Source organism: Peromyscus californicus, unplaced genomic scaffold (assembly GCF_007827085.1).
Source record: "Peromyscus californicus insignis strain IS unplaced genomic scaffold, ASM782708v3 Scaffold_8__1_contigs__length_139910024, whole genome shotgun sequence".
NCBI classification, from domain to species: domain Eukaryota; kingdom Metazoa; phylum Chordata; class Mammalia; order Rodentia; family Cricetidae; genus Peromyscus; species Peromyscus californicus.
The window spans coordinates 107,371,550-107,659,907 of record NW_026294606.1 but is presented as its reverse complement, the minus strand read 5'-3'; the positions used below and the strand labels follow the sequence as shown (position 1 = coordinate 107,659,907).

Here is a 288,358-nt window from a genome sequence, read left to right as displayed (position 1 = left end):
AGATGGAGACCTAAGATTTATCTGCCATATTCTGAATTTTTTTTCATGGGCAATGGAGCCCTTTAGACATATAATACCAGTGCAATTCGGGGCAACTATGCTAAATGTTAACAGGGAAATAGGAGAATTGTTATTTTTGACTTGATGCTCTTCTAAGTTTTATTTTTAAATGGCTAGGAGAGTTGTTCCACTAGCTACTGGGTGTCTGCTGGTTGCCTGACTGTATCAAGGAAGGGCTGTGATCATGAAACACTTCTTTGGAGAGAGAAAGGGGGTGGTTGAAAGGTTGGAAGGGTGCAGAATGAACTCTGTATCCAATGATGGCTAAACTATGAAGGAAAAATCACAAGCCAATGAAAAATGTTTCAATTTTGATAGTGATGGGGAACAATCAAAACCAACTTCAACTCTGAAGTATATTGAAGACCCAATTAATAACTTTGATTCAAGCAATTATTTATCATTAAAATTTGCTAACTGAGGAGAATGAGGAGGCGTTTATTAGCAGTCACGTGTGTTACCTGGCAGGATCTTGAAGTCCTACAGACAGGGAAAAATGTGAAGTGGAAAATAACTCTTGCTTTCTTTAGACTTCCTTCTGCTAGGTGGAAAGGCTTCTTCTTACCTGTCCGGGACCCACAGGGTCATGTCCGATAAAAACACACAGCTCTCTGACTCGTCTTGGAGCCCAGGATTACAAATTTTAACAGTGTCTTTCACACATGTTTGCTAAGCATGTGATTTGGATCCATCCCCCTAGTGTGTGCCCCAAAACATGACCCCGAGACTAGGGTTCAAGTGCAAATTGCTTACCCAAGAGATCATCAGCAGGAAACTGGGCAAAGTGACTCTGGGGAAGCATCCAGAAAAAGTGGGCTCCTGGAGCAGCCACCACAGAAGTAATGTGGCAGAAGAGTGTCCCTGTGGCCACCTCCTAATTCCCAGGACCTATATCTAGGCAAAGGAAAATCAGCATTGCAGATGGGATCAAGACTGGTAATCAGCTAGTCCTGAAGTGGAGAATTATCCCGGCATGCCCTAAGTAGGGAGAGAGAAGAGGGCCTGAGGATGTGAGAAAGATACAACTGTATTACTGGCTTTAGAGACGGTCACAAGCCATCTTTGGAGAAGCCACAAGCTGAGGAAGGCAGACAGCCAATGAGCAGCAAGGAAAGGAGCTCCTGCAGCACCTTGACACTGACTTAGATCTGCAGAAACAGCAAGTGGTACTCTATGTTCTCAGTCGCTAAGTTTCACCAGAACGCAGTGACAGAATCAAGTACTGGTGGCTACAGGAGACTGGGAAATGGTGCGGAGCGCTAGAATCCTCACTGATGGCTACAGGAGACTGGGAAATGGTGCAGAGCGCTAGAATCCTCACTGATGGCTACAGGAGACTGGGAGATGGTGCAGAGCGCTAGAATCCTCACTGATGGCTACAGGAGACTGGGAGATGGTGCAGAGCGCTAGAATCCGCACTGATGGCTACAGGAGACTGGGAGATGGTGCAGAGCGCTAGAATCCGCACTGATGGCTACAGGAGACTGGGAGATGGTACAGAGCGCTAGAATCCGCACTGAGTGCAGTGCACACCCGCCTGCTCCCTAAGGCTTGCTCAGTCTGCTTTCTTATAGAACCCAGGATCGCCTGCCCAGGGATGGCACCACCCACAATGAACTGAACGCTCCCACATCAATTAATAACTAAGAAAATGTCCTGCAGGCTTGCCTCTAGCCTGATCTTGTGAAGGCATTTTCTCGGTTGAGGCTCCCTCCTCTCTAATGACTCTAGCTTGTGTCAAGCTGACATAAAACTAGCCAGGGTACTTCTGTAACTCCCACATCCATGTCCGAACAGGAAGAGGCTGGGCAACCATCTTGTTTTGCAGATGTGGCGCCCTCCCATGCAGCAATGGGAGGGAGGGTGCTTCTTTTAGACCTGATAGCGAAGCTGCAGCCCACCGTGGCTTTTGACAGATGCATGTCACATGCAGGCCCTGCTCCTAACAAGCCTGTGTCTCACTCTGCCTTGCCTGCTGCTCCTGCAAAATCCAGAACAGCTATAAAAGGGACTTCTCCGAAAGGCACTTTGAAGAACTCAGCCAGCACCTCAGGCTGCAGCGATGCCCCAGCTCAGGTCCTACAGGGAAGCAGGAAGGGAGAAAGAAAGGGGCTGGGACGAGTCAGAGGAGGACTTTCTGGGATGCCAGGCCCTCTCAATGGTTCTCCGGCATCTGGGGACCCGAGGCTTTGACACCTCTTGAATAAGAGAGTGTTTCAGTGGGTTTCCAGCAAATGGACCCTGAGCTAGAGAAGCTCATACAGAGCCCAGGAGAGACCCCTGAGAAAGTATGAGTATGGTGGACCAGCCAAAGCTGACCACAGTAGGTGGTGATAACAGGACACAACTGAGCCCAGTGAACAACTCTGAAGGAGGGTCCCTGTGAAGTTGGCCTAAGTTGAGGCCAGGGAGCCAGGCCTTCATAATCGCTCCCCGGAGAGCATCTGCTGGTCATGAGTTATGACAACAGATTCAACCTTGAGGGACCTGAGACCAAAGGTTCCCATTGGTCAAGGACAATTTCTAGTGAGGAACACAGCTGGGAGGATATTCCAGGACTAGACACTGGGGACAAGGTCCTAAGATGGGCGTTGCTGAGAAGCCAGGACACAGACCCTGTTCGTTGAGGACGTCTAGAGTGGAGCTTAGTAAGGGGAAGAGTTTCCTTGTCACTTTCAATCCTAGCTGACTGGCCCTGGGCCCTCTATACCTCCCTAGGACCCCATCGGGGCCCTACCTCCCTCTCCTCAGGCCTCAGGGGACCTGAGTCAGCTGGCCTGTCCCCTGCCGTGAAGCTAACACAGACATCAAAGCCGCACCTTCCAGGCTTTCAAGCAGCTTTGAAAGGCATTTCTAAGAAGGATGTGCCTGCAAAGATGAAAAGTCCTCCTATTGAAGAATCTGAGGGTCTCCAGCGTCAGAAACAGAGTGGGTGGGCTCAGGGATGTGCGAAAGTGGAGTGCTTTTGTGCACCGGGCAGTGGAAATGAAAGGCCAGAAATAGGGACGCACAGAATAAAATTTGTGCCGAATCTAAGCAGAAAAGTCTTAGTTCTGGGATTCTAAAACATCAGAGGGAATGAGCAGGGTCCCAGCTGGGATCCGGGAGGGAGCAGAGGTCCAGGAGGAAATAGACAATCTGCACTGATTCACTTAATCAGTTATTCATACAGAAAGGACTTATGGGCACCTACTAAGTGCCAGGCACTGCCGGATGACAAAGTATAGTGGAAAAGGACAGGCCTATCCCTGCCTGGGTGCTGCCAGCTTGCTGGGGGAGACAGAGTGGAGAGGGACACGTACTAAGATGGAGAACTATGGGAGACCATGGGACTCAGACAGTCAGGAGAGCTTCTGGAGGAGGCAACACCTGAACTGAGCTACAAAGGCTATTCATGAAGAGGTCCGGAAAGGGTGGAGGGAAGAGTGTGTGAGGGAAGCAGATGGGAGGAGGCTGGTGGGGGAGTGGAGATTAGATCCCACATGGCCTTGGAGACCAGATAGGAAGGTCTCAATCATGAGGCAGTGTGGGGACCCATTAAAAGGTCTTAAGCAGGAGCATGGCACGGTCCCGTGTGTGGGTCAAGACAAGCATTCCCACCAGCCACTAAAGACTCACTTCAAATACCCGCAGGGTATCAACCCCAGATGGCTGGCTGGGATAGTGGAGCCAAGAGAGGCTGAGAGAGGCCCAGGCCCATGTCCCTCGCTTTGGTAATCTGCACCTGGCATGACCTCACCCTTTGGTACACATCCAGTCTCCTTTCTGAATTTCAAAATGTGTCGTGCTCACTACCTGCTCCCTGGCATCCCCTCATCATGCCCAGCTGTCTCGCTGGCTGTGGCTTTCTTCCACGCCATTTCAGAGATCTTCCCACACACTGAAACTTCCTACCTGTTCCAAACACCACCCACCACCACTGCCCACCCTGGTCGGGCCAAGGGTCACCTCGCAGATTCACTGGGTCGTGTTCTTCTATTGGCTCCCGTTCGCATATTTGTTGACACCCAGTAAAGGCTAAGCTCTTGACGGAAAGATTCCAAATCATTCCAGGGTTAGCTCTGTCCGTGCCATGTGACCCTGAAGCAAGAAGAATCTTCAAAGATGTTTGATTCAGATCTGCTGTAGTCTAAACGTCCCCTGGGAGCTGAAATTTAACTGTCAATGTCACAGTAGTAAGAGGCTGGGCCTCAACAATGGTATTAGTAGCCTGTCGGGGAGGCTTCAGAGAGCTAATATCGCCTACCCCTTCCACTCTTCCATCTTGTGATGCCATAGCACCTGTCCCCTGAAGAAGATGTAGCCCAAGGCTGAACTGGAGCCAGGGTCCTCAATCAAAATCAAATCTTTGGGGCCTTGATCTCAGGCTGTCCAGCTTCCAGAGCTATGGAAAACCTTCCCGCTTTTTGTAAGTTGCCCTCCTAAGGTAAGAAATAGAGGGAAGGTTCCTAGTGGGGCTGGATCTTCTGCAAATGCCATGTGGGTCAAACTCAAATATCTCAGTCCTGCTCCAAATGCCTGAAGGCTGAGTATGTCAAAGGCTATCATGAACAAAGCTGAGGTGGAACTTGGCCCTTTCCAAGATTCCTCCCTTAGGATTTCCCAATCCACATCCTCCAAAGAATAACCAACAGGACATCCACCAAAATGGCTTTCTCAAGTCTGATGGCCAAGTCCACTGATGGGCAGTCCCCTGCATAATCACATACATGCTAGTAAGCCACCTCTGCCACTGGAGCTAAAGGTCACTTCCTTAACAGAAGAGAGAAATGTCACTATGCCATCACCATGATGACCTCTGAGCTCAACCAAGCCAGCTCCTTCTGGACTCCCATACATCATGGCCACCTAGCAATTATAGCTTGGCATCTCCATAGCTCAGCATCCTCATCCTTCTGCAGGGTTCCAGGAAGAAAAGTGGCTTCCAGATAACGCTCATCTGTGTGAATGTGGTAGACTAGTGCCCCTGTGGCTCTGCAGCCCAGACTCTGGGCCCTGAGAAAAACACTTTCCAGTGCCTGGTATGGAGCTCCAGGCACGTGCCTCTGCTCTGTCCTTAGTGCCTTTGATATTGCCCCTTTGGAGAACATTGGCATCGTGCCTGCAAAGCCACCAAATTAAAGAGAGCAGGCAGAGCCATCTCATCAGGAGGAGGCTGATCAAGAAGGGGAGATGAGAGTGTTAAGAAAAGCTGACAGTGACTCGCCTTCCAAATTAGTGGCTTTGATTGGGAAGGAGCCTACTGATCATACATGCACAAGGGAGCCTAGGGAAGCCTTGCGTCTTTACATTGAAGCCTCAGAAGGCACACAGTGCTGTGTGCTTTACTCAGAGCACGTGACTGTGAGAACTCTCTGTACCCAAGGATTGAGAAATGGAGGGAAGCATGGGTCAGAAGGGTCACAGGATCCAGGAAATGCACCATCCTGGTGTGAACAATGTCTTGCCTTGCTGTTCTTATTCATATTTTATTATGACTTTATTGCATGTTTTCTTGTAAGTCATCTCAGAGCCTTCAGGGAATAAAACAAAGCAAAGTAAATGCTTTGAGTTAAAGCGTGGGAGGAACAGCACTGGGTGGCATAGGCATGTGGTGGAGTCATCAGAGAAGGGCTTTATATAAAGATACACACACACACACACACACACACACACACACACACACACACACTATGACAGCCAGCATCAGCAGCTCCAATTACACATGCTGTCTTAGTTAGGGTTTTTATTGCTATGAAGAGACACCATGACCATGGCAACTCTTATAAAAAAAAAAAAAAAAAAAAACATTTAACTAACATGGCTTGCTTACAGTTTCAGAGGTTCAGTCCATTATCATCAGGCAGGGATCAAGGTGGCATGCAGGCAGATGTGTTGCTAGAGCTGAGAGTCCTACATCTTGACTCAGAGGCAACAGAAAGTCGACTGATGGTCACACTGAGTGAAGCTTGAGAAAAAGACCTCAAAGCCCGCCTCCACCGTGACACACTTCCTCCAACAAGGCTGCACCTGTAGCTAGAGTTTTCCTGGTCCTGCCTGGCCCACGGTCAGGACAAATCTCTCTTACCCGCCAGTCCTGCAGCTGCTCAGATCCAACCAAGTAAACACACAGAGACTTATATTGCTTACAAACTGTACGGCCATGGCAGGCTTCTTGTTATCTAGTTCTTCTATCTTAAATTAACCTACTTCTATTAATCTATAGGTTGCCACGTGGCTCGTGGCTTACTGGTATCTTAACATCTTCTCATGGTGGTGGCTGGCAGCGTCTCTCTGACTCAGCCTTCCACTTCCCAGAATTCTCCTCTCTCCTTGTCCCGCCTATACTTACTGCCTGGCTACTGGCCAATAAGTGTTTTGTTTATTAACCAATCAGAGCAACACATTTAACATACAGAACATCCCACAGCATGCACCTCCTAATTGTAGATGTAATTCTAAACAGTCTTATTAAATAAGAAACACAGAGCCAAAGAAAGAGTTAAAAGCCCAAGAGGTCAGAGCACTAGTGAATAGCCTTTAGCTTACCAGCCACTGCCATCCTTCCCCTGAGAAAAGAGACCTACTTCCTGTTTATTGACTTTCTGTTCTGTCTTGTCATTGGTTACAAACCCAACCACATGACTTCTTCATCACTGCCTGTCTATACAGACCTCCAGGTCTCTATGGTTGGTACTTGGATTAAAGGCTCATCTCACCACACTTGGCTGTGTGCTTGACCACACAGAGACCAGAGACTCTGCCTGCCATGTGATCGAATTAAGGGTGTGTGCTACCACTGCCAGACTTCTGCTAAATGGCTTGCTATTAGCTCTGACCCCCAGGCAACTTTATTTATTAGCATACAAATAAAATCACATTTCAGCACAAATAAAATATCACCATACCTAATAGTGCCACTCCCTTTGGGGGCCATTTTCTTTCAAACCACCACACATGTCCACACTCACTTAAGGTTCATGAGACAGGTTTCCATGTTCAATCCATCTCTGGAGTAGCCTGCACTCAGGGGACCATCTCCTTCCTCAGCTCCCCCTGAGCCTAGAACTGTGCCATATAGATGGACAAAGGGACTAGAGAGTAATCAGGGAACCAGGCCATAATACTCAAATTCTTGTCCTATTTATTCCTTCCTGCTTGTGTAACCCTAGGAATGCTTCTTAAATCTATTTTTAACTAGTGTATATTCATTATGACACTTACATACAAGAGTGCCAGGTACATTCTCTCCCCTTTATTACCAGCTCTTGCTCCCACCCCTCCCTCCTTTCCTCCTCTGGTTCTCTTTCTCTCCCCAAATGGTTTCCCTTCTGCTTTCATGATTTACTATTTTTTCCAAATCTAACTTTCACATGTGAGAGGAAATATGCCATACTTGTCTTTATGAGTCGCTTATTTCACAAAACATTGTAATCTCCAGTTCTATCCCCTTTTCCTAACTATTACCCAGTTTCATCCTTCATTATAGATGAAAAAAGCCGCATGTGTATTAAAGCTTTTCTTTATCCATTCATCTGTTGTTGGGCCCCTAGGCTGCTTCCATGACCTGGCCATAATAAACACAGATATGTGGGAATTTCTCTTGCATGCTGTCTTATATGTCCAGGAGTAGTATATGGGATCATCTGGTGCTCCTATTTCTAATTGAGGAGCCTCCACACTGATTTCCATAGTGACTACACTAGTTTACACTCCCACTCACAGTGCATAAGTCCCACCCCACCCCCACACACATCCTCACCAGAATCCTTTGTTGTTCGATTTATTTTTATGATAACCATTCTGAATGGAGTGAGAAGGACTCTCTACATAGTTTTCATTTGCATTTCCTGGATGGTTAATGATGTTGAACAGCTAGAATGAGATCATAGAGCACTCACCTGCTCTGGTTGGACTTGACCTTCATGCATAAAAGAATTTTCTGCAAATGTGGGTCCTAAAACCAGACCTGCTGCCAGGAGCTGCCTCCCAGATAGGTCAGGACTAAGCAAGTAGGGGACTCATCGAACAGACCTCTAATCCCAGGCTGTGATCTGGACTGTGGGTCCTGGGAATCTCAGAGCAGAAAAGGCTGGGAAGTCTGGGAACTACTACACAGGGGAGGAAGAGCATCTCAGATGCTGAGGCAGACAAAAGTCTCTGGGAATGGGGAGCAGCATGCTTGGAAGCTTGAAGATGAGAGTTGCAGGCATGCAGAGGACTATGGGAAGGCTAATCCAGCCTCATGTGTAAAGTGGGGAAAGTATGTCTCTGGAAGGCAGCTAGCTCTTGTAGAAATCAGAGAACCAAGCAAATGTGCCTAAGCATGAGCTTCAAGTCTTTGGTCTCTCCTACTTATGGACAGCAAACTGAGAAACAGGGCAGGGCTGGAAATACAACTCAGTTGATTGGTGCTTTCTAGCATGTGTGAGGCTGTAAATGCAACCCCCAATAGACTAGCAAGGCTAATAACCCAATAATCTGCATAGATAGGTGAAGGACTCAAAGCTCTCTCTCTCTCTCTCTCTCTCTCTCTCTCTCTCTCTCTCTCTCTCTCTCTCTCTCTCTGTGTGTGTGTGTGTGTGTGTGTGTGTGTGTGTGTGTGTGAGAGAGAGAGAGAGAGAGAGAGAGAGACAGAGACAGAGACAGAGAGAGACAGAGAGAGACAGAGACAGAGAGAGACAGAGAGAGAGAGGGAGAGAGAGACAGAGACAGAGAGGAGAGGGAGAGGAAGACCTGGATGTCATGTAAATATTTAAAGCCAAGAATCACAGACTTCTTAGATACATCCAAATGACAAGGCTCCTGGAATTTCTGCCTTTTGCTGAGTTTAAAGAACCATGGTTAGGCTTGTCCCAGAAAGGGAAGACCTGGTGTCAGTGAAGACTATGACATTGACACCTGCCATTCAATAAATATATGGTGAATGAATGAATGAACAAATTAAAGAGCCACTCATACTTTTCAAGTGCAGCCCTCCTGCCAGTGAGTTGGGTGATGGCTAGGATTCTCATCAGCTGAAAGCATTCTCACTAGTGTGTTATTATTGAATGTCTAGCAGAGAATGTAGACTTCAAAACTAGGAACCACCAAGGTTAACATGGCCAGGATCTTATTATGAACAAACTAAATCTTAGAAGGAGAACGAGGGTGGTAGAGGAGGGGTAGAGGCGAGAAGAGTTCTTCTGCCTCGTTCCACAATTGCAATTGCTCCTCCCCAATACTCCACAAGGGACCCACCCCCTTCCACCCTCCATGCCCTAGAGTCATACACCCTTTCATGAGTTACTTTTTTTTTTTTTAATGATGTGCTGTTAACAAGAATCTGCTGCATGCCTTTGCATCACCAAGACAGGATGGTGGAGCTCTCCAAGGGTCCCTGTCTTCCCTGGGACCCACTACTCTAAACACTGAATCTGAGCCCTGGCAATATCCCCATGTCACCTACCCTTAGCAACACTTGGACCCCCTGAAGAAAATGGTACCTCAGTTCATCCTGGAACTTAGTCATCCCCGGGGCTGTGTTGGAAATCTACATCCCAGAACCCTGTGGCCACCTGCTCCATGGGCAGGTTCTTCCTCAGAGGGACCCCTAAGTCCCCACCCATAGCCAGTACTGACCCAAACACTTGAAAATCATATATGAGTCTTTATCCACATGAATAGCACCAGCATCGATGGAGAAGCCCAAACCACTCCCTGAGAAGTGCCAAGCTGCAGGCTGGTTAGACATTGCTCCATCCTCACTCTGACAGCCAAGAGTGGCAATGCACCCCAACAGCCTAAGTGGGCTTCTGTGGGGCCCTGGAAGACAGACAAGGATATATTGTTTCACCTGGGACAAAGAGTTTGTGGGCAGGGGTGATGCAGTTAAGAAAGCCTCTCTCCCACTGCTCGGTGTGATTCCCCATACAGGGCTGTGGGTAACTTGGGGGTACTGACCCCATCTTACATATGAGGAACTAGACCCCACCATGCTTCATTAACAGGGCATCACATGTGAAGCCACAGCTGAGACCCACTCACTAAATGGGCTTTCTTTTTCCACAGTCCACGTTCCCTCAAATGTTCCAGGCTTTAGTCAAATCTGTTATGTCTCCAAATTGAGCACAGGAATCATTTCTTGTCCTTCTCCGTGGCTCATGTCCACCATCTTCAGGTTCCCACAAACCCAGAACATGGAATAACCCCTGCACATGGGAAAAGTATAATGAAAAGGAGGGGGATGCTGAGAGCAGTGTGAAGAACACAAAAACAGGCGAACCAAATTTTTGGCTTCCTTTTTCTTGGAAAGGCGATGCCAGGGTCCAGGGAAGTCACCAGGCGTCCAGGAAAGCCTGGGGCATCATAGATGTGGGATGAGAATCCTCTAAAAGTTTTCCTGGTAGAGAAAGAGACTTCAAGAACATGCACATTCTTCCAGGTCAGTCTGTCCCCTTGCCAACTGAGCTTTCAGGATCCTGGAGATGCTGGGAGTGGTGATGCCCATCACTGCACTCGAGAGCCTGAGGAAGGAGAATCTCGGGTCCAAGGCCAGCGTTGGCTATATACAGAGACCTTATCTCAAAAGGAAAAGGAGGGAGGAAGGGAGGGAGGGAGGGAGGGGGAAGAATCCTGGATGCTCAACAATCTCCTTTGGGCTAAACGCAAGCTGCAGAAAAGAAGTCTTTGCTGAGAGCCCTGGCTCCCCCTAGCGACCAACAGAAGAATCAACTTTCAGCACAGTTGTTCTGAAAAGGAAATTCCTAGCCTGAAAAATAAGGTCAAGTCCCTCTATCCAGCACACCTCAGCACTCTCCTAGCCTGGCTTCTGGGTCAGTCCCCAGCCTGAAAAGCCCACAGCTGTGCTGGGTGCAGAGTCTTCACATGCCTCAGAGGCCTGTGGAAATTTCATCAGCTTGAAGTCTGAGTGCTTGTGAGGATCTTCAACTCCCTGAAGTCCTTGGTAACCAATGTTTAAGTACAATCCTAGAGCTGGAAATTAACTCTGCTATTGACACTATGTGGGCTTGAAAAGTGCACCTGAAAGCCACCCCACCTCTGGTCCCCATATCTAAATAATTGATAGTTTTTAATAACTATTGTTGCACCTATGACAGCCTCTTATTAAGGCACTTATCTGAGTTTTCTGCCTGTTTTCACCTTGGAGAGAAGAGGGAAACTTTACCCAGTTGCAGTAATAGCAACGATTTTTCAGGCAATCTCAGCACCATTCATCAGCCTGGGCCTCCCACAGCCCACAAGCAGGGAAGGAAATGGTCACAGCCCAACCCTGATCACCCACCCTTGTCCTCAGAGCCAGCCTGCTCCCTCCTTTCTGGTCCAGGACACCAGGCAGGAGGCCTAGAGAGGCTGAGTCCTGTGCAGGAATGACCCCTAGAACAGCTCCTTGGGGAGAAATCACCTTTGGAGTCTCAGCTCCTTGACTTCCTTGGGCAGCAGAGCCAGGAAACCTGCTGGAGGGTGATGTTCACTTAACTGCCAACGGGCAAGCCTTTGCTGAAAGACATCAAATTCTCTCCAAGGCCCTGCAGGGGTGGGTCCCTGTGGCTGGTGTCCTTTGCAGAAGCAGCTGGGAAGAGGACAGATGTTCCCTGACAATATCCCCCTCTCTGTACCATGCATTATGAACTGCTTCTGAAAGCAGCAGCCGACCCCAGCTGGACATTCTAGAATCCCACATTCGTGGAGCAGAGCTGAGGCCAGGGGCTTTCTTACCATGCAGCTTGGCAGCTAAAGAAATGGTGCCTGGCCAGGGGCTGCTAGCCTAGTTTGAGAGATGAGGAAACACACTTTGAGGCAGAAGCAGATCTGTGTCTGTCCAACCACACAAAACACCCAGATGCCAACTGGCTCCTGGCCCTCTGTCACTAACCCCTCTAAGCTCACCCCTCCCTGTCACGGGCCTTGGTACCCAGCTTCCCCATTGGCTCATCTCAAAGCCACTCTGTGGGGCCAATACAAGACACAAGCACATGGGCTCCCTGTCAGACGCTGGTCCCACTTGACACCATCTAAAAGATGTGATATTTCTTTCCATTAAACTCACCAATTTCCCCTTTTCCCATGGTAGTAGTTACTGTGTTATCACAGCAATGAGTGTGTTCTTATTCATTTTATAACCATCTCTCAGCAGCTCTCAGGGTGAAGGATGAGATGCCACTGTCCCCAAGCTGTACCTTCAGCCATGGAGAAAGCCTGTGTCATCTTTTGCATGGACCAGCTGCCGAGACATTTCTCATAGACCTTGTCCTAAAGCATCCATACCCTCTTCACCACTGTCTTCACAGCTGGGCTCCCACACCAAATGCCGCCCACTCCCGCTGCCCAGGTTCCCAAACTCTCCTTCCTTCGCTTTCAAGATAAAACCCTCATCTCTGACTTGACTGAAACCAGGTCCCGTTTCAGTTTGGTTTGGTTTGACTTTTGAGACAGGGTCTTGCTTTGTAGCCCATCTTTTAGATGGTGTCAAGTGGGACCAGCGTCTGACAGGGAGCCCATGTGCTTGTGTTGGCCTCAAACTCAAGATCTGCCTGCCCCAATGTTGCATGCTAAGATTACAGATGTGCACTGTCACAATCAGCTCTAACTACAGTATCTTAGGATTTCAGTTCACCAGCACCTCCAAAACCACCTCCCAGCACCCATCTTCCACTGGCCATGCCATCTGTACTTCTTCCCTGGAGACATTGTGCTTGGTCATGTCTTTAAACATTGCGCATGCCCTTTCCTCTAGTCCAAGTACCCTTCCTTTTCACAAAGCAATTTCAGGTGCCCAATGACACCTTGGAAAAAAAAACACATAAACAACCGAGCCTGGTGGCTCACACCTAGAATCCCAGCACTCAGAAGGCTACGGCAGGAGGATCAGAAATTCAAAGCCATCTTTGACTACATAGGGAGTCTGAGAACATTCTGGACTACATTAGACCATGTCTCAAAAAGGGAGGGGAAGAAAACATAAAGAAAATTAAATGCATGTACAAGCTGCAGTGGGGGAAGGGGGCATTCATAACAAATCCATAATCAGAACTCCTAACTCCTACAAATTAGTAACAAAAGGACAACTAACCCAAATTTTTCAATTGTGTACAAGACTAGAGCAGAGGAAAAATATATAAATGGTTGCTATCATGGAAAAAAATATGCTCAAATGCATTAGTCGTCATGGAATGACGTCATTTCATTCAAAATGAAAGAAAAATGAGATCCACCCACTGCCCTTTCCCTAGGGTGGCTGAAAGAAAAGCATGTTGGTGAGGATGCGGGGCATCTAGACTTCCCTCACACTGACGGCGAAGGTGCTAACCATCCCAAGTAGTAAGCATCGAGGAACAAGACAGAGGTTCCCATAAAGCTTTGGCGGGGATGACCCACAGGAGCTTTAGTCATATCACAACTCTGTGAACCACTTAGACACCCATCAGTAAGTGAGGAGATGAACAAAACCGTAGTCTGTGGGAATGCAGCAAAACAGTAAAAACAGTGAACTCTTGATACATGCAACACCGTGAGCAAATCTCAAAAACACATTTTCTGAATGAACATATGTGTATGTGTATAACATTTCTACAAAACCAAGAAACAATTCACCTATGTTGATTAGCAGTCAGAACAGCGAGTGCCTCCGGAAGGGGCTAGAAATTGATTAGGAAAGGTACAAAAAAGGATGGGAGTGTTTGATATGTTGCTTGGAGGTCTGGCTCCAGAGCAAATGTGCTTGTGCATGTTCACTGAACTGATTTCAAAGGGCTGTGTATTGCTTTTCAGATATGCCTCCGCCAAAAGAAAGAAGTCTGTGCAGTCAGACAATCTGCCTCAAATCCCACTTCCAGTTTATTTTATGAGGTTAATCCCTGAGACTCCATTTTCTTGCCAATACAATGGGAGCAACCACAGCTGGAGAGATGGCTCAGTAGTTAAAAAAAGGAGTTTGTTGCTCTTGCAGAGGACCTGGGTTCAGCTCCCAGCACTCATATGGTGGTTCATAACCATCTGTAACTCCAGTTCGAGGGGATTCCATGCGCTCTTCTGGCCTCCTTAGGCACTAGGCACATGTGCAGTGCAGATGCATACATGCAAGTTAAACACTCATGCACATAACATAAAAATTAATTAATTAGCCGGGCGGTGGTGGCGCACGCCTTTAATCCCAGCACTCGGGAGGCAGAGCCAGGCGGATCTCTGTGAGTTCGAGGCCAGCCTGGGCTACCAAGTGAGTTCCAGGAAAAGGCGCAAAGCTACACAGAGAAACCCTGTCTCGAAAAACCAAAAAAAAAAAAAAAAAAAAAAAAAAATAATAATTAATTAAAAAAAATCAAATGGGAGCAACAATGCCTCTTACCTGAGTGCTTTGAAGCTATTAAGTGAAATAATTAATGTTTGTCAAGAGTCTCTCAGGACCAGAAACTTGGGAAATCACACTGTAAATGTTGATGATTCAAAGCTGCTTGTCCAAGGTCCTGCAGTGAGGCAGGAGGATAGCCCCGACAGCCTGGCATCGAGGAGGACTGGAATAAGGCAGACAGGTTGTGCCTGCAGCTTGCTACCTGTAGGGATGACACAAGGCCAGAATACTTGGGAAAGATGTATCATCCCTTAGGACATAAACATTTATGCACAAGTCAAAATGCCTGGTCCCCTGGATACTTCAAGAGGATGATAGAAGGGTGCTGCCCAGTGATTCGTTGGGGAGTTCTTGAGACGTGGAGCAGGTAGCCCAGCCCTGGAGAAGCCAGCAAACAGACAAACTCGGAAAGGGGTGAAGCACAGGCCATGCATCGGAGTAGATGGGAAATCTTTCTCTGCATGGCCTCTCTGCACTTCTGGGTAACTGAGCCAGAACACCTGTGATCCAGAACATCTGGGTCCATTCCGTACATAAGGAGCATGGTCTCCTGCGGATGCTGGTGGGGCTCGTCTCCCTGCTGAGTCACAAGGACTGAGTTTAGACACCCAGACCTGGCTTGTCACCATCAAACATGTTGGAAACGCCTCCTCCTCCACAAACAACACTAATTAATTTGTGATCCTCAACAGGGGGTCCACTGCATCCTGCATCTGCCAACCTAATTATGAAATAGCCCTTGCAGGCTGGCTCACAGCCTTAGGTGATCCCAGCACAGGCACCAACAGCTGGAGGGGACAACAGAGACCACCCATAAACAGATGATCAAATGAAGTCATCAGAGCTGCTAATGGCAATAATGATGACCACACCAGCCAGCATTATTGAGCTCACAGGAGGTGGCATGTACTTAGAGATCTGTCCCCAGCAGGGCTCAGAAGGTATCGAGAGCATCCCATTTCTCAACAGAAAACTAGGCTTCAGAAAGGATGAAAATCTTATTGAGGGTTACAGCCTGTAACACAGTGGTTCTCAACCTTCCTGATGCTGTGACCCTTTAATTCAGTTCCTCATGTTGTGATGACCCTAACCATAGAACTATTTCATTGCTACTTCATGACTGTAATTTTGCTGCTGTTATAAACGGCAACATAAATATCTGATATGCAGGGTATCTGATATGCGACCCCTGTAAAAGGGTCATTTGACTCCTGTGGGTTGAGAACCATTGCCATAAACAGCTCTAAGGTACAAATGCAAGCATGCCTTACTCTAAGGGCCCTGTTCTTATCCTATTCTACACTTCATTGTGGGGGGTGGAGGCACTTGGACCACTCTGTGTGTGTGTGTGTGTGTGTGTGTGTGTGTGTGTGTGTGTGTCCTCTATGGTTTAAATGGTCTCCTGTGTTTGAACACTTGGCAGACACTTAGATAGTGACACTGTTTGGGGAGTTTGGGGAACCTTTAGGAAGTGGGGTTTAGCTAGAGGAAGTGGATTGCTAAAAGGTTGGCTTTATGGGTTATAGCTAGCCCTGGTTCCAACTTGAGCTCTCTGCTTCCTGGTCAGCCACCAAGATGTGGAGTCCTAGCCACAGGCTCCAGCTACCGTGACCTCTACCATGCCTTCTCCTCCACGATAGGCTTTCAAACCATGAGCCAAAATGTTTTGTTTTGTTCTGTTTTGTTGTTTTTTCCTTTCTTAAATTGTTTCTGTCAGGTACTGTCATAGCAACAACAAAAATAGTCAGGGGAACTTCAGACACCTCACAGCTACATGATTGTAAATGTGGTCCCTCAGAATAGTTTCCAGCAAAATAGACCAGTTCAGTTTGGTCCAGTGGCCACTCAGTAAAGCCTTTCTCTTAGAGAGAGAGGCCTGAGTGAGCATCACTGAGAAGGATTACATCTTGTTTTTATTTGTTGCTCTTATTTTTACATCACTGTGTAGTTCTGACTGGCCTCCAATTCAGAGATCCTCCTGCCTCTGCCTTCCAAGTACTGGGATTAAAGAAACACTACATCTTGTTTTATCATGGAGGCCATGAGACTTCTGTCCTACAGGCAAATGCCAGGTTCTCCCCAGACTCTGTCTCTGCCCAGAGCAGGTGAGAGCCTGCTGTACACAAGTCACCTACTGCAGGAGAGCACGGATTTGGAAACGGGCGAAGATGGCATCCTGTGACCAGCTGCAGTGGGAATAGGAAAAACAAAACAAACAGGTCGTCTGCAGCCTGGAGTCTGGTAGCCCCCAGAGGGGACTTGGAACAGAGGGAAGCTGTCAGCTGGACTTGGTAAGACAGGAGCACAGAACACTCACCTGCAGGGGAGGGGGTGGGGTACTCAGGGCCAAGAAAGCAGAAGCACGGTGTGGAGAAAATGGGTCTATGGAAGGCAAGTCTGGATTTGGAAAAACCGTGCTCAACAAGTGTACACGGAGGATCTAGAAGGCCAGTAGCCTATGGGGAATGGCTGAAGAGTTCTCCAAGGCCGGGCCTGGCAATACACAGGACTAGGGGAATGGGGAAGTGTGGAAGGAGGTCAATTAGGTGACGGGAGTATGTAGATATGGCTGAGGAGTTGATGAAGGGCAAACAGGACTCATCTGGGGAAATGAGGCTGAGTATCTGCTAAGGCCTGCAGCCAGTCAACCCTCATGCTGCAGTGAATAAATTAGACTAGGGAGGGTGGGAATCGCCTTCCTTCTCTCCGGGGCATTATTCTGACATTTCTGCAATGGAATTCTCCATTTAAAGTCAACCTATCCTCTGGCAGGAGCCCCAAGCCTCCCTGCAGTGTCACTGGTGCCGTGAAGGTCTAGATGTTCAGTGTTCTCCTGTGTTAAAGACTCGGTCCCAGGGTAGTGCTAATGGGAGGTGATGTAGCGTTGAGGGGTGGGGCTTCTCAGAAGGCTTTTGGGTCACTGGTGGGATTATAGGCACCCAAGTCCTTTCCTTTTTCTCTTCTGTTCCCTGACTTGTGTCAGAGACAGCTCTGCTCAGCCACACTTTTCTGCCATAATGTACTACCTCAACACAGACCCAGAGCAATGTGACCAACTGATCCTTCAAACTGGAACCCCAAAACCATGGGCCAAAAGGAACCTTTTCTCCTCTAAGCCAGTTGTCTCGGGTATTTCTTGTAGGCACAGAAAGCAGACCAAGACAGATAGGCCTCCAAAGCACCATCCAAGGCTGGCTCCATTTGTAATCTCCTTTCCTTATGACTCTGTTCCTCCGTTCATTTACTTTACATCTTAGACAACTTGCTCATCCTGGAGAGCAGCAATCTGCAAACAGAGCAGCCACGTGTCCTGTGTGAGCATTGGGGGAAGGAAATGGACTAGAAAGACTAGCCTGTTTCCAGTAAATGTGACAATGTGAGACCAGCACACACAACGTTTTGGGTGTTTGTTTGTTCAGATGGTGCCCGGCCTGGAGAAGAAGCCTGCCGTAGGCATAGACAGCAAGAGACGAAACTTGCAGTGTGCTTCCGGGGGAACAAGGCTAGTCTATAACCCTAGGACAGGCGTTGAGGAGTTGAGAATGGAAGGAAATCTGGTCCTGCCCACATTTACCCAGGGCATCTCTGGTTTCCCCCTCGAGCTGACACTGTTCACATTTATCCAGGGCAGCCCTGGTCCCTGCCTCTCCCTACCTCTCACACTGAACGTCAGTCCCTAGGGGCTGCTTGTCAACCATACTGATTCCCAGGCTGGCATACTCCAAATTGAGATAAGGCCTGGGGATCTATATTTTCAACACCCCCAACCCCACCTCCCATCCTTATCCCCATTAGAGAATTGCCTTCTCTCTCCTCCAGGGCCATATTCTGAAGTCCCTACACTGGGAAGGTGGCCCTGAGCACAGTTCTCCTTTTTAAGTCAACCTGTTCCTCAGACAGGAGCCCCAGGCCTCCTTCTGGGCACCTCTGTGGCCCACTGACACTATTCTGTGGTTAACTGTGTTATTGTGTCTTGGGATAGTGGTAAGTATGAATTTTACACCACTTACCAGTCACATCTTGGAACCTTTTTAAATAGCCAATTAAATCTAGCTTTACACCTTCCATCCCTAGGTGATTCAAAATCTCATCTCAATTTCTTGAGGTAGGATGGGGTATTGTGCCCTGGGTGCAGTCTGGGTGGTCATGCCTATCATACTAAGGGAGTTCTGACTGAGGTAGCCTCATCAGAGGTAAAGCCTGGGGGATCTATATCTTTAACGGATTCCCCCCAGTCCTCTAAACACCCATCCCCATCCCCCACTCCCTTTCTCAGGTAAAGGGACTTGCCTTTTCTTCCCCACTCCCCCACATCCCCCCTTTCTTTCAGGACGGGAAGTGTTGGCTCAGGCAGCCCCTGGGGCCTTAGCTTACTTAGAGATCCCACAAAGGTGGCCTCTTTTAAATCTAGCAACCAAGCTCCCCAACATGCTGTGGAGGACATCTCCAAACTGCCAAGCCCTTCCTAATCCTGGACACTTCCTCCACAGGCCTCTGGCCACCTCCTCCACCTCTCCTTCCCAGACAAACGCCCTTTCCTTCAGTACCCTCCCCTCCTCCTTCTCCTGCCCCCCTCCTCCTCCCACCCCCCTCCTCCTTTTTCCTGACCATGGTGGGAGGGATGCCAAAGTCATCTGCTTGTTCTCACCAATTCATCCTGTGTGTGGGTATACTTGTATTTCTTTTATTAAGGATTTCTTAAATTAATGAAGCTCCCCTTAGTCCACCGACTCCAGCAAATGAGCAGCTTAGCATGTAAGGCCATTTATTCAGCACAATAGACAATAGTCAAGATGGACTCTCATTTGCTGAAGGTCTGTCTGCCTGTACGGTAGTCATCGGCACTCCCAGCCAGTCAACTGCAACAGTCTGGGAGAAGTTTTCACATGCTGAAGATCAGACCTCTTTTCCTAAGAAGTTGGTTAAAATGGGAATTTATGGGACTCTGAGGTCCCAGGCACACATGCTTGTTTTGATTGCCCTGAGATTCTAAGTGAGCCATAACATTTGAGTATCACTGACTTGATCCTCATCAGGGGCTCTTTATGACGGGTGTTATTCCAGTCTCTATTATGTTAATGGGATGGGGTCTTAGGACAAGATGGAGGTGGGAGGAATGGGTAGAGAGAGGAAGTATCCATACTTCGGTATTGGCCTGACTCCCAACCTGGTTGCTCCCTGAGCAGATCCTGACGTAGACCTGTACAACGAAGGAAGAAGCCCCAGGTTGACACAGCAAGTCACTAACAAGGGCTTTGGTTAGTGAAGAGCACCTCCAGTCCATGAAAAGGAAGCCCTGCCTGCGTCTCTCCTGGCCTGTGGGTCAACCTCCCAAGGCCCTGACAGGAAGTCCTCAAGGCAAGGACTGCGTGGGTTCCTCTTCCATTCCCCCCGGGGCTGGGACAGAAGGCAAGGATGATGTGAGAAAAGACTGAATTCTGTAAAGAAAAGAGAAAACGCAGCACTGTGAATAAAATAGCGTGGATGGAGGGAGAGGCTCTCCTGGCCACATCCTCCTCCTTAGATCCCACAACCCACAGCAGAGTGGTCTCAGAGACGCATAATTAGAGGCTGTCGATACATTAGTGCATGTGACACATGCTGGTTAGATGCTGTGAACAAGGGAAGGATTTGGATGACTTAAGAAACTGCAGACCAGGAAGGGGGTGTATGGATGAGTGGAGTAGGGGACCCCTGACTGAGCCTCTGAACTCCCCACGGTGATCAAAGGTGCCCAGGACATCCCTACAGTCACACAGTCCATCCACCTGTTCCACTTCTGTCTCTGACCAGGACTGATTTTCCTCTCCTATGGAAGGATGTGTGCCTACTGGACCCAGCATCCACTTCCCTCCAAAGCATCGTGCTGGGACCAGCAGTGATGCTTAGTTTTCCCCTCCAGGAAGATGTCCTGTCCTGTGTATTCATAAACTCGGGATGCTTTTGGATCCTGAGCAGCTGCTAATTTCCAAGCAGCATTTTACACGGTTTAGCAGGCAATCAGGGGCCTGAGACTGAGAGCAGATGGGCTAGTGGGGCTCAGAGAAGCTCATCCTCGTTTACAGAGTTGTATATCTTGGAGGTTGGAGGAGGGAAACTGGGCCTCACTCAGGCTTCTACGCTGTGATCCTCAAAATGTGTGTCATGTGCTACCTGTGTTGACTGAGGTGTCTCCAAAACGGCAGATTCCAAGATCGCCACAGCCCTGCTGAAATTCTGCAGGGAGCAGTATGTCTGGGAATCTGTACTTTTTGAGATGGGATTTTTTTCTGCTCCTCAGGATAGTCTCAAACCCCTGGCCCCAGGTGAGCCTCTAGGCTGAGACTGCAAATGACGCTATTGTACTCAGCTTAGGGATCTGCATTTTAGCAAACTTTCACACACATATTTGGGAAACTCTGATCTGAGGCCCTAAAAAGAGTTGGTCACTAATGCCAATTGCCAGGCTTCCCTAGAGAACTGCAGAGGCCCTGAGGCCCAGCTTCTGCCATACGCACACACACACCATACATGTTCTTACACATTACAACATGAAGGTACCCCCACCACCCCTGTACTGACTCAGAACCTGAAATTCACAGAGGTTGAAGATCCCAGCCTGTGCTGGTTGGACTTTTTGTTGACACAAGCTAGAGTCATCTGGGAAAATGGAACTTCAATTAAGAAACTGCTTCTATCAGATTGTCCTGTAGGCAAGTCTATGAGGAAGTTTTTTATTAATGACTTATGTGGGAGGGCCCAGCTCACTGTAGGTGATGCAATCCCTAGGTAGGTGGTCCTGGAGTGTATAAGAAAGGTAGCTAAGCAAGCCATGGGGAGCAAGCCAGTAAGGAGTGTACCTCCATGGCCTCTGCTTCAGTTCCTGCCTCCAAGTTCCTGCCTTTAGGTCCTGCCTTTAGGTCCTGCCCTGCCTTTTGTAAAATAGCACTCAAACCCACTCAAACTCTTGGTGGGTTTGAGCCAAGGTGCCCAGTGGCAGGTGAGGGAGGCATGCCATGCAGACTCAGCAGGTGGTGGCATGGTGCAGTGGAAAGTTACTCAGACCATGCAGACACGGCATCCACGTGGACAGTTTTCTTATTAAAAGGGGAGGGGAGAGGGGATGGGGGAGTTAAGAAGGGAGAAAGAGAAAGGGGGAAGAGGGAAAGCAGAGGTGCGGCAAGAAAGGGAGGAAGGAGGAGGAAGAAGAAAGAAGAAGGGGGAGGGTTGATGGGTGTGATGACATCAGGACCCTAGGCAGGTCCCCAAGGGGCAGTTCAGAATGCTAACAACCAATTTTTTTCCTAGCAACTTGCCTTCTCAGCTCCCTCAAGGGGTCTCCAGGATGACAACTAACTGAATGCTTCTTCACTCACACCTCCCATTGTGCATGACTTCCACCCTCCCTCTCCCCACTTCACACCCAAATCAGCAGGAAGCAGCCTGGAGAATTCAGGGCCCTCATTCCCCCCTCCACTTGCTATCCATAACTCACCTTTTTATAATAATCAAAACCGTAGGAATGTTAGCATTCTGAACCACCCCTTGGGGACCTGCCCAGCATCCTGATGCCATCACTGCCCCTTTTTTCATGCTGAACTGTAAGCTGTAAAATGAAATAAACCCTTCCCTTCCCAAGTTGCCTTTGGCCATTGTGTTTTTCAAAGTAATAGAAAGCACACTAGAACACAGCTCAAACCTGTCACTTCCTCGAAGAAGCCAGGGGCTTCTGGTCACTCCCTGTCATGGAATTTGTTCACAACACTCACAGCTAAAGTTATTTTGTTTAGTGATGGGTCTGAATTTCTCATCTGGCTACTATACCCTTGACAATCCTGTTTGTTGCCATGATCCCAGCACCGAGCATAGGAGTAAATGGGCACTGATGATGGATGGTGGTGGTGATGTTCAGGGCTCACATCCAGATTTAACAACTCCAGAGTAGGCCATGGGCCCAGTGTGGTCAGGTTGGGCTGTGGCCACTCCACTCTGGGCCATACTAGAATCCCTTGGTGGTTCAGCCAGAAGGAAATGGTTTAAAACTAAGCTCTTACTGTGCAGGTGAGAAGTGTGTTCCTGGGGTAAGTCTGTCTGATACTGCAGGGAAGGTGGTGGACCCAAGATACTCTATCCCTACACTCTCCTCTCCTCTCACCTGTCCAATGATGAAATTCTTTTTTCCCATCAGGATCTTGGGGCTGAAACCCCCAGTGGACTCAGGTCAGCCAACACTCAGCCTGGATTCTGAAATATTCCCCTGAGCCAGGCGTGGCAGGATGGAATGTAGGCAAACAGCCCAGTCACATCCCTGAGCCAAAGACAACTGCAGCTGAGCCTCATTCTGGGAGAGACTAATATTCATGCTGCATGTTGAGCGGCTGTGGCAGCTGTTTCATGGTGAGTCTCTCAAGCCCGCCCTGCAGACTCCAGCTTGGGCCCAGCAAATGGACTTTTAACAGGCAACAAATGAACATGTCAAGCTCAATCATTCCACTGTTTGGGAGGGATTTGGGGGCAGTGGGATATGGTGACCTTGTGACTCAGCTGTCCCACCGATGCCAGGCTCCTCCCTGCCTTAGCAACCTGCTCAGCCAGGGACCCTTCACATCTGATTTCCGTTCATCTCTGGCCCCACAAAGGCCATAGCTATTGTGGCTGGGGAGTTATGGGGGTTGCTCCAATCAACACTGGACCAGGCAAGGGGCTGTACCATTGGGAAGGGCATGGAAACACTTTCAGTCTCTAACTAGGGGCCCACAGCCAGCTTCAGTCTCACTTTGCCAACCTCTCAAGACATATGATATCTGGTTCACTCCCTCTAGCTGTGGCCGTCTCTGCCTTTCATAGCTTGAACCACGTTCTATGCCCCTTCTTTTCTGTTTAAGCTGTGAGTTTCCAGAGGAGAGGAAGGAGCAGACCCTTCCTGCTTCCCCAGGCTGGCCCTGTGGGTCTCTGCTGGATGAAGGCGGAGAGAGGCCCTGCCCACAGGGTGGAAAGCTATATGCCTTGAGAGCTGTCTGTTAACATTAAATTTCATCCAGAAAACAGAGGTCAGTGGGGTTAAACTCGATGCTACGTGGAGGCAGGAATGGAAGCAGAGACCATGGAGGAATGTTGCTCACTGACGTGCTCCACATGGCTCACTCGGGTAGCTTTCTTATACAACTGGGGACCATGAGCCCAGGGATGGCACTGTCTGCAGTGGCCTGGGCCCTCTCACATCAGTTAGCCATTAAGAATGTCCCCACAGATGTGACAACCGGCCAATCTGATAGGGCAATTCTTCAATTAAGATTCTCTCTTTCCAGGTGATTGTAGGCTTGTGTTGAGTAGATCTTGTTCACACTGTCAGCTCCCACCCCACAGGCCTCAGAGCTGTCAAGAGTTTTGAAGGTTTTGTTAAAGTCAGAAATCTACATGGTAACTCAACCTGCAGAACTGAGCAGAGGATTTTCTCAAAAGACAAGCAATGGTGCCCAGCATCTGGAGTACATCAGGGATGCTCACCATGGCGCCAAGGGCAATATGCCTGTGATAGTCTCACAGAGAACACCAAAGTGGATACCCCTTAGTTGGGGTGCCCAAGTCAGCAAATAAAATACGGAGCATCTTCTTAGATTTGCATTTCAAACAGTGATGAATTATAAATGCATCTGCTTCCTAGATCTCCTGGAACTGAGTACCACAGACTCAAGGGTTTCACTGTTCCGTCATGGTCTGGAGTCTATGTCAGAAATCAATGTGTGCAGGACCCAGAGCTCTGAAGAACTCACAGAAGACTTCCCCCTAAGTCTGTCTCTTGGCTCCTGTGATTCCAGTACTCCTTGGCATCCCTTGGCTTGTGGGAGCATCATTCAATTTTCTACCTCCATCATCATATGGTACACTCCCTGCTTGTCTCTATGTCTTCACAGGGCCTTCCCTTCTTCTTTCTTAGAAGGATACCAATTACATTGAATTTAAAACCTCATTTTCACTTAATAAAGTCCACAAAGATTCCATTTCCAGAGAAAGTCACTTCTAGAGGTGCAGAGTTTCGACTTGGACATATCATTAGGGAAAGACACAACTTTGCAAAAATGAATGTTACACAGGCTATGCCTGCAAACAGCATAGGTATCTGGTTTTCATCTGAAATTTAAATGTAGCAGGATGTCCTATAATGGATCTGACAGCCATACTCCCAAGTCATCCGACCTTCCTTAAGGTCCCACAACCTGGTCCCTGGTTCTGTTGAACTATTTTTCAAGGGATGGAATGTGTGGCAGTTGATTGTTAATGTCTAAAGGCACTGAAAAGATGGCAAAAGATGAGTCGAAAGAAATTTGAGGGCAGATGTTGAACAGCTGCAGGAAAGACAATGATGAAGGTGTGTGAAGGCAGGACGGATGGGTCAAAGCGATGGAGGATATGCCCCTGCCTCATCCCTGATATCTAGACAAATCATAATGCCTATCTCTTCATTAAGGGTCACTAATACCCCACCTCACCTCCCAAGATGCCCGCCCCCTCTGCCCTCAATGTGGCACCTTGAGCCTTGCTCCTTAGCATTGTGCCTTTTTCGTTTCCTATCCCAGAACCTGCATCCCAAATTCCTCAGTCCTTCTTGGTCCTCAGAACTGCTGGGCAGAGTCACTGAGACACACCCATCAGATTGTTACCACCCACCTCTCACCTTTGTGGCCTTTTGAGAGTCCTGATGGCTAGATGCTTCTCAGTATCTAGCATACTGAGACTGAACACACATGCCTACTGAATGCTTACATCCTCTCCAAAGTCATACACTGTTGCTAACCTCTAATGGAACAGTATCCGGGGTGGGGACTTTAGAGAAGAGACTGGGAACAAGAGAGGAGCAGTCATGAATGGTGTTAGTAGCCTTATAAAAATGGACTCCATGCCCCTCTGCCCTGTGAGCATCACAAGCAGACAGGCTTCTATGGAGCAGGAAGCTGGACCTTGCCAGGAACTCTCTTGGACTTGATCTTAGACTGTCTTCAGAACCATGGGAAATGAGTTCCTATTATTAATAAGACTCTGTCCCCCTCCCCCACGTGTGTAGTGTCCTGCTATAGTAGCCTGACATGACCCAGATGCCTCCTTCTGAGTGAGGGGAAAGGTGAAGCCTAGCTGGGAACTGGAGGCTGGAATACTAAGGTGAAGAAATAAGCAGAATCATGAGGCTAACACAAAGGGTCCCCTCCCTGGACTCCACCAGCAACATCAGCCATGTCTTCCGAAGACATGCTGAGGCCATGGAACTCTCTCAGGCACCCTCTCTCTAAACTGGAAACCTAGAGAAAATGAGAGGCACGAGACGGGGTGTCAGGTTGCTGGGGTAAATCAAGCTTATGGCCACCTGTCAGAATATCTGGTGATGATGGAATTAAGACCCCTTCTTGTGCCATATGGAGACTGGGCCTAGGTCACAGCTGGGCTGGTATGAGTGAGCTAGGTGCTCTCCTCCTCCCGTAGACTAGCACGTGCAATGTGGAAGAGGCTTGGCAGCCTGGTCCTGGCAACGGGACCTTGTATGTACTTCCAAGCTCTTGACAGAAACAGTGTGCTTGAGCAGGGGCCAGCAGGATGGACACCGCTCACCCAGGGAGCTGAGGAAGTTGGCACCTGCTGCTCACAGTAGACCTGGATGCAGTGGACTTGGAGCAGAGCTGCACAGGGGCTGCTGGATATTCCTCCTCAGCTGGTCTCCCCGAGGATGTCTCCTCCCAGCTAGTCCTAAGGAAGGATGGAAGGGCAGGGCAAATCTTGGGGAGGTGAGAAGGGAAAGGGTCCCCTCACTTTGGAACCCAGGCAAAGCCTCATGATGGCAGAGAGGTGAGAATCGTGGCACGGTCACCAACGGCTTAAGGACAATACCACGGCAGCTCCTTCCCTTGTTTGCTGAGAAGCCAGTATCACTATACACACGTGCACACACTCACAAACACTTGTGTGCACTTGTGCTACATCACACCCACTTACATGCACAGCAGTGTGCGCGCACACACACACATAATCCACATGGGTGACTACGTATCTTTCCATAGGCAGACCCCTCTGTTCCCACATACACTGGCACACACCAGTCCACAGCCATATATTGAAAGCCATGAGTTGGAATTCACTGATTTACACACGCACAGAGAGCTCTCACTTACAATGCCCAACTTCCCAATTGCACCCACAGCTTGTATTTAAAGCATTTTTCCTGGCTCACCAGTGAAAAATAAATTTCTTTTCTCACTTTCCAGATTTGCTATCATCAACCTGGTGCCAATTTCCATTTAAAAAATGATACCCAAGAAAGAACAAGAACCTAGAAAGAAAATGAATCTCAGTCCCGACAGGTGGACTGGCGCCAGAGCCTCCCTACAGTGCTGCTGGCACTGAACAGCCTGTCTTTGTGGCTACACTTGCAAGGTCACAGGCACAAAGGAACCTGTGGCTAGGCATGCTGGGCTAGTGCTGTGGGTAACTGTCATCAGACACGAAAAGGGGAGGGGGAGGGATGCATGACCTACAGGACACAGACTTAGGTGAGCAAGCAGGTGAATGAGGGGGAAGAGAAGGGAGGGCCAGTGCACCAGGCACAGTAATACACACACGTAATCACAGCTCTCAGGAGGCTGAGGCAGGAGAATCATGAGTTCAAAGCCAGCCTGGGCTCCATAGCAAGATCTTGTCAAAGAACCAATAGAGAAGCAGAATTGAGAGGATCAGAACATCACTAACAGGTGAAGGGCCATTCTGTGGTCACGACCACTGCTACCAAGGTGGTACCAGCAGGAACGAGCCCCAAGAGAACAGGGATGAGAGAGGTGCTAAAAGATTTCCAGAAAGTCGCTGTGGCAGCTTGGACTCCCGTCAGGAATTGGCAGTAAAAGCTGGATGAGAAGAATGAAGTGGCTTGCTAACACACGGAGCACATTGAAATGAGAGAAATCAGGGTTGGGGAGCTGGGTTTACTGCAAGATGCTACAGTTTAGGTTAGAACTGTCTCCCACCGACTTGTGTTTTGAATGTTTGTTCCTCAGCTGGTCACCCTATTTGGGGACATTCTGGAAACTTTAGGAAATGGAGCCTGGCTGACAGAAATAGATCCACAGGGATGGGCCCCTGGTTCCTGCCATACTCTGCCTCCTGTTACTTGGTGATGTGGACAGTCTCTACCAAACAAGCCCATGACATCATGAGCTTCCTGCTCCACCATACCTGCCACACACTGGACTGAAACCTTGTGAAACTGAGACGAAATAATTCATCCCCCGTAAGTTGTTGGGGTCCGATGTTTTTGTCACCACCATGAGAAACGTAACTAAAATACGAAGGCAATGTGAACCAGGACTGCAAACAGGTGTCTTTAAAAACAAGAATTTATCACTTCCATTCTGGGTTCAGAGAATCTGAAATCAAGGTGTTGTTCCAGCTGTCCTTCCAAGAGCTGTGATGGAAGTACATATTCCAGGCGCCCCACCCCCACCCCTCGTGTGCATCACTACATCACCTTCCCTCTGCATACATGTGTCCAAACAGCCACTCTGTATACAGACATGCAGGATGAGCCCACCCCCCACAACTTCATTTTAATTTGGTTACTGCTCCAAGTTACCAATCTCCAACAAACGTCACATCCTGAAGTTTTGTTAATTAGGAATCCAGCATAATTTTTTTGGGAAGGAGGGGAGACATTTCAACCCCAAATACCCCCAAACCAAACTGTCTTAATAATAAAACTGACAAGGACCCTGGGGTTGTACATAACACCTGTGTGTCATAACCTCATTTATAGGGGCTCCGTTCCGCACAGTTCTGACGCCCTGTTTTCACAAGAGAACAAGGCTCTATGCTGTTTTCAAGTTTTCCATTCCAGTCACTTATTTATTGTTCCTGCAAACTCATCTTCCTAGGAGGACAAATGGCTTCATTTGTGCCCCTAATTGAGAATCAACACAGTGCTTTGTGTTGGCTGGGCTCATTAGAGCGAGGCCCAGGCGGGCTCATTTTCACAGAGCTGGTGAACGAACCCAACCTCTTATGAAAATCAGAGTTTGCAACTTGAAGTGAACAAACACAGTTTTCTCCAAACATTCTAATAAATTTAGTCTCTGTAACAGATATTCATGGTCTCCAATGTGAAAGTCTACGGTCCTTGGAACTATTAAAATAAACCTTTCAATATTTTAGGAAAGCGCCTCGCCCCTTAGGAAAGATACTCGGACAGAAAATCAACTTTATGATGACAAGATACAGAATAAATACAGATTTAACTTGAATTTCATGGTAACTGGTATGTAAATATTTGGAGCACTTCTCTCGTCTGTCTAAATAAAGGCTGATAGCTAATCCTGAGGTTTGCATTTGCAGATTGCTCATGCCCTCTCAAGGTACCTGCTGCTTAGGCTTCAGGCCTCCGGCTCCGCCTTTTAATCAAGTCTGACTTAAATGTTGAGTTTATAAGTTTTTTTTCATGCTGGGACTCAAACTCAAGGCTCTGCTCGGACTAGACAAGTGCTCTACCCACGAGCTATGTCCCCAGCCCTTGGTGTCTGTGAGTTTTAACTCTACATAGCTGCTGGGAAACACTGAGCATCTTTGTAAGAAGGGATCATGGGGTACCTCCAGAAAGATAAAGGCTCTATCACACATTGGCACCATGACCTTGAATGGGTGGCTTGTAGAAACTCCTTTCAGCCTCAGTGTCTTTATTTGTAAAACAGACACAACACTGAGACCCATTTCCTTAGAGTTCTGTGAGAATTAAGTGAGATAATGTGTGGGTGGTAGATGCTATGATGTGCCCCCACTTCAGAACCAAAATCCCTCCTTCCCCAGAGACTGGCCTCTGCCAGGAGACAGTCTTCAGCTACCAGCTGCAGAAAACAGCCATGTTCAAGTCACACCTCCTTCCAACGGAGCCTGTGACAATACTGCTCAGTGGAGGGATGTGAGGGCCTGTCCCAACTCAGTCTCTTAGTTGAGACTAAATGAGCCACAGTTAAGCCACCACCTCATTGCTTCCCCCGGTGTGGATCCCAGGCCTTCTCCTCTCCTTCAGGAACACCCATCACCTCTGTCATAGACGCTGCAAGAACACGCTAATAGGAGAGGTGTGAGAGAAAAGTGCAGGGTGCATAACCATCGCTGTTTTTAAATGTTCCTGCTGCACTGAAAGGGAGAAGAGTCAGAGAATGGCCTCTGTGTCCTGGGAGCAAGCCGGTGTCTGGATCCAAATTTGTCTTAGAGATAGACACTTCTGGGAAGGTCTTAGAACAGTGGTTCTCAACCTGTGAGTCATGACTCCTTTGCGTTGGACGCCCCCTTCCACGGGGAGTTCACCTAAGACCACCCTACATATCAGACATTTACATTACAATTCACAACAGTTGCAAAATTACGGTTATGAAGTAAGAATGAAAATAATTTTATCTTTGGGGGTCACCACAACGTGAGGAACTGTATTAAAGGGCCCCAGAGTTAGGAAGGTTGAGAACTCACGAGTGGAGAAAGCATAATCAGAGTGTGTGCTGCCTAGCCAGGAGAGCCCTGCCCAGCTCCCTGAGGGCAGCTCTGTTCTTCTCTGTCATGAAGCCATCCAGCAGAGTCTGGTGAAAAGGTAAGACATATGTGACTTCTGCCTCACTGTCTCTCTCTCACGGTCTCTCTCTCACGTTTTCATATTGGTTTTATGGTGTGTGTGTGTCTGTGTGTGTGTGTGTGTGTGTGTGTGTGTGTGTGTGTGTGTGTGTGTGTGTGTACATGCGCATGTGCAGCTATGTACTTCTACAAGCATGCATAGGTCAGAGGACAACTTGTAGGAGTCAATTCTCTCTTTCTACCATGGGGGTTCCAGGAATCAGAGTTCCCGGGACCAAACTCAAGTCATGAGATTTGGCAGCAGGCACCTTGACCTGCTGAGTCATCTTGCTGGCCCCCTGAAGTTTTGTCGTTTAATATGGGGACTCTCCAGATGACTTCTGCTCCTACGGTTCAGTGTTGTCTTAGAGCAAGAACAGCTCTGGTAACTGGAGAAGCAAGATTTAGAGCAGACGTCAGGAACAGCTCCTAGCCACAGGGGCCTGGGGCAGGATGTGAGTCTTCCACTAAAACTTTCAAACGCACAGTTTTTAAAAAGTTATTCTGTATTATTGTGTGTAGGAATGAATAAATGTGTAAAAACAACAAGGGATAAAGAGAGATACACCCCTGCACTGATATGCAGACACAAATAAGCGGGATGTTTAAGAAAATCTTAGGTGATTTGTTTGGGCTGGAGTTTGTGGGAGATAAGAACTGTCTTGAGAGGAAGTCATGGAATTATGGAGGGTTCCGCCCAGAATCCCACACCAAAGAGTTTAAATTTTGCTCTGAAGATGATGGTGTGTCCACAGGCTCTCTGAAACAGAATGTGTCACTTGGGTGTTGGTAGGGGAGATAAAGTGACACCCTCAGCTTGTGACAAGGATGCCTTTCTTGATTGGGCTGCTCCACGAGAAGACAAAGACCCGTGTCTTCTCTTCTACAGGAAAGCCAGAAGACAAACACGGGTTTGGAAAAGCCAGGAAGCTCCCAGTTGGAGGAAGGCGAGAAGCTGAAGCTGCCTCCCCCAAGCAGCTGTGATGCGCAAGCCTTGGATTCGGTTTGATTATTTAAATAGAATGTGCTTCTCTCGGTCTGTCCTTGTTTTATATCAACATCTGAGGTGGCCGCAACAGTATCCAAATTATCCAGGGACTTGCTCTGCAAACAGCAGACGTTCAGCCACAAGCCACAGCTGGAAAGCCCATTTTACTATGAAGTTCTCAGCTGTAAAGGGATCCAGATGTTCTCAGATGATTGGGGGCACGGGGAGGGGGGGTGCTGAAAAGATGCCAGAGTTTTACAAAGACCTGCCAAGTCTTGGAGTGAGTTTCTTAGGAACCACTCTGGAAGAGATGCTGGGAAGTGTCCTGGACAAGAAACTTGTGAGAAAATGGGGAAGGCAAAGCTGGGCAAAGGGAGGAGTTGACCCTCAATGTAGCAGCTCTTGAGGTCTCAGCCAGTCTGACAGGAGCTGGGGAGGTCCCATATGAAGAGAAGGAGGCTCTTCTTACCACCTCTGTCAGCCATCACTCACCAAGGCTCATCTAGGATCTACAAGTGTCTACTAGTGGATGGCAATGTTCACCGAGTGATCCTTTCAGCTACTGAGAAATGGGTACCTGCCTGGAGAGGGGATCTGGCAGAGATTCCTGTCATAGCTAGCTTCAGTTGTCAACCTAACACAAGTCGAGAGTCACCTGGAAAGAGGGAACCTTAACTGAAGGGTTTCCTCTATCAGATTGGCCGGTTGTCACATCTGTGGGGACATTTCTAAATGGCTAACTGATGTGAGAGGGCCCAGGCCACTGTAGACAGTGCCGTCCCTGGGCTCATGGTCCTTGGTTGTAAAACAAAGCTACCTTGGTTGTAAAAGAAAGTTTTAGCTTGGGTTTTTATTGCTGTGAAGAGGCACTGTGACCATGTGTCTTATAAATGAAACTCTTATAAATGAAAACATTTAATTGAGGGGCTCACTTACAGTTTCAGAGGTTCAATCCATTAACATCATGGCGGGAAGCATGTCGGCATGCAGGCAAATGGTGCTGTAGCTGAGAGTGCTACATCTTGCAGGCAACAGGAAGTCGACTGATGGTCACACTGAGTGAAGCTTAAGAAAAAGACCTCCAAGCCCACCCCCACAGTGACCCACTTCCTCCAACAAGGCCATACCTCCTAACAGTGCCACTCCCTTTGGGGGCCATTTTCTTTCAGGCCACCACACCAAGTGAGTCATGTGGAGCAAGCCTGTAAGTGACATTCCTCCATGGTCTCTGCTTCAGGCCCTGCCTCCAGGTTCCTGTCTTGAGTTCCTGCCTTCCCTTCCCTTGATGATGGACTCTAATCTATAAGCCAAGTTTTACCAAGCCATTTTTATCACAACAGAGAGGCAAACTAGAGCACCTACCATGGGAATCCAAGCCAGCCTCCTGACCCAGGGATTCTCAAAGCGTTCAGACTGTGTGGTCAGTGCTGGGTTCTAGGACAGATCCAGGCAGCAAAGAACATTCCACATCTAGCATGGGTCCAGGCACTTGGACCTGACTGGGGTGGCAAAGGAATGAAGGAAAGACAAACACGGAGCCAGAAAACCTGAGGCTGGGTGGTCTGAGCTCTCAATTGGAGAAACCGCAGCACCTTGGAAGTACAACGTATTCTATATAAAGGGAGGCAGGATTATTGTGTACAGCTGAATAAGGAGACAGGGTTATTAATGCAGAGGAACAAAGAAGTCAGGGTTGTTAATGCAGATAAACAAAGGGAGTGGGGTTATTACATACAGATAAACAAGGAGGCAGGGTTTATGACGTACAGCTGGATCACAGGGAAGGGTTTGGCTCATCTCAGTAGGAACAGTCTCTGTAGGGGAGCAGTCTTCAGACTGTCAATATCCAGGGAGAGAAAGCTATGGTGGACATTTTCTACACACTCTCAATGTCCACGAATGGTCCAGAGGAAGGCTCTGCTATTTCCCTCTGAGCCTCACCCCTGGGGAAAAGGCATTGCCATTTTCTCCATGGGCCAGAGGCTCTGAAGTCCTTGACAAAATATCTTGTCTTGGGTCAATAGGACATATTCACCTAGACCTCACTCACTCAAGACTTTCTCTACTTCTTACGAGATACCTACTTCCCTTCCCTAAGTTTGGCCTCTATCTTCTGGGTCAGGAAAAGACTGCAAAAGTGAGGAGCTGGCTTGTTAGACAATGCTGCCCAGAGCCTGGGAGCAGCCACAAAGCCCAGCTAAAAGTTCAAGACTCCCGATGGCTAACCATGCTGTAAAGAAGCCAGCTGAAGTAACCCATGTGAACATGTGGTTTTAGTCAGTGTAACACCACACACATTATCAAAGGCTTCCCTGAAAGCTTTCTCCCAGGCAAGCTTGAACTAGCTGCTGTGTAGGTTTGCATAAGTCAGCACAGACTAGGTCACGCACTCAAATGCTCAAAGGAATCAGGCGACCATCACAAAAAGGGAGAAAGCATATGCCCCTTCCTGGAGAGGGCACTTGAGACTCAGCCCCAACTAGTAACAGGAAAATGGGAATGAGGTCCTAGTGAGGCCAGTGCTGTCCAGTAAACTAGGACTCTAGGTTAAATTTCTATGTTAAATTTATTGGTCTTCGTGGTGGTTTGAAAGAAACTGGCTCCCAAAGGGAGTGGCACTATTAGGAGGTGTGACCTTGTTGGAGCAGGTGTGGTCTTGTTGGAGGAAGTGTGTCACTTTGGAGGTGGACTTTGAGGTCTTATATATGATCAAGCCACACCCAGTGCTTCAGATCACTTCCTGTTGCCTCTGGATCAAGATGTAGGACTCTCAGCTACTTCTCCAGCACCATGTCTGCCTGCACACTGCCATGTCTCACCATGATGGTAATGGACTGAACCTCTGAACTGTAAGCCACACAATTAAATGTTTTCCTTTATAAGAGTTGCCATGGTGTCTCTTCACACAATAGAAATGCTAACTAAGACAATCTTGAAATGTTGAAAATCAATTCAAATAATTTAAACACTTCATAAGCCACATAAAACTCATTAGTGGGTGTATGCTTTTTGTTCTTGGGAAATTCATGCATGACTTCAGGTGTCAAGCATGCCATACCAAGCATATGGAATAATATATACTGTGCATTGTCCAATATGGATGGACTGTCCAGCATTTGATAGTCCTGAGATGGGCAGTATAAATTATAATGGATTAGCCAGTGTACGTAGTCATAAATTGGACAATGTGGATCCAGTATTCTTGAGGGGGGGGTGCCCTTTAGTGGATATTTGTTCAACTTTAGAGATATATTTTATTATCACAATTTGGGGGTTCATTAGCATCCAGTGGTTAGAGGTCAAGTTGCTGAGTACCACACAATGCACAACATAGCCATCCCTGCCCCAACAAAGGATTACCTGTCTTAAAAATCAGTGCTGTCACCCTTGAGAAATCCTAGTATAGATCATCTTGGATGGAAGTATAGCCAGACCCAGGCTGGAAAATGTCAAACATCCTGAACATGGCAACAAAGGCAGTCTGGGTCCACAAACAGCGTAGACAAGTGATTCTCAACCTTCCTAATCCTGTGACCCTTTAATACAATTCTTCATGTTGTGGTGACCCCCAACCATAAAATTATTTTATTGCTACTTTATAACCGTACCTTTGCTACTGTTATGAATCATAATGTAAATATCAGATATGCAAGATATCTGATAAGCGACCCCAAGGGGGTTGTGACCCACAGGTTGAGAATCACTACTGTCTAACAGTGTAAAGATGGAACAGAGCCAGGTAGCATGACACATGGCTGTGACCCCAGTAAACCAAGAGGCAGAAGTAGGAAGATCATGAGTTTTAGGCCATCCTGGGCTACATACAAAGGTAAAAATGTCCAGCAGACAGTGGGGCTGTATCTTCCTTCTCATTGCATCCTCTGTGCCTCATACAGATATGATGACAATAAATACCCGAGTGACTCAGTCAGTCAACCAATGTGACGACTCTGTGGGAGCCTCTGGATTCTTCCCTAGCCCCAGGAGTCAGGGGAGTCTTTGCCTCTTTCTCCTGAATACATACTAATTCAAAGCTCCTACCTTCTCACAAAAAAAAACAAATCAATTAATTAAGTGAAGGAAGACTGAAGAGGAAGTCACCTCACAGAGGGAAACTTTCTTATTGGCTGCCGTCCCCCTTCCAATTCTTCAGCAGGATTATGTTGCTCAGAGACCAGAAGTGCGAAGCCTGGGATTCATCTTCCCCAAACAGTGTGCTTCCCTCCTGTGCAGAGGGAAGAAATCATGGCAGAGACTGGCATCTCCAGCACAGAGCGGTAAGTGCTTGGGGGACCACAGGAAGAGCAGGGCGTGGTAAAGGCCTCAGTGAAGAGCGCACAAATGCCACCTGTGGCGGGGACTCCAGCCCTGAACACAGAGTTAATGGTCCAGGCTACATAGTGTTGAATAAATATGTGCACCCTCCCAGGCTCATATCCTGGCCTCCAGAGGGGGTGCTACTCTAGCCCAGTGGACACCTTCAGAGGACCTGGTAGGAGGTCCAGGGAGGCAGAGAGGAGGACAGAGTAAAGCACAGGAAAGCAGAACCAGCAACTCCTGTTGTGCTTGGGATAGTGTCTGGCTCTGGGGGCTACAGCTTCCTCCTAAAAGGAGTGGGAAGTGTACTATCCTCATGCTGAGCTCTCTCCTCTGTGGAATGTGTGCTAAGTGAGGTGGGCATTGGAAGGTCCGGGCGGGGGGAGGGCACTTATACAAGAGCAGCCTGTCTGAGTGGACATGGGCTCCCGTGGACTTGGTAGGGGCCTGGCTGACCCCTATACCTATTCACAAATGCCACAAGGAGTTCTCTCACATTCCATTCCTGCAGCCTGGCACTGCTCTGCCCTCCCCAAGGTGAGCAAATCAACAAGCAGGCCTATTGTGGGATATCCGTACACTGTCAAGATGTATTGCTGTGATTAGTGTAATAAAAAGCTGAGTGGCCAATATCTAGGCAGAAGAGATAGGCGGAACTTCTGGGCCAAGAGAGAATGCTGGGAAGAAGCCAGGCATTGAGGAAGCAGGATGGGCAGAACAGAGTAAAAGTAACCGAGCCATGTAAAAGAATGTAGACTAAAAGATATGGGTTAATTTAAGTTTTAAGAACTAGCTAGAAACAAGCCTAAGCTAAGGCCAAGCTGTCATAATTAATAATAAGCCTCTGTGTCATTTTTCGTGAGCTGACAGCCCAAAGAAAAATCCATCTACAAAGGCCATTTTATATTGTAACTCCAGGAGGGCTGGAGGCAACATATTGGTGAGAAGCAGCTCCACGTGGTGAGGGCTCTGACTGATTCTCAGTCACTGCATCCTGAAGATAGAGTGTGAAGGGTTTCTAACTACACACACACACACACACACACACACACACACACACACACACACACACACCTCCACCTTCACAATCAGTCCCCACAGGGAGACCAAAGTGAGGTCTCAAGGAAGGTGGAGAGGTTGGAGAGGTGGTTCAGTCAGTAAAGTGCTTGCCATCCAAGCCTAAGGACCTGAGTTCAATCCCCAACACACACGTAAAAAGCCAGCTGTAGTGACATGCAACTGTAACACAGCGCTGGCAACACAGAGTCGGGAAGGGAGGCTCATGGGACTCACTGACCAGCCAGTCTAACCTAATTGGCAAGCGTTAGGTCCCAGTGAGAGACCTTATCTCAAAAAAGGTGGATGGCATCTCAGGAATGACACCTTAGGTTGACCTGTTGCCCACACACACACACACACACACACACACACACACACACACAGGAAGGTGGGGAACAGAAGTGAGCAGAAAGCTGAAAGGTAATAGGACAGGGAAGGCTCACGTTTATCAGGAGACACAAATCCAGTCCCCTCACCCTACTACATCGCCTAGAGACTCCTAAGCAGCCAGAGAGGTTAACCCAGTGATGGATGTGAATCATTTACGGTTCCCCTGAGACAGGGATGGAAAAAAAAAATGATTCTCTGCCATTTGCTCCCCTCTAGAACACAAAGAACATACTACATGGACACCTAGTGCATGTCCCCTGTGTGGCTTTACCCAGATTCCAGGTGCTCTTCTGGGCCAGATCCAGGGACTGTGGAGTCTTGCACCCTCTCCCTTCCCATTGACACCCAACTCTGCATTTCCTGACCTGCCGGGTCTCCTGCTGGTTTTGCAATATGGACCAATGACCTGCTGTGCCAGATGCCCACATCATGAGAACCCTGCCTCATCTTCACGATCACTGAAGCTGAGAGCAAAGCCACTCCTGCTTGTCAGACTGGGACCCCTCAGTTCTTCTGTCTGAGCAGCTGATGGGCGTTCGCTGTGGCTGGAAGAACCTGGTCCCGCAGTCCTGCTTCCTCCTTGCTGTTACCACCTGTTTCCTTTCTGTTACAGCATTCCAGGGTCCATGCCAGAAGCACGGTAAGGCAGAAAAGGCACAAGCATTGGCAGCAGACACACCAGGGTTCGAACCCTGGCTCTGCCACTGACTAGGCTACATGATCTAGATAAATGGCCTTGTCTCCTCATCTGGCTGGAAATCAATAATCATAACTGCAAATCAAGGACATTGTTACTCAGGCCTGCTGAAGTTTCCATCTGGAATATCTCCTAAAGGCCCTGTACTGAAGGCTTGGTCCCCATGATGGTGCAGTTGAAAGGTAAAGGGCCTTTAAGAAGGGGGGACAGAGGGGGGGAGTAATGAAAGAGATAAAAGAGAGATATCATGGGGATAGAGAGACACCTGGTGCTAGGGAAATTCCCAGGAATCCACAAGGATGACCCTAGATTAGACTACTAGCAATGGGGGAGAGGGTGCCTGAACTGGCTTACCCCAGTAATCAGATTGGTGAATACCCTAACTGTCATCATAGAGCCTTTCTCCAGTGACTGATGGAAGCAGATGCAGAGATCCAGAGCCAAGCACCAGGCCGAGCTCCAGGAGTCCAGTCCAAGAGAGGAAAGAGGTATTATATGAGTGTGGGGGGGGTGTCAAGATCATGATGGGGAAATCTACAGAGACAACTGAACCAAGCTCATAGGAACTCACGAACTTTAGACCAAAAACTGTGGAACCTGCATGGGACCAGACTAGGCTCTCTGCATATGGGAGACAGTTGTGTAGCTTGGTCTGTTTGAGGGGCCCCTGGCCGTGGAATCAAGATCTATCCCTGGTGCATGAGCTGGCTTTCTGCAGCCCATTTATTACCTATTGTGGGACACCTTGCTCACCCTTGAGGCAGTGGGGAGGGGCTTGGACCTGCCTCAACTGAATGTACCAGGTTTTGCTGACTCCCCATGGGAGGCCTTACCCATTTGGAGGAGGGGAGGGAGGGTGGGCGGGGGGGGGGGAGGAGGGAGGCTGTGAGGGAGCGGGAAGAGGGATGATAGGGGGATCTGTGGTTGGTATGTACAATGAATAAAAAAATTTAAATAAAAGAAGAAGTGGGGTTTTGTAAGAGGCTCATTGGGGATGAGTGGGCCTCTGAAGGAGAGTGCTCAATTCATTCCCACCCCCACCCCCATTCTCTTTTTGTTTCCTGGCTGATGAGGTAAGTGCGTTTACTTTGCCACATGTTCCTACCATGATGGGCTGCCTCACCATGGGACCAAAGCAATTGACCCAATCAATCATGGGCTGGACCTTCCAAAACCATGAGTCTAAGGAAGTCTTTGCCCTTTTTAAGTTGAGTATGCTAAGGTATTTTTTTTTTAAGGTGATGGGCAACTGCCTAACACGAGCCCAAGCAATAACCAAAAGGAGACAATTCCATGTGTTGCAGCTTCTTGCACCAGGTCATGATACGTTCCAGAGAAGACCAGGGACCCAGAGATGTCACACAATTTGTACAAGGTCCCACAGCAGCAGGCAGGCATGGGAGCTGGGCTTCACGCTCAGGTCTCCCAACTCCATGTGCGGGGCTATTTATTCCTCCCTACCTCTTTTTCAAACTTGGTTGCAGAATAAAGCAGGTTGAGCAGCCGACAACCCAAGCGTGACAGAGACCAACAGACAAGGGAACTTGAACTTGTTTGTAAAACATCCAACCCCACCCCTACCACCTCCCCACCCGGCTGCCCAGCTCAGGAAAGGAGGACAGGGCTCAGCAAACACAGCTTTCTGGCATTCCCCCCAGGCTGCTGGCCATCAGCCACAAGCAAAACACTGCCAGGGGACTGGGGGAATCTCATCCAACTGAGCATTTAGGAAATGCCCGTTGCTGCCCTCCAGTGTCCCCATTAAGAAGGTCAGCCTCTCCCAGGCTTGGCATCCATGGTCCAACAGGAAAAAGAAAAGACTTGTGGGGAACAAAGAAAGAGCCGCCAAAGCTTTAACTTTATTATTATTATTTTTTACACTAAATTGTATTGTACCAGATCTTTTTTTTTTCTTTTTGGTGTGGCATGAAGCCATCCAGTGCTGTCCTCTAGTGGTGGATTCTATATCGCAGCCATTGTCACATGGCAATTTGAATTTAAATGTTAAATAATTAAAATGAAACTAAAGTTGGTCTCATATTCCAAGCACTCTGTGGCCACAGGTGGATAATAGCCGCCATATTGGCCATCGCAACTGGAGACTGTTTCTTTGAAACACCGAAGCATGGAGAGAGTTTTCTCAACATCAACACAACTAAAAGTAAAATCAAGTACAACTCACACTTGAGCCCACGCATGGTCAACAGGCATTCCTCGTCCATCTCAAGTTCTTTATCACCCTACAGCATTGAGTGAGCCCCCAGATCCTGTCCCTTCCAAACATAGCCTAAGGCAGGAGCTAAGGTGTCTGTTGCCGACGACTACACCGTAGTCAAAAGCAGAATAAACATGGAGGGATGACCTGTGCTCTTCTCCCCACATTTCCCTACCTAGCTGTCTTTTGTTAACCAAGATCCTGGAGTGGACAGAGATGGAGCAGAAAGATGTCTTTAAAACAAAACCACACAATTTAGGAGACTCCTCATTTTTAATGGTTTTGGCTTGTTTTCTTGAGACTGGGTCTTATTATATAGCCCAGGTTGGCCTTTGACTCACCTGCCTTAGCCTCCTGGATTCTGAAATTACAGACATACACCATCATGCCCAGCTAGGAGAAAATGTTTTATGACAGCATACAAATCAAATACATGCTTATATTCTGGAATGCACATACTAATCACACACACGCACACACACACACACACACACACACACACACACACACACACACACATGAAGATAAAAATATTTAAGGACACCCATGATTGTTAATACTGACAGACAGTACCACACCCAGAGCTTTTCAGGAAGACAGCTGAGAATGTGTCTCGAAACATGTTCCCTCAGAGCTGCCTATCTTAAGGTTCTGGCTTTTCAGATTTGTCTCTGATAATTCTCCCAGTTCCAGAAACATCCGTGAAGGCTGGTTGTATGTGAAGCATACAAGCGGTCGGTCTCACAACTGGCTGACAGCCAAGGGATGCAGGTGGAGAGAAGCGAGGCAAGAACACCCAGGGCTGAAAGGTGGCCCACAGATGTGAGTAGCAGTAAAACCAGAGAAGCAAGCCCACCACATCCCCAATGTTGTACCCAGACTAAGGCTGCCAGAGTTACAGCTGGACCTCCCAAAGTGGGGTAAGACACCACAGCATCATCACAAGCCCAGGCCAAATACCCTATGCCACAGCAGCCAAACAGGTGCCCACAGAGAGAGGCGAGCAGGATAGACGGCCAGGACTGCAGCACAATAGGACATACCAGGCACAGAACAAAGCCCCAAGTGAAGGAAATGCTCTGTCTATAATTGTCCCAAACAGGAAAAAAACCCAAGTACAAATGGGAAGATGGGTAAACAAAAGGCGACAGATTGCATTGTATACAGTACATAATAGAGTATTTCCCAGCAAGTTAAAAATCCATACAATAACTACAAATGAATCTCACAGGCACAATGTTGAGCAAAAGACCTGTATGCAGGGGACATGTGCCTGGGGACTGTGTTTATATACAGCCCCATAACTTGTTGGAGGGATCTCTATGCCTGGTCTCACTAAGCTCACCTCTGGCAGGGAAAGTGGGGATAGGGACTTGGCAGGGACATCAGGCAACCTCTGGGTGACTAGAAAGGCATTTTTTCCCATTGTACCATATATTTAAGTTGTGTGAATTCACTGTACATGTTGTTCTTCAACAATGTCTTTTTAAAAGAGAGGGAGCATGCTAATTATCTGAACCAAGTGTTAACTGTCTGAGTGTGAGAGGCTGCACTGCTGGAGTGCACCTACTGAGCTTGGCCTGAGGAGGCGCCTTTTCATTGTGTGGTCCTGTCCTGTTCTCCACCCCCACCCCACCCCAACCTACCCCACCCCACCCCTCTGTAATCTTTTCCCAAGAAGCTGCAGAATTGACCCAGCAGGCCTCACAAAGTGGAGCTTGTAGGAAATGTTCCAAGACAAACAAAACCTCACCCTGATAGAAGGGAGCGCTTCGTCTCATGTGTACCGCATACCCCATCCATACCTCAAGGCCGCCAAAGAGCCCCACTGCAGGGGTGCAGGGAGGAGAAGTAGGGCAGGGTGCACCCTCTGGTCCCTCCAAACCACTCCTCTGTCCATTCAAGACCGCAAGTAGAGCCCTGCAGTCGAGTCCCTTGAAGATGACATCCCTCATCCCTCCAAGCCCTAATGCACCATCTCCAGTGGCTGAGCTCCCGTGGGGGTGGAGATCCCTTGGTTCTGGGGGTCCTGGGAAAACATTTCCATGGGTAGAAGGGTGTTAACTCTGCAAGTGATGTTCCCAGATTTACACAGGGGACAGATCACTATGGCAACCAGACTGGAGTCTGGAGAGTTATAGGGCAGCTAAGCTTGGCCTCAAGAGTGGCCTGTGTCGTAAAGAAACCCCATGAGGGAGTTGGAGAGGGAGGCCTGAGGATGCTTGAGAGGAAGGTTTCTCACACACGAGAGCTGATGTGTGAAGGATGGAGAAGGAAGGATGATGAATGGTGGAACTGCTCTGTGTACCTAAACCTGAGAACACAGACCAGGAAACAGATTTGGTCCGGAAATGAAGAGTCCGTTTCGGAACTATGTGGAATGCTGTGAACTAAACGGGCCTCAAATTAAAAAGAATACTCAATTTGGTTTTTAAGTATCAATTAAAATGTGGAATAAGTGAGGCAAAAATAATTATCACTGGTGGCCAAGCCTGACTGGTAGTGAATGCTGGGAAAGGTGCTAGAACCGTGTGTCAGCTCGGATAAGTGGCATTAGCTGCAATAACACCCAGCTCCCAAAACTTGGTCACTTAAGAAAACAGTAGCTTATTATTGGCTCACATTACAAACCACTGTTTTCTTAAGTGACCAAGCTTTGGGGACTGAGTGTCAGTACAGCTAAAGCCACTTATCCGAGCTAACACGTAGTTCGAGAACTTTTAGTCAGGGTATTTTATCATAGCAAAAGGAAAAGAACCTAAGACAGCCCCACATGTGGAAGAGAGAGACGAGGGAGTTAGGTAAGAAAAACGCAAGTGGAAAGCATGCAGTTGCTGGCTTTGAAGACGGAAGGAACCATAAGCCTAGGAATGCAAGATGGCTTCTGTGATGGTTAATTATCAACTTAACATGATCTAGAATTACCCAGGAGACAAACATCTACACGTGTCCTTTCGGGAGTGTCTAGATTTGGGTTAATGGAGGTCGGAAGTTCCATCCTAAGCGGAGGTGGCGCCATTCCGTGGGCTGGGGTCCCCGACTGAACTTGCTTCCTGCCGTCTGCAGAAGTGACCAGCTGCTGCCTCCCACTCCTGCAGCTGCGCCTTCCGCATCACGGCGGGCTACAACCTCTAACTGTGAGCCAGAATAAGCCCTCTCTTCCGGAAGGTGCTTGTATCAAGTATGTTGCTCCAGTGACGAGGAAAGTAGCTAATGCAGCCTCTACACCCAGGAATGGGCAAGGCGCTGTTTGAAACTGAGGACTGTTGTTTTACATGCTTGTTCCCGGGAGTATGGCCTTGCTTCAGGGGGCTTTGGAACCTTTAAAGGGTGGGACCTGGTTGGCAGAAGTACATCCCTAGAAGCAGGCCCTTGAAGGTGACAACCCAGGCCCAGTTCCAGTACTGCTTTCTCCTTCCTGGGGCACCACCTTGTGGGGGACTTCTGAATCGGGAGAGGGTGCAAGGTCCAGGGATCCAGCGACAATGACAATGTATCCGCTGGGATGGCTGCAGCAGAGCTGGCAATGGAACAGGGTATAGTAAGGAAAGGCAGGGTGTAGCTCTTGAGGAGTAACCCCAAACTCCTTGACACAGCCCCAGAATAGCAACCCTTATTTAGCGCCTTTTCTATTTTGAAGACAGTTTCTGCTATAACTCTTACATGTGACAGTCATTGTTGGAGCTGACACATGCTGGGCCACTGACTATGGATCACACCATCCCAGCAGCTTGCGCAAGGAATGCCTGAGGGAAGTGTGCTTTGTTTCCAGGTGTTAACACTGAGGCATAGAGCTTAAATACCTGCCCACAAACGCACAGGTAGGGGCCTGGATTCACACTGAAGTTGGTGGTGGGAAACAAGAACCGAAGAGGACCAGGCCTCCCTATGCTGCTCTGCTGGTGTCAGCAGTGGAGAGTCCCAGGAAGACCTCAGAGCCCCCTCTTCTTCCCCAAACCCACCGCAGACCAAACAGCCCCTGCCAGCTCTCTGCAGCTGTGGCCCATCCAGCTCAGGGTGGGAGCAGCTCAGAGTGAGAAGATGGGAATTGAATGTCCCACCTTGCCCGCCCCTAGCAGCCGCCTGTCCATCCCCTCAAAGACAATTCTCCCTAGTGTTTATCGCCTTTGCAAGTGTTTATTAGCCATTTCTTTGACAAATTTATGCCGAATCAATGTTGGAATAACAGCTAGGCTGCGAGGATTGATTTCCTGTATTTAAGACGAAACTAGTTTAGTTTGGAAGCCCAGAGCAAAAGTCTCACACAGGCTGACAAAATAATGCTTAGCTCAAGGATTCCTGGGAAGCCTTCCAAAGCCAGAGCCCTGGCAGGCAAATGGCCTTGGCCTTCAAGGTTGGGGCCTGGGAACTTGGCCCCATCTGTGTCCAGAAGGACCAGGAAGCAGGAACATGGCCACTGAGTATTTCCCATATGCAGAAGATAGCATTGGACACTGCCTGAGCAAGTATGTCTCCTGCCCACCTTCTCCTTCCTAAATGGGGAAACTGAGGCTAACTTGATAGCTTGGGTTTGTCTTCCTCTATGTAGGTGAGACTTCTCTGTATCTAGTGGTTACAGCTTTCTAACCCCAAAGCAAGTCCTCCCAGTTTCCAAAACCATATCCCAAAGTGAACTGTGAGCTAGGGCATGTGACCCCTTTAAAAACAGCATGAGGTATTCAATCTTGCTACCAGCAACTGAACATCCAGGTCAGGTAAACAGCCCAATCCCTGCATCCTAAACACAAATGAACAATAACACTGAAGTCGTGATGATCGGCTGCAGGGTGAACCCTAAACATTCATGTGAAATCTGTCACAGGCCCCAAGCTCAGGAGTAAATTTGTATCATAGGAGAAACCTGAGGTAGTATCGATGATATACACTTTCCCTATATCAAACTTACCGTTATCCCGCATCACAAAGACTTTGAAAACTGTCCAATGGGCTGGGGAAATGGCTCAGTCAGTAAAGAGCTTGCCATGCAAGCCTGAAGTCCTGAATTTGGCTCCCCAACTCACACATAAAAAACTGAGTAGAGTGGAGTGGGCCTCTAATCCCATTACTGGGGTGGTGGAGACAGAAGGAAGGATCAGATCCCTAGATCTCACCACCCAGCCGATCTAACCTAATCAGAGAGGTCCAGGATCAATGAGAACCCCTGTCTTAAAAGATACAGGGGAGAATGATTGAGGGAAACACCCAACATTAACCTCCAGCTTCAACACACATGTGCACCCAAATAATGACTTGTGTATACACATAGCACACACAGAAATGGTGGGGGGATTTCTGGTAGTACCTCTGAGTTGCAGGGGAAAAGTGACCTTAGCTATTTTCCCAGTACCCGTCTCTCCGATGCTGGCAGGGTCTCCCAGCTGCACCTTGAGCAGCCGCTGGGATGAGGGATTCACAACCTCTTGCCTCCTATTCCACCCTAAGTTAAGCTTCCTTGCAGCCATTCCCCATGCATCTCCTGCTCGCTCAAGGAGTGAGCACAGTGCTCCAAGTCAGGCTCTGTCCAGGCCAGAGTTAGCAGACCCTGAAGGGGGCTTGTCCCCATTTATGCTCCGTCATTGGCTAGTGCTGATGGTCTTAGGCTAGGTATGAAATCTGTCGGATATTCTAGTCCTGTTGTTGAATGGGGTTCGGTGGTAAGACAAAGGATTGGAGATGTAGCTCAATCATGGAGCACTTGTGTTGAGGAATATTATTTTAAGGTGTGTTGCATTTGTTTAACTCTGTGAAGCTGTGTTACTGTGCCTGTGTAAAACACCTGATGGTCTCAAATAAAAAAAACAAAGCCGGGCGGTGGTGGCGCACGCCTTTAATCCCAGCACTCGGGAGGCAGAGCCAGGCGGATCTCTGTGAGTTCGAGGCCAGCCTGGGCTACCAAGCGAGTCCCAGGAAAGGCGCAAAGCTACACAGAGAAACCCTGTCTCGAAAAATAAAAAACAAAACAAAACACCTGATGGTCTCATAAAGAGCTGAACGGCCAATGGCAAGGGAGGAGAGAGGATAGGCAGGGCTGGCAGGCGAAGAGAAGAAATAGAAGGAGAAATCTGGGAGAAGGAACAAGAGAGGAAGGAGGAGATCTTCGGGGGTCAGCCACCCAGCCACCCAGCCACCCAGGGGACATGGAGTAAGAAGGAAAGAAAAGATATAGGAATAGAAAAAGATAAAAGACCCAAGGCCAAAGACAGATGGGATAATTTAAAGTTAAGAAAAGCTGGGTAGGAACAAGCCAGGCTAAGGCCAGGGATTCATAAGCAAGAATAAGTCTCTGTGTAATGTATTTGGGAGCCGGGTGGTGGGCCCCTCAAAAGAGTAACAACACACTCACCTAGCATGTGCAAAGGCCTTGAACTCAGTCTCCATAGTGTAAGAAAAAATATTTTTAAATAAATAAATTTTAAAAAGAAAATATATAAGTAAGTAGTACCTATCTCTGCTCTTGACTTTGCATTTTAAGCCCAAGTTCAGGGTCTTCAACTCACATTTGTAAAGTTACGTAATTCCTTTTTAGCCCTTGGATCCATCACTAGCTCAATTCCCACCGCACCTGGGTTCACATGGCCTATCAACTGGATCAGTGGACTGTCTTCTCAGTCCGTCTAAAAGGACTCTTGACAGACCCCTGTGGCACTGGAGACTTTCTTCCTGGCCAGTGTTTCCCAAACTCTGTTCTTGGACATTTTTGCCTTCCTTGAAGTGGCAGGTGTGTTTGGCAGGTGTGTTCGGGGCTAAAGGACCCGAGACGGGGTGCTAAAATAACATTAATGTTAACAAACAAAGGCACAACATGTAATGGAGACTTCCAGGCCTTACCTTCAGCAATACAAGCTCTCAAATCTCTTCTGTCCACACTGAGATATTTTTATGAAAGAATCACCCGTTCCCTTGCCCTTCCCCAAGCTTGCAACATACCCTTTCTCCTCCTGAAATGGCCTTCTTCCATGTCCTGCTAGTGAGACCCTGGGGCAGCCCAGTCCTCCTCGACCTGCTGTAGGGATAGGCAGCAGCCATTAACTCTGATTCACCACTGTGAGCCCCTGTTAAGACCCTGGGCAAAAAATAAAAAAAAAAAAAAATAAAAACCCTAGGAGGTGGTTCCTTCCATGGCCAAACCACTGTTCTTCCTGCTGCTGGCCCACACAACTCCCTGGAAGCCTTTTCTGGTGAGAACAGTTTGCTGGGCCTTGGGGCACCAAACACCTGGAATAATCCATGCACCTCCCCAGACGTGTGAAAGACAGTGCGCCTTCCTCAAGCTGTTTGTCGCAGGAATGTCCGTTAGCCCTGAGGGGGCGCAGAGCTGTCCTGCCTGGTGAGTGTCCATCATTTTCCGTGCTTCCTATCCGGCCTGGGACCCAGCCTTTCCTGCTTCTCTTCTAGGAGGTGGTAAGTCAGCCTCCAGCTCCAGTCCAGTTTAGTTTTTCTGAGACAGAGTCTCAAACAGCTGGACCACACTAACCTGTTCAACTCACTATGTGGCCAAGGATGGCCTTGCACTTCAAATCCCCCTGCCCCTACCTCCCCAGTGATTGAGTTTCAGATGATCACCACCATGGCCAGGTTTTACGCAGTGCACAGTGGGGATCAGCCTAGGGCTTCCTGCATGCTAAGCATGTATTCTGCCAATTGAGAACACCATCCCCATCACCAGTCTTTAAACCCATTCACTCTTTCTCAAAGAGGGCCTTTTGTAAACTAGACTCCTCTCTGTAACGTCTGTCTCAGCACTGGCCGCTAGATGGCGACAATAATATTTTTCTTCTCCAAAATGAACTAAGGGGAATCTCACAGGGTTTCTCAGTAAATAAAGGGATAGTAAGAAGGGGAACGTCTGCATTTAGGACGCTCGCTCCTTCCTCAACGGTGCCGTCCTTCACTCAGAGATGTTGTTTCTCCACCAGGGGTATGACCCTGGAGGCACCTTCTCCTAAACAGTGATTCAGCTCAGGGTGGACACTCAGACCCCCAGGAGCTTTACAACTAATGAAGTCCCACCTTCCCAGGCCATTTAGGTCAGAACATCTAGATCTGCCTTCCCCTTCCTAGTGCTGGAGACAGGACCATTTCACTGCAGCCCAAGGCGAGAGTCACTTACTTCCTGGAACCCTGGTGCCCAAGCCTGGAGGGACTGCAGGATTTACTAATGTTGCGGGCCAAATTGCATTTCAAGAACCGTCTTAGAGAGAGGGAAAGTTCTGGAAGACAAGTGTCTGAAACTCGAGGTGCTGGGATGTCCCAAAGGAGACTGTGTGATTTTATTTCTACCTTTTCTTCTATTGCAGCGCCGCCGGAGTGCCCAATAATTCTAGCTAATTCTGATGGTAACCAGGCATTTAGGGCAAGTTACAGGTTCACCACAAAGTCGGCTGCAGTTCTAACCCAGTTATTCATGGCAGCCCAGGTGATTCACACTGAGAACAGACCACAGCCTACAGCCTTCCCTCATTTCCTTGGACTAACGGCTTCTTAGGTCCCATACTACACCCTAAAATATGGGACCTTGGCATTTGAGAGATGGGCAGAAGATCTTTCCAGCCTTCTCACTGAATAGGTCATGAGACCCTCAGCAAGAACTCCCCTCCTGAACCCAGCCTGATGGTACAAGGCTATAATCCCAGCCCTTGTGAGGTAGAGGCAGAAGAATCAAGAATTAAGGCCAGCTTGGGCTACATAGGGAAATTCTGTCTCAAAATAAACAAAAAGAAGTATCCTCCTTATATCCAGAGAAAAGGAGACCGTTGTTTCAGGAGATGTAGAAACACAGAAAGGAATCTGAGCACACAGGCCCTGCCGGACCCCCTCCGTTTATTGCACTTGGCTTACAACTCCTTCCTCCAGCACGATTCCCACAGCTACACTCTGGCCGAGGTCAGAACACTCCAGTTCCCCCATGTCTTTGGCTCTTCTTGTTTGTCATGATGTAAAAATTACAGTGAAGAAACTTGTGTGTCCATCTCTTTGTTGTTGTTGCTGTTATGGGGACTCAGCCACGAACCTAAAATGGGAATATTTAAATAATTTAAAATAAAAAAATATTTCGTTTCCCTCTTAATATCAAAAGACAGCAAAAATAGATACATTGGACTTCATTAAAACTAAAAGCCCTTGTATTTCAGAGACACCTTCAATAAGATTAAAAAGCTTGGAGTTTGGTTAAAAGTATTTATAATCGTATATTTTATGATAGATTTACATCTGAGACACTTAAAAACAACACTTTCCCCTGCCCCCCAGTGCTAGTAATTGAACTAAGACTTCACACATGTCTAACTAAAGCTAGACAAACACTCTGCCATGGAGCTACCTCCCCATCCTCTAAAAACCCTTAACATCCAACAACAAGCAAGCCAATTAAAATTCTGAAAGGCAAATGATTTGAGTAGACATTTTCATGTGCCCTGTACATATAAAAAGTCACTGGAGGAACACAGATCCAAATCACAATGAAATAAGACTTCACACCCACCAGGAGCAGTCCAACCAAAAAGTCAGATAACGACATGCATTAGTGAAGAGATAGAAACTGTGAAACATCCCCTCTATTTTGGGAAAATGATTTGACAAATCCTGCAAAGATTCAAGATGGACGTGTCAGTTCTGTGATTCAATAGATCCATTCTTAAATCTCTACCTCAGGGAGTATTAAAAACGCTCACACCAAACACCGTACAGCAATGTTCACAGCAGCCTTATTTATAGTGGGAGAACGGCAGACATGGCCCAGATGTCCATCAGCTGATGAATGGATCAACCAAATATGATAGACCCATATAGTGAACATGCTTCACCATGGAAATATAGGGGTTCTGATACATGCTACATTGTGAATGGTTCCTGAAAACATTGTACAGAGTGAAAGAAGTCAGTTACAAAAAAGCCACCTCATAAACATGACTTCATTTGTGTGAAAACCCATTGTGACAGAGAAATTATCACCCGGGGCTGGGGGAGGGAGAAATGGGAGCAACTGCTAAGGGGCTTCTTCAGGAGGTGACACCAACACTCTTGAGTTAAGTACTGGGGATCAGTACAAAGCTTAAGAGTGCACACACACACACACACACACACACACACACACACACACAGAGAGAGACAGAGACAGAGAGACAGAGTTGGAGAGGTCAGGAGTGGAATTCCAGGCAGTGGGCAGTGGAAACGGTCTGTACAAACGCCCTGTGACCTAAGAGCATTGTGCTTGTTGGGAAAGCACTAATCTGAGAGATGATGTCTCTGACCTAGGCAGGGGAATCCCAGAGGAAGCCAGGTTCTTGGATAGGGAGTGCAGGAGGGGTGCAGAAATAATACCCCCCCCCCCCCCGTGGGGCATCTGCCCTGACCAAAGACCCCTGCTTCCTTTTCAGTTGGCCTGACTGTCCTCTAAGGACTCAGGGTCCCCACAGCGTTCCTGTCCTTTCACCCTGCCTCCTCTGTTCACGCTGTCAAGTTCTGTCGTCCCCCCCACCCCCACCCCCCACCCCCGGTCATCTGTGGTCCCCTCTGGCCTTGGTGACAGTCACAGGGAGGCGAGAGCCTTCATCACAGTTTATGGAGTTCTTAGAAAGCTGTTTCTGAGTTGCCTATGAGGTCTGAAGTCAGTCATTTCACAGAGTAGACTGAGGTAAAGGTGCTATGCGCCACCAGGGGCAGATCCCGAAATGAAGAAGACTCTAATTAAGGGTCTGCTGCTTACTTCCACTGAGCCCCTCTGCCCTGGAGAAGCCCACTTGTTAGCTTATTGCAAGTTCATAGAAACGAAGTCCACAATGTAGGCAAAGAGGAACTATTTCTGTTTCCCCAAAGGTATCAGTGGGATGGAAAGTGGGGCAACTGGGAGGTCCCCAAGACCCAAAACAGCCTGAGGATTTGGTTCCATCCAATCCAGCCTCTCTCTAGCAGCTGCCCTTGCAGGACTAGCACATGCTGCCTCTCCCTGGCTGCACTGTGCTCAAAGGACTGGCCTCAGGCCACAGGAGGCATTGTACACTGCATTGAGGGTCTGGGAAAAGTTGGAAACAGAGCTGGAGGGCTTGTTTAGATGAGAAACTGGTGAAGGACCCAAGTCTGTTTGCCCCATCAAGCTGGCCAGGCCGGGCCCACCTTCCTGCCCCACAGATGGGGAAGGCTCCTACCCATTGTTCTCCAGGATGCTTTGACAGAGAGGGAAGGGAATGTGGGGCCTAGAGACAGGAAGGTTCAGCTTCCGGGCAACAAGGTCTGCCAGACTCAGGCCTGCCCTCCAGACAGGAAGGCTGGTCCTTGGTCCCGTGCAGTCCTGCCCAGCTGCTGGACCACCCCAAGCAAGGCCTCACCCTTTCTGGGTCCTTGTATGAGATGGGGTATAGGAGGATTTGTAAGTGAGCTGACACAGGCAGAAAATTCCAGAATGTGGAGGAGGGAGATGTCCAAGGTTTAGACCTCCCTGGGCCCAGCTATACCACTCAGTGCACGATGGCACTCCAAATACCGCACACAGGACACATTCACAGGAATGCCTTGCACACACCACGCTTGGTCTCACACACTCACATCTTCAGACAAATACCACGCACACAATAGCATCTCCTACGTACTCACTGTTGCCCATTAACCTCTCTGCTCTTTCATTGTCAACGTTTACTGAGTAACTACTGTATACTTTGCGCAAATCTCTATAACTCCTCCCAACATCCTTTGAGGAAGGCACACAATCACCCCCATGGTACAGAAAGGAAACCAAGGCAGCAAAAGCTATGTGGCTGGTCTGGGATCAGCTAGACGAAGCTAAGTGGAAGATATGGGCAATCCCAACCAGCTCTCGTCAAGCTCCACGCTGAGCTCTTTCAGCCTGGCTGTTCCAGCATCAAGGTCCTTGGTCCTCTAGTGGTACTTCCCCAACAACTTTGATAGGATGTCTGAGAGAAAGCAAGCAAGACAGCTGGGAAAGTGCTCTAGGCGAAGTTAGGAAGTTAGTCCCCTCCGCCCCAGGAGCTTTCTAACGGCATTGTTCTCACCATCAGGAATGCAGTCCCCATCTGCTCCTTCCTGGCCTAGGACGGGCTGCCCAGCACCCCTCCTCCTCCTCAGGGTCCTGTGGCTGCAGCCGTGACTGCCACAGCATCTGGACTCTCCTGTCACACCATGATTCAGATGATCCCATCCCCCACCCCACTCCAACACACACACACACACACACACACACACACACACACACACACACACACACACACACACACGGGATCACCCCATGGGGAGCTTACACCTAGATAGAGCAATCTTCCTAAAACAGAACCTCTTATGTTTGGCCCACATTTCAAAGCAGCTTGGGGAACAGCAGCCCACCTCTCTGGCAATGCCCAGCATGAAGGCATGTTCCCTGTCACCAGCCTGGGTCCCTTCCATATGGCTCGTGCTCACCTGGGGATCTCCCACTAGATGGTAAGCTTCCCCACGCCTGGCACAGAGCTAGGAAAAGCTTGGGCGTCATTGGGTGGGTTTGTTTGTTTTTAATGAGACGAAAACACCGACAAACAGTGACAGGGTCCTGGAAGTCTCATGGCGCTTCACAGGGAGCTCTGACCTCCAAACACAAAGGAAAGTTAGGATCCTGGCTCTGCTACTCTAGCAGAGACCTTGGGCAAGTCAATCGGCCTCTCTGAATTCCCCCATCGGGAATGTGGGTGGCATTTACACCTCAGGAATGTTGTGAGGACTCCCTGGAAAGAGCCTGTTTTAGTGACTTTCCTCACCATTGTGCTAAAACTCATGACAAAGGCAACTTAGGGAAGGAAGGGTTTGTTTGGCTCAAGGTTTGATTGGCCGCAGTCTGTCATGGTGGAGAAGGCATGTCAGCTGGAGCATAGGCAGCTGATCACATCATGTTGAGACAGGAAGCAGAGAGAGATGCATGCTGGTGCTTAGCTGGCTTCCTCCTTTCCCCCTTTTTATTCAGTCCACAGTCTGGTGCTGCCCATCTTCAAGGTGGGTCTTTCTCCTCCGTGAAACCTCTCTGGAAACCCTCTCATGGTCACATCCAGGGGTGTGTTTCCTAGGTGATTCAAATCAAGTCGAGTTGCCAATGAAGAGTAACCATTATGGAGTGCTGACGGCAGGCTTCGCAACTGAACAGCCGGAGCAACTGGAGTGTGGCAGGAGTTGGGGGTGGGGAAGGGGAGGGATCTGGCAGACTGGGTGAAAGGTGGTGCATTCGAGCTGGGCACTGAAGGGTTGGGAGGGCCTGGGCTGGCACAGTGAGGAAGGAAGAACATCTTAGAAGAGAAGGACAGCCTGGGCGAAGGCTCAGAGGCAGGAAGCCGGAGTGGCCTGGCCTGGGCTGATCTACAGTGTTCAGCAAGGCCGAGCAAGACATACAGAAAGGAGCTTCGTTGGAGCTAGGCCCAGTTACACGGGGGCAGTCACTCAGTGTTGTAAAAAGGTTAGCTCCACCCCCTGCTCTCACAGCCATCATATCAGAGATAGGACATAACTCCTAGGATCAGGTTGGCACACAGTAGGACTCACAGGAGGAGCCTCAGAGCTGCCTCTGGTATCAAGAGCATCTATAAGAAGAAAAGGAGAAAAAAAGAGGAAATTTTTTCAGCAACCAAATCTGACTGCAGACGGACTATAGGGTAGTTAGGTGCCACACAACTTATCTAAATAGGATCCACTCCCTGTTCCTCAGCGACACTCAGCTCGGGTCAGAGTATCAGGTAGTCAGCCCACACTGGCAAAAATTGAGACAAAACCAAAAGGAATCAAGAGCCAGGAATGACCAGTGCAAACCTGTGGGCTCAGTATTCGAGGGAGGGACTGAGGCAGGAAAATCATGACTTTCTGCCCAACCTGGGCTACAGGGCAAGACCCCATCTGAAAAAAAGAAAGAAAGAAAGAAAGAAAGAAAGAAAAAGGAAGGAAGGAAGGAAGGAAGGAAAGAAAGAAAGAAAGAAAGAAAGAAAGAAAGAAAGAAAGAAAGAAAGAAAGAAAAGAAAGAAAGAAAGAAAAAGGAAGGAAGGAAGGAAGGAAGGAAGGAAGGAAGGAAGGAAGGAAGGAAGGAAGGAAGGACAAAAGAAAGAAGGAGGAAGAAAAGAAAAAGAAAACCAAGAAGGAAAGAACCTTTCCTTGAGCTGACCTCAAACTCCCAGCAAGGCAGCCCTGGGCTGGGAAGGGATGGAGGGGTACTGTGAGCCCCTCTACTGAGTGCACATAGTTAGGATGGAACACGGGACAGGCTCCTGGGGAAGCTGTGGGACATGCAGTCACTGGGGAAGCTGTAGATCCGCCCTCAGTGCCCGACAATGGTTCTGATGCATGCACAGCTCCAAGTCCCCAATTAGGGAGAACCCCATCTATACTCCACATCGGGACAAGCACAGCAATGAGACACCTGTGGGTAGGACAAGAAAGATGAGCTGGTGAGTGAGATCATGAATCCTAAAGCTGCTGCAGAGGAGGTAAAATCAGGGAGATCAAGGGGCTTTGCAAACAGAAGAGAAAGGAACGCAGGAGATGGAAGAGCATGGGCAGACCCCAGAAGGTGGAGGTCACATGGCTTTACAACAACCACCTGTGATGAAGCCAAAGGCATCACCTCCTGCCCTAAAGTTCAATGCTCAGGACTGTGGGGAATTTTTATTGACAGAAAACTAGAAATTTTTATAGACAGAAAAACCCGGAAGAGTTCTGTTGACACACTGTCGCAAAGCAGGAAAGCCTGCTGGGTAAAGAGCTTCCCTGTGGAGCTGAAGGACTGTTTCAGAATTGGCATTGCACCAACAACAAGCTCTCTGACCTCAGATAGCCCTAAACTCCCAGACTCAGTTTCCCCATCTGTGTAGCGAGACTAATAACAACTAACCACCGGGCTTGTCCTGGCAACTAAATCAAGAGCTCTAGGCGGCAGCAGCATGCAGGGAGGCTGTGGTCATTGGAGGTGTGGAAGTGCATGCTCAGTCACAAGCCCCAGGGGCTGCCAGCCTGTAAGTAAGTATCTCCAGGCATTGTCTCCACCCACCTCAGGTGAGGTCAAGGTCTCTGCATTTCCAGTCCCTTTACCCACCCTGGTGATTCTGAGGTAGGAGGCTTAAGGACCGCACTCATTTTTTTAAAAGATGTATTTATTTTTATTTTGTGTGTGTGTGGAGGCGGGGGGGGGGGGGGGGATTTTGCCTCCTTTATATGTCTGTGCACCACGTGCGTGCAGTGCAAGAGGAAGCCAGAAGATGGCATCAGATCCTGTGGAACTAGAGTTACAGATAGTCATTAGTGGCCATATGTGTGCTAGGAACAGAACCCAGATCTTCTGGAAGAGCAACAAGTACTCTTGACCACGGAGCCATCATTCCTGCCCCCAGAGACCACACTCACATGAAGCACATGTTCAGTATGCCTTCTAGGGTTAATGATTCCCAATGTGCATTGGACCCTCCTTACAGTCCTGGAAAGTATGACCTGAAGGCCATCCCAAAGGTGAGGAAAGCAGCCCAGAGAAGCCAAGCAACTGCTCTAGGTGACACAGACAGGATCTGGCCCTGGGTCTGCCAGCCCCACAGCCCGCAGTTCCTCACACAGGACTCCCTCCCTGGTCAGGCTAGGTGGGCATCCCCTGGCCCCTCACAGCCTTCCCTTCCACCCCTTCCTCTTCTAGCTTGCTGCTAATCTGCTGTAGCGGACCACCGCATTTCCTGCCTCCCTGACAGCCTCCTGGGCTCCCAGTGCCATGTCCCATGCTGTGCTCTCCTGTCGCCCTCTTTGCCTCCTTTAGGCTTGGAGCAGGGGTCAGGAAGCTCATGAAACCAGGCATGAGACCCGCAGGAGCATTAACCTGGCCTTTTGAGGTCTGAACTTCCTCTGCTATGGAGATCTCCACTGCCATCCCTGGAACCCCGGGTACATTCAAGGCTTGTCCATCCGTTGTTTACAGATGACAGCAATGACAGTATTCAGGGCAGGCATACCCACCAGGACTACAGTACCAAAAGAGTTGGCAGTGGTAGCAGGACAGGCCCTGCCCCTGTTGGCCTGCTTGGGCTGAGTATGAGACCCAGTGGGAAGTACTGCCCAGGCAGACGTATTCCTTGAGTATGCAGACCACCAGGACAGGCAGACCTCACGGGAGAGCAGGCTATGCTGGGCCAGCCCACCCTGAGGGCAGGGGACAGAGCTGATCCTGGTAGAGAGGAAAATGTGGAGCTATTGTTTGCTATTACACACACACACACACACACACACACACACACACACACACACACACACACACACACACAGTGATTGAATGTTATGGATCCTTCTCAGCTCCTGGGACAGTTCCCCTGTCAGCGGCTGCCCTCTTTACTCTTATGTGACCATCTGTCTTCACATGGCTTTGGAACATAAATATTCCATCCAAGTTTAGACTCCATCTCCGTGCCTCTGGTCCAGTTCAGTTCTCAGGGAACCTGGAGGGAATGACTGGCTACACTGACTTTGCCTCCTTGTCCCCCTCCCCAACCCTGACCATCCCCTCCAATCAGTTTTGTTTAACCTGCTACGATCAAGTCTATGACCTCATTTTTCAAGCCCAATGTCTGGGACCGTCCTAGCCACACCATTTACCAAGGGTGACTCAGCTGTCCACCCTTCTGACCTCACTAGCTCCCACAGCCCCTTTATTACAGAACTATCCTGTAATGGACCCACAAACTTCAGAGAGTGAGCCCTCCCTCCCCACAAGCTGGTCTACTCCCATGGACCAACTTGGCTTCTCTTTGGATATCACCCATCACTTACCAACCCCATGCCTCTACTTGGTGTCTAATGGGAGTCTCCACCACCACCCACCACAAACAGAAAATCTTCTCCTCTATGCTTTCTCCATCCAGTCACGGATGCCTGACAAAGGCCTGCTCTCCTATAGTCCCCCTTTGCCTCACTGAATAACAGGTCAAGTTGGTGACTTCCCACCCAGGAAGAAACCTGGGCAAATTGCCAAAGGGTACATTCTTGGGGCCTGCCTTGTAAGACTACAAGTCAGTTAGTCTGGGCCAGTACCCTGAAAATTTTACTAGCCCACTCTAGAATGAATGAACAGAATCTTGACCTCATCTCCCCAACATCTTGGTTCTGAGGGACTCTGGTCTACCTTCTGCTTCACTGTCTTCTAAGTTCCTCTTTTGCTGACTCAAGCCCATGGTTGTACCCATTTTACAGATGAGTAAACCAAGGCACAGAGCCCTGACTGGCCCACAGTCACACCAGAAGTAAAGCTACATCTCTTTGGCTTCACCCAATATTTGTAAAGTGAGATGGTGCCCACCAACTGACTCAGGCTGGTGTCTTGGAACTGAAATCCACACCACCTTGCCCAGAAGCCAACAGGCACTCCAGTTCTGAAAATGATCATCGGCCTCATTTCTAAGCCACCCCAACCCTGAGGCCACCACTACCCCCTTTTGGTCACATCGTACCATGGAGTCACTGTGGAAAGCCATCTCTGTGGAGAGGCTGAGGCTGGATTTCTGTCTTGGTTACTCCGTCCAGCTGGGAGTTCCTCAGACCCACTAAGCTTCAGCTTTCTGAACTTTTAAGTGGGGGATATGACACCTGCCTTCAGGGTATGGTTGAAGGTGCTGATAAAAGTCCAGGGCCCCACAGCTGGTGCTAGCCTCAGCCCCAGGGGTGAGACCTGGAATTAAGGTATGAGTTGAACACCCGCGGGTCCAAGGCCTCCACAGGGCCAGGCTGACGAGGCTGAGGCCGCCCACCATAGGGCTTGCCGATCTGCAGGCAGCTCACAAAGGAACAATAACAGGAAACCATCCCGAGGGGAAGTGGGCCAGGGCCAGTTGGAAAACCTGCCTCCCTCCCAGGCTGGGTGTGGCTCCCCTCTCCCCTCCTGAGGCAGTCAGCAGAGCTCTACACAAAGCTCAGCCCTGGACAGTCTGAGGAGAGGAGAGTCTTCAGCTCACAGACACGGTAAGTGAGACTCCCAAACCTCCCTCTTCTCCTGTCCCATTGAGCCCGAACTAGGAGGGTCCTGGCTTGTTCATATAGAGGATGGACACGGTAGGACTCCTAGGGGATGACAGCCTCTCCAGGGCCTGAGTCTCCTCTGGGGCCAGAGTAGGGTTAAAGAATGTATATCTCTTAGTGTGCAAGGACGCACATGTATCTCAGAGCCAATGCGGGAGAAAGACTCGGAAGTCTTACTAGTAGACTGTCTCACTCATGAGACTCCAGTGACCTGAAGTTTCTATGGATAATAGGTTCAAAGAGGACAGGATTCCCAGGGTCACCCAGCATGCTAGAGCAGAAGACTGGCCTGGGCCTTGGATTTGAGTGGGATCTGCTTTGTGTGGAGTGGGCAAACAATAGCTCTGTGCTTCCCTGTCTACCAGGAGTAGCTCTGTCTTCTGCCCAAAGAACAGAGCTAAAGGGGAAGGTTTATCAAGGTCTGACTTACCCTCCGTCGTCGCTACCCACAACTCCTCAAGGGACTGGGGTAGGATTTTGGAGGACTGAAAGGGGTACTCATTCCCTCTGTCAGTGTCTCCCACTTTCTTTTCTTTCCTTCTTTTTTTTTTTGCGGGGGTGGGTGGGTGGGGGGTGGGGGTGGTGGGGGTTTTTTCATGACAGGGTTTCTCTGTGTAGCTTTAGAGCCTGTTCTGGAACTCACTCTGTAGACCAGGCTGGCCTTGAACTCACTGAGATCCACCTGCCTCTGCCTCCCGAGTGCTGGGGTTAAAGGTGTGCGCCACCACTGCCCGGCATGTTTCCCACTTTCAGGATGGGCATTCTGAGGCTCAGCTCTGGACACTTGGGGCCCTGTTTGTGAAATCTCTTCCCTCGTCTCCCCCAGACTCTCGGGCCAATTTGTGCTTTGGCGGCTGCAAGCAGGAAAGCAGCCTGCCATTTCTCCCCCAATACCAGATACTCAGGGTCTAGAGCTCAAGAGCTCATGTGGCTGTGCAGCTCAGCAAAGTCTCTGGAAAGCCCTGGAGACAAGGACCTCTGAGCCAAAAGCCCGGCTTAGAGACGGTGACTCTTAGCACCGATCTTAGCCTACTCACTTCCGTGTGGCCTTGGGAAGATTACCTAAGGTCTCCAAACCTTCATTAGGAGAGGCCATTTTTGGGTGCAATTCTATTCACAATCTGTCGTGGGCAGTGAAGACAGTACATGTAAAAAGAATACTCCAAAACAGTGGCTACTGGATTTGCTATCCAGTTCCAAGGAGGTAGATAGAGTCTCTCTGTATTCAGAGAAAGCAACTGAGATTTGGAGACGAGTCAGGATGAAGATTTGAACCTAGAACTCGCCCTCCACAGCACAGGCTCATTCTGGTACCTGTGGTTACCCAGGGTCTCTGGCTTCTAGAACATAAAGTGGGGGAAACATCTTCACAGTCCTTACACGTGATTTACACCCTTGGCTCTTGAAATGGCTCATAGCGAGAGGCAGATAGCCAGGGAATCGTGGATGGATTTACACACTGCCCCAGAGCAGTAGGTGGCTGTGAATACAATAAAAATTTGGAACCCCAAAGCACAGGCACAAGCCCCCTTCTCACCTCCTGTCAGGGGGCCGTACCTAGCATGGGAAAGGAAAAGCTGAAGTGAGAGGCCATATATTCAGCTGCCCAAGCTGCAAGCTCCTTCGGGCATCTGTGGCTTGTTCCCTACCCCTGGAGGAATGAGATAGTCAGGCAAGGCTCCAAGAGCAGGTAATGGGGACACATGGAAAGCTTGGAGGGTCTGGGAGGCTGGTGGGAGGCTAGGTTCTTCAGAGCAGGGCACAGAGGAGGCTGAGTAGCAGGAAGGTTTGTGTCAGCCCAGAACAATTAGCTGTCCTCAGGTGGGCAAGGGGGTCACAAAACTCTCCTGCATCTCTGGCCTGAGCCCAGCCATGTATGGACTGGAAAGTACCGAGCGACCCCAAGGGGCCCAGGGGCAGCTGAGCCTCAGGGGAGCCCTGCTAATTCTAGCTTTCAGAGCTAGGAGCTGGGAGAAGTTCCCATACCTTGAAGGGGTTAAGCTGTCCACCCTGTAGCCTCAGCCCAGCCATTGTGCAGCCAAACAAGGGCCGGACATGGGGCAGGAAGCCAGAAGGGCCACACTTATTTTCTCTCAGAGTTAGATGACTCACAGTAACACAGCCACCTCAGAGACCGCAGACACGAGCCATCATCCCCACAAAAACTCAAGCCCCTGGCCGAGCGGACCATTTCCAGGTGCTTTTATCACCTCTTGGGCACCCCTCAGTTGACATGACTAATTCCCATGTGGCTGATGGGACCTCTGAGGTCCAGAGAGGCTAAGCAGACATTCTGAGGTCACACAGTAGTATAAAGTGGACGGGGATAGGAGTGAGACCAGGTCTTCTGACCCCATAGCCATACTCCATATTGGAGTTTAGAAAAGAGACAATCAGCTGACTTAGACCACAGTAGCCTGCACAAGGACAAGCCAGGATCCTAGAGGCTCTGGGGACTGCCCTTACAGACTGGTTCTACTGCTATTGGAAAAATACAAAAAGCCCATCGTAACTCTGGTCTAAGTTGGCATTGAGAGGAGAATTTACAGAGAGCTTCTTGAAGGAAGAGTAGGAACTTGGAATTCTGGGAAAACAAATTCAGCCTCAGTCTCCCATCTCTCTGTGGCAGAGGATGGTCCTTAAATCCACCCAGGGACACCCCCCCCCCCCCGACACACACACACCTGGCAGATACACAGCCAGGCAGGGACAAATGGGGCTCAGGGGTGGACAGACAATGGTGAATAACATTATCCCTTAAGGAGAACAGGGGACCAGGAGATGAGCCTAAGGCAAGACCAGGAAATGAGGTCAGATGTGAGGCAGCCAGGGGAAGGGACAGCTCTAGACTGGAGAGGACAGGTAGGCGGAAGTCAAGCAAGATACCTGCCCACTTGCGTTGGGCTTCGCCTCTTCTCATCCCCCTGTCCAGGAATTCAGCTTTTGTTGCCTTTACTAGAGATGCAGCAGCTGAAGCCCAGATACAGCAAAACCTAGAGCCAAGACCACAAAACCCAGGAGTGAAAGGACAGGTTCAAACAGACAGACATAAGGACCTTGTTCTGATTCCCCATCATTGCCCCACAGCCCCAGCTCGGAGGAGGTTGAAAGGCTCCCTGGGGTGGGAGTCCTCTGCCTGATGCTTGAGCCTGTCCACAGGAGACAGGGAGACATCACTGTGATTGACTAGTGATGTCTGCCATGGGTGTGGGAAGAGATGAGTAGCAGCAGCCTCTGAGATCTAGTGTGGCTACTATGCCTTAAGAGGCTCACTGCTCAGGGGTATGTGCATCCTCTCTGGGGACCTGTATGAAAGATGATCTCATTGTCCTGAAGAATCAAATCTTGATGGGATCTAGCAATGTGATGGCTGTTAGAGGGCCTATTTGGGAAGAAGCAAGAGCTTTTCTCAGTTAAACCACAGATGGTGTTTGCTCTGGCCACCCCTGGTGCTGTCTGCAAATATGCATGCTGGTTTTTAAATCGTGTGAGTGAAAGGAGAATGGAAAGCAGTTTCAGAATGGGAGACTGAGTCACGGGAAGGGGTGCAGATTCCACACCCTCAGGTTCCAGACCTGGACGCTAGGATGAAATATAGAGTTGACCCAGAATGTTTCAGGGCAGAGAACGCTCAGGCTAGGAAGCAGAGGCTGCGCTGGGAGCTGGTGGCAATCGGAAGACTGCATGGAGGAGGTGACCTGGGGCTGCATTCACACAGGGAACAAAGCTAGGGAGGGGCACCCCAGCATGCTGGGTATAGGACAAGCATTGTGCATTCTAGAAGCCTTTAGGATGCCTTGGGTTGGGAGGGGTAGGAGGGTGGAAGATAGAAGAGCTGGAGGGGCTGGCAGGGGACATGCTCTGCTAGCTGGTTGGGGAGCTGCAAGAAGAGCTTAGACAGGGGAGACACAGAAGGGAGCCAAGCCAGGAAATAACCCCAGGGCAGCAGCAGGTCTGGGACCCCTAAGAACAGGTCTCAGGGCCCAACTGAGCTACAAAGGAGGACAGAGCCCCACGGGGCCAGCTCATAGCTGATGGGCTTCACTCTCCCATCCTCCCGATGCCCACTGACAAAACCCAGTTGCAAACATGGGCCCTCAGGAAGGCAGTATAGGAATCACTGGAGAAGGCGGTGTGTTTGTGTGTGTGTGTGTGTGTGTGTGTGTGTGTGTGTGTGTGTGTGCTTGTACCTTTAGACCCCACTCCTGTCCTAGCTGAGGCTCAAAGTGTGGGGTAGGCAGCAAGAGCTGCCCAGGGCCACACACAGCGCTCAGGCTCCAAAGCCACTGAACACGCAGGCACACCCCTACATGTTCTGAGCCATCTCCGCCCACCGCCCTGCCCCTCATCCCTGACCCAGGCCTCCAGGCTGGAGTCCACAGTCTGCAGGGGGGCTGGGGTGGGGCTGAGCATTCCGTCCTCAGAGGCCCTCCCTGGGCCTCCGCTTAGCTGCCAGATCCAGCCCTTGTCCTCATTGAAGGCCATAGGCCAGGTAGGGGAGAGGCCTTGTTCAGGAGTCACCTTTGTGGAGGTGCTGTGGGAACACGCCTATATCCAGGGCCATTGGGGACTTAAACAGGCTCCTTGAAGGATATGAGGATCCAGGGGGAGAGAAAGAGAGAGAGAGAGAGAGAGAGAGAGAGAGAGAGAGAGAGAGACAGAGAGACAGAGAGACAGAGAGACAGAGAGACAGAGAGAGAGGAGAGGACAGTTAGTTAGTTAGTTAGTTAGTTAGTTAGCTAGTTAGTTAGTTAGTTAGTTTTCCTAACCCCCAGAGCCCTCCAGGATAGTGAACAGCCTCCACAAAGCCAGAACCTGGCAGCTAGAATCTACTCAGGCTTAAGCGAGGCCCCATCAGATGCCTGTGGCAGGGGAGGACAAACCCAAGACCCTGCCTGGCCTTGTGCCCCGCTGAGGGGCTCTAGCTGGAGCCAAATTTCCTACATCTGTTCAGCTACAAAGCCAGAACCTAGTCCCAGGGAGCCCCAGAGACACTCCAGCTCCTCCACAGCCCCTCTTCAGCAGTGTCAAAAGCCTTCCTTCTGCCTGCAATCTGTAGATTCAAGGTTGAGCCCAGCTCACATCCCCTTTGAGGCCAAGTCCTAGGGACAGATGGGAACAAGGGGAAAGGGGGACCTTGCCTGATCTCCCACAGTGGATGAATGAGAAAAAAGGGCTTCCTTGTGGGACTCAGGCTGCATGCCAGTCTGTCCCTCCACACACACCCTCTTACAGCTTCTTAAATCCTTTCCTCCCAGCACACTTTTCATTTTTGTGTATGGTGTGGTTTGTGCCCACCTTCCCATGGGTCCACAGACACAGAGGCCTAGATAAGGTATGTGCTAGCATGCGAGTGACTGTGTAATCTTGTGCTCTCTGAGCTTCCTGAGGAAGTGATGTTGTATGACCTAGATAGGAAGGAACAGCAAGCCGGTGGGAATAGGAGGTCCTGGAGTTAAGGTCTCATAGCTAGGACTATGTTTGGAGTCTCAAAGGGAACCCAGAGAACAGCAACAGAGCCATGGGGCCCTGTCCCATCCTACTCAGATGCCCAGTCAGCCTGGCCTTCAGAGCCACCTCTCAGTCCCCAGACTCTGGCCTGGGTGTCTTGTCTCTGGCACCTTGAACCGTGGCCACTCTAGATACAGACTCCAAGAGCCCCCAAGATCCTTACCTATCAGGGCAGAGTTGAGTTCAGCCACACTCAGGCTCTCAGAGACTCGTGTCCCCTGTCCTGGGCTATGCTCCACATTGGCACATTCTTTGTCTTCGAATCTGGAATCTTCTTGGCATTCTTAGACTGACGGAAGGCAGGGCAGGCACTGTCATATTTTTGGAATTTATCATGAACATGACCCCAGAGTTGGGGCATCATGGCAAGGAATGGCAAAGGATGGCAAGGAATATGGGCAACCCCTGAAGGTCCCACACCCACAGCTGAGCCACTAGGCACTTCCTGTTCCCTGGCCACTGTGTTCACACAAGTTTCCAGCTGTCCAACTGGGATGCTCAGCATAGAAATCCCCAGTCCTCAACCCTTCCAAATGTCATTGGTGCTGTGATCCCACCCAGAGACAGTCTAAGCATTTTCTGAAGCTGGTAAGAAGCCAGGGGGATAAAGAGAGTGTCACCTGGACAGTGTCCAGTACTTAGGAGATTTTATTTCCATTGAGACTACAGCCATCCTAGCTCCTGGACAGAAGGAGGGGACAAGGGTTGTCCTGCAAAACCCTTCCCCTCTACTAAATTGCTAACACTAAAGGCAATAGACTCAAATAAGTATGGCTACTGGGTTAGAAAGTCCCCCTCTGAGGCCATATGCAGAAGATCAAAATTTAAAAGAAGGCAGATTGTGCCATGGGCAATCTCTAGACTTTGATTTCCTCATCTGTGAAATGGGAATGAGAATTTCTGTATCCTGGATGTGCTGGGGAAGAATGTGAAATTTAAATGAAGAGGTAGCTCTGAAAGCCAAGTACTGAAAACTGTTATTATGATAAGTGTTGCTGGAGCTAGAGGTGATGCTACAAGGGCTATTTTAGCCTGAGCTTCCATGGAGCCTTCCCTTCCTCATTTGAAAAAAGGGACAATTGGTAGTTGCCTTGAAGAGTTGTGGCAAGGTTTAAATCAGATAACATGCTCAAGGAAGCCAGCCCACGCCACACCCCAGACCCCAGCTTTGGAGAGGAGACAGCCTTACACGATCCCACCTCCCAAGGGCCCAGACTCCATGGCTCTGCCTCCTCACCCACAGCTGACTGACAAGAGAGCTGAGTGAGCGGATCTCCCTGTCCCCTGATGTAAGGGGTTCTGTGAGAGCAAAGGCCATTCCTACTAGAGGTGAGGCACTTACAGGTGACCTTGTGGACCAGAGGCTTTCTTTCAAGGGCTCACAGCAAGATCTCTGTCGGACACAGTCAGCTGAGAACTCTGCATGGCCAGCCAAAGCCCACCAACAGGCTAGTGTCCCCTATGAGCCAATGAACTCTGCTTCATTGAAGTCCAGTATAAAAATGCCCTCCTATAACTGATGGCTGTTGTCAGCCCTCAGAACCCTTCACTCATCCCAACAGGTCCCAGTAAAGAAACCATGTTTGCTCATTGTGTTGTGCAAAGTCCCCACAGGGAACTTAATATCCAACTCAATGTCCAGTGTAGGCTCTATGAAGGGACTGCCAGCCAGGGTTATGGGACAGGGGGAGGCCACAGGGACCTTGAGGAAGCACCCAGAGACCAGCAATGGAGGGAAGCTATTGTCTCCAGGGCTGAAGGGGCAAAAGGGCAGACACTCTTGGAGCCCAGAGCCCAGAGCCTAAATCCCACAGATGCTGCCCACCAGGAGCTGGTGTGATGGAGGGTGCAACCACAAAGGGAAAGACAGACCACAGGGATGGAGAAGAAGTGGCCTATTTCTCTCCTCCCATAACCATAGTACTCACTGGACACCTCGTGGCCGAACACAGCCGGAGGCCAAGGCCAAGGCTAGGAGTCCCAGGGGAAACTCTGGGGTTCAGAGCAGAGGTTGGTGAGGGCGAGGAGGAGATCTGGGAGACAAAATGATCTACACAAACTCTCAGAAAATGATTGGGTGGAGTATTGTTGTTATTGCTCTTTTGAGACCACATCTTGCTGTGTAGCTCAGACTGGCAGTCATCCTCCTAAGTCCTGGGATTCTAGGCAGGTGCCACTTAAGGACTGTCTGTTCAGGAACAAGTACGATAAGCGGGCCGTAATCCTCCGATGATGGTGACAAGCTACCACAAATCTGAGGGCTCAAAGCCGCATGTGTTTATTTATGTATCGCTTTACAGTTCTGAAAAGCCAGGAGTCTGAAATGGATCGCAGAGGGCTGAAGTCAGACTTGTGACCCCTCTCCAGGCCTCGCAAGGAACTCATGCCCAGACCTCTTCCAGCTCCAGGGGCCGTTTGTGTCACTTAGCTAACAGTCTCTCAGCACCTCAGATAAGTCTCACTACATCTTTTTGTGGTGCCGGACTCCAGACCTTCACATATTCGAGACAAGTGTCCTACTGTGTAACTGCATCCTGAGCCCTTTCTTTACATTTTATTTTATTTGACTTTATTTTTGAGGCAAGGTTTGATGTGTCCTGGGCCTCCAGCTTCCTATGTGGCTGAGGGTGACCTTTGAACTTCTGAACCTTCCAAATGCTGCTCATTTACATGGTGCTGGAGATAAAGCCCAGGCTCTGTGCATAATGGGCAAGTAGTCTACCAACTAAGCTACATCCTTATTTACGACAAGGGTCTCCCTAGGTTGCCCAGGCTGGCCTTGAACTCACTCTGTAGCCAAAGAAGACCTTTATCTTGAGACCCTCCTGCCACAGCCACCTAAGTAGCTGGGATAACAGGCCTGTCCCACCAGGCCTAACTACATCTTACTTTTGAATCTGACCCTCCTACCTCTATCTTCAAAAAACCCTGGGATTATCCTGGGTAGTCCAGGATCAACTCCCCACCTCAAGCCTCAAGCAAGATCCTCCATTTAAGCATATTTGCCCAGAGTCCCTTTAGCTGTGTAAGGTGACCTTTCAGGTTCCAGTGTATAGGACATGGATATTTGGAGGATCTCATTCACCTACCACACTGACGTAGCCCCTCTCCAGTGCCTTGGCCCTTGCTGCTCATTTCTGCCTGACCCAGGGGCCATCATTGCTTCCTCAGACATGGTAACTGCTCTTCTAAATTGGTGCTTCACTCCTGCTGATGCTGCATCCCAAAATCCTCTTCTTCCCTTGGCCTCCTTAAAACTGACACTCGCCGGGCGGTGGTGGCGCACGCCTTTAATCCCAGCACTCGGGAGGCAGAGCCAGGCGGATCTCTGTGAGTTCGAGGCCAGCCTGGTCTCCAAAGCGAGTTCCAGGAAAGGCGCAAAGCTACACAGAGAAACCCTGTCTCGAAAAACCAAAAAAAAAAAAAAAAAAAAAAAAAAAAACTGACACTCAGGCATGGTCTTAAATAATTTTCTGCAAGGGCTGGAAGTGTGGCTCAGTGATAGTGCACTTGCTTAGCATACACGAGGCCCCTGGTTACCCCAGTGCCACAAAATACAATAAAAACCATCGCTGAAAGGCTACCCATGGCCTCCCAGTCTCTCATGGCCACTTCCTCCTCACAGCTGCGTCTCCCAATGGGATTCCCACTGTCTTATCTTCCTGTTGGTCCCAGTGTGGGGAACAGCTCCAGGGCAGGTCTTCCCATCTCGAGGCTGTGCTCCATGGACTAGCCATCACCCTCAGCAGCGCAGAGTTTAGGCTCTTGTCCTCTGCTTACCCCAGGCCTGAGAACTCTTCCCTTCCTTCTCTGTTTCACTTCCTACTATATTACTTTTCCATTTCCTAGTCACTTCTTACTTGAGGGGAACAGAAAACCCCGTGCCTGGCAGTTCTTCTTCGGGCAAAGAAGGAAATGACTCACATAGTATGCCTGTAAGGCAGAGGCAGAGGGTCACACTACACCCCCCTGAGTCAGGACCAGATTCCTGGCCGGTCTTCTGCCTCCACTACCCTCCCCCACCCTTTGTTCACTGCCTCCCTCCTGCCTGGCATCTTATTCCAAGGGCCCCCAGAAATGTTCTAGGCAGACCCCTTTGTTGATGGTTGAATAAGACGACAAGGTCTGGGGAGAGAGAGCTTCCCCTAGGCACATAGGACCTGTATCCAGGGTTCCATTCTAGGATACTGGAGTCCACTTCCTTCTAGGACAGACTTGGAGGAGCTGAGGGGAAGGAACCATGGGTGTTAAGGTCAGCACAGACAGCCCAGCCCTTGCTGAGGCCAGCCTGGCGCCAATGGTCCAGAGATGATGTTACTAGAGTTTGCAAACCTCCTGTGATACACAGGGCCCACGCCTTCCCTCAATAGTAGGGGAGGAGGTCGTGCCTTCCAGCTCCCCGAAGGCACTCAGCTCTCTCCGGGCACACATTTTCTTCCTCCATATCATCCTAGGAACTGCAGGTCAGTGACACAGGGACCTGGGATGGGTGGCAGGGGAGGTCAGGGCTGAGAAGCCAGGGGGGTGGCCACAGGCATGGCCTCCACCACCACAAGACAAGGGAGATTTTCCATTCTTGAAACTTAGAATAGAGGCGAGATTTGATCTCTAGGTGACCCACATTCCAAGCCTGCAGGTGGCCTTCCAGAGTGCACAGCCTGTATAGTTGCACAGGGCCCTCACTTCAAGGGGTCTCTGTGACTTAAAATTCTTCCATCTTTATCTCAAAATTCCTTATTTAAAAAAAAATAAAGACCTACGGCTCTATTTTACATTGGACCCACAAATTATGAAACCAGCCTGTGTACACACAGTCTCTCAACTCCCACCCCAACCCACCCCCTAAAGTGGCCATCACCTATGAGTTCTAGACTGAGGGGCTAGCCTCTGGCCATCACCTGTGAGTTCTAGACTGAAGGGCTAACCTCTGGCCATCACCTGTGAGTTCTAGACTGAGGGGCTAACCCCCCGATTAAGATGTTTAGGATTCCTAGGAGATTCCTGAAGGCAATATCAATGCTAGAGGGGCTTTCAGGCTGGAGTGTGCTGGAGAGATGCTTGGAGGAGCCTTTAAATCTACCCCAGAGCAGCTGGTGGAACACGGAAGGCATCAGGAAAGAGCTGGAATTTTGGGCCACACAGATTTAGTCCAAGTCTTGGCTCTGTTCCTTACAGTCTGGGTGATTTGGGGAGGTTACTAATTGTCTATGTGTCTTAGTTCATTTGTAAAATGAGAGTTACAATTACACCAACCTTGGGAGTTGGGAGGAAGAGATAGTGTGTCCAAAGCTCTTGGAACAGAGCCAGGCAATAGTGAGCTCTCAATGAAGGTGACTGATTGTGGTCAGTGTCCAGGCTTCATTCTCAGCTGCACCATTTAATCAAAGGTGAAGATGACCTCTCTATGCCTCAGTTCCCTCATCTGTAAAATGGCAATAATCTGAGTGCCCCCGGGGTGCTTTGCGAGCATGAGCATCGGTATGCCAGGTGTCCTTCCCAGTCCCCTGGGGATCTCATACTCCTGTGCCTGCGTTCATGCCAGTCTATGTAGGTGTAAGGAGAAAGAATCTCTGGGCTCGCCTTCCCCGTGTAGACCAGAGTCTGGTTCTGCTGGTGTCAACTGAGTGGCAGATAAAGGAGAAGAGCAGTAAAGAAACTTTGGTTCCTAGAGTGAACCTCTCATACCCTAGGACAGTGGCCACTCTACCCTGACGTTGTCTATCCTCTTTCCTCAGATCACTTCCTCCTGGAAGGATGCGGAGGCTAACGGAGCTGGCCGCTGCTTTGGGCACCCTCTTGGGCCTGCTGGCAGTGGCAGCAATGGCAGACTTTAACCTTCCCCAGCTAGACACCCCCAGCAAGCTGCCCGCCCACCAGCGCCAGAAGAGAGCCTGGATTTGGAATCAAATGCATATAGATGAAGAGAAAAACAGCTCACTGCCCCACTATGTGGGAAAGGTAAGCCTTGGGCTCTGGAGTGATGGACGTTATCAACAACCGGACCATAGTCACAGCCACTGTAGCACAGACAGTGATGAATACAGGGGTGTTTGTCACTGGAGGGTGACAGCAGCAAAGGTGGAGGTGGTGGAGGTGGTGAACATGGTGGTAATAATGGTGACCATGACAACCGTGCTGTAGTTGTGATAGGGAAGAGGAAAGTGATAATATTGATGGTAATAGTGATGGGGATGGTGAGTAGGAATAGTGAGGGGGAAATGAAGTAGGTGGTGATGGTGATAATGGTGTCGGTGGTGATGGTAGTGGTAGTAGTCTTGGTGATAGTAATTGTGAGAGTGAAAATAAAGGGGAGGGGGTTAGTGGTCACGGTGGCTGGGGTGGGGATGGTAGTGAGGATGGTGGTGGTAATGATGATAATGGCAGTGATGGTAAGACGGAAGTTGTATTAGTTCCTTTTCTGTTGCTGTGACAAAAATATCATGACCAAAAACAACTCAAGAAAGGAAGAGTTTATTCTGGCCTACTTGTCCAGAGGGATAGAGTCCCTCGCGGGAGGGAAGGCACGGTATGGCAGTAGGCACAAGACGCGATGGGTGAATAGGAAGGTGAGGAAGCTGATGGGTGGTGGTGGTGGTGGTGGTGGTGGTGGTGGTGGTGGTGGTGGTAGAGGTAATAGCAGTGATATCAAAGAAAGTGAGGGAGTTAGTGGTTGTGTCGGTGATAGTGATAGCAAGGGTGATGATGTGGTGGTGATAAGGTGCTTGTCACAGTAATATAACGGCGGTGGTAATGTCAGTGATAATAAAGATAATGATGGTGAGATAGTAATACTAACTGTCATGATCATAGTGAAGGGGAAGGGAGGGAGTTAGTGGTAATGGTGGCAGCCGTGATGGTGGCGAGTAAAGGTGGTGGTGGTAGTGGTAACGATGACCGTCACAGTTAGAGTAGAAGGGAAGGGAAGGGACGTTACGGTCGTGATGATCGTTGTGATGGTAGTGATGGTCATGAAGGGGAAGGGGAGGAGGTTATGGAGGTAGTCACAGTGGTAATGATGGTGGTAACAATGATCATGGTGGTGATAGGAAAGAAGAAGGTAAAGGAAGAGACAGTATGGTGACAGTAATCTGAATGAGGAGGTAACAGAGTTTTTGAGTTGGATCTTAAGATGCCTCCCAAAGGTCAAGTGCTAAATTTGTTGTCAACCTGTGGTGCTACAGGGAGTAGGGCCTAGTGGGAGGTTATCAGCAGTGTGCACCCAAGGTGATATTGGGACTCCAGTCCCCCCCACACACATGCTCTGCTTCCCAGACACCGTGAGGTGAATAGACTGGCTCTGCCATGGGTTTCCACCACATTCTTCTCCCTTTCCACAGGCTCAATGATACACAGTCTTTTGAGATTAAAGGCATGGTCTTAGTTGTGAGCCTTTAAATTAGTGCATTAAAAACAAACTAAATCCTTTACAACAGGACGATAGGAAAGATCCCCTTAGGGTACCTCAGGAATCAGCAAGACACCACCCATCTCAGGTCCAAAGAGAAGAGAAGCTCCAGAGTCCCTACACTTACAGGACTGACTATGGAATCATTTCCCCTGTGTTTAACCCCTCAGACACCCAGAGGCCACTGTGCTCATGATCTGAGATGGCCTGGCTATTTCTGCAGCCAGTGCTGTACCTGGGCATCATCATGAGGTTGGTGTGTGGTTATGCAGATGTAACAGTTACGGGGTCACAAAGTCTTCTACCAGAATTTCAAAGGGAAACCTAGAAGGTCAGATAGCATGGCAATTATGGAGTCAGTGAAGGCATCCCCTGAGAAGATGGTCTCCGAATCTGGGAAAATGAAGGTGAATCTCTAATAGAGATTCCAAAAAGTTAGATATGCCAGAAACGCAGAAGTAGAGCCAGATCAAGGGGGATACCATGGAGGCTGCAAACAGACAGGCCACAGGGGACAGGCTGCCTAAGGCCTTTGCATGTTACATCATTATGCCTTGGAGTCAAAGATGTCAGAAATGGAACTCTAAGATTCAATGTTTTCCTTGCTAGATTTCTATCATACTTGAGTCCAATTCTTCCTTTTTGTCTTGGTTTCTTTTATGTTTTCTGTGATGGAGTATTCTGACAAAAGCAACTTGAGGGAGAAAGGGTTTATTTTGGCTCAGGCTTCAAGGGTACAGTCCATCATCGAGGGGAAGTCAAGGCAGCAGGAGGTGAATGCAGCTGGTTCTACTACATCCCCAGTCAAGAACAAAGCAGTGGATGCTTACTCAGCTCGCTTTCTCTTCTATATACAATCCTGGACCTCTGCCCAGGGGCTGGTCCCACTCACAATGGGTGAGTAGTCCTCTCTCAATTAAAAACAAGAAAGTCCCTCAAAAGCATGCCCAAAGGCTATCCTGACATAGAAATCCCTCACAAGTGAGCCCAGAAACTTGTCTCATGAGTGATTGTAGATCCAGTCAAGTTGGCAATTAACACTCAGCATCACACTTTCTCCCTTATGGGACAGGAATGCTTGTCCTGTCCCATTGTATCTTGGAGTATGTAGCTTGGCTTTTATTTTTAAAGGCTCAGAAGCTTCCTTGAGTCTCAGAAGACATTTCTTGTGAGCAAAGAAGGAATTGTAGCTACTGTAGGGACTCTTGCAGATGGGTTAAATCCACAATGTTGGGAGACAAACATGAGCCCTAGGTAGTAAGAGCCAGAATGTTATCATATGGGGCTGGCAAGATGGGTCAACAGACCAGGGTAGTTCTGTACAAGTCTGACTACTTGAGTTCAAATGTGGCAGGAGAGAACACACACACACCTGCCCTCACATATATGCACACAAAATTTATTTGTTTGTTTGTTTTGTTTGCTTGTTTATGGGCCAGAAAGATGACTCAGTGGGCAAAGGCACTGGCCATCAAACCTGACAACCTGAGCTCAATCCTCAGGACTCACATGATAGAATGAGAGAAATGACTCCCACAAATTGCCTCTGAGGTTGATGCGTGTGCACACATGAGCACGCGCACACACACACAAACACAAAACCCCACATTAATTAAATTAATTAATTAAAAAGGAATGTTATAGTTTGAGTCTTCAATGTCCCCTAAAGACCATGTGCTAACGGTTGTGGCCCCCGAGGGGATGGTGAAATATTTCAGAGCAAGACCTAGGAGAAGAAAGTTAGGTCATTAGGGATGTTCCCTTGAAGGAGATATGGGGACCCTGGTCCCTCTTCTCTCCCTTTGCTTCCTAAGTGCCATTAGTGAACCCATCTCCTCTGCTACATACTTCTACCAGGAAATACTGCCTTACCCCAGGCCGAGCCACAGAGTCTCATGATCATGGGTGGTGGTATTAGTGACCATGGCAGTGACAGTGACACTTGTATTACTTTCCCATTTCTTTCTCTGCTTTTTTCTCTTTCTTTATTCTTCTCTCATACAATATATCCTCACTCCCCCTTCTCTCCCCATCCTCTCTCCCCTAGATCCACTCCTCTTCCATTTCCCTTCTGAAAAGAGCAGGCCTCCCGGGGAAATCAACTAAACACGACATCACAAGATACAATAAGACCAGTCATAAACCTCCATATGAAGGCTGGATGAGGCAACCCAGTAGGAGGTAACGGGTCCCACGAGCAGGCAAATAGTCAGAGACACCCCCACACCCACTGTTAGGAGTCCCACAAGAATACCAAGCTACACAACCACAGAATGCATGCAGATGACCTAGTGCAGACCCATGCAGATTCCATGATTGTGGATTCAGGCTCTGTGAGCCCCTGGGAGTCCTGCTTAGTTGATTCTGTGAACCTTGTTCTCCTGGTGTCCTCAATCCCTCTGGCTCCTACAATCTTTCCTCCCCATCTTCTGCACGGTTCCCTGAGCTCTGCCTGGTGTTTGGCAGTGGGTCTCTGTATCTGCTCCCTCTCATGACTGGGGCCTCAATTTGACCAGCCATTGGTTGCTCACTCCCACAAGCTCTGAGCCACCATTGCCCCAGCGCATCTTGCAGGCAGGACTGGTTGTGGGTCATAGGTTTTGTGGCTGGATTGATGTAAATGTCCCCCCACTGGGAGCCTAGCCTGGTTACAGAAGATGGCCAGTTCAGTCTCCATATCCTCCATTACTAGGAGTCCTTACTAGGGTCACCCTCAGAGCTTTCAGGAAATTTCCACTGCACTAGGTTTCCACATTGCCTCCTAAATGCCCACCTATTCCAGTCCATCTTTCCCAGTACTCTCTCCCTCCACCCCTCCCTCCATGACCTGATCGCTCCTGTTCCTATCCCCACCTGCCCCAGTCCACCCACAAAATCTATTCTATTTCTCTTCCCAGGGAGATCCATGCTTCCCCCATAGACTGCTCCTCTTTATCTAACTTCTCTCGGTCTGTGGATTGTGGTGTGATTATCCTTTCCTCAACACACCCCACAAAGAGCATCTCAAAGGAAGAAGGGTTTACTTTGACTCACAGTATCAGAAGGGATATAGTCCATCACATCAGGGAAGGCATGATGGCTCAAATGTGAGGAAGACAGTTACAATGTGTTCTCAAGTCAGGAAGCAGAGAATGGACAGGATGTAGGGCCAGGCTGTTAAACCCCAAGGCCCACTCTAATGATCCACTTCCTCCAGCAAGGCTCTTCTTTCTAAAGATTTTACCACCTTATAAAACAGTGCTACCAGCTGAGAACTAAGTGTCTAAACACATAAGCCTATGGGAGTCATTTCACTTTCAAGCCATAATATTAGTGAAGGGAATGAGGGGAGATGAAAGTTGTCCTACACCATGGCCAAAGCAACTCTTACCATGGAAAACATTTAACTGGGGCTGGCTTACAGTTCAGAGGCTTAGTCCATTACTGTCATGGTAGGAAGTATGGTAGCATGCAGGCAGACACGGTGCTGTAGACATAGCTGAGAGTTCTACATCTGGATCTGCAGACAGCAGGAAGAGAGAGAGAGAGACACTGGGCCCGGCTTGACCATTTGAAGCCCAAAGCCCACTCCAGTGACATACTTCCTCCAACGAGGCTACATCTACTCCAAGAAGGCCACACTTTATAATGCTACTCCCTAAGCATTCAAATGTATGAACCTCTGGGGGACATTCCTATTCAAACCACCACAAGAGTGGAGGCCATTACAGAGACAGCAGTGGTAATGTTGATTCAATGGTGCAGATGGATGTGATGGTTGGTAAAGGAGTAGATGGTAGAGGTGATGATTATGGTAATGATGGTGATGGTAGTGACAGTGAAGGAGATGGAGAAGGTGGGAATAGTGGTGATTATGGAAGTGTGGTGATAGTGATGGTGGCAGGTGGCCCTGATGAAGGAGAGTGAAAGAGAGAAATGATGGTTGTGATGAGGGATGCATCTGTGGTAGAGGCAGCCGTGAGCATCTTGGCTCATTTTCTCTCACACTTTGCTCTGCAGAGGAGAAATCACTAAGAAGTCCACCCTATGCCAAGGCTGAGGAGATCAGCCTGGCCTGAGGGCTCAGGACTAAGGGAAGAACCAGCTAAAGCTGCATTCAATGTTCCCACTTGAGAGATCAGGAAAGGTCTGAGCGGCCTTCTACAAAGTCACATAGGTGACAATGCTGATCACCCAGGCCACAGTTTGTCAACCCTGGTTTTAGGCTCTTAGTCTCAAAAAAACAACAAAACAAAACAAAACAAAACAAAACTTTTCATCAAGCATAATGAGTAAACCTGTAATCCCAGCATTCAAGAGACCAAAGCAGAAAGCTCAAGAGTGATCAAGAGTTCAAGGGCTAGCCTAAACTAATCCCCTATCATGAGGTGTTTGACCCAGGTCTGTCCTCTGGAGAGGTAGTGTCAAGGTCTTGACAGTCCATCTCTAAAATATGACCCACACAAGTCCATGTTCCAAGATCTTGAAGACAATCTAGATGAGTGATGAACATTCTCACATGTCAAATTGTCAGAGACATCAAAATCATCCAACTCTAATTCAAAGGATTAACCCTCACATTGGGATTTTGCACGCAATGAGAGGTCAATGAAGTAAGCATTTTTTTTTAATTTTAATTTATTTTGCAATACAATTCAGTTCTACATATCAGCCACGGATTCCCTTGTTCTCCCCCCTCCCATCCCCCTCACCTTCCCCCCAACCCCCCCCCATTCCCATCTACTCCAGGGCAAAGCCTTCTCCACAGCCACAGACTGAGGTCAACCTGGTAGACTCAGTCCAGGTAGGTCTAGTCCCCTCCTCCCAGGCCGAGCCAAACAATCCTGCATAGGCCCCAGGTTTCAAACAGCCAACTCATGCAATGAGCACAAGATCTGGTCCCACTGCCTGGATGCCTCCCAAACAGATCAAGCCAATCAACTGTCTCACCCATTCAGAGGGCCTGATCCAGTTGGTGACCCCTCAGCCATTGGTTCATAGTTCATGTGTTTCCATTCATTTGGCTATTTGTCCCTGTGCTTTATCCAACCTTGGTCTCAACAATTCTCGCTCATATAAACCCTCCTCATTCTCACTAATTGGACTCCCAGAGATCCACCCAGGGCCTTGTCATGGATCTCTGCATCCAGATCCCTCAGTAGTTGAATGAGGTTTCTAGCACATCAATTAGGGTGTTTGGCCATCCCATCACCAGAGTAGGTCAGTTCGGGCTGTCTCTCGACCATTGCCGGCAGTCTGTTGTGTGGGTATCTTTGTGGATTTCTGTGGGCCTCTCTAGCACTTTGCTTCTTCCTATTCTCATGAGAAATGGAATGAGATCTACATGAACAGCCTGGACATGAGTGGGGGTAATGAAAGGCGAGGGTCGAGGGAAAGAGAGCTTGGGGGAGCGGGAGATCCCAGCTGGATCAACAACAGAGAGAGAGAGAACAAGGAATAGGAGACCATGGTAAATGAAGTAAGCATTTTAAGAGCTATCTGGGAGAAGAAAGCTTCTGACAGCATTGAAATCTCACCATGTCAACTTCTTTGAATCCACACACCAGCTGTAAGACCAACCAGGTCAATGCACTTCCGGAAGAAGAAACAGCTCCAAGCCCTACACTGAGTGCTAAGAAAACAGCACTGGGCAGAAATGTGCTCACCACTCTCATGGATAGTAATCTCTATAGACGTCTGCCTACAGGCCAAACATGGCCCTCTGCCCAGTTTTATGAATAAAGTTTTATTGGAACTAAGTTGGAATTAAGTTACTAATTGTCCATGGCTGCTTTCATGTTATAATGGCAGCATGGAGTAACTGTGACCAAGACCATACAATCCAAAAGGCCAAAACTGTTTTCTCTGGCCCTTTACAGAAATAATTTACCACCCTCTACCTGGGCCAAGAGGAGGCCAACTCTCTGTGCCTAAGGAATTTTTATACAACAGGTTATACAGATACATAAAATAGGCATACAAATCAAACACTTACTGATATTAAATCATAAACTCACTTTTAGACAATTCTTTGGTATACATATAACTTTATCACATATTATAATTAAAACAAATTTACATAATAATGATATTGATGCACTTATTTATTTTTGCATAAATAATGGGGTCTTAAGCTAAGTGTGGTAGTACTTTTTTACAATGTACCACTGAGAAGGCAGAGATAGGCAGGTCCCTGGGGCTTAGGAGCCAGCCAGCCTAACCCACTTGGAAAGCTTCAGGCCAGTAACAGATCAATTTCATACCCCCCAAAAGGTGGACAATGCCTCAGAAACACACACCCACGTTGTCCTCTGTCCTGCACACATATGCACACACATGTGCATGTATATCCACTCCCCCACCTCCACCCCACATACACATGGACCCACATACAAAATAAAACAAAACCTTGGATGGATATTTGATACTATAGTCATAAAGCATATTGGATTCAGTGTTTTTCAGAATAGATGTGTTGGTCTATTGTCTGTCTATCTGTGTGTTAACAGGGTCTCACTTTTAGCCCAGACTGGACTGGAACTCACTGTGTAGATCAGGATGGCCTCAAGCTCACGAAAATCTGCCTGTCTTTGTCTCCAGAGAGCTAGTGTTAAAGGCATGAGCTACCCTGGCTCAATATTTTGATTCTATAATAGTTCGTGTAAGAACACTGCTTTGCATTAAAACATAGAGCAAAATGGCAGAAGTATGTTTAGGACCATTTTGGAAATTCTGTTCTAATTCAAAGATAAAATGAATTCAACTATTTTTAATGAAACTGAAGCCAACAACTCAAACAGAAATTTTAAAATTAACTCTTCTGACACAACCTAACTCAAAGACACACTCATATGACTCGTATATGCTGAGGAATGATGGCAGAAAAACATTAGTCTGTTTTACAAGGCATGGTGGCACACACCTTTAATCCCAGCACTCAGGAGGCAGAGGCAAGTGAATACCTGTGAGTTCGGGGCAACCTGGTCTACATAATGAGGTCCTGGACAGCCAAGGCTACACAATGGACCATATTTCAAAAATAATATTATATAAGGATATATATCCATATAGATAGATAGATAGATATGAAACTCCTACAATTATATATATATATATACATATATATAATTATATCCTATAAGGATATAAAGGTCTCCTTTTTTATCAGTTTCTATAAGAGCAGAAAGCTTTATATGCATAGTAAAATCACTATGGCCTATACGGTAGTCTCAAATCTGAGCCAAGTGTTTCAGGTGTCACTCACTGGTGTCATGTGACATGATGCCACACACAATGCCTAGTACACATGTTGTGTGTATAGAACCAAGGCAGCAGCGAAGTTTCATGACACAACACAGGCAAGTATTGCCAGAAAAACCATCCCACATTGGATTATGAATTAGTTTTTGGTCATTGTGTATCAAAAAATCATTCAGTGTTGTCAATTTTTTCACAACTCCTACATTTAGGCATATGACCCCACAGGAAGTTGATGACTGCAGTTTAAAAATCTGAGATCTAGAGAAACAGCACGTATCCAACAGAGAACTCCACAAACGATAGGGATGGGAGTGTTCTGGTGGTAGAGAAACAGGCTGAAAAGGACCTTCGATGTGAGGCACAAGTCTGGACCGGGCACCAGAATTGCCTCCCTGACTCCAGCTAAATGAAATAGATGGAGTCATCTGGGAAGTATCTGCTAACAGCCCCACCCACAGCCAGCTGACTGGGCACCGGGATGGTCTGGCTTCCAAGAATGGCTTTCTTCTCCGGGTGATGTAAATGCTGCCACCTGACCAGGCAGAAGGAAAGACGCACATCTAGTTACCCAGTGAGTCCTGTGTCATAAAGGGAAATGCCATAGCCCAATTATGGCTTTCCCAATGGGACAACTGGCCATGAATCATCCTCCGAGGAGAATGGCTAGTCCTGAGAGAAATCTGGAGGTTGATTCAGGAAAGGCTATCAGAAAGTGGAGGCCAATGACAAACAGGATAAGCTTTGGAGGGGTGACTGATGGTCTGTGTCTTGTGATGACAGAACCTACTCGGTACCTAGCACAGGGCTAGAGGAGTAGAGCAATCACATGTGATCCCCACCCTCCTTAAAACAAGAGACACAAACATGGGACTCCAAGGGTCCTCTTGTGACTCCGAGGACACAATCTGAAGGAAGTGCGTGTTTATCGAGGTCAAAGTCTGGAGCTTTTGTTTATAAACCCAGATGGACAATAGAAGCCAGCTGGGAGCAGCCTGCCAGGGCAGGGCAGCTGTTGGCATTGAGATATTCCATCCAAACACAATGGTATTAGAAAGGGGGAGGGGCGAAATCATAACCCCAGTTCAGTGGTGAGAAAAACAGAGAGGTTCAAATGGAAGGATGTCTAATGAGAGTCCTGAGCAGCACTCCTCCAAACTGTCAAGGTCATCAAAACTAATAAAATTCCCAGAAACTGTCACAACCAAAATAAGCTGTGAAAACATGATAACTAAATGCTGTATGGTGTCCTGAAAGGCATCTTGGGGTGTGGGGGGTGCGGTGGGGGTGACTAACAGACATGGATATTAGGTAAAAACAAAGAAATACACTGCATAAGCTGTGTATGTTAATCAATAATACGTCACCTGTTTTGATCCCCTTACTGTAATAAGGGACCACACTAATGTAAGATGTGATGCTGAGGTGAAGGGGTGCAGGCGCACAGGAACTCAGTGCACTGGTGGTGTCTTGGTTTCTTTAAGTCTAAGAAGAGTTGTAAAAACTAATGTTTATTTAAATAAAACGGATCAAGCATGGCGGTGCATGCTAGAAGTCTGGTACTATGGAGACTGAGGCAAGAAGAACGGATCAAGCATGGTGGTGCATGCTAGAAGTCTGGTATTATGGAGACTGAGGCAAGAAGATGGGGAGTTTGATGCCAGCCTGGGTTATACGGTTAGAGAGAAGGGAAGGAGGGATGGAGGGCGGGAGGAAGGGAGGGAGGAAGAAAGATGGAAGGAAGCAAGGAAGCAAGGAAGCAAGGAAGACATGGGGTCGGGGAAGAGAAGGGACGGGAAGAGAAGGGAAAGGAATGGGAGGGACAGGAATAAAACACAGACTGGAGAGAAGGGCACCCATGAAATCCGCACTGTTCCGTTCATCTCCAAGTTGACTTGCTTCTGCTCCACTCCTTTCACGAAGATCCGCAGATTCTGATTGAGACCAGTGTCTCAGCTTAACCTGGGCCTTGCACAGGGTGTCAAACTATTCCTCTCCTTCCCCCACATGCCACAGGTTACAGAGCTGGAACACGGATTCTTGCCCCTGTCTAGCTGTTCACTATCTGTCCTGCCCATTGGGCCCACCTGCCCCCTGCACACCACAATCCCTGCTCCAGGATCTCTGCTAGTCCCAGCCGCTGCCTGCCTTCCTCCTCCAATGCCTACTCAAGGGAAAGGGTCATCCCTCCATGATTGTACCCTTTCACCTGCCAGGATCTTCTCTGTGCTCTGCCATCTGGTTTTGTAGCCTTCCAGCTGTCACCCCCTCACTAATTGCTCCAATTATTGAACAACTGTTAAGCTCTAGGGACCTCATGGGATTGGTCCACACCCTTCTGGAATTTCCTTCTCCCCTGAGGCTAACATTCTTGACCTTGTGGCCACTCTGCTCTCCTCTCCCCTTAACAAATCATTACCGGACACCTGCACACAAGAGCGTTGCTCCATCTGACCCCCCAAGCACTGCGCTCCTGAAAGAAATGTCAGCCTACCACTGTAAGCCTCAGTTCTGAGAGCCAGAATGGGACCTGGGATATCTGTGGATCCTACAGCATGCTTGATACCTAGGATACCTTGTGGTCATCCAATTTCTATTTTTTTTTCAAGTGGAATGGCAGTTTTTGTCATTCTAGCCTTCATTAGTTTTGAACTAATGAAATGTCATAATCTTATAGACATACTATCCTCTAGTTGTAAAACTGGAATATTCAGCCCTCTCGAACTTTCTAGTATCTTTTGGCTTGTGGGTCTGTTGTTAATCACTGTCATTCACCTCAGTAATGTCTAGTACAAGGTGCTTGGCATACATTGGTTTCCCTTAAGCTACTAGTAGCGTGTGTTATAAAGAAAACCAGCTCAGTGAGCTAAGAGGTAGAGGACATCCTGAGTTAAACAAGCTCACTGGGGCTCCGTTCTGCGGATTACACGCTGTAAACCGCCAAGCAGAGAATATTTCATGCATCATTCCCAAAGCAAATTTACTGGGACCAATGCTCGCTGCGCTGATAAATGTCTGACAACTGGCTATGCCCGGAAAGTGCCGATGTGAAGAACTTGCCAGTTTCGTAGTGTAAATACTCAGCCTTCAGGCTGGTGATATGCATCCCTGAAGGCAGAGTTAGTACAAGACGTACGTGGCCATACCCCATTCAGTATCTACGTACGTGGCCGTACCCCATTCAGTATCGCCACTATGCTCACACAGGAGACACAATAACCTCAAGAATGTGATTAAATGCAGTAACATAGTTAGAAACATGAATTCTGAGTATCTTTGCCTCTAACATGTTTTTATTAGTTACACTTCTATTGCTGTGAGAAAATACTTGGACAAAAGCAGCTTCAGGAAGGGAGGGCTTAATCAGGCTCACAGTTTGAAGGTACAATCCATCATGGTGGGGAGGTTGGCAGCGGCATCCACAGTCAGGAAGCAGAGAGAGATGGATCCAGCTGCTTCACTTACTGTCTCTTTTTTATTCAGTTCAGTACCCCAGTCCATAGGGTAATGAATGGCACCCACATTCAGCGTGGACCTTCCCATTTCTGTTCATGCTCTCTAGAAAAACTGTAACAGACACATCCAGAGGCATGTCTCCTAGGTTGGTTCCAAATGCCCAAGTCCTAGGTTGACAAACTATTCATAACGATGACTTATTTCACTGCATGTTCAGATCATTTAATTTTTAATATAGCCACATTTAACACCCAGATCACACATATTCTCCAATTCTAGCCAAGTCTTCAAAGCCATGTTGATATCAGCCAGCTCCAGTGTATCACTGGCATGTATCCCATTTTTGCATGGGGCAACAAAGGAAGCCAAGGTTTCTGGTGCCCCTTTCCAAGTGGGTGGCTCTACTCATGAGTGCAAATCAACCTTAGAAATTCAATTAGCTCCATTTTACAGATGAGATAGTAACAATCAGTGTCTTCAAAAGGACAGTGACAACCTTTATTCCCCAGTGGCAAGTGCCTCACTGGGTTCTAGGCACCATTCTAGGCGCTGGGCACAGCTGAGAAATGCCCATCACTGCTTGCGGTGACATGGTGAAGAAGATCTCACTGGTGACCCGTCAAAAGTTCGTGTTTAAGACCTTAGTGTCACAGTTAGGATCCCTACACAGCACTACACATATGGTCTTATACACAAACATGCACACATGCATACAGACATCCCCATATGCACGCATGCACGCACACAAACCTACACAATCGTGTGTGCACAGTCACAAATGCAAGCAGCCATACTTCCCATTCCTAGCTCATATTGTCTGGTCTTTCCCAGATCAAGTCCAGCGTGAACCGTAACAATGCCAAGTATGTGCTCCGAGGAGAGTCTGCTGGCACGATCTTCCGGGTCCAAGCTGACTCAGGAGATGTGTATGCCTTGGAGAGATTAGACCGGGAAAAGAAAACTGAGTACTTCCTTACTGCCCTCATTGTGGACAAGGAGACCAACGTAGACCTGGAACAGCCTTCCAACTTCACCATCAAGGTTCATGATATAAATGACAACTGGCCTGTGTTTACACGCCAGGTGTTCAACGCGTCGGTGCCGGAGATGTCAGCTGTGGGTATGTGCCTAGTCTGCCCTCTCTCTCCTCCTCTCCTCAAACCAGCCTGAAGGCACTCCTCACATCAGCCACCTCACTGCCTAGAGTCAGGCTCCCGTCAGGTCAAGGAAGTGGTTGTAATGCTGTGTGGCCTCTTTACACGATTTCAAAATTTGTCCCTAAAGGCTAACTTTTGACCTAGTCCCACACTAAACCCTGACCATCATCATAGATGGGTTCTGATCCTCATAATATGCTAAGCGCTGACCACCCTGATAGTCTGGGCCCTGACCTGATCCCAGACTATGTCATCACACCAGACGCAGGCTTAGGCAGTACTAGCCTGTCCTCATCCTGCTTCCAGAAGGTTCAGGAAAAGAGTGTCCGGGATCTGTGCTCAGGGCCCTGGGGCCAGACTTTTCTGAGGGAACCATAGAACTCCAGAGGCTGAGAAATGTGGTCCCCACCCCTCTGGAGGCTTCCCAATACCCTTCCCAGTCCTACATTCTCTCACCTTCAGAGGAGGCAAAATTATCCAGAACCCTCCTAAGTTTCTCTCTCAAACCCAAACATCTTCCCCTCTTCACTTTTCCTGTAACACACAAACCACTTGTTCTCTTAGTACCCTTCATGGCTGATCTGACTGGGCCCTACCATTGCTGGTACTTCACCCTCACGATGGCCCCCCTGGCACAAAGCAAGCTTTCTTCCCCCAGCTTGGATGGAAAGAACAGCAGAAAGTCTCCTACTCCCACCAGGGAATGTGGTGAGGGCCACTCATGAGCAGCTACACCAGAACTTTCTCTCCACAGGGACCTCTATCATCCGTGTGACAGCAGTGGATGCAGATGACCCCACTGTGGCTGGCCATGCCACTGTCATGTACCAAATCCTAAAAGGAAGCGAGCACTTCGCCATTGATAATTCTGGTCTGTATGACTAGCCCTTTTGGGCGGGTACCTATTTGGAGAGATTTGGGGACATGAATATTGCGGGTGCCAATGCAGAGGGACCAGCCATTGATCCAGGGAAGAATACATAACACACATAAAGACATGTTGGGGTAGGTTAGGAGAGGGAGCAGACAGGTGCCCAAGGCATGAATTCAAGTCCAGAAAGAAAAGCAGGGTCTTTTCACCCAAGCAGAGACCAGGACTCAACAAAAATGCTGGTTGGAAGGTCTCTGTACATGTTGAGAGACATCAGATTCGAACCCTGCACTGCCACTCAACTCTACAGTTCTTGGACAAGTCGATTAGTATCTATGAGCCTTACTTCCTTTGTCCAGAAAATAGAAATGCTCATAGTCCTTTGTGCAATAGCTCTGAAATCTGAATTAGATTATGCACAGACACAGTCATGCCGCATAATTTTTCGTGCCTTGTTAAGAGAAAAACTTTAGACCAATTAAATTTTATCAAGTTTAATTTTGCAAAGAGCAGTTCACAAATTGGAACACCCCAGAAGCCAAACAAGTTCAGAGAAACCCCAGGGCTGCCACATAGTTGGGTGATATTTATAGTGCAGAAGAAAAAAAAAGCCTGCAGTCTAGAAACAGCTCAGTTGGTTACAGCTGGGGTGTCTGCCTTATTTGAACAGCTTTGAACAGGTGGCAGCCTATGATTAACTGAAGCACAGCTGCTGTGATTGGCTGAGCATACTCCTAAGTTAGGGGTTTGGTTTATTTACACACTACTAGGTTGCAGTTCATCACAGAAGGATTCAAGTCTGCAAAGTACAGAAGGCTTCTCAGGCCAAATTTGGTTCAGTTTAACACATTTGAAAAACTGTAAGGATTGAGTCTTGGAAGCATGAAAGAAGGCCAGTTAGACAAGCTAGGCCCACTGTCTTCCAGAAGATGAGCAAATACACAGTGCAACTGATACTTCCGTGTGCACCAAGATAGACATCACTAATCCATCACAGCTCTCTCAGCACTAAAAATTGTAGCCACTTCTATATCTGTCAAGACAGACATCATTAATCAAGTACAGCATTCTCAGTACTAAAACATGGCACAACCACGTCTATTTGTACCAAGGCAGACATCACTCAGAGTGAGCCTGCAACTGGCCTTATATTTCTCAACATAAGGTGTTGCTAGAGTTTTCCTGCCTGGCCCACAGTCAGGACAAATCTCTCTCACCCGCCAGTCCCAAGCCGCTTAAACCCGATCAAATAAACATAGAGACTTATATTGGTTACAAACTGTATGGCCGTGGCAGGCTTCTTGTTAACTGTTCTTACAGCTTAAATTAATCCATTTCTATTAATCTATACCTTGCCACGTGGCTTGTGGCTTACCGGTACTTTACATCTTCCTTGTCCTGATGGCGGCTGGCAGTGTCTCCCCAACTCAGCCTTCCACTTCCCAGCTCTATTCTCCTCCTTGTCCCGCCTATACTTCCTGCCTGGCCACAGGCCAATCAGTGATTTATTTATTGACCAATCAGCAACACATTTGACATACAGACCATCCCACAGCACTAGGCTCTCTCTGTCTAGGAACAACTTGAACCCTACATTTGGCCAGCTTTTAGCCATACAGGGCAAGGTATGGAGGCAGTGGGCTACAGTCCTGAAGTTCTCAATCTCAGGTGTATCGTGGAGTCCCCTGTGTTTTCTCTAGGAACGATCTAGGCATCCAGATTTCTTCAAGGCTCCTCAGATAACACAATTCCTGTTGGGCCACTTTTTTTTTCAGGACTCATTTTCACAAAGGACAAAAACTTGGACAGAGAGACGCAGGCTGAGTATAAGATTGTGGTGGAAGCGCGAGATGCCCAGGGTCTTCAGGGAGAGTCAGGCACAGCCACTGTCCTGATCACGCTGGAAGACATCAATGACAACTTCCCCATCTTTACCCAGTGTAAGCTCCTCCCATAGAGCCTTAAGTAGACGGGAGCCGGGACAATCCAGACGCAGTGATTTGGGGGCTCTCAAAAGGGTACCCCAAACCTCTCTACATCTCCTCACATTCCCAGGGTGCTTCTGAAACCAGAATATGGAGACTCTGCTCCATCCTTATACATTGCTCCCAAAGTCAACCAACTGTCCACTGATGGGTCCCTTCACAGACCAGACGAAAATCATACCCCTGCTGATGCCACTACAGTACTTCAAGTCCCACTGTGAGGAAGAGGCAATTTCACCCAGATCCCATAGGCTTGGGAAACCTGGCCTCTGAGAATGAGGGCTCAGCTATAAAATCCCAGAAAATAGCAGTACAACAAAAGCCTGGCGTAAACCTACCCACAAATTGATTTTCCCTTTAAAAACGATCTGTCAAGAGCTTTTCCTGTGCCCTGGGGGAGATTAGGCAGGAAAAGCGAGTGGAGATGTTCATGGTACCCTCTAGCCCTGTTGTAATTCTGGCCTCTGTTGCCCCCCAAATTATTTAGTTCTGAAGTAGCTTTGTTGTATATGGCATAAGCTTCCTGAAGGCAAGATTTGTCTTTCTTGTCTATTGATGTTCCAAAGTACAGAATGAACAGAATGAGCTTAGTTCCTATTTGGTGGGTTGACGGAAGGATGGACAGACAGACAGAAGAAAAAGCAGGCCTCCTTGCCTTGGGACCCAGAATCCCATGGTCATAAGTTTCTTGCCTGTTTTCTGTAGCAAAATATTGTATGATACCCAGATAAGGCAGCACATGCCTGTGCCTCCAGCAACAAGAGACAAAAGCAGGAGAATTGTAAGTTCAAATCCAGCCTGAGCTACAGAGCAAGCCTCTATCTCAAAAGTCCAAATGGTAGGGGTATAGATCAGAGGTAGAGTGTTTGCCTAGCCTGGGTAAGACCTTTGGTCCAATTTCTATCACTCCGTGTGTGTGTGTGTGTGTGTGTGTGTGTGTGTGTGTGTGTGTGTGTGATAATATGAAAGGACAATTGTCTTATCCATCTCATTAACTCATTGTGGTACTCTATGCATATCAGCCACATACACATTTGCGGTGCCTGAAGACATCCGTGTGGGTAGCCCCTTGGGCTCTCTGTCTGTCATGGACCCAGATGAGCCTCAGAACCGGATGACCAAGTACAGCATCATGCAGGGCGAGTACAGGGACACCTTCACCATTGAGACAGACCCCAACCGCAATGAGGGTATCATCAAGCCCACAAAGGTATGTAGACCTGCAGTACTGAACCCATTCATGGGCCATTGAGTTCATAGCATCCAAAGGACACACTCAGGGACTGTTTCTGAGCCACAGGCCATTGAAAGAGAATGTTCTTATACAGCTCAGAGCCGGTCATGTGATCACAGAGACTCTAACCCAGCATCTCAGGCTGAGTTGTTCCAGAAATAGACCAGGAACAAGGCTTTGGGTGTGAAATGTTTATTTGGGAAGTAATGCCTGCAAGCCTCAGAAGCAGTGACAAGTGGCAAGAGATCATTGATGAGCAGGTACAAGTGGGGCCCAGTCCCATGGGGGCAACACAGAGCACATCTCAGAATTGCAGCAAGAAGGTCAGGTGCTGGGGTAAGCAGCCACAGACCTTGCTGTGCTGACAGAGAGCACTTGTTCTAGAATCATTTCTGTTGTTATGATAAAATTGACCAGGCCAGGCGGTGGTGGCGCACGCCTTTAATCCCAGCACTCGGGAGGCAGAGCCAGGCGGATCTCTGTGAGTTCGAGGCCAGCCTGGGCTACCAAGTGAGTCCCAGGAAAGGCGCAAAGCTGCACAGAGAAACCCTGTCTCGAAAAACCAAAAAAAAAAAAAAAAATTACCTTGACCAAAGGAAACTTTTAAAAAGAGTGTATTTGGCTTATAGTTCCAAGTTGAGTCCATTAAAGAGGTGTCACAGTGGTGGGAGCTTGAGACAGCTGGTCACATCACACCAACAGTCAACAGCAGAAAGAAATGAATGCACTCATATTTCCAGTCTGTGGCTTCAGCTCTCAGCTAGCTTTCTCCTCTTACACAGTTCAGGACCAGGCCTAGGGAATGGTGCTGCCCACAATGGGCTGGATCTTTCTACACTAATTAACAGTCAAGACAATCCCCTCCCCGCCCCGCCCTGCCCTGCCCCCCCCCCCCCACACACACACACACTCCAGACAAACCCACAGGCAATCTGATCTAGGCAATTCCGCCATTGAGGTTCCCTTCTCAGGTTATGGAAAATACGATTCCAGGTTATACGGAAAATTGGCATTTAGAATTCATCAGCACAGTGCCCACCAGCACTGTGTCCCAGGCAGTAGAAATCTCCCAGCATATATGTAAAAAATGTGCACCAGAGGGCACAAGGGGCCATGGACAGAGGCTGCTGCTGGCAGCCAGCAAAGTCAGACTGACTGAATCCAGAAGAGGAAGGAGAGGAGCTTTCGTACTTTCAGAAAGTTCAGGTAGAGGACTGGGAATACACACACATAGCCACCAGAACCCACAAAGCTCTCAGACAGTGGGGAAGACAGACAGACAGACAACAACAGAACATGTAGCTGGTACGTTCAGGGCTGTGTAAACAACGCCAGACAGGAAGCCATTACCTCTGTCCAGAGCGGCTTCTGAGAGGGTTATGTCTTACTACCCGCCTTACTAGCAAACTCCTATTTGTTCCTCAAGACAAGTAGGAAGGAATTTGCTAGGCAGACAGAAAAAAGAAGTCTCTTAAGCAAAACCGTGAAAGGTACTCCTTTGACTAGAACCATTAAGCTATGATCCCTTTGAGAGAGGTCTGGGCCTGTGTGTATCCTTAACACTTAGAACAGGGCTGGGGATGGAGGTGGGGCCAGTAGATGAAATGGACTAATGACAGCCACCATACTTGCCACCCATGCAGCCCCTGGACTATGAACTCATCCAGCAGTACACATTCTACATTGAGGCCACGGACCCCACTATCAGACTCGGATACCTGAGCAGCACTGCTGGCAAAAACAAAGCCAAGATCACCATCAATGTCATGGACGTGGACGAGCCCCCTGTCTTCCAGCGACGCTTCTATCACTTCCAGCTGCCGGAAAACCAGAAGAAACCTCGGATAGGCACCGTGGTGGCCAAAGACCCTGACAAGGCTCAGCGCAACATTGGGTAAAGAGGTGGTGGGCATAAAGTGATAATGGTATGATGGTGCAGACATGGACTTGTAGCTAGAGTTATCCTTTCTGGCCCACAGTCAGGACAAATCTCTGTCACCGGCCAGTCCCACAGTTGCTCAGACCCAACCAAGTAAACACAGAGACTTATATTGCTTACAAACTGTATGGCTGTGGCAGGCTTCTTGCTAACTGTTCTTATAGCTTATATTAATCCATTTCCATAAATCTATACCTTGCCACGTGGCTCGTGGCTTACCGGTATCTTCACATGCTGCTTGTCATGGCGGCGGCTGGCAGTGTCTCCTCCCACCTTCCTGTTCTCTCAATTCTCCTCTCTGTTAGTCCTGCCTATACTTCCTGCCTGGCCACTGGCCAATCAGTGTTTTATTTATTGACCAATCAGAGCATTTGACATACAGACCATCCCACAGCACAGACTTCTTATGTCTAGTGGTCTGAGACCAAGACTCAGAGAAGGACACTGGCTTCTCCCAACACCTTCGTGGAAAGATGCAGAGGCTGGCCCTGGCTCTTTCCACTAACACCCTTGTCCTACCTGCTCCTATGATGTCCATCTTGTCTGGTCCAGGCCATCTTCTGTCCTTTGAAGGACTTCAGACCATGACTCACATTGGTCCCATCTATTGAGGCCTGAGAGTCAAGAGAGCAATCAGCAATCAGCAATGGTATATCTGAAGTCCCATCACCAAAAATAGTTTAGAAATTAGTCTCCCAAAACACAAAGCCAGAAGCGTCGCTTTCACTTGGTGAAAACATACACGTCCACAAAGAAATTTGTGGTAGCTCCTGTTCCCACTGAGCTCATGGGTGGGCTCAGAGTGTGTGTTCCTTCATGACCACACCAACACACAGACACACTGATGCTGAATTTGTTGTTGTTGTTCGTATTCTTGCTGTCATTTGTTTTGGATTGTATCCTGCACATTTCATCAATACTTGTTCCTCATTCATTTTCTATGGCTATAACTTCATGGCTGGATAATTAATGAACAGCAGAGATCTGTTTATCTTCAGGATCTAAAGGCTTGGAAATCCAAGAGCACGGTGCCAGCACCTGATTGCCATTTAATGAGGTCTTTCTCACTGCCACATAGTGAGACATAATGAGCTTGCCAGTGTGTATCTTTCTTTGTCTTCTTAGAAAGCCACCAACCCACCTTGGGGACCCTACCCTCATGACCTAATCTAATCATTATTACCTCCCAAAAGCTTTATCTCCAAATACCGCAAATATATGACTTTGTGGATACCATTTCTAACACACCGGTGTCCTTGCTCGTCTGCCCTAACTAGATGTTCCGCCTCTACCCTCTGGGACAGAAGGAATATATAGATCTGCTCAGACTTCTTAGAGTCGTATAATATTTGGTAGTAAGCATGAATTCAATCCAACCTTATTTTACCCCACACATGTAGCCAGCTCTGTCAGCCCTGTTGACTAGATGTCGTTATTTCCCCACTCCTTGGGGTATATTTAAATTCTTACATAGACCTGACTCTACCTTGGAATTGCCCACTTTATCTGTTCTTCTGTGGATTTCTACTTTAATGGAACAGCTTTCTGCTGAATTTTAATCTGTCTAACATAAGCCCTTCTCTCCCTGTTTTTTTTTTTATCCAATCTGAAATGACCACTCTTACATATGAACATTTTTTTCCTTCTTTTATGTAGCACACATTGGCCTTGAACTGCAATAATCCTCCTAGCTCTGCCTCTTGAGTACTGGAATTACAGGGTACATTCCACCACACCTGACTTCACATGAATTTTAATATACTTTCTTAAAATATTTATATCCCAATGAGATTTTTTATTATTTATTTATTCCATGTGTTACGGGTGGTGCACACCACAGCACAAATGTGGAGGCCAGAGGTAACTTACAGGAGTCAGTTCAGCTCTCTCCTTGTACCACGTAGGACCCAGAGATTACAACTCGGGTCATCAGGCTTGGTCATAGGTGCCTTTGGCCACTGAGCCATTTTGATGGCCCAAGAACTGATTTTATATATCAATTTTGGAAAATCTGCTTTGTTTATTTACAGTACTGGGGTAGATCCAGGGCTTCACAAGGCACTCTACCTACTGAGCCACACCCCTAGGCCTCCTTTATTTCTTTATTTTATTTGTTTATTTTTTTTTTTTTTGCATTTTCAGACAGGGTCTCACTAAGTTGACCAATCTAGCCACGAACTCACTCTATAGCCCAGGCGGACCTTGAAATTCTGCCTCAGCCTCCTGGAATGGTAGGCCTGCATCACCAGGCCTAGCAGTGCTAGGTTTTCTTGTAGAGAACAGAGCAAGCCTCTCTGGGTTTGGTACATCTCATGCATCTGGGGAGCACTATTTCACTGTCATTCTATTCCATGTGGTTTATAATCCTATTTTTGGCTGTTTCTTTGATTGAAGACTTTATCTGAGAGGTTGACTGGGTGTTGTTTTATTTTGTTTTTCTTTTACTAGTGGTGGAGGGATTGGAGGGTGGTAGTATAATATGTTCTGCGATATAACACAGTTGTGTTGTGTCCATTTTTTTAAACTGAAAGATCAATAGTTTTACGTATTTTTAATTTTTTCTGACCAGTTAATTAAGATTTACCACTATTTACCTTCATTATGTCTGATAACTTCTTTTTCCAGTGCAAGGGATAGAAGCCAGGGTCTGTGCACACAGTGCTCCACGGCTGAGCCCAGGACTGTAATTTTGCAACCCTGTGAACTTGGCCAGTTTGTTCTGCTTACCCTTCTGGCCCTCAGTGCCGTGCCACACGATGTTAAGCTTGCCCGTCCTGTTTACATGTTATTTCTGTTTGATAAATGCTCCAACTTTTACTTCTAACTTTTCTAGATTATTTGACATTAAGCTGTCTCTTGAAAGGAGCATGCCGGCAGCCTGGCTTTGTCGTCCCAGCAGAGCTGCTTTGCGTTCATCCTGCTTAGTGCTTTCTGTTGTTTTGTTTTTTAAGATTTATTTATTTATTATGTATACACTGCTCTGCCTGCATATAATCCTGCATGCCAGAAGAGAGCACCAGATCTCATTATAGATGGTTGTGAACCACCACATGGTTGTTGGGAATTGAACTCAGGACCTCTGGAAGAGCTGCCAGTGCTCTTAACCTCTGAGCCATCTCTCCAGCCCCTGCTTAGTGTTTTTATCATCTGTGCTGCCTCTGATCTTACCTTCCTTGTTTCTTGTTTTATATCTCCTGGTTCTCAAATCTGATAGGTTTCCTCTTGCTCCTCATCTTAGCTATAATCCTTTTTTCTCATAAATATTTGACTGGAGATTTACTTCTGTCTACAAAATCTTAAATGTTTTCTAGTTAAATGCATCACTCAAACATTCACCAATAACTTTGTTTCAATTCCTTCCAAGCCAGTTTCCTACTTTTGATTGAGAAATCTCTTAAAATTTCGAAACAATTTTTTTCTTTGCAGGAACAGGACCCATCTTTATGAATGATGTATTACCTAAGTTCATATATTTACAAACTCTGTGTGTGTGTGTGCATGCATGTATAAAATCACTTTGCCTTCTTATTTTAATGGCACCTGATATACTTGGGTAATCTTCAGATCACAGACACTTCTCTTCACAAGTCCCACCAATGTGTTTTAGCATTCACCTTTGTGGGAACATCTATAGGACATCTAACTTCCCTCTCTTCTTAAGGAATCTACTTTTTTTGTTCCCGGGACTCTGAACTCTTCAGTTTCCTTACACAGCTGGGACATTCAAAGGACTATCAGCACACACCTAACTATTGCTATATTTTTCTAGTTATACCCAAATATTGATCACATCACTGTAGACTCAAGCCTTCTTCTTATCAGAAAAAATTCTGTTACTATATTTTGTATTACTTCATCTGTTTTATTTGTCATGGTTTCTCAGTAGTAGCAACTATCTTCACGCACACACATACACACACACACAAGGGACAAATCCTAAAGTGCCCTCTCTGTCATGCTGAGGGCTTTGGAATCAGCAAAGGACAAGGAAAGTCATGAACCTCTTTCTTCCGGGCAGATACTCCATCCGCAAGACCAGTGACAGAGGGCAATTCTTCCGAATAACCAAACACGGGGACATCTACAATGAGAAAGAACTGGACAGAGAAACCCACCCCTGGTACAACCTGACTGTGGAGGCCAATGAACTGGATTCTAGAGGTGAGGGCCTTCATCTTCCAGGCCATCTGGGCTCTTCTTTCCCCTCATCCTTTCAAAGCTGACATGATTCATCATTTTGAACCTCCAAAGGTATTACCAGTCCCTGGGGAAGCAGTCTATGGCTGGGGTATGTTGAACTTCCATTTCTGAAAGTGCTCCTTGGACCAGTATCTTAGAGAGAACCCACAATCTTGTTGGTAGTACAGAATAATAGGGTACCACCCCAGACTAACTGACAACCTCATGTACATCGTAGTTCAAGAAGCACTGTGTAAAAACAGGCTGTTCTGGGGCCTCTGTGATGAGACTCACCAAAGTCACATGCTACACACAGTTTCTCAGGGTTTGGTCCAGGGAACAGAGACAGGATAAAGGCTGTGCCTGGACCAAATGCTGCATGACTCTTAGTATTAAATGCACTTAGCAAACACTAAGTTATATCTATACCAGTTAAAGAGCTGAGTTCAAAATAAGAAGCAGCTCTCAACTAGAGATTGTCAGGTTCTACAACAATTTGTGTAAATTCTGACCGATGCCAGGGGAGTTATGACAGTCACCCAGAAAAGAAGCATTCACTTTCCCATTGCACCCAGGTCCCTTGGGGGTTCCTGAGAGGGGATAACATTATTTAAATGAGTACATAATTATTGGTCCAATTGTATTTTAATCAGTTGTATTTATTTGCTTGATTTACTTACTAATTTAATTACAACCTCTTAAGATGCACTGAAGGTGTTTAGCTCTTGAATTCTTATAAGCAAACTTGTTCACATATGAAGGTCTACCCGCGTGTCCTCCTCCACACTCTTTGCATCCATGACACAATCCTTGGCCCTGCAAAAAAAGTGGCCTCCACCACACAGTGCCCTATCCATCCAAACATCCACCAGCTCCGGAGGCCAGTGTCAGCCGGGCCCACTGTGGTGACAAGCTGTCTCTCCTGCAGGTATCCCCGTAGGTAAAGAATCCATTGTGCAGGTTCACATTGAAGTCTTGGATGAGAATGACAACCCCCCAGAATTTGCCCAGCCCTATGAACCTAAAGTGTGTGAGAATGCAGCCCGGGGCAAGGTGAGTTGGCCTCAAGTTGGGGAGGTAGGGGGAGGGCAATGTGTTTTCAGGCAGAGGGCTGAGGTGCAAACCTTCCTGCCCACCTAGAGTTCCCTCAGTTTAAAGTAACTCTATAACAGCCTGAATAAAATGCTGTTCACATTTTACAGAAGGCAATTAAAGGAAGTGTCTGAAGAATGGGTCAGGGATGAGTGTGAGCAGGATAGCAGTAGACAAAGTGGCTTTGGGAAGACCATTCAAGATAGTGCTAAAGGTGACAGACAGCCATGATCGTGTCTGAACCCATCTTTGAACCCCAGGATACTACCCCAAAACCACACTGACCATTTCCTATTTCTCACATTCCAGCTGGTAATACAGATCTCTGCAACAGACAAGGATGTAACGCCACCAAACACAAAGTTTAAGTTTGCCCTGAAGACCGAGGACAGCAACTTCACCCTCATAAACAACCACGGTGAGCAACAGAGCAGTCAGCTGGCTCTTAGAAGGTCAGAGGTGTCAGTTAAGAGTCTCAAAGCACTAGGATCAAAGACTAGACCAACACGGGGTGACAGGTCTCCACGGGGTCTTTCAAGTCATGGGTTATTTTGTACAACTCTCACCATATACATTATACAGTTGGTTGTGCTGTAGTCAAAGCCACCTGGCCGGGCTTCATGGTCCATGGAACATAGTCTGTAGGGTTAACATTACCCCAAAGAGGCTTCACTGAAAAGGAACACAAAATAGATACAGGGATGCAGGCAGCCAGCTCAGTCCAAATTATCCAAAGGCCCCTTCTAATACTGGAATTTCAGTCTCAACAAAACTACAAATTTTCATATCATTCCAAAGGGCCCAAACTGGAAATAGGAAGTCATGAATCCCAACAATGCAATGAGTTTTGTTACAGTTCAGCCAGAACGAGTGTTTATCATAAAGTGGTCCCTGAACAGGATCTGGTCCACCAATCACAGCATAGCACATCTGTTCAGTCAATCAAAGCCCAGAGAGTCTTGTGAGGTCAGAAGTGCCCAGGCAGAGCTCTGGTGAAGACGTATGTATTAGAGTGATGATCCTGGTCTGATTTACTTCCATCCAAAAGTGGCCAGGCTTCCATGGCCTCTGCTTCCACGGCCTCTGCAACATCCTAAGAAAAATAGACACCCTTGGGTGTGAATATAGCAACTGTTCACCCAAACATGGGAGGAAATCTCCCTGTCCTTGATTGATGACACCATGAGGGCCCCTTACTGAAACTTCCCATTGTCATCTTTGGAGAAGACTAGGGAAGAGGGTCCCTCAGAGTGAGGGGCAGGTACAAGCGATCAGCCACAGACCCATCAAGCAAGATGAATACCATGGCCTACAAATGAGGAAGGTAGCTATGCTGTGCTGACAGTTAATGATACAATTCAACACTCAGAAAATAACATTGTAAAAAATAGCTGTCACCCCATTTCCAATGTGTACCTCAAATGAACTAAGTAGAATTGGGATCCTTCCACAGACTGGGGAATTTAGGAGCTACCCCAAACACACATCCTGCAAGCAACAGAAGGCAAGCCTATTGGTCTCAGAGTCATTTGCATACAAATGTCCTGCCTATCGGAGTCTCTTATTTCAACCCCATCATGCATCAGTGGCCTGTCATTTGTTCTCAGTTACAATAGCCTTAAAACTGAAATATAGCCGGGCGGTGGTGGCGCACGCCTTTAATCCCAGCACTCGGGAGGCAGAGGCAGGTGGATCTCTGTGAGTTCGAGGCCAGCCTGGTCTACCAAGTGAGTTCCAGGAAAGGCGCAAAGCTACACAGAGAAACCCTGTCTTGAAAAAAAGAAAAAAAAAACTGAAATATAATGTAAATTATGAATAATGAGATGAAATTGGCTTTCATTTTAAATTCTTGGCTTTTGGCTGGTCTTGTATGTGCCCATCCTGTATGGCTAAGTCCTCTGAAACCTACAAAAGGCAGGCAGACCATGAGTGTCCACAGTCACTGAACAGCAGCAGCAGCAGCAGCAGCATGTGTGTGTGTATGCATGCATGTGTGCTTGTGTGAGATTGTGTGTGTGTGTGTGTGTGTGTGTGTGTGTGTGTGTGTGTGTGTAAGGGAAAGGAGGGGTCTGAAAATCAGGATGTTCAAGAAGCTCCCCCGAGGATGCTCCTGTGCAGCAAACCAGTGATCAGCACTGGGGGTGGGGGCTATTGTCACAGAAACTGGTCCTTGATTGCAGAATGCCCAGGGACACCCTCTCCCAGTGACAAATGTAATCAGTCAGTGCCACTGGGAACCCAGGCTAGTGTTTACAGTTATAAACCTCCTTTGCAATGATCCAGAGGCAGCATAAAGATGTCAGCCCAGTGCCCAAAGAAAAAGCATTCTTTTCTCAATTGTGTGTGGAAGCTTGAAACAATGTAGTAATGAGCTGAGCACAAGAGAAAAGGCCCTGCTTTAAGGTGGGATTGGATAAGGGGGTAGGTGGACCCACTGACCACAGAAACAGAGAGTTGGGGTTATATTCTGACCGAGCCATTCTTCCAGGCTGGGTCAAAGCAGCTGTTCAAACTACATCCTCTGCAAAGGGACAGGCCTATGCTCAAGGGGCTGAAACATGAGGCAGGGAGCAAAGAGGGCAGTGAAATCACCCAAGAGGAGGCAGCTTCCCCAGAGCCTCACTCTGTGTTCCTGATGTTTCCAGACAATACCGCCAACATCACGGTCAAGTATGGGCAGTTTGATCGGGAACATGCCAAGTTCCACTACCTACCGGTGCTCATCTCAGACAACGGGGTGCCCAGCCTGACTGGAACTGGCACGCTAACAGTGGCTGTGTGCAAATGCAATGAACAAGGCGAGTTCACCTTCTGTGAGGAGATGGCCGCCCAGGCAGGCGTCAGCATCCAAGCACTGGTAGCCATCTTCCTCTGCATCCTCACTATCACAGGTCAGTGTCTCATGGGACAGGGAAGAGACGCTGAAAAGGCTTCACAGAAGAGGTGGGGTCCCAGCCCAGTCCTGTACCACCCTGGACCTCATGCTTCCTTGTATAGGGTACAGAGATACAGATGTAGAGCCCCACCAACCCAGTGCTTAAGTGGGTGGGGAAAAGGAGAGATGAGAAGCAAGACCATTCTTCAAGCTAGCTCCATTTCAAAGTCACCTAGGGCCAGGAGTGTAGCTCAGTGGTAGAGCATGTGTCAAGCACCAGGTTCAAGCTCCACCATTTCAAAAAACAAAGAAAGAAAAATAAAAGGAGAAAGAAAGAAAGAAAACATACACGATATTCATACATTCACTACAAATATTTTGAGTGCATACACTATTCCAGGTGTTGTTTGGGGCACTGATTTACATTAATACTATTATTTATTTTATTCATTTATTTTGAGACAAGGTCTCACTGTATAGCCCCGGCTGATCTGGAATTCGCTACATAGAGCAGGCTGGCCTAGAACTCACTTACATTTGCCTCCAGAGTGCTGGGATTGAAGGTGTGCACCACCACTCCTGGCTTAAATTGTATCTAAAATTCCTTTATAATGGAAAGCTTTGAGGCTTCTAGCTTGGAATTTCACCAGGGGATTTCTTTGCTTTTACAGAATTCCTCCAGCTTTAGGTTTTTTTGTCTTTTTGTTTTTCCTTTGTTTTTTTTGAGCCTTGTCACTTTCAGGGCATTTAGGCTCCACCTAGGTTTCATATTCCCAGGAAACAGACCTCAGACAGGATTTGTGAAGGGCAAGCTTCCAGGAAAGGTGTTTAACCTTGTTAGCCAGCCTCATTCCCCTGAGGCACCAGGAGGTTTCTCCTTAGCGTTAGCACCCAGGAGAGTGGGGCTTCTCCAGCCCATTCGGTTGAGGGGTGAAGGCTCCTTCCAGAAAGTACTTTCTCTCTGCTGCAGCAGCCCATGCCGACACTGACAGGCTAGGATGCTGTGAGGTAGGGACAGCAACTGCTCCATCCAGGCCTCTGAGCTTCCCACTGGGTGCGTCCATTTCCTGGACATTAGAGACAGACTTCCCTTTCATAATAATAGTGGTGATGATAAAAGAATTGGTGCCACCCACAGAACCCCATCATCACCTTCCCAAAATACTAGTGTTACGGAGCAGTCACTGTATCCACTTTGCAGACAGGAAAACTGAGGCGTGGAGAAAGGCCTCATCAGGCCATCCCCGCTTTATGTATGTAACAGATTATTAACTAACTCAAGGCTAGAAACACAGAGGAAATGGCTTCAGCCTCACTGAGGGAACTCTCTGCCACAGATCAAGGACCTTCCCCCAGCCATTCCAGCCCAATTTTCAGCAGGGTCGGTATTATGCCACTGACTTATACTTTGAGCCAAACCAGATCTGTATTGGTCTGGTGCTGGCAGTGGCCCTGGGAGTCTGGGCTGGCCCCAGGAATCTGTAGGGAGGAGGGGGCAGGGGCACTCTCTCCCACTCCACCCCCCCCCACACCCCCCACCCCCCCACCCCCACCCCCCACCCATCCCCCACCACCCCCACCCCCGCGCACCCTGTCTGACCCAAGCCTGTTGTTCTGACTTCCTGGCTGGCAGTGATCACCCTGCTCATCATCCTGAGGCGGCGGCTCCGGAAGCAGGCTCACGCACATAGCAAGAGCGCACTTGAGATTCACGAGCAGTTGGTCACCTACGACGAGGAGGGCGGCGGCGAGATGGACACCACCAGCTACGACGTGTCGGTGCTCAACTCGGTGCGCGGCGGCGGCACCACCAAGCCCCTGCGGTCCACAGTGGACCCCCGGCCAGCCGTGTACTCAGCGGTGCAGAAGCCGCCGCGGCTGGCGCCTGGGTCGCCTGGCGGGACCAGGGAGATGGCCACCATGATCGAGGTGAAGAAAGACGAGGCAGACAATGACGGCGGTGGCCCCCCCTACGACACGCTGCACATCTACGGCTACGAGGGCTCAGAGTCCATCGCAGAGTCACTCAGCTCCTTGACCACCAATTCCTCCGACTCTGACATCGACTATGACTTCCTCAATGACTGGGGACCCAGGTTCAAGATGCTGGCGGAGCTGTATGGCTCAGATCCCCGGGATGAACTGATGATCATCTAAGGTTGCCAAGCTCTCGGCCAGGAGACCCAAATTCATTGCAGCCTAAATGAGACACATCTGAAACCACCTTCCCTGATTTCCAAGGAGTGACACAACCTTTCTAGCTCAGCACCCCTTGCCTCTGGGCCAAAGACCTTTCCATCGCCAAGGTAGCAAATTCCAGGTCCTTTTAATATCCAGGGACAGAGACATAGTTTGTTGATGGCCACTCTAAATACCGGAAAAATGAGGCTCCCACACTGTCCGGTCCTCCCATACACCCCACCATACACACTCTCAATCTGTTCTAGACTTCTGTCCCTTCAAAACTGCCAAGCAAATCTACCTATGCTGAACTTTGAGGAGTCTTCCCCAAGGGTCCCTGAGCCCCTGGACAGTAGGGCTGTCTGTCTGAAGGCAGAAGACTGGATAGCACGAGCTGTGGGACAGGACTCTGAAGCCCAGTCCCAAGGGAGGCTGTAACTGACCCATTATGCCTGCTCTCTCAGGAGTCACAGCGCTGTTGTGCCTCCCTCTCACCTACCCAGTGCCCAACTCCCCACCCCCCGCCCCTCCCCAGGCCTGTCCAGGGAGGAAGGAGACTGTCTGCCGCTCCTGACCTTGGGTCCTGAGGTGATCCAGCAGGCTTGCAACTCCGTTAACTGCTTTACTGAGCAATGATCCATTCTGTCGACTTCAGGGAAATGGCTTGTTTAATTCGAAGCAACTGTGAACTCACCCAGGAAGGACTGTGGAGACCTGTGACAGGTCATAGAGCAAGGATAGCCTCCAATCCACTCACCAGAAAGATCCTGGGAAAGCTAAGCAGGCCACCTGACACTCAACCCTGCCCTGGTTGCCTGTGGGAGGCACCTGCTTGCCTGGTCACTCACACCCCCTTTTCTCTTACTATCTGCTTATCTCTAGCAGGCATCCAAGATGCAGCCTCAGCAAGCCTGGCTGATGTCCCAAATCAAACCTAACTGCATCACAGAGCCACCATGCCATTTGTCTTTTTCTCTAGTCGCCACATCTCAGGGAATGACCCCCCTCCCGGGCACACCCTGCAGAATGTAAGGCCCCCCCCCCCTTCCCAGGAGCAGTGGCATCTCTGGATCTCTCCCTTAGAGGGATCTGAGTAACTTTCCACTGAAGTCACAGCTGGAGGAGGGGGCATCCAGACACAAAGAGGTCCAGGCAAGGCAGAACTGTGCCTTCAGCTCACCCTCCATTGTGGACCCCTCCCCCAACAAGGCCTCTCTGCAGGGGATTGTAGATAGCACTGGAGTTTGTTTAACCAATAATTAGGTTTTCTTAATTTTTTTTTTTTTTACTAATAATACTTACAACTTTCTAGTTCTCACAAACATAGAATAAGGGGTTTTTTTGCATAATAAGCAGGTTGCTATTTAGGTTAGCAATTTTAATTCAGGTTTTTTAGTTGAATGAACAATTCCTGTAAGTTTTTATTTCCTGTTGTAGTGATTGCTGTAAGGATAACGACTATATATTAGTCACCCTGGTGCATGAGATGTACTGTACCTTTTTATATCTAAATAAAGACATCTTGAAATTCTTCCACTTCTAGAACTGAGAGCTCATATGAAACACATACACATGCATGCATGCAAATGCACACACGGTCACATACACACACATGCGTACACATGTACACCTGCTGCCAGCCTCATCAGAGGAACTCAGAGGACAAGGGCACTTGTGAGTCACAAAGTGAATTATGGGCCTAGATAAGTGGCTCATTGGTTAAATGTGTGTACTACTCCTGCAGAAGATCCAAGTTCTGTTCCCAGCATCCATGTTGGGTGGCTCATAACTACCTGTAACTCTAGCTTCAGGGCATCTGATGCCCTTTTCTGGCCTTAGAGGATACGTGCACTCAAGTATGCATGTGTCTGTACACACATAATTAAAAATAAGTCTATTCTTTAAAAAAGAAAACTAATTGTGACAGAAAATGAGGAAGATCCAGTTCAGCTTTCTATCACTCAGGGCTCCCCCACCCCCCACCCCCGTGCTCTGTGCATGCCCTACCCCCACACCTCCAGTCCATGCATCTGTCAGGGCTGCTGCTTGGATGGGAGTGGCAGGAAGTGGGGGGGGGGGGGCTTCAACACCATTTACACTCAGCAAAGAAGCAGGCTCTTTTCTGGGCACATGGGGCATCTGGATTCCAAAGAATATGCCTGAGCTTGTTGAAATCCTCTGCAGAAAAGCTTCCTCCTCAACTTTTGAGGGTTTGGTCGGCTCCTTGCTAGCTTTGGCCAAGATACCTTTCATGTTAAACAGTCACAGCCGGTGGGGACTGTCTCTGACAAGCTCAAAGCTTTGAGTTCTTGAGTTGCTCCAAATCAAGTCAAATGAACAAGACCTTGCCAGAGAGGTTGTCCAGGGAACCCCCAGATAGCTCAGCGAGTCACCCGAGAACAGGTTTGGAGATGCACAGCCTCCCCCCACCCCCGAGGGGTGCTCTTTCCATGGCCGCCAGTGTTCTCCAGTGGTGGTGCTCTCAGAAGCAGTGCTCCAAGGTTCCAGGGGTGGGAGACAGACCTTGGCGGAGTTACACCACCACAAAGCTCACTGTCCTTAGCAAAATTTAGCCTTTTTGTATTTTTCTTGACTAGATGCTCCCTGGTAGTTGTGAGGTTGGCATTTACTTCCAGAGTTGCCAGTAACCTCATCGCTTCCGTAGGAGAGGTGGTCTGCATTTTGCTGTTCCCGTGGATGTCACCTCCTCTGGCTCAGGGTTCCTATCTGAGTGCCTTTGTTCTAAATCAGTCTTCCAGGAGACCTCTCTCTAACTTCTTTTCCAACAAGTACTCTCCCTCTAATCCCCACACACACACACACACACACTCCCTAATCTCCTCTAGATGAAGTCCTGACCCTCCACCAGGGTCTGACTTTCCTGGCCATTCTGGCCACCTCCTCTGCTTGGCTCCTATTCACTCTGAGTCACAAGTGACTCCCATGAAGACCGAGGGCCATTTTGAGGCCTGAGACTTTCAGTGGATGTCACGGTAGGGTACAAACCCAATGTTCTCTGGAATTGTCTGACTGCTTGCTCCAGTGGCCCTGGGCTCCCAGGCTGAGAAGAGAGGAGCAATATCTCAGCCCAGCTACTCTCCAGGACCAAATCATCATGGCCCCGTGACCTTCATTTCACAGAAGACCAAGGTGAGACCCAAAGTGCGGTACGATGATACCAGAGCCATACAATAGGAGGCCTAGTTGGGGCTAGAACCTGCCTCCTGGCTTCTTTCCTAACTAGGAGCTGGAGACTGCCAGGAAGCACCAGGGCTCTGGCCATCGGGAAGTCAGGAAATTCCCACTAGGGGGCGCGCTGCATTTACAAATGCTGGGTCCTAACCAGTAGCCCAGTTTCAGCCACCCTAATGCAGATGGCAGGCCCTGGGAGTTCCTTGCTTTGACTGAGAGTTGTATTTAAAAGAGTGAACTCCTGGCTCTGCCTCCCGAGTGCTGGGATTAAAGGCGTGTGCCACCACCGCCCACCTACCAAGTGAGTTCCAGGAAAGGCGCAAAGCTACACAGAGAAACCCTGTCTCGAAAAAAACAACAAGAGTGAACTCTAGGTCTAGCAGAACAATCCTGACAGGCTCTCATCTAAAAAGGCAGGGACACACTCCCACTCCCTGCCTAGAGCCAGGGTACCTGCAGCTTCCAGCAACCCAGCGTCCTTGAGTTTATGAGCATCACAGTGTACCCCATCCCCCTTCTCTACCCTGTCACCTCTCTCCCACCCTTGGGGAATGTGTGTGTCAATGTGCTCCCCACCCAACACACACACACACACTCCAAGTGAGTCTGGCCTTGCAGGTCAAAATTCCTTACAAAGTCTGCTGTCCTTGAGGTGACGCGTGGAGCCACTGACTCCCACAAAGTTTCAAGGCATCCAGCAAATGTCCCTTCCGAGGATCAGCCCATGAGACATGTACCGGGTGTATCTACCTTGATCCTAAGGGTAGGGCCATCTACAAATCAAAACTGGAAACATAGTCAATATTCAACACTAAGAGGTTGGTTAGGTAGACCGTGGAAGAGCCATAAAGTGACGTGAGCAGAGGTTAGTGAGATGGCTTAGCAGTTAAAAGTATCTGTTGCCCTTTCAGAGGACCCAGCTTTGCTTCCCAGCAGCCACCTGGCAGCTCACCACTGTCTGGAATTCCAGTTCCAGGAGATTTGATACCTTCTTCTGGTCTCCGTGGGCATCAGGCACACACCATTGCACATACATACACGTGGGACAAAAGTTCATACACATAAGAGAAAATAAATAAATCTTTAACAACAACAACAACAACAAAAATGCAGCAGCCATTACAACCCATGAGGTGAGCTTAAATTTAATTCAAATTTAAGTACATTACACTCAGGCCCCAGGATTTTCCTGGTAAACACCCAGGTTATGACATTCTGAGTAATTTCCAAGTTTTCTACTATCAACACACATTCTCCGAACCAGAGAAACATTTTCATGTGAATCTGTAAAGTAACTGCAAAGTGGTGAATTGATCAATTTTTCTCCATCAGTTTTAAACATTGAAAGACTTTGTTTTAAAACAATTTTTCTAACTTTGCTACTGATGCAACAGAATTTTTAAAGTGAACTAAGTTGTGTGGGCTTTGGTTTTGGTTTGGAAGGATTGGATGGGTTATTTTGTTGTTATGTGTTTGTTTGTTTGTTTGTTTGTTGTTTTTGTTTTGAGACAAGATCTCACCAAGTAGCCCAAGTACAAATTTTAGACTCTCCAGCCCCACCTCCCTCCAAAGTGCTGGTATCACAGGTGAGCCACTGTTCCCTGCTACTGAACTGCTTTTGAAGTCAATACTTCTGACCCCAGTAAAACTGTTTCTGGAGGGTCTTGTTTACTTCTAATCATTTCTCTGAACTTGGTCTGTGGGGCTTCAATCTCTTCCTGTCTGGAGTTCTTTACCCCTGAATTTCCAGCAATTGTCAGGGTCTATGGGAGGAAAGAACTGATTTTCCAAGCAGGCAATACTGCTCACCCCAAACAATCCTGTGATGCATAAAATGCCTAATGTTCCTCTTTGTTTGGGATACAAAAGAAACGATTGGGGTGAGTCTCCATCAGCCTATAAAGAGATCACCCGTGGTGTCTGGGAAATCTGTGGATGCACAAGCTTTCAGGAACTTTATGACACTTTGCAATGCTCTTGTATAGCCTGGACTCAGGTGCTGCTAACTTACAATGAGCCTGAGTCATGGTTGCTGGGGGGATGGTTAACACTTTTCCCTGGAAACTGTGCAGAGTAACAGGTTTGTTTCCATATGAGGCACTGCACAGGATGTGAGTCTTCACACACACATACACACACATACACACACACACACACACACACACACACACACACACACACACACACACACAGAAAATAAACAAAACTGCAGAACTTAAGAGAATGGGGAGCCTCTGACCAGTGTAACCTATAGGTACACAGCTCTGGGCAGTCATTAGTAATGCGCCACTTAGGGTACCACATACCATAGCTCAGGTCATTGGTAGCATTGGTAGCCCCAGCAGGGCCCAGCTTTGTGAGGTGACAAATCTTTCCTGGTTTGACAGGCCTTCCCTCATTTTAGTTCCCAGAGCCTGTGTCTGGAAAATGCCTTGGCCCCAGGCCAGGTGAGCTGGTGAATCTGGGCATGTCAGAAGTCAGCAGCCCCAAGTGCGAGTCAGTGAACTCCTCACCCACTAGCAGAGGTGCTTCCAATCTCTCTCAGTCACATAAATTTCCTCGTCTGTAAATAAGACACCTATTATTCATAAATTTGGTCTTTTTATGATGTCCTGGACTTTGTGGATGTTTTGTGACTGAATTATTTTAGATTTAATGTTTTCTTCAACCAAGGTATGTAAGACAAACTGCTAAAGATCTTATTAATAAATAAAAAAAAAAAACCCGAGCCAGATATTGGGGTGAATGCTGAAAGATCAGAGAAGCAGAACAAGCCACAGCCAGCCTCACCTTGCCAACTCCTCAGCTGATCTTGTTTCCTCAGACTGAAAGCCTCTGAGTTCTCACCCAAATGTGTCTCTGCTGAACTGCTGCTAAAAAGCCTCTAGTTCCTGGTCCTCACACCTTATATACCTTTCTGCTTCCTGCCATCACTTCCTGAGATTAAAAGGATGTGTCCTTCCCAAGCAAAGGCATGAGATCTCAAGCCCTGGGATTAAAGATGTGTGCCACCACTGCCTGGCTCTGTTTCTAGTGTGGCCTTGAACTCACAGAGATCCACATGGATCTCTGCCTCCTGAGGATTAAGGGTGTGTGTCACCACTGTCTGTCCTCTATGTCTAATCTAGTGACTGGCTCTGCCCTCTGATCCCCAGGTAAGTTTTATTTGTTAGAACACAAATAACATATCACCACAAAGGTATTTCTTCTACCTTGGCTTCAATGCCTGAGATTTTGTCTTTTATGTCTCTTTCAGGTTAATGAGGCTTACCTCTGAGGTTTTTGACTCTTGTACTAGGCCCCCACAGTTCAAATCACCCTCCCCACTGTCTTCCAAATGACTACTTGGATGGCCCACTAAACCCTGCTTAGAATGTCCAACTACTTTTGCAGTCTAAAGTCCCAAAGTCTTCCATTCCTCCAAAAAACATCAAGGGGCAGGCCCATCACAGCAATACTCAGTCCCTGACAGCAACTTCTGTCTTAGTCACTGTCCTAGTGCTATGAAGAGACACTGCAGCAAAGGCAACTCCTATACAAGAAAGCATTTAGTTGGGGGCTTTCTTACAGTTTTAATGACCAGATAAACAACATAAACAGACCCATAACCCCTAGTGAAATAGAAGTAGTAATTAAAAGTCTCCCAAACTCCCCCACAAAAAAGAAAGCCCAGGGCCAGATGGATTCAGTGAAGAATTCTACCAGACTTTGAAAGAAGAATTAATACCATACTCCCCAAATTATTCCACAAAACAGAAACAGAAGAAACATTGCCTAATTCTTTTTACAAAGCCACAATTACCCTGATGCCTAAACCACATAAAGGCCCAACAAAGAAAGAAAATTACAAATAAATTTCCCTTATGAACGTAGATGCAAAAGTCTCAATAAAATATTTGCAAGTGGAATCCAAGAACACACCAAAAAGATCATCCACTATGATCAAGGAGGCTTTATCCCAAAGACCCTGAGGTGGTTCAACATATAGAAATCAATAAATGTGATCCACCATATGAACATGCTGAAAGACAAAAATCACATGATCATCTCATTAGGCACAAAAAGGCCTTTGACAAAAATCCAACACCCCTTCAAGATAAAAAATCCTGGAGAGACTAGGGATACAAGGGACATACTAAAGGTAATCTACAGGAAGTCCACAGCCAACATCAACCTAAACAGAGAGAAATTCAAAGCCTTTCCACTAAAATCAGGAACAAGACAAGGATGTCCACTCTTTCCATAACTATACTTGTAGTTTTAGCTGAGCAATAAGACAACTGAAGGAGATCAATGGGATACAAATTGGAAAGGAAGAAGTCAAAGTATCTTCTATAATATGATAGCATATGTAAGTGACTCTAAAAGTTCCCCAGAAACTTCAACAGTTGTTAAACACTTCCAACAAAATATTAGGATACAAAATTGACACACACAAGTAGCCTCCTATATACAAATAACAAATGGACTGAGAAAGAAATCAGGGAAACAATACCTTTCACAATAACTTCAAAAATATTGGGTTAACTTACCAAGCAAGTGAAAGACTAAGATGATAAAAGCTTTGAGACACTGAAGAAAAAAATTGAAAAGATATCAAAAGATGGAAAGATCCCCTTGCTCATGAATCAGTAGGATTAATATAGTAAAAATGGCCATCCTACCAAAAGCAATCTACAGATTCAACTCAATCTCCATCAAAATTCTAACATGATTCTTCACAGAACTTGAAAGGATAATATTCAACTTCATATGGAAAAATACACACACACACACACACACACACACACACACACACACAAAACAAACAAGCAAAACAGGATCACTAACACAATCCTGAATAATAAAAGAACAGTTGGAGGTATCACTATCCTGAATCTTAAATTGTACTACAGAAACATAGTAATTTTTTTTAAAACATGGTATTGGCATAAAGTTAGACATGTTGATCAATGGGATTGAAGACCCAGACATAAATCCACACACCTATGCATATCTGATCTTTCATAAAGAAGCCAGGAGCACACACTGGTGAAAAGACAGCACCTTCAACAAATGATGCTGCTCAAACTGGATGGCTACATGTAGAAGGATGCAAATAGACCAATATTTAACATCCCGTATAAAACTCAGCTCCAAATGGATCAAAGACCTCAGCATAAGTCCAGGTACCCTGAATCTGATAGAAGAGAAACTGGGACATGGTTTTGAGCTTACTGGTACAGAACACCATTAGCACAGGCACTAAAATCAACAATTAATAAAAGGGATCTCATGAAACTGAAAAGCTTCTGTATGGCAAAAGACACCATCATTCTGACAAACAGCAGGCCACAGAACAAGGAAAGATCTTTACCAATTACACATCCAATAGAGAATAATACCATATATATATATATGGACATCAAGGAAAATAACCCAATTAAAAACAGTTAATAAAGATCTAAACAGTTCTCAACAGATCAAACACAAATGGCTGAACAACACTTAAATGTTCAACATCCTTAGATATCAGGGACATGCAAATCAAACCACTTAGAGATTTCATCTTACACCAGTCAAAATATCCATCATCAATAAAACAAATGACAGTTCATGCTGGGGAGGATGTGGGGTAAGGGGAACACTTATTCATTGTTAGTAGCAGTGCAAACTTGTACAGCCACTATGGAAATCAGTTCCTTGGGAAGCTGGGAATAGATCTACCTCAAGATCCAGCTATACCACTCTTGGGCATATACCCAAAGGACTCTACACCCTACTATAGAGACACTTGCTCATCCATTTTCATTGCTGCTCTGTTCATACAAGCCAGAAACTGGAAACAGCCTAGATGTCTGTCAGTGGATTAATGAATAAAGATGATGTGGTACATTTACACAATGGAGTATTACTCAACTGTTTAAAAAACAATGAAATTCGCAGGTAAATGGAGCTAGAAAAAAGTTATCCTGAGTGAAGTAACCCAGACCCCAAAAGGTAAATACAGTATGTATTCACTTACATGTGGATGTTAACTTTTAAGCCTTCAGCAGGCATACCACAGTGTATATAATCATGGAAGTTAGGTACAGAGTAAGGAAAGGAGGTGGGGACAATTTCTTGAGGAAGAAGAAATAAAGGGAGACTGGAATGGGAGGATTAAACAGAGAAAGAGAGTGAAGGGTGAGCTGAGGGAGGGAATATGAGGAGAGACAGCTAAAACTAAGGGCCATCTGAGGGGTCATATGGAAATAGACTGCAGTAGATATTTCTTAAAATATATACATAAATTAAAAATATAAATGGAGTCATTAAATAATGGGGAGACAAACCCCCAACTAGATATCTCTTGCCACCAAATGAAGCCTCCAGATCCAGGAAGGGTTTACATCTAATCGAGTTGTTGGCCAAAGAGACCCCATGGAAACCCCAAACACCTCAGGCCATTCCTAAGACTCCAAGTTGCTCTCCACAACTGATGGTAAGGTCCCATTGCTGAAGTTCAAAACCTAGAAATCTCATTGAACACAGAGAAGTCGATCTGGTTCCCAAATAGAGCCTTCACTCTTACTGAAGTTCATGGTACAGGAAGGTATTCTCCTGGCTACCAGAGGAGAAAGGTAAGCACCAATCCAGTTACAAACCCTGCAGTCTACACGGTGACCTGCCTATATGATACACTGGGGTAATAGTGGCACAAAAGTTGTGTGAGTAACCAGTCAGTAAATGATGGACTTAAGACCCACTCCATGAGATGGACCCATTCTGACACTGCTCTAGGGTGGCCAAGAACCTCGGACTAGACAGGTCATTGACCTAGGGAAAAAACAAATACTATTGTTCTGCTAAAGGGATCTAGCAATAAAGTGACTGCTAATGACATTCTGCCATACCAGTAGATGGGTGTCTTTTTCTGCCATCATCAGAGAATCTTCCACCAGGGCTATATGGGAACAAACAGAGACCCACAACTAGACAATATGCAGAGAATGAGAGCACATAGAACACTCAGTTCTAAATGGGATGTCTCCCTCAAACCTCCCCCTCAGGGCTCAAGGAACTTTGTGGAAGAAGAGACAGGAAGATTGTAAGAGCTAGCAGGGATGTGGGACACCAAGGAAACAGTGTCTTCTAGACATAACAGGATGGATGTATTTATGAGCTCACAGAGACTGTGGCAGCATGCACAGGTCCAAGCCAGACAGGGCCCCAGCATCGAGAGGGGGGAGTGGACATGAGTCCCCATTCCTAACCAAGAAACTATCTCCAATTGACAACAGCTTGCAAAGGAAAAATTAATTTTCTCCAATGAAGTCTCATTGGGTATACAAACCACATTTAAGGGCAGGCCTCATGCCTGGCAGTAGATGACCAACTCAAAATGAACTCAATGATATTTTTGAAGATTTTTTTTTCACAATGCTTTGTCTGAGCATATTTTACTTTACTGGTCTTTCACTTATGTATTATGGTTTCCAATTTTGTGTTTTTTTTTAATTTATTTTAATTTATTTTGCAATACAATTCAGTTCTACATATCAGTCACGGATTCCCTTGTTCTCCCCCCTCCCATCCCCCTCACCTTCCCCCCAACGCCCCCCCCCCATTCCCATCTCCTCCAGGGTAAAGCCTTCCCCACAGACTGAGGTCAACCTGGTAGACTCAGTCCAGGTAGGTCTAGTACCCTCCTCCCAGGCCAAGCCAAACAATCCTGCATAGGCCCCAGGTTTCAAACAGCCAATTTTGTGTTTTTATGGTGTGTGTGTGTGTGTGTGTGTGTGTGTGTGTGTGTGTGTGTGTGTGCATACACATGATTCTTGTGCTTTTTCTTTGTTTTTATTTTTGTTTTTTCCTATTTTGTTCTATTCTGGCTTGCTTGGTATTTTGTTTTGGTTTTGTTTTGTTTTTGTTTTTTTCCTAAAGAGAGAGAGAAAGAAGGCATAGAGTTGGGTGGGCAGGGAGGATCTGGGAGGAGATAAGGAAGGGAAAACTATGATTAGAATATATTGTATGAAAAAAATCTATTTTCAATGAAAAAAAAATCCAGCCCCAGCAGGCAGCAGGACTTGGCAGCTCTGCCCATGTAGTTCTGGCTTTATAAAGGGATTGTGTTGTGGAATCTTCCAGTTAAGGAAAGCAGCTGAGGCCAGGAATGTGGCAGGGGAGTCCCAGCATGGAGGCCCAGAGAGGCCATTGCCTCAAGCTGTGTAAGTGAAGCCTGGATTGTGTTGGAGAGCCTGTGATGCTGGAAATGCCAGAGCTGTGGATGTGTGCCGAAGAGAGTGGCAAACAGGGCATGGAACCAGCCCAAGAGAGAAATATACTGCAGTCAACAAAGCTGGAAAGAGTGGGGGATCTGAAGAGCCATCTCAGTCTTTGACCATCAGGCATAGCCATACAGGACTTGGAGTTTTCCCTGCCGGGGTTCACTTAAGGGTTCCCGCCTTATGCCCCTTTCCTCCTTTTTGGAATGATAATGTATGTTCTGCGCTGATCTATGTTGGAGGTACGTGATTGGCTTTTGCTTTTGGTTTTCCAGGGGGTTACAGTTGAGAAATTGATTGCCTTGAGCGTCAGAAGAGACTCTGGACTTTTACACAGTCTTGAGAATGAAAGACTAATGGGGATTTTGAAGTCGGAGTGGATGCACACCACACTGTGATATGGCTACAAGCCCATGGGGGCCAGGGAGTGGAATGTGGTAGTTTGAATGGGAATGGACCCCTATCATAGGCTCCTATATTTGAATGTACAGTCCAGAGTTGGGAAGGATTAGGATATGTGGCCTTGCTGGAGTAGGTGTGGGTGTGTCACTGGGGGTGAACTTTGAGGTTTTAAAAGCCCATGCTAGGCCCAGTCTGTCTCTGTCTCTCTCTGTGTCTCTCTGAGTCTCTCTGTGTCTCTGTCTGCCTCTGTCTCTCTCTCTGTGTCTCTGTCTGTCTCTGTGTCTCTGTCTCTGCCTCTCTCTCTCTCTCTCTCTCTCTCTCTCTCTCTCTCTCTCTCTCTCTCTCTCTCTCTCTCTCCAGCATGCTTTTGGATCAGCTACTGCTCCAGTGCCATGCTGCCTGCCTGTTACCATGTTCCCACCATGATGGTATGGGCTCACCATCTGAAACTGTAAGCAATCCCTCAATTAAATGCATTCTTTTATAAGTTGCCTTGGTCATGATGTGTCTTCACAGCAATAGAACAGTGACCAAGACACTCAGCATTAACAGGAAGGGAGGGAGGGCAGGAAAACAAAATTGGTAAAAAGCTTCCCATTTTATTTAAGACAGTTTTTTTCCTACAACTGTTCTCCCCCAACACCCACCCTTCTCTTAGCTCATCTCTATCTCTTAGCCAGTTCTCATCCTGTCGCTCAAACTAACCCAAATGCTCAGTCTGACCTCAAACTCATGGTCTCCCCACTTTGGCCTCCCAAGTGCTGGGATTACAGGGAAATGACCACGCTGGTTCTAACTCTCCATTGCTAACTTTCTAACTTTCCCACACCTGTGGCTCTGTAGATTGAAGGAACTCTCCAAAACAGCAGCCATCGACTTCATGAGCTCCTACATCTTTTGCAAACGCTGCTATTTCCCTTTGTAGTGAGCATTCTATAGCAAGTGTTCTGTAGTAAGTGAGACTCACCAAGAAAGAGAGACAGGTGTTGGGCCAGAGGAGATGGCATGCTAAGAATGGAAGAACATAATTTTATAAAGCGAAATTCTAAAGATTTACAAACAGAAGATATCGCAAAATCTGTATGCTCGAAATTATAAAATACCAATGAAAAAATGAAAGAGGGCATAAATAAATGAACAGTAGTATACCATGTTCATAAATTAGGAAGGCTCAGAATAATTAAAATGTAAATTCACTCCAAGTTGATGTCCGAACTCTAACAGACTTTTGACATTGCCAGGGTGGAGCTGGAGAGATGGCTTAGGAGTTAAGAGTGGGTGCTGTTCTGTCAAAGGACCAGAGTTTGGTTCCCAGCACCCACATCAAGTGGCTCACAGCTGCCTGTAACTCCAGCTGCAGGAGACCTGACACCCTCTTCTGGCCTCTACTGGTACCTGCAACCATATATGCAAATTAAAATAAAGAAACTTTTTAAAGTTTCTAGGTTGACTCTAACATCAACATTTGGAAATATAAAGAACCTGGGAGAGCCAAACAACTTTGAAAAAAAGCTGATGGACTTGAATATCTGGTTGTTATCAGGGTTGGCAGGTAGCTCAGTGGATTGAGGCACTTGCCACTAAGGCAGATGCCCTGACTTTTGTCTCTGTGTACTGCTTGGTGGAAGAAGAGAACTGACTCCCAAAGTTATCTTCTGATCTCCACATGTGTGCAATGGCATGCACACACCCACATATACATATACACCAACAAATAAATAAATGTAACTTTTTAAAAGCTATAGTTATCAACACCTATGTGTCTGTATGGAATGTAACAGAGAGTTCAGAAATAACAGAGCCACACAAACCCATTTAGTGGAATTTTGGCAAAAGTGAAGAAAATAACAGAGAATGAACAGTATTTTCAGTAAATGGCACTGAAACAATGGGACACCCCCGTACAGGAAATGCTTTTACCTGTTGTGCTATATTTTATACAGAAATTGATTCAAAAAAGAATCACAGTCCAATACGCAAAATGTAAAAACCTTTAAAACTTTTAGAAGACAATGTGGGTGAAATCTTTATAACTAAGATGAGGCAGAGTTCTCAGAAATGATAGTATTTAATCCATAAACAGAAAAAAATGAATTAAGTGGGGCTTCATTAGCCAAAAGAATAGAAGTTTGCTTTATGAAAGACACAACTCACAGACTAGGAAGACAAGCCACTGACTATCAGGTATCTGACAAATATATCCAGAATGTATGAAGCATCCTCTAAACTCAACAGTAAGAAAAAAAAGCCCACTTTAACAGCAGGCAAATATTTGAACAGACACAGAAGGAGATAGATGGGGGCAAATAAGAACATGAAGCTACTGAGGACCATTAGTCATTATGGAAGTGAGCACTAAAGATGCCACTGTGTACCTGTTAAGGTGGTGAGGGAATAAAGCATGATGATGCCTAGTCCTGTGGAAGATGCAGAGCCCTGGAACTCTGATTCATTGCTGATGGTCATTTTAGAAAACAAGTTGGCAGTTCTCATGAAGTAGACAAGTGCTTAAGATTCAGGAATCCAAATAAAAACTCAAGTGGATTAGCAATCTCTTTCTCTGTGTTTAGACAGTGTCTGTGTAGCCCACCCAACCTTGAACTCATGATCCTTCTGCCTCAAGCTCCTGAACACTGGGATTCTATGCATGCCTTGTCATGCTCAGCAAAAGGTGTTATACACGGACCAGAAAGCAGGCCCTTAACAGACATCAAATCTACTGACACATTGATCCTGGACCTCCTAGCCTACAGATAGGTCCGTGAGAACAAAATCCTACTGTTTATAAGCTCTGTGGTATTTAATTATACACAGAAAAGACAAGTTACTGAACTACATCTGGCCTCTCCATATGAAGAAACACAACAGAAAGGAAGAGACACTGATATAACAGTCTAAATGAATCTCAAATGCGTCATGAAAGAACAAAGTCCAAAGCCCACATCCTGTCTGGTTCTGTTTCTACAATATTCTGAAAGGACAAAAGTGACTGCACCAATGGTTCTCAACTGGTGGGTCGTGACCCCACCGGAGTCACAGATCAGATATCTTGCATATTAGATATTTACAATTCATAACAGTAGCAACGAAATAATTTTATGGTGGAGGTCATCACAACATGAGGAACTGTACTAAAGGGTGGCAGCATTAGGAAGTTTGAGAATCACTGAGCTACAGGGATGGGATCAGGATTTCTAGTTACTTCATGTCAGTTACAAGTCACACTTTAAAAATCGACAAAGATTTTAAGAATGCGAAGATATTTGCCCAGGACCGATCTTCTTGGTGAGGCGAGGTGCTTCACTGGTGCACAAGGTTTGGGCACACTGACTTACTTATTTATCTATTCTTTCTGAAACATCTGTTGACATGCTAGCCAATCCCGTTAATCCGACTCCCTCTTCTTTTCTACTAACCCAGCCTTAGTTCGGGCCCCCTTCCTTATCTCTTCTATGGTGTTTTGGCCCATTATCTGTTGCTATAACAAAATACTGAGGGCTGAGTAATGTGCTTTTTAACGTTTTATTTTGGTCCACAGTTTAGAAGGCTGTAAATTCGAGATTAAATAGCTGTGTATTGGCCTCTGGTGGGGGACCCACAGCTGTGTCGCAATGTGACAAAGAAGCAGAATGGGAAAGAGCTGTATGCCCAAGAGGCCAAGCGCATGAGGTGGTAATGCTTTACCACTAACCACCCTCCTGAGAACTAACAGAGTCCCCACTAATCACTTCTAAAGGCTACCTGCAATGACTTAATCATCTTCCATTTGCACCACCTCTTGTAAGTTCCATACTGGGATCCTGGTTTCCAGTATACAAACCTTTAGGACACACACTCAAACTGTATCCAAAATGGTATTCCCCAACCTTCCTAATCATCTCCCTCTTTCTGGGCACAACCCCTTCCAAGCCATGTTGCTACGCTCATGCATCTTCCAATGTGAAATTTATATCTTGCATTCATTTGCTTAAAACTCAACAAATACATTTAGTTGCTCCCCACTACCCAAACTCTCACCCTGGTAACCAAGATTCACATGACTTTGTTTCTCCTTAACATTGTAGCTCTCTATTGTCTCATATGCTCTTATGCCACCCATCCCAGTAGCATGAAGTTCTTCACCTCCCTCAAACATAAGGTAGCCAGTGCTGCTTTCTGTAAGAAGATTGCATATCCCTGACACATCAAAGCCCACCTTGATCATGTGACTCAATTTGTCAAGTTACATGTGAGACATGACTGCCCCCAGCCCATCCCCACTCCTAAGTCTCGGGACTCAACACCCAGAAACACATTTTACCTGAAACCCCCAGTGGCCACACCTATCAAGACCCCCAGAAGAATTGCCTGTAATAACTCACAACCACCACACTCTCCTAAGAACCACAGAGGAAACAGAAACCAAGGAACAATACATCTCCCGACAAAAACAAGACCAGATATCAGCACCTAAAATTACAACCATCCCAAATTCAGATGTCTGATTACTAACAGCTGGACAATATGTCTCTACCGGAGCCCAGCAACCCTACCATAGCAGTGTAGCATGAATCTTAAAGGGTCTTATTAATAAAATCAAACCTGATGCCAGGTACTGGGGTCAACACTGGAAGATCAGAGAAGCAGAACAAGCCACAGCCACCTCACCTCGCCAGTTCCTTAGCTGATTCTGTTTCCTCAGACTGGAAGCCTCTGTGTCCTCATCTGAATGGATCTCAGCTGAACTGTGTTGCTCAAAAGCCTGAAAGCTTAACCAGACTAGTTCCTGGTCCTCACACCTTATATACCTTTCTGCTTTCTGCCATCACTTCCTGGGATTAAAGGCGTGAGTCACCATGCCTGGCTGTTTCTAGTGTGGCTTTAAACTCACAGAGATCCGAATGGATCTCTGCCTCCCAAGTGATAGGATTAAAGGCGTGTGTGCCACCATTTTCTGGTCCCTATATCTAGTGGCTGTTCTGTTCTCTGACCCCAGATAAGTTTATTAGAGTGCACAATATTTTGGGGAACGCAATATCACCACACAGCAGGCCCAGAATATCCCACCATAGCTGAAGCACAAGAAAAATACCTTAAAAGAGCCTTTATGACTATGATAGAGGTCCTTAAAGAGGAAATGAATAAATCCCTTAAAGAACTCTGTGAAAACACAAACAGTGAAAGGAAATGAATAAAACTGTTCAAGACATGAAAGTAGAAATGGAATCAATAAAGAAAACCCAAACTAAGAGACATTCTGAAATGAAAATTTTTAGGAACTCAAACAGAAACCACAGAGGCAAGCTTTACCAACAGAATACAAAAGATGGAAGAGAGAATCTCAGGCATTGAAAACATAATAGAAGAAATGAATATATCAGTTAAAGAAAATGTCAAATCTAAACAACTCCTGGGGCACAAAACATCCAGGAAATCTGGAACACTATGAAAAGACCAAATCTAAGAATAATAGGAATAGAAGAAGAAGAAACCCAGGTCAAAGGCACAAAAAATATTTTCAACAAAATCATGGAGGAAAATTTCTCTAACCTAAAGAAGGAGATGCCTGTCAAAGTACAAGAAGCATACAGAACACCTAATAGACTGGACCAGAAAAGAAAGTCCCATCAGTACATAATAATCAAAACACTAAACATACAGAACAAAGAAAGAATATTAAAAGCTGTAAGGGGGAAAAAAAGTAACGTATAAAGGCAGGTCTATTAGAATTACACCTGACTTCTCAACGGAAACTCTAAAAGCCAGAAGGGCCTGGAGAGATAAGCTGTAAACTCTTAAGAGACCACAGATGCCAGCCCAGACTTTCAATCACCATAGATGGAGAAAATAAAACATTCAATGATAAAACCAAACATAAGCACTATCTACAAATCCAGCTCTACAGAAGGTGATAGAAGGTAAACTCCAGCATCCAGGCAGTGGGACCAGATCTTGTGCTCATTGCATGAGTTGGCTGTTTGAAACCTGGGGCCTATGCAGGATTGTTTGGCTCGGCCTGGGAGGAGGGGACTAGACCTACCTGGACTGAGTCTACCAGGTTGACCTCAGTCTGTGGGGAAGGCTTTGCCCTGGAGGAGATGGGAATGGGGGGGGGGGGGGGGGGGTTGGGGGGAAGGTGAGGGGGATGGGAGTGGGGAGAACAAGGGAATCCGTGGCTGATATGTAGAACTGAATTGTATTGCAAATAAATTAAAAAAAAAGAAGAAGGTAAACTCCAACCTAAAGAGGTTTACTACACCCAATAAAATGCAGGGAAAAAAGAATCCCAGATCAGCAAAGTCAAAGGAAGGGAAGCACAAGAACACACACACACACACACACACACACACACACACACACACAACAACAACAACAACAACAACAACAACAACAATAAAATAACAATAACCAACAATCATTGGTCATCAATATCTCTCAACACCAACAATCTCAATCCCCCCGAGAAAGGACACAGACTAGCAGAATGGACTCGGAAACAGGATCTATCCTTCTGCTGCATCTATGACAAAATAGACTTCAAAACTAGTCATCAGAGATTGGGAAGGACACTGCATACACATCAAGTGAAAAATCCACCAAGAGGACATTTCAATTCTTAACATCTACTTCCCACACACAAGGGGACCCCTTGTAAAAGAAACACTACTATAGCTTAAATCACATACTGACCCTCACACACTGATAGTGGGAGACTTCGATACTCCACTCTCACCAATAGACAGGTCAACAAGACAAAAACTAAACAGAGAAATGCTGGAGCTAACTGGTGTTATATACCAAATGGACCTAACAGATATTTACAGAATATTTCACTCAAACACAAAAGAATATAAGTTCTTCTCAGCACTTCATGAAACTTTCTCCAAAATTGACCACGTACTTGGACAAGTCTCAACAGATACAAAAAAATCGAAATAACACCATGCATCCTATCAGACCACCACAGATTAAAGCTGGATATTAATAATAACAGAAATAACAGGAACTTGTAAACTCATAGAAACTGAAAATTTTTCTGCTGAATGAAAAATGGGTCAAGACAGAAATTAAGAAAGAAATTAAATACTTTCTAGAATTGAATAAAATAAATACTCAATATACCCAAGCTCTGGAACACAGTGGAGGCTGTTCTAATAGGCAAGTTCATAGCACTAAGTGCCTACATAAAAAAATTAGAGCGATCTCATACTAACTTAACAACACACATGAAAACTCTAGAACAAAAAGAAGAAACCACACCAAAAGGAGAAGATGACAAGAAATAGTCAAACTCAGGGCTGAAATCAATAAAATAGAGACTAACAAACAAAAAAAATACAAAGAGTCAATGAAACAAAGAGCTGGTTCTTTGAAAAAAAGATCAGTAAGATTGACAAACCCTTATCCAAACTAACTAAAAGGCAGAGACAATATCGAAACTAGCAAAATTAGACACTGAAAGGGGGACATAACAAAGACTCCAGAGTATCATAAGGACACATTTTTAAAATCCTGTGCTCTAGCAAATTGAAAATATAAAAGAAATGGATCATTTTCTCAATACATACCACTTACCAAAGTTAAATCAAGATCAAAGAAGCAATTTAAACATAACCTCCAGTGAAATAGGTTCAGTCATTGAAAGTCTCCCAACCAAAAAAAAAGCCCAGGGCCAGATGGTTTTAGCACATAATTCTACCACTTTCAAAGAAGAGTTATTGTCAATACTCCTCAAATTATTCCAAAAAATAGAAAGGAAGGTACATTGTGGAATTCACTTTACAAGGCCACAGTTACCCTGATAACCAAACCACATAAAGACCTAACAAAGAAAGAGAATTACAGATCAATTTCTCTTATGAATATAGACGTAAAAATGCTCAATAAAATACTTACAAACCAAATTCAAGAACATATCAAAAAAAAAAATCACCTACCATGATCAAGTAGGCTTCATCCCAGAGACCCTGGGGTTGTTCAACATATGAAAATCAATAAATGTAACCCATCATATAAACAAACTGAAAGAAAAAAAACACATGATCATCTCAGATGCAGAAAAGGCCCTTGACAAAATCCAACATCCTTTCGTGATAAAAGTCCCAGAAAGATTAGGGACATAAGGGACATATCTCAACATAATACAGGTGGTTTTCAGCAAGCCCACAGCCAACATCAACTTAAATGGAAAAAAAATTCAAAACATTCCCACTAAAATTAGGAACAAGACAAGGCTGTCCACTCTCTCCATACCTATGCAATATAGTGCTTGAAGGCTTAGCTAGAGCAGTAAGACAACTGGAAGAGATCAAAGGGATACAAGTTGGAAAGGAAGAAGTCAAAGTATCTTTATTTGCAGCTGATATGATAACATACACAAGGTGTGGTGCTTTGAATGAAAATGGCCACCACAGGCTCATAGGGAGTGGCACTATTAGGAGGTATGGCCTTGTCAGAGGAAGTGTGTTACTGGGGGAGGGGGGGATGTTTGAGGTTTCAGAAGCTCAACTTAGGCCTAGTGGATCATTCTTCCTTCCTGCTGCCTGAAGATCCAGATGTAGAACTCTCAGCCTCTCTCCAGCACCATGTCTGTCTGCACTCCGCCATGCTTCCTGCCATGACAAAAATGGACTAAACTTCTGAATTGTAAGCCATCCCCCAATGAATTGTTTTCCTTTAGAAGAGTTGCCATGGTCATAGTATCTCTTCACAGCAGTAGAAACCCTGACTAAGACAGAAGTGATTAAAAAAAAAAATCCACCAGAAAACTCCTATAGCTGATAAACACTTCCAGCAAAGTAGCTGGATACAAAATTAACCAACAAAAATCAGCAGCCCTCCTATATACAAATGAAAACCATGCTGAGACAGAAATCAGGGAAACAACACTCTTCACAATAGCCTCAATTAATACGAAATATCTTTGAGTTATCTCTAACCGAGCAAGTGAAAAACCTGTATGATAGAAATTCCAAGTCACTGAAGAAAGGACTTGAGGAAGATATCAGAAGATGGAAAGATCTGCCATGCTCATGGACTGGTAGGATTAACATAGTAAAAATGTCCCTGTGCTTTATCCAACCTTGGTCTCAACAATTCTCGCTCATATAAACCCTCCTCATTCTCGCTAATTGGACTCCCAGAGATCCACCCGGGGCCTAGTCATGGATCTCTGCATCCAGATCCCTCAGTCATTGGATGGGGTTTCTAGCACGACAATTAGGGTGTTTGGCCATCCCATCACCAGAGTAGGTCAGTTCGGGCTATCTCTCGACCATTGCCAGCAGTCTGCTGTGGGGGTATCTTTGTGGATTTCTGTGGACCTCTCTAGCACTTTGCTTCTTCCTATTCTCATGTGGTCTTCATTTACCATGGTCTCCTATTCCTTGTTCTCCCTCTCTGTTCTTGATCCAGCTGGGATCTCCCACTCCCCCAAGCTCTCTTTCCTTCGACTCTCGCCCTTCATTACCCCCACTCATGTCCAGGCTGTTCATGTAGATCTCTTCCATTTCTCCATCACTGGGCGATCCCCGTGTCTTTCTTGGGGTCCTGTTTTCCAGGTAGCCTCCCTGGTGATGTGAGTAGCAGTCCAGTCATCCTTGTTCCACATCTAGTATCCTCCTATGAGTGAGTACATACCATGTTTGAATGTACTCACTCATAGCCAAACAAATGGAAACACATGAACTATGAACCAATGGCTGAGGGGTCACCAACTGGATCAGGCCCTCTGAATGGGTGAGACAGTTGATTGGCTTGATCTGTTTGGGAGGCATCCAGGCAGTGGGACCAGGTCCTGTGCTCATTGCATGAGTTGGCTGTTTGAAACCTGGGGCCTATGCAGAATCACTTGGCTCAGCCTGGGAAGAGGGGACTGGATCTACCTGGACTGAGTCTACCAGGTTGATCTCAGTCCGCGGGGGAGGCTTTGCCCTGGAGGAGGTGGGAATGGGGGGTGGGCTGGGGGGGAGGTGAGGGGGGCCATAGGGGGGAGAACAAGGGAATCCGTGGCTGATATGTAGAACTGAACTGTATTGCAAAATAAAAATACAAATTAAAAAAAAAAACATACTAAAAATGGCCATCCTACCAAAAGCAATGTACAAATTTAATGCAATCCTTATCAAAATTCCAACACAATTCTTCACAGATCTTGAAAGTTCAATTTTCAGCTTCATATAGAAATACACACATACACACACACACACACACACACACACACACACACACACACACACACACTCTCTCTCTCAAAAACTGGATCAGTTAAAACAATCCTGAACAATAGAAGAACTGCTAGAGGCAATACCATCTCTGATTTCAAGTTGTACTACAAACTACAGTAATAAAAAATAGTGTGATGTTGGCACAAAACAGATATATTGATCAATGTAATTGAAATAAAGACATGGACATAAATTCTCATATCCATGGACATCTGATTTTTGATTTAAAAAAAGCCAGAAATATACACTGGAAAAAAGAAATCTTCTTCAACAAATGATGCTGTTCATACTGGATGGATTCATGTAGAAGAATCCAAATAGATCCATATTGATCACCCTGCACAAAACTCAACTCTAGAAGGATCAAAGACTTCATCTTAAAACCCAATTCACTGAACCTGATAGAAGAGAATAAATAGCTTTGAACTCATTGGCACAGGAAAAGACTTTGTAAACAGAACACTGTTAGCCCAGGCACTAAAAACAATTACTAAATGGGACCTCATGTAACTGAGAAGCTTCTGCATGGCAAAGGACACTAGCATTCAACGTGGCAGCCTATAGAATGGGAAAAGGTTTTTTACCAGTTACACACCTAGTAGAGAACTAATATCTAAAATATATAAAGAATTCAAGAAAATAGATATCAAGAAAACAAATAACCCAATTAAAATATGAGGTATAGTTCTAAACAGAGAATTCACAGTAGAGGAAATGCAAATAGTTGAGAAACCAAGAAAGGTTCAACATCTTGAGCCATCAGGGAAATGCAAATCAAAACCACTTTGAGATTTCATCTTACACTGTCAGAATGGCTAAGATCAACAATACAAGTGTCAGCTCATACTGGTGAGGATATGGAGTAAGAAAAACACTCATCCATTGCTTGTACAAGTGCAAACTTGTACAGCCACTATGGAAATCAATATGGCAGCTCCTCAGAAAATTGGGAATCTATCTGCCTCAAGATCCAGCTATACCACTCTTGGGCATATACCCAAAGGATGCTTCATCCTACCACAAAGATACTTGCTCAACTATGTTTATTGCAGCTTTTTTTTTTTTTTTGGTTTTTCGAGACAGGGTTTCTCTGTGTAGCTTTGCGCCTTTCCTGGATCTCGCGCTGTAGACCAGGCTGGCCTCGAACTCACAGAGATCCGCCTGGCTCTGCCTCCCGAGTGCTGGGATTAAAGGCGTGCGCCACCACCGCCCGGCTTTTATTGCAGCTTTATTCATAATATCCAGAAACTGGAAACAACTTAGATGTCCCTCAACAGAAGAATGGATAAAGAAAATGTGGTACATTTACACAATGGAGTATTACTCAGTCATTAAAAAAATGATATCATGAAATTTGCAGGCAAATGGATGGAACTATAAAAAATCATCCTGAATGAGGTATCCCAGACTGAGAAAGACAAACATAGTATGTATTTGCTTATGTGTGGATATTAGCTGTTAAGTCAAAAATAATCAAGCTGTAGTAATCCATAGAACCACAGAGGGTAGATATAGAGTAAGAGACTGGAGGGAACAGATAGATGTGGTGATATTTTGTTGTGTGTAAAATTTGCCTGAAGAATTTGTTCTCTAACAGAGCCAGCCACTAGATTAAACATAGAGGTCAGGCAGTGGTGGCACACACCTTTAATCCTAGCACTTGGGAGGCAGAGATTTGTTTAGATCTCTGTGAGTTCAAAGCCACCCTGGACTACATGAGATTGATTGAGTCTAGGAGAGAAACAGAGCCAGGCAGTGGTGGCACACACCTTTAATCCCAGTACTTGGGAGTCACACGCCTTTAATCCTAGCACTTGAGATCTCATGCCTTTGCTACCACTATTTGGGAAGCACAGATTCCATTAATCAATTTTCTCCAATGGCATTACACTACACCCAGCACTAAGAAGGAAGTGAAATAGCTGGGTGGAGAAAGGCATATAAGGCATGAGGAGACAGGAATTAGGCCTTTCGACTGAGTACTCAGAGGCTTTCAGTCAGAGGATTTGTGGAGATAGGATCCCGCCTTCCATTTGGCCTGAGGATTCTGTAGTAGTGAGAAGTTTCACTAGTGGCTTGTTCCTTTGTCTCTCTGATCTTTCAGCATTGACCCCAATATCTGGCTCCAGGTTTTTATTATAAGACCATTTAGGATTTGTGCAACAGAGAGATCCTGTTTTGGAAAGGGAAATAGAATGATAATTATGAATGGATGGGGGTACTGGAATGAGAGGAATAAATGGGGAGGGGGAAGACAGTATTATGAGAGGGAATATGGGGAGAGACAGGTAAAATTAAGGGACATTTGAGGGGTAGCGTGGAAACCTAATAAAAACTTCCTAAAATATACATGTATACAAAGAAGGTCTAAATGAAATTCCAAATAATGGGAGAGACAGAATCTCAATGGGCCATCTCTTGTCACCAAAGGAAGCTTTCAGTACTGGGATTGGGTTATACCTAATTAGTTGTTCGCCAAAGGGCCCCTATGAGAGTCCCCAAACAACCAAAACTGTTGCCAAGACTATAGATTGCTCTCCAAAAACTGATAGCAAGGCCCCATTGCTGAAGTCAACATCTACACAACTCACTGAACATGGAGATGTCAAGTTGGTGTCTACTTAGAGCCTTCACCCCCTACCTCCACATTCCAGCATCTTAGATACAGAAAGGGACTCAATGTGCTGCCAAAAGAGAAATGTAAACACCAAGCCAGTCACTAACCATTTGATCTACAGTAGTGTGCTACCTGCAAGATACTCTAGGGCAATGTTGGCACAAAGCTTGTTGGAGTTACCAACCAGTAACTGATTTGACTTAATGCCCATTCCATGAGATGGAATGCATACCCAGTGCTGCCTGGGTGACCAAGAATCAAAGACTAGATAGACCAGGGACCTAGGATAAAACCAAATACTACTGGTCTTTAAAAAAAAAAAAGTAGAGCCGGGCGGTGGTGGCGCACGCCTTTAATCCCAGCACTCGGGAGGCAGAGCCAGGCGGATCTCTGTGAGTTCGAGGCCAGCCTGGACTACCAAGTGAGTTCCAGGAAAGGCACAAAGCTACACAGAGAAACCCTGTCTCGAAAAACCAAAAAAAAAAAAAAAAAAAAAAAAAGTAGTGATAAAATGACTCCTAATGATATTCTGCTATACTCATAAATCGGTGCCTTATTCAGCCATCATAAGAGAGCCTTCCTCCTGCAGCAGATGGGAACAAATACAGAGACCCACAGCCAGACATTACACAGAGAGTGAGAGATCTTGGAACACTCAGCCCTAAATGGGATGCCTCCATCAAATCCCTCCCCTCAGAGCTCAGGGAACCCTGTGGAAGAGGAGGCAGAAAAAGTGTAAGAGCCAGAGGAGAAAGAGGGCTCTAAGAAAACAAGGCCTTCTGAATCAACATGATCAAAACTCACATGAACTCACAGAGACTGAAGCAGCATGCACAGGGCCTGCACAGGTCTGCACCAGGTCCTCTGTGATTATATTGTGACTTCCAGTTCAGTGTTTTTATGGGATTTCTGACTATGCAAACGAGTGGGTCTCTGATTCTTGTGCTTTCTCTAGGGCTCTTTTCCTTCTGTTGGCTTGTCTTGACCAACTCTAATGTAATAGTTTTTGTTTTATCTCTTTTTTTTTTGTTTTTTTTGAGACAGGGTTTCTCTGTGTAGTTTTAGTGCCTATCCTGGATCTCTGTAGACCAGGCTGGCCTCAAACTCACAGAGATCCACCTGGCTCTGCCTCCCAAGTGCTGGGATTAAAGGCATGTGCCACCACCATCTGGCTTTGTTTTATCCTATTATATTTTATTTTGTTATTTTTTTTAAAAAAAATAATGAATGAATGAAAACCTAGCTACTAGGTTAAAGATTAACAACTGAGTTATCATTTATACCTACTGGGAGAGGGAAAATCAATTTTCTCCAGTGGCATGAAACTGCATATATCAACCACTCCAGGTTAGGCCTCGTGTTCAGGAGTAGTTGACCAACATATAATGGAGTCCACAGTTTTTTGTGTGTGCTTTGCTTTAGTTAATAGTTTGGTAGGGTTATTTTGTTTTGTTTTGGGGGTTTTGTTGTTGTACTGTTTGTTTGAGACAGAACTTAAAGTTGGGTGGGTAGGGACAGGAAGAAGATCTGGAAGGACTTGAGGGAGGGGAAGAATATGATTTGAAAATTATTTTAAATAATAAAAAGTGAGGGAGAGAACATATGGAGACTAGCTAGATGACTCATTAGTTAAGAGTATTTCTTCTCCCTGCTCTCATAAACTCCTCCAACAGAGCCTGTGTCACAAGGCATTAGGCTCTTCGATGGTCTGTCTCCCTGTATGAACACACTAAGGGCTGGGCCTTCATCAGATTCATCCCATCACTATGAGTTAACAATAAGAAGAACAACGATAAAAACCAGGTAGGTTTGTTTGGGTCAAATGAATGGGAATACGTCCTAGTACCTTTTTCCCATCCTCCCTCAGAAAAACCCAAGTGTCTCATGGGAAGATGAGTTTCTGAATTCGATGAGTGAGGCTTTATTGATTGGCACGTTGTCACCAAGGGTGAGCCCCATCCCAGGTGACTCTGTGAGCCACACAACCTTACCAGTGAGTACCTCGGGGCAATATGACTCAGCACACAGAGCCAATATGACTCAGCACACAGAGGCCCTCCTTTGCGATCCAGCACCCACCTCCACAGCAAGCCTGGCAAGTGCCTTAGTTCATGCCCCTGAGAAGTGTGTGCTCCTAGCCTGCCAGCCTGGGACCCCTTCCCTCCATTCTGCTACCAAGGGGAAGAAGGGAAAAAATGGAGAAAGATAGGCAGAACAAGGGGTGGAGCAAGGAGGCATCCATGTCCATCACAAGGTCATTGTGCATGGCTAATTGTGTAATCAACCGCAGATGGGGCCAGAGTCTGCTGGACCAGAAACAAATGTGCAAGGTCAAGAAATACTAATCACCTCCTTCTGATGTGCTTTTCTCTGACTCTTGTTCTAGAAAATCCCAAGGGAAGCAAGGAGAAGGAGAGGAGAGGAGAAAAAAGAGCTCTTATCCAGAGCTTGCCTTAAGGGCAAACTTCCGGAAACTTCAGTCATCTGGAAGCTAACCAGGAAGTGGTGGAAATAAATAAATAAAAAGCTTCTGTAAATGTGATCAATACTTATCAGAGGAGTCAAGGCCGTGATTGCAAGTGACAAAAGAGGAATTGTCAGAAAATGTTACATCCTGAAGAGACCCAACAGCTGTGAGTGACTTGGGATCCTGAATTGGATTCTGAAACAGAAAAAGAACATTCTAGAAAAACTGGTGAGAGTCATATACAATAGCATTAATTTCCAGGTCTTATGATCACATCTATTGCTGACATCATATGTTGCTGACATTGGAGGGAGCTGGGTGAAGGGTATTCCTGAACTCTTTGTACTGATCTGGTGGCTTTTCTCTAAGTCTGAAAATATTAAAATGAGAAAGGTATTTTGTATGCAGCCAGCAACCAAACCTGGTAAGGACGATGACATCATCCCAACCAAACCTGCCTTTGCTGGTTGTTCATGAACTGTAGCTTGCTAACTTAGTTATTAGTTAATTTTAGTTAGTTAGTGATTTTGCAAAGGGCCTCACTCTGTAGACCAGGCTAATATCAAACTCACAGAGATCCTCCTGCCTCTGCCTCCCAAGTGCTGGGATTAAAGGCTTATGCCACTACGCATGGCCTTTACTTCCCAATTTTATTTCCTCTTCTCTCAAGAAATCCACAGTTCTTTGTGAAAGACCCAGAGCTGAGGACTTGGAGTTGAACTACTCAGCTCCTGCCCTGGAGAAGCGGACTTGAGAGACAGGTGTATACACAAGCAAACCTCACTTGCTAGACAAATCTATTTGTTCAGCCCAAGGGAAAATGGGGCCAGAGAAGTCTCCATAGGGGCTCTTTGGATGTCTAAGGTGGCCAAGGTACAGAGTTAAGATGGACAGTGGCTGGGAAAGAACCTGGACAGGTGGGCAGGGTCCTTCCTCATCAGAAAGGACCTGGACCCTGCTGTCAGGGCCTGTGCACGGAAGCCATAAGCAGTGAAGCTCCCGAAGGGCTTTGACAAGGGCAAGGTTGGATGGAGGGAAGCTCTTGAGTCTGCAGTGGGGCAAGCATTCCTTCAAGAGCCTGAGTCATGGAGAGTTCGTGTGGAGACCAGTCTGTACCTTCCTCCAACCCCACCCACAGTTCTGGGGCTCAAACCTGAGGTTGTGTTCACACTAGGCAAACACTCTATATCACTGATCTGTATCCACAGGCCGTCTTTTTTAATCTTTTTAAATGTTTGAGATAGGGTCTCACTAATTCACCTAGACTATCCTTGAACTCTTTGTGAAGCCCATGCAGGCCTCAAACTTGTGATCCTCCGGCATCAGCACCCTGGGTAGCTGGGACTACAGGCATGCACAACCAGTCCTAGTTTGTGTCCCGCTTTGAAACTGCACATCATCAACACTAAAAAGGACCAAGCTGACAGTCCACACAGAGACGCTGGGGAAACAGTTCCTTAACACTCAACCAAAGTCATGAGCTTCCTTTGCGCACCAGACAGCCTTCTTCTCCCCACCTAAAGACAGTCAACCGCTCCAGCCAGGATATAAATTGTTTCTGCAAACTGCTACATTCAGGGCACATGTTCCAGGAAACAGCTTCTTACAGCAGCATTTCAAGTTCATCACGGACAGCTTAAAATGACTAGTAGTCAAAGCAGCCCATGGCACCCCGCAAGTACATATAGTTATATCCTATGTCAATTAAGAAACGAAAATGACTGACAGACGGGGACAATTCTTCTAGGGCCTGTCCAATAGGAAGTACCCCAACTCCCCGATGCTGGGTTCTGGCATTCCCTACTCTGAGTGTCATGGTTGAGTATACGTGACTAGAAATTTTCTTGAATTCCCAGGAATCGTCAGAAGCTCTGGGAGAGAAGGCCAGGACACAAAAGAGAGGCAGGGCAACACCCACCCTTCCCATTGGCCACTCCAGCAGAGAGGCCACAGGCTACAGATGCTACAGGGGATACCCAAGCCCCAGATGATGCCGCACGAGACTCCTGCTGGACCGTGGTTCTGAAAATGCAAGTAGTTTGTCCCAAGATACAGAACAAGTGAATGGAAGAAAAGGGATTTGAACTTGAGTCTCCTGATACCAGCCCTCTAGAGTCAGAGGCTGAAAGAGCATCTCAACTCTTTCTGTAACTTAGGCCCCTGCTGGCCAGTGCCGTACATAGGCACTGGGCACCTTCCGTGTGCCAGGCCAGCTCCTTTCCTCCCTCAACGTGACCCTTTCTCATTTTATTATTTATCCTCTGTAGTATCATTGGAAAGCATGCAACACCACACACACACACACACACACACACACACACACACACACACACACACACCAGTTTATCCATAGAAAGTCATTTTTTTCTGGACTATTGTTTATTCATATTCCATCTCCTTCAGAAGGAATCAAATCCACTTCAAAGCATACACATTGTGTGTTTTCTCTAACAAGCAGGTGCCTTCTGGTCCCAGGAAACATATACTCATCTCTATCTTCCTATAGCAGAGAATAAGTAAGGATGATAGAAAAAATTATAATTTTTAAGTGAGCAAATTGGGAAAAATGAAAAACACAGACAGGAAATAAAAAGTCCAGAATGACACAGAAATGTGCAGTTCCCGTACTTGCCTGGGATTGAGTTCTCCACCCCCACCCCCCACCAGGACTGACGAAGTAGTTGGGGTTGGGCGGTTGGAAGGGGAAGCATTCCATGGCAAGATCTGTAATATTCCAGAGGTGTCTTCAAATAAATGAAAAGATAAGGAAAACTGCTGCTCAGAAGAAAAGAAGCTATTTTTGTAGTCTGGAAGGTTTTTGCACAGATGGAATAAATACTATTTCCTTTTCCTCTGCCTCTTGTGTTTAGAATCCCATGTTGACGTCCCCACCCACCCTCCACCCCCACATCCATCCTCACCACCTCCATCTTCAAGCTGGGAGCCCAACGCTCTTGCTGAAGTTGGGCTGTGCATAAAAACCAGATATATTATTATTTAGTACTAGTGTTAGTATTGTTGCTGTTACTACTGTTATTATTACAGTTTAGTATTAAAATGCACGTGGCTCTGCTGTTCAGAGATCTGAACAAATCTGCACAAAGAAAGTTTGGCAGCATACCCAGCACCCAGGGCAGGAAACAGCACTGCTGGACTACCTGAAGCTCTCGCCCAGTCACGACATTGCCCGAGCAGAAACTGTGCCAAGATCCTCAACCCTGCAGATCTCCTTTCTGCTTTGGATTGCTGTATAAACAGAACCACACAGTGTCTGGCTTCTTTCACCCACCACTGTTTGTCAGTTGTCCATTCTGCGGTCCCTAGCCGTCTTACACTCACTCTCGTGGCTGGATTCTATCATGTGACTTTACTACAACTTACTCTCCCTTGGGTGGGCAGAAAAACAAAGATGGTCATGGGTTAGCTCTTAGTAAACCCTTAAATACCTGAGTTCATGGAATGTCAACATTATTTTTCTAAACTGTTCATTTAGACTCACATGTAGTCTCTGAAAACTGTCTGGAAGCTGATATTATTTTAAACACTGAAATCTATTTGTTTGTTTGTTTGTTTGTTTGTTTGTTTTTTGAGTCAGGGTTTCTTTGTGTAGCGTGGCTGTCCTAGAACTTGCTCTGCAGACCAGGATGGTCTTGAACTCACAGAGATCTGCCTACCTTTGCACTCCCAAGTGCTGGGATTAAAGACATGTGCCACTACCGCCTGGCTTGAGCTCTATTTTTGAAAGATATTTTAGTCCAGTGGACCAGCAGAGCAAAAAAAATACATATATAATAAAATTAAAACAAAAACAAAAAACAAAAAAACAAGCAAAAAACAAAAACAAATAGAAAACCTGTAAGAAACATGTTTTTCTTTGCTTTCTTGTACAAGTAAACATTCAACATTTGTGCACAGCATTTCTTGAGACTTCACTGTGCATCAGGGACTGTACTCAACACTTAGTAGTTATTATTAGTGGGTATTGCTCCTAACAACAGTCCTGGAAAGCAGTTTTCTTTCTCACTCACTTTCTATGCATTGTCTGTGTTCTTTCTTCATCCTTAGGACTTACTTTATAAACCCTCTGCAGCCATTTATGTCTCTTCTTCCCGAAAGCCCTCCAGGGCTAATCCAACCCACACTAATTTCCCTCCCTTCTCCGGACCCAAGACCCAAGTATGTGCAAAAAAAGGGGAAAAAATGTGACATAAAACAGCTCCATCTGGATAGAATTACCAAGTAATATCATTACTCCAAATAGATAAAGGATTAAAGGATAAAAATCATAAATGTCACACAAATATAAAGTAAACACATGTCTAAAATTTTTATTTAGCTTATTATCAAAAGAATCATTAAAGATGTATACAATGTTCTTTCTCATATGCAGAACCTAGATTTAAATAGACATGAAGCCAGGTGTGGTGGCACACACCTGCAGCTCCAGCACTGGGGAGGTGGAGGGAGGAAGATCGAGAGTTCAAGGTCAGGGGCTGGAGAGACGGCTCAGCAGTCGACAGCACTAGCTGGTCTTCCGGAGGACTTGGGGTTCAATTCCCAGAACCCACATGAAGGCTCATAACCATCTCTATCTTCAATCTTAGGGGATCTGATACCCACATACACAGATATACATGCTTGTAACTCCAGGTCCAGGGAATCTAGTGCCCTCTTCTGGCCTCTTACAGCACCTGCACACATGGCATATACAAATACATACACAAAAATAAAATCATTTCTCTTCAACGAAAGGAAGGAAAGAAGGAAGGAAGAGAGGAAGGGAGAAAAGGAGGGAGGGAGGGAGAGAAGGGGGACTATCTGGGGTCAGTGGGAGAGAGAAGGGAGATAGAGAAAGTAATGAGGTAGATATGAGCAGTGTATAATGACACATGTATGAAAATGTCTTAAAGAAACTAATTGTTTTGGATTATTACTCTAATTTTTTTTTATTTTCGAAAGATGTTAAACTCTGTTCTATGGAGGCTCCAAAGACTGTGTGTTCATGCACAGCCATAGCCCAGCCTCCACAGACCTCATAGTTAACTCAGATGAAAAGTTTACATCACTGCACATTTTCTAGAACTTACAGATAATACAGTAGCCATGGCAGGAACAACGCCCTAGAGAAACAAATGACAATATTCAATTTAGAGGACACCTGGCTCTTTTTTTTTTTTGCCTATTTTTTAAAATCTCTTATTATTTTCTAGTGCTGCCTACCCAGCACTGGAGGGTTACTAGCTGTTGAGGGCCTTGACCACTCCATCTGTGAAGCTGCGGGTGAGGGGGGAAGGGCTATGTACACAAAACTGCCCAAGGTCTCAGCATACAGGGAGCTATCCCCAAAGAGCATGGGTGTTTCCATATTTTCTGCCTGAATTTTCTCATTCTGTGTCAGCTGTCACCTCTGTGCTTGTGACTTTAGGTAAGACTGCTCTCTCTCCCCATCACCTCCCACCAGCCATGAGCCAAGGTATCTTGCTTCATCAGCCCCTAATGCCACCAGAACAAGTTCCAGGGCACCAACAAGATAATTTATATGGAAAGAGGAAGATTCATCACCAAGCTGGAAGTTTTCTGGTCTCTCTGCCCCTACCCTCAAGGTCAAGGCTATGTAGAGATTCAGGTCCTTTATGATATAGCTCAAGACTGGGAAAGCATGGCACCATACTTTTATAAAAGAGACCTTTAGATAGTGCACCAGATGACTTAAGGGACCCATTCTTTTTCTTTTTCTTTTTTTTTTTTCTTTTTGGCTTTTTTCGAGACAGGGTTTCTCTATGTAGTTTTGGTGCCTGTCCTGGATCTTGCTCAGTAGAGCAGGCTAGCCTCGAACTCACAGAGATCCTTGTGGCTCTGCCTCCTGAGCACTGTGATTAAAGGCAGGACCCATTCTTTACAAAATGAAATTACTTTGGGGAATGGGATAGTTCCTTGTTAGTGATTAGGGTAGAATGAATATACTGTCACTCTAGGGTAAGTCTTGACAGCCAGCCTTTGGGGACTCTCAGGACAGTGTACTTAGTTCATTGTACAAGAGAATACAACAGACTGGAAATTTATAATGGACAGAAATGCATTTGGCGTGTGGCTCTGAAGGCCCAAAATTCCAGTATCAAGAGTCATACTTGGAAAAGGGCCTTCGTGCTGAATCATAGTATGTCTACAAGTATCCCATGGGTGAAGAGAATGAGGGAGGGGAACATCTAAGGGAGTCACTCCGAAGACAGCCACTCCCTCAATAATAACACTAATCCCTCCATAACAGCTGGGTTATCTCTTAAAGTTATCCACCTTTAACTCCTGTTGCACTGGAAATTCTAACAGCATGGACCCCGGGCATATGTTCAAACATTACCATGACCACATGAATTCCTGAAGGGCTGGCTCCCCTCACCAACATCCCTACCCGATACTTGACAGAGAAGATGCCAGACATCACTGTGCACCCCTGATGCCCATGAAGTGCACAGACGAATCCACTGGCACAAAGGATATTCATAGACAGGCACAGACTCACCCACTGGGACGTCCACTGCAGTGCTGTCTACAGGTAGAAAGGGGAAACAAACTAGATGTCCAACAACAGGGAACCAATAAAATAAAATACAGTAGAGCCCTCAAGTACAGTGCTAGGCAGCTCTTCAAACTGTGACCCAGGTGAGGAAAGAGGCCACACTCAGCCAGCTCATTCTAGTTAAGGATATATGCAGAGTTATACAACTTTTTTTTTTAAGGAGAAAGAAAATACAGTATTAAAGAGGGTGATTATGTTTTCTTCTTTCTCCCTTTGGTGTTTTCTTTGTGTCCTACTCTAATATGTATTTGTAGATGGGTATGGAGATGCGGTCACAATCCAGCTTCTTTAAGCTAGACCCAGACTTGAAATCTGACTTGAAACTTCCTTTGGATCTGAGGCACAGTTCTCTCAGACCAGAGATCCTCAAATGAGAGGGTGGGGAGTATAAAGCAATAGATTCTTTCGGGCTGTGTCTTTTCACTCAAAGTGAGCCACACCCACATCCCACACCCCGAAAACACATACACACTCAGGCTTGCCCAAGAGTGAGCATTCAACAACTAGACTATCCATCTGCTCAGAGGGCCATGGTCCGTTTTTGTGCAGTGGGCAGTGCTGTGGCCTAGGAGTCAGCCTCCAGTCCTGGCTCCCTGGTTTGGGTTTGGATTTGGACAAAGGGTCCACCCAGGCCATTTCTTAGGATCCTTCATTCTAACCTCATTGTTCACACTTCTCAGCCTCCCCTGTCCCCCATGATAGCTCCAAGGAGCTGAGATGAACCTCTATAGGTATGGGGAAGAACCAAGGACCCAGTCAAGGAGGCATAGTCCCAAATGAACACTTGCCCAAGGAGGTTGGTAGGGGATCTAATCCTGACTCCCCACATGGAAACAGCAGCCATGGTGTTTCCTAACAGAGCTGAGGTACAAAGCCATCTGTTTTCTCCTGGAGGCTGCTCTGTCCCTACCTCCCAGTTGGGGCCTGCAGCTGGCTCACTTCTCTTCCACAAGGTCCCCAGGGCACCTCTGCTTCCCCAAGGTTTTATCATCAACATGTTTAGCTCTTTGTCATCATGTTTTATTTTTGCGAACCGCTTCCCAGCCAGTGGCAGGCATCAGGGTTTCGGGTGTTCTTGCGTCTTTAAACTCCAGCTCCCTCATCAATAAAATGAGTCTTTAGAGAGGGTTGGCAACGACTCAATTCATGGATTCACTGGTCAGATTTACCAAGTGTCATCCTGTGCAGACCCCCACAGTCCCACTCAGACGCAGCAGCCCTTTCGGGACTCTCCCAAGGGAATAAATATTCAAAATGATTCTACCAGTAACTGTAGAGCACACCAATATATTTAAGTGTGCAATTAACAGGGACCTTTTGGTAATGATGAAAAAGAAAGGCCTGGGGATGGGTGGGGTGGGGCATGCCTGAGGCCCCCAAAGTGGGGTGAATGCAGAGGAAGAGCTGGAACCCAGGTCTCTCCCCTGAGCCAGGGACCTACCAAGGCAGGCTTGCATCCCACAAGACTGAGCACCAAGACAGAGCACCGGGTGGGCAAGGGGTGAAGAAAATAGACCTGCTGGTAGCTCAGACTGGAGGCCTTGACCAAGCCTACGTGAAGAGAATTTTAGCAGCTGGGAGCCAGCGGCCCTGACAGGCTCCTCTGTCCATCCCAAAGGCCAGCAGGCTGTGTCCCTCCTGCCGCCCCCACCCTCCGTTCTGCTCTTTGCTCTTGTCTCTGTCCAGCCTGTCTGGCTGTCCTTCCCTGACATATGGTTGGTCCACCCTTCTCTGCACGTGTCTGTCTGTCCACCCTTCTCACACGTCTGCCCCAGCGCATCGGCCTCCCTGCATCCCTGGGCCTCCTCGCCGCCCTGCCCCGCCCGCCGCTGTGTGGGAGTCGGGCTGGCTGTGCGCAGAGGGGCGCGGCTCGGCGCTCCCACCTCCCCCACGTCCCCATCTCAGCAATGACCCGGGCCGCGCTGCCGCCGAGCTGAGACCCGGGAGCCGCGCCGCCGCCGAGGAGGACCCAAGAGGGTGACGGTGGCGCGAGCGGCGGCGCGGGGACGGCGACCGGCGGCGAGGCGGGGCTGCCGCAGGGCAGGGCAGGGCAGGGCAGGGCCCGGGAGACCGCCGCCAGCGGCTCGTTTGGGGATCGTGGGCGCGGGTCCCCTCGGCCCGGCCCCGCCGGTGCGCCCCGCCCCTGCACGCACAGCAGGCCCAGGCGGAGCGGCACGACGCCCCAGCCCAGCCCGAGCGCCGCGACATCCGAGCGGGAGCTGGAGCCCGAGCGGGACCCGAGCTGGAGCCGAAGCTGGAGCCGGCACTGCGGCGCACGGAGCGGAGCGCGGCAGCCAAGCCGAGTAAGGGGCGCGGGGCACCGGGAGGGTCGCGGAGGGGGTCCCGGCGGCTTACGCACACGACCGGGGACGCGCTGGGCGGCGGGGGACGCGGTCCCGAGCGGAACCTCAGCGAGCGCGGAACTGAGAGCCTTCCCGGGACTCCTGAGGTTCCTGCTCCCGCATCCTCGAGGGGGTCACAGAGACCCGCTCAACCCCCGGGAAATGCAAGGAACCCGAGGTCTCCCGCCTGCCTGAGTCTCAAACGAGTATCCTCCGGTGGTGGAAGCCCAAGACAGGGTCCCCAGCTCCGCGCCCTCGGTTTGGAGGGTCGCGGACCAGTCCACTCAGGAAAAGACACTAGGGTGCACTCTTATCTGGGTTGGGAGAGGAGAAGGATTGAGGTTCTACGGAGTTTGAGCTTGAACCCTTTCCCACCACCTTAAGCCAGGAAGTTTGACGCTCCAGCGGGCGGCTCACCTGGACCATGCCCCTGATATTGTAGCACCTAGGACAGAAGGAGCTTCCTCGCGCCGTCCCTCGCCCCCCTTCCCCGTCTCCCCGCGTCCCCCCCCCCCCCGCCCCGCCCCGCCCCGGCAGACTTTCCCAAGTGCGTCTCTTGGGAAGAACCCGATGCTGAATCGGAGGTGGCGGTTCCGCTGACTGCGCAGCGCTGAGTGGCACTGCCACCTCTCTCCAGATTCCTTCCCAAGCTGGGTAATGCCCACTCTGCCCCAGCTGACTCTCGCAGCCCTTCCTGGTCGTCCTTCGGGCTCTTTTCAGTCCGAGAACAGGCGAGTAGTGTCGACCCTGGGCTACCTTCCTCAGCCACTCCAGTGCCCGCATGGGCAGCCAAACCCAGGCTAGGAAGGGGATAACACAAGTGACTCACCAGAGAAGTAGGGGGCTCCAAGAGTCTTAATTCACTGAGTCCAAGAGCACCTGAGGGCCAACAGAGGGCCCTCTAGATTCTCAATTATAAGGACTGCTTACTTCAACCACTGATTTCACCACCTCAGTTTCCCTCTTTGAAAAGTACGCAGGATTCTGTCAGTGGGCTGTGCAGAAACTTTGTAGCCATAAAACACCCTGGGCTGATTCCCTAGCCGTGTGATCTTCGGCAAGACACTTGACTTCTCTGAGCTTCAGTTTCCCTCACCAGAAACACGGAAGGTGAATCCCGCTCATTAGCTGACTCTTCTGGGGCACCTGACATATTGACTGCATTTGGCCACAGGTGTCATTTCCAGAGACAAAGTGAATTTCCCTGATGTGAGGGAACGTGATGCTGCTCTCCTTCCTGCCCTCTAAGAAAGCCTTTGGCTCCCCTAGCGCCTACTGACTTCTCATTGCAAAGCAAGACTTTCCTTTTGGCTTTTCTTTCTCAAGCACTTGCTGGCATCCTCTGCCCTGCCCAGACCCCCTCTCTATGCCTCTGGGTGGGTTGTAAAAGGCTCACTCACTACAAGGGGTGCCCTGCCCTTTTTCCTTTGGCTGATACTTGCTGCCCCAGGCTGAGACACCCCACATGATTGTTCATACTCTATACGCACACCTTTGTCCACTCTGGTTTGGGTGAAGGGAGGATCGCCTTCCACAGGGTGGCTTAGGTGAACCACAGTAATGGTTCCAACAGGTAACAAGAAGCCCAGTCAGTGGGACAGTGAGGTCACCATGAGTCAGAAGGGTACCCTCTGTGTTGATTCCTTGATGACTATGATGTGTCTGTCCGGGCCAGTAGGTCACAGGACCATGATAAACCTGATAAAGGAATTGGAGCTGGTGACAGATAGCATGTTTTGAACTTAAGAGCTGCCCTGTTTCCTGGACAGGATCCTACTGAGTCTGGGCGGCTGGGGCCTTAGGCCCAGAGCAGACCAGTCAGATGCCAAGGGCTTAGGGAAAATATAAGCATCCATGGGAGCAGGGGAGCAGGTATGATGTAGTGGGCCAGGAGCATTGGTGGAAAGAAATAGAGGACACCCATGTCCCTACCACCTAGAACTGGAATGAAATCAGGAAATATGTCCACCTGTTGCTGGACAGAATGGCTGCCTCCTTGGGGTTCTTCTCTCAGAAGTCCCTCTCTCCTTTTGTAACCTCCTCCATCCCTCCCCCATTCACTCACTAGGGTGTCCCATTCCCTGCATCTTCTATAACCCTTTCCCCTCCTCTTCCCAAAGGAGTTCATCAGCAGCTAATTAGGTTTGTTCTGCTGCTTCACTCAGTATTTGGAGCGCAGCTGATAGAGAACGTGATGGGGATGTGGGATGACCATGGGTCTTTGGCAATAATCAGCTGGACACCCTCAGAGGACATCACTGTCATTTGAAACCCTGGTCACAAAAGTGCACCAAGCATGGGACAGGGCACAGGAAGGCACTAATCAGCTCGCAGCTTCCTAAAAGAGAAACTGAGACCAGGGAGGCTTGCCCCTGGGCAAGTGGGCAGAAGGTAGTTTTGTGACTGTGAGCACAGCTCTTGGAGCTAGAGGCCAAGTTTACAGCATTTGATTCTGGGCAGGTGGCCTCCCTTTCACAGCCTCAGTGTTGTCTTGAAAATGGAATGAGTGTTGATTGCACACCTGTCAGGACAGTTGTGAAGAACTAATGCATGGGAGGCATATGACTGCGTCCGGTGGACGCTGGCCAGGGGCACTGCCACGTCTGTGTTGCAAACACCCCCACACTTGGTTTTGTAAGCACGGGGCATTTTCTCTTTGATTTCAGACGACCTCATTCTGGTAGAGTGGAAGCAGGGAGACACATCCTTTAATCATCCCCACGGTGTCAGTGAAGAACACTGAGGCTCTGGAAGGTTAAGGACCGGAGCTAGGTATAGAATACTTAACATCCCTGTGACTCACTGTAATTTTACATGAGTTTGTGAAATTGATAATTAGCACGTTTTAACTCCAGTGACATGCAGTTAGTTATCAAGATGATCCCTCCGTGGAGATCGTTAATCATTTTGTGTCTGAGGGCTGAAAATGAAAGTGCTTACTATAAGTCCATGGGCTATCGCATTTTTAGACACTCATTTTTTTTTTCTGTTCAAACAATTATCAAACTCATTTAGTTGAATTGACTTAAAAGAGCAGTCTCCCACTCATTATCTACACCTCTTCAGTTTTCTCTGCAGCACTTACCACCTCCAACATCTATAGCCCTTATTTGTCTTATTACCTTCCCTCAGCAATACCACTCACTGGGAAGTCTCCTGAGACTGCAATGGCACTCAGCATTTAGTATGCTTTGCAAAATCATAAGGTGTCGTGCAAAACAGGAGGTCTGCTATTTTTACTATTCTTGCCAAGTGTTCAGATTGATTAAAAACAAAATGTTACAGCATGGGAGACACCATTCCCTCAAATATTTGGCAAACACGACTTGCTTCAGGAGCTGGAAAAAAATGGCTCAGTGGTGAGGAGTGCTTGCTGCTCTTCTGGCAGAAGATCAGAGTTTGGATCCCAGCACCCACACCAACAGAGGCACCCGAAACTTCAGCTCGATGAGATCTCATGCCCTCCTCTGACCTCCAAGGCACACGTATGTGCACACATGAGCATATGTACACACACAGGCACACAGACAAGAAGAAGAAGAAATCCTTTAAAAAAAAAAAAGACTTGTGTAAGTATCAGGGATAATTTGATGATTGTTAAGAGGAATGAAGATTACAGGGCCTGGTGTTGCAAACGGTAATCCCAACCGCTCTGTAGGTTGAGACAAGGACATCATGGGCTCATGATAACTCTGGGCTACAGAGTGAGGCCAACCTGCGTTATTTAGTGACAAAAATAAAAATAAAAAATGTTTAAAGAATCCAAGGGTTGCGGTCGATGTAGCTCTAGTAGATCACTTGTGTCACATACACAAGACCCTAGGGTCAATCCCCCATACCATGAGCAAAGATTACTTTTCCAGTGTCTTTATGAACCTTCTTATCAGCAAATTAGATGGTGAGCTAACTTAAAAAAGAAAAAAAAAAAAAAAACAGCCAGGCGGTGGTGGAGCACACCTTTAATCCCAGTTCTTGGGAGGCAGAGGCCAGCCTGGTCTACAGAGCGAGATCCAGGACAGGCTCCAAAGCTACACAGAGAAACCCTGTCTTGAAAAAAAAACACAAGAAAAAAGAAAAAAAACCCATCAACTTCTCAGTAATAAAAGAAAATTTCAAAGGCAAATTAGCTTTAGCCTTTTTCAATGAACTTGCCTTGAATTTTTATTCAGTTACTTTCTACCACAAAAGGTTCTTTTCTGAATCATTTTGATGATCTTTCAGATTATAAAATCAATATGTTTCACCGTAGAAAATTTCGGATACCATAAAAAAATATAAAATACATGAAAAACTCTCCTTAATCCCTCCAGTGTATTCTATTTCCGTCCTAATCTTTTGCTGTGTGTGAATATTTCCACTGGGATTTTCTTCTACAAAATAAGGATCATGCACAGTTCTATAACCTGTTTATTTTTTCTAAAATAATCAGGATTCTTTTTACATTTAACATTTATACTGAGAGTATATGTTATTAAAATTTTTGAAAACCGTGATTTCATGGCTACATAATATTCCACTGGAACTGCATGCCATAATTTGTTCAGTCTGTCCTCTCCTATGGGTGGCCACGTTGGGATTTTGTCCTATTTTATTGTTATAATTAACACCTGCCTGGGTATCTTCTGATGTCACCGAGCCCTGAGTCAGGCTTCAGTGTACTCTTGGGCAGGACCAGGTCAGCTTGCAGATGGCCAAGCTCATGAAGTTGCATAGGACATCAGACCTCTATGTCTTGGCCACCGTGGTGGCATTTGACCCTGTAGAACAGTGGTTCTCAACCTGTGGATCATGACCCCCTTGCCAAAAATATTTGTGTCTCCAAAAATATTTACATTATGATTCATAACAGTAGCAAAATAACAATTATGAAGTATCAGCAAAAATAATTCTGTGGTTGAGAGTCACCACAACATGAGGTATATTAACAGGGTGCAGCATTAGGAAGGTTGAGAACCATTGCTATAGAGGAACACAATTCTGGTAAATTAGGGTAAGTAGAGATCCAAAAACCTCCAGACAGATCTTGACCAATCCAGTATAGCACACATGTGGCCAGATGTTGCCCAGAGAATCAGAGGCGCTCACATACCCTGTCTCTAATAACATCAGAAGTCAGGCACCTGCCAGCAAGCTTCAAGGCCTCTTGCCCACCTCTGTGGCCACTGTCCTCCCCCACTCTTCCTCCCCCCGCCCCACTGCTGAGTTCATTCTCCTGCCTTTAACCACAGGATAAATAGTGTGGGATGTAGCAGCACTTATGGAGGCCTGAACCTCCCCATTGAGGAAGTCCCCAGCTGGGTCCTTTCCTGTGACAGTACAGAGTTCTGTTGCTGGTGTCAGACCTGCTGGGTACGGGGGATAGCGCTCTTGCAAGAGCAGAGCATCTAACCAAGTCCGGGAAAATTTCTCACTTCCTTCCTGCTCTGAGGGATCACATGCCCACCCACAGACCCGGGGAACAAAGCCCTATGAGATGACGTCATTCATTCACTCCGTAGTCACTGTGCACTTCCTGTGAGCCAGGCTGGGTGCTAGGTTAGCAAGGGCACTTAACACCTACAGTCTGCAGTTCTCCCCTCTGCACCTGAGCAGATCAGAACCCCGATCACCACTCCCCTTTCTCACCCTCTTATCTCAGGGCCACGGGGTCTGTCAAACTCACTGCGCTTTCCCACCCAGGGCATTCGAGCCCTCTGCTCAGCTTAACTGGAGTCTCCTCCCGCAGGGACCCACCCAGATGGCTGACTGTCTCTTACCTCCGCTCACCTATCAGCCTCCTACCAAAGCCCACTGTAGTTGCTTTATCTAAGTGTACAGTGCCTCACCTGCACACCTGTCTCTGCCCTGTCTCCCCTGTCATCTGACACACATGACCGCCTTTAGTCGGAGAGGTGTGTGTAGACACAGACGGTCAAAGATTGACTCCATCTGCAACCCCCAAGACCTGGTACACACGGAACCAGTGAGAGGCCTCTCACCCATCGCCTGTTGTTCAGGGCCACCCTAAGCCCAGAGAGGTCTTTGGGAAACAGTGGCTGTCTGGCTATGAATCTTCCTAGGAGCCTTCTTTGGGCCAGGTGGCTCACCCCCTCACCAGGCCCCTTTCTGCTTCTGTGTCTCAGAACTGTCATCTCTAAAGTTGAGGTTCATATTGAGGACTTGGTAAGCTGACAGCATGGAACAGTAGTGGCCAAGTGTGTCACCTGGCCTCCATGACATGGCGAGAGCTCCAGCCCATTCCCAAAGCCCTTCCTTGTCTGCTGTCCTCTTACGTGAGGCAGCTGGCTCCTGGGTCCAGCTCCAGTCTTGATTCTGAGTCTCCCCTGGAAGTATTCCCCAGTAGATCCCACACCCTCCTTTATCCAGGTCTGAGTGTCCCACAAGCCCAGAGTGGAGGTATGCCAGGAGCAGGAACAGAAAGGGATGTACAAATGACGTGGTCTAGCCACACACCATTCAGCCACTTCAAAGCCTGGAGTGCCGCCCGCCCACCCTCTCTTGCATTCCCAGCCAGACAATCCAGTCAGAGATGAGTCACAGCAGGAAAAAGCTTGAGTGTTTGATGCTGGGCTCAGAGAGAGACAGAGGCAGGCAGGGCAATGGTGACCTGGAATGGGCCCACACTCTCCAGGACAAGTGGGGTGCGCTCCCTGCAGACTGAAAACCATGGTCTCAGCCACCTGAGCCAGGCTTGTTCAGCTGCTCTCATCACTATGCCACGGCTCTGTTCACATGCAGGGACCCGGGTGGGTACTAGTACACACGGACACCATGCATCTAGCCCCTTTCTCCTGAGGACTACAACAGAGTTTTGCCCAAACAGAATGTCTGATGAACCAGGCGGTGGTTTTCCCGTGGGTCACTTGGAGATTCTCTAGTGGGCAGAGGGAGGAGAAAATAGACTGGGAGGTTGAACATCTTGCTGCTTCTTTAGATTCCAAAGAACCCCTCTTGAAGGCTAGGGTTATAGGTCAGGAAAAGAGTGTTTGCCTATCATGCATGGGGCCCTAGGTGCAGTGGCACACATCTGTAACCCAGTGTTCAAAAGGCTGAAACAGGAGGGTCTTGAGTTCAAGGCCAGCGTGGGCTATATAGGAGACGTGGCCTTAAAAAAATAACAAGAGAAACAAGAAAAGAAAATTTCATATGATAAGAAAAGCCATTCCTTATGTTGCCAAGGATCTGAGGGGACCCTTTGCAAGCCCGGATGAGATGGGTGCTGGGAAAGTGCAGCCAGAGGCTATGTGTAAAGTGCTAGCTGTGGTCCACAGTGCAGGGAATGGTGGCCCTGGCTGTGACAAACATCAGTGTCACAATAGGCAACAGGATATATGGAGATGATGGACTCTGTACAGAGAAGGCCTGCCTCTTGGCATGTGGAGCATTACTTGAAGGCTCTCTCTACATAGTACCGTATGTTAATATCAGGCATAGGTTGGCTTATCCTAACATTCCAGATACTTTTGAAAATGTCCTTCAAACTGAGTCCCAAGCTAGTGCGTACAGACCATACTGACCTCCCATGTTCCCAAGATGCTCTGTGTTTAGGATCATTTAGAGTTGGTGTCAAGGATGTCCACATGCTGGGGAAGCACCCCCATTGTTAGTGATCTGTTACCAGCAGTCAAGGAAGCCTCACAAAGAGATCTTGAAAGCTGGGATTTGATGGCACCATGGAAGTTCTCCAAGTAGATGGGCCAAGAGCAGTATGCTAGGGAGAGAAAACAGCCCCAAAGTCCAAGAGACCCACTGTAGCCTGACCATGGGCTAACAGAACACCAAGGGCCGCAGATCTCCAGGGATGCCACAGGTAGTAACTGAGGGGTACCAGGAGTGGCAGGGTCCCTGTGTACACAGCTCTTCCTTGATCTCTTGTCTGTGACCTTGAGCAAGCCACCACCTCAAGCTTCTGTTTGCTCATCTGCAAAATTAAAATGATAGTCCTCATCCCTAAGGTCCTGTCCCAATAGGGCAGGTGACTCTAGGTGGCACTTAACAAGTGTTCGGCTAATGTGAACCACATGTGTAGAGCCATGTGTCCCCAAAGTCTCCTACATAGGACTGTCTACCTGAGCTGTTGACCACATGTAATACAGGAATTCTTAGGCCCTGGACTGTGAGACATCCATCCTCCCCATACTCTGAGAATCATCAGCCTTCACCTCAGAGTCTCCAGGGTCAGTGAGAGGAAACAGTGGCTCCAGGGAGTCCTCCCAGAGAGGTGGCACCCTGAGGGAAGCCCCTCAAGAGAAGATGATCTGCACCTCTCCATGGCATCTGGTGTCCCAAGGAGCAGCGCTTCAGGAAGTACCTTCAGCATGCACTTATTAAACTCCTACATTTTGCCAGTGCGCTGGAGAGTTAGGAAGACCCCAGGGCTGTGGATGCTGGAGTGAGTAAAGGTGTAGGGGAGCTGTGGAAGGGGTTTGAGCAAGGGATTGACACATCCATTTTGTCTTTAAAAGAGATTTCTTCAAGGACTGGAGAAATGGCTCAGTGGATAAGAGGCTTTCTCTGTAAGCATGAGGACCTGACTTAGGATCCCAGAACCTGCATTTAAATAAAAAAAAAGGTCAGGCGTGGCCATGTATGCTTATAACCCCAAATCCCAAAGCTGGGGTGGGGATAAAGACAGGATCTCTGGGGCTTGCTGGCTCCAGGTTCAGTGAGAGACTGTGTTTAAAGGGAATGAGGTACAGAATGCTAGAACAGGACACCTGATGTCTTCCTCTGGCCTTCACACACATACAGGCATGCAAAGCATGTATGTGTGCACATATGTGCATACACACACACACACACACACACACACACACACACACACATCTCTCTGAAGCAATAGGATGAGTTGTCAGCTCACTCACATGCCCTCCTTAACATACACATGTGTGAGTTGTGAGCTCACTCACATGCCCTCCTTTGCATACACATGTGTGAATATATACACACAGACATAGTACCCTCTGTACATCCACAAATGGGAATGCAGACATCAGTTCTCCTCACGTGTAATCTTCGAAAGCAGAGGTCACAGGCCTTAAAGTTCTTCTTTAATCTTCTGGTGTGTGATTGGTTCTCTTAGCAGCCTGGGAGCTCACCTCCTACCCTCCCTCCCTAGGTCAAAACTCTCCCATGGTTTCTATGGAGACCAAGAGTGGATGTCAGGCCAGCCTAGGTTCACACTGGGAAAGCTGAATAGTGTTGAGAGGTGAGTGGCAAGTCACTGCTTACAGAGGTGTCCCCAGATCAGCTGCATTCCTCCTGCCTCCACGGAGAACAAAGAGAGCACCGGGAGACCTGTCACACATGCCAGGTGCTTCTGAAGCTTCTTCCAAGCTTATCCCAGCTTTCCCAGGAAGGATATGAGGTTCAGGGAGGTGAAGCGCTTTGGCCAGAGTCAATGCCAGGAAGTGGCTGCATTGACTTTAGTATTAAGGGATCAAGGAGAAGAGCAAGGCAGCTCACAGACAGTTCCCTTGTTCACTTACTAAACAGAAATGCTAGTGTTTCCATGCATTATGCTCAGTCAATGGGTTCCATCCAAACTCTGTGCCTGTTTGGAACAGAAAACACCTGTGGAAAGGAGCTCTTGAATGAGGTGAGGCTGAGAACCTCTGGATGCGACTCCCACAGGTAACTTCTGGCCACATGGTGTGACCCCAGCGTCAGGGAAGCTGGTGGCCTCTGAGACTGGCTTCCCCTGGACTCAGCACCCATGGTCCTACTCAGTCACCCCCAAAAGTGCATTTTGGGGGGCTGGAGAGATGGCTCAGAAGTTAATAGCCCTGGCTGCTCTTTCAGAGGTCCCAGATTTAGTTCCCAGTGCCTGTATGGTGGGTATGGTGGCTGACAACTGTCTGGAACTCTACTTCCAGGGGACTCAAAGTCTTCCCCTGGCCTCTAAGAGCAGCAGGTGCACAAGTGGACACAGACATATAGGCCGGCAAAATGCCCATCCACATAAAATAGTAATAAAATTCTTAAAGTGAATTTTAGTTTCTGAAGTCAAATGTGCCTCTTGATAAGAAGTATAAGCCCACATTGTATCCTTTGGGAACACACAAGGAGGGATTGACTGGGTTTAGATCTTTAGTGGCATGAGAGGATGTTGCTCTGAAGATGTTTCCCTTGTAAAGGAGTGTTAAGGTAACCGGGCATAGCCCAGCTATGCTGAAAATCCAGGTGTCACACAGAGTTCATATAGAGACAGACTGGGGTAGGGAAGAGGCATTTTCCTTCCACTGGCTTTTATTTCTAAATTGGTGACCTAATGTGTTAGGCACTTTCCAAAGGGATGTGCTAGCTGCTGGGAGCATGAGAGAGAAACAGATCTGGAGTCTCACCCCCAGCCTGGCCTGTGGGTGCTGTGTGACCTTGGCCAGGCTACAAGACTTCTCTGAGCCTCAATTTCCTCATGTACAAAATGAGGAGGAAAAGGGCACTCTTGGTACTTAGAGCGAAACCATAATACAGTTTGAGTCAGGGAACAGCCTCCCAAAGCCAGCCACAAAGCCTCAAGCAAGCTTCTCTCTCCTCTGGGTGTTTTGTCCTATGAAATGAGGACTTTGAACCAGTCTTTAAGGATCCTTCCAGCCCTGACAGCCCTAAGACACTCAGGATGCTATAGTCTATGGAGGATGTGGGAACAGTGAGTTTTCCACAGTAGAACTCCATGGCACCACATTCCCATTCCAGGGTCCACCCAAAAGAGAGATCCACCCTCCAAACATCACTGTGACCCCACACCCACTCACTCTACCCCTGTACCCACACCCCATACCTTATAGCCCAGGGATCCCAGACTAGGAGCATGTTCACAAGTCCCACCCCACCAAGTGATGGTTCAAGTGATGATGTAAACACACAACCTGTAGACATGGTGGGTGCTATAGGTGTCCCATCACCTGCCTGTTTGTGTCTCCACAGGTGAGTGGAGGGGCTGTCCCCTTAAGAAGTCAGAGCTGTGCTCGTGGGCAGGCTGGCTCCGCTGTTCTGCTCCAAGGATTACATGTCCTTCAAACGCCCTTGCCCCTGTAAGTCTCTTCCTTGTCCATCACTGTCGGGGTCTAGCTACCGCAGAACTACAGGGTGGAGTTGTAAGGATGGCATTGGGATATTTGGCCAAGGCACTGAGGGGAGTCTGACTGGGCTAGTGTGGAGAGATTTGGGGGTTGGGGTGTAGAGGGAAAACACAGGCCATCCTAACATCCATAGTGGGCTCCTTGGAAACTGAAAGTCACATTTTGTCCTGTTCCCAAAAGGTAGATCAAGTTTCCTCTGAAACATAGTGATGCATTCTCCCCCACCCTCAATGCCATGGCCAAGTAACTGTGGGAAGTATTGGATGAGACATGTTAGTAACATTTTTGCCACTGTCAGCCTTTTCAGGGTCTTTTGTGTGTGGTTTCTGTGGGAAACAAAAGTCTTAAGTTCTTCCTACACTTAACTACCCACAAACAATGCTTCATGGATTTGGGTCCTACAGAACAGTTCCTTGAGGCTGACTGCCCTAAGGAAATTCACCCCATAGCTCTCACCAGAAAGCCCCCACTGTCTGAAGAAAATGCATGGTTTTGCCTTCAAGAGTCTTCTCGTGATGCCCCAATGTGAGGAGTCCATGGGTAGACTAGCCAGATGCCCTCTTGGAACTCAAGACAACAGCCTCCCTAGACCCTTCGAGTTGGCCTTCACCCTCTCAGGCAACCTTCATGGCTCCACAGCAGAACGTGCTTTCCTTCATTACACCCCTGAGCTCCCCAATCCGGCATCACTTATAGTTTGGGGAGCATGCCTAACTGCCTATCCTTTGTTGAGAAGTCATGGCTGTGTGTTGAGGTGACATCAGAAGTCTACCGCCTGATGCCTTGGTGTCCACACTCACTGGATGACCCGTACCTCACCTGTCACTAAGGTCTGCTTATGTTTCTACCACTAGTCTGTGCTGTCCTGGGCTGAGCCCATCTCTCTCACATAGTCACAGCCCCAGAGGCTAACACCTGGAATACTGAGGGAATGCCAGTGAAGGAGAGAGGAGGAGCCTGCATGTCCCATGCAGGTGGATTCAGTCAGAATCTGGGCAGAGTCCTCACCACTTACGTTGCAGGGTAGAGGCTGGCTGTGGGCTCCTCTGCCAAGAGTATAACTAGATGTGGTGAAGCTCAGGCAAGTGCTGGCCACCGAGGGGAGGAAAGGGGAGGGAAATGGTCAGTGCGACTATTTCTGATGGAGTTCACAAACACAGACCCTCCAGATCACTGTTATCACTGCTGGGGCAGAATCTGGAAATGAAAGCTCCTTCCTGTCCCAGGACAGCTGCTGTTCAAAGCCTGGGGATACCTGTCCTGCAGAGGACTAATATGGCTGTGTTCTTACCCCCTCTCTACTGGTGAGACCAGGGAACTGGGAAAGAAGGAGGCTAGGAATGCTGAGTGTGGCAGGCTTTCTAGAACTTGAGAGCCTGGATTTTTGTGCTAATAGAGGCCATGGCCTCCAAACAGCTCCCCCTCCTCTTGAGGACTCAAGGTTATGGTCACAGATATTATAGGGCACGAGAAAACAGTGTGTGAATGTTTCCAGGCCACTTCTCCCACCTGCTACCTGACAGGCCTAATGCCTGGCATACAGTAGGCACCTAATAAGTGCATTTTTATGAATAGTTCCATAGTCAAGCACTGTGGGTGAGGAGCTGCAGGCAGCTATGGGGAATGGAAAGTCTCAAAGCTCCCCTAGCCTATCTGGGCCATACAGCCCTGCCTCTGAGATGAAGGGGTGTCTGAGCCCCTAGGCCTCCAAGAGCTTGGAATACTGTGGGGCTCCATGGAGCTTCTTTGCCTCCCATTATCCAATCAACTTTTTCCTTTTCTTCAAAGTCACCTGAGAATTGCCCCATCTTTTCCCGCATACTCGTTTACTTCACCACAGCATCCGTCTCCTTGCCTAGACCCATACCCCACCCATTTGCATTTGCTGAGTCCTGTCCACCATTTCCAAAGCTCAGTTGTATCTGACTTTGTTGGTGGCTTCCACCTTCTTGACTCCTGACCCCTCCTAGGTTCTTCCAGCCACTCTGTTTGCCCATCCTGTGTGTCATGGCCCCTTTGGCAGTGGAGGAGGGCAGCTGTGCCTTTCCCTGTTGCTGAGCCCCAGGGTCCAGCCCAGCCCCTCTTCTTGTTCTGCACAGCCAGATTCATCCTCACTCTGCTGGTCTGCTTCTGGCTGCAGCCCCTGGGCTGGCATTTTCCAGACTGTCTGTCCCAGCTTCTCCCAGGTCTTGGGAGGTATTGGGTGTGGTGCTTAAAAATCAGGGGCCAGGCACGTGGAGCACACCTGTAACCCTAGCACTTGGGAGGATCATCACTAGCTCAAGGCCAGTCTGGGCTACAGAGTGAGATTTTGTCTCAAATTTTTAAAACTTAAAAATAATAAAGAAAATAAATATTTATGAGGAACCCCAGGAGTGGCCATATGGGGCCACATGCCCCTTCTTTTTAACACCTCTTTTCCAGTCTAGAGCTGCTCTATGCAGTGAGAAACCTGGCAGAGACCACCATGCCTTACTTAGCTCACCCGATTTTCTTGCCAGGTTGTGCAGAGATGCTGCAGCCATGAAACCTGGAAAATTCAGAGTAGGAGACAGTTTGTTCCTGTTCACATCTCCGCACCCTTCTCCCCTATGGTTTAGAAATGCAACCCACAGAAGGAAAACCAAGCCCAAAGTTTTCCCGAAGAAAGACCTCCATCCAAGAGTCAGAGCTTGTGAGGTCTGCAGAGAGCGGACGGCTCTTGGTTGCCTGGGGCAGAGGGCAAGGTGGTATCCAAAATGGCACTAAGCCACCCCTGAAAACAGATCTGCCAGCACCTGTGGACACTAGAGATGTGGCATGCTTCTCTGGCTTTCTGGGAGTTGGGCAGGCCTCAGCCATAAAGGGCTGGACTGTAGGTCTATTGCCTCCCAACCCCATCTCCAGATACCTTGGCTCGTCTCTGCCCTTCGTGGGGCACCACCAGCAGTTCTCCAAAGCAGCCCCATTGGGAAGTTAAGACTGAGGCAGAAAGACAGCGAGAACAAGAAAGAGGAAGACAGGGAAACCCTGTCAGGGAAGCCTGGAAGCCTTCTGGCCACGTGGCTGGAAGCAGAAAGGGAGTTCCTCTGCTTGAAGCCATGTCTGTGAGCCTTTCCCAGCCTGCTGAGGCCTTGCCTAGAGCTCTGAGTGTGGAGGAGGTCTGGTGTTCCTCAGGAAGGCTGGGGGGTGGGGGAATGGGTTCCATCTGGCCCCTGCTGGGCAGAACATTCCAGGACTCCCTGGGGACCCAGGCTCTAAGCACAGATGCCACACATCCTCTTCATTGTCTTCTAGCAGATGGCAGCACCATGTAGCTCCCTGTGTGGTGGGGGCAGGCTGCTTCCCTATGGCCTCTGGGGATAGATCTGAAGAAGGAGGGTTTTTTTTTGGGGGGGTGCTGGAGACTAAACATGTAGCAATAACAAAATGAAGGAGGGGGAGATGTGCCCCACAATCTATGGAGAAGTCGTGTAGGCACACCATTGTCAAGTTCATGATGGCTGTCCAAGACTTGGCCTGAACCTACAGCCTGGCAAGGCCCCCTAGGCCAACTTTCCCCCTTGGAGTGGAGGCAACATTGAGTTGGCGTATGTGAGCATCCTAGCACTGATGTTTGCCAGCTGTGTGAGCTAGGGCAAACTACTCATCTTCCCAAACCCTCAGTTTGCTCATCTATGAAATGGACATGGTGGAATCTTACAGTTTATTGCTCAGATTTGAGGGGCCACAGGGAGTGTTAAGCTTGGTATCAGGCTCTGAAAAGATGCTCAAGAAACCATCCCTCTGCCTATCTCAGTATTAGTCATGTCTTTAATGATGGAGATGGGAAAACAGAAGCTTGGGCTTTAGGGGTAAATTTGGGATTTGGACTGTGTTAGCTTTCTGTTGCTGTGACAAAATGCCTGAGATTATCAACTTAGAAGGAAGACAGGGGTATTTGGCTCATGATTCAGAGGTTTCAGCCCATGGCCAGTTGGTCGTGATACTTTGGAGCCTGTGATGAGGCAGAACATCATAGCAAAAAGCATGTGATAGAGGAAGCCCATTTGCCTCATGACAGCAAGGAAACACTTGAATTCCCAATATCCTCTTCAAGGGCATATCCCTGGTGACCTAACTTCCTCCTCCAAGGCCCCACCTCTTCAGGGTTTTACCACTGCACATCAACGCATGGGCCTTTGGGGGACATTCACAGGACGGTGGTCCTTTGCTCTGCTTGCTGTCACAGTTACCTCTGCTACTATCAACACAAGGAAGGATTTGAGGGCAAGAAGGGAAGATAAGGGAACACACTCAGCAATTCACCATTTCTGTATCCAGAGCAGACAGCACTAATCAATTACGGTACTCTTTCCCGACAAGCCTGGATGTAAACTCAGAGTCAGTCTAAATGCTTGCTGGTACTACCCAAAGATCACAAGTCTTTGTCCATCACTTGATGTAGCAAGGGACCAGGGGGAGGGGACTTTAGCCAGTTGTTTATCCCTGGGTCTCAGTTTCCTCACCTATAAAGTGGGAGTTCATAAAAGTATGCATGTTAGAGGGCTGCTGTGAGGACCCAAAGAGGTTTGGCTCAGAAAACCCTTATAAAGTCTTAGGATCCATATTTCCTGTGACCTCCTTGCTTCCTTGAAAAAATTCTACAAAGAAGGGTTAATGTGCCCATTCCACACATGGGGAAATCGAGGCTGAAAGAGGTAAAATAATTAGTTAAGATGCTACAGCTGGATGATGATGGGGTCAGACCAGAGTTAGGGTGATCAGGTCTCAGTTTTAGCTAAACCATGGCTGGATCGACATACAAGGTGGAACCCATTTTTTCCCACATAAAGCTAGGTGTGGTGGCATGTGCTTGTAATCCTAGCACTGGGGAGGTAGAGACAAGAAAATCCCCGGACTTTGCTGTCCAGCCAATCAATGAGCTCCAAGTTGAGTGAGACACCTCACCTCAAAAAATTAGAAAGGAATAGAGGATGCCAGGTTCGCCTCTGGCATCTGCACAAATGTGCACACACTCACATGAGCATAAACAGTGTGTGTATTTATTTATAATGTATCAGGAGGTATGAAGCAAATACAGCAGGATGGGGTAGCAGGTAAAGAATGAGTTAAGAAGATGGTGCTGAGCTGGAGAGCTAGCTTAGCAGTTATGAGCACTTACTGCTCTTAAAGAGGACCCGAGTTCCTTTCCCTGCATCCACATGCTGACCACCAACTGTAATTCCAACTCCAAGGGATCCCACGCCTTCTTCTGGCCTCCACAGGCATAAAAGCATGTGGTGCACAGACACATACAGGCAAAACACACTCATACACACAAAATTGTCAAAAAAAATATAAACATTGTTAGTGATTCGGGGAGACGAAGTCATGCGGGTGTCTTGTGAAAGAGAGCACTGAGTAGGGGAATTCAGAAATGGGAGCAGGTATGGTTTGTTCCAGCATAGGAAGGACAGTGGGCCTGAAGAATATAGGGAAGGTACCAGAATTACCACATCAGCCAGATGATGCAGGGCCTTGGAGGCCATGGTCAGACTTTGCCTTTTGCTCCCTGGGAATCTTTGAAGGATTATGAGCTGAGAGAAGGTTTAATCACCATAGTAGTCAGAAGAGGCTGGAGGGGGACCAAAGGAGAGGAAGTTGGGAGGCAAAGAAGTAGCCTAAGAGGTAGTGAGAGGGCCTAGGACAAAGGTTAATGATGGGAATAGACTGGAAAGAGAAGCCATTGGGATATAGAGTGAATGGGAAGAAAGGGCTCATTAGTGACAGTGTTGGGGCTGAACGTGTGGAAGGACAGGTCTGCCATTTGCTGAGCTGGGGGAAGTCCTGGAACAGCTGGTGAGCTGACTGAGCCAGACTTGAAGGCACACTGTGTCTGAGATGCTGTGTAGACACCAGGGTGGAGATGCAGGCAGACAGCTAGACATATGAGCCTGGAGTTCAGGGGTGAGTCTGGAGCTGGAGCTGTAAATTGGGGAGCTGTCAATGTATGGGTGCTGCTTGGTGCTGAGGAGCTGGATGAGGTCACTGACAGGACAAGTGTGGGAAGGTGAGGAAGAGAAGGAACTCAAGAGTGAGCACTGCGTTGGTGGAGGGCATGATGATTTCCACATCCAGTGGTCTTGCCGAGAGAAGTATGATCCCTCCAGTTGGCACCCAAAGCCATGTTCGTGGAGAGGATGGCATTCTCTCCAGCCAGGGGATGAGTAAGCACACTGCTGATCCTCTGCCAAGGACTCCCATGAGTTAGCCACCCTGGCACTCAGCTCTGCCTCCACTGGAACTGAGCCCAGGGCTCAGGAGAGGCTGGTCATCCTCTGTGACACCACCACAGAAATGAGCAGCCTGTCTGTTTCAGAAACAAGACAGCAGGTTCTGGTGGGGAAAACAACCTGCCCAGAGGCCCTGCATTCCTTCTGAGTCCCCAAACCATCAGCTTCTAGAGGCTGCTCTCTGAACCCACCCCTCTTCCTTGAAACTTGAGGGCACCTCCCTGTGCAGGTTTTGAGAAACTCATCCTACTCAGTGCCTCCACACCCCTCAGCCCCACTCCTCATCCCTCAGCCCCCTCCTGTTACCCCTCAGCTCTCACCTCTTACCTCTTACCCCTCAGCCCCCATCTAGCCTCCTGGCCCTGCATCCCTGGATGGCATGTGTCCTCAGCAGGAAGGAAAGGGTCGAAGGGTAGGGTGTGGGAGTAGGTGTGCCCTAATGCAGTGGCAGCACCAAGGTCTGAAGGAGCCAGGCTCAGCCAATACTGGAGCAAACCTAGTTAACTCATCTGAACCTCTGCTTAGCCCCTTGTGAAGTGAGATAATTGGGCCCAGTTTCCAATGTGATCTGAGGGTCTGGTGAGCACACAGTGTGCTCAATAAGGTTGATTTGCCCCTGACTCTTAATCCCATAGTCATAGCCAGACCTACATTCAGACTTCCCTGCAGGGTCCTCCTGAGACTGCCCCTCCCTTCAGAGCAGCCCCAGCTTAGCACAAGGACTGTCCTTCAATTTTGACAGGCTGTCATCAAGAGTCCACCCCACCCACGCCCCATCCAGATGTCAACCAGCTTCCTTAGCCCTGTCATGTAGGCTAGATGTAAGCCCTCTGCAGGACCTGTTCCTCCTGGAGCTCCACCCCAACCTCCTCTCACACACTTATGAAAACCGAGTGGAGACCAGGAGCTAGATCAAGTCACAGAGCTTGTGAGCAGCTGCCACTTCAGTATCCCACCCTCACACTAAGTGCAGCTGCCACACGAAAGTAAAAAAGTGCCCCAGGAGAGAGTCTCCAGCTCTTGAGCCCAGGGTAAGAAGACTGGACTCCTTTGAAAGGGAGACTGTGGCAGAGCTGCTTCTAGGGACAAAGGTTGTCACAGCAAGGTCCCTGCCCCCACCCCATACACCCTCACCCCCCACCACACACACACCATCCTCACTTAAGAGACGGGACAGTCAGAGAAGCCTACCTTCAACTCCTGGCTGGAGCAGCTCTCATCCCACTTCAAGCTTCAGGCACCAGCGTATCCACATCTGGAAGGAACACTGACAATCTCCTACCCTGATCAGTCTCGAGGGATTTTCTTTCTTTCTTTTTAAGCAGAAATGTCAACCAACAAGAGCTAATAATTAAAAACATTTAGGGTTTCCATGAGCAAATGGTTAAAATATTGGTTGCTTAAAAATCACCATGGTGGGAGTAGTTACAGCATGAAAATTGGCAAACTACAAATCTGAGACTCTTCCTTCCTTCGGTCCTCCTTTCTTTCCTTTTTCTCGCTTCACACTTTCCTCTTCCCTTCCTTCCTGCTCTTTCTTCAATCATCCCTCCCTTTCTCCTCCTTTCTCTCTTCTTCCCTTCCTTCCCTCTTCTCTCTTACCTTTTCCTTTCTTTCTTTCCTTCTATGAAAGCTGTTGCCAACACTCACTCACTGGAATGTGCATGCAGACAGGTGCCCCACCACCAGGGTATAGCTCAAAGAATTCTCACATACTGAGCATGCTCCTGCTGGGAAACACAGTCTTCCTGCACCCAGGACTCCTTCATAGGCTTCTCCACTCACTATCCTGTGCCAGAGACAACCACAAATTAGTGTTGCCTGTACGTCAAACTTTATTGGGATCATACAGTATGTTCTTTCGTTCAATATTGTGTTGTACACTTTACCTGCCTCATTGAGTATAATTGTAGATCATGTATTCTCACCATGGTATAGAATTCCTTTGTGTAAATATACCCCAAGCAACTTATCTGTTCTACTCTAATAGCATCTGTGTATTCTCCAGTTTGAGATGATGAGTGAACAGCCATGCTGTGGTTATCCTAGCACAGTTATGTCGAAGAGAACATTCTTCAGCAATGAAAATGGTCTCTCTCTTCATTGTCCAGTATAAACATCCTAAGCCACATGTAGTCATGGAGCATCCAGAATGTGGCTAGTGCAACTAAAGAGCTGAATTTTTACATTTTAATTAGTTTGTATTTAGTAGCTGCCCATAGCCATCATGCTATACTGCCCAGTTCCAGTGAACATATAGAAAAGGCATCCCGCCTAGAAGTGGAAGCTTAGACAGTAGGATATACATATGTTTAGTTTTCATAGGTAAAAGCTAAACATTTCTAAAGTGGCAATTCCAACCTGGCCTCTCACCAGCAAATCTGAAATTTCTGACCACTGTACACGCTGACAACAGTGGACATAGTCAAAATGTTTCGTCTTAGTCATTCAAGTAGGAAACAGAGACAGTGCATGGTGGTTTTCATTTGAATTTCTAGTGACTTAGTATAGTACTTTGAACACGCTCTTGTTAAAGGACCTCTCGAGTCTTTTGCCCATTTTTCCATGGTGTGCTTTTATTACTGATTTCTAGGCACTCTTTATGTATTGTGAATGACTCTATGGCTGGACATATTATTGCAAAAGTCTTCCTGCCTGGGGATTGCCTCTGGTTTTCATCATGGTTTCTTTGGATTAATAGAGCATGCCTACTTTTTTATCCATGAAATATGGGTTAATTTCATGTACATAATTATTTAGTGTATATTAAAAAAATTTAGTTTATGCATATTTAACTGAACACGAGGTTATGAAATATCTTCTTGTACTCCTTAGGAGCAGAGGATTTTATCGCCACCATTCCAGGAATAAAATTTCACAAACTTGAAAGCCATAAATGAGCACTTTCAGTTCCATAGCAAGGTTGTGGAAGAGGTTTTATCTATTGTTACTGACATTTCAGATTTCGGTAAATACATGTATAATAACATTGAAGAGAGCACTCAGGAAACAGTGTAAGCTTTTTCAGAACTTTCCCACTTTTCCAGGTAAAGAGGGATCCCCAATACTTTAAAGTGTTTACAGTGACCCTGACATTTGGAAGACATTAGAGGACATGTGGCCGTGGCCGTTACACACGCATAGTTGTCAGCAGCACACTGTCAACCATGGGGACAGCGGTGCTGTGGAGGAGTGAGACGACCAATTATACCTGCAGTTACGATGCGCTGGCCTGCCTGCCAAGCGTAAAATCCAGTTATCTACAACAACGTGACTATCACTGGCCCAGACAGTGCGTAATGTACAACTGAATTCGTATCTTCAGAAACCTGGCAAGCGGTCTTTAAGTTCTTCTAAAATACAAATGGCACTGAACGTTAAGTAAAAACACCGGACTTCAGTGGAAGGGGAGGCTAACGCTCCCGGCCTGGCTCAGTACATGTTTAGCCGTCATTCCCGTGTCGGATGTTGTTCTGTCTTAGCTCCTAAACTGGGATTTGAGAAATGAAAGGCCCAGCTGTACACAATTGTCTTCCTACAAGGCCAGGGGCATGGCAAGTTGGTAAAGCCCATTGGGGACAAAGGGGCACACAGCACCTTCCCTCTTTTCCACTTGACATTGGCTTTGCTGTAAATGAGAACGCAAAGACATATAAAAACCAAGTGAGGGTCTGTCTCCCAGTTTAAGTTAGTAACAGGAACGTGCCTTTCAGCTGCAGGAGTGGGGTCCCAAAGTCACAGGGCCAACACAGAGACAGGTAGTGGGAGGTGCCAGCGGCCACCTGTGAGCCATCATCCAAAGACACTTGGGTAAACAGCACACACTTCCTGTCAGCTGTGGCTGAGGACCGCATGTTAACGTCTGAAAGGGATTCCTGTGGGGCTTTTTGCTTATCATTTGAAGAAAGGCTGTCTTGGGCTGTCTCAGTGAACGTGAGGCCTAGGTTTTAAAATTGGTTTTCCTGCATCCTCCCAGATGTGCTTGGCTGTTAGCGCCGTTTGACATGAGCCGCTGTAATGGGTGGCATGACTAATCGCTTGTGTAGCCAGCAAAGAACAAGCCTGTGAGGGTGGAAAGCGAATCATAGAAAGAGGATGATTCTGTGAAGATGAGGGGAAGGATGGTGTTGTGTCCTGGGATCTATTAACCAGCAGACAAATGGCTCAGAGAGGTGTTCTGCAAGGTCCTGGGGCACACTGTTAATGATGGGATGTATTCCAGAAGTCTTTTCTCAGCATCCCTGCCCACCTTGACCCCGTTCACATCTCAGTCCCTGGGCAATCCTTCAAACCCCTCACCATCCTACCCCTCCATGCGGCCCAAACTCCCATCAGAGTCCTTTCCTTCAAAACAGACCCATTGTACAATTTTTTTATTTTCAAGACAGGGTTTCTCTGTGAGGTTTTGGTACCTGTCCTGGAACTCACTTTGTAAACCAGGCTGGCCTCAAACTCAGAGATCCGCCTGCCTTTGCCTCCGGAGTGCTGGAGTGCTGAGATTAAAGGCGTGTGCCACCACCGCCCAGCCTGTTGTACATTTTTAATTGTTAGAACATTTTGTGTCCTACTTAAAGGATCTGAAGTCATGAAGGTGTTCATGGATCCTTTCCTCTTCAGGTGTTATGGTTTTGCCCTTCACATTTATTTTTGTTTGGTTTTGCTGCAGTTGATGTTGCTGTTTAGAGATAGGGTTTCTCTGTGTAGTCCTGGCTGTCCTGGAACTCACTCTGTAGACCAGGCTGGCCTTGAACTCAGAGATCCATCTGCCTCTGCCTCCTGAGTGCTGGGATGACTAATGGTGTGTGCCACCATGTCTGATAACCATTCGCATTTAAATCTGCATCTAGGAAATAACTTTAGGATTTTAAGGTTTAAAACCACACATTGAACAGCTGTTGTGAGTCAGGCATCCCGTTAGTCAATGTGTTCTGATTAGCTCATGTCAGAGGACACTGCTCCAATTTTACAGACAAGTTGAAAGGCTCAAGGAGCTCAGTGGCCACCACTCACCAGAGGCAAGATTTGAACCCATGACTTTTGATCTTGCTCTGTAACTTCAGCTGGCCTAGTTCTCTTTCTACTAATGATATATTACCTTTAGTACACTGCTAACCTGTGTGTGGTTACTGGGGGAACTTTATGGATAAGGAGACAAAATTCTGCCACCTTTAATGTGTCCCAGACTCAGATGTCTCAGAGTCCCGTTCCAGGTCTGGACAGCAGGGACAGCAACTGTGGGAGCTATAATTCCTCCCCACATGTAAAGGGGTACAGGGGTTGGAAGGGATGGTGGGACATTTTTCATGTATCTTTATACTGTGAGTGTCCACTTTAATTGCACTATTGCCAAAGAATACATTTTGTACATTTCAGTTTTTCTGATTGTATTGCTGCTTGTGCTGTGACCCACACATGCCGAAGCGTGCCCCACGTGTGCTTGGATAGAACTGCAATCTTCTGTTGGTAAAGTGTTCTTTAAGTATCAATTATTTCAAGCTGGTTGCTAGTGTGCTTCAAGCCTTCGTAGCCTTACCAAGCTTCTAGATGGCTGTTGCATTACTTATTGAGGCTGGGGCATTGAAATCCCCATGACTTTTCAGTTCTGGTAGCATCCTCTCTCTTTCATGTTTCGGGGGCACTCATTGTTTGGTACATGCGCCCACCAATTATATCTTCCTGATACACTGATTTGGCACTAGGAAATGTCCTTGTCTCCAATAATATTTCTTGTCTTAAATTGAATTGTCTGAAATTAGCATAATTATGCCAACTACAGTCAGTGAGATGGCCCTGTGAGTAGAGGTTCTTGCCACCAAGCCTGACACTCTGAGTCCCATTCCTGGGACCCACATGGTGGAGGGAGGGAACCTATTCCCACAGGTCATCCTCTGACTGCTACATATGTGCTGTGGCATGTGTATGTGTGCACACACACAGAGAATAGATTAATTAAATAAGAATTTTTTTTTTTAAGTCATGCCAGCCAGGTGTGTGGTGCAGGCCTTCAATCCTAGCACTCGGGAAGCAGAGGCAGGCAAATCTCTTCTGAGTTCAAGGCCAGCCTTGTCTACAGAGCAAGTTCCAGGACAGCCAGGGCTGTTGAACAGAGAAACCCTGTCTTGAAAAACCAAAAAAAAAAAAAAATTATGCCAACTACTTGCATGGTACGTCTTCTCCCATTCTTTTATTTTCACCTGTTTGTTTCTTAAATCTAGCTAAAACTGTGTTTCTTGTGGTCAATGTATAGTTGGCCTTGCCTTTTTATTTACTCTGGCACTCTCTGTTGCTCAAGTAATTAATCCATCCATATATTTTTACAAACACAAACTAGTAAAAACATAAATGATGGAATAGTACAAGGGACATTTCAATGTGTGTTTTCCTTTTGTCTCATGTCTCTTTTGTCCGTGTATTCCTCCTTTACCTCTCTGCCATGAAGCAAATATATTTAATTTACTGGTTGTATTCTTCTGGGATTTTTTTAAATTCTGCTAGTAATTGCTCTGAGGGTTATGCATGTCTCTTTCTGTACTGCAATTTATTTCAGAATAGTAGTAACTCAATCCAGTAAAATAGGGAAACTTGGATCTAATGCATCTTCCCCCATTTTTTGTGTTTTTATCATCATATTTACTGCATCCATATATGATGTGATCAAAATGGCATCAGAATTTAATAATTGTACGGCCTTATGTCTTTTAAAGAAGCTAGGGGAAGAAGCGGGGAGCTGAAGAGATGGCTCAGCAGTTCAGAGCACTTTGGAAGGACCAGTTCAGTTCCCAGCACTCACATCTGGTTCACAAAGTGCCTGTGAACTCCAGGGGATCTGGTGCCTTTTTCTGGCCTCCATGGGCACCCACATCTGCTTACATACACACAGACACACATACATACACATCAATAAATTATTTTAAAGAGAATAAAGGAGAAAGAATACACTTACAAAATCTTGTCTAATTGCCTGTATATTTACCCCGGCAGGAACTTTGCATTGCCTCCTTCCTGTGGAATCAAGCTAATCTCTGCTGTCATTTCTTCCTCAACTTAGGCTCTCTTACACAAGTCTGCCAGCAGCAAAACCTCTTGCTTTTGTTCATCTGGAAATTCTTTTCGTTGTTTTCAGTTTTGAGGGAGTTTTGCTAATACGGCGCTCTCATTTAGTGGTTAGCTTGACTGTGCCGTTCCACCGCCTCAGATGCCCCATGGTTTCTTATTAGCTGTTAACCAGGAGTCATATTGGTTTCCCCTGTATGCGTTCACGTTTTCTCTGTCTTTGGCCTTCAGTAGTGTGACTGATGTGTTGAAGTGTGGATCTCTTTGTGTTTATTCCACTTGGGATTTGCTGAGTTTCTTGGCTATGTAGAGCAGGTGGCCAAATTGGGGAAAATTTGATGTAAGTTTCTGAGGCTCTGTTCATTTTTTCTTTCTTTCCTTCTCTCTCTCTCTCTCTCTCTCTCCTTCCCTCCCTCCCTCCCTTCATCCCCCTTACCCTCCCTCCCCCTCTATTCTTTACATTGGATGACATTCTGTTGGTTTGTTTTCAAGTTTACCAGTTCTTTGGCACTTTAAATCTGCTGATGAGTTCCTCTAATGGTTTCTTATCATTATCTTTTCAGTTCCATTGAGCATTAAAAAAAACAAAAAAAACAAGGTTTCGTGTATCCCTGGCTGGCTTTTAACTATGTAGCTGAGTGTCCTAGTTAGCTTTACCTGTCAATTTGACACAACCTAAAATCATCAGAAATACCTTCAAATATAATTACCTTATTTGAGAGATGAAGATGTTAGGGCACAGCCAGTGTCACTAACCAAGGGTTTTAATCACTGTATTTACCACCTGCAGGACTTCCTCTCCCTGAAGCTTTGGTGCTGTAGACTATTATTTCAAGGTGGGTTACTTTTGTTTATGCGCTGGAACGTTTGTTTAATGATGCAAAGATGTGTTTGATTAAATAAAATTCACCTGCGGTCAGAAGGCTGAGTCAGCAACTAGCTGACAGGAAGTGGTAGGGAGGAGCCAGGTGAGAAAGGGTTTATAAGGAGGGGCAAGGAGAAGAAATAATCAGGATTTTCTTGCTTACATAATGCAAATTAGCACAAGAAAGACGAGGAAAGTTTCTATTCATGTTGAAGTCAGTTGCAGGAGTATTTCCGAGTGTCCTGCAGGCCAGAGCACAAAGGGCACAAAGGATCAGTTACGCAGTTCCCATGGTCATGTTGCAGTTTGTTTTTCTTTTGTTTGTCTGTGACAGTGCCTCACAGAGCCCGGGCTGACCTCAAACTCATTGTGTAGCAGAGAATGATCTGGGACTGGTTCTCCAGTCTTTGCCTCCTGAATGTTAGGATCATAAGCATGTGCCAAAAATCTGTGAGCTAGATTTTTTTTTTTCCTGTGTATCAGTTCTTTGGGGAAAACAATGATTTTTATGATATCTGTATCTTGAATATGTTTGACTTGAGTTTCTGTCCCAGTTAGCTTTAATTGTCAACTTCACAGAGCCTACAGTCATTTGAGGGATTGTCTAGATCAGCCTGGCCTGTGGGCATGTCTGTGGGGGATTGTCTTAATTATTAATTGATGTAGGAGGGCCCAGCCCACTCTAGGTGGCACAATCCCTAGGCAGGTAGCCCTGTACTATACAAGAAAGCTAGCTGAGTATAAGCCTGTATGTGAACCAGCAAGCAGTGGTTTCTGTTTCAATCTCCTGCCTCCAGTTACTTCCCTCAATAATGGACTAGGACCTGGAAGGATAAGATGAAATAAACGTTTTCCTCCCTTAGTTTCTCATGGTCGGAGTGTTTCATCACAGCAAGGTAAAGGAAACTAGAGAAGATGTGACATGATTGATGGGCAGTACCTGCAAGGACACACCTCTGACAAAGCTGCTTCCTAAGTCCGTCACCTCTGTCTGGGCTCTGAGGCAGAAGGCTGCAGCGAAACTCCAAGAAGACAGTACATGAGAAAGTCTCAGCCATCACAGCTCTAGGCTTGTTCCAGGGACTGAGGCCTTTGCAGAAGTCTGTGGATGACATGGCCTCCACACAGCCACCAGTAATCTTCTCTCTCCCCACATGGGATAGCTGGTGGTCATCCGCCACATTTGTGAATTTTAACATTTTATGGATAAAATATTCGTGAGCTCCTGGAAATTCCATGTTAAAGTAAATGGCCATTTTTCTGTCATGATTATAAGTTGCAAGTTGGCAGGTTGGAGCTAATCCCCTGGCTGATGGGTGGGCCCAGCCAGTCCCCTTATCCCCACCCCTACAGATACTTCTCAACCCAGTTCTACACTTATCCAGCATACACAGGGACTCTACCAGTGTTCCAGGAGCCGGCTTCTCACGGCTGGAGATATAGCTCAGTGGCAGAGTGCTTATATAGGGTGCACAAGGCCCTGGATTCAATCCTCAGCACTGTGAAAAAGAGAGGAAATGTGGGGCCAACTGTAGGTGGAGATGAAAGAGAAGAGGGAATCATGGGAGGCAGGTGATGAGTCGTCTAGCAGGGACTGAGAGCAGGTGTGTGGGCTCTAGACAAGTGTATCCTTCACCACAGCTCAGTCTGTAAGAGCAGTTGGCTCAGAGATAGGAAAAGTAGCTCAGTGGACTTCCAGCCAGTGAATAAATATTTCTGCAAGCCAGAAATAAAATATTACCAAGTGACAAAGATATGGGACTGAGGTATATGGAAGGACATCTGAGCTCATTTTAGTGTGTTTATTTGAGAGGCAGGATGTATCTAAATGGAATAAATCACCCTGAGCTCATGTTTAGAGAATCATTAAGGGCTTGTGGGTGGTCACATATATATTTCCTAGTTATATTTGAATATTGTGGTTGAAAACCTTCTACTTGGCAGTCGAGTGGTCTCTGGTTAACTTTGACTTGTAGACCAGATGGGAACAGAGTTGTTCTGCTGAAGTGAGACCAGGAAACTCCATGATACACCGAATCTCCCCCTTTGCATGCCAGGACATCTGTTGGAGGATCTCTTTGTCCAATTTGAGAGGTTCATATCAGTCTGATTCATAGTTATGTTGCAAGCCTTGCATGTGTATAGAATAAGTACTTGGTGAGTATTGATGAGGGATGCATGAATGAATGGATAATGGATGGATAAGTAAGTGGGTGGGTGGGTGGATGGATGGATAAATATGGGTAGATGGGTAGGTAAATGAATGGATGGAGGGATGGGCAGATGAATGAGTGGATGATAGGTGGGTGGGTGATTGAATTGATGGATAGATCATAGGTGGGTAGATGAATGATGAGTGGATAGATGGGTAGATGAACAAACAGATAAGTGAATATGAGTAGGTGGGTGAAGGAATGTGTTTATGAATGGATAGATTGACAACTGGGTGGACGATGGGTAAATGGATGGACAGATAAGTGGATTACTAAGTAGATGCTGAGAGGATACCTAGATAATGCCTGGGAGGGTGGATAATTTGTTAGTTGGGTCAATTAATGAACAATCCGTGAATTATATTTCATTCTACCATAATCTGCCCCCACTCCTGACATCACAAACAGACCTTGATATGGCATTAGTTGACTTACTATAGAGGTACATCTCCATTGTAAGAAGAATCCTGAAGAGCAAGTAGCCAAACCTCACCACTGTGGTCTGAGGGAACACTCCCACTCCTCCCTGGAGTACACCCTCCTCCTGGAGCTCTTCTAAGACCTAACTCTCTGTGGTTCTGTCCACGCTCCTTCCACCTCTCATCTTATTCTGCGTGTCATCCTTTATGTCCTCTCCAAGATGTTTCTGAACTGCCCAGCCCTCTGACATCCTTGTGCCAATCTCTTGAAATATCTGTTTCATGGCTGGGTATCAGTAAGTGAGCTGAGATGCCATTCAAGACATGGGGGAGGAGGTGTAAAAGGGTCCAAGTCAACAAGCTCTGTCCTTTACGTTCTCCAAGTCCCCACAGGAAGCTGGGACCTGTCAGTGGGCATAAAGAAAGATGGTGCCTGTGTCATGTCCCTTCCACTGACTGCATGGCTACCCTGCCCAGTTCTACTGCGAAGGAGTACCCTGCTGAGACCAGACTTCCCAGGCAAGTGCACCTGTGACAAATGACTTAAGAATTTTTGTGACAGGAGCCATCAGTCAGATCTATGTCCTTGCTTCCTCTGCTTCTTTCTCTCATCAGCATCTCTGGGAGAATGGGCAGGAGGATGGTCAAAAAATGTTGACTCAGCACCCCGGTGCCTCTGCGCCTTCCCTGAGGCTCAGATAGCTTGGGGCTATAAGGAGGATCCTCTGTACTCATTGAGACCCTTGGGCTGCCCAAATGCTATACTCAGCAAGAATTTAGTAGCAGTGGACTGCTACAGTGTCCCTGCCCAGCCTAAATTCTCCAAACTGGAGCCAACCTTGCCCTCAGCTGCCTAACAGGACCTTGAATCGCATGACCTCCCATCATGGTGGTCACCCCCTCTCTGCCCTCTTAACCCCATTCACCTACCCTTCAGGGGGAACAGTTCAAGGCAGGCAGCAGGTCCAGAGAGGAGTATGTCCAAAGTCACATAGTGAGTGTTGGAGGCAGATTAGAACATGTTCTACTGCCCCCATTAAACACTCTTTTCCTGATATCTTAGTCTATTTGTTGCTAAGAAACAAAATACCTAAGGTTGTTTACTTTATAAATAAAAGACATTTATTTTAGTTCATGGATTTGGAGGTGTAGAAGCATAGCATTGGTGTTGGCTTCTACTAAGAGCCTTGAGAGGGAGGGAGGAAGGAAGGGAGAAAGGGACTTGGGGCCACAATAACTCTTTTATAACAATCCTACAACCATCTCCCATAAGATCCAACTCACTCCAAGACCAACATTAATCCCTCCCAAGGGTGGTGTTCTATGACCTGTCTCCCTTCCATTGAGTCCCACTCCTTAAAGATCACTGTCTCTCACTACTGTTAACTTGGGGGCCCAAACTTCCAGCATGTAAAGCTCGGAGGGAAAAGCCACCCAAAACACAGAGCCTGTTCTATATTCTCATTGCCTGAGATCTGGATTAGACTCCCAACCTGCATACACTAGGCATATGATCTTAAGCATAGTACTTCAGCCCCTGAGATGAAGTGTCTTGCTCTGTAAATGGGGTGACAATGGCATGCACACAGATCATCTAGTATCTTCTGAGTTAGTATGACTCCCAGCCCATTCCTGGACCATCAACCCAAAAGCACCAGATTTGGCCTCTGCTTGACACACTAGTGGCCCATGGATCCAGGCAATACCCCAGCCTTATGGGACCTTGGAACCCCATCTGCAGAAGAGGACAATACTGGGATGTCCCCAAAGGTCACTCAAACGACAGGTAGATGGAGCTGAGAGACTCTGCAGTGTTAGGCTGTGGCATCAAGTCTACCTGCCCGAGCCAAGGTCTGTGTTCTGCCCTGCATGGTGTGGGAGACTGTGCTCAGCATCCTGTATCTCTAGCTCCATGCTTATGTGGCTACTACCTCCCCCCAGTATCAGATACAGCAGCCACTTCCCAATGTTCTGCCTCCCATCATGTGTCTGCCCATCTGCTTCCCATTCTGCAGCCCCGGGGCTCTCTTCAAACATTCCGACCATGCCACTTTTTGCCCCTGGGCAAAGGAAAGCCTCTTTGTTTGACTTTTAAGAGCCCTTATGGTCTGGTCCTGCCAGTCTCTCCAAGGTTGCTCTCCACCAGTCTCCTCTGTAACCCACCCCTCTCATGATTCCTCACATGGACTGACCCTCATCTGGAGCCCCAAAAGTCTTCTGCAGTGGAATTTGCTAGTTAATCATGAACTGGTGATCTCCCCTAGATTTGGACTTCTTCCTTAAGACTTGACTAGTTGGGCATGGTGGTACACACCTGTAACCTCAGCACTCAGGAGGCTGAAGCTAAAAGATCATGAGTTCCAGGCCAGCCTAGGCTACATAGTAAGACACTACATAATGTCTCAAAATAGAAGCAAAGTAAAATAAAGCAAACAAAAACCCTATAAGGCCTGATAAACTCTCTGATGGATGTGCATACTCTGTCTGGCTTGCACATTTCTGTGGACCTTGTAATTAGACTGGAGAGTTGGGTGAGTGATGGACAGGATAGACCAATGGGTGAATGAGAATGACCTAGAGCAGCTCCTTCATCCTCCTCCAAGGCACACAAGGCAGTGAATCACTGATTGCTCTTGGTGCCATTCAGGTGGCTCCTAGGCTTCCTTTCTGAGCTAGCCCTGGGCAGAAGGAGTGACAGACAGAAAGGGTATGTGCCCACCCTTCAAAGGCTCCAAACCAAGGCTTCTCAGATCACAGGTTCTGGAATTGTAAAGAGCAGTTTGGCCCCAAGCCCTGGCTCCATCCCTTTGACCAGCCCTGTGCCTCTCATCTTAAGTGTGTGGAAAGACAACACCTGCCTCTGGGGATCATAGCACAGATTAAATGAGCTAAACCTTTGTGCAGAGAGTATTTTGCCTGCTTGGTGCATAGCAAATGCTCAGCCTATGAATACTACAGCGTGATTAGCAATTGCAAGTCACCCAAGGGTCCCACTCTGCAGTCCAGAATGTCTCCAGATGTTCTGGAACCAATCCAGAGGAAGAACATTCACAGAGCAATGGCTCATGGCCCAGCCCTGTACAGCTACCATGTGTACCTGCCTGAACCACATGAGCTCCCACCTCTGGAAACTTGATATCTCACCAGCAATGTTCTGCTAACTCATCCTGAATAAGACAACATGGAAAGTAGCCCAAAAGAAGCCAGGCATCATTTTAGGAGAGATTTTTCTTTCACTAGAAACCATGGGCTCCCAGGATACAGCACCTGGTATCCTCAGACCTTCATTTGAATGTAGAGCAAGGGGGCTTTGGCTTCCCATTGACCCAGATCCCTTTCTTTGGTGTTCTGTGACCTTGGGGGAATTCCTTAACCCTTCTGTGGCTGTTCCTTTACCTCTTACCTGGGGATCCCATCATTGAATTAGATGAGATGATCTGATGGAGCCACACAGTAGGTACTCAGGAAACAGCTGCCACTCCTACTGGCTCTGAGGGATGGTGTATGTGGTGAAGTGGTGTTAATTTGGTCATGGGCACCTTTGGAGAAGTTGCCTGAAGAAGTCAGGGGCTGAGACAAAGCTGGCTTCTTCCTCTGTCCATACCACAGCTGGTGCAGGGGACAGGGAGCCAGAGGCTTGAAGGGGGCTGTCATGTTATTGCTCTGCAGTCAAATTTATCTTCTTGATAAAATGGCCCTGCATTTGGAAATTGTGAGAGTTGCTCCCATAATTTAAAGCAGAGCCTCCTCTGTGGGTGATGGTGACTGGGAGATTAATTTCCCAGCCAGCCATGCAAGAGACACTGGCGCCAACTGGCTTCATCTGCAGGCATGGGAGATGATACCATCTCCCACCCAACCTGTGATGCGCCTGGAGTCCACAGACAGGCATGGCTCTAATCTCCTGCTAGGGAAGATGGAGGGAGAGACATCTTCAAGGTGCCCCATGGGGCTGACACCTTGTTAGCAGTAGGTTCATCACACTGAGCAGAGCAGACAGGGCATATATGCACACATGCACATTCACACACACACACACCCATGCTTACAGTCTAGGCACCTGCAGCCCTAACAGTGACAGCTTTCTAGTATCATGTACATTTGCTTTAGATCAGCGTGTGACTAGTGTGTTCCCAACCCTCCCCACATCTGGGTTCGGAACAGGACAGTCTAGAGCCCCACTGGGAGCAAGATTCAGAACAGGAGCCCTCAGCTCCCTGTTCCCAGTAGTTGATACCCCGCACACCACAGTCCCTGCCCCTGACTCTGAAGGTGAGAGCAAGAGCATGGCCACTGATTTGTGGGGAACGGCACACTGTATTGTGTCACACTGAATGACTGATGGTCAAAAGCTACATTTCAAGGCTGGCTCTAGGCAGCTCAAGTCATTGCATGGAGTGCCACGTTGAAAAGGACGCTAAGACTGTCAAACAGGGAGAAGAATCATGATAGATTAGTAGTGCCTGTCACTGGCATAGACAAGAAATAGTGGAAGGCATGCTCCAGATTAGCTCTAAGTTGAGGTCAGACGACACAATTTAGAAAGATCCCTTTGGAATGGAGGTGGCTGGGTGAAGGGGAGTTTCATCTTTCATCTGCATCTTGGGGAAAAATAAATAACAATAGCTGGCAGTCAAAAGGAGAAGTTGGCACATCATCTAAAATTCAAGCTGTTAAATAGACGAGAAACTGGATTCTAGCCTAAGAGAAAACGGAGAGCCAACAAGTCCACTGCAGGTCATTCAGTCATCCTGCAGACAGCTAATGAGCGTCTATTATGTGCCTGGCATTTGACCGGGTGCTGCAGATTCAGGGAATCAGGCAAGACAGATGGGAAGTCTGTCTTCAAGGGGCTAACAAACTAGTAAGGTGGGCAAGGAGCCCAAAGACACAATATCACATTAAATAAGTAAACAAATGAGTAAGTGAGACATTTAGAGATTGTAATCAGTGACATTTGAAGAAAGCACATGCTTTATTTGCTATAACGGCTGGGTCAAGTCAATCTGCCTTGTTTATGAAGCAACTAATGTTATAAAATAAGAGGTTCCTTTAGCTTACAGTTTTGACAGTTTCAAGTACAAATAGCATAGAGAAGCCTTAACCACTCCTTGACTACGTGGCTGCTCCTTGACTGCCCCACCTCATGACATGGGTGACAGTGGTGGGGAATGTGAGTTGGTGTATGCATCTCTAAGCAGAGCAGGAAGTGAAAGAATCCACTAGAAATTCTTAATCTTTCTGGAGGATGTATCCTCAGTGACCTACAAATCTCACATAAGGCCCCATCCTGCACAGGTCCCATATCTACCAGTAATACCACTGGATCTCCAAATTTGGCAGTCTCTGAGGATGTGGGTTTTAAGGGAAAAAAATCTAAAGACTGAGAAAGAAGCTGTGTTCCATCTTTGGGGGTTGTTATGATTTTATTTTGACTATTAATTTGCACAGATGTGTTTTCATTCTCCTGGTAAATGCCTAGGAGGAGGTGGCTGGATCATCTGAGATCATGTTTAGTCATTTGGGAAGGACCAGAATGCTTTTAGAAAAGAGCCAATAACATGTACATTCCCATGAGCAGTTTTTGTTTTCTAAGTTAAGGCATCCTTTTTTTTATTAAGAGATTTTCTATTCATTTTACATACCAACCACAGATTCCCCTGTCCTCCCTCCTCCTACCCCCAGAATCCCCCAAAACCACTCCCCTTTCCCTCCTCCTCCAAGGCAAGGTCTCCCATGGGGAATCAGCAGAGCCTGGTACATTCCATTGAGGCAGGTCCAAGCCCCTCCTTCCTGCACCAAGGCTGTGCAAAGTGTCTCACCATAGACACTAGGTTCCAAAAAGCCGGCTCATATACTAGGAACAGGTCCCAATCCCACTGCCTGGGGGCCCCTAAACAGTTCAAGCTAAACAACTGTCTCACTTATCCAGAGGGTCTAGTCCAGTACCATGGGGGCTCCTCAGCTATTGGCCCACAGTTCATGTGTTTCCACTAGTTTGGCTAGTTGTCTCTGTACTTTTTCCAATCATGGTCTCAATATCTCTTGCTCATAGAATCCCTCCTCTCTCTCATTGATTGGACTCCTGGAGCTCTGCCTGGGACCCGGCCGTGGATTTCTGCACCTGCTTCCTTCAGTCACTGAATGAGGGCTCTATGATGTCATTTAGGGTATTCAGCCATCTGATCACCAGAGTAGGCCAGCTCAGGCACTCTCTCGACTATTGCCAGTAGTCTATGGTGGAGTCATCCTTGTGGATTCCTGGGAACCTCCCTAGCTCTCCGCTTCTCCCTATTCCCATGGTGTCTTCATTTATTATGGTATCTCTTTCCTTGCTCTCCCACTCTGTTCCCATTCCAGTTCGAACCTCCCGTTCCCCTAAGCTCTCATCCCCTGTCCCTTACCCTCCTTTCCCTCCCTCACCCCCAGTTTGCTCATGTATATCTCATCCATTTCTCCATCAATGGGAAATCCCTGTGTCTTTCCTAGGGTTGCTAGCTATGGGTTGCAGTCTGGTTATCCTTTGCTTTATATCTAGTATCCACTTATGAGTGAGTACATGCCATGTTTGTCCTTCTGAGTCTGGGTTACCTCACTCAGGATGATATTTTCTAGTTCCATCCATTTGCCTGCAAACCTCATGATGTCATTGTTTTTCTCTGCTGAGTAGTACTCCATTGTGTATATGTACCAAATTTTCTTTATCCATTCTTCAGTTGAGGGGCATTGAGGTTGTTTCCAGGTTCTAGCTATTACAAATAATTCTGCTATGAACATAGTTGAGCATGTGTCCTTGTGGTATGATTGAGCATTCCTTGGGTATATGTCCAAGAGTGGTATAGCTGGGTCTTGAGGAAGATTGATTCCCAATTTTCTGAGAAACTGCCATACTGATTTTCAAAGTGGCTGTACAAGTTTGCATTCCCACCAACAGTGGAGGAGTGTTCCCCTTGCTCCACATCCTCTCCAGCATAAGCTGTCTTCAGTGTTTTTGATTTTAGTCATTCTGACAGATGTAAGATGGTATCTCAGAGTCATTTTGATTTTCATTTCCCTGATGACTAAGGATGTTGAGTAATTCCTTAAATGTCTTTCAGTCATTTGAGATTCTTCTGTTGAGAATTCTCTGTTTAGCTCTATAGCCAATTTTTTATTTGGACTGTTAGGTATTTTGATGTCTAGTTTCTTGAGATCTTTATATATTCTGGAGATCATCTCTCTGTCAGTTGTGGGGTTGGTGAAGACCTTTTCCCATTCTGTAGGCTGTCGTTTTGTCTTATTGACCATGTCCTTTGCCCTATAAAAGCTTCTCAGTTTCAAGAGGTCCCACTTATTAATTGTTGCTCTCAGTGTCTGTGCTACTGGTGTTATGTTTAGGAAGTGATCTCTGGTGCCAATGCATTCAAGACTACTTCCTACTTTCTCTTCTATCAGGTTCAGGGTAACTGGATTTATGTTGAGGTCTTTGATCCACTTGGACTTTGTGCATGGTGACAGATATGGATCTGTTTACATTCTTCTACATGTTGACATCCAGTTTTGCCAGCACCATTTGTTGAAGATGCTTTCTTTTTTCCATTGTACAGTTTTGGCTTCTTTGTCAAAAATTAGGTGTTCAGACCTGTGCGGATTAATGTCAGAGTCTTCAATTCAATTCCATTGGTCCACATGTCAGTTTTATGCCAGTACCAAGCTGTTTTTATTACTGTAGCTCTATAGTAGAGCTTGGAGTCAGGGATTGTGATGCCTCCAGAGGTTGCTTGCTGTACAAGATTCTTTTAGCTATCCTAAAAGAATTTTTTTTGTTGTTTCTCCATATGAAGTTGAGTATTGTTCTTTCCAGGTCTGTGAAGAATTGTGTTGGGATTTTGAGGGGGATTGCATTGAATCTGTAGATTGCTTTTGGTAAGATTGCCATTTTTACTATGTTAATCCTACCTATCCATGAGCATGGGAGATCTTTCCATTTTCTGAGATCTTCTTCAATTTCTTTCTTCAGAGACTTAAAGTTCTTGTCAGTGTTCTATTTCTGTGAAGAGACACCATGATCATGGCATCTCTGATAAAGGAAAACATTTCTTTGGGGCTGGCTTACAGTTCAGAGGTTTAGTACATTATCCTTGTGGTGGGAAGCATGGTGGTGTACAGGCAGACATGGTGCTGAGAGGCAGCTGAGAGTTCTACATCCAGATCTTCAGGCAGCAAGAAGAGAGAGGAAGAGACACTGGGCCTGGCTTGGGCATTTGAAGCCCCAAAGCCCACTGCCCCCCCAGTGACACACTTCCTCCAAGGCCACATCTACTCCAACAAGGCCACACCTCTTAATCCCTGTCAAGTAGTGACTCCCTAATGACCAAGCATTCAAATATATGAGCCTATGGGGGGCATTCCTATTCAAACCACCACAGTCTCACTCTAACTCTGGCTGTCCTGGAGCTCACTCTGTAAACCAGGCTAGCCTTGAACTCACAGAGATCCACCAACCTACACATCCCAAGTGCTGGGATTAAAGGCATGAGCTACTACACCCAGCTTTTGCTTTTTCTTTTTCTTTTTTTTTTTTCATTTCATCACATTTTTGTGTGTTTATTGGCCAGTTATATTTCAGAGAAATGTCCATTCTGATCTTGGCTTACTTCCAATGGCACAATATTTATATTACTGATGTTTTAATAGCTGTTTATATATCCTAGACTTTCATACCCTCTGAGATACCTAATTCACAAGCATATCTCTCCCATTCTATAGATTGTATCTTCTATTCCTTCATTGTTTCCTTTGGTGCAAATGGATTATTAAATTTTGTTTATCTGTTTTTCTCTAGTTTCTCATGCTTTTGTTGTCATATCCGAGAACTGTTTGCCAAATCAGAAGTCATGAAGTCAAGCATTACTGAACTCAGTTCACTAGCATTATAGCAGGAGGCTTTGCTCTAATAAATATTGAACTGTATTTTTTTCTTGTAACATTTTTGTCTGGTTTTGGTATCTGGGTAAGAATGGTCTTATATATTGAGTTGGTAAGCATGCTCACTTATACTATTATTTTTGAGAATTCTGTGAAAATTGACATTATTTCATGTATATATGTATATATATATAATTATTTTAACTATACAGATGAATTGCCTTATGTCCACTCATACATTGTGTAACTGTCACCATCCTCTCCAGAACTTTCTCCATCCTCCAAAACTGAAATTTTGTACCTATTAAAGTTATTTATTCTTTAAATGTTTGGTACAGTTCATCAGTCTTGTGCTAGATTTTTCCTGGTGGGATTGTTTTTATTAGTCATTCAACAATCTCTTCACTAGTGATAAATCTGCTGAGAGGTTCTGATTACTCATAGGTCTATTTGTTCAGTTTTGTGTATTTCTAAGAATTTGTGTGTTTCATGCAAGATATCCAATTTCCTAATATTCCTTGATAACTGTATTTCTATAGGGTCTGTAGTAATGCCCCCTCTTTCATTTATGATTTTAGTATTTTGAAGCTTCTCCTTCCAGCCTCCCTTCCTTGATCATTCTAGCTGAAGACTCTTGTATTTTGTTCATCTTAAATAAATAAATAAATAAATAAATAAATAAATAAATAAATAGAGTATGGCCTCTCTGACTTTCTCTATTGCCTTTTGAGTCTCTAATTCCACACATTTTTATTCTAATCCTTTTCCTTCCTTCTTTTTTTTTTTTTTTTTTTTTTTTTTTTTTGGTTTTTCAAGACAGGATTTCTCTGTGTAGCTTTGCGCCTTTTCCTGGAACTCACTTGGTAGCCCAGGCTGGCCTCGAACTCACAGAGATCCGCCTGGCTCTGCCTCCCGAGTGCTGGGATTAAAGGCGTGCGCCACCACCGCCCGGCTCCTTCCTTCCTTCTTACACAGACTTCAGTTTGATCTTCTCTTTCCAGGATTCTAAGGTAGAAACTATTTGTTGGCTTGAGATCTTTTTAAAAAGAATATAGATACTTAAAACTGTAAACATCCCTTAACTACTACATTAGCATCATCTCACAGGGTCTGATATCCTGGTTTTCACTTTAACCCATCTCAACATATGCTTGAATTTCCCCTGTGCCTTTCGCTCCAGTTTGTTATTTATTTCTTGATTTGTTGCCTACTTCCTACATTTTTTCACAAATTTCTTGGTGTTACTCACTTCTAATCTTCCTTGTAATCAAAGAACATAGTTTGTACAATTTTGATCATTTTAAATAAATTGGGGCTCATCTTGCAGCCTAGCTTATGAACCATTCTGGAGAACATTCCATTGTGCTAGAGAAGAATGCATATTCTCAAGTGGAGTGTTCGGTGGGTGTATGTTAGGTCGAAGTTGTTTATAATTTTGTTCAAGTCTTGTATTTCTTCTGCTTAGTTGTTTGTTTGTTGCTTGGCTGGCTTATTCCTTGGTTTGTGAAAAGGTCCCACTATGTAGCTGAGGCTGGATTCGAACTTATGATTCTCCTGTCACTGCTTCTCAAGTCCTGGGATTATAGGTATGTGCCACTACATCTGGCTTCTACCTAATCTTAAAGAAAATGGAACGTTGAAGTTCCAGCAGTTGTTGTACTGTGTCTATTTCCTCTCAGTTTTTTAGCCTTTGCTTAATGTACTTTGGGACTCTCTTGTTAAGTGAATATATGTTTACAGTTTTGTGGCTTCCTGGTGGATTAATCATTTTATTATAAAATGTCCCTTTTATTTCTAATGACTTTTTGTTTTAAAGTCTCTTTTTCTTAATTATCACAGCCACTCCAGCCATCTTATAATTATGTTTTCATAGTATCTATTTTTCCATCCTTTCATTTTTGACTCTGGTTCCCAAATGAGATGCCTGCAGACAGTAACATAGTTACAGTTTTTGCCCAGACTGGGAGTCTCTGCCTCTTGGTCAGGCTGGATAATCAGATCACATTCAGCATGACCATTGATACAGCTGTATTTACCTATGCCAATTTACTTTTTGTGTCTCATGTCTTTCCCCCTTCTATTTCTACTTTTTGCTATAACTAAATACTTTGAGTATAATATTTTGATCCATTTAAAAGATTTTTCCACTGCATTTACTTAGTGATTTTTCTAGGGCTTACCACATACATCTTACCAAAGCTATCTCATATTTATCCCAGACTTAATCCCAGTGAGAAGTAACTGACACTCTTTCATAACTCAGTTCTGTCTTCGCCCTCCCCTATGATAGTAATCCCCTTCCCAGCTTCTTATCTATCTCCTGACTTAGTGAAGGAACCACAGCCCAGAGAGAGCCTGCCTCAGTTACATATTGGCATGTGCGTTATCTAATATCTTTGAGTCATGATGTCCTCACGCTACATGGGAAGACTTGAATGAACATAACCTCAAAGATGAAGTGAGATCTTAGCACTGAGCCTACACATAGTAGGGCCTCTGAAAACTGGCCGGCGTTTGTTCTCACAGAATTCCAGGAATCCATTTACATCAGCATTCTCGTGTCAGAGCATCAACAAGTGTGTGTGGGGGCTAGAGAGATGACCAGTGGTTAAAGCACTTGCCACACAAGTTTGAGGACTGGAGTTCCAACCCTCTGAACCCATATAAAAGCTGGGCAGGTGGGCAGGCCATAGAATTCCAACCTCGTAAGTCAGAGACAGAGAATCCCCAGAGTAAGCTGGCTACTGAAAGTAGCCATAGCAGCAAGCTCTGGGTTTGATTGAGAGACCCTGCTTTGATGAATAAGGGGGAAGAGTAATAGAAGATGGTTCTGAACATCAGCCTCAGGTTTCCACATGCATGCACCCCATGCTCACGTGTGCCTACATACATACACACACACACACACACACACACACACACACACACAAGGAATGCACACAAAAGAGGCATGCATGCCTAGCTAGGACCATGGGGTGCACATCTCACCAAGGGAGTTTTTTATACTGAACTTCAATCAAAGTGTGGGTATCAGGCATGGTTAACAGTGACACATCCCCTACTGATGATTATCAGTGTGCTGCAAAAGCATGAGCCAAAACTGCTGCTAAGCCGGGCGGTGGTGGCGCACGCCTTTAATCCCAGCACTCCGGAGGCAGAGCCAGGCGGATCTCTGTGAGTTCAAGGCCAGCCTGGACTACCAAGTGAGTCCCAGGAAAGGCGCAAAGGTACACAGAGAAACCCTGTCTCGAAAAACCAAAATAAATAAATAAATAAATAAATAAATAAATAAATATAAAAAAATAAAAAAAAACTGCTGCTAAGCGTGTTCCAGTTCCAGCTAAGCTCCCAAATTCTTCTTTTACCCACCTGTCCTTACTAGGGACTGAGTGTGGTGGGGCTTTAGGGTAAGTGCTGGGAAGGACTTTGAAGAGAAAAGCAGCCACCATTGAATGGTGGGTATAGAGACCCTCAGATGGGATAAAAAGCCTTTCTGCAGCTACCCAGGCAGGTCTCCATTCCAAGTCTACTTCTTTACCACCCAAGACAGAAGCCTTGCTCCTTCAAAGCAACTCAAACCCTCCCTGGCATTCTCCCACCTGGTCTCAAGTCTGGATCCATTCACACCAAACACATATTAGGCACCTTTGATATACCCGGCCTGGTTGCTGGACATGAGGACACAAAGGGTTATCAAATGCAAGGCCTGGAAACCTCATACAATCCTAAGCAGTAGGTGCAGCTAACATGGGCTGTAGGCAGACAAATGGAAATCTCTCTCAGAACAGAGCCCAGAAATGACCTGACTTCCCACCAAGCTTGCCATGCCCCTGAGGTCCAAGAAGTCTACGAATCTGTGTTCCACTGTTGTCTGGAGGTTGGAAATATACCTCAGGGAAGTCTCCCACTGAGGGCCAGGGTTGCTAGAGAGGGACCTCTGGACTTGGGAGCCACACTTCCAGCTTAGCTCTGCCACAGAGTAACTAGTTAGCTGTGGGATAGTCTCTTCCAGCATTGAGCCCCACCCCCCTTGTCTATGATGAGGGATACCTGCACCACCACCCACCCTCAGCGAGCTGGAGGAATTCTATGGTACTCACTAAGATGATGGCTATTCCCGAGCCATATGGCAGGTGCCTGTGGCTGCTCTGGCTGAGACCCTTGCCCCAAGTGCTTATACCCTGCCTTCTGCACACCTCTTGCCCCTTCCCAAGACTATGGTAAAGATGTTTCAACCTGACATCTTGGTGGAAGAGAGTCCTGGTCTACCACTAAGATTCTTGGGTTTGAGCCTCAGCTCTGCCTTGAGCAGGTCCGTTGCCCTTTCTGAGTTTTCCTATCTGTGGGCTAGTTGGGCTCCTGGTGCAGCAGGGCCATGAGAAATGAAGGAGGATAGCCTACAAACACCAGAAGCCCCTGTAGGCAGCTGGATGGAGTCCTGCTTCCCTAACCCACAGCAGGAGCAACCAAGATGAGAAGCCTGATCCTGACTCTCCTCCATTTATTTAGGGATATATGACTCCCAGGATGGTGGGGTTGAAGGAGGAAGGTATGTGGCAGGCCTGAGACCCAGCTCAGTGTCCCCTCTCTCTGTCCGCAGTAGCACGGTACAACCGCACCAGCTACTTCTACCCCACCACATTTTCCGAGAGCTCTGAGCACAGCCACCTGCTGGTGTCTCCGGTGCTAGTGGCAAGTGCTGTCATAGGTGTGGTCATCACCCTCTCCTGCATCACCATCATTGTGGGAAGCATCAGAAGGGACAGACAAGCCCGCATCCAGCGACACCACCATCGCCACCGCCGCCACCATCACCACCACCGCCACCGCCGGCGCCGACACCGAGAATGCGAACAGGGCCAAGGTGAGCTCTGGGTCATGCTACTCCTGCCACTGTGACTGACTTATGGAGGTGTACAAGGGGGTGGCAGCTCTGCCATGGGGTCAGGAAAGTATCCTGGTCCATCAGGAAGAGCTGACAGGCGTCCACTATCATGCCCCCCCCCCCCATAGCATGAAAGGCATTGTAGTCTGTCAAGAGAAGGACTTAGGGAGAGGCTGAAGGCCAGATGGAGAGTGTGCCATACTCCTCAGCCACTACCACTGTTGGTTCATGCTGTGCTGACACAGGTCCAGCAGGCATCTGGATGGGAGGATGGATGGATGGAGAGATAGAGAGATGGAGGATGGAAAGATGGATTTGTGAGTAGGTGGCTAGGGGGGTGATAGGATGAATAGAGAGATGGTGAGGTGGGTGGGTGAGTAGAGAGATAGGTGGATAGACAAATGGAGAGGTGAGTAAGTAGAGAGATGAGTGAAAATGGATGCGTAGAGAGATGGAAGACTGGGTGAGTGGATGGGTGACTGGATAAATGGAGAGATAGGCAGGCGGATGCATAGATAAATAGAAGGATAAGTAATGTAGATGAGCAGATGGATAAGAAAGGGACAGGTGCGTGGGTATAAGTGGAGATATGGATGACAGGAGAAATAAATGAGTAGAAAGATTGATAGATGAGTGAATGAATGGACAGAGAGAGAGATTGGTGAGTAGACTAGACCAGTAGAGGGATGAGTACATAAGGGATGCATAGATCTGTGGATAGATGATGGGTGGAGGAGATGGATGGGTAAATGTGTATGATGGATGGATAGACCAATGGAGAAATAGAGAAATGGGGGGTAGGAGGATGGATATATGGGTGGATTAAGTGGCATGCTTGAGTGACATAGAGGGGCTGGGTGAGTAAAGGATGGAAAGATGGATAAATGAGAACTTAAGGCACAGGTGGAAATAGAATGAGTAGGTATATAAATAGATGGATGGATGATAGAATGAATGATCAGTGAAAAATCTACCACTGAGAGCCCACAAAGGAAAAAAAACAAATTATTTCAGGGTTTCTTGTCCTACAACAGTGGCTACCGGGGCAGGGGACCAGTTCCTGGAGTGTCCATCTTGTCAGAATGCATAAACTTTTACAGAACATGGCCACCTGACTCGATCTCATTCCTGGAAGAGACCAGAATGATCTAAATGAAGCAGAATGGGTTGATTTTGAGGCAGTGTTCCATGGCAGGAACAAGGCCCATGGGAATCTTCACAGGGGCAGCCAGGGCCACTACCCAGAGTGAAGACCACCTGCCCCCAATTAGGGGGGAAGGCAGGCTTGGCCCATAGAGTGCAAGACCCTGAGGGGTCTTCTCACTATGGCTCAAGTTTTGTGTGGGACCTGAATGGCCTTCCCCATCCAAGGCAGGAGGAGCCTGGGAGCAAGAAAGAACCAGCAGGGCCAGCCACCTGTTAGCAGTTAAGGGACACCTGAAGCTAACACAGAGGGCTGGTGGGTAAGAGCACTTACCTGTGCCTGGAACTTCCTTTGTATTATCTCGTTTTGCAGAATCCCCCTCCTGACAGTCTTCAGTAGCTAGCTCTGTTCCCCACCCATGAGAAATTTGCTGATCCAAAATTGAGATTGGAGCAGTGGAACAATGGACCTGGGGCCACCCTCTTGTAAGAGGCAGATAGAGATGTGAGCCCTGGTAGCTGACCTGGGTGCACTCAGACTGACCCCTGCACAGCCCTAATGGGCCACCTGTGGGCTTAGGGCTAGGTCCAGCAGACACTGGGATGCTAAGGGCCCTTCAGACGTAGATGCTGCTGCTCTGGGAAAGTCTAGAGAGAAGCAAGAGACCAGGCCTTAGACAGTGCTGGGAGGGCTGTCATCTGTCAGGGTGACCTAGTGGTGATGGAAGAACGATGGTCAGTTAGTGACATGCTCTGAACCAGCTGGGACTAGAAAGAAAGGTCAGCAGGTTTGTACGGACCAGCAAGGAAGCTCAGCCAGCCCAGGCCCCGAGTCTCCCAGGGGCTAAGCAATCCCTAGCAGACAAGAGTAGAGCCCAGACCAGGCTGACATGACCTATGCTCCCATGAGGAGCCTGGGTACTATCTTAACTGTCCCCTACCCCAGGATGATGCTAGGTAGACCCAGTACACCCCTCATGCCCCCCTGCTCCTCCCACTCAGCACCTAGTCCCCCCGCCATGCACCTGATCTTGCTCCTTCAGCATCCACCCTTTCGAACGTGCTTTCCTTCTGCCCAACCACTGTTCTGAAGCTGCCCAGGCCTGACTCAAAGGCTGCTTACTTCCTTTGGGAAACATCTCCAGCCCTCCTTATCACTACCAGGGAAGTGAAATGGGAATCTTCTTCTTCCTTGTTCTCATACCCACACCTCCAGCCTTAGTCACAGGGGTGGCATCCATGAGACTATGGCCTACATGTGGTTCACCCCACCTGCACTCAGACCAAAGAAGGTTTTCCAGAGGCTATGGAAGGAGTGATCTTCACGAGTCTTTGTGGCAAGGCTTAGAACCAGGGTGAGGACTACAGTTCCCAAGCCGGGGTGTGGGGGTGGGGTTGCAGAAGGAAGTACAGCAACCTCCAGCTCTGCAAGTGGATCCATCCTGTGCCTGAGCCCAGAGATTCTTCTGGACAACACTGGCAATACAGGACCCCAGCTCCAGTGCCCAGCAACCCCGGCCTGGCTTCTGTTCTGTTGTTTGTCTCGTCTCTCCTGGCTTTCTTCTCCCACATTGTTCCAAAGCTCCCATCTTTCAGCTGACACCCCAAAGGGGAATAAATCTCAGTTCAGCTCCTCTTGCACAGCCTGTGATTGGGTTTATTCTAGCAGAAAAGCAATATGTAGTCATTGTAGAAAACCTTAAAAATATAGGCAATATGAAGGATAAAATAAGGGTCATGACCTGCCAGATGGGCAGAGCCACCAATAATAAATGGATGTATTTCCTCTGAGAGTTTTCTTAGTTCCCATGAATAACCCCAGAATTGGGCCTGTGGATATGGTTCCTGATCTATACTCTTCTATTGCTGTTGGGTCAAGAGGAAGGACAAGTCTGTATGAGGAGTGGGAACTAGTCTCTGGAGTCACATGTGTGCCGAGCACACACGTCTCCTCTCCCACAGTCCTGTACTAACTTATTAAAGCTTAACACATGCCATCCAGTGCCAAGGCTGCCCTGGGCTAAGCTGTCATCCATCCTGGAAGCTCCTCAAGATAGGTCCAGCCTTGTCTCCTCCCGGTGACCCCACTCCCAGAACGGCACAGTGCTCACATTCTAGTGGCATTGCCTGGGATAGAGACAGCCATGCCTGGTAAGGGGATGGTCGTGTGGGGACTTCCGAGCCTCAGATGGACTGCTACTATGAGGGAAGTCCCTAGCACTGCCTACACTTCTGTTCTCTGCAGCATCTGACGGACATATGCACAGCCACTCCAGTCATAGGATGTCCTATGCCTGTAGCCCTGCTGAGGACTGGCCCCCGCCCTTGGACATCAGCTCTGATGGGGATGTGGATGTCACAGTGCTCAGGGAGCTGTACCCAGATTCTCCACCAGGGTAAGGGGGCCTCATGATGGGGAGAGAAGTGGACCCTCTGGATAAAAGGATCTCCCACCCAGGGAAAGAACCTCATTTCCCTGGGATCCAGTGGGCATGGCCACAGCCTCTGCCCTCTGACAAAGCAAGTCCCCTTGAAGATGGGCATGACTCAGGAAATGTCACCAGGATGAACTACAGAGACCAGCTGAGATTCTTCAGGCTGGTGGGTGGTGGGGAGGGAGACTTGTAGTTTTGGGGTGGTCTCATGACAGTTTTGGGGAGCCCCTATCAATTCCTCCAGGGGCAAAAATGGTGGGATATTCAGGATCATGACCATGGGATCAGTGTCCATTTAAGGAGAAAAATCTCTTGAGTTCCTATTTGTGACACCAGGAATCCATGCCTACTGTGAGATCAGTCTTTCTCACACATTGCAGCTGCAGCCAGAGTCCCCAGGCTTGGCTAGCCCCTATCATCATTGGTGTGCATGAGACCCTGCCTTTCCAGTCCTGTCCCCATCTTCTCATACTCTTGCCTTAGGCCATCCGGGTCCCAATCTCAGCCCAGGCAGGTTAGGCTTTCATCAGCCCACCCTTGTCTGATATGAACCTAGACAGCTCTGACTCACAGAGAGCCCCCCATTTCCTCCCAGACTCTACCCCTGTGCACCTCTACATCAATCAAAGTAGCCCCTGTTGGCCCTGTCCTTTAGATGAACCACAAGGACAAAAGGGGTACCTTATAGAGCCCAATTCCTTCCCCATACAGGCTAAAGCTGTTGAACTCCTTGGGGGTCAGGGAGGTGATGTTCTCAGGGCACACCCTCAGGAGCTATAGGATTCTGGTCCAGCTCTGAACCATGCCCCCAACTACCCACAGTGCCTTCTTCTCACCAAGAAAAATCCAATAAATTGGATGACCCATCCTACTTTACACAAGGAAATAGATTGTAGAGTCTGAGGAAGAGGAGTTAAGTCTACTGCTCCAGGAGACTCAAGGACAGTGGTCAGACAAGGGAGAGGTATGGGTGGACGCTTGCTGGACACTAGGCCTCTGCTCTTGGAGTGGAGCATCTAGAGCCCCATATAGCCCCCGATTCCAAGACCCTCCCATTGGGACAGGAATTATCATGGCCAGCCTTCATTGGGGCATCAGACCCCGTGAAGTGACAGTGCCTTCTTGGGCATTTGAGTTGTCCCAGCCACCTGCAGTGCCCATCATTTAGAGCAGGGGCTGAGAGTCCTGTCACTTCCCCACTGCAGACCCTGGACCTGGCAAATGTCATTTTTCCCTCCCACCGGAGGCACCAGGAGAAGCAGTAGATGCTCTGAGCTCGAAAGCTACCGTTTCAGGGGCCCCAGGGGCTCCTTCCTAACCCTACAAGACATTTCAGGGGGTCCTATCACAGTGCCCAGCCTAGGACTATTCCTAGACAGTGGCTGCTCTTGCTTCAGGGAGTCTAAAACCCCCAGGGAGAAAGGTGTAGGGATTTGCTTGGGTTCACCTGGGATGTGAAGTAAAGTTGACCCAGGATCCATGTCTGAAGGGTATCAGACTATCCTCCCTGGGGACCAGTGTGGTCTCCTAGGAGCCAGCATGAGTGAGGCTGGCCGTCTCCCACAATGAGGGCAGCTCCTCACCACACAGAATAGATTCTTCCACCTGCCCTAAGGTCTTGGGATCCATAACCTGAGTGAAAACTCTTCTCTCGCAGCTATGAGGAGTGTGTGGGACCAGGGGCCACTCAGCTGTACGTCCCCACGGATGCACCACCACCCTACTCGCTGACTGACTCCTGCCTCATGCTGAATGGTGCCCTCAACTCAGGCAGCGGCCACGGCCACAGCCAACATCAGCAGGAGCAGAGGACCCAGGGCCAGAGTGGCCTCCACGCTGTCTCCATGGACACGCTGCCACCTTATGAAGCTGTGTGTGGCGCAGGCTCCCCATCTGACCTGCTGCCACTGCCAGGACCAGAACCACGGCCACCTAACTCCCGGGGCTCACCCACCCCAACCCAGGCTCCGACTGCCAGCCCTGAGAGGATTGTGTGAGTGACCCAGCCCATAAGTCCTACTGGTCCTTCTAGGCTACCCTATCTCCTCCAGACACACAGGTGCGCACAACTCATGCACATGCATATATATGAGAACACACAAACACTGGCATCCCCCAAATGCACACACTGACACAAGCCGCACACATATAGACACCTGTACATACACAGGTCCCACTCCCACAAAAACTCGCCTGGAAGGTTTTCTTTAGATGAAGTGTCTCCATCTGGTGCCTCTTCCCCCAAAGCCTTGCACCTGGTGGTAGTACCTCTCTGAACAGTGCTGGGCAGAGGTGAGGTAGGAATCCCTACTTTCTTCCCTCTCCCCCAGCCTCCTCTAGACTGTGGCCACGATCTGATTCTCCTGCAGAAACTGCTTGGCCCACTTCTTGCCACAAGCCCTACCCTAGGGCTTGTCCCACTGGGAGCTGAGACAGGTCCCAGTGAGGTCCCCCTGTGCACTGTGCCTATCTTTCCACTCCAGGTCAGAAGAGCCACAATGTCATCACCCTGCCACTTACAGGGTGGAGAAACCGGTCTGGTGGCCTAGGCATGACCTGGAGGTCCTCAGAGCCCACCGAGCCCCTTGCTGTTTCAATGTCCTCAGTTTGGCGGTGCTAGTGGGGTTAGCTCAGACACCCACCCCAAGTGACAGGGGGAGGACAGGCCCTTGGGCATGTGTCATGGAGGAGGGTCACAGTTCTTCCCATGTCCATGCCAGGATTGGGAGTTCAAGGAAGACAAGGTATGGGTAGCCTCAACACAGGGCTACCTAGACACTCCTCAGAGGCACAGAAGGGCCCGCTGCTCAGTAAGTGCCCAGCCAGCCCTGCTAGTCTCAGTCCAAGAGATCTCAAGCTAACCCAAGAGCCAGTGCTGTTATTCAGGGTGGCAACTCACAGCTGGGGACTGAGGTGACGAATTCTGGCCTTGTCTCTCTGGGACATACGCAGAGACAAAAAATAAAAAGAATATGGACCCCACAAAAAACACCATGCCACTATGAGAAGACTAGTGTCTGCGGCCAACATCCTGTCACAGAAGCAGGCATGTGGGGACAGCAGGCTGGAGAAAGGCTCAGATACTGGCCTGTAAACTCCAGCAATCTCCATCAAAGACTGTATAAGGTGACAGAGGTGATCTTTGAAGAGCCAGCTTGCCAAAGGTGGTGGCTAAGCATCTCTGAGGAGAGCCCTGCCAGCACTGCCACTGACAGGGAGCAAGACACCCTGCCTCCCCCACTCCCCACCTTTTGTCACTCATCCCAAAGCAGCAGACCCACCCCCACTGATCCGCCTCCCACATTTCAACTTCTCCAATGAAGGGCTAAGACAATTCAGCACTCCCTTTCTTAAGCAGAGGGGTGGCAAGGACGGCTATCTTGAATTTTATTTTCTATAGAAATCGCATTTATTCTGACGCAGAGTGGAAAGGAATCCACCCACGAGTTCTGTAGCATCCTGCAAGCGGCATCCTAGAGTCACAGTCTCTCCACCTGGGGGAGGGAACCTTGTTTACAAGCAGTTCTGCCCACCTTTGTGGTGTTCTGCTTTCTAGGCAAAAATATGTCTGTTGTACTGTATAGCCTTTCAAATGCACCCCAGGGATGAAAGTCTTTCAAGAAATGCAGTCTGTTTCTGTGGCTCTGGAACGTGCCGGGGGAAGAAAAACCATCCCTGCCTACTCATCATGTTGGAGGGATCTACAGAACAGCGGTTCTCCTTCCCAGATGAGGCTGAATAAGCAGCAATGTATCTTTTCTGTGTTCAAAATAAATACATCCTATCAACAAAGATGTAGAGAGAAGTAACGCTTGCAAGGAGTGCGTGGGGGCCCTGGTGGGGGCCCTGGAGGTTTCCTGACGGCTGCAAACTGAGAGGAAAGGAACCCCTAAATGGAAGCAATTTTAAATCTGCCTCTGAATGTTGACGTGCCTGGCTGGCTGCTCCTCAGGTCTGAGCCCGTGAGGCCAGGTTGTGCTCTGGCAGACGGGGCAGTCTGCATAGTCAGTGTCTAGGAGTTCCTTTTTGGTATCTCTGCTTTCATTTATTTATTTATTTACTTTTTGAAACAAGATTTTACTATGTAACCCAGCTGGCAATCCTCCTGTCTCTGCTTCCTTAGTTCCTGGAGACACCCATTAGTCTAGATTAGCCAAGTCCCCAAAACCTCCTGTTTCCACCTCCCAGCCCATGCTATGGTACCTGGCTTTTTTTGTGGCACTGGGAATCTGAACTCACGCTTGCCCGGCAGGCACCTTACTGACTGAGCCATCTCCCCAGCCCCCTTTTTACGTTTTTGTGAAACATAGTGTAACTTCTCTGAGGCCTGCCTGATATTAGTGTGACTACGATGAGCAACCAATTTCAGGACTGGATTCCAAGTACACTGGGTACCACCACCTTTTGGCCTTCAGTACTCTGAAGGCGTATCCTTCCCAGAACAGTAGGAAATGCCATTCAGACAGAAATGTGCTTCCGGCTCCTCTCTGCAGAAACACTCCTCTTTCCCATCACCCTTCAGACGGAGGCCTTTCCTGGTGACCTCTTTTCAGACGGAGCCTGACTTCCTTTCTTGGACACGTTTCCCTTCCACTAGAACTCCAGTGCACTAGCACAGGCCTAGCTCCCAAGATCACGCCCTAAAATTGGGGTGTCATCCTAAACAAGCAGGGGCAGGGGGGCAGGCAATTGTGAGCCAAACCCACAGGCTCCTTCTGGAAAGCCCATGTCTGTGCTGGAGAAATGTAGGCCTGCTGGCCAGCACTGTCCACACTCAAGCCCACACTGCCACCTGCTGGCTCCCTGCAGCCACTGTTCATTGTCACAGAGTCCACACTAGAAGAGAGAGGCAACTCCTGCCATGGGACACTCAGAGCTGTACGCTGAACATCACACTTGGATCCTGGGCTTGTCTTCTGCCACTGAGATGTTCTGTGAGGCTGAACCTGTTTGCTCATTTTCTAGAGGAGACTCTATCCCTCAGTCCTGGTTTCTGGGAATTCCTGTTGGCTATGCATTCCTCTCTCTATGCAAAATACTTACCCCTCTCCCCCCATTTTATATGTTCTTGGGCTCCACTCTGGAGCTCCTCCTCCTTCATGGTGATGGTGTCCAGTCACATGCTGACTCCCACCCAGACCACCTACACTGACACTCAATCTAAGTTCCTGGGACGATCAGCCTCATGGCTCTCCCTATCTCTTCCATCCACACACTCCTTGGGCTGTGGGCATCAGGCTCAAGACTGTGCGATCCAACAAGGAGTTTGACTCCTCTCTTTTCCAGGAAACAAGGCCCAAGGAGAACAGTTGGGTGCCTGAAATCCCCAGGAGATGGGATGTGATGGTCCACCATTCAGATGGTGTGCTAGGAGGAAGCAGGACCAGATCCTAGAACACAGCCATACTGACCAAAGGGCTGGGTAGGGATATAGTAGCCTCAGGGCAGTGAAAGGAGGGGGAGGAAGCCTGGGGGGATGTGGGCCACCAACCTCTAGCCCACTGGCAATCCAAGAGATAATGGCACACCATGCCTTGAACTCAGGCTCTCTGAGGTGACCGATCTGTGTCACTCATACCTGGCTCTCAGCAGCACTGTTTGGAGGCTTCCCTTCATAGAGTGTTGGTTCCTGCCAGGCAGGCTCTTCTGACCAGAGGAGGACTTCATACCAGGAAGTCACAGCTGTTGGCAGACAAAGCCATACAGTGGCTGAGTCATTATGGATGGACACAGGAAGTCCCAGGCTTTGGATAGCACCAAAGGCCTCTGCCACAGCTGAGTGACAGGCCTCACCCAAGCAAAGACGGAAGAACAAGACACTAGTAAGGCTACGGCAGTCCATGGCCACCTCATGCAACATCTACCATCACTGGGTTAAGCCTGCATTCATGCAAACCACGTTTGTATAGCTAGGTATCACACACACACACACACACACACACACACACACACACACACACACACACACGGCACCATTGCTTAACTCCCACCTCCTCTGGCTTCATACACATTTACTCAGACAGCCTTGGTGCCCACACTAATACCTCTTGAATGCAGAGCTTCCATCTGCACACCCAGATGTTGCACATACTAATGCAGCCCACACTCATGCTTGTATGTTCCCATCTTCATCCCCTGACACTAACATGGTTGTCCAGGGACTGGACATGAGCAGAAAGGCCACAGCTTTATCATCGGAGGGAGAAGATCTATTGTCCTGGGTTCTGTTCTGCTGAGCTGCATATTTCACAAGCCCAAGCTAACTCTTTGGAGCCCAGGAGCCCTTATCTAGGCAAGGCTAGCGAACCTGAGCTTGGAGGCTCGGCAGACCTTTGTCCACAGGCTGTAGCATAGCTGTATCTGCCCAGCATATCTCCAAGAAATCCCAAGGTGGCAGCCCTGTTATCACAGCCTCAGCCACAAAACTGCCACTCAGCATGACACCTCAGGGCTTGGGGAGCAACTGTAGGGTAATATAGGTTGTTATTTATTGAAAAGGAGAGCTTGACCCCCTGACAGGCTCTGATCACCAACCATCACTCTCCCCTTTATTCAATTGCAAGAGGCAGGAAAGAATACTTATTGGTTCATGTACCTAAATTATTCAAGTGATAAATCAGATTTTAGGTATGGGTGGATCCAGAAAATCAAAGGACATGGGTTGGTATACTGTCTCTCTGGACTCTGACCACCTCATTGTCTCCATTCTCCCATTAGAAAAATGGCAGTGGACATCCCATGTCTGAGTTGGTTGGTTCCTGAGCCAAAATGATGAGACCCTCTGTCTCTGCCAGAAAGCAAATATAACTAGCTCGCAGAAATCAGAATGGCCTGAACAGGACTTTCCTGGAACCTCTCAGTGGCTGTGGCTGGGGACAAGGCAAGGGGTCTCTGATTATCTCTGGCCAGAGGACATATGCCACTCTAAGGAAGGTGAACAAAATATTCTATCCTGGGATGGATTTTCCAAAAGAGAGGACGAGATAAAAAGATAAAGAGGACTATACACTCACAAGAACATCAGGCTTTAGTCTGTCTCCTCTACCCTAACCATCATCCTACCCACATGTCCAACCTACCACTCTACCCATCTTGGCCCTCTCCACCATGCCCTACCCATCCTGGCTCTACCCACCAACCACCAGTCTCAGTGATCACCAACTAGAGGTGAGGACAAATGCCCAGAAAGGCAAGGCAGGAGATGATTGCTGGCCAAGGCCCATAGCAGATGAAGAAGTCAGAATTGGCCTCCAGGTAGGTACCATTCTGAATCCATCCTGTCTCTTACCCCCAAGGTTTCTCTGTTGGGTGGAAGGTGGTGGAAAGGGGGCGTTGTGCCCAGAGAGGCTCAACTCCAATGTCCATCATGTCTAGCTACAGGGAAATAGCCAGACTCCATCCTAAAGCCATTGTATGAGTTTTGGATGTACAAGACCCTCACAAGATATCCCTCACAGTCATCCACAGTTATTATACAGCTTTGCTTCTGAAAAAGAACATAAATTTGGACAAAGGTCTAAGGCATGAATCTGTGATGTCACATAGGGCCTGAGGCTACAGTCCAGGGACTGTCTTCTCCCTCAGGACTATCTCACTGGGACTCTTGTCTCTCCTCCTTCCAGCCTATCCCTTCCTGGATTGTTCCTGAGTGTCTTGAGTTGTCTGCCTGAAACTGGGGTTCCAGGACCAGGGCTGGTTTCTCTTCAGTGGGTGGTCCAGCACAGAGCCCAACAGGAGTGAATGGGGCTTTGGAATAGAAAACCTGTAACAACATATAGCTCTATTCTTACAGAAAACTGCCCTTCCCATGGTGTTATGCATGAGCTTGATGACAATTAAGTGCTGAGTCTCAGACCTGGGACCCTCTGCCCAGGTAGCACCTTTAACTGACTCTCCCCGCTCCCTCTTACAGTAAGCCCAAGTTCATAGGGTATACAGGGACCTTAGGAGATGTTGAAGGGAAGGTTCCCCAGTCTACTGAGATCAAAGCCATCCTCGGATATCCGTTGTCCCACCTCTCTGCTAATCCCCACTGTTCCCCTAAAGCTAAGCACATGGGCAGCTAGTGAAAGCAGCTTCTCTTGAGGGCTCAGAAAGCTGAACTAGTTCTCTGAACAACAAACACACCAGGCTGCAGCGGGCCAATGTGGAGCCACACATCAGGCGAGAAAGCTGCCATGGAGAAGCAGGACAGGTTCAAACATGGGAGGCCAAAGAGGGAGGACTTCAGGAACCATGCCTGATGTTTTCACTCCCCCTTCCAATCACAGCCTACCTTTGAGACCTGGAAGAGGTGGGTGGCTCTTAGGCATAATGAGTTTCCAAGTGCTGGGGGCTGAAATGTCTATCTAGGTTGGGGGAAACGGTTAACTCAGTAAGAAATCAAACGTAAACAGAAGAAAAGCAGGAGAGGGAGGAAACTGGGTCCGCCAATTTGTGAGGTCTGGGCTAGGGAAAGGCCACTCTAGCCTTCTCTTCAAGGAACCAATCTGCCTGGAGCCAAGGAATGAAGGAGACAGGAAGCCAAATGTGGTGGTGCGTGTCTGTAAGACACCTGAGTGAATTTCAGCACTCAAATGGAGGCCAGAGAATCGGTTCAAAACCAGCCTCAGCTCCATCCTGAGTTTGAGGCCAGCCTGGGTGACACAAGACGCTGCCTAAAAAACAAAACAAACGAAAAACAAGAGAGATGAGACTCATTTTACATGTCTCTCTCACATACGCACTTCTTGGCCCAGAGACCAGGCCCTTCAAGACAACGCAAGGACCTAGTCCTGCATATCCCTGTCAAGAAGTCTCCCATACTCAACTACAAAGTTTCACAATGTTGGACAAGTACAGCTTTGAATATCAGCTAGACTTGGGATGATAGACCAAAGAGGGACTCTCCTCCCATTCAAAGATGCTTGCATCCTAATCCCAGAACCTTTGAGTGTCCTACCTTTCTTACTGGTGGTCAGGGCTTTCAGGGTTGGGTCAGGTATTTCTAGGTTCTTGACCTCTTATCCAAAGAATTGAAAATAAGGGCTCACGCCAATTTGCAAAAAATAAAAATAGCAAGTAACTTTAATCAGAGCAAAGTGATGGTACAGATTAGAGGGACACACTGTCATGATTGAGGATACTCAAGGCTCCAGTGATTGTTCAGGGCTTCATTTTATGGTACCCAAGAAAATGAAGCATTTGTTTCTAAGAGGCGGAGTGAGGATGGCTCTGTTTTAACTGATAGGTTTGGTCATCTAATCATCTTCCTGCTGTGCATACCCCTTCCCATAATGCATCTGACTTTCATCATATACACCCTGTTATGCATAGGCATAAGATGGTAAAAATAGAGGACTCTCCCTAAAAGCTTACTTCAGGACACAGTTTTGCCTTATCTTGCATGTACATCCAAAACCAGTTGAGGTCTGATCAGCCTTTCTAGTCTTCATACCAAGACACATTGGAAATATATTTGAATAGAAACTGTCTAATTGTTGTTTGGTAAAGAGAAAACTCATCCCATTGTTTCAGGAGAGTGTGTGCAATCCAACACAGGTGGTGAACCAAGGTTGCTAGCTACCTGGTTACAGAGGGGGGTGTGCATAAGTATGTGCATGTAAGGGAGCTAGGCCACTTATTGTTACTAGAAGAGGGAGGTGTGCCTTGTCTATACCAGAAGAGCCCCAAGTTACTGAACTCTCCCTAGATTGCCTGCTTCACCTTACCTGACAAAGGAGCTTTGAAAACACAATTGGCTTGAGGACCTTAGGGAAGAAGAAGCAGGATTGTACAGTGAACCCAAATTTGATTCCCAGCACCAACATCCAGCGGCTCACAACCACATGTAACTCCAGCTCCAGGGCATCCAAGACCCTCTCTGGGTACTGTACACATGTACACATTTGGGGTGCCACACAGATATGCTGCCATATACATAGTTCAAAATAAAGTTTGTTTTTATTTAGGAAGCCAGAGTCCAAGAGGTTGGAAGTACCATCCATTTCCCTCCCTCCAAAAAGTCCATACCCGACTTGCGTGCTACTCAGTCTGAGAAATCCTAGAGGCAAGAAGCAAGAGGACCTTCTTAGCACAGTGTTTCCCTTATCTGGCCCCAGATCATTTTTCACAAAGGACTGTTTGAGAATCTGCAGCTTCTGAATCTGACCCAGATGGAAGGAATGAGGGGCTGAAGGAGCAGCTTGATAAGTATTGGGTGTGAGGAAAGCGGTGAGGAAGGAAGGCATGGGGGAAGGAGGAGAGGAGGGATTCTGGGTTCGAACTTGCCCCCAAAGCAGTACTCAGCATTGGATTTGGGTATAAGTGGCTCATTTGGGAGGCGATCCCAGGAAGCAGGTAAAGGAACTGGGATGAGGAAGAGAGGAGATTCGGCAAAGGGCACATCTGTGAACTGTACCACTCTGAGCCATTGTCTCCTGAGAGACAATGCAGAGCATACCTCAACTGTCCACAAGCTGTTGCCCCTGCTGGTCCTTGGTTAGTCAGAGCTTGGCCTGGCTCTTCCAACGCGCCCACACTGCCAGCAGCGCATGCTTCTGCGGCTGATAAATCTCAAGCATGAGGCATGAAGAGCCTTAGCAGGTGACATCCATAGCAGGCTGGGGACAGGGTATGGAGATGCAGGTGCTCACATGCCTTGCCTTTGCATTGGTCTTAGGGTCAAAGCAAGGACACTCTGACTCTTCAGGGAGGCCAGCCCCTACCATGCTCTACCAGCCACTCAAGGGCACTCTAGGGAGCAATGCCCTGTGTCTAAGAACTAGGCCCTATGACTTACCACGTGCTACCTGGCCTTTTCTGGCCAAGAGATGTTAGTGCTGGTAACTGCTCCGTCACCCCCTACCCCACCAGATCTGCCTGATAGATAGCAGCAATCTCTGAGCTGGAAGGTTTCGGCAAACAACCCTAGCCACTGCTATAGATGGTTTCCTATCTGAGGAGTCAAGGTACAAGGACAGCAGGCTCTTTCTGGACCAGGCACACTGTTAGAAAACATGGTATTTTAAACATGAACACATGGGGCTGGCTCAGTGATTAAGAGCTCTGGCTGATCTTCTAGGGACCCTAGGATCAATTCCTAGCACCCACATGGCAACTCACAACTGCCTATAACTCTAGTCCCAAGGGATACAATGCCCTCTTCTGGCCTCCATGGTCACCAGGCACACATGTACATACAGGCAAAACAAATACATTAAAAAAGAAAAAATTACATTAAATTAAAAATGAGCATATAAGCCAGACATGGTGGCACATGCCTGCAATCCTAGCGCTCAAAAGGCTGAGGCCACTGTTCAAGGCCAGCCTGGGCTATACAGTAAATTTGAGGCCAACCTAGACTATAAAGTAAGATCCTAACTCAAAAAAAGAAAAGAAAATGAAAGAGAAAATTAACATCAGGGTTTAGATGTAGAATTTATTGGCTACCATAGAGCAAGAGAAAAGTCACATTTGTTCCCAAAACACGTGCTATCATTAAGCAGAGGGACAAGTGCTGGGACTGCCAATTTGTAAATTCGAAAGATGTCAAGACTGCTGGTACAAAGGTTCCTGCCTTTCTCGGGTTTATGGTTTATCCCTGTTAGACTGCAGGTACTGACGGACGGTCACCTTAGCACTTTCCTTCCTACTACACAAAGGGCCCAAGAATTGGTCCAAACAGGAAGGAGCAACAGCTGGACTCTTGGCCCTCTCTGAGGCCGCCAGGCTTACCAGGCACCTATGGAGAGACACACGTTCATCAGCAGCCTACCATGCTGTATTTCCCTGAGTCTGCATCCAGTCTTCTCCAGATGCATCCATCAACTCCAGAAAGTCAAGAGCTGCAAGACTTTAAATGCCTTTATTTGCAAGCCCTGACTGGGTCCCAGTCCCACTGTCCCCCAGAGGAACAGTCTGGCTTCCTCTTGGTCTCGACTGGTTCAAGCAGCAGCTGCACCTTCAGTGTGCAATTATGGCCCACAAAGTTGAGATATTTTCTGATCCAATAGAGATGGCTTTGTGCTCTGTGGTCCAAGACATCCGCTCAGATGGAAAAACACTTCAAAAGAGTTAAAGCCACCATGTCTCTCTCCCTGGGGCACAAACACTCAGTAATTCCAAGGGCCCTGTTCCTCACACAAGGACAGGAGAGAGTGATGGGGCCTGCGAAGCCCAGCTGGCTGCCCTTGGCCTCACTCAGCACAGGGCAAAGTGTCCAAGTCCCAAAAGTCTTTTTTCTGACACAGAATGACAAAAACTGGCAGCAGTCTGGGAAGGGCCTTCATCCTCAATGACACTGGCACCATCCAAAGGCCAATGAGGGATTCCCCTATGGACACTGAGATCCAGATGACAAAATAGTAGAGGCCACAGCACCTTCATGCCAGGAAACACTGGGCTTGGGGCAAATAACAGAGGCGTGCCAAAGACTAGTAATGTCGATCCTCCTTGAACCTTGCCCAGTAGTGAAATGTGATAGAGACCACATTCTGCCAGCTCCTCTCACAAAGACATGGGGGGCTGGAGCTCAGAACAGCAGGCCTAAACAGAAACAGCTCAGGGGGAGGCAGCCCAAGCCAGGTGTCTGATGGTGCCAGCTCCCTTATGCACTGGCTATATGACCTTGAAGAGTCCCTGCACCTCTCCGACCTTCAAATCCTTACCTATGATGGAAGACTGCTCCCTTGGCCCACTGAGTGGCCTGATGCATAGCAGCTAGACCACCACCAGGGACACAGCGAAGGGTTTCAGTCTCAGGAAGCCACCAGGTGGGGTACCAGGGGGAATGTGTGCTGCAAGGATCTGATGACAAAAGCCATCTGTCCCAAAATGAAAAGAACATAACAAAAATAGATCTGACCAGGTAACAGACGCTCCTGAGAGTAGATTCTTCCAAATGCTTCTAAAGAGCTAATGTGGCCCTTCTGGACTACTCCTGACACTGTCATGTAGACTGCGGCCATGTCCAGTCCTACGGGCCATGCTTCCAATTGTCTGGAGTTAATATTCGGGCCCGGTTTTGTTCAAAGAGTTCTAACATTTTCTCCAAGTTGTGGTCAGCCTCAATCACCTAGAAATAAAACAAATAGGTTACAGGCTCCACTTAAGTGACTCCACCCTCCCTGGGGCTATACAAGAGGCTGAGGGGTCAAGAAGGTCAAAACCACACAGCTCCAAGCTCCAGAACAGTCTACACTCTGAACTGAATTTTTACCAAACAATCCATCCCATCATCCATGCCTTTTCTTTTCATTGGAACTGGGAGGCAGGAGATTGTGTTGGGAACTAAACCCAGGGACTCAAACATCTAGACAAGCTCTCCGACACTTTGCTAGTTCCCTAGCCTCCTCAGGTTTTCTCTTCACAGTGAAGGAAAACACTCTGGCAGTTCCCACAGTGAAGACGTCCTTTGCCACAGCCTTGCCACCTGCTTCTCAGGTCCAGAATGTATATGTGGCCTACAGCCCAAGGCCATAAATAAAAGCTCATCATCCCCTATTGGACATGTGACTGCCTCAAGTGGTGACTGCCTGCCTAAGGTAATTTAGGAAGAGCAAACTGAAACACAAGACATAAGAACTAGGACATACTGGTAGGGAAGACACATCACCTCTGAGCTACAAGGAGTTACTGCAGTCAGCCCAGGAGCTCATAGGTGGCAGCAGTGTGCCACTTCTACGCCCTCGGCACCTCCTGAGGGCGTCAGTGTGACACCTAAGAACAGACAGCCACTGACATGCTCTCTGAAGACACTGAGTCACCTAACCATGATGAACGGGCTCTGTGTCACCCACCCAAGAATGGGGACCATCATCCCCAGAGGTCCAAACTCAAACCCAGGTCCAGAGGCAGCTGGGGTACTTCTTTGTAGTGATGCTGTGTGGGTAACCTGTTACTAAAACAACCAGCCTTTTCTCAAGTCTGTTCAAGTCCCTGCGAGACTGTCCAGAAATGGGGCAGAGAGAGAAAGAGCTCTTTTCTGTGGCGTGGGTGACAGTCTCCGAGCCTCCCTCCCCATAGAAAAGTCTCTGCTCCAGGAGGGACACTGACTTACCAGAACAGGGGCCGCAGCTGGGAAAAGGCTACCAGTGACCAGCCACTCCTCATAGAGGCGATGAATAGCACTGACGTACTCCTGCCACAGGAACACAAAGGCTGTGGGAGTGGGAAGGGAGAGAAGCCCGCCTACCAAGGGTCTCACAGGCCCACATGGCAGGTCAGAATTCTCAAGGACTGTTAGGAAGTGACATGAACAAGGGTCCCCATAACAACCAGCATGGCTGTGTGAAAAGCCTGGGGTTGAAATGGCAGTGCACCCCCAACCACCCACTGCTCTTCCCTAGCCAAGTTTAAGAGCACCCCTCCCAACCTGGCATCTCCCATTTCTTGCCACTTCTCTATGGGAGACCCCATTCCACCATGTGGAAGTGTACAGCTGTCAATGACAGGTGTCCCAGCACTCAGCAGCCACTACACCTTCCCTCTGGCTTGTCACCAAAAGGATCAAATTCAGCCTCTCCCCTTACTAAACTCTCCCTGGAGACCACTCATTATGGAGACTGTCCAGCCCATAAGGACCACTCCTGTGGGGAGCACAAGGGAAAGGAGACAGACGTCCCCAAGCCATGTTACCTCCATGCACTCTCAGGCACTCAGCCAGTGTATGCGAGCTGCCCAGACCACCTCCTCCAGCAATAGTCTGCCCTCCATCCCAGAAGCTGGCCCACAAACCATGGTGCCACCTTCTTACACACCACTGGACACCCCCTGAGTGTCCTTGGCCCAACCATTAGTTCAGCCCCTTGGAAAATAGCTTGGAAGGACTCCAAACATGACATTTCTTGGGAACATCTGAGTTGTTGAAGAGAGCACAGAAATGCCAAGCACAGCCTAAGCTCAGCTCCATGGTGCTCCATCCTCTATCATTCCTGTCTCTGAGATTTCAAAGGACATGCCTAGAGCAGGCTTGGACCGTCATGGCTGGTCCAAGGCAAAACTCAGCTGAGCTTTAGGGATTAGACAGAGCTTTCAGGGCTCCCAGCCAAGCCCATTTTGAGTCCAGAGCACCATGATGTCCCAAAAGAGCTTACCAAGCCCCTGTCTATCCTTCAAGGGCAACTGTCCACATAAGGTACACAGTCCAATATTCCCCAAGCAACTGCTAGGTACCAAGCCCGGGACACATGTTGAGGACAGAGGAAGTAAGACCAAATCTAAAAGTGTTTACGGTGTCAAGACAACTGGGAACAAACACTGTCAATATGCTGTCCTGCAGGCTGTCACTGCAGGAGGCCTAGGGGCAAGAGAAGGGCAGTGGAAGGAAGGTCGGGAAGTGACATCACAGCTAACGACAAACTACTGTACAAAGGCTCATTTACATCAGTTCAACATGTGTGCATGTGTGCATCTGTGCATGTGTCTATGCATGTGTGTGAAGACAAACTACTGCACAAGAGCAAAGGTACATATCCATGGTGTGTGTGTGTGTGCATGTGTGCGTCTGTGCATGTGTCTATGCATGTGTGTGAAGACAAACTACTTCACAAGAGCAAAGGTGCATATCCATGGTGTGTGTGTGTGCGTGTGTGCATGTGTGCGTCTGTGTATGTGTCTATGCATGTGTGTGAAGACAAATTACTGCACAAGAGCAAAGGTGCATATCCATGGTGTGCGTGTGTGTGTGCATGTGTGTGTGTGTGTGTGTGTGCGCGTGTGTGCATGTGTGTGTACATGCATGTGCCCCTCTAATCATGGGAGTGCAGAAGCCTGAGTCGGGAACCACAGGAAGTAGAGCAGTCCTGGCACCCACAAGGGCTCCAAAGCCACAGAGAAAGCTGGAGTTTGTCCTCAGTTGTACTTCCTGTTTCTTGCTACAAACCCCTGATGGTGGCATGGTACGCAACAAGGGAGGGCTAGCAGGAGAGGTGGAGGTGGTTCTAGCCTCTTACCATCGGAATGATTCTCTCCTCTTCCCTGCACCTCGTCTTTAATCTCTGGTAGCAGATTTCAGGAGTGGTTCGAAGATAAACTGAGATTTAAAAACACAAGTAGCTCTGACTGTTGTGTTCCCAGTGTGGAAGCAAAGACTAGGACAGCACAGGGCTGGGGTGGAGAGGCACTACCTGAGTCATCGCAGGAGCCTCGGCCCAAGCCTGCTCAGTCTCCCACTAGCCCCCGTGGAACCAACAGGAGTCCTGACGCTCGGGCCCCCAACCCCTTTCCACATGTCCTCAGCCCCACAGTCTCATCATGAAGCTTACAGGAATTCCATTCCTAGACGGGGTCTGGCAAGCCATCGGCATGAGCCAGTGTCCAGGTCCTGTCCCTCTCACATGACACAGAAAAGCCATCAGATCAGAACAGGTCAGGGGCCTGGATGGAACTAACCCAGGGGAAGGAAGTTTAAGGAACCATGGCCAGAGTTCCTTTACAGGGAGTAGAACCCCTAAATGCCTTTGGGGAACTGTGATGGAGAGAGAACCATGGATAGTAGGTGTCCCTGTCTGCTGTCTCTGCAAGGGAGAAACCTCACCCCAGCTGTACCCAGAGGATCCCCCAGTAGGGGGCAGGGAGAGACTGTCTTACCTATCAGATCAATGGAGACATCAATGTTCCTGATGATCCAATCAAACCACTCAGACAGAATCACGTAGTCAACCTCAGGCATCTTCCCACTGCAGTGAGAATTCACAGGTTTTTATTAACCCATGTGCTGTGTAATTTCCCAAAGGGCCCAGGCAGGGGTAGCTTCTGTTTGGAAGGGCACCACCAAGGGCATGTTGCATGGTATGGTCCACAAATGATGGCCATGAGCATCTATCTGACCTTCCACCACCATGGGGCTGGCCAGGGCACTGACGGATGGAGAATGCTCTTGGAATTGAACTCCAAGCAGATAAGAACACTTTAGTCTGTCCTCTGAGCACAGAGAAATCGTTCAAGTTGGGAGTGAATCAGTGAGTCATTTTCACTCCTACAACTTGTTTTCTATGAAAATACTCATGAATGCTTGCCATACACTATTCAGCACGAGAATGAATCTTGGTCTATCTCTGCAGCAGGACATAGCTGAAGGATGGCGTAGTAAAGTCATATGCAGAAAGACTCTGGGAAAAGACTCTGAACCTGATGCTCAATGAACACAGGAGACTAACTAAACTGTACCCATGTGCCCCAACCACATAAAAGCAGCACACATTTGAAATGACTAGAAAGAAATACACCATCATGTTCACAGTACTTTTCTCTGAGCTGTAGAACTACTGAACTACAGCTGTAGACTTTTTCCCTTTGCTCTTCTCAAATCTAAACACACTAATACTCAAAACAAGAATGGGCTGTGGCACTGTTCTGTGTTTTAGATGTTAAAACTTAAAGAGCAGGGCTGGGAAGGTGGCTCCAGAGGTAGGAGTGCTGGCTCTGCAAGCATGAGTGCCTGGGTACGATTTCCCATGGGGGGGGGGGGGCGAGGCATGGCCCTGTGTGCCTATAAACCCAGCACGGGGGTGTAGGGACAGACAGAGCTCCCTGGCCAGCCAGTCTACCCAAAAGGCCAGCTTTGGTTCAAGAGAATATCTCAGGAGAAAAAGGCAGGAAGTGATAGAGCAGGATTCAATGTCCTCATCTGGTCTCCACATTTACATATAATGAGCACATGCAGAGAGAGAGAGACAGAGAGACAGAGAAGAGAGAGAAGAATAAGAGGGGACAAAGAAAGAGGAGACCTGGCTTCTACTTCTGGAATTCTTGGGCATCCTTTGCCCAGAGAGGACACAAACAAGACAAGAGTGGACACAGCTAGTGGGCACAGGCCAGAAAGCAACCGGGGACTTCCAGGCCCTGGAAGAGCGCCTTTCCTTTGAGTGTCCTCTACTTGCATCATCTTGAGGGACCCACTCAGCCTGGGTATGACCAGGTTGGCTGCAAAGAGAACAGGTGTCCAGGTTGTGTGCTAGAAGTGGGGGAGTGGGGGGTCGGTCTTGACAGGAGGGAGGAGGAACCAACTGTGGCCCTGGGGAGGGAGAGGGAAGGTGGCCTGCAGCAGGCTTTCTTTTGGGCCACCAACCAGCTCCCAAATCATGACACGGAGACTTACTATCAATTATGAATGCTTGGCCTTATCTTATGCTTGTCCCACTAGCTCGTATAACTTAGTTTAACCTGTTTCTCTTCATCTACATTTTGCTTCAGGGCTTTTTACCTTTCATTCTGTATGTCCTACTTTCCTGCTTCTTCCATGTCTAGCTGGCTGGCGGCTGCCTGGTCAAACATCTCCCTCTCTTTCTCTCTCGTTCTCTCTTCTCTTGAGCCTAGATTCCTCCTCCTACTGATTCTCTCTGCCCACCAGCCCCGCCTAGCCCTCTACTGCCTAGCTATTGGCCATTCAGATTTTTATTAGACCAATCAGGTGCCTTAGGCAGGCAAGGTAAAACAAATGCAACACATCTTTACATAATTAAATGCAGCATAAACAAATGTAACATATTCGTTGCCTAGTTAAACAAATACAACATAAACAAATGCAACACATCTTTACATAGTTAAAGTAATATTCTGCCAGTGACAGTCCCACAGTTCAGTATACTTTGCACCACATTTCTATTTAGTTCAGCTGAAAGTACCTGATGCTCAAGAAACCAAATCATAGGCTGTGTGTTGTGGCACCAGCCTGTAATCCTAGCACTTAAGAGGCTGAGGCAGGAGGATCTCATGATTGACACTAACCTGGGCTACTTAAAAACTCAGTGCCAGACTAGCCTAGGCTGCATAATGAGACACTATCTCAAACAAATTAAAACAGAAACTGGATACTTAAATACACCGTTTCCTGTTGTTTTCACAGGACCTTGTGAGGCCAGTTCCAGCCCAAGCCTTGCCCTCAGTCCCACTGCTCTCCACTGCATTAGTTGCCCTCCCTGCTCTGTCAGTTGTGGGGCGAACCTGGATCACGGGGTGTTTCTGTGGCCTGGCCTCCTGGTTCTGGGCCAGGGCAGGAGAGGTGGGAGGACCTGCCTGTTGTCCCCATCTGAGCCTCACTCCATCCTCTATTCCTGTCCTTAAGAAAGGAGGAGGACCAGGCAGTCTTGTAAAATCTTTGCCATCAATTTCTCTGCCCCTGGGGCTTACTACACAACTTCCCTGGGTGGCCTCTTTAGCTGTGTGATGCTTCCACACCACCTTCACTTCTGCATTGCAGCCCAGTGCCTACAGCTAAGAAATTCCCGTTTCTGAGGACAGCATAAAACCCAAATCTTCCTCTTCAGCAGTTTATACAAAGTTCTCAGGCTGCTCTTGGCATAATTGCACTCATTCTGCCTCCCACTCTCACCGGAAGAGGTAGGCTTCTCCTTTGGGGTGCTCTTCACTTGTTCAAGGCCTTGAAGGCAAGAACACTCTTAGAAATTTTGCTTTGAGGAGATGTAGAACCCCAATGTGTATCTGTGGGCTTTTCCAGAAATCCAAACCTTCAATTACAGATTGTAAAGCCAGGCCCCTAGATCCTCAGCAAAGGTTCCAAGGATTCCTGGGAAAATGATCAACCCAGCACTGCCATGTCAGCCATGACTAGACCCCATCGGTGGAGGGTTTTCCATCACCATGATTAGCAAGCCTTTCCCTTGGACATATCAGGAAGTGGGGAAACACAAGCCTCTGGGCTACAGTTGATCACTGTACATGCCAGTACCTACCCAACTGAGCTCCCACAGGTAAGAACCAAGACAGTTCCAAGTACAGGTTAAGGATCCCACCAAACCGAATTCTACATTACATGTGGTGTAGGCTAGAAAAAGCAGGTGGTCAGTTCATAGACAAGTTGGTTGTAACTATTTTATCCACTGTGTGAACCTGGCATGTATTCCTAAAGAGCAAATAAAAGACATTCAGATAGTTATACAGAGTGATACATGCTGGTCACTGATGCCCAAACTATTTCTTAACTGACCCAGGACACATGGACAGTTTTTTGTTTGGTTGGTTGTTTTCCCTGAGACACGGTTTCTATGTGTAGCTCTGGCTGTCCTGGATCTCACTCTGTAGACCAGGCTGGCCTCGAACTCAGAGATAAGCCTGCCTCTGCCTCCCAAGTGCTGGGATTAAAGGTGTGTGCCACTTTGCACAAATCTGGATCTATCTGCCTCTTTATTTAGTTTTTTAGCACCTTCTGCCTTTGGTGACTAGTTCTCATACAGCAGGATGAGATGGAGACGGAGGGCAGAAAGCTCTAAACAATCTCCTCTCTCTATAGCACTCCATTATGATAATCTGGTGCACTGGGCATGTTGGAGTTGCAAGAAGAGTGACCTTACAGGAACCCCAAATTCCGTTCTTTCTCCCATTGGTTCTCTGCAACTCTGGTCGAAAACACTTTTCACCATCAAATCAGAAAGTCTTTGGTTTTCTGCTCCACTCTGGGCCTGGAAATAAACCTAGAGCTCTTTACAACCAAGAGTATAAAACCCCAACCAGCAAACCAGAGGCAACACCTGTGAAATGGAAACCACAGGCTAGGTGCAGGAAAGGGGGAATCTTGCACCATAAACGTTTGGTCCTAAGGACAACTCTTAGAACTCAATCTTGTTCTCATGGCAGAAGGCCTACTCTCCAGGGAAAGGGCCAAGGCATAGGGTTGGAGCACTCCCTGTAATACATAGTGGCTGGCATAGTGGGCCTCATTCCTTACATCATAATCCTCAACCAGAAGGGAGATGACAAATCCAGAGATTCCCAGGCCCGGCCAGCAGTACTAAGGAGACTTGCATGTCAATGGGATGCCCAGGTAGGGATGGGGAAGCAGAGCAGACTCAACCACACAATACACAGCAGCTCAGGACCAGCAGGAGCATTGCTCCCTCAAAAATATGTGTATGAAAGAGAAGGCAGGCACCAAGGAACAAGTTGGCTAGAGGCCAAAACCATCTAACAAGCGTGAACAAGCAGTGAGCAGGGCTCTCTATGCTTGTTCTGATTAGGGTAGTAAAGCACAGACTGTGTCTGCCCTCAAAGAGCATATGATCCAGCTGGGGACAAGTGACAGCAAGGAAATAATCACGTTAAGCTGAGCCACATGAAACTGCCACTTTTATATATTAAAAATAGCCAAATGTTAACAATGCAAATAAATGTCTTACATACTACTAAGGACATCACTATTAAAAGTAGCAAGGGGTGGGCTGGGGACGTGGCTTAGTGGTAAAATATTTGTCTGGTATATTCAAGGACCTGGGTTTGATCCACGGCACCACACAAAAAGCAAAACCAAGGCGGCTCTACCCAACTATGCCAGATGGTCAGGGAGCTGAAGAGATGGCTCAGCAGTTAGGAGCAACTGTTCTTGCAAAGGACAGGTTTCGATTCCCAGCCCCCACATGGAGGCTCACAGCTGTCCACAGATCTAGTCCAAGGGGATCTGGTGCCTTATTCTGACCTCTGTTGGCACTAGATGCACACACACAAAATAAAAATAAATAAATCTTTTTAAAGAGAGAGAGAGAGAGATGGTCAGGGAGGGCTGGGGCAGACCAATAAGGACCGCTGTGGATGGGAGGGCCAGGAACACCCTGCACAAACATCAGGACCAGCAGACCAATAAGGACCGCTGTGGATGGGAGGGCCAGGAACACCCTGCACAAGCATCAGGACCAGCAGACCAATAAGGACCGCTGTGGATGGGAGGGCCAGGAACACCCTGCACAAGCATCAGGACCAGCAGACCAATAAGGACCGTTGTGGATGGGAGGGCCAGAACATCCTGCACAAGCATCAGGACCAGCAGACCAATAAGGACCGCTGTGGATGGGAGGGCCAGGAACACCCTGCACAAGCATCAGGACCAGCAGACCAATAAGGACCGCTGTGGATGGGAGGGCCAGGAACACCCTGCACAAGCATCAGGACCAACTCTCTAAGAAGTGACAGTAACACTGGAAGCTCAAAGCAGGAAGAGGTGGTAAGAATGGGGGCCCTGATGAGGACAAGGAACCAGGCACACGGCTCTAAAAGAAAGAGTTCAGAAAGGGCTGAAACTTCAGACTGTAGTCTGCAAGGCATTCCCTCTAAGACCCGTCAAATCATCAGTACCTAAGCATAGAAATGTAGCCCATCCCCACCCCCACCCCTGCTAGAGGCCAAAGCACTGGATGGGTCACTAGAAGCCTTCCAGGCTTCTATTTAGATGAAAGATTGAGCCCATGAGGACAGAAGCCAGCTTTGAGTGAAAAATCACAACTCAAATAAACACTAGGCAGACTGACTACTCTAGTCATCCCAGATCTTTATCTTCCCAATAGACTTGCACTGTGCCATGGAATTTCTCTCCTGGGCTCCTGTGAGCACAGGACCAGTGGAATATCAGCAAGGGAACAACTGCGAAAGTGCTGGTATATTTCCATCATTTCCATCGGGACTTTGGCCTATGCTCCACAGGAGATGAAAGGCCCATGTTTGCTTCTGGTCCCAGAGGGGATAACAGGCAAGAGGAAGAGAAATGAGCTGCCTGGGTTACCCTAGCCAAGTCCATTCTAGTCTAGCCCATTCCCAGACATTTGGCTAAGCCCAGCCAAGGTAAAGAGTTACCTTCACCTGGATGAACTCCCAACTGACCTGGCCATAAAGGAAGGTGGCTATCGCTACTGGGATTTGTGGTTTTTTGTTATACAATATTATAAATCAACAGAAACTCATCAATACTGTTGGTACTCCATATCTGTCAGGTGAATAGGCAAGCTCCAAAATCAGTGGTTTAGGGCTGGGGAGATAGCTGTTAGTAAAGTGTCTGTGTGAGCCTGAGGACCTGCGTTCAACTCTCAGATCCCACGTAAAAAGCACAGGCATGATGGTATCTGCTTGCAACCTCAGCACTGGGAAGTAGAAACGGGCAGATCCCTGGAATACACTGGCCAGCCAGCCTAGCCCAATAGTGATAACTAAGCCAGTGAGTGAAAGCCTGTCTCAAACAGCAAGGCAGAGGGCTGGAGGGATGGCTCAGTGATTAATAGCATTTGTTGCTACTGCAAAGGACCTAGGTTTGGTTTCCAGCACCTATATGGTGTCTCACAACTGTCTGTAACTCCAGTTTCAGGGGATCCAATACCCTTTTCTGACCAGGCACACATGTGGTACACATACATACATGTAAGCATAAAAACCACTCATACACTCATAACATTAATCTTAAAAAAATTAAAGCAATATAGATAATTTGAGGACCAACACCAAGGTTGTCCTTTGGCCTACACACATACATACACACACACACACACACACACACACACACACACACACACACACACACTTACACACATATACACAAAATCAGTGGCTTAATAAATAACGGACTATACAAACTACAGTACCTTCTATACAGGTTTTCTACAAAAATGTATCTTGCACTGTAAATTGACCTTTCCATCAACCGTACAGGTGACATCTAAAGGAATGGAAAAAGTGATTTACTCTCAGGTGACAAAGGGGATAAAGCCTGAAAACTTGCCCCACCCCTCTCACCCTGTCCTGTGTCCCTGCCATCTTTGCCGATCGTAGGACTGTGAGGAGAGGGTGACAGGATGGCAGAAGTCAAATCAAATCCCTGTGCGTCTCCCTCCACCCTGACCGGACCTGACGGACCCATCCTGAAGTTGGGAGGACGAAGAAGACAGTAAAGGCAGTGATGGGGGGGGGGGGGGGGAGGCTGCCCGCAGCACCGCAGCACAGCTTTCATAGCAGAAGGGAGACTCGACTGGGATGTGGACGGACCAGCAAAGCTGCCCGGCACTGTCCAATTGGCACAGTCTGGTGAGTGGAACCCTGAGACGGGGAACCTGTTTACCTGAAGACCAGAGTGTCTGAAGCAGAGCCCCAGAAGGCTAGGGTTGGGAGGCATTCTGGAGGCTCGGCCTGCTAAAACTGCGAAGTTCTCTGCCCAGCAGGCAAGAGGATGACTGGATACCACCTTTCTGCAAGTCGCTCACACCCTGCATGGACCATCGTTCCCTTCAGCTACAAACACCCTTTTGGGAAGCAGGAGGAACTTGTACCCTGACACCTAGTGGACAAACAAAGTGTGGCCCGCAGCAGCCACAGGCACATGCAAACCTATAACCCACTCTCTCCGATGACCTGTCCGCCCTCCAGGATTTCTGCGCACCCATCCTTCCTCCTATCCTTTCTGTACATCTTGCCCCTATCTTTCTTTGTCTGTCGTTTTCTGGCCCTCTCTTCAGCCATCTCTCTCTTGCTGAGTTCAACCAGCTGTCTCTGCCTCCTTAGCAGGTGTCAGCCCATATCCCATAATAGTCACATATCATTGAATATAATTTAGAGTGCCCACTTAGGCAGAGCAGAGCAAGCCAAGGGGAAAGGTGATAACTGTAGGTGCTCTGTTCTCTATCACTTAGGGAAACATTTGGGGAAGGAGAAATTCATCCAAAGATTCTAGTCATGTCTGTCAATTTGAAACGATTTATACCAATAGAAGAATGGTAACTAAAGCTATAGGTAACCAGACTTGGATCAAACTGATCAGCATAATGACTGTGCCAACATAATTGGCTATAGAGGTGTCTTGCATCCTACATGGAAAGGCTATTGCTGTGCATAAAGCTTTGCCCATAGGTGTCACTCATGCCCATAGGTATCACTCCTGGTCTCCCTTACCACCTTATCTCCTAAGACAATCTACCCCGCTGATACAAGGGCCTGATACAAGCAGCCCTGTATGTCCTGTCCTGCCCCAATACCTGGTTTAGGCAGTGCTAGCCATTTGTGACCCAAGGTGAATCAGATTCTTTCAAGAATCTGAAAGCCAGACCCCACGAAGCTCTGATCAATAGTTCTCAAACACGTAGACACACAGAACATGCATCCAGGAGCCCTGGACAGCTGGATAAGGCACAGCCTGTTAGACCTCAGCCCCAGATCTTCAGACTCAGTAGATCTGGGGAGGGGCCAGGAAATGTCCAATCCTAACGTCCTCAGGTGACAGTGCTGCTGCAGTCCAGGGAGCACACTCTGGTTAAATGATGCTAAGTCTATCAGTGGTCAGATTACAAAAACGTGAGCTCAGGAGGTATCAGGACAGCCACCTGTGAGGACAGGAGACCTTGCTGCAGTCAGAAAAGACTGTGCAGCATGCAAGCCCAAGAGACTTCCTCATGAGACTTCCCTATCTGACAACACCCTGAACTTGAAGGATGTTTTGTTTGACAAGGTTGGAAGCAAGATCTGAACTGTACCTGAGGACGAGTGTGCTGGTCCAGCATAGTGAGCTGCACGTAAGTCTGCAGTGTGAGACCCCACCGACTGGCATCGTGGTACATTAGACCCTGCAGAACAAAAAACAAAGCACTTTGTGTCCAAATGGCAATTGCAGGCTCAGGTCTATCAGTCACTGAAAGCCATTTCAGGAAACCTACATGGGCAGGGCTGGGGCCAGAGGTGGACTCAGGATAGCTGTATGGCTCTCAGAATAGGGTGGGCAGAGACAGATGTGAATACAATTATAGGAGAGCCCACTAACAGCCAGACCATATGAGGAATAAGCACTTAGACATTTGTAGTTGACCTTGAGTTTCCCTGTGGTCTGTTCTCCATCCAGCAGCCAAACTGAGCTTGTTAATGTCTCTCTCTGCTCCAAACCTTCTAGGGACTTTGCATTGCATTCAAATCAAATCCAAACCCCCATCCTGGTCATAGACCCTAGAAATCCACTGCCATCCTCGTCTCTTATCCTTCTTCCTCAGCTTCTAGCCACACACACTTCCTTAGTGCTCTGCAAACATGCCAAGCAGGACCCCATCTCAGGGCCTGCAAACCTGCCTCTTTACTCTTGCTCCAGATGTCTGCAATGCTCCCTCCCTCATGTGTGGGCCTCTGCCCAAATGTCACCTTACCAGAGATGCATTCTCCTACCTACTCCTCATTAAATAGAGGCTAGCCCTCAATCGTTCTGTCACCTACAGATAAAAACACTTCCTTCTCCAGCTGCCCACTAAGAATCTTTTGCTTCTCTCTCTGCAATGTGTGTTGTATTGGGGGTGTATGGAAAGGACAGGGAAGCCCAGTCTTATTACACAGCCAGGATGGTCAGGAACTCAGGACTTTTCCTGCCTCGACTTTCAAGAGCGCTGAGGTCACAAGCATGTGAGACTATGCCCAGCTTCCTTTCTGCATTATTTTGTTTGGTTTTGTTTTTGTCTTGGTGTAAACTCATGATACTCAAGTGCTCAGCATTGAAAACTAAAGGCTTTCCTGATTTTCATGGGTAAAAGGAAAATCTCAGCAAAGTCAGAAGCTGGATGACTGTACAAACAGGTAATTTCCTGCATCAGTGACCAGCGTGGTGAGCCAATAATTGTCACACAAGCATCGGTCTTGCTCTTCCAACCAGCAGAAAGTTGTGGAAATATAGATGATGATGATGACGCTCTTATAATGCAACTTCCTAGGACTATATTTCTGGTTTGTGAAGTGTCTCCTCTAGTCCCAGACATCTGAAAGTCCAGTTGTCTTACTTGATAACTAAGCCCTAGTTCCTCTATGGCTTCTAGAAAGTATGAATGCCGATGGACTTTCTCTGTTATACCCAAGGATGGCTGACAATCCATCTTCTTCCATATGCAGACAAGTAAAACTCCTGTCACAGCTCTGTGCAATTCTTATTCAAACACTATGAGCTTTTGTCTTATCTAGCATTCTTTCACCTGCTGTAGCTCTCTTCACAACTCCCTTCAACACCCACCACATTCCTTTTTTTTTTGGTACCTTACTTCTCTAGCACGTAGCCTGTCACAATACAATGTCTAGATTCAAAGACTAAGTGTTCCCAGCCCATGGAACTAGAAACTATAGATTCTTTTTGTTGTTGTTGTATTTATTTTGTTGTTGTTGTTTTGTTTTTATATCCCAACCAGTTTCCCCTCTTTCCCACCCCCGAGTTCCTCTCCCCCTCCCCGCCTCCTTCCCCATCCACTCTTCCTGTTTCTCTTTAGAAAAGGGCAGGCCTCCCATAGACATCAACCAGCCATGGTCTATCAAGTTGCAGTAAGACTAGGCACCTCCTCTCATGTTGAGGCTGGACAAGGCAACCCATTAGGAGGAAAGGGTTCCAAAAGCAGACAAGAGAGACAGAGACAGCCCCTACTCACACTGTTAGGAGTTCCATAAGAAGACCAAGCTACACAACTGTAACATATAGGCAGAAGGTCTAGGTCTGTTCCATGGAGGCTCCCACCCAGGTTGTTGGTTCAGTCTCTGTGAGCCCCTATGAGCCCAGGTTAGTTGATTCTGTGGGTTTTCTTGTGGTGTCCTTGACCCCTCTGGCTCTTACAATCCTTCCTCCCCATCTTCTGCAGGATTCTCCGAGCTCCACGTAAGATTTGGCTGTGGGTCTCTGCAACTGTTTCCATCAGTTGCCAGGCGAAGTTTCTCTGATGACAATTCACCCACATTCACCCACCACATTCTTACATCTAAGTGTCTCCTTCGTCCCCACACTGATATTAGTGCCAGGGAACCGAGACTTTATACTGCTCAGTGTCTAGCATGCAGAGCAGTGTCTACCACATAGAAGGTATGGGATAAATACTCTCTGAATGAATGAACAAGCAGATGCTAAAGGCTAGGCAGTGCAGCTGTGCTCGAGCAAACACAGCACAGGAGACACAGATGCTGCTGCTGCGGAACCGAGTCCAATGAACTCCAACTCCATGGGGTATTGCCAGAGGCTTGCAAGGCACTGCTAAAACCACAGCTTTCTTAGCTGAGAAGCACTAAGCACCCCTATAACATGGGATGGAGCCCAGAACCAAGACCCCTTTCTTCATCCCCTCTGCTAGTGTCTGCTTTCTCTCCATCATTTTCAAGCAGGCAGCACGGGGCTTTCTGAGTGGAGGAGGGAGAAGAGGCACGTGCACACTGTGGTCCCTGCCCTCCTTGGGAAGGAAGATAGGCAGCTTCAGGGTAAACAACAGGATCTATTACTAGATAATACGAAGCCCAAACCCAAATCAGAGGCTCTTCTAGAAGCTGATGACCTAGAACTAGGTTCAAGGAAAGCTAAGCCACTTGGAATCCTTAAAGACAGCCAAAAGGGGGTTCCTGGCTTTGTGCACACCCACCCAGGCCTCTTCTTTCTTTCTTCTGACCTGCCATTCTCCTTTCTTCTGAATCAGTGTGGACAGAGTGGGTGTGCACGGACTCAGGTTTCAGCACCACCGTTCCTAGGTACTCACAGGGAAGCTGGCAGTCTGTGCAAGAAACAAAGCACTCACCAGGGGATTGTGGCCTCGGACATTTCTCCACTTGAGCACAGGCTCCATCAACACCTGCAAGGAAAGAAAACATGCTGTAACAGCATGCCAAGTTTAGAAGACAGACAGACAAGACTACTGTCTGGGTGCCAAGGGTGGGCCAAACAAGCTAGGCCTCTGAAAGGCCACAGCTTCTTCTAGGTGGGACCCTCCTGTGACTTCCAAAAATGACCTGTAAATAACTGAAAAGCAGCTCAGTCTGAAGGGGAGTGGGCTGACCAAGGCCAGCCGAGCTCTTCGTAGCTTGGAGACAAACACAGGTGGCCCTGAAGTCTCATAGCCTGAGCTGGGACCTGGCCCCGATGCACACTACTGTATGGGTCAGGGCTCTCTACAGGGGCAGATCCAATAACAAGAACATAGCAACTGACATAAAGAAGGAACTCATTAGCAAAATTGGCTCATGTAATTATGGAGGCTAAGAACTCCATCGTGCGACAGGTTGTCTAAAGCTGGGGTTCCAGGGATACAAGGAGCACAGTTCAGTCTAGGTCCAAAGCCTGAAAACCAGGGAAGTCATTTGGGTAATGTTAAGTATGAGGCCGGAACACTGGAACCCGGGCCTCAGGCTAAGTCCCAAAGTCCTAAGGCTGGAAAGCCCGGAGTTTTGATGTCCCACAGCAGGAAAAAGAGGAAGGAAATCCTTTTCTTTTTTGTTCTATCCAGGCCTATAGCCAACTATAGGTCCCCATTCATATTCCCTCCTTAGTAAGCCCACCAATTTACATATCAGTCTCCTCTGGAAACCCTCTCTGAACATGTATAGAAATAACGCTTCAGTAGTTCTCCAGGTACAGTGCCTGCCTCCTTATTCATGAGGTGTGTTGCAAGATCCCCAGTGGATGCCTGAAGCTTCAGATACCACAAGCCTGGGACATGCCATGTTTTTTGTTTGTTTGTTTGTTTGTTTGTTTGTTTGTTTGTTTTTCCTATGCTAGACAGAGGGATGATTCACATGGGACAGAGTAAGATGGCATGAGGTTTCATTGGGTACATCATACTATAATGCATAATTTAATTTTTATGAATTGTTTAAATCTAGAATGTTCTACTTAATATTTTTAGATGCTGGTTGACCTCAGGTAACTGAAACCACAGAAAACGAAGCCACAGCATAGTGTGGGAGGCTGCTGTAGTCTTGAATTCAGTCAAGCTCTCACCCAAAATTAACTATCACACCATATAAATTTTATAAGTCAATTATCCTTTTGTCTCCTCTTCTCAACGAAGGTAAAAGTGATTACCCGGAGAGGTTATACATATAAGCATGGAATAATTAGATAATACCATAAACACTTAACATGGTTGTTGGAGCCCATTTTCAGGTTTCCTAGTGGCTTTACCCAGCAGGTCTGCATAGAGAGGATGACTGGACCACGGGTCTGAGTACAAGTGTTGAGATGGTCTGTACTTGCTGTGCTGGGGGGAGGTCTTATGCTCCACCCCTTGGCATTCCTTTAAATACTGTAGGGCAGAGACAGTTGGGGCCCAATGAATTAGGATCTAGGCCCTTTGGAAGCTCTCCTGTATTTTCTATCTTTTCCTCTCCCCTCTATTCTTCTAACTAATATTTCCTGCTGCTTCTACTCAAGAGTACTCTGGGGAAATGTGGGGGTAAGGGATGGTCCCCCACACATGGTACATTGCATGGATATTAGCTATTGCTGCTGCTACTTTGTTAATTGGCCCCAAGGTCTATAGTGAGAACATAAGGACTTTTCAAGTTCCATTGAGAGGTTCACTACTCAAGACAAGTGCTATGACCCTAAGATTGATGAGACACAGCATCCAACACTAACAGCTAATATTAACTGCCATGAGAGGGCACAGTACCAAATCTGCAAAGAGGAAATATACCTGGAGGGAAACTGGCAAACCTCCCAAGTATCCTTGCCCAGTGGAGTCTCATAACACACAATTTCCCCAGCAACAAGTTGTCACAGCACATGCAAAATGCTGTCTACCAGGGAAGTTGACCTAGTAGACCTGGGAGTTCAGGGACGTCAGAGGTCACAGGCTATCGCTGCCTGGAACCTACCAAACCCCCAGGCCTCCAAGAAGCAAGCAGTTGTTCAGGACAGTCCATACTGTTTGCATCCAGGCACAGAAAGCTTCCCTTCTGAGGCAGGAATGGTGGGAATCCTCCCTCAACCTCTGCTTCCATGTGCTGGCCAAGGCCAACCTTTCGGGCAGACCTCTAAGCAGCTGTCCGGGGCCTGCGATGTCAACTCTTCTCTGCACAGCAGCACATGAACACAACAAGACCAGGGCTGGAAAATGGTTCTTATCTTAGCAAACCACATATATCTTTAATAGAAGTAAACTCAAGGAGGGAGGGAAGAAGAAAAGAAGGGAGGGGAAGAGGGAAGCAGCAGTCAGAAAATCTGCAATACGGCTTCACCATCCCTAATCTGACATCCAAAATGCTTCGACTTCCCAGCAGACATTATGCCACAGACAGAAAAGTCCACACTTAGACCTCACACGACAGATCAGTCAAACACACAAAATACTGGTCCGGGCTACTGAAATTACCTTCAGGCCATGTGCATAAAGTACACACATAAATGAACGTCCTGTTTAGACTTGAGTCTCATCTCTAAGATCATTACATATTATATCAAATATTCTAAAATCTGAAAAACAATCCAAATCTGAAACACTTCTGATCCCAAGCATTTCAGACAAGAGACACTAAATCTGTAACAAAAGGGCCACAGAGATACAAGACACCAAGACCTAGCACAGAGAATGAGGGTCACATGGTAGAGAGAAGTGATTCTTAAACATCTATGAAGTTATTCTTAGTGGCTGAATTTTAAATGAACTAGAAATACATAACCAGCTGCGCACAGTGCTACTCACCTGCTGAGACACTGACACCTCAGAGCAAGGCTCAGCAGCCTGCCTTCTCTGCTCTCACACATGTATTCTTCCCAACCAGACTATGGGGAGATCTGTACATGCACCACCCAACACAGGGGCCACAAGCCACACGCAACCATTATGACCTTGGAATTCGACCACAGATGATCCTCTGTTTACAATGGGGCTATGTCCTCACTTGAAAATAGAGCAAGTTGAAAATGCATTAAATATACTAATCTACCGGGTATCACAGTATAGTTTCTACTGAATGGATACTGCTTTGGCAGCACTGTATATTAAAAAAAAAAAAAAAAAAAAAAAAAAAAAAAAAAAAAAACAACCTAGGTTGAAAATTATGACTTGAGGACTATCTGAGGTCCAAATTGAGAATGCTGTAAGTGTTAAATAAATGTCCAATCCCAAGGATTTAGTATCAAACACAGAATGTAAACAGTTCATTTATCACTTTAATACTGACTTCATATTGACACACTAATATCTGGGATGTCTCAAAGTGCTCCTCTTGCTTCACTCCGTGAGGCTTTTAAAAACACTAGATCACACATGTGGACTGCACTGGGGGCTGGCATCATCCTTCGGTTGGACAGGGCTGTCTGTGCCTTGCATAACTTATTCCACTCAGGCATTTCAGGTTCCTTCAAACCCAGTGTGAGTGCCATACCTCGACGTCTGTTGTGTTGGAGAAGAATTCCAGGCACGTTGTCTTCCCACTTGCAATATTGCCCTCAACACAAACCTGGCAGAAGACAGGTGTACATTAGGGACAGAAATCAAGCATCCCGAGGAACATGAGGGAAAAACTAGGTTAGGGTAAACAGCCTCCTTGGTTCAGTCTAGGAGTTTGAGTGGCAAGTCAAAACCCTGCCTCGGGAATCCCCCAAGGTCCTACTTAGCAGTAACAGAAAAAGCATCCCCCATTCTGCCCCCTACTGACAAACCCGGGTGATGCATCCACGAGAGACCCAGTCCCTCTTTTTGTTAACAAGCTGGGGGTCAAACCCAGAGCCTCATACATCCCGATCAAGTTGTCTACCACTGAACTACATCCTCAGCCCAATCCAACACCCCATCCCCTTATGTCACCTGAACCCACACACAGCTTGTCTGCCCTGTCAAGTTCTGAGCCCTTCCCTAGTTCTACCCTTCAGATTGCCATGTGTCAGCTATAAAAAGTGACTCCGTAACCTGAGTCTATCAATGGCTTTGAGGTTGAAAAGCACATGTATGCTGTCTAGGATCCAACTCGCTGACTACAGAGAAGCTCTCAGTCACTGACTGGTATTAGCAAAGGAGAGGAGGGAAAAAAGCAGCAGAGACTTTTGCCACAGGTGGGTAGCCTCTGCCACCCTGTTTAACCTCCCCAGAATCTGGGAAGTTGATCCTTACATGTTTCACAGAAAAGAAAACTCCTTTAAGAAACTCCTTCTGAAGCTCACAGAAGGGGTTCAATAAGGGAAACCAGACTGAACCCACACCCTCGGCATGATGGCTGCCACCTGGGGAGGCATGCCCAACCATTCCAAGGCTCAGTCTGGCACCCCTGGTGATAGATAGACCGAGTGGTTTGAGTTCCGGCAGATCACAAGAGAGGCACAGTTCAGCATAAGACAAATTGGTCCTTAAGAACACTCTTAACACATCCTCTGGGTCACACAGAGAAGTACATACTCTATCACATAGTGGTACACAGATATGTGGTGACTTGCCGAGGCAGTAATCCAGGCAGGTGGGTGGAATTTACACCCAGGCCCAACCAGGCCCCTTCTCATGACCTCAGGCAGCACCTGTCACATTCTCCATTATAACACCTATCACAACTGGCCACCACACCCAATATAAAACTTTCCCTAGCAAGTACACTGTTGATTGGCAGCAAAGGTCTCCAGCCTTGAACCTAACAGGTATCCAGAAATGGACAATGACACTTCCCACAGAGGCCAGGCCACCCTCTAATCCCAGACCCCTGTCAGTTTGTACCTTTAGGACCCAGAGTAAACACTAAATAAACCCAAGGGAGTAAGTGAAAGGCAAGAAGAAACCCCACAGGGCACTACTGGGCCTTTTGTTGCTGCTCTTCCCTGAAAACAACTTTTCCTCTCTCCTGGATACACAAAAGGAACTCAAGATGGACGTCACTCCACATCTGATAATTCTTTCCTGTTCACTACAATGACTTCCATACTATTCAAAGACAGTTAAAAAACACTTACCCTATTCCCACCAGAAAACCCTGAAGCGATTCACTGGCCAGTGAATCCCTGGGATTTTTCCTGCCCCTTCGTCCCAGCACTGGAATGACAGACACCTACATTGCTTTTAATGAAAGGGCTGGGGATCCACACTCAGGTCCCCAGGCTTAGGCAACAAGCACTTTTTCCACTGAGCCTCGCCCACCCCCCAGCCTCTGCCTGGATCCTTTTTTTGTTTTGTTTTGTTTTTTTCCAGACAGGGTTTCTCTGTGTAGCCCTGTTCTGAAACTCCCTCTGTAGATCAGGCTGGCCTTGAATTCACAGAGATCCTCCTTCCTCTGCCTCCCCAGTGCTGTGATTAAAGGCATGAGCCACCACAACCTGTGCCTGGGTCCTTCTTAAAGTGATATCTAAAAAATATTTGATGAGGGGTGTATGCCCACAGAAGAAATTTAAGTCACCACATAGAAAGCATCACCTATAATTTCAATTCAAAGATAAACACCATTACCTTTTGGCCTGCTTCCCCATGCACATTTCTCATCTATGAGTCTTTCAACTGCTTGCTGAAGGCCTACTATGTGTCTAGCACTTCATATGCAAAACTTAGTCCCAACTTCCCCAGTGCTCACAAAAAAATAAACAAGAAAGAAACAGGGGGGTACAAAAATGGAAGGGTGTGCTGTCAAAGTACACAGGCAGCTTAGCCCTAAGTCCTGTGCCTGTGCCACAACTCCACTTTCCTCCGGAGGCAGAGTCTAGTCTCCAACCATTACAACTGACACGGATGAGAATCTACCCCACATCTTTCTCTGGTGCTGAGAATGGGATCCACCTTATGCTTGCTAAGCGCACCCTAACTGAAATTTACGCTTACTCTCATTTTCACGTTTTATTTAGAGATAGATATCATCTCGTAGCTGCTTTTTCACTGTGTGCACATATTGCTTCACTCTCCAGCTCAAAAAAAAATGAAATTATTCTACATGGAGAATACATGCAAAGAGGAACTTACCACTGCTTTTTTCTCTTTATCATTTTCTCTATCTTTATCTAAAAAAGAAAGGAAGTTGATGTTTCAATTATTCACTCTTCTCTGTGCTAATCTGATAAATAACCACACAAACAGTCCTTTTTACGCTTGCTTCTTGACTTTAAAAATGTTTACCATTCTCGGGACCCTCTATGGTTGGGTCTTGCATGTGACACTGTCTGATGTCTGCCTGGGTCCAGGTCCATTTGTGCGTGCTTACTTTCCTTCGCTTGGTATATTCTACTTTGTTTTCACCTGTATTGTGTGCTTAGGATCTTCACAGTGGACACAAGGAATGACCTACACTCAAGAGATTAAAAAGGACGGCCGGTGGGCTTGGGCTTAGGGCTGGGACGCAGGCTGTCTGTGTTCTAGGCCAAGGCTGGCAACACTGCCAACCCCCGGCAGCAGACGGAGACCAGTGCTCCATTTGGAAAAAGGAGGATCCCCACTGCCAGCAAGAGTAAGAAAAAGTAAGAGGCCTGAACCACTGAGAGCTGGTTAAATGCAGCTCCCGCCCCATTTTCTCCTAAGGCCTTAAGAATCTGACCAGGAAACGGGAAGAGAAACCGTGCTTGAGCCCCAAGTACGGGTCCTCCCAATTCCTTAGGGCTTCGGAGAAGTCGGGTGACTTGCAGTGGAGGAGAAGGGGACCAGCGCGACCCCTACGAGGTGGCACAAAAGTACTAGTTACCCGGAGGCAAGGCGCGGTGAGGTGCCCACAGCGGCCCGGTGCCCGAAATGAGGCTCCCAGGACTTCCGGGGCTTACCCTACGAAGAGATCGGGAAGCCCAGCTACATAGCGGCCGCAGCAGCATAGCCCCAAATTGATGTGCTAGCCCGACTTCCTTCCGGTGGGCTTTGGAGCCCCGCCCCACCCCTCTCTCGGCCCCGCCCCTTAAAGGGTCCTCGTGTATTTCTCCCTCTAGGCCCCAGGGAAGAGATTCAAAGTGAGGATTACAGTTTACAGACGGTAGAACACACCCCTTATCTAACTAAACTTAGGGAATGGGTGGCTAATAATGCCGGGAGCTGATTAGTTCATTAACATATCGGATTACTTCCTTAACTGCCTGCTCCATCCACACCTGGCACACGCCTACTCACAATGTCCTGTATTTTCCTTCTAACTATTCTGCAGGTAGACATTGTCATCCCCATTTTCCGAGCTCGTCCTGGAAGAGTTAGGCTTGCTTAAAAGGGCCCTAGGTTTAATGCCCTTCATCACAAAAAGCAGAGTGAAGGACATAAGGAGGGGAGCTGGGATGCAAGTCACTGTTTCCAAGCCCACAGTCTTTGACCTTTCCAACATTTGGACTATAATGTTGACCCCTCAAGAAGGCACAACCAATATCTCCACTGAATGGACAAAAAAGGGATAAGAAGAAAGCATGTAACCCCCACTTGTAAGCAAGTAGCAAAACAAGCTCAGATTAGGCGCATCTGTCCCAGAGCAATAAGCCCAGCTGTTGCCACCTTGACTGTATGTGACAGTTGCTACATGTGGGTAGAGAAGTTTTCTACTTCTTCCAGGTTGCAAGATGCTGGCAGTCATCTTGGACAGAGAGAAGAAAGATATTTTCAGTTTTTGCCTTACTCTTTAGAGATGTCACCAGAAACCATCACCCTAACTGGGCTTCCTGTTTATTTGCTGGGCACCTAGCAAAGGCAACTATAATCCTGAAAAATCAAAGTCAACGTTTTTTTTGTGAACATGTTGGGGTGAGGTTGCTAGCAACTGCTACTTAAATTCAACAGAATGAACAGGTCTTAGCTGGGCAGGGTCCAGTGAGGTCTAAATGGACTGGGGTGGTGTGCTGGTTCATTCTTTTCAACTCAACACAAACTGGCTGAATCAGATTGGCCTGTGGGCACGTCTGTGGAGAATCTTCTTGTTGCTACTCGATGAAGGAAGGACTACCCACTGTGGGCAGTGCTGTCCCTGTGCAGGTGAGCCTGAGGTGTTTATGAAAGAGCAAGCCAGAGAAAGGAAGCCAGAAAACACCTTTAGTTCCTCCATGGTCTCTGCTTCGGTTTCTGCCTCCAGATTCAGCCTTGAATTCCTGCTTTGTCTTCCCTTGGCTGTAGCCTGTAAGCCAAATAACCCTCTCTTTCCCCAAGTTGCTTTTGGTCAGTATTTGATTTATCACAGCAACAGAGATACAAACTAGGACAGGCGATGACCTAGTTATACAAGACAAATCACATAAAGAAGTGACACATACTCCCTGTATCTAAAAAGAAATGGTCCAAGATGGTGTAGTCCTGGCTACACTGGAGCATTTTATAAACGGAAGGCTGTTCTAGCTGCCCACAGCTAACAGTGGAAGGCAAAAGTGCCCTAGAGATAGACGGCACATCCTGAGAGCAAGGCCAGGCTAGGAGGACCAGGCCATAAGTTCAGGTTACATAGTCTACAGCTACCGAGGAGTACCCTAGACACTGGGGACCCTGCAAGGAGAGAAGCAGACAGATCCTTGCTTTGTAGAATTTGTATTTTTATTTTAACTGACACATAATTGTACATATTTACAAGGTATCATGTGATGTTTCGTTATGTGTGCACATTGCGTAATGTTCATATCAGGGTAACTCCGTCTCTTCGGAATAGTTTCTGTGCTGAAAAAATTCAAATTCCTTTCTTGTAGCTTTTAATTTTAAATAAAGCAATACATTCTCGTTACCCACAGTCAATCAGACTGAATAACAGAATACCTGAACTTCTTTCTCCTAAGTCTAACTCATTACCAGTGAATCAGCGTTTTCCCGCGGGATGTGCTTATAATGTAGAGGAGCTACCAAAAAAATGCAGAGGAGTGACTGGCCGCTCTGGACAAGGTGGCCAAGGGAAATCCTAAGGACAAAGAGGCGGGGCTGCCATTTGTGGGTCTTCCTCCCCCTACTCCAACAACGCTTCTCTACAGGAAAGCTCCAGGGCAGAGCAGCGGTGGAGCTGGCCCGGGTGAGGAGCGGAACACCTGCCGGGCTCCAGGTCTGCGCTTGAATTAGTTTATAGACAAGCGGGCGGAGCCAGAGTGGGCGGCCTGCACTAGTGCGCACGCGCGCCGAGACTTGACGGCCGGAGGTACTGCTGGCCCGGCGGCGGCAGTTAAAGGATGTGGCGCGAGTCCTGGAGAGAGCAATTAACTGAGAAGTCTTGAAAAAGGAGAGTGACTGTTGGGTCTGTGGGGGAAAAAATGGAGTCCGAAGAGCAAAACGTAGAACAGCCCTTCTGCTTGAGCGTGAAAGGCCTTGTGAAGATGCTGCGGCTGGTGAGGACCAGGGCGGGTGGTCAGGTTACTCCGGGTGGTAGAGACTGGGTTAGGAAGCCGGGGACAGCATTTGCGCGGTCACCTTGTTTCCAGCCACGCCTTTCCAGATGCAAGGCATTGCTCTGTTGCTCAGTCCGCTGGGAGAAGAACCGTAGGGTAGAGTGGCTTCCTCTTCAGACGGTGTAGGGACACACCCATGAATCTACCTGAATGCCCCTCATTTGGACTTACAAACTTGGTGGGAACCTATCAGAGAGGCAGCTGCAGTCTCACTACTGAGAACCCAACAAGCTTTGAAAAAAGAAAAACAAAAGTTGATGCTCTTTTACTGTAAGTCGGACTTTTGGTGTTACCCAACTCAGCCGATTCAACCCAGAGCAAAGAGGAAACTGCCCTTATTTGGGTTCCAGACATAATAGGGGCATTGCAGTCAGTTCAGTTCCGGACAGAGCTTTGGAGAAAGGAGATTAGAGAAATACAAACTGTCAGGTCCCAAAGAAACCCGGGACAGGGTTCACTCCGTACCTGTGGCTCCTCCCAGCACTTCTCACCCGGCCCCCTACCCTAAAAAACCTCTCCCGCCCAGGGGCTGGGTATCCCCCCCCCCCCCCGCCCCGCGCACGCGCCCTCCTCTCTCCATATATAAACTGGCCATTTCAGCCGACTCTCCTGGTCCTCAGCTCCTCTCTCGTATCGCTTGCCCTCTCTCCCCTCTCTCTTCTCTTCCTCTCTCGCTCATCATCCCTTCTCTCATGGTCCAGTTCAGTCTGGACTCTTCCCGATGGCTCTGTACTTTCCCTTATATCTACAATAAAGCCTTTCTCCTAAACCATACCTAGGAGGGGTCATGTCCTCATTTCATTCACGAACTAACATAGTTGAAGGAATGTAAGAAAACTGAAAGAGAAGAGAAAAGGAAATCGTTTAAAAATTTGAGGGGTTGACACGAGATAGTTAAAAATTACAAGGGAAACATTTCCATATAACATGAAGAAGAGTTTTATATTAAAAGGGTACCAAAATTAAATGGCCACCAGAGAGGGCAGTGTTTCCCAGGCAACAGAAAGCACAGATGAACAAGGGTGAGGATGTTGTAAAGGAGATTCAAACTTCAGGTGAATGAGTAAAATTAATTGCATATGAAATCTTCCCCATGCCAGAAATCTGTGGTTCTGAGAAATAGCTATAAGTTATAGTTCACAAGAAACATTTTATTATATTATATACAGTGTGAGGGGCTGGAGAGATGGCTCAGTGCTTACAGGAAGGTACTGTTTTTACAGAGAACTGGGGTTCAATTCCAGTACCCATGTTGAGTGGCTCACAGCCACCTGTAACTGTAACTCTAGGGCATGTGATGCCCTGTTCTGGCCTCCATAGACACTGCACACATGAGGCATACACATAAATATTTAAACAGTGTCACTACTTAATGTGTTCCAACTTCTGGACTAGTAGCTAGAATAAAGAGGAAGCAAGACAAAACTGAATTTCCTAACTCTCAGAATTCTTCCACTTAGTCACCAAGACAAAAGTCCCTGAATCATAAAACTTGTGTACTTAGTCACCAAAAGGTCAACCTCTGGTGGTGTTCTTCAGGGGCTGCCCACCTTGGTTTTTGAGACAGGGTCTCTCACTGACCTTGGGCTTGCCAGTTAGGTTAGGCTGGCTGACCAGCAAGCACCAGAGGCCTGCCATCTCCACCTACCCAGTGCTAGGATTACAGGCAGATTACAGGTGTGTTCTACCATGCCCAGCATTGTTTTTAAATGTGTGTTGTACAACAAGTACTTGACTGACTGAGCCATGTCACCAACTACCAGAACCAACGTTCTTCCTCCTTCCTCCTCCTCCCCCCACTCCTCCTCCTCCTCTTCTTCTCTTTAGTTTTTCGAGACAGAGTTTCTCTGTGCAGCCCTGGCTGACCTGGAACTCACTCTGTAGACCAGGCTGGCCTCGAACTCAAAGATCTGCCTGCCTCTGCATTCCAAGGGCTGGGATTAAAAGCCTATGCCAGGCTCAGAACAGAAGTTCTTGACTATGAGTCATGCTTCCATTTAGTCCAGGACACAAACACAGGAGTAAATGGTTATAATATGGGATAGGGTGAAGGTAGGGCACTGTATTAGTCATGGTTCTCTAGAGTCTCAGAACTTTTATGGAATAAATGCATATGTGTGTGTGTGTGTGTGTGTGTGTGTGTGTGTGTGTGTGTGTGTATAAAATGTGTATATATACATATATATGTGAATTTATTGGAATGACTTATAGGCTGCAATCCAACAGTGGGTAGTTGTGAATGGAATGTCCAAGAATCTAGTAACTACTCAGTCCCACGAGGCTGGGTATCTCTGTTGGTCTTTTGGATGTGCTGACAAGGTGAGGGCAAGCAGGTGAAGAACAAACCCTGCCTTCTTCCATTGTCGTTATATAGGCTTCCAGCAGAAGGTGTGGCCCAGATTAAAGGTGTGCCTTCCAGCCTCAAGATCTGGATTAAAAGCATGTTGTCTTCTTGCCTCAAGATCCAGATCACAAGTGTGCCCTCCATTTCTGAATTATAGTTCATTCCAGATATAGTCAAATTGACAACCAAAACTAGCCGACACGGGCACAGAAGTGAGACATCTGACCAGAAGGTAGCTAGTATAAAACCTTCAAGAGGAGCCTAGAGTTAGGCTTAAGAGAGAGGCACCTAAATGAAGGAATGGTGACAAGAAAATCTGCAAGATCTTAGTAGTAAACGATAAGAAGTTGAATGGTGCTTCGTGTATTCATTAATATTTTCTGAACACCTGCCTATATGTTATGTGGAATTTATATATTGGGATGGGAGGGAGGCAGAGTCAAGCCCAATATGTTATGTAGCATCCCAAGAATAAATGCTATGGGACATATCAGGGGAGGAGAAGCTTGATGAAGGTTGCAGATTATAGTTGTAGGGTGATCAAGTTGGGCTTTGCTGAGATGGTATTTGTCAGAGTTAAGTGAGATAAAGCAGTTAGTAATAAGAATATGTTGTGAAGAGGAAAATCCAGTAATGGTTCTATGGCAGGGTCAAGACAAAGCAAGGAGCCAGCAGTCGTGAACTTGAGTGAGCAAGGGGGAATGCCATGGATAGGAAAGCTGGTGGTCACAGAGTAGGTAGCAAATTTATATTTGGGATATACAGATCCCTTATCCCAAATGCTTAAGACCAGAACTTGTTGTTTTATCATCAGTACAGCAGCTGCACCTGAATCTACTGCTGTTTCAGCTACTGACTGTGATTCCTCAATCACTGCTGTGCTGCTCAGGCCCAGGCCTGGCTGGACTTCCTTACCCTGCCGGGCTTCCTTACCCCGCCGGAACTGCGTCTGCCTCCAAATATAGTTTTTAACTAAGTCTCTATCATTCTATTTTACCAATAAAGACTCAGGAGTCAGATACTAGGGTGAAAACCTCCTAGCTCAGAGAGGCCAAGAAGCAACCAGCAGACCTTCCTCCTTAGCCAGCAACCTAGCAAGAGAGCTTCCCTTCCACCAAAAAGACCACCAAACTCAAAAGATCCTCCTCACTACTTCCTGTGCATTTCTCTATCCATTTTCTGGATTCCCTCTAACTCTCTATGGCTACTTCCTGTCAGCTAGTTGCTGGCTCTGTCTCTTGACCCAAGGTTGATTTTATTTAATTAGCGAAATCTGGGGGTTCACAATGTGATCAAATGTCTTGCAACAAGAACTGTCTTGGATTTTGGAGTATCTATGTGTATGTAATGAGGTATCTTGGAGATGGAACCCAAATCTAAACACTGAATTCATTTTTATGTTTTATGTATACCTTTTACACATAGCCTGTGGGGTAGTACACAATGTTTTTAGTGATTTCATACAGGAAACAAAAGTTTGTGTACATTGAACCCCCTGAGGTCAGGTGTCAGGTACAGCATCCAAAATTTTTGGATTTTGATCAGGCGTGGTGGTACATGCCTTTAATCTCAATATTTGGGAGGCAGAAGCAAGCAGATCTTTGTGAGTTTAAGGCCAGCCTGGTCTACAGAGGGAGTTCTAGGCTAGCCAGGGTGACACAGTCAGACCCTGTTGTCATCACCCAACCAACTCCCCGCCGCCCCCCCCCCCAAAAAAAAATTGGATTTGGGAGCATTTTGGACTTTCAGGTCAGAGGTGCTCAAGATTTGCTAATGGCCCCAGATATGGGGTAGGAGAAAGGGAGGGGTCCAGTGTTACCCAGTTTGGGGTCTATACAAGTGGAAAAGTGGACATGCTGTCCACTGGTGTCAGAAAGCCCGCAGGAGAAGCAAGTGTGGGCAGAGGACCAGAAATTCAGCTTTGTATTCAGCATTAGATTAGAGATATCTCTAAGACTGGTGAAGCAGAATTGAATGGGGAAGTCGGACCTGGAGAGATCTGGATTTTGGTGGAGAGAGAGACGTGTTTGAAGTCGAGTGGCAAATGAGGTCATCAAAAAAGAAATGTAGATAAGACAGATAAGAGGATGAATGAAATCTGAGAGTGAGGAACAGAGAGCAGAATTAGCAAAGAATGGGAGGGAGCCATTTGGGATGGAGAACAAGTCAAGTGCACAGTGTCCTGGAAGCTGACTGAAGAAACTTGAGGGCGTGGTCAGCTGCATCGAACACTAGGGACAACTGAGGTCAATGAGGCTTGACGAGTGGCCCCTGGAATTTTCATGTATAAACTGAGAGGTACATTTTTGCCAGAGAAGTAGATGGTAGCTTACTCCTAGATCTTGGACACATGGGGAGAGGGGGACTCACCTGTAGAGAATGCAGATTTGAAGGGTTTTTAAATAGATGAGGATGTGCAGGACCAAATTTACATTTTAGAAGTTTGTGTTATGATAGTTGATGGAAAAGACACAAGCATTTACATTGGACATGTCATTTAATCAGTTTTAACACAGACCTGTGAAACTATCACCATAATCAGGATAATTAATACAGCCACACATGGCACACCTTCTTAGGTGTGGGTTATTTGCTTGTACAGCAATGGTCCCATGAGATTATGTCACCTGGTGGTATCAGAGCCATCTTAGTATCTGTATTTTATGGTAATTTGCACAGAAAAATGGCTCAATAATGTACTTCTCAGAGTATGTCTGGTTAAGTGGCACATATTGACACCTAAAACCCCTAAAATGTCCCTCATGGCCCTGGTAATTGCTTCTTTTTACCTAATCTAGTCCCAGGGGTCAACTCATCTGCTTTCTGTAACTATATTTTCTATAAAGTATAGTTCTGTTTTCTGCAACTATAGCTTTTGCTGTAACTGAAGATAAGCTTTCATTTCCTAGAATTTTCTATAAATAACATATAGTGTATACTCATTTTGTCATCTTTCATTCATCATAATTATTCATCATATGTCAATAGTATATCCATATTAATTCTTCCTTCTTTTTGCTGTTAATACTTTATTGTATGGATGGGTAGACCTGTCTCTCCCTGACGCCTCCTCCCTCGTGTGTGTGTCGGGGGGTGGGGGGGGAATGCTGGAGATTACCAAAGGCCCTCACATATGCTAGGTTAGTGACCTCATACCTCTCGTTGAGTTATATCCCAGCTCTGATAAAGTGTTCTTTACCCATTCACTAATTGGCATCATTTAGGTTGTTTCCAGTCTTTAGCTATCCCTTCATTCTAATGGCATTATATTTAGTAAGAGGAAGTATATAAAAACGTACATTGAGTAGTAACTCTTAAACATCAGATTTATTTTTCCTCTGACATTATGTTTATACCCATCTCCACCTCCTCCACCTCCTCCACCTCCTCCACCTCCTCCACCTCCTCCACCTCCTCCACTCCCACCTCCCCTTCACCTTTACCCTCATGGCAATATTCAACTCAAATTTAATAGTAGATTGCAAATTACTAATAGTTAAGGAATGATGAGGGATTGAATGATGAGGAATTCTAGGCAGCCAGAATGTAGACCTTTTTGAGAAGTAACATGAAGCAGGGGAGGGAAAAAAAAGAACAGGGTTTTTCTGGAGAAGATGAAAGGAAAGGGCTGTGTGTGTGGTGGGGAGAGGATGTCTTAAGAGAAGACAACTTAGGTGTGCTTAAAGGAAAGAGGTGGCAGCAGAGACACTTGGAGTGAAAAGATCGTAAGAATAGATGTGGGAAATGACAAGTACTTACTCCTCTAAAACACAAACAGAAGTCAATGCCCACATGCTTAGTCATACCTCTCATGTCCACAGTGTCTTACAGAAATCTTTCTTACTTGTTTTGAGGCATCATTTTGAAGCTAGGGATGTATGTAACTCAATGGTATAGCACTCACATACATGAGACCCTGGATTCAATCCCCAGTACCACACATGCACACATACACCCCACAGTAAGTAAACCAATTGTTTCTATAGCTTAAACTTGTATGATCAGTGACTAAATCATTGTTTTCTTCTTCTAGGCAGTAAATGTGGCATCTATGACCTTTTTCATCATCGCACAAGCCCCTGAACCATACATCGTTATCACTGGATTTGAACTCACCATTATTTTCTTTTTCATAACTTTGTATCTATGCAGACTTGACAAAGTGATGAAATGGTTGTTTTGGCCTTTGCTTGTAAGTGATCACTTTCAACCTTAAACTTTTTCCTGCCATAGGAAGACACTGTAATCAACTACTTGGTTCTTTTAAATCTTTAAGGTGATCTCTGCTCACTGCTAAGGGCTCCATGTTGTCCTTGGGGAAGGCTGTCAGGGATCTAGGGCAGCCACAGGACATAAATTCTCTTTCCTGCACCTACCAGTAGATATGGCTGACCTTTTTGTTTGGAGAATTCTCTTAAGTATAAGTGTTCTAAAGAAATTCAAATTTAGAACCACATTAATAAATTAGAGCATATTCTTAACTTTTGCCTTTTTTCTTTTATTAAAAATAGATTCTTTTCTCATACAATATATTCTGATAATAGTTTCCCCTCCTTCTACTCCTCCCAGTTCGTCCTCACCTCCTCTCCCCTCTCGAACCACTATCTTTCTGTATCTCATTAGAAAAGAACAGGCTTCTAAAAGATAACCAAACATGACAAAATAAAACATATTAAGATGAAGCAAAATCTATTATATCAAAGTTAACATGGAAACCCAACGGGAAGAAAAGAGTCTCAAGAGCAGGTACAACAGTCAGAAACCCACTCATTCTCATAGTCAAGAATCCCATAAAAAATATTAATCTAACATATATAATATATGTGCAGAGGACCTGGTGCAGACCCATGTAGGCCCTGTGCTTGCTGTTTCAGTCTTTGAGTTCATATGCACCTTGCTTAGCTGATTCAGAGGGCCTTGTTCTCCTGGTATCCTCCATCCCCTCTGGCTTTTAAAATCTTTCTGCCTCCTCTTCCTTGGGGTTGTCTAAGGAGAGGGATTTGATGGAGACCTCCAATTTAGATTCTCTATCTGCATAATGTCTGGCCATGGGTCCCTGCATCTGTTTCTATCTGCTCCCAGAGGAAGCCACCTCTCTATGATGACTAGATAAGACATTGGTTTGTTGTTGTTGTTGTTGTTATTTTTGTTGTTGTTGTTTTTAAGACAAGTAGTCTTTGTTAGAGACCCTAGGTCTCTGGGCTATCTAGTCTCAGGTTCTTGGTTACCCAAGCAGTGTGGGGTATGGGTTCTCATGGAGTGGGTATTAAGTCAAATCAGACATTGGTTGGCTACTCCCACATGTTCTGTGCCACCATTGCCCTAGCCTATTTTGCAGGCAGGACAGATTGTAGATCAAAAGGTTTTGTAGGTGGGTTAGTGTCACATTCCTCTTTCAGTAGCCTGCAGAGTACCTTCCCATACCAAAGAGACTAGAACATAGGGGCCAAGGCACCGTCTCTACTTATCCATAGACCCCTCTTCTTTCTTGACCTCTGTGGGTCTACAGATTGTAGCTTGATTGTCATTTACTTAATGGCTAATATCTACTTTTGAGTGAATATATAACACATTTATCTTTCTGGGTCTGGGTTACCTCACTCAGGATTTTTTTTCTAGTTCTATCTATTTGCCTGCAAATTTCATGATGTCATTTTTTTAATGGCTGAATAATACTCCATTGTGTAAATGTACCACATTTTCTTTATCCATTCTTCTGTTGAGGACATCTAGGTTGTTTCCAGTTTCTGACTATTATGATAAAACAACAATGAACATGATTGAGAAAGTGTCCTTGAGGTAGGATGGAATATCCTTTGGGTGTATGCACAGGAGTGTTATAGCTGGATCTTGAGGTAGATCGATTCCCAATTTTCTGAGGAACTGCCATATTGATTTCTAAAGTGACTGTACAAGTTTGCACTCCTACCAGCAATAGAGGAGTTTTGTTTTTTAAGACAAGTAGTGTTTGTTAGAGACCCTAGGTCTCTGGGCTATCTTGCTCCATATCCTCTCCAGCATGAGCTGTCACTTGTGTTTTTGATCTTAGCCATTCTAACAGATATAAGATGGACTCTCAAAGTAGTTTTGATTTGCATTTCCCTGATGGCTAGGGATGTTAAACATTTCTTTAAGTGTTTCTCAGCAATTTGAGATTCCTCTATTGAGAATTCTCTGTTTAGATCTGTTCCCCATTTTTTAATTAAATTGTTTGTTTGGTTTTTTTTGATACCTAATTTCTTGAGTTCTTTGTATGTTTTGGATATTGGTCCTCTATCAGAAGTAGAGTTGCTAAAATTATTTTCCTGTTCTGTAGGCTGTTGCTTTGTCCAATTAATGGTGTCCTTTGCCTTACAGAAGCTTTTCAGTTTCATGAGATCTCATTTGGTGGTGGTGGTGGTGGTTGTTGTTGCTGTTGTTGTTGAGACAGGCTTTCTCTGTGGAACAGCCTGGCTGCCCTGGAATTCACTCTGTAGACCAGGCTAGCCTCTCACTCACAGAGATCCGCCTGCCTCTGCCTCCCAAGTGCTGGGATTAAAGGCATATGCCACCACCACCCACCTTGAGGTCTCCTTTGTTAATTGTTGATCTTAGTACCTGCACTATCAGTGTTCTGTTCTGAAAGTTGTGTCCTATGCCAATGTGTTCAAGGCTATTCCCCACTTTCTCTTCTATCAGGTTCAGGGTATCTGGTTTTATGTTGAGGTCTTTGATCTACTTGGACTTGAGTTTTGTACAGGGTGATTTGCATTCTTCCACATATCTACATCCAGTTTGACCAGCACCATTTGTTGCAAATGCTGTCTTTTCTCCAGTGTTATTTCTGGCTTCTTTATGAAAAAAAATCAGGTGTCCATAGGTGTGTGATTTTATGTCTGGGTCCTCACTTCAGTTGATCAACATGCCTATTTTTATGCCAATACCATGTGATTTTTATTACTATAGCTCTGTAGTACAACTTGGTATCAGGGATGATGATACCTCTAGAAGTTCTTTTATTGTTCAGGATTGTTTTCAGCTATCTTGGGTTTTTTGTTTTTCCATATGAGGTTGAGCTTTGTCCTTTCTAGGTCTGTGAAGAATTGTGTTGGAATTTTGATGAGGATTGTATTGAATCTGTAGATTGCTTTTGGTAAGATGGTCATTTTTACTATGTTAATCCTACTGATCCATGGACATGGGAAATCTTTCCATCTTCTGATATCTTGTTTAATTTCTGTTTTTAAAGACTTGAAGATTTTATCATACAATTCTTTCACTTGGTTAGAGTTGACTCCAAGATATTTTATATTATTTGAGGCTATTGTGTAAGGTGTTGTTTCCCTGATTTCTCTCTCAGTCCATTTGTCATTTGTATATAGGAGGGCTGCTGTTTTGTTTTGGTTTTCAGTTAATCTTTCATCTACTTTGCTAAAAGTGTCTATCAGCTATAGGAGTTGCCTAATGGAAGTTTTAAGGTCACTTATGTATACTGTCATATCATCTGTAAATAAATAACTATACTTTGATTTCTTCCCTTCCAATTTGTATCCCTTGATCTCTTTCAGTTGTCTTATAGCTTTAGCTAAAACTTTAGGTACTATATTGAATAGATATGGAATGAACAACCTTGTCTTGTTCCTGATTTTAATGGAATTGCTTTGAGAAAATTGTTTTCTCCATTTATGATGTTTTACCTCATTTTTAAATGCATGTGGGTATAGTTTCAGAATTGGGAGACAGAGACAAGCAGGTACAACAAGGAACTATCCTTGCCTATCCCTCATCACAAAATGGAAAGTCAAACTATTTAAGAACATTCAATAAAATACAATTTGATCATACTTGAAAATTCTGTAGTCATTTGTGATAATTCCAACTGATCTTACTGAGCCATATTTTGTAACATTGAACCTCAACTGCCAGACTCATAGCATTAGAAATGTTTGTCTACTCAAGTGCTCCAGTGGCTACCAGAGCTGTCACAATAGACAAATGGAAATTATTAGTTGACGTCTATATGGCCCTTTGGCCAGGCACTACAAAGCTAGTTCTAGCAAACTAGCAAAGCTAGTTCTATCAACCTTTACCTCTTTCTTTTCTCTGAAGTCACATCCCAGCATCCTGTCTCAGTGGGTATCCTCTGTGCCCCCAACTCTCCTTCACTCCTTTGTCTAGACAGGTGGCTGCCACCTCCTCCTCTGCTGCACTTGTCATGTCTTCTTGGATTCTGAAATGCTTATATCCAAGCTGCTAACTACTATTGAGGGGAGAGAACTTCAGAGCTGTTCCTGAACCAGAAACATGCTTTTAAGTGGTACCTTCTTGAACCATCTTTGGAGGCAAGTGATGAGCATTTCAGGCTGGAGGTGTGTACGTCAGTTGGTAGAGTGCTTGCCAAGCATAAACAAAGCCCTGGATTTGACCCCCTGCATAGTAGAACCTAGGTATATTAGCATATACCTATAATCAACATCTCAGAAGGTGGAGGCAGGAAGATCAGAAGTTAAAGGTCATTCTTGGCTACACAGAGAGTTAGAGACCAGCCCTATCTCAAAATAATAATAACATAATAAAAATTAGAAATAATCCCCAAACTGGAAGTGGTTCTCAGAGGCCATTTAATCTGTTATCATCAGTCATAAAAATGATAGAGACATGGAAGTAAGGTTATAGCTATAGGTAGAGAGAAAGGAGTTCTCTAATGGGGTTCCTAGTACTAGTGACTAGATGCAACATCTGCTTTCTATATAACTATCATCATTGATGCCCTATAGGGGATTGTTCCCACAGCCTCTTGCATGCTGGGCAAATACTGTACTGCTGAGCTATATCTCTTTTGACTTTTTATTTTGACACAAGGTCTCACTAATGTTGCCCAAACTAGCCTTGAACTCACCCTATAGCCCAGACTGGCCTTCAACTTTCATTCTTCCTGCCTCAGCCTCCCAAGTATAAATACCCACCTTGGGAGAATGCTGAGGTAGGAGAACAGGCTAAGAAATGGGGCGGTGGATTAAAGAGTTAAACGACCAGATTGTCGGATCTCCTGGAGTGTGGGGGGGGGGGCTATTGATAACATCTTCAGCATAGGAGGAGAAGCTGAGTGTCAGTTGGGAGTCAGTACCAGGTGCTGGGAACTGAGCTCAGAGAGAATGTAGGGAGTGGAGACAAGTGGCCAGGAAAAGGCAGGAGAGGAACCAAGGGGGCCCAGTGTCACAGACACCAAACAGGAGAGCATTTCATGAAGAAAGGAACGGTGAATAATGTAATATAGACAGAAAGAAAAGTATTGAAATATGTAACCCCATTCTCCAGCAGCTGTGCCCATAGAAGGGCCCGGTGTCCTTTCTCCAGAGTGGCTTGCCATGAGTGACAGGTAATAATGGGAAGGTTGTGAGACCAAGCATGAAAGGAGAGGCAGCTTATAATGGGGAGGCCACCACAGTCCTAATTTCCTATTTCCTGAGGAAATTCAAGGGACAAAGGTAGTAGTAATGGGGCCCCCACAGGGTGGAGCAGTAGAGCTGCCAGAGGCTTCACTACAATTAAAGTGAAGGAGATAGCGTCTGAGGACCACAGCTACTCTGTAAGGAGCAGAAGGGGTGATAAACACTGATACTCTATAGCCAGTGCTCCCTCACTAGAAGATACTGGTCGCCTGTCTGCCCTCAGATCCGCCATCTGTATCCATGCCTGACACAATCTGTAGACCAGGCCTCTGTAACTCTCTAGCACTCCTTGACAGATTATGAATGAAGGAGCAAACCCAGGGCTCTGAGGTTCAAAATTACTAAGAAATCTCCATTTTTTTGTAATTAAATTTGCATTCCATTTAACAGCATATTGAGGGTTTGGGGTTTTATGTTTTTGTTTTGTGACAGGGTCTCAGTAGCCCTGGCAGTGCTAGAACTTACTATATAGACCATGCTGCCTCAAACTCAGAAATCTCTTCCTGTCTCTGCCTCCCGAGCACTGCGATTAAAGGCCTATGCCACCATGCCTGGCTGCATATTGAGCTTTCAATATAAAGACAGTGTTTTAAGTTGGATGTGATGGCTCACACATATGATCTTAGCAGCAGAAGACAGGAGGTCTTTGAATATAAAGACAGTGTTTTAAGTTGGATGTGATGGCTCACACATATGATCTTAGCATGCAGAAGATAGGAGGTCTTCGAATTAGAGATCAGTCTGGGCTATATGATGAGTACCACACCAGCTTGGGCTAAAGCCTGAAAATAAACAAACACGATGTTCTAAATTTCCACTAGGGAACATAGATATTCTGAGATAACCATGCCTTCCTCTCCCAGCCTGTCCTCTCCTCATACTCCATGGTTCCACACACTCCCTAGAACACCACTTTTGTACAAAGCCATTTATAGCCTAATTCATAGCTGTTTACAGCTGCCTGACTGAGGTAGTAGGGCCTGATGCCTTGAAGCAGAGCAAAGTATCCAGCCAAAAGGGAGTTAACCCAAGACAGCCAACTCATTGTCTCCTGAAACTTTGTCTTCCTTCCTTAGAGTCAAACCTCTTTTTCTTTCCTTAACTTCTTTTCTTTTGGAATCTAGCATTTCTTCATTAATTTCTTCCTGCCTAATTATTGCAAGTGTACCATTCCATGATAAGGACAATTTATCCTTTTCCACAATACACACCCATCTAAAAATATAAATTACTCTTGTTAAAATGTTTCAATTAGGGGAAATTATTAAATGAAATAACATAATTTGGCAAGCCACTGCATTACAAATGTGGGTGGGGTTCATCCTGGAAATTAACATTCTAAATATAGGCTGCTTTCAGTTTTGGGGGGTTGGGTTTTTTATAGGGTCATACTATGTGGCCCTGGGTGGCCTGGGACTCCGTGTAGAACAGGCTAACCTCAAAACTCCTGAGTGCTGGAATTAAAGGCATGACCCACCATGCCTGGCTTCAGTTTTATTAATTTCATTTTAGTAACAGTTATTTGATAGCCAATTATTCCACATTTCCTATTAAAAAATAAGCATTCCAGCTTCATAGGAGACCTTCTGTACTCCAAATCTTCAGCATAATTATCTGCTTTTCCAAACCAGATGAGTTCTCCCTCTAGTTATATCTATGTTAAGTGAATATATATATATATGTGTGTGTGTGTGTGTGTGTGTGTGTGTGTGTGTGTGTGTGTGTGTGTGCTTAAATAATTAAATGATTGATATGATATACGAGACCCACTAGGTATGTTGTAGAACAAATATATAGGCATTATTTTATTGTAGCATTTTAGTTTCTGAAAAGACAGAAATGTGTGCTACATCAAATAAAATGCAGTTTTAAAATTTTTAGGGATCTGCCCCCATATTTTTTAGCAGTACTTGTTGGTCTTGTCTTCCCCCAATCTCAAGATGCTAGGCATGGAAGAAGCCAGGACCTAGAGTCATGCTAGATCTGAGCTGTATTCCCAGCCTTGGTGGTCTTTGATAGCAAGCTGACTTTTCTATTCTGTGTTTATAGGATATTACCAACTCAATGGTAGCAACATTATTCATGCTTGTTGTGTCTGTGTTGGCACTGATACCAAAACCTTCAACAATGACAATCCTTGGAGGCGTAAGTAGTGTGTGTATGTGTGTGTGTATGTGTGTGTGTGTGTGTGTGTGTGTGTGTGTGTGTGTGTGTGTGTGTGTGTGTCGAGGGGGGGCATCTTTCAAGTTTCTTCAGGTTTGATCAAAATGTGAATTCATTTGGAAATATGATACAGGCAAGCTGCACTGTATTTGTGCCAGAGACTCCTGGACTGGCATACAGTGCCTACTGGCTTTATAATTTGTGTGAGTAGATGCATTCCCTGACTAGCACAAGTAGACAAGGTTTCATACTGGAGTTATCCAAATAAAGAGGTCCCTACATGTTTCTTACAGGGATATACCAGACTGAGAGAAGCTGCTAGAATCAGCTACAACCCTTAGCTCTGAGAAACTTGATGTTGAACAAAAAGAAAGAAACATGGTGTGTGGGTTTTCTAGTTCTTCTTTTAAAAGATTCACAACACTTGTTAGGTGAGACCAAATATTGCCATAATGCTTCAGATGCAATATAATAGATTTCCTTACTGCAAGGGATGTGGTTGAAAACCTTGCAACTAAAGGGCTATTCTGAGGACTGCTTACAGAGAAGCAAATCAATTAGGTCAGACTTGATCCTGACAAGTCAAAATGGAAGAGCTTAGTCATTTCATTATACCTCCAGCTGGTATTTTTCCAAGATTTGGTCATTTGGCTTTTCTAGGCTCTTATCCAGAGAACTGAATTGGAGAATTCTTCCTTCCTACTTCCTGGTTCTTTCTTAGCAAGGACTATATAGAATTGACTGTGCTTCACCATGTCTGTCAGAACCCTGGGTTTCAACTCCTCTAGGCACTAAGCCTCTTCACAGATTATATAATTTTTCTAGAAATGAGGTATGCTGAAATGCCAATCTCCCCCAATTATTTTAAAGACAATTTTATCTATCTAGTATGAAAAAGGTGACCTAGTCATAGGACTCAAATTCATTGACTGAGTTCTTCTTTCGTTTAGTCATTGCGTGAGTGCTTAGAACATCGAACTGTTTTCCAGTACAGCAGCCAGTAGTCATATGGCTACTGAACACAGGAAATGGGGCTAGTATGAGATAAGCTCTGAACATAAAATATGCATTGAATTTCAGAGATTGTATTATCTCTGCAAAAGAACATAGAATGTGTTGTTAATAACTTATTATAGCAATGATTATAAAGGGATAATATTTTGGATATGTTGAGCTAAATAAATGTATTAAAATAACTTCACTTTTCTTCTTTTTAAATGAAACTCTTGGAAATCTTAATTATGTGGCTCACAATGGAGACTATGTATTCCTTCAGGGTGGTACTGGCCTGGTGCATGAGGCTCAACTAGCCTCAAGTTGCTTAGAGCCTAACAGAAGAGACGGAGTGCAGCCAGCAGTACATAAGCCATTAATGGAGGCTGCCCGGCCCAGAAGAGAAGGAAGAGCTATAGCTCTCTGGCAGTAGAGTTGCAGTTTGCTCTATTTCCCTTTAGCTCGATCGTATTTTCCTCAGGCCTGTCTAGACTCCTCTGCCTTACATGGATGTTGCCCAGCCTTTGAGTGTTCACTGTAGAGCATCTTATCACTCCAGTCCTGCAAAACTTGTGTCACTACTGCGATCCCCAGGACTTAATTTGCTGCCAGTACCAACTCTTTACCTGGTCAAGGATGCTGATAGAAAAATCAAACAGCTGACCACTAAAGAGAGAAATATTGATTGGTGGCTAAATCCAGTCAGTAGAGCTTTAAAGAATGTGTGCCAGAGCAAATCAGGAGGAAGAGGCAACTTCCATTCCACCTCAAGGGGACTTCTACTCACCGCCATTACCATTTCCTTTACTGTGGAGAGGTATGGGGGAAACTTAGCAATGACCTCTGAAGTCCCTTCCACTTTCGTGTTGGACGGTAGCACGGAGAACAAGCTCTGTACCCTGGCAGGAAAGAAATCTAGTGGGCAGCTCACTGAGAATTTGTGTGACAGAAGCTGATGGTGGTGTCTCTGTTTGCAGGTGTTTGGTCTGCTGACAGCAATATGTGCTATTGCTGACTGTGCCCTGGTATACCGAAAACTTCTTCTTAATCCAAGTGGACCTTACCGGAAACGTTCTTCTTCTTACAGCAAAGATGAAAGTCAATAATTTGTATTCATTTTTACTAGTTATTAAACATATTTCTTTATTCTTCCATATATTTTCTGCAGTTCTTTTTTTTTAAAAAAAAAATTTCAATGTGTGTTCCAGCTAGTTTTATGTCCGTTTGACCCAAGATAGAGTCCTTTGGAAAGAGGGAACCTCAATTGAGAAAATGTTCCAGATTGGCAGACCTATGGTACATTTGCTTAATTGATGATTGATGTGTCCTGGGTGCTGTAAGTAAGAATTCAGGCTGAGCAAGCCATGGGGAGCAAGCCAGTAAGGAACACTCCTCCATGGCCTCTGCATCAGCTACTCCCTCCAGGTTTTTGCCTTGAGTTTCCACCCTGACTTGCCTAGATGATGGACCTCAAGCTCTAAGATGAGATAAACCCTTTCCTCCCCAAGTTGCTTTTGGTCATGCTGTTTTCTCACAAACCCTTAGGTGATGTGGGAACTTGACAGATTTTTGGACCCTGCACTCTGCCAGCAGCCTTACTGTATATGGCTCAGAGCTGGAATCTGACCAGGCATACCCAGCAAACGACTACAGAACCCTTCTCCTCTGGGTTGACTGTCAGCAGCTCCTGCAGGTGCGGTTGCTGGTTTGAGTTTCAGGCTAAGCAAAGCGCCTTTCCCCAGATCACCACAAGAATACCAGACTGCTAGGCTAGGCCGCAGCCATCAAGGGCAGGTGCACGCGGGATAGGCTGCCAGCAGCCGTTGACGCTGGTTCCCCAGGGGACGGGCGCCGAATGAAGCCCCAGGACCAGCCTGACACAGTCAGGCTTGGGATACACCATGAATCCTGCATCCACCAGGCATGAGCTCAGCCGTGAGTCCATCCACCCTCCCAGCCGCACAACATCACAATCTGAACTCGGGGATGTTCCCTCACACTCGGAGTCACTGGTGTCTATCGCCTCTGTTGCCCCTCCCAAAAAACCTCCACTGAGTGCCACATCATTCAGTAGGTCTACACGGTCAGTGCACAGAGAACAGAGTGTCAGCAAATTACCACCAACGAAACCCACCCAGAGGCAGAAGGCGCCGCCTGGCCATGTGTCTAAGAAAATTAAGATCCGTGCATCGTTCAAAAGACGGGCTGAGGGCCGGGCTAAGGTCCCAAAGAGACTCAGAGACAGCTCAAAGCATTTTATCTTCTCATTTGCTGGAGTGTTGAAGGTCTTGAGAATGGTGAGCAGAAGCTGCCCAGCTGGATGGATAGGGGAGGGAGGGCGGTGGCTTCCAGCATTGAGTGTAGAGGTGCTGCTGGAGCAAGTCCTCCACAGCTCCCTTTGCCACAGTTTTTTACTCCCTTTCTTCCAACATTTTTTTTTTTGAGATAGAATATCACCAATACAGCCCTCTGTGGCCTGGCGCTCACTATGTCGACCAGGGTGGCCTTGAGCTCATAGAGATCTGCCTGCCTCTGCCTCCAGAATGTTGGAACTAAGTGCTGGTGCCACCACCACCCCAGTATCGCACAATTCTCAGTACTAAATTGGTAGGTTTTTCCCCTGCCTTTTCTTTTTTTAGGATTTCCTCTCACAAATAAAAGTAGGAAAGTACTGAGTAAATAGAAAGTTGTAAACCAGCAAGTGCGACTGATAAGGACTGCCATCTAAAAGACCTATTCAAGCCATACACAACAGGCAGCAATCCAGGAAAAGGGAAAGAGAGAACAGAGACTTAAAATGAGAATGGGGAAATGCTCCTAAACATCACTGAAAGTGAAAGGACCTGCAGATGGGGGCATAAAACTTCTGGGGAGGAAAGTTTAATGACCCAAACAGACCCCAAAATAGAGAAAGTCAAACAGAGCAACATATAAAAGCAGAGGGAAAGCAAGGGGCCTGTAAGGCGGCTCAGTGTGTAAATGCTGCTATGACCAATCCTGAAGACCAGACTTCAATCCCCTGAACTCAGATGGTGGGAGGAGAGGACCATCCCTGTAAATTCTCCTCTGACCTTCGCATTCGCCCACTCTCCACCTAATACACAAACATAAACAAGTGGGTTTTTTCATTATAAAAGTGAATCAGATCAGACATGTTTAGGGTCAGCTCTTTCAGATCATGAGATATCATTTTGATGATGCTCAAGCTTTTTTAAGAAACAGGCACTTTGGAATGATGTGTTTTTCTGAAGACTGAGTCCAAGGCCTTGCACTTGCCAGACATGATACCACTGAGCTGTATCACCCTTTCTGAGTGACTACTTTACCAAGTCAGTCTAACACTGGTGTCAACACTTGTCAGGTTTAGAAAAAGAACACAAAAGAGAGATCTCTCCGCACCAAAGCAAAGATTGATGTTCAGGCCCAGGGTACTTAGCAAGTGTGAGGTCTTGGGATGGATCCCAGAGTGGAAAAAACTGTTACCATATTAACAAAAAATATCCATCTATTTTTAAATATCCATGTATTTTTAAAACATATACCACAAAACACAAGGATGATTTGCTCTTAGGACTCTTAAAATAACCCACTATATTATAAGTGAAGGTTATGAGATTAAATTAAATAGTGTTTGAGGACATGTGAAAAACTTGAATGTTTGTTTCTGGTTCCCAGAAAGGAGGAAGAAGAAGAGAAGGGACCTATAAAATAAGAATAGAGATTTCATTGCCCTTATAAAACTAAACATCTTTACCCCCAAATTAGCAAAGTCTTCACTTAAAATATCACAAAAATTCTTATTCAAACAAAGAAGAAAAGCAATGCCTACCAACGTTAGTGGGGGCTTTTCTGCAATGACTAATCATAATTAAGGAAAAGAAAAAAATACTTGAAAAGAGGCAAGATATATTTCTTTCCACTGATATGATTATAAAATTTAAATCCACTGGGAGACTATATAGAACATTTAGCTGGGTGGCAATCAAATTAGTAGACTAAAAAACTTTCTATAAATAACTAAAATGTAAGAAGCCAAGCATAGTAATGCACTCCTTTAATCCCAGCATTTGGGAGGCAGAGGCAGACAGATATCTGTAAGTTCGAGGCCAGTCTGGTCTACATAGTAAGTTCCAGGACAGCCAGAGCTACATAGTGAAACCTTCTCTCAAAAACAAAATAAAAAGAAAATGTTTCTCTTCACTACAGCCATCAGAATGATCAATATTTGGCAAAGAAGTAAGAACAAAAACCTATAAGAAAAAAACTTTAAGACTTTATAGAGAGGGAAACACACTAAAATAACAATTTGTTGTTAGAAGTTAGATGAATTCTCAATTAAAACGTCAACAGGTTTAGTGTAGGGACACGACCAAGACAATCATGGGTATCACAAACAGTCTGAAAATGAAAACTGAGAGGGCTGGGTCAAGCAGTAGTACATACGATGAGCCACCCTAACATTCCAAAAGTACTCTAGAGGCTGGAGAAATGGCTCAGTAGTTCGGAGTACTTGCTGCTCTAATTGGGCTCTGTTTCCAGTGCTCAGGTCAGTTGGATCACCATCCCCTTTAACTCCAGCTCCAGAGATCTGACACCCTCTCTGGCCTCTATGGACACACACACACACACACACACACACACAAACACACACACACACAATTTTTTTAAAAAGTACTTTAAAATTGACAACTCAATGAGACAATAGACTCAAAAGAGACACAAATACATCTGAGAATTTATTATATGACAAAGATTGCATTTTCAGTCATTGGGGGAAATCCTAGCATCTCCCAGTGAATGACTGATGTAATCAACTGAACAGAAAGAAAACCAAGGTTCTGCGTCACTATTTCTGTCAAAATCAACATAACTTAACCAATACATACTTGGGTTTCCTTCCAGAAATACAAACCAGTAGTAGTGATTTTTTTTTCAGAAGACAGACTAGCCCATGCCTTTAATTCCAGCACTCAGGAGGCAAAGGCAGGTGGTTCTCTGTGAGTTTGAGACCAGCCAGAGCTACATAGTGAGATCCTATCTGAAAAATAAAACAGAGAGAGACTAGGTTTGGATAGAGAAGAGGAAAGAAGTTTAAAAACTTTTCTGAGTTCAATCTTTATTTACATTTATTATTTAACGTCTAAAAACACTTTTAAATAGGTCTGGGAATGTAGCTCAGTAGTAGATGGCTTGGCTAGCATGATGAAGATCCTGGGTTTGACCCCTAGCACTGAAAAATTAATTAGTTAATTAAAAATTGAAAAATGCAAGCTAGGAATGTAACTCGGCAGTAGCATGCCTACCTGGCGTATGCCAGGCTCTGAGCTCAAGCCCCAGTACTAAAAACAAATAATTAATTTAAAACAATTAAAATAAAAAATTTGTGGAAAACACCACAGGCATGGCCTGGAAAGATGGCTCTGAACAAAACTGCCTCCTGCATAGGCCTGACCTCCTGGGTTCAGACCCTCAGAACCCATTCAGAAGCTGGATGAGGCAGGATACAGTCTGAAATCCCAGCATTCCTGCAGTGAGATGGGAAGCAGAGACAGGAGAATAGCCCTGAGTACAGGACATGGCAGCAAACAGCAAAAAGCCCTGTCTCAAACATGGTGGAAAGTGAGGCCTGTTGCCTGAGATTGACCTCTGATTGCTACATGCATGCCATAACACTCATGCCCTCACACATAAACTTGTACACACGCGCACACACACACACACACACACACACACACACACACACACACACACACACACATTTTTTTAAATACAGGCTACTGCAGTATAATCAAATTAAATGTAACAAATGCTGCCAGTTAATATGTGCTAGTGCTAAATAGCTACACGCATTGAACAAACCTGTTCTTTTCTTGCAGTGTATTATTGCAGCATCGGTGGTTTGTTTCGTCATTGGTGGCGCCCATGAGATGTTTGTAGCAATCACAATTCAGGAAACCTGCATCGTCCTATTTTTTATCATAGTATATTTGGTAACCCTTCAACACTTGCTGATCTGTATACAATGGCCTTTGCTTGTAAGTGTTCATTTTCATAATTCAAAGCTAAGCTTTGCTCATAACCCCAAGAGTAAGCTTGTCCTCATTTTCTTGCAGGGAAGACAAAAGAGATCTCTAGACAAGAGCATAGCAGAGCTATGACGGAGTATTGTCCTGTCCCGGGGAGAAACCACCCAAAACTCAGGAAGGTCCCTTGGACTCCTCTGTTTTCAGGACAGTCTCCTGCTTTTAGCTGAAAGTGCAGAGTCCATCCCAAAGGGCTTGTGTGAATGAGCACGTGCCATATTTTCTCCTTGTCCTAATGAAGAGGAGAGATGCTTGTAAAAGAGTGTATGTTTCTGCTTTTCAAACAGTGTCACCCAAGTAGATTTATAGCCCACCCCAAACAAGAGTTGGCATAACAGAGTTATGGAAAATTTATTTGTATGGGTCTAGGAGCCACGATCTTAAAGGGTGGTGGTATCCAGGAAAGGATGCTATGTGGCTTTTTCCATATGTTCTTTACCATTGAGAATGCCAGAAGCTAGGCCTGGAGGCCCCTAGTTCTCCAGTGGCCAAAGTAGGTCCAGTCCCTTGTCTTGGGGCCTTCCTTACTAGCTCTGTGACCTTTGTGTTTTTTCAGAAGGATGTTTGAAAGGGGTTAGAGAAGTCTTTGCTATATAGAAAAGGCTAGACTTGAACTCACAAGGTAACTTAGGCTGCCCTTAAAAATAGCATCCTCCTGCCTTAGCCTTCTGAGTACAGGGATTACAAGCATTTGTCATCAGACTCCTAAGACCTTGTAGCTTCATTTTCCCCATCTAAGAAATGCAGAAAGGGGAAAGTGTATGGAGGAGTCCCTACCTCGTAGGGTTTCTGTAACATTGGAATGTGTATAAAGATGGCATAGTACTTAGCACCAAGTACACACTCAGTACATGGTATCCAGAAAAGAAAAACAAGCTGCCACATCCCATAAGGTAATTGGATAGTTTTGGCCATTCTCTCTTACTGTGAACAATCCTGACATGGCTCCCATCTCTTCCACATCTCACTCCCTTTGTTTATGTGTGGAATTGAATCTAAGGCCTGTGCATGCCATGAAAGCACTCTACCACTGAGCTATATTTCTGTCTTTCAAGACTCATGTCTCTGAGTATTTTGCTAGCCTGTGTAAAAGTGCACTGCAAACATGCCTGGTGCCCAGAGAAGCCAGAAGAGGGTGCCAGATCCCATGGAACTGGAATAATAGTCAATTGTGAGCTACCACACTGTGAACCCAATCCAGGTCCTCTGCAAGAGCAGCAAATGCTGTTTACTGCTGAACCACCTCCCCAGCCCCTCAGCTCTCTTTTATATTTTTTCTCATTTTAAGACAGGGTCTCAGCTTATTTCCCAGGCTAGCCTTGAACTTACTCTGTAGCCTAGGCAGGCCTTGAACTTGACATCTTTCTAAGCAACTGGAATTACACGCCTGTGCTCCCAAGTCCAGCCTCAGTTCCTTATAGTACATTATTTCTAACCTTAAAGTGGAGTGGGTTGCTGGTGAGCTGGATCTCAGATGTTCTCTTCAACTGCATGAGGCTTTTTTAAAGAGGCTGCTGAACTGTGTCTATCCCACAGAGTAACCAGCCTCAGAACACTGACGAAACATGAGCTGCTATCTTTGGCTGCACAGAAGGCCCTTAGTTTGGGGAGCTATTAACTACCAGAAGGTTTCTGGGGGGAAACTAAAATCTCTACCCATGGCAATTTTCAAGGGAATATAAGGTGGGCATTTCTAAATACTTGCCACGCCCCAAACGCCTTTTCATATTTTGTTTCGTTTGATCCTGCCAACCATCCAGTAGGGCTGTGACCATCTGCCACTCCCTACTTAACAGATGAAACTACTGGAGTGAGAAGATGAAGTTGCCCACAGCCATATATAGGTTTCACTGGAACTCAGACTTGAGGTCAGGCCTCTCTGACTCTAAAGCCCAGACTTCACAGGCTTTAGCATCTTGAGGCAGTTTCTCCAGCTTCATTCAGCCCAAACCACCTCACTGAAGCCACATGTCTATGCCTTCCCCATGTTCTCTGGCTTCCTAGTGATTTTCTCAGAAGGTGTAAGCCAGTACCCTGATGGGTGTATATAGGTGTGAGTGACTGAGCAGGAACTCATGAAACTTGGAGGGACTGCCATAAGATCTACTTGGGTACCATGCCAAGACTTTATTTTAAAAACAAACAACAACTCTTTCGAAGGATTTTAACTTTTTATTTTTAATGATGTGTATGCATAGTGGGGTGAGGTGGGTGCACAAGCGAATGAGTGCCCCTGGAGACCAGAACAGGGTGTTGGATCCCCTGGAGCTAAAGTTAGAGGCCATTGTGAGCTGCCCGACATGGGTTCTGGAAGTTGAACTCGGGTCTTCTGCTGAGCCATCTCTCCAGCAGGCAAGATTTAAGAAGAAATAGAAGAAAAGCTAAAGAGAGGCATGAGACACTATGCCTCACTGAAAGGTACATAGGAAATATCCGGGAAGTAACCCAGTCAGACTGGCTAGCAAGCAGTTCTTGGGCACGTGCTGGCCATGAGAGAACCTCTGCTCACAGTGGTCACGGGAAGCTCGGGGCCAGCTCTTAAACTCCAGGCCTTTGATCAACTCCAGCACAGCCAGCTCTCCTAACCACAACCATCTGATGGGAGAATGCCCTCTTTTCTCAGAAGGCGGCTATGAGAACCCCGAGTAGGATTTAGAGCCCCTGTTCTTTTTCCTGCTATTGCTCTCCAGGGCATGGGCCAGTGTCTGGCAGAGCATCAGGAATATACCTAATGAGTTCCTCAGAGTCTAATGGGGAAACTGGATGACTAAGGTTGTCCAGGTATTGGGATGTTCAAAGAACAAGTGTACACATAACAAACCACTACATGGCTGGGCAAGGAGGGAATGACCTAACAGACTTGAAGTGTTTCTAACCCTTCAAAATAGGACCCAAATTCTTGCCTCTTATCCTCTCCCTTCCTTTCTAGTCTTCCCCTTTTGGGTCCCACAAGATGAAGGACATATGCCACTTTGGTGCAACTAGTTACCACTGGGTAGTAATGGGGAGCCCCTGGTCTGGCAGGAAATGTGCCATTTTAGTGAGGGTATTGGTGCTGACTCAGCACGGTAGCAGGTAGAGGGACTAGGAGATGTGTTGGCATTAAGGGGCAGGAGTCATGTGGGATCTATCACAAGACAGGTGGGGGAGGTCCCAGAACTGGTTTGGCCTCTGCACAGTCTACAGGTACCCAGTGTGCATAGAGCTACTTCCTTCCAGCCTTTCTTTCCAGACAAAATTACTTGGTACAAAATGTATAGGGTGAAGGTAAGTGGTAATTTCTAATTTAAAGGCCCCTACAGGGACAGAGTTCTTTTACCTCCCGTTTTTCTTCTTGTTTGACAATGGGCTGAGGGTGGAGCTAGGGATGTAGTTCAGTCAGGATAGACTTGCCTAGGACACCTAAGGCCCTTGGTTTGATATCTAGCACTACGTAAACTTGGTGTGCTGGCATGCACCTGTCATCTCAGCACTCAGGAAGCAGGGAGATCAGAAGTTCAAATACCAAGTTCAAGGCTAGCCTCAGCTACATGAGTCTCTGACTAGGAATAGAAAAAAACAAATACTGAGGGTAAAGATTACCACCTATCAGGGACATAGAAAGGCTAATACCCTTTGCCCCCACCTGACTCCCCATACACACACACACACACACACACACACACACACACACACACACACACACACACATACACACACACACACACACACACACACACTCATGAAGTCAGCTTCAATGAGGACTATTTAAGTTTTGGGGGTTTTGTTTGTTTGTTTGTTTTTTGTTTTGTCTTGTTTTTTTGATGTATTTTTCCTGGGCCACCCTCTCTGATGAATAATGGAACCTGGACTTGGGATCCCAAAGTTTCCAGTCAGCAGCTCCTTTGAAGTCTATGATGGGGACTCTATATCGAGAGGTACAAGCTCAGCTCTCAGCCTCTAGCAATGTAGAATGTGCCTCTGTATCACATTCCCCACAGATAGCCTTTTTCTGTGCTGGGGACACGGTCTCCAGTCTAAGGGCTGTTGACTTCATCTAACATGTGCTCATGTCATCTGCCAATATACCCAAGGAAACCATGAATTCTAACTACTGTAAGGCCAGAGTTGTGGCACACATGTAATCCTGGTACTGGAGAACCTCACACAGATGAAATGTGATTTCAAGGCCCACCTGGGCTACATAGCTGTCTCAAATAAGCAAACAAAAACTTGCACTCTCCTGGATGAATAGCATGTACTTTCAACACTTCTATATATTACTATATGGTCAGAGCAATTGAGTTCTGGTCAAGAAGAGACATTTTCCAGTAGAAATCACTCTTGTTGTTGTTGTTGTTGTTAATTATTTTTGGTGTGGATGTGTGAGGACAGAGGTGCAGAGTTCAGAGGATGACTTTCAGAAATTCATTCTCTCTTTCCATCATGGGTTAAAGAATCAAACCTATGCTGTCAGGCTTGAGAAGAAAGGGATTTAACCCACTGAGCCATCTCTCCTGGCCTTTGTTTTTATGGTAGGCACTCCCTGTGTAGTCCAGGCTAGTCTCAAGCTTAAGTTCCTCCTTCAGCCTCCTGAGTGCTATGATTACAGGTGTGCACAGACACCTGGCTTAGAAAGAGCTCTTTCTACATAATAAACACACTTTAACCTGAAACTCTAGAGAGATGATGATTCTGAAAGTACCAAAGGCATCTTTATATGCTCGGGTATAACCATGTGAGAAGGTCCCCTTAACTTCCTTTTCAAGTTAATGAATTTTTTTCTAATATTCAGAAAATTTTCAAACTAAGCATTCAATCTTTTCATTGTTGTTGTTTGTTTGTTTTTTGAGACAGGGTCTCACTATGTTGTCTTGGCTGTACTGGAACTCCCTATATAGACCAGGTTGTCTTCAAACTCACGGAGATCAGGCAGCCTCTGCCTCCCCAGTGCTGGGATTGAAGGTGTGCGCCATTATGCCTAGCAGCATGCAATCCTAAAAGGCATAGTTTTCTTTTTTTCCCTTGATTGCTTTGAGACAGGGTCTCATGTATGTAGTTCAGGCTAGCCTTGAGCTTACTATATAGTCAAGAATGACTCCTGATCCTTTTAGCCCACCTCCTGCATGCTGGGATTACAGGTGCACATCACTATGCCCAGCAATTAAAAGTACATTTTTTTTTTGCTAACTATAATTTTAGTTTTGACATCTTGAAATTATTGGGGAGCTTTGTGGTAAATGATAGTCAAGTGGGACATTCATCTCACTTTAGTGAGAGGATGGGATCTGAGTCTTTGGGGTATTTAGAAGAAAGAATGTGTAGGGATGGCAGAGGCCCCTCTATGCACAGCCAAGTGCAATGGCAACTTCAGCCCAGCCATGCAGGATGACATTTCTCACAATGTCCAGAAGAGGCAGACAGGAAAGTCTGTACTTATGGCAAAAGGAAGTGGGGAGAAGAATAAAAATAGAAAGGGAAGAAAGAAAAGAAAAAAGAAGGGAAGGAATGGATAAGAGAAAGAAGATGACCGTGGACATCACAATGAGGAGGGTCCTAGCCACTTCCTGGATGAACAACCCTTCAGCAAGGTACCACAAACTGGGAATAGTAAGAGTCTTTTGTGAGAATTGAATAATTTCTCGTATTACTACCTTGGCCCAGTACATGGCACACAGTAAGTGCTCAATAAATGTGAACTAGCACAGAAAGACGTAGAGAGCAAAGCACAGCTCCCGGAGATCACAGATCAGGAGCTGATTCCACTGTCATGAGGAACCTGAGCCAAGCACGGTGAGCAGTAGTCTAATGAGTTAAAATTATGACAGAGTGCCAAAGATTAGCTAGATCTATTCATTAGTATATTGTTATCAATGTGCTTTGGTCCAAATTCTCAATGACCTAGAACCATAACTAGCTCATTTTGGCTTTTAAAAGTTAACATTGTTTTCATTTTGTTTGGTTGTTTTTGAGGCAGAGTCTCACTCTGTAGCCCAGGCTAGCCTTGAACATGAAGTGATGCTCCTACCTCAGCTTCCTGAGTGCTTTATACTCTGTTTCTCAAATTCTCATTCACATCTTTGAGTATCTTGTTTTACACAATCATCAAGTACAAAGTTTCCCACTAAGCTTTGAACTCCTGTCTAGCCTCAGCCTGCCTCCCCTCTGCAGGCACCTCTCTTTGAGCCAGCAGAATCCAGCTCAGTCTTATACCTCAGCAGCCTTGCCCTATGGCCTCATGTTGACCAATAGTAAAGATATCAGTACCTTTTCCAGAGACAGGTGACATGACTGGACTCTGGGCTCACCAATCATAACAGGAAGAACACACAGAGTTTGCAGTAAGTCCATTCTCTGTACATTTGCAGAGCAGATATCACAAGTCTACATCTTATGCACTGCCTGTACTTACCAGAGGCACAGTATGTAATGTTTCAGATTCAGTGTTCCATTTAACCCTCGGATCAACGTAATCAATCCCAATCATCATCCCCATATAAAAAAATTAGTAGGCTGGCAGAGGGGTGCTTAAAAAAAAAAAAGATCCCAGGTCCCACATCCAAAAATTGGCAGCCAAAGACCTGAGTCACAAAAGCACTGTGAGCTTATTTGTTCCACATCATGTGAACTCAGAAGCCTTCCACAGATAATGATGGAAATGGGCGCTGCACTTGCAGTCTAAGGTGATAGATAGCTCCTGACTTCTTTCCTGTTCATGCTCTTGATGGGAGTCAATAATGAGTTCAGTACCGACTCCTCTCCTTAGTAGTTGTTCAATCGTAAACAACTTAATAAATTTCCCCAAGATGGCTATTGCATTCTCTGTAGAAACACACAGCATAGCAATTCTTTTGATGGCTGCTTTGTGATAGTTAAACGAAGTAGTCTAGGAATTGCTTGGCACATTGAAGGGAGCCATTAAGGTCACCACGGTTTCTTACACTGAATGGTCAGGCTTCTTTCTACATACAGGCTCATATCCCAGACAGGCTGCCACCAGCACTTAAGCCATTAAGAGTGTGGTGAGGAGATAGTTCGTTTGATAAAGTGATAGACTTGCAAGCTTGAGGACCTGAGTTCAATCCCAGAACACATGTTAAAAAACAAACAAAAACCAGACAAGCTTGTCAGCACTGGGGAGACAGACACAGGAAGATCCCTGGGAGCTCTCTGGCCAGATGGCATAGCCTACTTGAAAAAGTGAGGCCTAGGGAAATGGCTCAGAGGGTACCTGTCACCAATCCTGATGACCTGAGTTCAATACCTGGGGTTCACATGGTAGAAAGAGAAAACCAACTCCCAAACGTTGTCCTCTGACCTCAATATACATGCGTATCATGTGCATCCCTCCCCCACCACACACACATACAATGAGTAAAATGTAACTAAAGTTAAAAAACATAAGATGGACAGCTCCTGAGGAATAACACCCAAGTTTGACACACAGACTTAGAGTCCTCCAGTTATATACCTGGTCAAATCATTGTTTTTTACCGTAGACCCTGTCCACACACTGGTCCCACTGACTCCATCGTCACTCTACCATCAAAGTGTAGTGTCCCGCTCTAAGAGAAACCCTTCCTATCCATCTCACTCTTCCAGTACACAAAGAGGCAGGCTGGCCTGGGGTTGAAGAGCCTATAACCAAAACGTAGAACAAAGGACATAAGAACTGGAAGATAAGCCAGGCGGTGGTGGCGCACGCCCTTAAACCCAGCACTCGAGAGGCAGAGACAGGCGGAGCTCTGTGAGTTCGAGGCCAGCCTATTCTACAGAGCAAGATCCAGGACAGGCACCAAAACTACACAGAGAAACCTTGTCTTGAAAAACCGAAACAAAACCCAGAACTTGAAGATATATCAGGCTGATTTAATTCTGACTTTGTCTCAGACGAGAGCAAACAACACAGCCATTCACTTCAGAAAATCAAGTCTGCTCTTCAGATGGGTTTAGGTGTTCTCAGGATACATGGGCTCACAAAATAATAAACATAATCCAACTTCTAGAGCATTAATTTTTACCTATGGATATAGGAATATATTGAATGAATGAACTACTAATATAAAATTTACCCTCAAACCCATATGTTTACATATATTAAAATAAATAAGTTATGGGATAAAATAAAGAATCCACATTAAAATATAAAACTTCAAAAAAAGTCATGTTATGGAGGGCCATTTTTGGCCAGTCCTAGACCACAGAATCTAGAATTGCTATACCTTTAAGAAAAGCCATGGAAGGGGATGGAGAGATGACTCCAAGGTTAAGACTCCACAGAGTACCCAAGCTCAGTTCCCAGCACCCACATAGGACAGCTGTGTGTGTGTGTGTGTGTGTGTGTGTGTGTGTGTGTGTGTGTGTGTGTGACACACACACACACACACATATATATATATATATGTATATATATATGCCTATAGAAATGTTAATGTCCCTAATGATGTTCTAATGAAATCAAACCTATTTCTACAAAGTCCTATCCAAGACCTTAAAATCACATAGACTCAAATCTCTGAAAACCATAATTATACCCCTGAAGGTCCCTGTCAATCAAAGAGAAAGTGTTTAAAAGGTATCCACTCTTAGATGGGTAACTGACCTGTTTGAATATTTGGAAATTACATTCTCATTTACAGTTGACCAATTTCAACTCTGCATTGCAGGATCTTATCAACAGTATCATTTCAACTGTGTTCCTTGGAGTAGTTGCCATACTAACAATGCAAGAAAAAGAAAGAAAGCATTGGTCCTATGTTGGAGGGGTAAGTAGAGGCCTCTATGAATCTATTTAAGAACAGTGGTCTGGGGTCAGTGAGATAGATGCCCAGAGGTTAAAGGCATCTACCACCAAGTCTAACAATCCACAATATATCTCCAAGTCCCACACAAGTGCATATACATACACAGACAAATAAAGTCATACACATGTTTTAAATTGAAAATAATATAGCCAGTAGTGGTGGCAAACACCTTTAATTTTAGCATCAAGGAGGAAGAGGTAGGAGGATCTCTGTGAGTTTGAGGCCAGTATGGTCTACAGAGAGAGTTCCAGGAGAGCCAATGTTGCAAAGAGAAACCCTGTCTTGAAAAAAAAAAACAAATATAAATAGACTATATCAGGACCCTGAAAAAGGAAGGCCATCATGGTGTCATTAACAGGATAGAGAAGACTTATTTTTAATTTCGTGTGTGTGTGTGTGTGTGTGTGTGTGTGTGTGTGTGTGTGTGTGTGTGTGTGTGCCTGTATGTAGGTATGTGTACACACATGCAAGTAAGAGTGAAGATCAAGAGAGGACTTTGGATCTGCTGGAACTGGAGTTAAAGACAGCTGTGAGCCTCCACATGGGGCATGGGAACCAAACCTGGGTCCTCTACAAGGGCAGCAAGTGCTCTTAACCACTGAGCCATCTCTCCAGACCCCCTTCTCTTTCTTGTAGGGACATCTTCAAATGATATCAAGTTGCCAAAACCTAAATCTCACAAAACATATTCTCCAAATAAGTTTTTGAGTCTACAGAATAACTTTTGCAAATAATATACACTACATATAAAATACTGAAAGAAAATAATCTTATAAATAGGAGTCTTGGTTATCATTCTATTGCTGTGAAGAGAGACTCCATGACCAAGGAAACTTATAAAAGAAAGCATTTGATTGGGGTCTGGCTTACAGTTTCAGAGGATGAGTCCATGACTATCATGGTTTGGAGCATGGCGGTAGGTAGAGAAGCATTGGGCTGGAGCAGGAGCTGAGAGCTCACATCTGATCCACAGGCAGCAGGAAAAGAATAAGATTAGGCCTGACTTGGACTCTTGAAACCTCAAAGCCCACCCATAATGACACACCTCTTCAAACAAGGAAATGCCTCCTAATCCTTTTTAAACAGTTCACCAACTGGGAACCAAACATTCAAATACATGACCCTGCAGAGGCCCTTCTTATGCAAACCACCACACTATCAGTTTGGTTTTTCTTGGCTAGAGAACTATATTAAACACAGATATAAAGTGGGGGCTTTTGAAATTGGGTAACTCTGCTTGTCCAAGGAGGAAGAGATCCTGCCTATGGTGAAGTACCTAGTGTGTGCTCAGCACAGTCTAGGCACTTCCTTAGTCTTAGACCTTTATAAATAAGGTCTCCAATCCAGGCCAGTCTCTAACTTGCTCTGTGGTTGAGGATAAATTTGAACTTCTGATTATCCTGCTTCTACACAAACCCTATTCCCCTGATGGATTATAGGTATGCACCACCATGCTTGGTTTATGCAGTGCTGGGGATCAAACCCAGGGCCTTGTGCATGCCAGGCCAACACTATGCCAACAGCACCACTTCCCTGGTCCCTGACTTAACTTTAAACATTCAGGTTTACAGACACCTGGGTATGTCCTTAGACTGAGGTTAAATACTTTGTCATGAGTCACAAAGCTTAGATGAACTGAGCCTAAATCCATATCAAATGGAAGAATGTAAGAAATAGCAAATCAAATGTTTAAAGAATAGGAAGAGTAAGGAAATGGAACTTGGACTTGGTTCAATAATGTAGACAGAAATTAACCAAGAAAAGAAAACAGTTTAGGACAGGGGTGATGTCTCAGTGGTACTTGCCGTTAAGCATGATGACCCCAGTTCAAGCACTGGAATCCACACAATGGAAAAAGAGAGCTGACTCCTACCTGTTATCTCTAACCTCCAAACACATGCTGTGGCATGTACAGGCCTACACACACACACATACACACACACACACACACACACACACACACACACACACACACACACACCAAAGAAAGAAATGTAGAAACTTTTAAAAAGGATTTAAATTCTTTAACTTCATTTCATAAATTGGAGAACATTTGTTAATCCCACTGCATTGTGCCAAGCTAGAGTTGGGCACTGGAAACAGAGCCCTTACCCCTGAGAAACTCACACAGGGGCTGCAACAAGGCCTCCTAAGAATCTGTCATCAGGTAGCCCACAAAGAGAAACATCCATGGCTGGAATACCAGGTGCTACCATCCCTGGTCCCAATCTGGCAACTCATCAACTGAGCTTTGTACTGCCATGGTCCCCCCACACTCCCTCCTTCATTTCTTCTTGCCTGGACTGGCATCAGCCCACCTCCATGTCTTCCTGCCTTATCCAGGTTCACTCTCCCTTCATCTCATAGTAACTGCAGGTGCGTTTTCTGAATCTCAAATCTGTCCCCTCCTCAGAGAGCTCCAGACCATTCACCACTCAGGATCAACTGCCAGACACTCAACTCAGAACTGCAAAGGTCATTATCTAATGCACTGGCTTTCAACCTACTTAATGCTGCTACTCTTTAACACAGTTCCTCATGTTGTGGTGACACCCAACCATAAAATTATTTTCAATGCTACCTTGTAACTGTAATTTAGCTATTGTTAGGAATCATAATGTAAATATCTGTGTTTTCCACTCGTCTTAGGCGACCCCTGTGAAAGGATCATTAGGTCCAAGGGGTCACAACCCACAAGTTGGGAACCACTGTTATAATAGCAAGTCATAGGATCAGGCCACTGTGGGCAGCAAACTCCAATGTTTCCCTTTCTCTTGGAAAGACAAACCGGACCTACAGCAGTCAGGAGGGACTGTTGCAGCTCTTGACCTCCTCCGATAGGAACAGGAATGAGAAATGGACGCTGTGCTAGTTGTAAAGTAATCTGACCGTTACTTCCCACCTGTCTTATGTCTGACAGATCCTGTGCCTCTCAGCAGCAATCTTGTGTCTCATCGATGCGTTATTGGTCATCAAGAACATGAATAACATGGAAAAAAGCCCTGGGAATGTAAACTAAGCCCTCCACTGCCCCACTGAGGCAGAAGCTATGCTGAAGTCACCCAGCCCTTCCCAGCATTTAGCAGAGACTCCAAGTATAATCACTCCCTCCAGGCCATCATGAGCTCCCAAGCCCACGTGTGTGACTATAAAGACAGGGCTGTTAAGTCGGCAACACTTCTGCTTCCTCGTGTGGCCTTGTCTAAAAGTCGCGTTACCCCTCCCACTCCTCCACAAGGCTGCCCCAGGAGGTTAGGAGGGCCAGGACCTCAGGGAGCAATAGCCACACAACTGGGACTCCTTTTCAAGGAACGCCACACTAGAACCAGTGGGGCTTAGCGCAAGTTGCTGCATGGAGGGTGGGAATTTCAGGCCTCTGCCAGGGTCGACGCAATCCTGCTGGTCCATGAGATGAGGTGCTCGCGCTGACCAACCATAAGCGTTAGAATTCTGCAGTCCCAGCGGTCAGTTGAGCGCCGCCCTTGAACAGGTCTGAAGACACCAGGCTCTCTCTTGAGCTGGGCCTGTTCAAGGACTGCAGGCAAGTCTGAGCCCCGAGAAATTGAGAACTACTGCTTACCATGGCAGTGCCTGGCCAGCACAAAGTACAGCCCAAGGATGATGTGGGCACAAGAAAGGGGTTTGATCGCTACAAGTGGGAATTCAAAGACTGCAATAAAGATTTCTGGCTCGGGGGACACGCCGTGATCAAGACCCTGAGTATCGTAAGCTGGATTGGAATTCTAGGGGTGTCTGTGGAGGGGAGGGCCTCAGATGTCGGGGAGAGACCTTGTAGCAGCTCAGGTGTATGTATTTTTCCACCCAGGGCTTCATGATCGCTGGACTCAACCGCTTTGAATCAATTTCCGCACACCCACTCCTGGTCCTGGTCCTCACTATGGAACTGTCCTTTTTTGCTTTCTTCATGTTCCTTTACACCTTCGCCATCAGCAGATATACTACTTTCATCTACTGGCCTGTGACTGTAAGTAAAGACTGTAGGAAAGGTGGTGCCAATCACATTCTAGCGCCTGGAAAAAGACAACCTTGCCTCCTCTACCAGAGCTCAGGCTGGGAAGTTGGGTTGTAGAGGGGAAGCCAGACAGAAATGATCCCCAAACCTGCCTGTGTTGGGTCACAGAAATAGGCACCGAGGCTTTGCTAGTCTCACAAATAGGGAAGGCTGTAACAACCAGCCATTTCTGCTAATGCTTTTGCTGGTATACATCTCATTGGAATATCATTCCAGGATTCAAAAAAGAAAATCAAACTCTGCATAAACCAGTAAGGTAAAGTGAAGCAAATTTCAAGCATGACTAAAACAATATCAGGTCTCTGATGAAAATAAAGAATGTTTCAGAAGCATGGTCAACCTGAAATAGTCACCCAATGGGGTGAGGCTGAGCTTGGTAAGTCACTCAAGCGTCCATTCCTCTAGTCCTTTATCTGTACCTCAGGGTCTGTAACAATCTGTAGGGAGATTGAACTCATGTAAACATCTTGCCATTGTGTCTTAGGGTTCATGACTCGAATTCCCTCACCTCACTCAATAGAATCACCAAGTGTACCCACCTAACTCCCTCATAGCCAATTAACACCTCAGCTTCCAACTCCCTTTGTTCATTACCCACCTCTAGAGACCTCTGTTCCTCCATTTCATTACCCTTACAAACCAGCAAGTGAATTGCCAAAAGTCAAATAACCTGCCCTTCAACTCAACGCAACTAGTAAATAGCAAGAAAGAAAAAAAAATCAAAACTTAATGAAATATGCTTCTGAATGCTGTGATCACCTACCTATCTGCCCTTTTGTTAAAAGCTGTTAGTGTCCAGGGATCCATCAGTCCTCATGAAGACCTCCAGTACAGGAAGGAAGGAGATGGGACTAAAATGAAAACTCTTGGAAACAGAATGCACAGAAGACAAAAAGATGGAGACTATGTGTCCAGTGAAGAGACTGAAAAGATCCAGTAAAATAACGTCCACCAAACATGAAAGTCAATCCTCCTCTACTTAACATAAACATAGTGATGGAAATGTAACCAATATTGCTTTCACTAAATAGCCTAGCTAGAAAAAAGGAAGGAAGAGAAATGAGGGAAGAAAGGGGGAGTGAGGGAGAGAGGAAGGAATGGAGGGAGGAGAAGGAGGAAGAAGAGGGAAGGAATAGAGATAGGATGCAAAGGTTCTCGAGATGAAAAATGGAAGTAATGACAATACAAGCTGTAGATTGTTGGGAGTGACTCATGAGGTACCATCTCAGGAACTTGAGATATGGATTTTCCAATACTCTCAAGACAAGAGATGAGGCCTGTCTTAGTTTAGGTTTTTATCGCTGAGACAAAACATCATGACCAAAGCTACTTGGGGAGGAAAGAGTTTATTGAGTTTATACTTTTACATCACAGTTCATCATCAAGGGAAGTCAGGATAAGAACTTAAGCAGGGCCGGGCGGCGGTGGCGCACGCCTTTAATCCCAGCACTGGGGAGGCAGAGGCAGGCGGATCTCTGTGAGTTCGAGGCCAGCCTGGTCTACAGAGCGGGATCCAGGAAAGGCACCAAAACTACACAGAGAAACCCTATCTCGAAAAACCAAAAAAAAAAAAAAAGAGAAAGAAGAACAACTTAAGTAGGACAGGGACCTGGAGGCAGGACATGATGCAGAGGCCATGGAGGGGTGCTGCTTCTGTCTTGCTCCCCATGCTTTGCTCAGCCTGCTTTCTCATAGGACCCAGGACCACCAGCCCAGGGATGGCATCACCCATAATGGGCTGGACCCTTTCCCACCAATCACTAATTAAGAAAATGCCCCCCAGCTGGATCTTTGGAGACATTTTCTCAATTGAGGCTCCCTCCTCTCTGTTGAATCTAGTTCATGTCAAGTGGACATAAAACAAGCCAGCACAAGGCCTTAAGCCAAAGCCAAGCAGAGGCCTAAGGAATCAAGCCAGCACCTGGGGAATACTGCATCCATAGAGGAAAGATGGAGAAGGAAGACATACATACATTGCCAGCACAAAGAAGCAGGAAACATTGATCTATACTTGACCTGTGGGAGTGGGGACAGGAGGCCTGGGTTTTCTTTGAGAATGGGAAAGCTAAGAGCTTTCCCTTGCATAGATTTGGAATCTGAATTTTTTTGCTGCCCAGAGTCTAGAAAACACATGCCTTGGGCTGATGATGTTCTAATCACATCCTATGAACTCATAACAGAAATAAATGCAGAACCACAGCCAAAGCATGTGATTTGTGATATACTTGGTCTTTTAAAAATGCTCCAAACTGCCGGGCGGTGGTGGCGCACGCCTTTAATCCCAGCACTCGGGAGGCAGAGCCAGGCGGATCTCTGTGAGTTCGAGGCCAGCCTGGTCTCCAAAGCGAGTTCCAGGAAAGGCGCAAAGCTACACAGAGAAACCCTGTCTTGAAAAACAAACAAACAAACAAAAAAATGCTCCAAACTAAGAATCAAAAATTGGCATACATGGTCCATGTTTCCATAGGATATGTCTATAATCCTAACACTCAAAAGCAAAACAGGAAAACTGATTTCAAGGCCATCCTGGACTCATAGCAAAAATTTGGTATCAAAAGATAAATAAATGAAACAAGTTGGAAGAATAGAATCCTGAGACTCAGAGACCATAGATGAGCTGTGATGTGAGAACATAATCAATGCTGTTTAAATGATTGCAGATAAAAATAAGACTATAACACTGGGCAGTAGTGGCACACACCTTTGATCCCAGCACTTGGGAGGCAGAGGCAGGCAGATGTCTGAGTTAGAGGCCAGCCTAGACTACAGAGCCAGTTCCAGGACAGCCAGGGCTGCATAGAGAAACTCTATATTGAAAAACAAACAACAACAAAAAGATTATAGGGACAGAATAAACAATTTTTAAAGTGCGTAGTTTAATGTCTACAATAGAAAATATAATTCTTGAAGTAAAAATGTGAACAGATGAGTTAAAAAACAGATCAGGGCCTAGTGCGTTAGCACAATCTGTCATCCCAGCACTCAGGAGACGGAGGAAGGAGGCTCAAGAGTTCAAGGCCAGCCTGTACTACAGAGTGAGTTTGAGGCCAGCCTGAGACAAAGCAAGACCTTGTCTAAACAAAAAGTTGTTGAGAGAGCTGGAATGTCTCTAGAGAGATTGTTCAGTAGTTAAGAATACTTGTTGTTCTTACAGAGGACCTGGGTTCAGTTCCCAGCACCCATATCAGGTGGCTTTTGGCCTCCTGTGACTTGACTTTCAGAGGATCTGACCCTCCTCTGGCCTCCACTCACCTACACACATGTGATACACATATACACATGCAGGCAAAACACTCATGCATATAAAATAAATACAAATGAATACATATACAGAATGAGTGAGCAGATCTGACACAACTCAAGAGAGAATGAAGGAGTTGACAGGTGTGGGAGGATTATCTAGAACTAGCCCTGAAAGACAAACAGAAGGAACATGAAGGAGAAGATGAGGCACAGAATACAAAATCAGAATTCCATACAAGAGACTGGAGAAGAAACATTTAAAGTGATCAAAACCAAGAACTTTCTACATTTAATGAAACTGACATCATCTAAATATGGCATAATATAGAAACCCAAAACTTTGTCCCTCCACAGTAGCAATGGTTAAACTGGGGAAAAACTGGCAACAAACTTTTCAGAAATCTTACTTGTAACTTAGAGCAACCAAGAGAATGTTTGGTTGTTGTTTTGTTTGTCTTTTTGTTGGGTTTTTGTTTTTGTTTTTCAAGACAGGGTTTCTCTTGTGTATCCCTGGCTGTCCTGGAACTCACTCTATAGACCAGGCTGGCCTTGAACTCAAGAAATCTGCCTGCCTCTGCCTTCTGAGTGCTGGGATTAAAGACATGTGCCACCATCACCAGCCATGAGAATGTTTAATAAAGAAAGAAACTGCTGAATAATAGTAAGAGGGCATTGGACATTTTAACTTATCAGACAGCTAAAGAATTCAGGTTCAAATCCATATGCTAAGATATGACTGAAAATAAATGAAGCGTCTGCCACCAGATGTGGTGACATACACCTCTGTTCTAACACTTGGAAGGTTGAGGCAAGAGATCAGAAGTTCAAAACCAGCCTCAGTTACATAGCAAGTATGAGGCCAGGTTAGCCTATACTGTTACTGGTGGTGGAGGTCTGGCAAGGTGTTTTTGGCTTCTTAGCCTCCTATTCAAGCCCACAGAGACTGCAAAGTAAACAGTAATCTCTGTTCAAAGTGCAGCTATTGAACAGGCAGATACCCAGTCAAGACTGACAGCAGCTACCCAAGTGAAGGTAATCAAGGGCCCCAGTTATTGCTTGGGGCCTCCTTCAGTTGTTGTTTGGGACTTCCTTTATGGGGTTCAAGTGGGGGAGGAGTTTGCTTACAAAGGGTGTAATTTGGGTGGTTGGTTCTCTATTAAGACTAATAGGCTTGGACTATATAAGCCCTTGCTCATGGGCATATCCCTTCCCATAATGCATCTGATTTTAATCATATGCAACTCCAAATATGCATAGTCATAAGATAGTAAATAGGGGATTCTTCCTAAAAGTTCTCTTGAAAACACAGTTTTAGCTTATTGCACATGCGCCCAAAAACAGTTTAGGCCAGATCAGCACTCCTACCTTCCATATCACCCTCCACAGTACTGAATAAATTTGGGTAGAAATTGTCCAAGTCATTAAGGGGAGAAGAAACTTACTCCACTAGTAGTTTGATGCAGGTGGGGTCCCAGGTTGCTTACAGGTTGTTAGGTGCATTGTTCAGAGAGGAATATGTATGCATAGTACATGCAACGGAGTGTCCTAGGATGCCAAATGCATTGTAACAAGAGGAAGGAGGTGAGGATAGTTGGAAAGAAGTAGAGTAGCCAAAGTGGGAAGACAGACAAAGAGAAGGTGACAGGGAGAGGGAGGTAATGTGATTGATTACTTTATATACATGTATAAAAATATAATGGGGAAGCTGGAGAGATGGCTCAGTGGTTGAGAGCACTGACTGTTCTTCCAGAGGACCCAGGTTCAATTCCCAGCACCTATGTGGCAGCTATCAACTGTCTGTTACTCCAAGATCTGACAGCCTCACACAGACATACATGCAGGAAAAACACCAATACAAATAAAGTAAAAATAAATAAATTACTAAATATAATATAATGAGCCCATCATTGTGTATAACTAATATGAGCTAGTAAAAACACTACAAATAAAATTCTTTGGAAAAATGAAAAGAACTACAAGAATGGATTTTCCCAATGAGATACCAGATTTACCCTAAGATTTGGTGCTAGATCGTGGATTAACTAATGGAATTATTACCAGTGGAATGTTTGTGTCCTCCCTGGATTTATATCCTGAGATGGGGCCTTTGAGGAAGCAATTAAAAATAAACAGAAAACTTAAGGATGGGACTCTGATCCAAATGATTAGTATCATTCCAGGAAGAGACAGTTCGTATGAAAGTTCATATGAATATAGAGAGGGAAGGGCAGTTGTCTCCAGCCAGGGAGAGTGCTCTGGGACCTTGCTCTTGGTCCTTCCAGACCCAGAACTCTGAGAGGATAAACATCTGCTGTTTAAGGCACCCAGCCTATTGTATTTTATAATAGTATACTAACGTAGGAATAGATCAGAGAATTCAGACACACATACTGCAACTTGTATATGACAGAGGTAGCACTGAAAACCTGGGACAGCAGCTGGTGAGTTGGCTAAGCAGTTAAGAGCACTGGCTCCTTCTGCAGAGGACCTAGGTTGGGTTCCCAGCACCCAAGCAGCTCACAAGCTGCTGTAGCTCCAGGGAATCCAATGCCCTCTCTGGCCTTCTCAGGCACTACACACATTTGGTATGATTACGTGCATGGAGACAACACACTTATACACATAAAATAAAAATAAGCAAACCTTTTTGTAAAAGAAAGTTGGACAGAACATTCAATGAGAGTACCTAGGAATATTGGCAGGAGAGATTGTACATTCCACTAAATTAAAAACAATTTCAAATTTGGACACTCTAAGATAAAACACAACTAATAGAAAATGGGACAAGGGGCACAAATACATAGAATTTTGGTTGGTTTTATTCTGTGTTGGGAGAAGAAAGCTTGTATGTGGTAAAGGAAGACCAAATCCCCAAGGAATGAAAAGAAAAAAATAATGGAGGAAGCAATCAAGGAAGGTGGTCCAGGGGGTAAGGCAGGGTTGGGTGTAGAGGGAGCAGCAAGGCTCCCAGAGTTAAGTCAGAGAGCCTCCTGGCAGCAGCAATACTGCTCACGGAAGCTCTGGAGAGGAGAGTACAGAAATGATGAGGGGAAGTACCTAACAGAGATACCATCAAGTAGCCTATGCATTTATTTACATGACTACTGATAGGCACCGGATCCCTGGTGTTTTAGGCAAGATGGTATCTTGTGGCTCACCTGGGCAGACAGCAGTTAAGTTTGGACTGTGTGCTCCACTCACAGAGGCCAGCAGGGAGCCGCTGGTTGATCTGCTTGGCCAGAAACATATTTGCCTTTGTATATTTTAAATTATCAGGGTGGGGGGACATTTGAACATGGTTACATGGAGGATACTGTGTTGTTTCTGGGGTGCATGGGGCACATCTATCTAAGACCAGCTTATCTCTCCCACTTTCAGGACCTCTTGAACGACCTCTTCACCTGTGTGTTCCTCACAGGCGCCATAGTCTTTGGTGTGAAGTCTAAAAGTGAATTGACAGTCACCTACATTATGGCTTTGGTGAGGTGTTTCTGCTAATCTGTGGGTGTCCTAAATCACTGTCACAAAAATCCTGGGATCATGGGCTAGGTTGCTGCTGAGTCTATAGAGAGCTGGTCTAGCCTGATCTATGACACTTCAAAAACTTACTGTAGTACCTCATGCCTATCTACAATGTTGGCACTCAGGAGGTAGAGGCAGAGGATCCAAAGTCCAAAGCCATCCTTGGCACAATAGTAAGTTCAAGGCCAGCCTGGGGTACATGAGACCCTGTCTCAAACAAACAAAGCTTGGGATCAAAGCAAATTTAAGAAGTTGGTAAATGTTTCTAATGCAGAAGACACCTTTTTAAACGTGGTGTCTAAGAAGGCAGCCAAGTCACCTGTGACTCTCATGTACGTGAAAAGAAAGGAAAAAGAAAGATGATGGGGACACTGGGCATGAAACCAGGGAGGGCAGACCGAAGGAGGGTCTAGGATCGAGGTGTTTTGGGGTACACTGTGCATCACCTCAGATGAGAGACCAAGAATGGAATCTGTGCCTGCCTTCTAGGTGGACAGTCAAAATAATGAAGATCCACTTGTTCCCTAGGTTCTTATGGCACTTGCCGCATTTTTTGCTCTCGTTGACCTCTGTCTTCAAAGGAGACACTTCAAACCCAGGAAGCTCCGAAAGCTCCATGTGCTTGCTCCAGACAAGTTCGGCAAGATGCCAGACCCGAACCTCAAATTACTGCTGGAGCAGAAAGAAGAAGAGGAGGCAAAGCAAAAGGAGAAGGAGGAGAAGGAGAAGAAGCAGAGGGAGGCAAAGCTGAAAGCCAAGCAGAAGAAGAAGCAGGCGAAGGCAAAAAAGGGCAAGAAAAAGAAGTGACTGGACGGCGACACCCGCGGTCAGGAATGGCAGCCAGCTTTACAGCCAGGCCTTTCTACACCTTCCCCTTTTCGGCTTTCTAGCCTACTTTTCTTTTCCATCAATAAACACCTCTTGGAAAGAAAATTTCTCTTTAAATGGATTTTGTACTAAAAGTTGGACAACATTTGTCCAGTGCTATTCATCCCACAGAAACTCCTGGAAATTTCGGTGCTAAGGGAAAGGCCCCAGAGGGGTCACAACCCACAGGTTGAGAACCACTGCACTAGAGGTTCTACCCACCCTGAAAGGGAGTCATCCTCCTGAGGGAAGAGTGAAGACTCCAACAGACATCCAAGGAAGGAGATGTGTAAGTAGAAGCCTGGAGTCCTAAGAATGAAACGGAGAAAGGAACTAATGGTGTTCTTCGGCGTGCACAGCAGACTTTCTCATCTCAGGCGTGCATAACACAGGAGTTAGTTCCAGGTCCTTGTCTCAGGAACTCAAAAAGGGAAATCCACAAGCCAAGGCTGAGTTTTGAAGAGGCATTTTCTTCATAGAAAGAAAGCTCGGGGACGAGAGAGAAGGCTCTGTGTTTAAAGCATCCTGCACTTAGAGAAGACCCCAAGAAAGTTGGCTGACAATTGTAACAACCTGTAACCCCAGCTCCACAATCCAACTGCCTCTTCAGGCCTCTACATGGAACTGCTCTCACATGCACATACCCCACACAGAAATACATTCACACACACAGTAAGCCTTTAACAAAACATAAAAGAGAAACCTTAAAGATAGAAATTAAAGATTTGTAGTAGAGGGTCTGGGGAGATGGTTCATTGGTTAAAGAGGACTGGCTGCTTTTCCTGGGAACCCATGTTCAGTTCCCAGCACTCCCATGGTGCCTCACAAACATCTGGGACTCCAGTTCCAGGTGATCTGACACACTTTTCTGATGTCCATAGTCACGACACTCACATGTGGCATACATACATACATGTAAGCAAAATGCCCATACATATTAAAATATTTAAAAAATATTTCTTAAAATTTATGATAGAAAGTAGCACTCCAGAAAGAAGACAAAATTCCTGAGAGAAAAACAAGGTAGAGGGAAATACTGTTTGCCTAGCAGCTTTTTATAGGACTTACAGCAGAAAGTAGCCAAAGACAGAAGTAGTTTCTATTGTGACTGGATAGCATATTCAGCATATCACAAGAGGGCCCTCACTATGCAAGTAGCCATGGATCAACCATGCAGGTAACCACATGCCATATATGCACTACTTGCCAGCTAGGGAAGTCATACCACATGAAGCTTGTGCGTTATGTGATATTTTGATGGCATTCTGACAATAAAGCTTGCTTTGAGTCAGAGGGCAGAGCTAGCTAACCAAAATTAACCATAGAGGCTTGGAGGACAGATAGGAAACAGGAAGTAGTAAGAAGGGGCTGAGAGAGGATCTCAGCCCTTTTGGATGGAAGAATGGAAAAGATAGGAGGTCACTGGTGGCTTCTCTGAAGCTTCTCTGATCATTCAGGTTCTTACTCCAATATATGACTCCCAATTTTTTATTGTTAAAATAATTAGATAAACACATCACCTGGCATCCAACTTGGGGGACAAAATCAGGAGATAGCTGCTGGCCCCTGGCTTTGCGGCCAATAGGAGCTGCATCAGCTAGAGCCACAACTGTGCCTCCGACTGGCTCCTCCTTCCTTGCCCCAAGCCCTCTGAGTGAGCCTGGGATTTTCCTGTTGCAGTCTCTCTACAACAGCCTCCAGCTGCTGCCCAAACTCCACAGAACCCAAACTCCAGAGGTGCCTGGGCTCCAAACAGAGTTAGCTACCCACAATTGGCTGGCTCTGCCTTCAGGCAGCTCCCACCACATGTGCTTCTTCCACAAGTCATCCTATGTCTGCTTTTCAGACAGCTGGCTCCTTCTCCTTGTGGGTTCCAGACTTCCCCTGTCGCCCTCCTTGGGTTGCTACCACAACAGGTTAGTGTCCTCAACAGGAGCTCAGGCTTCTATTGTTGCAACCGGGACACACGTTCAGCTCGCAGCTACAGGTGAGCAGTTGCAGCAGCCCTCAGCAAGGCTCTGCAACACCTGTGTTCTCTGCTCAACTGTGCTATGCAGTGACAGTCAGACTCATACTTCACTATCGTCGTCAGCAGAGCTGGTGAGACAACTGGGAATTCTTAAAGAGGGGAATTAGATTTAAAAGAAAAAAAAAGAGAATAAAAAAAAGGCCAGGCAGTGGTGGCACACGCCTTTAATCCCAGCACTTGGGAGGCAGAGGCAAGCAGATCTCTGTGAGTTTGAGGCCAGCCTGGGCTACAGAGTAAGTTCCAGGAAAGGTACTAAAGCTACACAGAGAAACTCTGTCTTGAAAAACCAAAAACCAAAACCAAAACAAAACAAAAAGATGGGGGGTGTTCCCCACATAAAAAATGGGAAATAATATTATGATGCATGGAGTTAGGTCTCTGCATAGTCCCACAATAGATGTTTTGAAATAAAACAATTAAATGAAGGGATAATCAACTTAGCTGGGATTGAGGTAATGTCAATTATAATCATTATCATTTTGGTAACTCTTGTTTTATCCCTTAAAAACTTGTTTGATATGGGTGCCAAATATGAAAAATGGACTGATAAGATAAAATCCTTAGAAAGGCAGGCTGATGAAACTAAGAAAAATATTCACAAACAGAGGAGTTTAAAGCAGAAGTTACCACACCATTGCATTATGAAACTGAAGAGGAGAGGCCCAATGTCATTAGAAAACCAACCTTAATTTATCCAATTTCCACTCAAGAATGACCACCAGATGATAGACATCTCCAAGGCTATTCAGAAGTTAACTAGGATCCTATAGAAATGTTAGATTTGAAGAGATTTAAGGAAGCAACAGTTTTATATGGTATGCATTCACTTTTTGTGAAGCAGATGTTAAATTCATGGGCCACTCTGAACAGAATTATTCCACAAGACTGGAAAGATTTAGTTAGAGCAGTATTAGAAGCTGGTCCTCAGTTACAGTGGAGAACCTGGTGGAAAGATGAAGCTAGGGTCATCAAACAACGAGGTAGGGATAGAGGTTATGAGATTTCCCAAGATCAAATCTTCAGTGAGGACCATTATGATGATGTGCAAAGACAGATTACATTTGATGATCACACCTTGGCCCTATGCCATACAGCTGCTTTAAATACTTGAGACAAGACTGAAGAATCAGGAAAGAGGACTTAGCCATTTACTAATGTTACACAAGGCCCAAAGAAGCCTTCACTGACTTTTTATAAAGATTGACTTCAGCTGTAAATAGAATGATATCAGATCCAGAAGTTAGACAAATATTAATTTAATCTTTGGTTTTTGAAAATGCTAATGTAAAAGGGTGACTGGGCCTTTAAAGGCAACATCTGCACCCACAGATGAATGGATTAAAAATACAGCTGTTGTTAGATCTCACCCTTATGATGATACTTGGATAGGAAAAGTGACTTCTAAAAATTTTAAGAAAAGTCAAAAGGTTGGATGTTTTAATTGTGGTAAACCAGGTCAACTGAAAAACAATTGTAGACAAGGCATTCCTAGGAACAATATTTTTTTTAGAGAGAATCCAAACAGAAGGCCCCAGCTTTCTGGAATATGCAGAAGGTGTGGCAAAGGCCAACACTGAACTAATGAATGCAGATCAACATGGAATAGGCAAGGTAACCCCCTTTGCTGTTGGGAAATACCATGGGGGGGGCCTCTTGCAGGCCCCCATGTCAAATTTGGTTCAATCATTCCCTGTCAGCATCAGGGAAACTCCTCCACAGTGCAATTAAAAGATTTAATACCTGTTATGAAAAACCATACTGCTCTGAATGAAAGAACAGCTTTAGAAGATAAAACAAAAATTTCAGGAGAAACCATAAAGCAGATATTTTGGCAAACTTCCATAAATGGTCAAAGACCAAAGTTAAAAATACAAATGTAATTGAGAGAATGGTAGACACGGGGGCAGGTATACCAATAATTGCACCAAAATCTTGCCATCAATATTGGCCTTTTCAGGATGTTCAGCTTTTAGGGACCGGAACTTTATTTCAGGCAAAACAAACTGCAAGATGGGGCAAATGTATAGGGCTGGAAGGACAGAGAGGAAAATGAAAGCCATGTGTGGCTAACATAGAAATGGATTTATGGGAACATGATTTGTTACAACAATGGAATACCCAGATTCCAATGCTTCAATTACATTTCTCCAATCTCAAAAACAAACCATAAGCTAATTTATGCTTCTGAGAAAAATATTAAAAGGTATCATAAAGAATAGTCACTGACCATTCAGGTTGTACATAAAGAGGGCACAAGAGTTGCTGATCTCTCAAAGGTACCAACAGCCTTACCTTTAAAATGGTTGACTGACAAAACTGTCTGGATGAAACATCAGAAAAATTACAGGGATTAGAACAGCTGGTACAGGAGCAGCTAAATGCTCAATATATTAAAGAATCAACCAGTCCTTGGAATTCTCCTATTGGAGTCAAGCTCTGATCTGTTGAAGGGTTCTTGGAGAAGGAAAGAAGAATGAGGAAGTATTAAACAGAAATATAGGTAGAGACAACAAGAAAGATAGAGACACAGGATAGCTTCCAGAGAGCCCTGGGCTAATACTCAGCCACCCAGAGTTTTATTTTAATGGGCTTTTATATACTACCAAGGGGAGAGGCAAAAGACTTCCCCCTTTTAAGGTCAAAGTACAATGTACAGCCAAGTGTAGACTCTTCAAAACACCTGGTAACCAGACCCCTGGCCAAATTATCCCATTATGCAGCCCTGCTGGGTAAAGCAAGTTTAGATCCTCTGACCTTGAGTAAGGCCTTACTAGGGAGCCTCTGTGGGCCCCCATATTCTTTAGTATTTGTCATTAAAAAGAAATCTTTTTAATGGAAATGGAGAATGGTAAAATACCTAAGAGATATTAATACGGTGATTCAGTCAATGAGCTCTTTACAGTCTGGAATTCCCTTGTCTTCTCTATTACTTAAAGGATGGTCTATTATACTGATTGATTTAGAAGACTGCTTTATTACTATACCTTTGGAAAAACAGAATAGAGAAAAATTTGCCTTCACAGTGCCCGCTTGTAATAAATCCCAGCCTCTTCAAAGGTATCAGTGGAAAGTTCATCCACAAGGGATGCTAAATAGCAATACCTTGTGTTACTATTTTGTACAACAGTCATTGGAAATAATTTGTAATCAGTTCCCTCAATCTAAAATTTACCATTACATGGATGATATCTTACTAGCTGATTCAGATGCAGATACCTTAGAGAAAATGTTTAAAGAAATAAAGAAAATTTTACCTTTTTGGGGATTACAAATTATTCCTGAAAAAATACAAAGAGGAGAGTCTATTAATTACCTAGGATATAAGATAGGTTTACAAAAAAATTCAACCACAGAAAGTACAAATCAGAAGAGATCAACTACAAATGCTTAATGATTTTCAAAAATTGCTGGGAGATAGTAACTGGCTATGACCCACTATTGGATTAACAACTCAAGAACTAAGTCATTTATTCAAACATTACAAGATAATAAGGACTTAAATAGTCCAAGAAAATTATCAGCTGAGGCTGAGAGAATTGGCTTTGGTAGAAAAGAAATTATAGGATGCACATGTGGATTGTCTGAAACCTCAGCTTGATTATATTCTGATTATTTTACCTTCAACACATTCTCCTACTGGAATTCTAATGCAGAGAGAAGATAGTTTTATCACAGAGAGTGAAAAGTTAAAGACTTATGTAGAAAAGGTGTCTGAATTGATTCTGAAGGGAAAATGTAGACCTCATCAATTAGCAAGCATAGACCCAGCAGAAATTGTGGTTCCTTTTAGTAATGCTGAAATTTCCTCATTATGGACAGAAAATGAACATTGGCAAAGAGTTTTCAGTAATTTTGGGGGAGAGATTAGCAACAAATATCCCAAAAGCAAGAGACTTCAGTTTATAAAGAGAACTGATTGGATCCTTTCTCACACTGTATGAGGAACACCAATTTCTGGAGCTCCTACATTCTGTACTGATGCAAACAAATCAGGAAAGGCTGGTTATCAGTCAGGAAATTTAAGTAAAATGACTCAAAGCCCTTATAATTCTGTTCAAAAATCAAAATTATATGCTGTTCTCATGTATTATTAGATTTTACAGAGACTCTTAACATAGTTACTGACTCTCAGTATGCAAAAAGAGTTGTTTTACACATTGACACTGCTGAACTTATTCCAGATGATTCAGAATTAACTTTGGTATTTATTCAATTACAAGAAATAATCAGAAATAGAAATCATCACTTGTATATAACACATATCTGATCCCATAGGGTTCCACCAGGCCCTCAATCACAAGGTAATGTTGAAATAGAACAACTATTGGTTAGAAATGTGCTAGAAGTCTCAGAATTTCATAAGAAACTCCATGATAATAATCAAGGTTTGAAGAACGATTCTTCTATTACTTGGCAACAAGCCAAGCAAATTATAAGGAAATGTCCTACTTGTTCTCTGTATAACCAAACTCCACTACCTGCAAGAAGTAACCCAAAAGGTACCCAAAGGAATGAAATTTGACAAATGGATGTGTTTCATTTTACAGAGTTTGGAAAATTAAAAAATATGTACTCCATACCATAGATACATATTCATGATTTTCAATGGACAACTGCTTTGAGTTCTGAGAAGGTTTATTCTGTAATTACACATTTATTAGAGGTTATGGTCATCATGGGGATACCTGTACAGATTAAGACTGACAATGTTCCAGCATGTGTCTCTAGCATATTGCAACATAAAGCACATTACAGGTATACCACAAAATCCTACAGGGCAAGCAGATATAGAAAGAAATATAATCTAATTTACACTCTAAAAGATCTAATCACACTCTAAAAGATATACTTAAAAGTGAGCCCACCAGCACCAATTGGACTAAGAGGTGTCTTTGTCCTCATAGCTGAACACCCCAGCCTCTAGGCTTTGGGCCCAGGGATACAACCCTGGTCCCCACACCACCACCCACTGCAGTCCCAGTTTCAGGCCCATAGACAGGCCTCCTGAAGACAGGTCTGACTACTACCATTTCTCACCAGACCCTGTAACCCACAAGCCCCACCCCTCCCAAATTCACCCACCCTCAAAGACTGTAGCAACTCCCTGAGACAGAGCCCACCAGCACTGATTGGACTAAGAGCTGCTTCCTGAGACAAAGAGTCCATCAGCACCAATTAGACCAAGAGCTCCCATTGGAACAAGAGTATTGATTGGACCAAGAAAGGCTCCCTCAGACACAGAAACCACTTGCACTGAGTGGAGAAAGAGATGAGTAGATGCCAGTGCACAAATGCAGTCAACAACATAAAGACTAATATTGTTCCATCAGAATCTAGTGGTTCTACATCAGCAAGACCTGAACATCCCAATGCAGAAGAAACAAAAGAAATAGACCTTAAAATAACTTTAAGAAGATGATAGAGGCCTTTAAAGAGAAAATGAAAAATTCCCTTAAAGAATTTGAGGAAAAGAAACAAAAAATTGGAAGAAATCAATAAGTCCCTTAAAGAAAGCCAAGCAAAAGCAATTAAACAGGTGAAGGAAACAGTTCAAGATTTGAAAACTGAAATCGAGACAATAAGAAAGACACAAACAGAGGGAATGCTGGAAATAAAAAATCTGAGTAAAGAAACAGCAACTGCAGATGCAAACATAACCAACAGAATGCAAGAGATGGAAGAGAGAATCTCTGACATGGAAGATATGATAGAGGAAATAGATTCATCAGTCAAAGAAAATAGTAAAGCCAACAAAACATCCAGGAAATTTGGGACACCATGAAAAGACCAAATCTAAGAATAATAGAAATAGAAGAAGGAGAAGAATACCAACTCAAAGACACAGAAAATATATTCAACAAAATCATAGAAGAAAACTTTCCCAACCTAAAGAAGGAAATGCCTATAAAGATACAAGAAACTTACAGAACACCAAATAGACTGAATAAAAAAATATCCCCTTACCACATAATAGTTAAATTACTAAACATACAGAATAAAGAAAAATATTTAGAGCTGCAAAGGAAAAAGGCCAAGTAACATATAAAGGCAGACCCATAAGAATAACATCTGACTTCTCAATGGAGACTCTAAAAGCCAGAAGGTCTTGGACAGACATTATACAGACACTAAGAGACCATGGATGCCAACCCAGACTATTATACCCAGCAAAACTCTCAATCATCATAGTTGGAGTAAACAAAATATTCCATGATAAAACCAGATTTAAACAATATCTTTCCATAAACCCAGCCCTACAGAAAGCACTAGAAGGAAAAATCCAACCTAAGGAAGTTAGATACACCTATGAAAACACAGGCAAAAGAGAATCCCACACCAACAAATACCAAAGAAGGGAAACATACAACACTACCACCAAAAAATAACAGGAATTAACAATCACTGGTCTATTAATGTCAATGGTCTCAATTTACCTATAAAAAGACACAGGCTAACATAATGGATACAAAAACTAGATCTATCCTGCTGCATACAAGAAATAATCTCAACTTCAAAGACAGACACTATCTCAGAATAAAAGGCTGGGAAAACACTTTTCAATTAAATGGACTTAAGAAGCAAGCTGGAGTAGCTATCCTAATATCTAATAAAATAGACTTCAAACTAAAATCAATTGAAAGAAATCAGAAAGGACAATGCATGCTTATAATGGGGGAAATCCATCAAGATGAAGTCTCAATTCTGAACATTTATGCCCCCAATACAGGAGCACCCACACATGTAAAAGAAACATTACTAAAGCTTAAATTGCACATCAAACCTGATACACTAGTAGTGGGAGACTTCAACACCCCATTCTCACCAATGGACAGATCTGCCAGACAGAAACTTAACAGAAAAATAAGGGAAATAACAGACATTATGACTCAAATGGACTTAATAGAACATCTACAGAATATTCCACCCTAACACAAAAGAATATACCTTCTCTTCAGCACCCCATGGAACGTTCTCGAAAATTGACCACATGCTCAGTCACAAAGCAAATCTCAACAGACACAAAAAATTGGAATAATCTCCTGTATCTTGTCAGACCACCATGGCTTAATATTAGATTTCAACAACAACAAAAATTACAGAAAGCCTACAATCTCATGGAAACTGAATAATGCCAAACTGAATCACCAATAAGTCAAGGAAGAAATAAAGAAATTAAAGATTTCTTAGAATTCAATGAAAATGAATGTACAACATACTCAAACTTATGAGACACTAAGAAAGCCATGCTAGAGAAAAATTCATAGCACTAAATGTCCACATAAAGAAGATGGAGAAATCTCACACTAGTGGCTTAACATCACAACTGAAAGCTCCAGAGGAAAAAGAAGTAAACTCACTCAGGAGGAATATATGACAAGAAATAATAAAATTGAGGGCTGAAATCAATAAAATAGAAAAAAGGAGAACAATACAAAGAATCAATAAAACAAAGAATTGGTTCTTTGAGAAAATCAACAAGATAGACAAGCCCTTATCCAAACTAACCAAAAGACAGAGAGAGAGAGAGAGAGAGAGAGAGAGAGAGAGAGAGAGAGAGAGAGAGAGAGAATCCAAATTAACAAAATCAGAAATGAAAAGGGAGACATAACAACAGACAATGAGGAAATCCAGAGAATCATCAGGTCATTGTAGTGGGTAGCTGTTCCAGCTTTGACCGGGAAGTACTACCCCCAGCAAGGTTTCTGGTAACTGTCACACCTACCTATGGCCTGCCCTTGAGGCGGGACCTAGATGGGAGCCCTTAAGACCTGAGATTTGGATGTGCCAGCTCTCTTGGTTCCTGGTAATCCTGGATGTTGGATGGTAGACTGAGTAGAGTTCTCCAGAAAACACCACTGGACTGTACTTCACCTCTCCTGGACCCTATAACCTATCCCTTTACTTGTTGTAAGTAAAACCTCCAAATAAACCTCCCTTTTAACTACATGGAGTTGCCTTAATATTTCCACCAATATCTGGTGCTCATGTGAGGCAAACTCCAAAGGCCTGGGTAGCTTCCACTCTCAGCCTCCTCTGTGGCTGCTGTGGCATGCTTTCCACACTTACCACACTTCCCTGTCTCTTCTCCCCTATCTCTTTTAAAATTCCTGCCCTTCTTCAAGAGGTAGCTATCCAGTTTCTAGGGATTGGAACCCTGTCTCAGATAAAACAGAGTTTGAGATGGGTTGAATGCATAGGGCCAGAGGGACAGAGAGGAAGGTTAAAGCCATATGTAGCAAATGTAGCAGTAAATCTTTGGGGCCAAGACCTGTTACAACAGTGGAAAACCCATATTAAAATTCCTACACTCTCAAAAAAGGAATACAGGCCAATGCATGTTTCTAGGAACAATATAACACTCTATAAAAAACAGTCACCAACCATTCAGGCTGTATATAAACAGAGCACAACTGCTGTTGAACTCTCAGAAGTACCAACTGCCTTACCTTTAAAATGGCTAACTAATAAACCTGTCTGTGTTGGACAATGGCCTTTGATAAAAGAGAAGCTACAAGCTTTAGAACAGCTGGTTCAAGAGCAGTTAAATGCTCAACACATCTACCAGCCCTTAGAATTCTCCTGTATTTGTTAGTTTTAAAAAGTCTGGTAATTGGAGAATGCTGACAGATCTGTGTCATGTGAGGCAAACTCCAAAGGCCTGGGTAGCTTCCACCCTCAGCCTCCTCTGTGGCTGCTGTGGCATGCTTACTATTAATAAAGTAATTCAGCTGATGGGCTCCCTACAAACTGTGATGCCTCTGCCCTCTCTGCTACCCAAAGAATGGCCTATAATAGTTATTGACTTAAAAGACTGTTTCTTTACCATACCCTTGCAAGAAAGTGATAGAGAAAAATTTGTACTTAATTATAACAATTCCCACCAAGTCAAGAGATATCAATGGAAAGTCCTCCCACAGGAAATGTTAAACAGCCCTACATTGTGCCAATACTTTGTACAAATACCATTGGAGATAATTCGTGTGAAGTTTCCACAATCCATAATTTATCATATTAGCTGATCCAAAGTTAGACACATTAGAAAGCATTTTTAAAGAAGTAAAAAAGTTTTGCCTCACTGGGGACTGCAAATTGCTCCTGAAGAAAAAATACAGAGATTCTATTAATTACTTAGGATATAAGTTAGAGCTACAAAAAATTAGACCCCAAAAGGTACAACTAAGGGGAGATCAATTGAAGACTCTTAATTATTTCCAAAAGTTGTTAGAAGCATTTCCAACTTACTGGATATCATGGGAATACCCAAAGATGGACTACAAAAATTGGCTAATACTCTAAAAGAGGGCAAAGAATTAAATAGTCCAAGAAAGTTATCAGCCGAAGCTGAGAAGGAATTGGCTCTAGTAGAAAAGACAATTTGAGAAGCACATGTGGATCATGTGAATCCAGAACTTAAATGCATTCTTGTCATACTCCCCTCCAGATACTCCATCACAGGTATTTTGATGTAGAGGGAAGATATTATGTTGGAATGGATATTTCTATCATGTAAACCAAATAAGAAGTTAAAGACTTATATAGAAAAGATCTCTGATTTGATTCAAAAAGGTAAATTAAGACTTTGCCAGCTGACAGGAATGGATCCAGCAGAAATTGTAGTACCTTTAACTAATGAGGAAATGTCATCACTATGGAAATACAATGAATACTGGCAGAGAACCTGCAGTAACTTTTTGGGAGAGATAACAACCATTATCCCAAAAGCAAGAGAATAGAATTCATAAAGATGACTGAATGGGTCCTTCATCACATTGTACAACAAAAGCCAATTTCTGGAGTCCTCACATTCCATACTAATGCAAATAAATCAAGAAAAGCAGGATACAAATCAGGAGACATAAGTAAAGTGGTTCAAAGTCCATACAACTCTGTACAAAAGGCAGAACTGTATGCCATTCTTATGGTACTGATGAACTTCACAGAACCCCTCAATATAGTCACTGACTCTCAATGTGCAGAGAGAGTTGTTTTACATATTGAAACTGCTGAATTTATTCCTGATAATACATAATTAACTTCAGTATTCATACAATTGCAGGAAATAATCAGAAATAGGGAATATCCTATATATATAAAACACATATCAGATCCCATACGGGTCTGCCAGGTCCTCTAGCATAAGGTAATGATGAGACTGATCAGTTACTAATAGGTAATGTGCTAGAAGCCTCAGAATTTTATAAGAAAAACCATGTAAATAGCAAAGGTTTGAAGAAGGATTTCTCCATCACTTGGCAATAAGTCCAGGATATCATAAGAAAATGTCGTACTTGTTCCTTCTATAACCAAACTCCATTACCTGCAGGGAGCAATCCAAAAGGTATACAAAGAAATAAAATCTGGCAGATGGATGTGTTTCATTTCACAGAATTTGGAAGATTAAAGAATGTACACCATACCATTCACACCTATTCAGGATTTCAGTAGGCAACTCCTCTGAGTTCTGAAAAGGCTGATTCTGTGATTACACACCTATTAGAAGTTATGGACATCATGAGAATACCTGTACAAATTAAGACAGACAATGTCCCAGCATATGTCTCCAATAAAATGAGACAGTTTTTTTGCTTATTACAATATAAAGCATGTTACAGGTATACCACACAATCCCACAGGCCAAGTAGTCATAGAAAGATCCAATCAAACTTTAAAGAATATGCTAAATAAACAGCAACAGCTAACAATGACTCCTAGAAGTAGATTGCCTAGTGCTTTATTGCTGTGGGATGGTCTGTATGTCAAATGTGTTGCTGATTGGTCAATAAATAAATCACTGATTGGCCAGCGGCCAGGCAGGAAGTATAGGCGGAACTAACAGAGAGGAGAATTGAGAGAACAGGAAGCTAGGTGAGAGAGACACTGCCAGCCGCCATGATGACAAACAGCATGTGGAGATGCCAGTAAGCCATGAGCCATGTGGCAAGGTATAGATTTATAGAAATGGATTAATTTAAGCTGTAAGAACAGTTAGCAAGAAGCCTGCCACGGCCATACAGTTTGTAAGCAATATAAGTCTCTGTGTTTACTTGGTTGGGTCTGAGAGGCTGTGGGACTTGGCAGGTGAGAGAGATTTGTCCTGACTGTGGGTCAGGCAGGAAAACTTTAGCTACAAATGGCGCCCAACGTGTTGGCAAGAGTTTCCACCTAAAACCTGAGTAAAAAGATTCTAAAACGGAGCTAAAAACAGCTCCTAGTTGTCTCTTTCAAGCTAGCGGCAGCCTGCATGTTTGAGCTACTATGGCGGGTTCCTGGCATGTGCGCTCGACCTGCAGTATGGCGGGAATGAGGCCTCTGCAAGTGGCACATTAAGCTGTGTGGTGGATTTAGCCTTTGCTAGTACAAAACAAAAAGAGGTTTCTGGGCTACACACTGCTTTGATAGAAGCATAGACCCACTATTTCTGAGAGTTGATGGCTCCCAGAGCTGGCAGAAAACGTACCACTGCCATGTTGGGAAGCTGAAGTGGGCGGAGACAGCAGCCACATTGCCATTTCAGTCTTGGAATGCTACAGTTTAAAGCAATAGGCTCAAGCTAATATAAAAAAAAGCCACGTAAAGATGGCTACGACAAACAGAATCTGGATTATGTTCTCTTTGATATTCGTAACTGATGAAAAACATTTGATTGCAAAAGCTGTTGAGTTATGCCAAAATGTATATTTTAAAGGTACCTTGACTTCAAAATTTGGATGTAAGGATACGTTGCTTTGGAAAGGAGGCTCTGCTTTTGTTCCCACAGAAAGCCAGAGGCTATGGATTTGTTCCAGATTAAGATACATCAGGTTTGACCAGCCAAGACCCCCTGAAAGGTGACACCAAGGCCCAGATGATCCAACACCCAGAATGGTTTCAAGGCAACTGGCTCAGATGATACAACCTCACGGACTACTCCATGATCCTAAAATTTTCTGTTTCCCCAGAAGATACAGCACCCCCCTCCAGCAGGAAGTAGTAAGAGAAGCTACACCCAAATTCCCAAATATACCAAGCTGACTTTGGAGATGTGTAAAGGTTAAAACCTTCCTTTTTAAGAAAAGAAAAGGGGAAGTGCTGTGGGATGGTATGTATGTCAAATGTGTTGCTGATTGGTCAATAAATAAATCACTCAAGTCCAGATGGATCAAAGGCCTCAACATAAATCTAGTTACACTGAACTTTATAGAAGAGAAAGTTTTGAACACACTGGCACAGGAGACCACACCAGTAGCACAGACACTGAGAGCAATAATTAATAAATGGGACCTCCTCCTAAAACTGAGAAGCTTTTGTAGAGCAAAGGACATGGTCAATAAGACAAAATGGCAGTCTACAGAATGGGAAAAGATCTTCACCAACCCCACATGACAGAGGGCTGATCTCCAAAATATATAAAGAACTCAAAAAACTAGACATTAAAATACCAAACAATCCAATTAAAAAAGGCTATACAGCTAAACAGAATTCTCAAAGGAAGAATCTCAAATGGTCAAAAGACATTTAAGGATGCTTAACATCCTTAGTCATCAAGGAAATGCAAATCAAAATGACTCTGAGATACCATCTTACACCTGTCAGAATGGCTATGATCAAAAACACTGATGACAGCCTATGTTGGAGAGGATGTGGAGCAAGGGGAACACTCCTCCACTGTTGGTGGGAATGCAAATTTGTACAGCCAGTTTAGAAATCAGTATGGTGGTTTCTCAGAAAATTGGGAATCACTCTACCTCAAGACCCAATGATACCACTCTTGAGCATATACCCAAGGAATGCTCAATCTTACCACAAGGACACATGCTCAGCTATGTTCACAGCAGCATTATTTGTAATAGCCAGAACGTGGAAACAACCTAGATGCCCCTCAACTGAAGAATGGATAAAGAAAATGTGGCACATATAGACAATGGAGTTTTATGCAGCAGTAAAAACAATGATACCATGAAATTTGCAGGCAAATGGATGGAACTAGAAAATATTCCTGAGTGAGGTAACCCAGACTCAGAAGGACAAACATGGTATGTACTCATTCATAAGTGGATACTAGATGTAAAGCAAAAGATAACCAGACTACAACCCACAACTCCAGAGACACTAGCTAACAAGGAGGACCCTAAGAGGGACACATAGATAGCCCAGCAAAGGATAAATAAATGAGATCTACATGAGAAAACTGTGAGGGGGGGCAATGGAGGGCAAAGAATGGGTGATGAGAACATAAGGAAATGGGAGGTTTGAGATGGAAGAGGGACAGAGTGGGAGAACAAGGAAAGGGATACCATAATAAATTAAGACATCACGGGAATAGGAAGAAACAAGGTACTAGGGAAGTTCCCAGGAATCCACAAAGATGACCCTACTTTAGACTCCTCACAATAGTCGAGAGGGTGACTGAACTGGTCTACTCTGGTAAACAGATTAGTGAATACCCTAAATGTCATTATAGAGCCTTCATCCAGTTACTGATGGAAGCAGATTCAGAGATCCATAGCCGGGCACCAGACTGAGCTACAGGAGTCCAGTAGATGAGAGAGAGGAGAGATTCTATGAGCAAGGGACATCGAGACCCTGATGGGAAAACATACAGAGTTGACTAGCCACACTAGTGGAAACCCATGAACTGTGGACCAATAGCTGTGGAGCCCCCATGGGACTGGACTAAGCCCTTTGGATACATGAGACAGTTGTATAGTAGCTTGAACTGTTTGGGGGTACCCTAGGAAGGGGGATCAGAATCCATCCCTGGTGCATGAGTGGGCTTTTTGGAGCCCAGTGCCTAAGGTATGTCACCTTGCACAGCCTTGGTGCAGGGAGGAGGGGCTTGGACCTGTCTGAACTAAATGTACCAGGCTCTGCTGACTCCCCATGGGAGACCTTGACTTGGAGGAGGTGGGTATGGGGGGTAGGTTTGGGGGGAAACCTAGGGAGTGGGAAGAGGGAGGAGGGAGGATCTGTGGTTGGTATGTAAAATGAATAGAAAATTTCTTTATAATAAAAAAGATATGCTTAATAAACAGAAAGGGGGTAATAAAGGCCCCCAGAGATAAATTGCACAGTGCTTTGTTAACTTTAAATTTTTTTTTTTTTTTTTTTTTTTGGTTTTTCGAGACAGGGTTTCTCTGTGTAGCTTTGCACCTTTCCTGGGACTCACTTGGTAGCCCAGGCTGGCCTCGAACTCACAGAGATCCGCCTGGCTCTGCCTCCCGAGTGCTGGGATTAAAGGCGTGCGCCACCACCGCCCGGCTAACTTTAAATTTTTAAGTGCTAATGATAGAATAACAGCTGCAGAGAGACATTGGATAAGAGAAAAAACTGCTGAATTGAATCAGTCTGTATATTTTAAAGATATGTTGACAACAGAATGGAAACCAGGATATTTGTTACATTGGGGGAGAGGTTTTGCTTTTGTTTCCACAGGAGAAGAAAAGCTATGGATAAAGATTAGATCTGAACAGGAGAGACCTCTTGATTAAAAGAGATGATAGTTCATCAGACTGTGGCTATTCAATCTAAACTAACTTATAAGACTAACAAATGCTTTTTATTTGGTCAGTTCAACCTGCCAAAAAGTAAACTCTCCAAAGTTAGGGTTAGGGCAGGGTTTTGTTTTTGTTTTTCCAAGAAAATGAAGGCAACCAGCTAAGGAATCTGAAGACCACTGGACAAATGAGGTATCTGAAGAAAAAGGATGAATCATCCAGAGAAAATGTCCCAAGAAAAAAGGTAAATTGGCCTAATGGTATAGCACATTTCCAACAGATAAAATTTCATAAACCTTCCCAAATGTGTGTTTCTGCTGTTCTCTACAGACATGTAAGGCAAATGGTCATTTTGTAGTCCCAGTTCAATTAAAAATTAAAGCTGGCTTTGGAGTTGGAACATGGATCCCTCCTTCCCTAAACCCAAGCATGCTTGTTAAAGGAAAATCCAAAATCTCTGTCTCATGTCAGAAAGGCCACCTGATATGGGACAGAAGAAAAACCAAAATTAAGGGATTATTCTATTGCCACTAATCTCATAACTCTTTGGTTTTAGTTTGACTCTTTGAAACTTTTCTTAAGGTATAAGTATTATCTCAAAATTTGTAAGATTAATATGGATATATATTTAAAATTTCTGCTGTGATATTAATGGTCACATAGAGTACTAACTATTTCTAGAAAAAGTCTTCATTTAGCTTTCTGTACATAATTTCTGGTTTGAGTCTTTATCAGGTAACTAGGAATTAAGTTCATGTACTCTGGATATACTAAATTAATTGTGGTCCTTTAACCTCTCTGAGATCTACTGCATATGACATTTAAAATGTTTAAGTTTTCTGCAGTGAACCATGACCATTCCTAACAGCGATCTTTGAAGTCTCCAAAAGGATGATGGGGCCCCACAATGATGATTCCACCTGGATTGTGGTAATGCCATTAAGCTGACAAACACTACCCAAAGATTAGCTTTGGACTACAAACTGCTCAGGACAATTTCAAGGGGGTTAGCTGAGAAGGTCCAGCCTCATGCACTACTTCAGCCAGGATTTCAGATAAGCCCTACACTTTCCCATCACACAGAGACTGGCAATAAACCATACAGCTAGCTCTCCCAGGACTTGACCATTATTTCAATTTTATCAGGGTCCCCTAGAGATGATGTCACTCCACAGACAACAGGAAGCAGTCTAGAGAACATGATGCCCACATTCCCAAGATGTAGGGTAGGGGGTTGTTTACAAGTTGTTATTGGGTAATAGTCAGGAAAAAAAGCTGAGAGTAAATTCAGGGATCTCATTCTGAAAAGAAAAAGGGCAGATATAGAAATGATAGGATAAAAGGGTAGATTGTTGAATCTACTTTTAAAGTAAAAAAACAACTACTAGTCTTACTTACTTTACATTGGTATGGATTTTTGTATATTGATACAAGTTTAAGGTTATTTTTGTTATACTGTACATATGTTTCTACTCTTGTTTAAGGTATTGTACCTATGCAGCTCATTTAACAATGTAATATAAATTTCTAGTCCTTGAAAGTTATTATTACCAACTACTTAGGATAATAAAGAAATGCAGGTTAGTAGTTAGTCAACTATTACAATCAAACTTTTAGTCATGTTAGGTATGTTTTCAAGGTCAAACAGAGACATATTGATAGACAGGTGGTCTTCAAACACTTCAGACATCCACAGAATATAGCATTTAAGATGTTTTTAATAACATAGGTATTTTTATGACTATGAGACATGTCTGCTCCTAGTACCACCAATCTACTTCAGAGAAGATGATGGGCATAGAAGAAACTCCATATGGAGTTTACTTTTTGTGGCAAAAGTTAACCACTGGGCAAGAAACTGCCCTTCCCTCAACTGCTGACAGTATGCCCTCCAAATTGGACAAGCAGGACACAAAAGAAAGCAACTGCCAAACTTTGCCAAGACAAGGCAGGACAATCCTTCAAATTTCCTGCTTCACAGAAAAGTCTATCAGATATTCTAGGCCTGTAGGCCAAGATGGATGTCCCAACACTGCAGAGGAATGTTGGGTAACTGGCCAGGCAGCCAGCTGCTTCTGTCATTTCTTACTTTAAGAAGTTGTTCACTCTGAATTTTCTGTTTACTTGGGTAATATTATATCCTTCTTGGGTCTCTGATGGATTTGAAGACTAAATAGTTATAGTTACAGTTTTCCTTGTTACCAAATTCAGAAAAGAAACTCACAAAAGAGGTGTAAAGTGGCTCTCCCGGTCTCTTTGGCCTCCGCGGCAGAAGCAAGATGACGAAAGGAACATCATCCTTTGGAAAGCGTCGCAATAAGACTCACACGCTTTGCTGCCGCTGTGGCTCTAAGGCCTACCACCTTCAGAAGTTGGCCTGTAGCAAGTGTGGCTACCCGGCCAAGCGCAAGAGAAAGTATAACTGGAGTGCCAAGGCTAAGAGCCGAAACACTACTGGGACTGGGCGGATGAGGCACCTGAAAATTGTCTATCAAAGATTCAGACATGGATTCCGTGAAGGGACAACACCTAAACCCAAGAGGGCAGCTATTGTAGCATCCAGTTCATCTTGAGGAATTTCAGTCAGTCATAAAATAAATGTTCTGGTTTCAAAAGCAAAAAAAAAAAGAGGTGTAAAGTGTATAAGGTTGAAAGACACAAAAGGATGGTTTTGGGTGGGTAATACAAGTTAGGATAAAAAGTAAATTTGTTACAAAAACTCTGGTCTTACCAAGATATGATAGATAATGGAGTATTTTCTCTGAATTTGCCAAATGCAAATGGACTGGACATTGTGAATGTAATTTGTGGTGATGTATTATGTTCCCCAATATTGTGCACCCTAATAAAGTTTATCTGAGGATCAGAGGAAAAAGCCAACCACTATGCTAAACATAGATGTCAAGCAATGGTATCCCATGCCTTTAATCCTATCACTCAGGAGGCAGAGATCCATCTGGATCTCTGTGAGTTCAAGGCCACACTGGGAACAGAGCCAGGCATGGTTGTACATACCTTTAATCCCAGCACTAACCATAAAGGTCTGGAGGTCTGTACAGACAGACAGGAAGTGATGTAGGTGAGCAGAGAGAGGAAATGAGATGGCAAAACAGAAAGGCATATAAGTGTGGGTATACAGGAAGTAGGTCTCTTTGGAGACTGAGGTGTCAAGGTGAGGTTGCTGTGGTTTGTCCTATTTCTTTGATCTCTCAGTATTTCACTCCAATATCTGGATCTGGGTTTTTATTAATAAGACCATTTAGCAATTCATCTTACAGTAATCCTTACCTGGTAATTGTTCTTATTGTATAGTTTTACTATATTAGAGTTAAAACCTTCCTTTTATTTAAACAAAAAAAGGTGGGGAAATGTTGTGTGTTATTTTGATTGCATTCTAAAAATAAATCTTGCTTTGAGTCAGAGAGCACAGCTAGCTACTAGCTGATCAAAATTAACCATAGAGGTCTGGAGGACTGAGGACAGATAGGAGACAGGACATAGTAAGGCAGGGCTGAGAATGGATCTCAGACATTTTGAATGGAGGAATAGAAGAGATTGGAGGTCACTTGTGGCTTCTCCACAGGTTCTTTGTTCATTCAGGTTCTTGGTTTGTATGAGTGGCAATCATGTTAGTAACTTTTAACTGGCTAGGGTTAGTTGGGGGTTATCCATTTTGGGGCAGGCCTGGAAAAATCCCAGGCTTTGTCCTTGAGCTGCTGTGGAGGCTGGCTGGCCTAGCATGTACTGACTGTGGGGGTTGGCTCAGTGGCCCAGGCTTGATGTGTCTATCTCCCTGTCCCTGCTGGCAAGGGCATCAGTGATTGTCTTTTGTTCATGGCCCTCTCAGAAACTGCTTGCTCAGTCTCAGGAAACTGAAATTGAGGCCTGATCTCTGAGAGAAGACTGAGCAGCCTGTTCTGCCATCTGCTTGGTCCTCTCATTCTCCCCTTGAGTAGTAGTATATCAGCTCCAATCTTGGAGATGTTTCTTTTTGGTAAAAGACTTTATCATCAAGGTAGTAGATTATTTTGGAGACTAATTGGATCAGGACATATGAGTTTTTTTGTTTTGATCTATAATTGGAACATTAACATAGGGGAAGAAGCCAGAAATATATGTCCATCAGGTATCCTCCAGTGGGATCAGGAAGCTGGCTCCCATTGGATTTGGAGTGAGATTACAGAGGTGGCAATAGCCATGTAAGGTTGTTCCAAACAGATACCACTTCGAATTATCAATAGCAAACTGAGCCTCCTCTTATTTGGTTGTTGCCATCTGCAAGTGTATCATGGGTCTGGTTTGGGAGCTGACAATGGGATTCTAGCATCATCAGTTTAGTGGTACCCAGACAGGAATTATAATTTAGTTAAGGCATCAATGATGTAAGAGTCAATAGCAATTAGCAGAAGCAGAAGGGCCAAAAAGCCCTATGGTGGCTGACAGAGTTCCTTATCCTGAAGGAACTTGGAAATGAGTTATTATTTTATCTCAGGTTCCCTATGACAAGAAATTCCCTTTTGATCTAACATTGCGGGGGGGGGGGGGGGGGGGGGGGGGGGGGGGGGGGGGGGGGGGGGGGGGGGGGACGGGGGACGGGGGACGGACAAATGTGATGTTTTTACTTCTGTAATTATTTTCTGCTGACATTGGGATGTTATTGTCAGGGCCCTAACAGCCAGAATGCTAGTCAAAGGCAAGGAGGGAATTTAGAATCATCTGGTTCATTGACCAGCTGAAGAAATAGCATTTATATCAGCTGGATTGGTCCATAACAGTTTTTAGCAAGTTCAAGGCTCACAGTCATTTGGAGTAGGTTGTCATCAGCAAATGATGCTTGGATATGTCTGTCAGTCAAGTGGAAACTTGTTGAGATAGATATAAATTAGGAACAGGAGTTAAAATTTATGAATTTATTTAGAACTTTTAGACCCATAGCCTCAGTAATTGAGGGAGGAGAGGAGTCCCAAGTCCAGGAGAGAGAAAAATACCATCCTCAGGAATTGACAGGTAGGGAAACTTAGGCTGTATTTATCTGGAATACTTTTGACCTATGAGAAGTGGATCCAAGTTTTATGACTTTTTCTGATTTTTTGAAGTTTATGTGAATTTTCATTTCATGAAAAGATATAAAAGTTCCAGATATATTAGCATTCTCAATTTGCATTGAAATCCATACTGTAGAAAAAGCAGGTAACAGGTATCTGTAAAACAGCAGAAGTAGACTCATATCTTTGAGTCCTAGCAAAAACTGTAGATTTGGGTTTTAAAATGTTTGTTTTTCTTCTGTCCTGAGAGCCAGGTATAAATTGGACTAAAATGTCTTTGGCCCAATGAAAAGTATCTGTAAGTCTGTATTCAGAAGACAATCAAAAGAAATCTAAAATATTGAGTTTGTGACTCAAATAATTAGCAGTCATTCCTGTTAGCTCTATTGGTCAGAACTCCATTAATGTCAAATTCTGAACTTTTGAAGTTTCAATGCAACAATGGTATGGTGAAGGAAAGAAATTTTGTAATATTTTTTATAAATCTTCCTTAGCTACTTATATTTTTAGGCCCTTTGAATTTATTATTTATTAGAAATATGAGCAGTTAGTATTTAAGAACAACCATTTCAAATTATGTTTGAAACCTGTTTATCCCTTAATTTGAAGCTTGTGAGTAAGGCAAACCTGATTGCTTTGTTTTCAAGAGATCTAGTAGCTTTAATTAATACATTGATCAATTAACTAATAAGGTGGCTGCAACCTTGTGGAAGACTCTGGTTGTCTAATGTTGCTAAGCTGACCAAGCTATAGCTAGCCTAGTCATCAATGCCATCAGAGATGTGATAAGGATAAATTCTGAGTGCAGACTCAGCAGCTTCCAAATCTATTAAGAAAAATGACAGAGACTACCCATTACCCAGACTGCCATCATCCCAGTCTCTTGTAGTCTTCATAGTGTTGGCAGGATAGATGTCAGGACAGCATCAGTCTGGGCCCATAAGGTGAAAGTTTTCCCTATGAAGGGGGAACTTGGGGAAGACTGATCTTATTTTTTCAGTGTCTCATTTGTCCAGTCTAGGCAGGATCCCTGGCAGCAGGTGTTGAGTAGGGGCATCTTGCCCACTTGTTGTTGTTGTCAACAATTCAGGTGGTATTGTCATGTTGTTGTTCCATATCTTCTTTGGAGACCTTGGGAGTCACTGCTAGGAGCTGGGAGTATCTGTTTGTTATAGTAAGATTTTTATCAAATAATTTAAATGCCATATTCATTGGATCTTTGACTAGTTTGAGAACCATTATCTATTAAATATATCTAAGCTAAACAAATCTAGGCCTAATCTTGAAAACATTTCTAAGTTTGGTAACAATAACCGGGTCAATTTGTTATCCTGTAGATATATTAGTCAAATGGACCTCTCAGGTTCTGTTTTTCTCTTGTAAGTATATTTTATAAGAATTTTTTCTATTTATAGATATTATAGGAGCAGTTAGACTGCAGTTTTCATTACAGACCATAGATTTAATGTTGACAATTTTTAAAAATATATTTGAACTTCTCTATGAAATTCTGAATAGCTAAGAGCTTTAACCCTGTAAATCTCTTTGTTCATAGGCCAAATATAAAGGACCCTGTAACCCAGAAGGCCATAATATGATGGTTAATAATTAACCTATGTTTTGGACCTCAGTCCTCATCTGTCTTTTAAAGAGCATGGTTCCATTTTTAACGTAAGTATTCTGCAGTGAAGATTCATCATTTGTTTCTAAATTAAGAAAATTAAGGGTTGGAGAGATGGCTCAGAGGTTAAGAGCACTAGCTACTTTTCCTAGAGGTTCTGAGTTCAATTCCCAGCATCCACATGGTGGCTCACAACCATCTATAATGAGATCTGGTGCCCTCTTCTGGTGTCCAAGCATACATGCAGACAGAAGACTATATGTAACAAATAAATAAAGATTCAAAAAAAAAAAAAAAAAGAAAATTAAACAGAATTCATCCAACATGTTTAAATCCCCAATGTGTTTTATAGTTATTCTTCAAATTCAGCATAGTTCATATCTCTTCTGGCCTTTTATAATTTTCCATGGGCCTTTAGATCAGGTCTTTCCCTATTTTGATGCAGCCAGACACAGATAAATCATTTCCCTTTATTTTCATTATTCCAGTCTTTTGCCTTCTCTTGTTTTTCAAACGACATGCAAACTTCCATCAAAGTCCTTTCCTGTGTGTGGCTGCATTCCTGCTAAGCTACTCCTGGCCCAGCTCCACAGAGTAGCACCTAGCCCTTATCCATGTTTTGTTTAACCGATGATACCTTTTGTTTCTCTAGTCGCCCTATGTGAATCTTGTCTGAGCATTTCCCAAGGATACAAAGTCTATGCAAAACATGGTTCAGAAAAACCAGAAAACCATGGGACCTGATGAATCGAAGAATTTGCACTTGGCATTGTATTGTTGGGAGCTCCTTTCAGGTTGTTTTTTGAGCATATGGAAATCAACTGGCTAAACTGTAAAAATAGGGGAAAATAATAATGCCCTGGGTGAAGGGAAAGTGCTTTAGTCCTTAGAGGCTGGACCCCCCTGGAGTCAAAAAAGGCTAAATTCATTCTTAAGGTGCCTCTGAGTCTTCTTTCCACGGATCCAAGTGAACACACACACACACACACGTGCTGCGACACTTCACAACACCTGTGGTTTTTTCACAGCAGTTTAGAACATTGCATAGGTATAACGTTTCAAACAAGAATAGAAATATATATATGTATATATTATAATAAAATTATATTTATATTGATACATGAAAACCTGTATCAATGTAAAACATTTGACATTAGCAGTAGTTTTCCTTATCTTAATCAATAATAATTTGTAATCAATTCTTTTAAATGATGACAAGCATTTGTAATCTATTGAATTCAAATTACCAAAATCCATGTATTTTTTCTTTTCCTGTGGAAGTAAAAGCCTAATTTTTCCCAAAAATAATATATCTTTGACTTTTATTCTGAAGTCAAAGTTTTTAAAAGTATACAGGCTGGTAATTTAGTATTTTTTTCAAGTAGTATCAGGAGAGAGAAGGGTTAAGGTGGGAAACTGCTGGCCAGCAGAAGAGACCTTGATTTTATCATATTAAATAAGAACTTGGCTTAGGAAAGAAGGGAGGGGGATGTAGACTCAGAGTGTGTCCTTGGCTACCAGTGTTCCTGAAAAAAAGAATTGTTAACTCTTCTGATGATAATAATAAACAATTAACCCCAGATTCTCTGTTTTGGCATTCATGCAGCTTGTCCATTATAGGCAGTAAACTCTCTGCTGCCCCACCCATAGCTCCTGTCTCTGCTTGCCTATACCAAAAGCATGTGCCCCCACCTCTGTGAGAGCCATTGGCTGACTGGCAGCCTCTCCTGCAGACCAAGACCAGCCCTGCCCATGCTGTGGGCCTGATAGCAAGAGAGCTACAGAGGGAAATGACCCTCACCATGCCTCTCTTTCCTTCTTGTCCAGGAACATGAGGGAGGTTAGTAGACAGAAACAAGTAACAATGACATAGACAACCAAGTACCAGTGTATCAGCACTGAGACAACTGGCAGGAGCCACCTGCTTATCTCAGTAGAGTCAGGAGGACCCAGTCCAGTTAAACATATGGAATAGAATAGTAACATAGTAACAGTCAAAACACAGACATCAGACTAACAATTTGCAGTTGTGACCAATTCAGCCTCTCCAGAGGAACCAGGGGAATCCAATCCCCACCAGAAGGGTCTCCTGACCCACCAGAAGGGCCGTGGGATGTCTCCAAGGACCCCAACCCAGTGTGTCCATTTAGATCTTATGTGGGATTCACAGGCGGAGCTCCAACAGCCAGAAACAGCCAGAAACCAGAACCAGAAACCAAAAAGCTTGCCTGGGCAAATCTGAAAGTTACCTGATAGTAGGTGCCGTAAGACTCAGGGAGGGTGGTCAGTGGTGGGTTTGGGGAATCTTGATGGGACCTCCAAAATGTTGTACCCAGAGTCCCCCCAAAGACCATCAAGAGACCAAATCCAATGCAAAAGCAAAGAGTCTTTTTTATTGCGAGTTAACTCAGGCCTCTCCATCTGTCTGACACAGCAGCAGAGCAGGAGAGACCCCGAGTAGCAATGGGGTAGGGTTTTTATAGGGGATAAAGTGGGGGGGGGTGTTGCAGTCTATAGACTACATAGGAACAGACTCAGGATTGGTTTGTGTGAGTGGCAATCATATTAGTAACTTTTAATTGACTAGGGTTAGTTGGGGGTTACATTATCCATTTTTGGGCAGGCCTGGGCAAATCCCAGGCTTTGTCCTTGAGCTGCTTTGTCCTAGGCTGGCTGGCCTAGCACATACTGACTGTAGTGGCTGGCTCAGTGGCCCAGGCTTGGTGTGTCCTATCTCCCTGTCCCTGCAGACAGGGGCATCAGTGATTAATTTCCTTTTGTTCACGGCCCTCTCAGAAACAGCTTGCTCAGTCTCAGGAAACTGAAATTGAGGCCTGATCTCTGAGAGAAGACTGAGCAGCCTGTTACAGCTTCTTCTTGGTCCTGTCAGGCATCAGTACCCTTTATACACTCCCCAAGTTGGGAATTTGGGGAGGAATCAACTGGCCTGTCTACACTGACTTTGCTCCCAGAGTCAGCTTGTCTATCTCACACAAAGCTGCAAAGCCTTTTATTTCTCATCCTTAGTGTTACTGGCTTCTTTATTTTAACTCTTAACATTATTTTGTGTTTTAAGACATTTATGTATTGTGTTTGTGTGTGTGTGGTGTCATAGCATGTCTATGGATGTCAGAAGACAGCTTGTGAGAGTTGGTTCTCTCCCTCTACCATGGGGATTCCAGGTATTAAACTCAGCTCCTCAGGCTTTGGAGCAAGCACCTTCGCTGATAAGCCATCTAGATGGCTCCCTAACATTTCTTTCAGCTCTAATGTCTGGTTTGTTTGTTTGTTTGTTTGTTTGTTTGTTTGTTTGTTTTACCATAACAAACCCAGTCAGGAAAACCTGGGGAACATGCTGGGCCTTGGGGGCCATGATGCCTTTAGCTTTCATCTTGGGTGGCATGAGAATTTCTTGAAGCTGACCAAGGGGCAGGGTCTCAAGAGAGAATACTGCATACTAGGCTGTGGCACAGGGGTTGAGCTAGAAATAGGCTGCCGATTCTGTTTCAGGATGGTGGAGACAGGCAGGTAGGGCAACATCTGTAGACAGAAATTTCCTCTGTCTTAGTCAGGATGATACAACACCATTACCAAAAGCAACTTAGGAAGAAAAGGGTTTATTTTGCTTGCAACCCTGTATCACACTGTTCATCACCAAAGAAGTCAGGGCAGGAACTCAAGTGGGATAGGAACCTAGAGGCAGAAGGTGATTCAGAGGCCATGGAAGAGTGCTGTTTACTGGCATGCTCTTCAAGACTTGTTCAGCCTATTTTCTTCTAGAGTCTAGGACCACCATCCCAGATGTATCTCTGCCCACAATAGGCTGGGTCTTATTCCAACAATCATTAGGGAAATTAATTAATTACAGACTTGCTTGTAATTAACTAACTATAGGTTTGCTTGCTTACAGCTGGATCTTCTGGAGGCATTTTCTCAATTGAGGTTCCTTCCTCTCAGATGACGTTAGCTTGGGTCAAGTTTCAGGATGGTGGAGACAGCCAGGTAGGGCAACATCTGTAGACAGAAATTTCCTCTGTCTTAGTCAGGATGATACAACACCATTACCAAAAGCAACTTAGAAGAAACTAGCCAGGATATCCTCCAGACAAACATTCCCTCCTTTGTGGAGGAGAGATGTCCATGAGACTCAAGTGGAAAACAAATCCCACAGTCTGGGAAAGCTGAAACTTAACAAAATTCACGAGGACTTCCCCCAAAGTTATAGAAGCAGTAAACAGTTGCAGAGAGACTCACCAAGTAGCCAGGCTGCCTGTAGTTGACTCTCCCATCTCCAGGGTGGCAGCCACCATGAGGCATCATTTGTGATGTGTTGGGGTTCTCATGGATACGGTGCCTTTTGAGTCATCAATGCTTCTGTTTGTAACCCCTCACCCATCATTCTGTGAGTAAACATAGTAAATTCACTGGTTCTCCAAGTGAGACTTAGTTGAATCATTCATTGCTTTGATCTATCATTGGAGACCTACCTGGGCTGAATAGACATGTGAGCACATCTTCCCCAGTAAAGGTTGGAACAACATCTGGTATTAAGACCTAGATCCTGGGAACGCCCATCCTGATCCTCAGCCTGATGCTTCTGCAGTACAGGCAATGAGAGATGGTCAACAGAGTTGCCCATACTGTTCTTGAGTACCCTGAAAAGGAAAGCCATCATAATGACATTAACAGAACAGAAAAGACTTATTAATTTTTGATGGGGGGGGGTGTCTGTGTGTTGTGCCTGTATGCAGGTATGTATATATGCATGCAAGTAAGAGTGGAAATCAAGAGAGGACTTTGGATCTGCTGGAACTGGAGTTAAAGACAGTTGTGAGTTTCCACATGGGGCATGGGAACCAAACCTGGGTCCTCTACAAGGGCAGCAAGAGCTCTTAACCACTGAGCCATCTCTCCAGACCCCCTTCACTTTCTTGTAGGGACATCTTCAAATGATGTCAAGTTGCCAAAACCTAAATCTCACAAAACATATTCTCCAAATAAGTTTTTGAGTCTACAGAATAACTTTTGCAAATCATATACACTACATATAAAATACTGAAAGAAAAAAATCCTTATGAATAGGTATCTTGGTTATCATTCTATTGCTGTGAAGAGACTCCATGACCAAGGAAATTTATAAAAGAAAGCATTTGATTGGGGTCTGGCTTACAGTTTCAGAGGATGAGTTCATGACTATCATGGTTTGGAGCATGGCGATAGGTAAAGAGGCATTCTGCTGGAGCAGTAGCTGAGAGCTCACATCTGATCCACAGGCAGCAGGTAAAGAATAATATTTGAGCTGGACGGTGGTGGCGCACGCCTTTAATCCCAGCACTCAGGAGGCAGAGCAAGGCGGATCTCTGTGAGTTCGAGGCCAGCCTGAACTACCAAGTAAGTTCCAGGAAAAGCACAAAGCTACACAGAGAAACCCTGTCTCGAAAAACCAAAAAAAAAAAAAAAAAAAAAAAAGAATAAGATTTGGCCTGACTTGGACTCTTGAAATGTCAAAGCCCACCCATAATGACACACCTCTTCAAACAAGGAAATGCCTCCTAATCCTTTTAAACAGTTCACCAACTGGGAACCAAACATTCAAATACATGACCCTGCAGAGGCCCTTCTTATGCAAACCACCACACTATCAGTTTGGTTTTTCTTGGCTAGAGAACTATATTAAACACAGATATAAAGTGGGGGCTTTTAGAATTGGGTAATTCTGCTTGTCCAAGGAGGAAGGGATCCTGCCTATGGTGAAGTACCTAGTGTGTGCCCAGCACAGTCTAGGCACTTCCTTAGTCTTAGACCTTTATAAATAAGGTCTCCAATCCAGGCCAGTCTCTAACTTGCTCTGTGGTTGAGGATAAACTTTGAACATCTGATTATCCTGCTTCTACACAAACCCTATTC

At 46.1% G+C, this 288,358-nt stretch overlaps 7 protein-coding genes across 11 annotated transcripts; 6 read left to right on the top strand and 1 right to left on the bottom strand.

The window, feature by feature from the left end:
- Window positions 1-57,489: 57,489 nt before the first annotated feature.
- Window positions 57,490-100,316, top strand: Cdh5 (cadherin 5). The gene is made up of 12 exons (XM_052728798.1): window positions 57,490-57,607; window positions 68,911-69,133; window positions 82,104-82,392; window positions 83,184-83,300; window positions 85,076-85,240; window positions 86,308-86,495; window positions 88,163-88,413; window positions 92,477-92,619; window positions 93,566-93,690; window positions 94,039-94,147; window positions 96,375-96,620; window positions 98,238-100,316. The coding sequence occupies exons 2-12, from the start codon at window positions 68,930-68,932 to the stop codon at window positions 98,759-98,761; spliced, it is 2,361 nt and encodes a 786-aa protein (XP_052584758.1). The 5' UTR covers window positions 57,490-57,607; window positions 68,911-68,929; the 3' UTR covers window positions 98,762-100,316.
- A 34,367-nt stretch (window positions 100,317-134,683) lies between these two features.
- On the top strand, window positions 134,684-183,880 carry Bean1 (brain expressed associated with NEDD4 1). Of its 2 annotated transcripts, none has more exons than XM_052727448.1 (5): window positions 134,684-134,794; window positions 145,760-145,866; window positions 176,229-176,489; window positions 179,899-180,049; window positions 181,746-183,880. In XM_052727448.1, exons 2-5 carry the CDS (start codon window positions 145,842-145,844, stop codon window positions 182,083-182,085), a joined length of 777 nt encoding a protein of 258 aa, XP_052583408.1. In that variant the 5' UTR covers window positions 134,684-134,794; window positions 145,760-145,841; the 3' UTR covers window positions 182,086-183,880. The 2 variants fall into 2 exon arrangements, with proteins under 2 accessions (XP_052583408.1, XP_052583407.1); XM_052727447.1 differs by having other exon boundaries at window positions 176,226-176,489.
- Window positions 183,881-191,487: 7,607 nt separating this feature from the next.
- Tk2 (thymidine kinase 2) lies at window positions 191,488-215,333 on the bottom strand. Of its 3 annotated transcripts, none has more exons than XM_052727444.1 (10): window positions 215,183-215,329; window positions 214,471-214,508; window positions 211,928-212,002; window positions 208,339-208,392; window positions 205,303-205,392; window positions 203,425-203,498; window positions 196,658-196,746; window positions 196,021-196,100; window positions 194,127-194,207; window positions 191,488-193,142 (listed from the first exon to the last, which is right to left on the bottom strand). In XM_052727444.1, exons 1-10 carry the CDS (start codon window positions 215,304-215,306, stop codon window positions 193,044-193,046), a joined length of 804 nt encoding a protein of 267 aa, XP_052583404.1. In that variant the 5' UTR covers window positions 215,307-215,329; the 3' UTR covers window positions 191,488-193,043. The 3 variants fall into 3 exon arrangements, with proteins under 3 accessions (XP_052583404.1, XP_052583405.1, XP_052583406.1); XM_052727445.1 differs by having other exon boundaries at window positions 193,029-193,142; window positions 194,127-194,227; window positions 215,183-215,332; XM_052727446.1 differs by lacking the exon at window positions 191,488-193,142 and having other exon boundaries at window positions 194,123-194,227; window positions 215,183-215,333.
- A 146-nt stretch (window positions 215,334-215,479) lies between these two features.
- On the top strand, window positions 215,480-233,907 carry Cklf (chemokine like factor). Of its 2 annotated transcripts, XM_052726845.1 has the most exons (4): window positions 216,959-217,760; window positions 224,198-224,356; window positions 231,645-231,740; window positions 233,729-233,907. In XM_052726845.1, exons 1-4 carry the CDS (start codon window positions 217,686-217,688, stop codon window positions 233,855-233,857), a joined length of 459 nt encoding a protein of 152 aa, XP_052582805.1. In that variant the 5' UTR covers window positions 216,959-217,685; the 3' UTR covers window positions 233,858-233,907. The 2 variants fall into 2 exon arrangements, with proteins under 2 accessions (XP_052582806.1, XP_052582805.1); XM_052726846.1 differs by lacking the exon at window positions 231,645-231,740 and having other exon boundaries at window positions 215,480-217,760.
- A 745-nt stretch (window positions 233,908-234,652) lies between these two features.
- On the top strand, window positions 234,653-250,664 carry Cmtm1 (CKLF like MARVEL transmembrane domain containing 1). The gene is made up of 4 exons (XM_052729515.1): window positions 234,653-235,048; window positions 238,628-238,786; window positions 247,480-247,578; window positions 250,538-250,664. The coding sequence occupies exons 1-4, from the start codon at window positions 234,653-234,655 to the stop codon at window positions 250,634-250,636; spliced, it is 753 nt and encodes a 250-aa protein (XP_052585475.1). The 3' UTR covers window positions 250,637-250,664.
- A 505-nt stretch (window positions 250,665-251,169) lies between these two features.
- On the top strand, window positions 251,170-259,222 carry LOC128104575 (CKLF-like MARVEL transmembrane domain-containing protein 2B). Its single transcript, XM_052729513.1, has 3 exons — window positions 251,170-251,342; window positions 258,272-258,373; window positions 258,944-259,222. The coding sequence occupies exons 1-3, from the start codon at window positions 251,199-251,201 to the stop codon at window positions 259,220-259,222; spliced, it is 525 nt and encodes a 174-aa protein (XP_052585473.1). The 5' UTR covers window positions 251,170-251,198.
- Window positions 259,223-278,031: 18,809 nt separating this feature from the next.
- LOC128102926 (60S ribosomal protein L37-like) lies at window positions 278,032-278,358 on the top strand. Its single transcript, XM_052726847.1, has one exon. It carries the CDS (start codon window positions 278,065-278,067, stop codon window positions 278,356-278,358), a length of 294 nt encoding a protein of 97 aa, XP_052582807.1. The 5' UTR covers window positions 278,032-278,064.
- The last annotated feature ends 10,000 nt before the right edge of the window (window positions 278,359-288,358 follow it).

Excerpts from the sequence above, each read along its gene's own strand:
- Cdh5 (XM_052728798.1), top strand. The coding sequence starts at position 68,930 with ATGCGGAGGCTAACGGAGCTGGCCGCTGCTTTGGGCACCCTCTTGGGC. Across the intron at positions 88,414-92,476 it reads AAGGCTCAGCGCAACATTGG|ATACTCCATCCGCAAGACCA; the intron begins GTAAAGAGGTGG and ends TCTTCCGGGCAG. Across the intron at positions 92,620-93,565 it reads CAATGAACTGGATTCTAGAG|GTATCCCCGTAGGTAAAGAA; the intron begins GTGAGGGCCTTC and ends TCTCTCCTGCAG.
- Bean1 (XM_052727447.1), top strand. The coding sequence starts at position 145,842 with ATGTCCTTCAAACGCCCTTGCCCCT. Across the intron at positions 145,867-176,225 it reads CTTCAAACGCCCTTGCCCCT|TAGCACGGTACAACCGCACC; the intron begins GTAAGTCTCTTC and ends CTCTGTCCGCAG. Across the intron at positions 180,050-181,745 it reads TACCCAGATTCTCCACCAGG|CTATGAGGAGTGTGTGGGAC; the intron begins GTAAGGGGGCCT and ends CTTCTCTCGCAG.
- Tk2 (XM_052727444.1), bottom strand. The coding sequence starts at position 215,306 with ATGCTGCTGCGGCCGCTATGTAGCTGGGCTTCCCGATCTCTTCGTAGG. Across the intron at positions 196,101-196,657 it reads TGTCTCCATTGATCTGATAG|TTTATCTTCGAACCACTCCT; the intron begins GTAAGACAGTCT and ends TTTAAATCTCAG. Across the intron at positions 194,208-196,020 it reads AGGAGAGAATCATTCCGATG|GAGTACGTCAGTGCTATTCA; the intron begins GTAAGAGGCTAG and ends TTCCTGTGGCAG.
- Cklf (XM_052726845.1), top strand. The coding sequence starts at position 217,686 with ATGGAGTCCGAAGAGCAAAACGTAGAACAGCCCTTCTGCTTGAGCGTG. Across the intron at positions 217,761-224,197 it reads TTGTGAAGATGCTGCGGCTG|GCAGTAAATGTGGCATCTAT; the intron begins GTGAGGACCAGG and ends TTCTTCTTCTAG. Across the intron at positions 224,357-231,644 it reads GGTTGTTTTGGCCTTTGCTT|GATATTACCAACTCAATGGT; the intron begins GTAAGTGATCAC and ends CTGTGTTTATAG.
- Cmtm1 (XM_052729515.1), top strand. The coding sequence starts at position 234,653 with ATGAATCCTGCATCCACCAGGCATGAGCTCAGCCGTGAGTCCATCCAC. Across the intron at positions 238,787-247,479 it reads GTATACAATGGCCTTTGCTT|GATCTTATCAACAGTATCAT; the intron begins GTAAGTGTTCAT and ends TCTGCATTGCAG. Across the intron at positions 247,579-250,537 it reads ATTGGTCCTATGTTGGAGGG|ATCCTGTGCCTCTCAGCAGC; the intron begins GTAAGTAGAGGC and ends TATGTCTGACAG.
- LOC128104575 (XM_052729513.1), top strand. The coding sequence starts at position 251,199 with ATGGCAGTGCCTGGCCAGCACAAAGTACAGCCCAAGGATGATGTGGGC. Across the intron at positions 251,343-258,271 it reads TGATCAAGACCCTGAGTATC|GACCTCTTGAACGACCTCTT; the intron begins GTAAGCTGGATT and ends TCCCACTTTCAG. Across the intron at positions 258,374-258,943 it reads TCACCTACATTATGGCTTTG|GTTCTTATGGCACTTGCCGC; the intron begins GTGAGGTGTTTC and ends CTTGTTCCCTAG.
- LOC128102926 (XM_052726847.1), top strand. The coding sequence starts at position 278,065 with ATGACGAAAGGAACATCATCCTTTGGAAAGCGTCGCAATAAGACTCAC.